Source organism: Bos indicus x Bos taurus, chromosome X (genome assembly GCF_003369695.1).
Source record: "Bos indicus x Bos taurus breed Angus x Brahman F1 hybrid chromosome X, Bos_hybrid_MaternalHap_v2.0, whole genome shotgun sequence".
Classification (NCBI taxonomy): Eukaryota; Metazoa; Chordata; class Mammalia; order Artiodactyla; family Bovidae; genus Bos; species Bos indicus x Bos taurus.
Window position 1 is genome coordinate 65,606,049 of NC_040105.1, and position 272,188 is coordinate 65,878,236.

General features: G+C 43.5%; 2 protein-coding genes across 3 annotated transcripts; one reads left to right on the top strand and one right to left on the bottom strand.

Moving 5' to 3' along the window:
- Nucleotides 1-83,875: 83,875 nt before the first annotated feature.
- NHSL2 (NHS like 2) lies at nt 83,876-234,338 on the top strand. Of its 2 annotated transcripts, XM_027533559.1 has the most exons (8): nt 83,876-84,052; nt 212,663-212,818; nt 215,698-215,825; nt 216,132-216,327; nt 218,119-218,250; nt 219,645-221,972; nt 224,005-224,137; nt 225,012-234,338. In XM_027533559.1, exons 3-8 carry the CDS (start codon nt 215,823-215,825, stop codon nt 225,334-225,336), a joined length of 3,117 nt encoding a protein of 1,038 aa, XP_027389360.1. In that variant the 5' UTR covers nt 83,876-84,052; nt 212,663-212,818; nt 215,698-215,822; the 3' UTR covers nt 225,337-234,338. The 2 variants fall into 2 exon arrangements, with proteins under 2 accessions (XP_027389360.1, XP_027389361.1); XM_027533560.1 differs by lacking the exons at nt 83,876-84,052; nt 212,663-212,818; nt 215,698-215,825; nt 216,132-216,327; nt 218,119-218,250 and adding an exon at nt 141,659-141,758.
- Nucleotides 207,841-212,539, bottom strand: RTL5 (retrotransposon Gag like 5). Its single transcript, XM_027533562.1, has 2 exons — nt 208,861-212,539; nt 207,841-208,416 (listed from the first exon to the last, which is right to left on the bottom strand). The coding sequence occupies exon 1, from the start codon at nt 212,172-212,174 to the stop codon at nt 210,450-210,452; it is 1,725 nt and encodes a 574-aa protein (XP_027389363.1). The 5' UTR covers nt 212,175-212,539; the 3' UTR covers nt 207,841-208,416; nt 208,861-210,449.
- Nucleotides 234,339-272,188: the final 37,850 nt, after the last annotated feature.

Sequence of the window (272,188 nt, forward strand, 5' to 3'; positions counted from 1 at the left end):
TGGTTCCTCTGTCCCACCAGGCAGATCAAAGAATGATCATGGCCCTAGTATTCTCAGTGGTGCATCTCAGTTAGAACCTCTATCTCATAAGTGGAGGAAGGGAATCCCCTCCTCTCAGACTCACTGACCTGGAAATCAGCCTCGCCAACAGTTATCTGGGTGCAGGATAAGAAATGTGGATGTCTTGCTCTTCCCAGGAAAATAGCCCTTCAACCAGGAGCTGAAGAAGAAGGAGCCCTGTGTTCCTGGCTGCAACAGTATGGAGTAGAGTTTCTATCGTTATGTGTGGGGAGGGAGGAGAGAGGGAGTGAATCTTGTTTCAAGTACCCCAAAGTCTCACTCTTCTTATAGAAATTTAGCAGATTTTCTTGATTAAATGTTTTTCATTTGCTGTATACCTTGAAGACCATGTCCAGGACTTTATTTTTAGAGCAGTTTTAAAGTCATGGAAAAATTGGGAGGAAGATACAGAGATTTCCAATACACCCTCTGCACGTGCATAGCCTTTCCCATTATCAACAGCCTCCACCAGAGCTATACATTTGTTACAGTTGATGAACCTATATTAACACATTATAATTACCCAGTCCATAGTTTACATTAGGATTCACTCTTGCTGTATATCCTATGGGTTTGGACAAATGTATAATGACATGAATCCATCATTGTAGCATCATATGGATTATTTTCACTGCCTGAAAAATCCTGTTTCTCTGCCTATTTATCCTTTCTCTAACCCACTACCCCAAACTCTTGTAAACCACTGATCATTTTACTGTCTCCATAGTTTTGCCTTCTCCAGAACATCATATAGTTGAATTATATGATATGTAGGCTTTTCAGATTGGCTTCTTTCATTTTTTAATATGCATTTAAGGTTCCTTCATGTCTTTTTAAGGTTTAGCAGTTCATTTCTTTGTAGTGTTGAATATTTCCTTTTCTGGTTGGTACCTCACTGTACTTGCCTATTCACCTACTAAAGAACATCTTAGTTGCTTCCAAGCTTTGGCAGTTATGAATAAAGCTGCTATAAATATCCATATGTAAGTTTTTGTGCGAACAAAGGTTTTCAGCCTCTTTGGGTAAATACCAAGAAGCATGATTACTGGGTTGTATGGTAAGACCATGTTTAGTTTTGTAAGAAACCAGCAAACTGTCTTTCAAAGGCGGCTCTATGATGTTGCATTTCCACTATCAGTGAATAAGAGTTCCCGATGCTCCATGTCCATGTCAATATTTGGTGTTGTCAGTGTTCTGAATTTTGGCCATTCTTGTGGGCATATTAAAAAGCAGAGACATTACTTTGTCAACAAAGGTCCGTCTAGTCAAGGCTATGGTTTTTCCAGTAGTCATGTGTGAATGTGAGAGTTGGACTATAAAGAAAGCTGAGCGCCGAAGAATCGATGCTTTTGAACTGTGGTGTTGGAGAAGACTCTTGAGAGTCCCTTGGACTGCAAGGAGATCCAACTAGTCCATCCTAAAGGAAATCAGTCCTGGGTGTTCATTGGAAGGACTGATGTTGAAGCTGAAACTCCAATACTTTGGCCACCTGATGCGGAGAGCTGACTCATTGGAAAAGACCCTGATGCTGGGAAAGACTGAGGGCACAAGGAAAAGGGGACAACAGAGGATGAGATGGTTTGATGGCCTCACTGAATCAATGGACATGGGTTTGGGTGGACTCTGGGAGTTGGTGATGGACAGGGAGGCCTGGAGTGTTGCGGTTCATGGGGTCACAAAGAGCTGGACACGACTGAGCAACTGAACTGTGGGCATATATTAACTCATTTTAACTTGCATTTTCTTTATGACATATGATGTGGAGCATCTGTTAATATGCTTGTTTGCCATCTGTATATCTTCTTTGCTGAGGTATTTCTTAAGGTCTATGACCCATTTTTTAATCGATTTGTTTACTCGTTGAGTTTTAAGACTTCTTTGTATATTTTGGATAGCGGTCCTTTTACAACTATTTTCTTCCAGTCAATGGCTTGTCTTCTCATTCTATTTACATTGTCATTTGCAGAGTAGAGGTTTTTAATTTTAATGGAATCCAACTTATTAATGATTTCTTTTATGAATTGTGCCTTTGGTGTTCTATCTACAAGTCATCAGCATACTCAAGGTCATCTAGATTTTCACCTATGTTACTTGCTAGCAGTTTGATACTTCTGTGTTTTACATTTAGATCTGTGTGACTCATTTTGAGTTAATTTTTGTGAAGGTGTAAGGTCTGTATCTAGATTCATTTTTATGCATGTGAATGTCCAGTTGTTCCAGCACCATTTGTTGAAAAGACTATCTTTGCTCCATTTTATTGCCTTTGTTCGTTTGCCAAAGATCAATTAGCCATATTTATTTGGATCTATTTCTGGGCTCTCTAATCTTGTCCATTGATCTGTTTTTCTGTTCTCTCACAAATACTACACTGTCTTGATTACCATAGCTTTGTAATAAGTCTTCAAATAGGGTAATGTCAGTGTTTCAACTTTGTTCTTTCCCTTCAGTATTGTATTGGCTATTCTGAGTCTTTTGCCTCTCTATATAAACTAAGACTGAGTTTGTTGATATTCACAAATTAACCTGCTGGAATTTTGATTGGGATTGCATGAATCTATACATCAAATTGGGAAGAACTAACATCTTGACAATATTGAGCCTTCCTATCTATGAACATGGACTATCTCTCCATTTATTTAGTTCTTCTATTTCATTCATCAGAGTTTTGTAGTTTTCCTCCTAAAAATATTATACATCTATTATTAGATTTATACCTAATTATTTAATTTTGAAGAGTATTAATATAAAAGGTATTATATTTTTAATTTCAAATTTCACTTGTTCATTATTCACTATATAGGACAGCAATTGACCTTTGTATGTTAACCTTGTATTCTGTAACCTTCCTATAATTGTTTATTAGTTCCAAGAGATTGTCAAGTCTTTTAGATTTACTACATAGACAATCATGTAATTTGTGTACAGACAATAAAATATTAATTTATTTATATTATTTATTTCCTGCCCAATCTGTATACCTTTTATTTCCTTTTCTCATCTTACTTTGTTGACTAAAACTTCTAGTATGGTGATGAAGAAGATTGATGAGAAAGTATTTCTTTACCTTGTTCCTGATCTTATTGGGAAAACTTAGAATTTCTCACCATTAAGTATGATATTAGCTTTTTGTAGATGTTCTTTATCAAGTTGAGGATATTCCCCTCTATACCTAGTTTGATGTGAGTTTATATCATGAATGGGTGTTGGATTTCGTCAAATGCTTTTCTGCATCTATTGACATGACCATATAGTTTTTCTTTGACCTATTCATGTGATGGATTATATTAATTGATTTTTAAATGTTGCACCAGCCTTACATAACTGAGATAATTCCTGTTGGTTGTAATATGTAATTCATTGTATACATTGTTATATTCAATTTGCTAATATTTTGTTGAGAATTTTTGCATCTGTGTTCATGAGAGATATTGATCTGTAGTTTTCTTTTCTTGTGTTTTTGTCTGGTTTTAGTATTAGGGTAGTGCTGGCCTCATAGAATGAGTTAAGTATTTTCTTTCCTATCTTCTGGAACAGATTGTAGAAAATTGATATAATGTCTTCCTTAAATGTTTGATAGAACTCACCAGTGAACCCATCTATTTGGGTCTGGTGCTTTCTGTTTTGGAAGGCTATTAATTACTGATTCAATTTCTTTAATCAATATAGGCCTATTCAGATTATCTATTTCTGCTTGTGTGAGTTTTGGCACATTGTATCTTTCAAGAAATTGGTCTGTTTCATCTAGGTTATCAAATTTGTGGAAATAAAGTTGTTAATAGCATTCATTTATTATCTTTTTGATGCCCATAGGATCTGTAGTGATGTCACCTCTCCTTTCTGATATTAGTAATTTGTGTCTTCATTCTATTTTTTTCTTAATTAACTTGGCTAGAGATTTGTTGATTTTACTGATCTTTTCAGAGAGTCACTTTTGGTTTTATTAATGACTTGTTATTTTCAGTTTTGTCCATTTCTGCTATAATTTTTTTTTTAATTTTTAATTTTATTTTATTTTTAAACTTTACATAATTGTATTAGTTTTGCCAAATATCAAAATGAATCCGCCACAGGTATACATGTGTTCCCCATTCTGAACCCTCCTCCCTCCTCCCTCCCCATACCATCCCTCTGGGTCGTCCCAGTGCACTAGCCCCAAGCATCCAGTATCGTGCATCGAACCTGGACTGGCAGCTCGTTTCTTATCATTTATTTTCTTCTGCTTTGTATTTAATTTGCTCTTCTTTTTCTAGTTTCCTAAGGTAGAAGCATAGATTATTTATTTTATTTTATTTATTAATTAAAAAAAAACACTTTTTATTTAGATGGACAGCTATATAGTTAAACCACTGTGTATATACATATGTGTATATGTATCATTTATTAGATGTAATTTGCAGAAACTTCTGTTACTGATTTCCAGTTTCATTGTGGTCTGACAGCAGACATTATATGATTTTTTACTCTTTTAAACTTAACATGTGTTTTATGGTCCAGAGTGAAGTCTATCTTGGCAAATGTTCCATGTGAGCTTCAGAAGATTGTGTAATCTGCTGCAATTGGATGAAGTAGTCTGTAGTCTATAGATTCCAACTTTATTCAGTTGATTGATTGTGCTGTTGAGTTCAACTATGTCCTTACTTTCTGCCTACTAGATCTGTCCATTTCTAATAGAGGGATGTTGAAGTCTCTAACCATAATGGTGGATTCATCTATTTTCCCCTGCTGTTTTATCAGTTTTTGCCTCACGTATGGTTGGGTCTTGTTTTTTGATCTGTTTTGACAATCTCTATCTTTTAATTGATGCATTTACACCATTGATGTTAAATGTGATTATTGACAGAGCTGGAGAAATAGATAGTATATTTGTTACTGTTTTCTACTTGCTGTCCTTGTTTCTTGTTTCTATTTTTGTCTTCTCTTTTCTAGCCTTTTGTGGTTTCAGTTGAACATTTTATATGATTCCATTTTCTGTATTAGCATATCATGGAATATCAAACGTTTTTTTACATTTTAGAGTTTGTAATAGACATTAATGACTGACCCAAGTCCACTTTCAAACAACACTATAGTACTTCATGGGTAATGCAAGTACCTTATAACAACAAATATTTCTAATTCCTCTCTTCTGTCCCTGTTTCATTTCTGTTATTCATTTCATTTATACATGAATATTTATGCATAATTGAATGGGCTTCTCAGGTGGCTCAGTGGTAAGGAATCCGCTTGCCAATGCAAGGAGATGCAGGAGACAGGATTTGATCCCTGGGTCAGGAAGATCCCCTGGAGGAGGAAATGACAACCAACTCCAGTATTTTTGCCTGGAGAATCCCATGGACAGAAGAGACTGGTGGGCTACAGTCCTTAGGGTTGCAAAAAGTAGGACTCAACTGAACAACTAAGCAGGACACCCACATGTATATGTAATTGAATACATTGTTGCCATTGTTATTTTGAACAAACTTCAGTTAATTAAGAATAAGAAAAATATAAATTTTATTTTGCCTTCACTTATTTATTCTATAATGCTAATCTTTCTTATGTAGATCTAACTTTCTGATCTATATCATTTTCCTTCTTCCCGAATAACTTATTTTAACATTTCTTGCAAGGCAGATCTACTGGCAACAAATTCTCTCAAGTTTTGTTTTTCTGAGAAAATCTTTCTCCATTTTGAATGATAATTTCATAGGTATAGAATTCTAGTTCAATTTTTTTTTCTCCCAACATTTTAAATATTTCACTCCACTCCTTTCTTCCTTGCATGGTCTTTGAGAAGTCAATATAATTGTTATCTTTGCTCCTCTACAGGTAAGGTGTTTTTTCCCTCTGGTTTTTTCAAGATTATTTTCTTTATCTTTGATTTCCTACAATTTAAATATCATATACCTAGGTGTAGGTTTGGGGGATAATTTATCTTGCTTGGCATTTGCTTAGCTTCCTGGATCTATGGTTTTGTGTCTGACATTTATTTGGAAGAAACTCTCAGACATTATTGCTTCAAATATTGCTTCTATTCCTTTCTATCTTTCTTCTCCTTCTGGTATTCCCATTACATGTATGTTACAACTTTTGTAGTTGTACCACAATTCTTGGATATTATATTTTGATTTTTTTCAGTCTTTTTTCTCTTTGCTTTTCAGTTTTAGGAGTTTCTGTTGATATATCCTCAAGTTCAAAGATTCTTTTCTCACTCTGTCCAGTCTAATAATGAACCTAACAAAAGTATTCTTCACTTTTGTTACAGAGTTTTTGGTCTCTAGCATTTCTGCTTAGTTCTTCCTTAGAATTTCCACCTCTCTACTTTTGTAACCTATCTGTTCTTGCATGTTGTCTACTTTTTTCCTTAGAACATTTTAATATACTAATTGTAGTCTTTTTAAATTCAGTGTGATAATTCCAACATCTCTGCCATATCTGAGTCTGGTTCTGATGCTTGCTTTTTTCTCTTCAGTCAGTGCTTTTTCTCTTCGGTCAGTGTTTTCCACCTTTTAGTATGTCCTGCAATTTTTTTGTTATAAGGTGGACATGGTGTACCAGGTTAAAAGAACTGTGGTAAATAGGTCTTCAGTAAAGTAGTGATAAGGGGTAGGAGGAGGGGGAGTGTTATATAGTCCTGTGATTAGGTATCAGCTTTTTAGTGAGCTTGTTCTCCTGGACTGGGAACTTCTTGGAGAATTGACCCCTTAATCATTATGGAGCTGAAGTTGGATATTTCCTTTCCTCTAGGTTCATTAGGCTCTAATAAAATCCCAGAAGATTAGACTCTGGTCTTCCCACGTCATTGTTCAGTTGCTCATCATGTCTGACTCTTTGCAACCCCATAGACTTCAGCATGCCAGGCTTTCCTGTCCTGCACCATCTCCCAGAGCCTGCTCAAACTCATGTCCATTGAGTCAGTGATGCCATCCAACCTTCTTGTCCTCTATTGTCCCCTTCTCCTCCTGCCTTCAATCTTTCCCAGCATCAGGGTCTTTTCCAATGAGTTGACTCTCCACATTAGGTGACCAAAATATTGGAACTTCAGCTTCATCATCTGTTCTTCCAATGAATATTCAGGACTGATTTCCTTTATGATTGGCTAGTTTGATCTCCTTGCAGTCCAAGGGACTCTCAAGAGTCTTCTCTAACACCACAGTTCAAAAGCATCAATTCTTCGGTGCTCAGCCTTCTTTGTGGAACAGCTCTCACATCCATACATGACTACTGGAAAAACCATAGCTATGACTATGTGGACCTTTGTTGGCAAAGTAATGTCTCTGCTTCTTAACAAACTGTTTAGGTCTGTCATAGCTTTGCTTCCAAGGAGCAAGGGTCTTTTAATTTTGTGGCTGCAGTCACCATCTGCAGTGATTTTGGAGCCCAAGAAAACAGTGATAGTCTGTCACTGTTTCCATTGTTTCCCCATCTATTTGTCGTGAAGTGATAGGACTGGATGCCATGATCTTAGTTTTTTGAATGTTGTTTTAAGCCAACTTTTTTACTCTCCTCTTTCACCTTCATCAAGAGGCTCTTTAGTTCCTCTTCACTTTCTGCCAAAAGGGTGTTGTCATCTGCATATCTGAGGTTATTGATATTTCTCCCGGCAATCTTGATTTCAGCTTGTGATTCATCCAGCCCAGCATTTCGCATGATGTACTCTGCTGCTGCTGCGTCACTTCAGTCGTGTCTGACTCTGTGCAACCCCATAGATGGCAGCCCACCAGGCTCCCCCGTCCCTGGGATTCTCCAGGCAAGAACACTGGAGTGGGTTGCCATTGCATTTAAGTTAAATAAGCAGGATGGCAATATACAGCCTTGACGTACTCTTTTCCCAATTTTGAACTAGTCCATTATTCCATGTGCGGTTCTGTTGCTTCTTGACCTGCATATAGGTTTCGCAGGGGGCAGGTAAGGTGGTCTTATATTCCCATCTCTTTAAGAATTTTCCACTGTTTGTTGTAATTTGCATAGTCAAAGGCTTTAGCGTAGTCAGTGAAGCAGGAGTGTTTCTGGAAGTCTCTGCTTTTTCTATGATCCAACGGATGTTGGCAATTTGATCTCTGGTTTCTCTGCCTTTTCTAAATCCAGCTTGAATACCTGGAAGTTCTCATTCACATACTGTTGAAGCCTAACTTGGAGCTAGTGGTAAAGAACCTGCCTGCCAATGCAAGAGACTTAAGAGAAGTGGGTTCAATCTCTGGGTCAGGAAGATCCCCTGGAGGAGGGCATGGCAACCCACTCCAGTATTCTTGCCTGGAGAATCCCGTGGACAGAGGAGCCTGCAGGCTACAGTCCATATGGTGGCAAAGAATCAGACACAACTGAAGCAACTTAGCATGCATGCACACAAAATAGTTTCTCCTGAGAAAAGACTTTATTAAGAAGAATAGAGTGGTTTAGCATATTTCAAAATGTTTCCATTTTTCCTTGCCCTGCTGAAAGCACAAGGGGATTTTTTTTTTTCTGATCTTCACTATAAGAATATGGTAGAGCTCCTAGAGGTAAAACTATTAAAAGTGAGAGGCCTTTTGTATGACTGGGTTCCCTTGGAGTTTTTAACTTGCAGACTTGTCCACACTGGGCCTCCAGCAGTTCATCAATTATAATTGTTCCCCCCATCTGTGGTTTTTCCTTCTGTGGTTTCATTTACCCACAGTAAACCGTGGCATAAAAATATTAAGTGGAAAATTCCAGAAATAAACAGTTCATAAGTTTTAAATTGTACACCACTCTGAGTAGCATGGCGAAATCTCACAACGGTATCCTCAGTCTCACCCAGGATGTGAATCATCCTTTAATCCAGTGTATCCTGCCTATTAGTCACTTAGCAGCCATCTTGGTTATCAGATCTACTGATACAGTATCACAGTGTTTGTGTTCAAGTAACCCTTATTTTACTTGTTAGTGGCCCCAAAGTGCAAGAGTAGTGATGCTGGCAATTTGGATATGCCAGAGAAGAGTCATAAAGTGCTTCCGTTAAGTCAAAATGTTCATGTTCTCTTCTCAACTTAATAAGGAAAAAAAAATCATTTGCAAGATTGCTAGGACCTACAGTAAGAACAAATCTCCTATCCATGAAATTGTGATGAAGGATAAAGAAATGTGTGCTAGTTTTGCTGTTGTACCTCAGACTGCAAAAGTTATAGCCACAGTGCATGATGAGTGCTTAGTTAAGATGGAAAAGGCATTACATTTGTACAATAAGATGTTTTGAGAGAGTGAGACAGACCACATTCACATGACTTTCATTACAGAATATTGTTATAATTGTTCTATTTTATTATTAGTCATTGTTATTAATCTCTTACTGCATCTAATTATAAATTAAGCTTTATCATAGGTATGGATGTGTAGGAAAACACGTAGCACATATAGGGCTTGGTGCTGTCTTCAGTTTAAGGAATCCACTGGGAATCCTGGGGGTACTACTGTACAGTTCGGATTTTCCTACCCCAGTTCTGGTTTCTGCTCCCATAAGTTGTGATTCTCTGTCTCTGCTTGTCTGTATATCTAATTTGAGGGGCAGAAATTTTCTCTGTGACCTCAGTTCTCTGGTGGATAAAAGAGTTGCTTTTCAGTTTGAATAAACTGATTTTCAGTTGGATTTTCTTTTTACTTGTTAGGAAAGAGTTAGATGCCAGACTGGAAACCAGAAATCAATGATTTTTTTAAAAAGAAATTCCACCATTTTTGCTGTGGAGTGTGTTTACAGAGGTTCTTATACTGTCATGCTTGAAGTTGTCATTCCACTTCATTTTGCATTATTGCCAAGTTTAATTTTTTATTGTATAGATATACTACATTTCATTAATGCATTTACCAGTTGATTGACAGTTGGATTGTTCCAACTTTTTGGATATTGCAAATAATGCTGCTATGAATATTTATGTACGTAGGTTGCTTTTACATTTTGTTGATGGTGTTCCTTAAAATCCAAAAGTTTTCAATTTTGATGAAGTTCAACTTGTCATTCTTCTCTTCTTTCACTTGTGGTTTTTAGTGTCTTATGTAAGAAAAAAAATAGCTTAACCCAATATCCTGAAGGTATACTTCTGTGTTTTAAGAGTTTTAAACTTCTAACTTTTACATTTAGTCTATAATCTTGAGTTAATTTTTTGTATATGATATCAGACAGGTGTTGAGCTTCATTTTTTTGCCTGTAGCTATCTAGTTGTCCTAGCACCAGTTGTTGAAAAAAAAACACTGTTTCCCCATTGAATTATCTGGGTATATTTGTCCAAAATCAGTTGGCCAGAAATTTTGATTTTATGTATAATCGATTAGTTCTGTTCAATTGATCTATATCTAGTCTTGTGCTAGTACCACAGTAGGTTAATTATTGTAGCTTTGTAGTAAGTTTTGATATTGGGAAGTATGACTCCTTCAACTTTGCTGCTCTTTTTCAAGAATGTTTTGGCTATTCTAGGTCCTTTTCATTCCTGTATGTACTGTAGGATCACCTTGTCAATTTACACAAAAAAGAAAAAAGACAGCTGTGATTTTCATAAGAATTGCAATGATTCTACAGATTAATTTGGGAAGTAGTACATCCCTGGGTTGGAAGATCCCCTCGAGAAGCAAATGGCAACGCACTCCAGTATCCTTGACTGGAAAATCTCATGGACAGAGGAGCCTGGTGGGCTACAGTCCATGCGGTCGCAAAGAGTCGGGCACGACTGAGCGACTAACACTTACTTACTTACATGTAACAATATTATGTCTTCCGGTAAGTGAACATAGACTGTCTTCTCATTTATTTATATCTTCTTTGATTTATTTTAACAGTGTTTTGTAGTTTTTGGAGTGTGAAAGTTTACTTCTTTTGTTAAGGTTATTCCCAAGTATTTTATTCTTTTTGATGTGCTTATATATGGAAGTGTTTTCTGAATTTCATTTTCAGACGGCTCATGCTAGTGTATACAGCATATTTTTGTTTATTCATCTTCTATCAACTGGGTCAGGGCTATCTCTACTGGTCAATTCCAGTTCTGCCTCTAACAGCAGCAATCTAAGTATGGGTTTAGTCAACCACTTCCTAAAGCTAGTGGTAGCCATTGCTGGCCAGGTACATTTTTCTTTTTGGAATTTTATTGGCATATAGTTGATTTACAATGTTGTGTTGGTTTCAGGCATACAGCAAAGTGAATCAGTTATACATATACATGTATCTACTCTGTTTTAGATTCTTTTTCCATATAAGCCATTACAGAGAATTGTATAGAGTTCCCTGTGCTATAGAGTAAGTCCTTATTATCTATATTATATATGGTGTTTTGTACATGTCAATCCTGATCTCCCAATTTATCCCTCCCCCTCTTAACAATGATTACCTACTGACTTTAAATGTTATACTGAAATTTCTATTGCCTAGTCCATGGACAGCCGCTCTCTTTTTACTTTTTGTGTTAAAGATGCTAACATTACTATTCAAACTTCCACCTCTCCCGCCCATTTTTTAAGCCTCAACTTCTGTATTTCTATAGTGTCAAGATTTATCGTATTTATATTTTGTTCTGCAAGGATTCAAAATCAAGAGATCTGGGTTAAAATCATATTTGCAATATATATAAGGTATATAATATAATTCTACTAGGCCTCAGTAGCAAGTTCGATTTATTTAGTTTTGGCCATACAGGGTCTTCATTGCTGCACATGGGCTTTTGCTAGTTGTAGCAAGTGGGGTCTACTCTGTAGTTGCAGTGTGCAGACTTTTCATTGTGGTGCTGTCTCTTGTTGCAGAACACGGGCTCTAGATGTGCAGGCTTCAGTAGTTGTGGCACATGAGTTCTAGTGAAGTCGCTCTGTCATGTCTGACTCTTTGCAACCCCACATAAGCTCTAGAGTGCAGGCTCAATAGTTGTGGTGCGTGGACTTAGTTGCCCTGCAGCATGTGGAATCTTCCCAGAGCAGGGATCAAATCCATGCCCCCAGTGTTGGCAGGTGGATGCTTAACCACTGGACCAACAGGGACGTCCTTGCCAGGTACATTTTTAAGCAGTCTGAATATTTCATCAGACCACAGTATGAGCCCACGTGCCCTGCTTCCTGGTCAGAGGCAGGCTTGTGCCTGTACCTCCATGATCCGAAGGTCAGTGTGGCAGTGTGGGACTCAGAGAAGTCACAACCTCTCTGGAAATGAGAACATTTGTCAGAGGAAAAGGTAGACTAGCTGGCTTCTTCAGCCCTCCTAGGTCCAAGAGCTTCATTGTGTGCTTCAGTGAAGACCTTTTATCCAGTAAGTGAATGTTAAAAATGTGAGCCAGGCTGGCTGGCAGAAAGTTCCAAGTGATTAACAGGTTGCCCTTTCTATTCCTGAATAGGTTGCCTTATGATTCACATGGTCAAATTTATGTCTGTTGTACAAGTCTGAGAGCAGATTTTTTCTCTGACATCAAGTATTAGTAGCAGTGCTAGATACTGAAATCTTGAAAAACAGTTTGGTTCTGGTACATGAATGAACCTTCAGAATAATGGAAAATAAGAGTCCCAAAACAAAAACAGAGTGGGATGAATTGAGAGAGTAGCATTGAAACATATACATTATCATATGTAAAATAGATAGCCAGTGGGAATTTGCTGTATGACTCAGGGAGCTCAAACCTGGTGCTCTGTGACAATCCAGAGGGGTAGCATGGGATGGGAGGTGGGAGAGAGGTTCAAGAGGGAGAGGGCATATATATACCTATTGCTGATTCATGTTGATGTATGGCAGAAACCAACAAAACACTGTAAAGCAATTATCCTTCAATTAAAAATAATTTTTTTTAAAAAAGAGTCCCAAAACAGACCCCAATGCATGAGGAGATTTAGTAGGTGAAGTAAGTGACATTTCAGAGCCCTATGAGATGGTTATTTAATAAATAGTGATGGATCAACTAGTTACCCATTTGAAAAAAATAAAGTGAAATCCCAATTTGCATCAAAATAAATTCCAGATGGCTCAAAGATGGAAATTTTAAAAAGTCAAAACATGAAAATAAGTACCCGTGGGAGAATTTACTTTTATAATCTTGTTGTGAAAGCAGGTTTTCTAGGAAATACATAAAGCCCATCAAACTTAAAGAAAAAAAATAGTAATCATTTGACAACATATAACTTAAAAATTTCTACAAAGCAAAATATACCACTGCTGCTGCTAAGTCACTTCAGTCATGTCCGACTCTCTGCGACCCCATAGACGGCAGCCCACCAGGCTCCCCCGTCCCTGGGATTCTCCAGGCAAGAACACTGGAGTGGGCTGCCATTTCCTTCTCCAATGCATGAAAGTGAAAAGTGAAAGGGAAGTCGCTCAGACGTGTCTGACTCGTAGAGACCCCATGGACTGCAGCCCACCAGGCTCCTTCATCCATGGGATTTTCCAGGCAAGAGTACTGGAGTGGGGTGCCATTGCCTTCTCCGACAAATAATGTCAAAAAAAATGATTAAAAAAATAAGCAGGGGAGGAGGGGCTTTTGGAACCTAATAAATGTGGACTAGCATATGTATAACAACAAAAAGCTAATTTACTTAATGAATTAAGAATTCCCATAAATCAGAGGCCAAAGACCTGAGAAAGGGAAAGAGGAGCAAAGTTCAAAGAAAAAGAGAAAAAATGAAAACATCTGTAAAGATGCTTAACGTTTCTCATGGGCAAATTTAAACAGTGAAATATCAAATTATATCAGATTAGCCAATATCAAGAGCTTTGATAGTTCTGTGTTGACAGGATTTCTGGGGGGAGGCGGGGTGCAGAATGGGAACCAGTGCTCCAGTGTGCTGTTAGTAGGCATGTCACTTGGTATAGCTCCTTTGTTTGGAGGACTATTTTGCAATAGCTATCAAAATTACAAATGTATAACTTTTGAGGTAACAATTTCATTTCTAAGAATACACAGATTAGAAATAAACATATGCTTAAAATATTCATTGCAATATTGTTTGTAATAGTAAACACTAGGAAATTACCTGAATGTCTTTCATTCAAGGTGCCATAAATAAAATATGGTACATGGAATAGGTCAGTTTTCATTCCAGTCCCAAAGGAAGGGCAATGACAAAGAATATCCAAACTACCGTACATTTGTGCTCAGTTCACATGCTAACAAGGTTATGTTCAAAATCCTTCGAGCTAGGCTTCAGCAGTACATGAACCAAGAACTTCCAGATGTTCAATCTGGGTTTAGAAGAAGCAGAAGAACCAGATATCAAATTGTCAACAGTCGTTGGATCTTGGAGAAAGCAAGGGAATTCCAGAAAGATCGACTTCTGCTTCATTGACTATGCTAAAGCCTTTGACTATGTGGATCACAACAAGAGATGGGAATACCGGACCACCTTACCTGTCTCCAGAGAAACCTGTACTCAGGTCAAGAAGCAACAGTTAGAACCAGATACAGAACAACTGACTGGTTCAAAATTGGGAAAGGAGTTATTTTTCCAAAATTGGAAAAGCTGTATATTGTCACCCTGCTTATTTAACTTCTCTGCAAAGAACATCATGTGAAATGCTGGGCTGGATGAATCACAAGCTGGAATCAAGATTGCCAGTAGAAATATCAACAACCTCAGATATGAAGATGATACCACTCTAATGGCCGAAAGCAAAGAGGAACTAGAGAGTCTCTTGATGAGGGTGAAAGAGGAGAGTGAAAAAAACTGACTCAAAACTCAACACTCAAAAAACTAAGATCATGGCATCTGATCCCATCACTTCATTGCAAATAGAAGGGGAAGAAGTGGAAGCCATGACAGATTTTATTCTGGGGGCTCCAAAATCACAGTGAACCATGACTGTAGCCTTGAAATTAGAAGACTCTTGCTCCCTGGAAGGAAAGCTATGAGAAATCTGGACAGTGTTTTAAAAAGTAGAGACATCACTTTGACGACAGGAGAGCATCTAGTCAACGCATGTTTTTTTCCAGTAGTCATGTATAGATGTGAGAGTTGGACCATAAAGAAGGCTGAGCACCAAAGAATTGATGCTTTTGAGTCGTGGTGCTAGAGAAGACTCTTGAGAATCCCTTGGACAGCAAGGAGATCAAACCAGTCAATCCCAAAGGAAATTGACCCTGAGTATCCATTGGAAGGACTGATGCTGAAGCTGAAGCTTTGGCTACTTGACGTGAAGAGCCACCTCATTGAAAAAGACTCTGATCCTGGGAGAGATTGAAGGCAAAAGGAGAGGGGGGCAGCAGAGGATGGGGGCAGCAGAGGATGAGACAGTTGACTCAATGGACATAAATTTGAGCAAATTCCAGGAGACAGCAGAGGACAGAGGAGCCTGGCATGCTGCAGTCCATGGGTTTGCAGAATTGGACAAGACTTAGCAACTGAACAACAACAGCTTGCTTACAGTATAATGCTCTCCAGGTAGGGTTAAAAGATAATGAGTTATTTCTATATGTGCTGATATGGAAATATCAATGCAATATGTCTCTCTCTATGCCTAGAAATTTAAGGTGGTGGTCCCTGGTGTGATACTGGTCATCTGAAGAAAGAAGATAAGTGTATTTTGATCTTGTATCCTACAACCTTCTTGAATGAAATAATTCTAATAGCTTTTTAGTGGTTTCTTTAGGATTTGCTACATATGAAATCACGTCATCTGCAAATAGAGATAGTTTCACTTTTTCCTTTCCAATCTGAATGCCTTTTGTTTCTTTCCTCCCTCCCTTTGTTTCTTTCATTTCTTTTATTCTTTCCTTCCCTCCTACTCTCTCTCCCTTCCTTCCCTCCTTCCTTCCTTCTTCCCTCTCTCCCTTCCTTCCTTCCTTTCTTTTTTTTCTTTCTCCTGACTAGAACCACCCCCCTTACAATGTTGAATAGACAGAAGTGTTAAGAGCAAACATCTTTCCTCATATTAGGGGAAAAGCTTTCACTTTTGATGAAACATTAGTTATGATGTTACTTGTGGTATTTTTTATAGAAACCCCTTATTTGGTTTAGGAAATTTCCTTCTATTCCTAGTGTATTGAGTGATTTTTTTTGCATTTTTAAATTACTTGTAAAGTTATATAGAAAGAACACATCTGAGTATCATTCTATTGGTGATGACAACTGAACAATACTCATAAAATATAACTGTTCTTGAATAACTAATAATCAAAGTTTATAATTATACAGTATGTAGAAGTATAGAACAAAATACAGTTATTAGAGGACAGTGACCCTGCAATATTGTGTTGGCCTCTGCCACACATCAACATGAATCAGCCACAGGTATACATTTGTCCCCTCCCTCCTAAAACCCCTCCTATCTCTCACCTGATCCCACCCCTCTAGGTTGTCACAGAACACTGGGTTGAGCTCCCTTTGTCACACAGCAGATGCTACTTGCTGTCTATTTTACGTATGGTACTGTATGTGTTTCCATGCTATTCTCTCAGTTTGCCCCGCTCTTTCCTCCCCCTACTGTGTCCACAAGTCTGTTCTCTATGTCTGTCTCTGCTGCTGCCCTGCAAATAGGTTCATCAGTACCATCTTTCTAGATTCCATATGTATGCGTTAATATACAATATTTGTCTTTCTCTTTCTGACTTACTTCACTTTGTATAATAGTCTCTAGGTTCATCCACAGAATTAAAAGACATTAATTCTTTTAATTAAAAGAATTAAAAGACTCAAATGCATTCTTTTTATAGCTGAGTAATATTCCATTGTATATGTGTACCAAAATTTCTGTATTCATTCATCTATCAATTGACATCTAGGTTGCTTCCATGTCCTAGCTTTTGTGAATAGTGCTGCAATGAACATTGGGGTACATGTGTCTCTTTCAGTTATGGTTTTCTCAGGGTATATAGTAGTAGGATTCTTGGGTCATGTGGTAGTTGTATTCCTGGTTTTTTAAGGAAGCTCCATACTGTTCTTCATAGTGGCTGTATCAGTTTACATTCCTACCGACAGTGCAAGGGGGTTCCCTATTCTCCACACCCTCTCCGGCATTTATTGTTTGTAGATTTTGTTAATGATGACCATTCTGCCAATGAGGTGATTACCTTATGGTAGTTTTGATTTGTATTTCTCTAATAATGAGTGACGTTGAGCATCTTTTCATGTGTTTGTTGACCATCTGTATGTCTTCTTTGGAGAAATGTCTGTTTAGATCCTCTGCCCGCTTTTTGATTGGGTTGTTTGTTTTCTGGTATTGAGTTGCATGAGCTGCTTGTATATTTTAGAAATTAATCTTTTGTCAGTTGTTTCATTTGCAATTATTTTCTCCCATTCAAAGGGTTCTCTTTTAATCTTGTTGATTATTTCCTTTGCTGTGCAAAAGTTTTTAAATTTAATTAAGTCCCATTTATTTACTTTTGTTTTTATTTCTATTACTCTAGGAAGTGCATCAAAGAGGATCTTGCTGTGATGTATGTCAAAGAGTATACCGCCTATGTTTTCCTCTCAGAACTTAATAATTTCTGGCCTTACATTTAAATCTTTAATCCATTTTGAGTTTATTTTTGTGTGTGGTGTTAGAAAGTGTTCTAGTTTCCTTCTTTTGCATGTAGCTATCCAGTTTTCCCGGCATCACTTATTGAAGAGGCTGTCTTTTCTCCAATGTATAATCTTGCTTCCTTTGTCAATGATAAGGTGCCCATAGGTGCATGGGTTTATCTCTTGGCTTTCTATCTTGTTCCATTGGTCTGTATTTCTGTTTTTGTGCCAATACTATACTGTTTTAATGACTATAGCTTTGTAGTGTAGTCTGACGTCAGAATGGTTGGTTCCTCCAGCTCATATTGAGTGATTTTTCAAAGTCACAATAGGTTGTTAGGTTTTGTCAAATGCTCCTTCTGAATCTATTGAAATAGTCATGTTGCTCTTCTCCTTTAATGATTTCAATTAATTTTCAGATGCTAAAGCAACTTTAAATTCTTGGGTAAATCCCACATGTTCATGGCATATCATTCTTTTTATATGTTAATGAATTGGGTCTGCTAATATTTTGTTGGCTTTTGAATCTATAATTCAAAGGGCTTTTGTAGTTTTCTTTTCTTATGATGCTTTTATCTGACTTTGGTATTGAGATAATGATGGCCTCACAAATGAGTTTCAAAGTGTTTTTTTCTCCTCTGTTTTTTGGAAGAATTTGTGAAGGTCTTGATTTTTCTTTAAATGTTTTGTAGAATTCATCAATGAAGCTATTTGGGCTTGGACTTTTTTGTAGGAAGTTTTTAAATTATTAATTCAATCTCTTGTTATAAGTCTTTTCAGATTTTCTATTTCTTCTTAGGTCAGCTTTAAAACTTTTTTTTTTTTTTGGCAGGGTGGGGGGGCGGGCAGGGATGGCTGTGCTGGGTCTTCACTGCTGCACAAGCTTTTCTCTACTTGCCCAGAATGGGTGTTGCTCTCTATTTGTGTGGGCTTCTTATTGTGGTGGTTTCTCTTGTTGTGGAGCACAGGCCATAGGGCATGCAGATTTCAGTAGTTATAGTGCATGGGCTTAGTTGCTCCATGGCATGTGGGATCTTCCTGGACCAGGGATCATACCCATGTCTCCTGAATTGGCAGGTGGACTACTGAGCCACCAGGGACGTCCTAAAACTTTTTTTCTAGAATTTCTTCATTTCATTTAGGTTATTTAATTTGTTATCATACAATTATTCATAGTATTCTCTTATTTTTCCTCTTTATTTCTATTAGAGCAGCAGTAGTTGTCTTTTCTAATTTTCTCTCCATCAATCTAACTAAAGATTTGTCAATTTTGTTTATTTTTTTCAAGTAACCAGCTTCTGAATGTGTTGATTTTTCTCTTATTGCATTTCTTCTCTCTACTTCATGTGTCTCCTCTCCAGTCTTTATTATTTCCTTCCTTCTGGTTGCTGTCAGTTTAGTTCTGTTTCTAAGAGGTTCCTTAAGTCATTTTTGCTTTTTGTTCCCCTGTTCCTCTTTTACAGCCTTCTTTTGCAGTAAATATTTCTTAGTGTAGCATTTTAATTTCTTTTATGATTTTTAAACTATATTTTCTTAGTACTAAGTTAATTTCAGTAGATACAGAAAATTCTTTTTATATGACTTCCCCTCCCATATTTGTGCTATTATTGTTGTGCATGTTATGTGTGTATATGTTATAAATCCCACCATATATGGTTACAATTATTGCTTTATATAATCTTATATCTTTTAAAGAAGCTCATAGAAGGAAATAAGTAAGTAAGTAAGTGTTAGTCACTCAGTCATGCCTAACTCTTTGTGATCCCATGAACTGCAGCCCACTAGGCTCCTCTGTCCATGAGATTTTCCAAGCAAGGATACTGGAGTGGGTTGCCATTTCTTTGGGGATCTTCCCAACCCAGGGATCAAACCTGGGTCTCCTGCACTGCAGGCAGATTCTTTACCAACTGAGCTACAAGGGAAGCCTAAGGAGAACACAAATATATGTATAGAGTTTTAAAAGTGCTAACTTTTAAAATTACCATTGTTGCTTTTCTTCATTTCTTCCTGTGGATTTGAGTTAATATCTGATGTCTTTTTTTTTTTTTTTTGCCTTCATTTTTGGAAAGATGGTTATGTTGGATTTAAATTTTTAAAGGTTTTTCAGCACTTTGAATATGGCATCCCACCTCCTTCTGTCTGACATTGTTTCTGATGAGAAGTTAGATGTTACCCTTACTGGAGTTTCCTTGTGTGTGATAAGTTTTTTTCTCTTTCTGTGTTCAAGATGTTCTCTTTGCCTTTCAACATATCAACAACTGTGATGTGTTTGGGTAAGGATCTATTTGTCTTTATCCCACTTGGAGTTCATTAAGCTTCTTGAATGTGTATATAAATATTTTTCATCAACTTTGGATTGTTTTCAGCCAATATGTCCTTGAATATTTCGTCTGTTCCTTTCTCTGTCACCTTTCCTCCTGGTACTCCTGTTATATCTATGTTGGTGCACTTAATGGTATCGTACATTTCTCTTAGGTTCTATTCATTTTTTTATTTTCCTCCTCCAACTTCCCCTCACCCTCTTCCTTATTCTTTTCATAGTCCTTAAAATGGCAAAATCTCTGTTGATCTATCTTTATAGTTGATTGTGTATATATGGCTTGGAGACTGCTTTGACAGTTCAAGGAGTTTACAATTATGCCCCGCATTCAGCTTCCTAGTAGCTTAGAATTACTTTCTCCATTACTCTCTGGAGGACTGAGAGGGCACAGTCTTTCAGACCACTGGGGATTGTTATGATTTAATTTTAAGTCTGACTTCTGGCTCAAGCAGTGTCTGGTCAGAGATTGTGCATGAGTGCATTGAGCCAGTGAGACTTGTGCCCTTTGCTGCTTTATATGTGTGTGGCTTGGGGGTGTTTTCAAGTTTGTTCAGTGTCCTTCTCTGATTGCTTCTGAAGCAGCTGCAACCTAGTGCATGTGTCAGTTCAGTTCAGTCGCTCAGTCGTGTCCGACTCTTTGCAACCCCATGAATCACAGCACGCCAGTCCTCCCTGTCCATCACCAACTCCCGGAGTTCACTCAGACTCATGTCCATCGAGTCAGTGATGCCATCCAGCCATCTCATCCTCTGTTGTCCCCTTCTCCTCCTGCCTCCAATCCCTCCCAGTATCAGAGTCTTTTCCAATGAGTCAACTCTTCACATGGGGTGGCCAAAGTACTGGAGTTTCAGCTTTAGCATCATTCCTTCCAAAGAAATCCCAGGGCTGATCTCCTTCAGAATGGACTGGTTGGATCTCCTTGCAGTCCAAGGGACTCTCAAGAGTCTTCTCCAACACCACAGTTCAAAAGCATCAGTTCTTCGGTGTTCAGCTTTCTTCACAGTCCAACTCTCACATCCATACATGACCACAGGAAAAACCATAGCCTTGACTAGACGGACCTTAGTTGGCAAAGTAATGTCTCTGCTTTTGAATATGCTATCTAGGTTGGTCATAACTTTCCTTCCAAGGAGTAAGCATCTTTTAATTTCATGGCTGCAGTCACCATCTGCAGTGATTTTGCAGCCCAAAAAAATAAAGTCTGACACTGTTTCCACTGTTTCCCCATCTATTTCCCATGAAATGCATGTGTACAGCCTTCCAAATCCACGAGGATGAGAATAATCCCATGAGAGAGGTCTTCTTGGCTGTCTTTTCTCCTGGTAACCTTTTGGCTGGCCTGCCATTTTTCTTGCTATTATTAATACTAGTTTCATCAAACTACCAGCCCCCTCTTAACTTTTTGCCACTGAAATCTCCATAAACTCCGTGCTCTGTTCTAAACAGTCCCATTAAGGTAGAACTGTGCTGTGGAGCTCTGTCTTTATGGTCTGTTGGCAACCCTGGGTAGAAACTCTGAACCACTTCACTGAGGCTGGGAGTGCAGAGTGTGCCCTCCTCCCCTGGAGAATTACTCCCTGCTTTATGAATGGTGCTGGGGAGAAGATGGTAGCCTCTGGTCTTAGCTTGCCTCTCCTAGGTTTCTCCATCTTCCTATGAGTGAACTGAGGTGGGATGCCTGAGGGCCCAATATTCTTGGCCTGCTGAGTCTGAGGTAGAGCTTCTTCTACCCTTTGAATTAAGGCTGAGTGGGAGAGGGCAGTCCAGTCCTCTTGACCACCCAGAAGAGAGCTTCTGCAATACTGGCTAGGGGAAACAAGAGATGCTCTTGAGGTGAAACTTTAGCCCCTAGATTGGAAGCTGAGAGGAATGGGAGCCCTGTTTTCTTGGCCACACTTGCTGAGAGCAGTGCTTCTGTGACATGGAGCTGGTGGGGGTTGGGCAAGGAATTAGAGCACATCATGATTCAAATGCCACAGACTCTCACTGTTCTTACCAAGATTTAGTAAATTTTTTTTGAATAAATGTTTCTCTACTTGCAGTATGCCCTGAGGGCAAATCTCCAGAGACCTTAAATGGTTGTTTTTAAAAATAATTTTCACCAGTGAAATGGTTGTTTCACTGGGGAGTCACACCAGCTTCCCATAGAGCCATTCTGGAAGTCCCACATCCCTATCTAACATTTTTCCAGTGGAAAAAAACTGGTGGGGGCTCCTTCTCCACATATTACCTCTACTAGAACTCAATCAACTCAAACCCAAGATTTTATTTAGAAGGAAAGAAAGCATATGAAAAGTGAAATGGGGTTATAATGTAAGGCATTTCAAAAATAAACCCAATAAATAATCTGAAGTTTATCATCTAAATGCTGATGTTTTGCAGAGCAGCTGTCCTACAGAATCAGGCATTAATTGGAAGGGAAAGCAGAAGTAGTTATTAATATATGTAAAGCATTCTGATCCCTGGAGCAGCAGAAATAATCTCATCCCTAGGAACTACTTATGGTTATGTGGGGCCTGCTTTGCTGCTGGTACAACTGTGGTTTGGAAATTTCATTGTAATTTTTTACTGGAAAATCTGTCTTGGCTAAATGTTGATAAGAGCCCCAAATAGCCCCTCATTTGGTCTCTGGAAACATACAGGCTGGGTCCAAAAATATACAAAAGAAGATTGTGACAGTGCTATGACATTTAACTGCCTTCATGACCCCTTCCATGCTGATCATTCGGGAGAGATCGTTTCCCTTCTCTCTCTGCCTTGCTTTTTCCTTTTGAGGCATAGAATTCTGAATACCAGGCAGGCTGGAAAACTCTTACCTCAATGGAAAGTGCAGTAAGGCTGTGCTACTAAGAAAGATATCTTCATCTAAATTAACACCCTCTCTCCAATTGTGTCTTTCCTTGGCCTACTCAAACTGACCACTTTATCAAGGGAATGGTGAGATTTAAACAAGTGCAGGACTCCAAAGAGAAGAGGTAGCCATAGCAGCTTTTACTTCTCTTCCCCCTTGTCCAGCCCATGTGTGTCTTGATTCTGGGCAGCCACTGCCCCTTTGTGCCTAAATCTGGCAACCTCAAACCCTGGCTGCAGTGCCACAGTGCTAGAGGGGCAGTTACCAACCTATCTGTTCCCTGGGGATACTCCTGCATTTGCCTTTTGCAAAGGAAGTTCAGGCACACTGCGAAACGACCCGTGGCAGTGCACTGGCTTCTCTGTTTCCTATCCTTCTGAACTCCTCTAATTTACCCTTTTCATCATTCATGGATACATTTTTATCAAGATATCTCACTCTTTAATTCTCTGTTCTGAGTACAGCCTCCCTCCTCCCACAGGTTCCCAGCACATCTGCAGGATGGCCTCTTAGTTTTTGCTAGAACCTTTGGATTTTAGACATAGCCATCCCCACTCCTGCCTTTTTCTCTCTTTCTTTCCCCACTTTCCCCCCTCTCCATCAATAAATGCCTTCAATTGCCTCTTTAAAAAACCTGGACCCCTTGATGACCCCTTGACCTTTGTCCATTCTTGTCATGCCAGTTGTCATCTCAAGGCCCACTCCCTGCCCCACCTTCCAGTAGCTGCTTTATCTCCTCTTGGCCATGAGTTTTCCTTAGTTACAGAGACAATGTTTCTCTCCTGTCCCAAACTAACTCCTCCTCCACAATCTTTATTCTTCCCAGTCTCTGGGTTTGCAGCCTAACAGAATTCAGAGCTTAGGGGCTTCAGGCTTTCTGTTGGCCACCCAGGTAAGAGGGAGAAGCAGGTCCCAGAGGGCCTTGGGGCATGCTTCTCTATCTCAAGAGAGAAGCTTCTGCTGGATCCCAGTCCACTGGTGTCCCGTGGGAGTGCCAGCCTAGTGCTGCCAAACCTCTGGTTCATTAAGAGAAGACCGAAATCCACATGTTAAACTGCCCTGTTTTAAACCATTGACAATTTTCCTTATTTTTAAGAACATGGGGGTACAAACCTTCTCCTGCCCCTGACATTTCTGTGCTAGACTAAAACCCCCTACCTCCCACATTAATTCATTTGCCTGGTTCTAGAACACTGTATCAGAGAAGGCAATGGCTTCTCCAGTACTCTTGCCCCACTCCAGTACTCTTGCCTGGAAAATCCCATGGATGGAGGAGCCTGGTAGGCTGCAGTCCATGGGGTCGCTAAGAGTCAGACACAACTGAGCAACTTCACTTTCACTTTTCACTTTCATGCATTGGAGAAGGAAATGGCAACCCACTCCAGTGTTCTTGCCTGGAGAATCCTGGGGATGGGGGGAGCCTGGTGGGCTGCTGTCTATGGGGTCACACAGAGTCGGACACAACTGAAGTGACTTAGCAGAACACTGTATTCTCAGGGTCTGTGCTACTGCCTCCATTTCGCTGGCCTCCTCTCTTGGATGACTGTTGTTGTTCAGTCACTCTGTCGTGTCTGACTCTTTGCAACCCCATGGACTACACACGCTGGGCTTCCCTGCCCTTCACCATCTCCCCTACCTGCTCAAACTCATGTCCATTGAGTTGGTGATGCCATCCAACCATCTCATCCTCTGTCGTCCCCTTCTCCTCGTGCCTTCAGTCTTTCCCAGAATCAGGGTCTTTTCTAATGAGTCAGCTTTTCGCATCAGGTGGCCAAAGTATTGGAGCTTCAGCTTCATCATCAGTCCTTCCAATGAATATCCAGGATTTATTTCCTTTAAGATTGACTGCATTGATCTCCTGCTGTCCAAGGAACTCTTAAGAGTCTGGATGACTGTAATGGCCTCCTAAGCAGTCCCTGTATTCTGCTCTTTTCTCCAGTCTACTGTGTACAACCCACTCAAGTATTCTTGCTTAGAGAATCTCCATGGACAGAGGAGGCTGGCAGTCTACAGTCCACGGGGTCACAAGAGTTGGGCACCACTTAGCGGCTTAACCACCACCACCACTGTGTACAACCCCGCTTGATTGAGTTACCTCAAAATAACAGAACCTCGTGTGACTCTGGGATCCAGCTGTATAGATTTAGTCCCAGGCCCGTCATTTATAAGTTATGTGAGATCTTGAGCAAGTGAGTCCATCTTTCTGAGTCTTTGTTTTCACATCTGCAAAACATGAAAAATAGTATACCTACTCACAAGCCTGTTGTGAGGATTTAGTAAAGAATCATGCCTAACCTGGAATAAGCACTCAGTAAATGTTCAATGTGTGTCATCCCTTGTATGAAGACCCTCAAAGGCTCCTGCTGCTACTGCTGCTGCTAAGTCACGTCAGTCGTGTCCGACTCTGTGCGACCCCATAGATGGCAGCCCACCAGGCTCCTCCATCCCTGGGATTCTCCAGGCAAGAACACTGGAGTGGGTTGCCATTTCCTTCTCCAATGCGTGAAAGTGGAAAGTGAAAGGGAAGTTGCTCAGTCGTGTCCAACTCCTAGTGACCCCATGGACTGCAGCCTACCAGGCTCCTCTGTCCATGGGATTTTCCAGGCAAGAGTACTGGAGTGGGGTGCCATTGCCTTCTCCGTCAAAGGCTCCATTACCTCTCAAATATAGTTTAACCCCTTTGTCTGAGGCATTCAAGACTCTTGCTCTGGTCTCAGTCCTCCTTACCTCTATACTTCAGCCACACTGGACTTCTTATCACACCCTAAATTTGTTTTCCTGTCTTATTCCTTCTCCTCTGTCCCCTGCCTCCAAGTGCCTGGAACAGTGTAGGAACTCAGTGTGTGTGACACTAGAGGAGGAGGAAGGTGGAGTTGGGAGCTGAAGTATCTGCTGTGATTATCCTTATTTCATAGAGGAGTGGACTGAGGCAAAGTGACCTCTCAGCCAGAAAGTATAGAAAACAGGATTTGAAACCAGATCTGTCTACCCTAAAGCCTGTTGTCTTTCTATTCTATTATAGAGGCAGGGTCAGGAAAATAATGTAGACACTTGAGATGCACTTTTTCTTCTGGAAAATTATAGGGCATTGCCTTTTCTGTGTGATAAACCAATAGAAAAGAGTAGTATAACTGTGTAACAGTGCTACTGGGATGGGTTGGGGCCAAGATATATTGATGCTTATGAAAATTGCTAACCTGCTGAAATGAACACAAGGAACTTCTAAAAGTAGGCTTGAAACAAGTTGGCAAACAAGAAAGGGATTGAGGACAACAGGATGATGTTATAGTCTGGCTCCTTTTGTAGCAGCCTCCCTTATAGGCTTTGGCAAGATCAGTTGAGCATAGCTGTTAGGTGTCCCAGATGGAGGGATGGACTTCCTAGGTTTAAATCTACTTTGCCACTTATAATTTGTGTAACCTTGAAAAAAGTTGTGTTTTATCTTCTTATCTGTAAAATAGAGGATAATAATAGTACCTACTTCAAAGGATTATTGTGGTGATGAAATTCAAAGGTTCATGGACGTTCTGAGAACATTGTCTTATACACAGTAAGCTCTTTTACAAACCTTAATTAGTGTCTGTCCTCTCGGAATACGTGTGCCCATACTAGGTGACCTTGGAGACTTTCGGACTAATTGATCTCTCTTTCTTGCCCTTTTCCAATGAGGTAAAACCACAGTCCTCATTGTGGTACCACTTTTTATTGGTAAACCTTTTAAAAATTTTCAGAGCACTCCAGACACCACTATGAGGATAGTAGGAAATTTCTGAAATCATAATGTAACTTTTTAGAAGGAGGCAACCATGCTTTTTTCTCCCACCTCCCTTGTTTACATTCCACTTGTATTTATATAGCCCTAGTAGCGTAAGTGCTGGCACCCCACTCCAGTACTCTTGCCTGGAAAATCCCATGGGCGGAGGAGCCTGGTGGGCTGCAATCCATGGGGTCGCTAAGAGTCGGACACGACTGAGCGACTTCACTTTCACTTTTCACTTTCATGCATTGGAGAAGGAAATGGCGACCCACTCCAGTGTTCTTGCCTGGAGAATCCCAGGGATGGGGGAGCCTGGTGGGCTGCTGTCTATGGGGTTGCACAGAGTCGGACACGACTGAAGCGATGCAGCAGCAGCATAAGTGCACAGACTCTGGAGCCAGGTGGCCTAAATTCAGATTCCACCTTTTCCACTTACTCTCTGTGTGACCATGGGCAAGATACCTAACCTCTCTTTTCCTCAATTTTCTCATATGTAAAATAGAGATAAAGACAGTATCTCTATTATGAGGTTTCCATGAGGATTAGATGAGTTAGCACATGTAAAGTACTTAGCACAGTACCTAGCACATAAGAAGCTGCTATTATTATTATTAGAAAATAGACAAGAAATCTTTAGACATTTCTTATACTTTGCTTTGAGCTTTTCTTTACTAACCAATTCTCAGGTGTCCATGCATTCTCAGGCCCTTTATTACAGTGTTTTCCTTTACAGTCTTGGTCAGATCTCTCCCTTGGCCCTGCCAGCCTCTGCCCTTGGGTGCTTTATATCTAATCCCAGCTCTGGGGCCCTCATGTGGTGCCAGGACTCTGCTCAAAACCGCTTATCAGGTAATCTTCATGGATTTCCAGGCCCAACAGACTACTGTAGATCTTTAACCTCACTCTGTGTGAGACTAGAAGAAAGAGATTCCAAGCTAAACATTTTACTCAGTCATGGAAAAGTGGAATGGCACCCCTGTATCAAGCCAGAAGCTTTTGGTGCATCAGTATTTAATGCTGAAGTTACTGCTCATTTTTCTGCTAAGTTGCTCCTAGTCCTGGTGTCTTTAGCCTACCCTGGGATCACTTTCTATGCAACATCAGCTTTTGTCAACAACTGGGCTTAACGAATCATTCAACCAGCATCTCTCAAGCACTATTACAATGCTTATTTCTGCAGCTTGGTGCAACACTTTGAGTCTAGGCTTTGGAGACAAACAGACCTTATACAAATCCTGACTCTGCCTGTTGCCAGTTGTGCAAAGTGGAACAAGTTCATCTCTCTCACTTTGATCAACTCTAAGATGAGAATAGTACAAAGGTCTACCTTGAAGAGTTGCTATAAAAATAAGAGGTAGCATATGTGAGCAGGCTTCCCTTGTGGATCAGCTGGTAAGGAATCTTCCTGCAATGTGGGAGACCTGAGTTAGATCCCTGGGTTGGGAAGATCCCCTGGAGGAGGGAAAGGCTACCCTGCAATGTGGGAGACCTGAGTTAGATCCCTGGGTTGGGAAGATCCCTTGAAGAAGGGAAAGGGTACCCATTCCAGTATTCTGGCCTGGAGAATTCCATAGACTGTATAGTCCATGAGGTCACAAAGAGTCGGACATGACTGAGCATATGTGAGTACCTAGTAGAGACCTAACCAATGACTTTTGTAATTATTATGAGTCATGATTTTTTTTGCCTAGACCCAGTTCTCAGTTAAGGTGCTTCCCTTGGAAATAAGAAGGAATGAGAATCCTCATGCAAAGACAAATGAAGTTGGACCCTTAACCTCACACCATATACATAAATTAACCCAAAATGGATCAAAGAGCTAAAACTGTAAAAATCTTAGAAGTAAGTATAGGTGTAAATCTTCATGACCTTGGATTAGGCAGTGGTTTCTTATATGTGACACCAAAGGGACAAGACACAAAAGAAAAAAAAATAAATTGAACTTTATTGAGAGTGAAAAACTTTCATTTCAAAGAATACCATCAGGAAACTAAAGAGACAACCCACGGAATGAGAGAATATGTTTGTAGATCATATATGTGATAAGGAACTTGTATACAGAATGCTGGGAAAGATTGAAGGCAGAAGGAGATGAGAGTGACAGAGGATGAGGTGGTTGGATGGCATCACCAATTCAATAGACGTGAACTTGGGCAAACTCCAGGAGATGGTGAAGGACAGGGAAGCATGGCATGCTGTAGTCCATGGGGTTGTGAAGAGTCAGATGCAACTTGGTGACTGAACAACAAGGGACTGTGAGGGGAGTGGGAATAGGGAATTAATGGGTATGGGCTTCTTTCAGAATAAAGAAAATGATCTAAAATGGACTGTAGTGATGGACACACAATTCTGAGAATATACTAAAAGCCACTGAATTGTCTACTTTAATAGTTTGAATTGTGAACTCTATCTCAATAAAACTGTTAAAGAAAAAAGTAGAAGGAGAAAAGAACTATCCAGAACTGCCATGGCAGAGTTTACAAAGGGAAGAGGGTTTATCAAAGATCATAGGAGGTATCTCTGTGTGGGTGTGTATTCCCTGGCTGTGTGTACGTGCATGTGCTCATATGTGTGTTTCAGGGTATTCTGGCCCTGTCCTGGCCCCAGGCAAAACTGTCACACAGGCAAAATTTTCCCCCAGCACTTTTCTAATTATCCCTCTGCCTGAACGTGAATAAAGGTTTAATTTACTTTCCCTTGAAGTGATCTTTGCATTCCTATTGGGCATCAATTGATTCTGGATGAATGACTTTTTAAGAAAAGAGTCTCAAGACAGCTTCCAGGCAGAAGTTTCAGGCAGTGGGATGAAGAGTGGTGGGCCCCTTCTGGGCTGGAGGTTGGCATAGATCTTACTCCTTGCAGGCAGGGCTATAGGAGGGTGGAGTTGCTCACATAGCTGTATGTGCCATATCCTGGCACTTTGGGACTTTACCTATGGTCAGCTAGTGTGAACTCAACATCGAATTGGGGACCCAGGGGTCCCAATTCCACAGGTAGGCCCATCCCAGTGGAGAATGTGTTCTGTAAAAGGCTTCTCAAATTGGCCTGTGCCTCATGCTGCTCTGACTGCCATCGCTGCTCCTTTTCAAGGGAGCTTCTTTGAGCAATAGGCCTAATCAAGTTTCTGCCCCCGCTTTTAAGGCTTTGAAGAAGTGAAGTGTTAGTTGTTCAGTCATGTCTGACTCTTTGTGACCCTATGGACAGTAGCCCTCTGTCCATGGGATTCTTCAGGTAAGACTACTGGAGTGGGTTGCCATGCCCTCCTCCAGGGGATCTTCCCAACCCAGGGATCAAACCCGTGTCTCCTATGTCTCCTACACTGGCAGATGGATTCTTTACCACTAACGCCACCTGGGAAGGCTTTCAGTTCAGTCCCTCAGTCGTGTCCGACTCTTTGCAACCCCATGGACTACAGCACGCCAGGCTTCCCTGCCCTTCACCAACTCCTGGAGCTTGCTCACTCATATTTTTGAGTCAGTGATGCCATCCAACCATCTCATCTTCTGTCGTCCCCTTCTTCTCCTGCCTACAGTCTTTCCCAGCATCAGGGTCTTTTCCAATGAGTCAGCCCTTCTCATCAGGTGGTCAAAGTATTGGAATTTCAGCTTCAACATCAGTCCTTCCAATGAATATTCAGGGTTGATTTCCTTTAGGGTTGACTGGTTGGATCTCCTTGCAGTCTAAGGGACTCTCAAGAATCTTCTCCAACACCACAGTTCAAAAGCATTAATTCTTTGGTTCTCAGCTTTCTTCCTAGTCCAACTCTCACATCTATATATGACTACCAGAAGAACCATAGCTTTGACTATATGGACCTTTGTCAGCAAAGTAATGTATCTGTGTTTTAATGTCTCTGGGAAGGCTTTGGTCTGCCTCACGTGAGGAATATGCACAACATGCAGGGAAGGGGGCTAAAGCTGGACTATATGGCAGCTGCAATGCTGTGTGGGCCATTCTTTAAGGTGGTGGGTATGGTTGTTGCTCCAGACTTTCCATCTTATTTCTGGTTGAGTTTTTTTAATCAAAGTAGAAAACGCCCATGTAAAGAAATAACAGAGCCCTGCCAGAATCCCACCAAAGTCCCCTTTCTGGAAGGGCAGCCAAATTTAGTTCTTTTCTTCCTGTATCTACCCTCATTTCTCTAAATAAACACTTCTTCTATTCCTTTATTTACCAATTTGGGGATATTATCTGTTGATTTCCTGCTAAGCTAGCTGAGAATTTATCACCATTATATGGTTATATTACCATTTTTCATCCCTTTATTGGTTAATCTAGTAATTTATGCAATATACTAACAGTTTTTATGTTTTTTGTCCCATTAATTATCATCTGCATCTTTTGAATATCCACTTGGTAAGATGAGATATTGGCTCCTTTTCCCCCTTCCTCAGCTCTCTTCCCCACTGACCCCTCTCACCAGGTAGTATTTTGGTACAATACCTGGTCCCAGGATGGGGAACACATGTGTACCTGTGGCAGATTCATTTTGATATATGGCAAAACCAATACAATATTGTAAAGTTAAAAAATAAAATTCAATTTAAAAAAAAAGAAAAAAAAATCTGGTCCCTATTTTTTTCTTTTAAATTAATTTCTTTATTTTAATTGGAGGCTAATTATTTTACAATATTGTGGTGGTTTTTGCCATACATTGACATGACCTTGTCTTCAAAAGCTGAAGATATGAAAGATGAAATTAATTTGTATTGAGCATTTACTATGTACCAGGAACTATGGGTGCATCATCACATTTAATCCTCATAGTAACTCTGAAAGGGGAAATATCATAATTATAGTTTTAGGCATGAAAAAAACTGACCACACCATGTATCTGGAAGGAGGCCAAGCTGAGATTTAAACCGAAGTTGGACTCCAAAACCCCTACTCTTTTTCCAGAGTTCCATGTATCCTTCAGCTTCAGTTTCATTTGCAGCTTTTCCAGTTTCCTTTGTGTGGCCAAAACTTGGACTGAAAGTCTTCATCTATTTTTGGAACCCCACAGTGGTTCTGGCTTGTTCACTGATGCTGCACCCTCTTCCAGAGGGAAAAGGAAAGGGCAACTTGAGAGGGAGCAGAAGGCAAATGAACATCCCTGTAGTGGGTTGGGGTAAGTGGGTCATATGGTTCAGTCACATGCCTGGCGGGCTGCACTCGACCTGGTATCCTGTGCCTTTGGAAGCTAGGGCAGTAGTCCCAGGTAGCCCCTGAGGTGACACAGGGAATTATTTTACAGCATCACCAGGGCTTTTCCAGCCAGCAGGCTGCCTTTGATACAAGAAGAAAATACAGAATTTTGAAAGTTGTAGCTGACTCAGATCACTGCTGTGGCGTTGCGGTCATAGACACATGTGGGAAACTCCCAAATTGACTTTCCCACAGAGCTGTTTTGGAGTGGGGGACAGAAAGAGGTGGGGGTGGAAAATGTATTTTAGTTATTTATTTGATTAGTATTTGTTTAATCGTTGGACCATTTCAACCAGAGGCACCGAGTGGGATTTCTCCAAGGGTCACTTCCGGGCATATGGAAGAGTCGAGAGGTCAAGAGGCCCTGGCTCAATTTTCCATACTGGGAAAGAGAGGCTATAATAACATAAAACAGACAACCCCAGATTGCTCCTATTGGTCTTGAGGCTGCTGTCATAAAGAAACATTTGGACATCCGTACCCACCCACTTTCCCCCAACCCAGGTCCCCCAGGATTTCTTCCTGTCTGTTGGCATTCCAGCCACTCACCCCATTTTGGAGTCATCTTGATTCTTCCCTCGTCCTGCCTTTTGCCAACCCATTTCCTTCACCCTAGGCCTACACACACACACACACACACACACACACACACACACACACACACACACGAAGCCCCATTCTGTTGATTTGCAGTGTCTTACACATTCATTGTTTCTCCTCTCTTCTTAGTTACCCTCTACCTTAGGCCTAGACTGTTGATTTCTTCAGCCATTTTCTGTGCTTCCAATTACACTTCCCACCCTACTGGCCAGGCCCAGTCCATCTTGTTACCACTGATGGGTGGATCTTCCTACAGGACAGTTTTCTGAGACCTGTTCAGACTTTCCCAAGGCTTCTCTGCTGCATCCAGCGTAAAATCCAAATGCCTCAGCTTGACATATAAGGCCCTGTGCTCTCTGCCGTCAGCCTTAATTTCCAAGCTTAGTTCTTGACACTTCCCTACTGGACTGAGACTGTCTTGAAGATAGAGAACATGTTTGGTTCAATTCTTGGACCCTGACAGCACAGCAGGATGCCTAGGACCTCATGGGGATCAGGACTTGTTTGCTGAAGGAATGAAGTAACAAATGAGGTGAAGACTCATTTTGTTAAATAGCTGTTCAGGGCTTCTGTCACTGACTAGCTGGGTGACCTTGAATAAGTCCTTTCCTCTCTCTGGGCTTCCTGTCCCCAACAGCACTCCCAAACTTATGGCTCTTTGGCCCAAAGGGCCTGCAGAACTGCTTTGCTAGTTGGCACATTAAAATGATCTTAATTGCCTTTTTGTAAGGCAAGTGGGCTCCACCCCTCCCCCATTTTCTTACACCCCCCCCCCTCCTCTTTCATTTTCATTAGCTGCTTGGAGTCTAAAGGCATTTACATTTGTGACCCTTGAATGAGGTGGTGTTTATGCACCTTTCAACTCTGGCAAGGCCAGGATTCTCTGTTCGACCTGCTTTGAAATGAAAATCGCAAGTGCTTTGCTTAAGTGGTTTCCAATGTCATCTCACAGGCAGCAGTCAGGCCTGACTGGCTCTGCCTTCCCAAAACAGGCCACCAAAGAACAATGGTGTGTGCCCTTAGTATTCTGATTTTGACAGTCAGTTGCAGGGGGAGATGTTATTCCATTGAAAGTGACTGTCTTCACATAACCCAGCACAAGTGGGACCCATTTACAATCTAGAAAGGACCAAGCACAGCATGCCCATTGGCAACCAGCTGGGCATACATACACAGGGAGCATTGGTTGCAGGCACAAAGTATGAATTTAGCTTAGGTTGGCTGGCAGGACCCCTTACAGGACAAAGTGCTGAATGCGGAGTGTGTGCTAGCAAGCCAGGCTCTCAATCTCCGCCTGGCTCTCAGTGGCCTGGTCTACACTGAGACTCCACAGAGAAGCACAGAGTGGGCAAAGAAGGTCAGGGACGGCATTCTCACCACTGGGCTTGTTTGCTTTAGCTGGTCCCAAGGGCCACATGAGCTGAAAACCTACCTGGCCAAAGGCTGACAAGGCTCGGCTTACCTGGAGATGCCAGACCAACACAGCGGCTGCTGGGAGGCACTCGCCCAACCTGGACAGCAGCTGAGCCCCATACATTTGGGCAGCATCTGGGTGAAAGGTACTGGGAGCTGGGCAAGGGGCTGGTGTGGGTATATATGTGTCCATTGCTGGGCACAGTCACTGAGTAAAAATGGAATTTCTGATGGCCCTTGGTGCCAAATGGCTGCAGTGACTTGGGGGTATGTATAGCCCCACTGCTCGCAAACTCAATGTGGACGGTCTAAAGGGGCTATTCAGTTAGGGGGCACACATGGTGGAACCACCCTGCATGTAGTAGTTATAGGCATCTGGGATGAGGACAGGGGTGATGAGGGAGGCAGAGGAGAGAAGACAAAGTGTTTCTGACTAAGCTGCTTCATGTGTCTGGGACAACCCTAGGGAGCTTCCTGGGATGAAGAGGATTGACTGTGGTTTTGCTTCCCTGTTTCTGCTCTTTCCTGCTTGGCAGCTTCTGAACTCAGGGAGGTGAATCCCTAGTACTGTTTTTCAAAGGCAAATAAAATAGAGTAAGTAAACTTTCCAAAGAAACTTCTTTTAAAATTTATTTTATTGACATATAGTTGATATACAATGTTGTGTTACTTTCTAATGTACAGCAATGTGATTCAGTTACACATATATATCTGTTCTTTTTCTTATTCTTTTCCATTATGATTTATCGCAGGATATTGAATATAATTCCCTGTGCTATATAGTAAGACCTTGTTTATCCATTCTATATATAATAGTTTGCATCTGCTACCAAAGAAACTTTATGGAACACATTTCAAAGTCCTAGAGAAACAGTTTTAAATTATTTTTTAGTGTTGGTTTCTTTTGCATGACTGCACCCAATTCACATCAGGAAGGCATTGGATGAGACAGATAAGACTGTCTCATGTGCAGAGGGGTGGGAAGGTGTGGGAACACCTTCTTGGGGAAGTGTAAGATTGCACAGCCATTGAAGGGCTGGAGAGGCTGCTGGCTGGGGATTGGCTGCAGCCAGGACCAAAGACCATGCACACAGGGGGATGTGATGTGGCAGGTGGTATGACTGTGGCTGTACGGTGTGTTACATACGTGTTTCTGACATGACTGGGAAACCTAGCTGTAGCTGTTGTGTGTGGATTTGTAGCTTGCAGGTTGAAACCAGCAAACATAGGGAAGGACGGAGAGCCCCAGTGTCAGCCAAATGTTCTCACCTGAATTTTCACACAGTCCCCGTGCCCTGTGTCTGACAGCACAGTTGTGGCATTGTTGGCACACCTAGCTACCCCAGGTGCCCTAGAAAGCCAGCTCTCTCTGGCTAGAAGGTAAAAAGGATAAGGCAGGGCTCCAGAACCATACCCGTGCCTCGTCTTCAGCCAGGGGCCTTGTCATCATCACACAGTGAGGCTTCTTGCTGAAATGCAATCTCCTTCTGAGATGGGAGCCACTGAAGGGACTCTGTGGTTGTTGTTCTCTATCTTTTGAGTACAAGGGGTCAGGGCAGCCAAGCCCTGGCCTGGGCTCTGCAGCGGCTTCCTGTACAATGCCCAAGCCCTGCATCCTCTCCTACCATTATGACAAGAGTTCTCACACACTTAGGAGGATTTGAGGTGGAGACAATGGTCCTGTAGTTGGTGAGCATTTGAGTCTTCACCCCCATGGCTGCTAACTGACCGGTCAAGCCTGGCATGGTCGTGTGGCTTCCATGTTGTGGGGGGTTAGTCTGAATGAGCCAAATTTGTCCTCTCCTTAGTGGTAGGAATTTTTGCCAGTGAGCACGCACTGGGGACCCCTGAGCAGGGAAGGCAGACTCGTCTGCATGCAGAGCCATACTCCCCACACCACCCTTGGCAGGTAACAGAGCTGAGAGTTGTGGTGTGACCAAGCATAATGCATGTCTCCTCACATGGTCAAATAAAAAGACCAGACTATAAGTATCTTCAAGCCATATTAGGCCTCCTGGCTGCCAGCTTGTGACCAATGTGAGAAGTAAAATTTACTTGTGCATCACTAATACTTTTGGCCTGGCAAAATCTTTCTTTATCTTCCAAACCTGGCTTAACTAGCATGTCTGTGACACTTTCTCTGACTTCCCTCCTTTGGCCAAATGAATTCTTCTCTCTCTGATCCCTTAGAATCTCTATTGTAGCATATCAAACCATTAATTCATTAACTCATTCATTCAATGGCTATCCTGGGGTTACAGAGATGAATAAATAAATAATCCCTGCCATTGAGGAGCAACTAGTCCAGTTAAGAGACAGACGGGAGAGCAAACAGCAACTGTCAAATGTGTAAAGGCTCAGAGCTGCGTGAATGAGGTTCCCTCTGTGTGTGTAAAATCTGAGAAAGGCAGGCTTCAGGTGAGAGGAGGTAGCTTGGCCAGTTCCTGGTGGGAAATCAAGTAAAGCAAGCTGAGGTGGGGGCAGGCCTTTCTTAGCCCAGGGTAGCCCCTGAGCAGACCCTTGGCATTATGGCTCTGGAAGGCCTGCTCAGGCCCTGGTAAGTAGCTCTGTGACAGGTATGTAAGGAGTAGGGGGACTGGGAGTGGCAGGAATAAGGTGGATCATTTAGGGCCTCCTGGGCTGTGCTGCAGATCTTGGCCTTTACTCCAGAGGTGGTGGGGAACCAGGTAAGGGCTTGGAGCAGGGGCGTGACCGATCTGACTTTGGCTTTGGAAGGCCCCCCACTGGAGCCTGATGGGGTGGGGATGGGGAAAGAGATTGAAGACAGGGAGGCCAGCCGGGGAGCTGCATCCCCAGTGCCTGGGCTTGCTCGCTTCATGCTTGCTGAACTAGAGAGTGCACGAGTGAGGGAAGCAGGGAGGATGCGCAGCTCCTGGGCTGGCTTTCACAGGCATCCACGTGGGTGTCTTACAGGCATCTGAAGCTTATCACGTTCAAAGCCAAACTCCAGACTGTTCCCCACAAACCTGCTGCTCCTACAATTTTGCCCATCTCAACTACAGCATCCCCAACTTTCCAATTGCTCAGGATGCAAACCCCAAAGTTGTTATTGACTTCTCTCTCTGTCTCTCCGTTCCCATCTCTGCTCTTTTAGCGTATCATGTTACTTCCATCTTCATAGTATCCAGAATTGAATCACTTGTTACCACTGTGTGCCACCATCATCTGTCACCTAGATATTAGCACAGCCTCCTACTAGGTCTCCCTGGTAGATAAAGTTATTGGATCCTCTACATCAACTCTTGACACAGCAGTCAGTGTGATCCTGATGAAACATGTCAGGTCATGTCTCGCCTCGGCTCAAAACTCTCTAATGGGTCTCTACTTCAGACTAAAAGCCAAAGTCCTTACAATGACCCACAAGGCCCTGCATGATCTGTCCCCCTACGAGCTGTCTGATCTCATGTCTTACCACCATCCCCTCCCCACCCCTACTCACTCTGCTCTAGCCACACCGGCCTCCTTACTATGCCCCCACAGCTTCAAGATCTTGGCATTTGCTGTTCTCTTTGCCTGGAATTCTTTTCCTCCAGATATCTGTGGGGTGTACTCCCTCACTTCATTCAAATCTCTGTTCACATGTCACCCTCTCAATAAATTATTTGATCATCCTCTTATAAAAAAGAATCCTCAACTCTGCTGGCCCCCTGAGTCCCTTTATTGTTTAATTTTCCCCCAAATCAGACATCACCTTCTAATTTAGGTGCCTGGCGCATAGCAGGCAGTCAAATGAGGACTTACTGAATAAACAAGTAAACTGAGGGGATCAGTGAGGTTGCCCTGGGCCATCTTTGGATCATGTGACCTGGGATTCACAGGAGCAGGTTGTGTAGGGGAAGCAGAGAACACACTGGTCCATAGAAATTCACAGGTCTTGCCAAGGACCTTGGGCAAGACCCTTCTGCTCCATGATCCTTAGTTTGCTCTTTGATAAAGTGAGGGATCTGGTATGATGATCTCTAAGGAAGTAAAGCGAGGGCCTGGCCAGCTGGGTTTGTGACTTAGGCCCCTTGGACATGAGGGCAGAGGTCCTCAACCTAGCCATTCTCTTTTTCTTTCTTGATCTCTTCCAATGTGCCCTTTTATTTTCAATCAACATCTATAAAGAAACCATGGTAAAGCTGGTCACATAATGATAGGGGAGAGGTGACTGCACATCAGCCACATTCAGTCAAGACAGCAGTACCCCATGAAGGGTACCTGGCTCTGACCTAAAGGCCTGGTGCAGGGGAGAAGTCTGGCAGAGACCAGTAGTGGGGAGGATGTCCTACTCCACTTTCCAGAGCAAAAGCTTCTATCACACCTACCACTCAGGTGGACCCATCACTGGAGCAATGGCATCTCCTCTCCTAGACTAAATAAATTCTTCCACCTAGTCTAGTTGGGGCCTAGTATTTTGCAAACATTTCTTAAAATTTTAATCCTTGCAATAACAATATGAAGCAGACATTCTTCGACCCATTTTTCAGAAGAGTACACTGAGTCTTGGAGGGATTAAGAATTTGCCCAAGCTCCCAAGGAACCTCTCATCCCTCTACAGGAATCACTTGGAAATCTGCTGACCAAGGTCTAGGAGGCTCATCTGTGTAGCTGGAGCTGTGGGAGAAGCAGGAGGGAGGGTGCTTCATTTTTCCTTCTGCTCCTTCTAGGACACAGGTGGAGCCCAAGGAGTGGAAAGCAGGCCAGCCCAGATGGAAGTCATCACTCTCCCACTGGCTTCCTGAAGGCTGGGGAGAAGAGAGTCACCATCCTTGCCTAGCCCTGCCAGGAATCTGGGTGTCCTGAGAGTATGAGACCAGTGAGCCGTGGGGACGATGTGTGTGGGGTACTCCATGTGATAAACTATTTTCCTTTCTCATTCCAAAGATCAGAGAGCACTTGGTGAGCAGTTCTTTGTTCCAATGGAAACAGAAAACCAGAAAAGCCCAGTGGGGGTTAGCCAAACTTTCCTTTGTCCTCTTGGGCTGGGAGGATGAATGGGAGGACCATGCAAGGAGGTGGGGCAAGGCTCCCATAAGGGCAACAAATCTGTAGAAGGGGATCCAGGATGGAACTCTAGCCAAAAAAAAAAAAGATCCATAAAGAGCTAAGTACACACTAGTGAGGAGGCCTTGCAGGCTCCTTCATGCAGTCTCACTCCATGTGCTTTGGCTAAGTCAGACAGCCCCCGGCAAGAGGCCGGGACTCCAGAGACACAGCTAGTGCTTTCCTGGCCTAAGGAGTACCGAAGGCACCTCCATAACCACTCTTCTGCATGAATCCTCTGACCTCCCTGGCCGGGTCTGCTTCCTACCCCTTCCCCACACCATGCTCCCACCAAGAATAATAAGGACTCAAATTTGTCAAGGTCATTCAAAGTTTGCCAAGCACTTCCCCATATAATAGCTCCTCAGGAGGCAGGGGAGCCTACTGGTTAAGAACACAGGCTCTGGGCTCAGACTGCCTGACTCTGCTGTGTGATCTAGCCTTGTACCTAGGTTTCCTCATCTGCAAAATGGAAATGATCACAAGGTCTACACCTTAAGGTTGTTTTCAGATTAAATGAGCTAATGTTTAAGCCCCCTAAAAGCAAAGATCGTTTTGTCTTTTATTCACTACTCTATCCCTAATGCCTAAACAGTGTGTGGTACCTGGTAGAGACATGGCAAATATTTATTGAATATATATGAAGTGCTTGGAATGGGAACTGGCACTTAGTAAGCACAGCAAATATTAGTTGTGGTTATCTTTCACACTCTCACAACAGTTACAAGAGGAGCACTCAATTTCATGCATGTCAGTTTCCTTCCTCCATAAAGTTCAAATTCAGAGTCAAGGCTCTGTTGACTGGGAAAAAAAGAAAGGCACAACCTAAAAGTTGAGGGTTATGTTTTGTTCGGCAGACATTCTGAGGACTTCAAGCCCAGACACAGCATCTCAGATGACACTGAGAAACTGTTCCTAAGAGGCAAGTGGGGGAGCCAGGATATATAGGAGTTTTTGCAACAAAAGACCGGGTAGTTGGAATATCAAAAGATTACTGTTAATAAAAGAAAACCAGATATCTCAAGTTAAGGAATTTGGTGCTTTTCTATGTATGGGAAGATGCAAGAGTCTGGACTCACTGAAATCGTACCTTTGATATGCTCCTCAACTATCTGGGGCCAGTATCCTGTGCTTTTTCATCTTGAGTCTCCCCAGGGTGCACTGCCAGGGGTGGCTGCTGCAGTTGACTGCTACCTGGCAGGCATTCTGTTTCTATCCTGAGTTCCCTTAGGGCTGTGTTATAGCTGTCAGGGCAGCTGTAATGTGGTGGCAAGATGGCTGCAACATCTTTTGTTTACTGATATGGCAGGCAACGTTTTAGTTCATAGCACCAAAGACAGGCAACAGATTTAAAATTGACAGAGTTTGGGCCACAGAGGATTAAGAATGCAGCCCTCAAATCTGAATAATAGCATCCAGCCACACATTCATTTGTTCACTTGTCCATTCCGTAGATATTTCTTGAATACCCCCATGGTCCATGCCCTGAGCTATGAGCTGGGGATATACTGATGACAAGATAGACAAGGATTCTATGTTTGAGGAGCTGAGATTCTGGTAGCAGGAGACAGGCAAAAGAAAGAAAAGACAAATAATTTCAGATAGTAATAAATGCTATGAAGAAAATTAAGCAGTATAATGATGTAGAGAGTGGCTGAGGTATATCTCTAAGGGGGTTGAGAAAGGGACATAGGAGCTTTCCTGGGAATTCTTGGCCTCAGGTCAAAGGCTCTTGCCTTGTGTTGGTCAGCACTACCTCATCCTGAGAGTATTTATATGCCATCTGCCCAAGGCAGGAGTCAGTTGCTAAGTGTAGCTCTCAGGGGTCTGTATATGTGGTTTTAGGTGTGAGGGGCTGGAAAGAGGGTGCTGTGAACATATGGTACCTGCATAAAAAGGTTCTAGCATTAGTAATCCTCTGGCAAAAGCTGTTGGCTGAATAGGGAAATGGTGGTAGAAGCCTGAGAGCGTCCTCTGAGGTCCTTCTTGCACTCCCAGGGAGGAGGTGTCTGGCCAGTGCCCTCACGTTCGTGCTCCTTCGTGGTGCCACCTTCATGTGTGCACACACCACCTCGACTTCAAGACAGCCCAGGCACTGTCTCCACCATTACAACCCTTGTCACACTTGAGAGCCCTTATTCATTACATGTTTAGGCATCTCCAGAACCTGGTACAGAATTGATGCCTAATAAATACTTATAGAATGAAAGAATAGATGTTGACTGCTTTCCTTCTGCTCCCTTAACTGACTGGCTCATTCTCACTGACGTATCAAGACTCAGCTCACACGATCATCTTATTTCCTTGCATATCACCCGCAGAGCTCTTGCTCATCCTTTAATTCTTCTGTGAAGCTTTCCTTGACCTCCACAGGCAGGGTTGGCCCCTCCCACCTCTGAGCACTCCAGCACATTCTATTTCACCTGCATCATTGCCCTGATTGCTCTAGGGGTACTATTTGCTACTGCTCAGTCATGTCCCCTAACCTGAACTTTTCTCAGTGGCAAGGAGTGCGTGTTTCCGTTATCTCCACATCCCCAGCAGTAGCCCCTAGAGGGCGCTCAGTAAATATTAGTGAAATTGATGGAAAAAACATGAATTGTCAGTTTTGCTTTGCGCTTCCTAGGTAGTGGTGTGCTGGAGCTGGCTTGGGCTTCTTGTGGCTCATGAAAGCTGATTGTTCAATATTTAGGAATTCCATGAAACAACTGTTAAACACAGCCATCGTTAAAAAGTAAATTATAAGAGAAAACAAAAAATAAGCCAAGATTGAGGGACATTCTACCAAATAAATGACCAACTAAATGCAATATGGGATCCTGGATTGGATCCTAGAACAGAGAAAGGACTTTTGTGGAAAAATTGGTTAAATCCAAATAAGCTTTATACTTTAGTCAATAATATTGTAGCAAGGTTAATTTTTCAGTTTTGATACACATTTTTATAATTATATAAGATGTCAACATAAGGGAAAATTGTGTGAAGGATACAGGGGAATTCTCTGCACTGCTTTTGCAACTCTTCTGTGAGTCTAAAATTATCTCAAAATTAAAAATTAACTGTTGAACAAAAATATTAAATTATATAAACCTTCAGTTAAATAAATTATGTTAAAAATAATAAATACTTAAAATTCACCAGCTCTTAGTTATTTTACTATGATCTGTGCTCTTGAGCACATCTACTGCATCTGAATGGTGTACTACCGAGCATCCTTTCCCACTCTGAGTTTGGTGATGTCACATAGGTTGCTTGAAATAGGCCATAATGGGAGTATTTATAACATGAAAATCTGAGAATGCTACAAATGAGGGTTTAGATTTTTGTTTTGTTCACTGTACTCTAGCCTTGAGAAAGTGATGGAGAAAATGTACATTAAACTTAAAAAAAAAGAAAGGGGAAAAAAAGAGTATTATGTTTATAGCCCTAATATCCTCATCTCATCCTCAGAAATGATGTCCATCTTCATGAATAACACCAAAAAAATGGAAAAAATATGCTTGCAGTACATGGAAACTATTACCTGATTCAGAAAGGAGTTGTTTGAATCACTGATTAATCTGTCAAGTTGTAACACTTCTTCATGGTTTAACTTTCTTCTTACTCATTAACATAAAGGAAAATATCAGCCATCATTCAAGTAGAAATTACACTCTTCTTTTGCAGCTGTAAGATGGCTATGGATATGAGAGTTCAGCAAAATTAATGAATGCATTATAAAAAATTTAACTGGTTATATGGAATTTGCAATAGAGTATTATTTCATTGTTATTCATAAATTGTGCATTTCACTTCTTACATAAGAAGTAAATTTACATATATATGTATATACATGTGCATTTTTTTTACAAGCCAATGCTTAAACATTTACCAGAACACCACTTGTCCTAAGTATCAAATGCATCATTGGAAAGAGAAGAACATTGCCAGGTACCTTCTCTGTGCCAAGCTGTACTATCTTTTTTATGTTCATGATCTTAGTTGCCCTTCACCTCAACTCTGTGAAGTGTAAGTATTATGGACATCATTTGTGAGGATGAGATGAGGATATTAGGGCTCAGAGAAGTTAACTGATTGGACCAAGGTCAAGTAATTGCTATATAGTGGAGTCAGGATTAAACCCTACATCTGAATTCAGAGCTAGTTGTAATAGTTTCCTATTGCTGCTATAACAAATTACCACAAATTTACTTAAAGCAACAGAAATGTATTATCTTAGTTCTGGAAGTTAGATGTCAAAAACAGGTCTCACTGGACTAAAATGAAGGTGTTAGCAAAGCTGCATTCCCTCTGGAGCTTCTAGGGGAGGATCTGTTTACTTGCCTTTTCTAGCTTCTAGACACTACCTGCATTCCTTGGTCTTTATCCCCTTCTTCCCTCTTTGAAACCAGTATCTCTCTGACCCCCACTTCTGCTGTCACATCTCCTTCTCTAACTCTGTCTCTCTTGCCCCTCTCTTTCACTTTATAAGGACCTTTGTGATACATTATGCCCAGCTACTACGTGTGAAAGAGTCTCTCCATCTTGAGGTCAGATGATTAGCAACCTTAACTCTGTCTGCAAACCTTATTTCTGAACTTTGCTCTTTAACCTAACATATTCATCGGTTCCAATGACTTAGGGCATGAACATATTTTTTTTTGGGGGGGGGCACAATTTTGCCTACCGCCCTTGTGCTTTTTCCATGATGCTTAACTACCTTGCCTCTTGTTTTAGTGGTTACATAATCTGATACGAGGCCAATAGTATTTTCCTTGACACCTGCATACCACACGTTCTTATGCCCTCCACTTTGGGGTAAAATGCCTTCATTCCTTCAGATAAGTTCCCAGCTGCCAGAGAGCCCTGTGGGAGAATGGTTTCTAATCCTTTAGCTTTTAATATTGGACATATATTTTACCTTGGCTCTTACTAAAGTGTTTTTTAAATAGTTTCCAGGATTTTGTGGATTGCTGGCTTTTTCAAAGCTCCATGCATTTTTTTTCCCTTTCCCCAGTGTTTGTATGGGACCAGAGCCCCCTTCCCCGTATGATAGGTCTCATTGGACTGTGGTTTATCCAGTCCCACCTTCTGGACCTGTTTCTGGTCACCAGACAGGATCCTGCATTACTTATTTGCACTTCTCATACATTTTTACACTGCTATATTCTAGAAAAGGCCCTGGACTTAACTAAAGTGGCTTTTCCCATGCCTGCTGATGAGGCATCTGTCTGTCTGTGTTTAATATTACTCTCTGACTGGCTTTTCAGAATCAGACTCTCTAAGTGGTAGTTCCCTTCTTCCTTTGTTTCCTCCACTCTGAGATTCCTGATTCTGGTGGTCATGAGAACCTCCTCCACTGAGACTAACCAGAGACCAAAGGTTGCCCTTCCCCCCAAGAGTCCTTCATAACAACCAGACACACCTCTTCACTGCCTCAGTCCTGACTACAACCTTCTTGGTTCACCTGTCTATCCTTTCCAAAAGCTTTGTGCTCTTCCCTTCTGCCTATCAGATTCACACTCACACTTTGGAGCCCGGTCTGAATCTGACCACTTTGAGGAAAACTTTCCAGGTCATACCAGCCCAAGGAGCTCACATCCTTGTCTGAGCACTTCCAGAACTTACTGTCAGTAAGTATGGACAGGTTGCAAACTGGTGGCTGATGGGCTGAATATGTTTGCTTTGGTCTCTATGTGGTTTGTTTCTTTTCTAAATTATTTGCTAACAAGTCACAATTACTAATCCTTCCATTCAATCTAGATTTCTGTCTTCCTTTAGAAACGGAGAAATCTAGTAATACTAGCCCTGCATTCCCACAGGGTGGTAGTTAACTGGATTGGGATGGCAACTTTCCTGTTAGATGGACCTCTTGCTCTCCACTTTGTCACAGTCCCCACCACTTATGATGATGATATTACTCCAGCCTCCTTTACTAATTTATAGTACTTGCCTGGCTCTTAAAGGTATATGGAAATTCTGAAATATTCCACACTTATCTAAACGTCCAACTATATTATAGTCTCTTGAAGGAAAGAAACTTTATTTTGAATTTTTTTGTGTCTCACATGCAGCTCTGTACATAGTAGATGCCCAATAAGTATTGGGAAAATAAAGAATTTCCTGAATCATCCTCTAGATGAGTCTATAATGTGTAAACATTTAATTTTACTACAAGGTAAAACTTTATAAATGTACTTCTGTTGAGCAAGTACCATATATCTGATACATAATTGATGCCTCTGAACAACAGAGAAGGTAACCGAGGCTCAGAAGGCCTCTATACAGTAGGGCTGGGGCTGGAGATCTGGTAGTTTCTGGGGTAATGGTAAATGCCTATTCTTGATGAGGAAGCTTTCCTAAATGTCAATGCTGGAAGCAGAGAGGAACTGCCCTCTGGGACTTTCTGGTAATGTCTGTCCACAAACTCTCAGAGTTGTGGACAAAGCTTTGGATAGAGTCAAGCATTTATTCATTTTCCCTTCTGTGCTGGGCATTTATGAAGTAACTCTGCACTTATTCTTTGGACTATCAGGAATTCTGAGCATCCTGGGTAGCCCAGGATGATGACTGAAAAGATGAGGGAAATACAGCTAGATTGAATCTAAATGTTGATGGGATTTGGAGCCCATTTGGTGAGTCACATTCAATTGAGAGATGTGTCTGGTGGTTTCCTTGCCCATATGTGCACAGAGATTATGCTATATTCCCTCATGCTGTTATTGGTGGTACTGACGTGTGGTGTGGGATGGGAAAACATGCAGAAATAATACATGTTTCATTGCGCAGCAGCAAGCAGAAAGGAATGTGAGAATACTGTAGACTCCCACTGGGGCAGAAATCTGGTGTCATGTGTTGCTGAACAGCTGCAGGAAAATTTGTCTGGACCCTTGGAGGCAGAGAGGTGGGTTCACCAGACGTTGGTTCTGAGTAACTTTTGAGAGCAAAGAGGTTATACAGGGAACAGACATGGCACATCTAGAAGCTTGACCTTGGAGCCTTCATCTGCTTTCTTTGCCACCCCATCCCCCTCCTGCTACCACCAGTTCCAGCTGTGGCAAGGAGAGAAGGGGAGCAGAAGGCCTCAGCCCCAGGGTACCAGGTTCCTGTGGGCCTGATGTGCTCACGGGTCCTGCTTAGGGCCACCAGAATGCTCAGGGCAGCTGCGTGGGCTGTAGCTCTGGGACAGAGGGAGCCCCCTGGGCCTATCCTAAAGGAAACAAGAGAGAATAGGGGTGTGGTGGGAGAGGCAAGGCAAAGGACCCATATAGGGGCTTTTATCTTTCATATTCTGTAGGAATTTATAAGACTATAAGAAACATAGAATCCATAACTTTGAACTCACCTAGAACCAGGTTCAAGCCCTCCTGTATTCCTACAAGGGTGGCCTTAAGCAAGTGATTAATCTCTCCAAACCCAGTTTACTTCTCTCTATATAGTGTGAAGAGTCATGAGGTGATGTTTGTATGGGGCCTGGCCCATATTTCAAGAGATGGGAGCCGTAAGTTTTCTAATGATGCAGCTGAGCAATAAGCTATCATATTGATTATTATTTATTGTGGGCTTACTGTGGGTCAGACACTATTCTAAACCATTTCAATCCATTCTTTCTTTAATCTTTCAAAGAAAGATAAAATCCATTCTTTCTTTAATCTTTCAAAGAAAGATAAAGAAATTGATTTACGGAGAGGAAGAGTGACTCATTGAAGCTCATCCAGCCAGTAAACGACAGAACCAGCACATACAGCATGCAGAGCAGTTCCAGAGCCCACACTTCCAACCAAACCACCTGCCATGCATTCATCCCACTTCACATGTGAGGAAACTTGAGGCTCAGGAGGCACTAACCTCTGAGGCAGAGTTTAGGGCTTTAGATGTCTGGCTCTGCTATTTCACGTGCTGTATATCCTTGGGCAAGTCACTTAACCTCTCTGAGCTTCAGTTTCCTGATTTGGAAAATGTCCAAGACCAAAGCTTCTGGCAGCCTGTACAGTGAGCAGTATCCTGTGGGAGAAGGTGGAGGGGATGAAGCTCAGAATCTTCCAAAGACAGAGAATAAGAAGAAATGGGTGTGACTGACCACGAAGTGGAGGCATGTCTGAAATGGAAACTTGCTAGAGTGAACGTGCCTGGCTCACACAACCCATTTAGCAGAGAGCCTACATGGGCCGGGTCAGCAGGAATATGACCAGCTCAACCAGCACCCACACAGTGAGCTGCAGTTGCTACCTAGGGGGCAGGCAGTGACCATGAACCCAGGCTGAGCACTACAGCACATTCCCAAACGAGCTCCTGCTCGTTTCCAGAGTGGCAAGGAGCAGCCAAGCCTTGTTCCAGGAGTGGGGAGGAGAGTGAAGAAAAGGAACCGAGTGCTGCCTCTGCTTTGGAAGTTATAAATAAATCCATCTGGAAGTGTTTGGGGGCTGTGGGAGCCTAAGGCTGGCCCCTGCAATTCAGGCCATGTGGCACATATTTCCATTCACACCAGACCTCCCCCAACCCCGCCCCAGTCCCAGGAGACTGTCTGATTGGCTTTGTCTGTTTTGGCCCAAGCTGGGTAGGAACCTCTCAGGCCTCAACTCTGCTTCCAGCCCCTGCCCCAATCCTTCTCTCCTCCCAGGCCAGCTCCAGCAAGATCATGTGTGGGAAAGTACTTTGAAAAGTTCACAAGCTATTCGAGTGCTCCTTGAATGAATGAATGAATGAATTTCAGTTCATCATTTAACTATCAGTACATTCCACTCACTAGGAAGGGACCCCATGGTAGTTATGGAAGGTGATGCATTATTGACTTTTAGCCTCTATCGCAGGATCATCTTTATCCTACCCAACTAAGAGACAGGGGCAAAGGCACTGCACAAGTCTTGTTCATTTTTCTTTCCCCAGCACCAAGGGCAATGCTCAGTAGAGAACAAAATAGAATCCTTGCCTTCAACCGAGCTCATGGTCACAGTGTTTCTCAATGAGAGTACTACTGGCCCTTGGGGTGCGACAATTCTTTGCAGTGTGGGACACTCGTATGCACTGCAGGATGTTCAACATCATGACTTCTGGATTACTCAGCACCCCAGAGTCATTGTGACAATTAGAAATGCCTCTATGCATTTTCAAATATTTCCAGGGGCTGGGAGGACCCACCCCTAGCTGAGGGCCACCCCTGAAAGACTTGAGAGGACATGAGGGGAAGGAAGGCCATCCCCAAGGTGTGAACGTGTTGAATCTTCCAAGTCCACATGGAATTGGTGGTTTATAATTAGGAAATAAAATTTGTCCCAGAAAGGTGTAAAATAATCCTTCAGTGGCTGAATTAGGCCCCAGAAGCCCATAAGGTGGCTGAGGTCCATGGTTCTCCCGGACTGGCCTAGGGCTGAGGTACAGACACCGCAATGACTGTTTTGAACATGCTGATGAGATGATATTTTGAGAATGTTCAAAAATAGCCACTATCTGATCCTAGATGTAGGTTTGAAGTCAACCTCAAGATATATTTGGGATAAATCCACTTTGAAGTGGAAGTTCTGGTTGAGATCAGCATTTACTAAGATCATCAAAGGAGAAGGTATTGGGGAAGAGGTGAAGAGTGAATTCAGAACCAGAGGCCAAAGCTAGAAAAATAGGCCCTGGGGACATCACTGCCCCTTCATTTCCATTCCTAAGGTCAGCACCCTAGTTCAGGGCTTCCACTCATGCCAGGACCATTGTAGCAGGCTCCTAACTGGCCTCTGTTTTTCTTCTTGTCTCTCTGTTTTCCAGAATTATCTTCTTAAAACATGGCTTTCTTCGTGTCCCTTCTCAGCATTCACCAGGTCCAACCACCTCGGCCTTGTACCCTAACCCCCTGCAGTCCCGCTGCCCAGAAAGCTGGCTCTAGATTCTCCTTTATGACTTGTTGGTACTCATCTCCTAGACCTTAACATCTGGCTACACAGAGCACTGACCAACCACACACTGACCTATCCTCAACGCCACCTCCTTCCCTGAAATACCCTTTGAACCTCTCTCCATTTTGAAAAGTAAATTCACGCTTCAAGGCCAAGTTCAAGTCTCCCCTCTTTTGTAAAGCTTTCCTTGACCCCTCAGAGGCAAAGAGACACTTTTGCATCTCTGTACTCCCCTCTCTGTCTCTTGATATACACCATGGGGCTTCTGTCTCTCCCACTAGACTGCGAGTTCCCTTAGGGCAGCAGCCATGTTTTGCTTTGTCATCCCATTACCCAGCCTAGTGTGAAGGGATGGGAAAGTGGGCTTTGGGATGAGCTGATAGGACAGTGCAAAGAGAAAATATGATGGTTGCCCCCAAGCCTGACCATGGGTCCAGTTGAGCCACTTTTTTTTTCATTTCAGAATAGAGAAAAAATTTTTTTGGTACTAAGGCTGCCTTACTCCACATAGGACTGTCTCTCTCTCTCTCTCTCTTAAATTTGTATAGAGGTAGTTAAGATAGTGGAGTAGAAGGATGTGCACTCATCTTCTCCTGTGAGAACTCCAAAATTGCAACTAGCTGCTGAACAACCATCAACAGGAGAATGTTGGATCCCACCATAAAAAGATACTCTGTGTCCAAGGGCAAAGGAGAAGCCTCAACAAGACATAAGGAGGGACAAAACTGTGTTTAGAATCCAACCTCATACCCTCCAGAGACGCTCAGAGGGTGCAAACAAAACCTTGTGTGCACCAGGACCCAGGGACCCCACAAGAGACTGAGACAGATCTGTCTTTGAGTGTTTGAGTGTCTCCTGCAGAGGCACGGGTCAGCAGTGTCCTGCCACAGGGACAGGGGCTCTGGCTGAAGCAGACCTGGGAGGTGTGGTGTGTGGCATAAGTCTTCTTGGAGGAGGTTGCCATTAGCCCCACCATAGACCTGCCAAGCAGATTCCCCACAAACTGCAGAACAATTATACCAAAGAAGTTCTCACACTGTTGCAAAACTACTAGGGCCCACAACAGATTTCCCAACCTGGGGATCTAGCAAAGGGACTGAGAACTCACAGGGAATTTGACTTTGAAGGCCAGTGGGGAATTTGATTATGGAACTTCCACAGGACTGGGGAAACAGACTCTTAGAGGGCACAAACAAAACCTTGTGTGCACTAGGAGCCAGGAGAAAGGAGCAGTGTCCCCACGAGACACTAAGCCAGACTTGCTTGTGAGTGTCCAGGAGTCTCCAGCGGAGGTGTGGGTTGACAGTGGCTAGCCGCAGGATCGGGGCACTGAATACAACAGTACTGGGAGCCACAGCATGCTGGCATAAGTCCTTTTGAAGGAGGTCACCATTACCGCCACTGCACCTGCCATAGTTTAGCCTCAGGCCAAAGTACTGGGAGGGAACACAGCCCCTCCCATCAGCAGAAAATTGGATTACTGAGCATGGCCCCACCCATCAGAGCAAGACCCAGATCCCCCTCAGTCAGTCTCTCCCATCAGGAAGCTTCCACAAGCCTCTTATCCTTATCCATCAGAGAGAAGACAGAATGAAAACCACAATCACAGAAAACTAACCAAACTGATCACATGGATCACAGACATGTCTAACTCAATGAAACTATGAGCTATGCTGTGTAGGGCCACCCAAGAACGATGGGTCATGGTGGAGAGTTCTGACAAAATGTGGTCCACTGGAGAAGGGAATGGCAAACCACTTCAGTATTTTTGCCTTGAGAACCCCATGAAGGCAAAAGATATGACACTGAAAGATGAAATCCCCAGATCAGTAGGTGCCCAGTATGCTACTGGAGAAGAGTGAAGAAATAGCTCCACAAGGAATGAAGAGGCTGAGCCAAAGCAGAAACAATGCCCAGTTGTGTATGTGTCTGGTGGTGAAAATAAAGTCTGATGCTGTAAAGAGCAATACTACATAGGAAGTTGGAATGTTAGGTCCACGAATCAAGTTAAATTGGAAGTGGTCAAACAGGAGATGGCAAGAATGAACATCAACATTTTAGGAATCAGTGAACTAAAATGGACAGGAATGGGTGAATTTAATTCAGATGAACATTATATCTACTACTGTGGGCAAGAATCCCTTAGAAGAAATAGAATAGCCATCATATTCAACAAAAGAGTACAAAATGCAGTACTTGGGTGCAGTCTCAAAAATGACAGACTGATGTTCGTTTCCAAGGCAAACCATTCACTATCACAGTAATCCAAGTCTATGCCCCAACCACTAATGCTGAAGAAGCTGAAGTTGAGCAGTTCTATGAAGCCCTACAAGACCTTCTAGAACTAACACCAAAAAAAGATGCCCTTTTCATCATAGGGGACTGGAATGCAAAAGTAGGAAGTAAAGAGATACCTGGAGTAACAGGCAAGTTTCCTCCTGGAGTACAAAATGAAGCAGGACAAAGACTAACAGAGTTTTGCCAAGAGAATGCACTGGTCATAGCAATCACCCTCTTCCAACAACATAAGAGATGACTCTACACATGGATATCACCAATACTGAAATCAGACTGATTATATTCTTTGCAGCCACAGATGGAGAGGCTCTATACAGTTAGCAAAAACAAGACCAGGACCTGACTGTGGCTCAGATCATGAACCTCTTATTGCCAAATTCAGACTTAAATTGCAGAAAGTAGGGAAAACTACTAGGCCATTCAGGTGTGACCTAAATCAAATCCCTTATGATTATACAGTGGAAGTGACATTCAAGGCATTAGATCCGATAGACAGACTGCCTGGAGAATTATGGGCCGAGGTTTGTAACATTGCACAGGAGGTGGTGTTCAAAACCATCCCCAAGAAAAAGAAATGAAAAAAAGGCAAAATGATTGTCTGAGGAGGCCTTACAAATAGCTGAGAAAAGAAGAGAAGTGAAAGGCAAAGAGAAAAGAAAAGGTATACCCATCTGAAAGCAGAGTGTCAAAGAATAGCAAGGAGAGATAAGAAAGCCTTCTTAAATGAACAATGAAAAGAAATAGAGGAAAACAATATAATGAGAAAGACTAAAGATCTCTTATGGAGAAGGCAATGGCAACCCACTCCAATACTCTTGCCTGGAGAATCCCATGGACAGAGGAGCCTGGTGGGCTACAGTCCATGGGGTCGAGAAGAGTCAGACACGACTAAGTGACTTCACTTTCACTTTTCACTTTCATGCATTGGAGAAGGAAAGGGCAACCACTCCAGTATTCTTGCCTGGACAATCCCAAGGACAGAGGAGCCTGGTGGGCTGCCGTCTATAGGGTCGCACAGAGTTGGACACGACTGATGTGACTTAGCAGCAGCAGCAGCAGAGATCTCTCAAAGAAAATTAGAGACATCAGTGGAACATTTCATGAAAAGATGAGCCCAATAAAAGACAGAAATGGTATGGACCTAACAGAAGCTGAAGATATTAAGAAGAGGTAACAAGAATACACAGAAGAGCTATACAAAAAAGATCTTAATGACCCAGATAACCACAATGATGTGATCACTCACCTAGAGCAAGAGATCCTGGAGTGTGAAGTCAAGTGGGCCTTAGGAAGCATCACTAGGAACAAAGCTAGTGGAGGTGATGGAATTCAAGTTGAGCTGTTTCAGATCCTAAAAGATGATGCTGTGAAAGGCCTGTACTCAAAATGCCAGCAAATATGGAAAACTCAGTAGTGGCCACAGGACTGGAAAAATGTCAGTTTTCATTCCAATCCCAAAGAAAGACAATGCCAAAGAATCTTCAAATCACTGCACAACTGCACTCATTTCACATGCTAGCAAAGTAATGCTCAAAATTCTCCAAGCTAGGCTTCAACAGTAAGTGAACCAAGAACTCCAAATGTTCAAGCAGGATTTAGAAGAGGCAGAGGAGCCAGAAATCAAATTGCCAATATCTGTTGGATCATTGAAAAAGCAAAAGAATTCCAGAAAAAAACATCTACTTCTGCTTCATTGACTATGCTAAAGCCTTTGACTGTGTGGATCATAATAAACTGTGGAAAATTCTTCAAGAGATGGGAAAACCAGACCACCTTACCTGCCTTCTGCGAAACCTGTATGCAGATCAAGAAGCAACAGTTAGAACGCACATGGAATAATGGACTGGTTCCAAATTAGGAAAGGAGTACATCAAGGTTTTATATTGCCATCCTGCTTATATGACTTCAATGCAGAGTACATGATGTGGAATTCTGGGCTAGATGAAGCACAAGCTGGAATCAAGATTGCCGGGAGAAATATCAATAACCTCAGATATGCAGATGACAACACCCTTTTGGCAGAAAGTGAAGAGGAACTAAAGAGCCTCTTGATGAAGGTGAAAGAGGAGAGTAAAAAAGCTGGCTTAAAACTCAACATACAAAAAACTAAGATCATGGCATCTGGTTCCATCACTTCATGGCAAATAGATGGGGAAACAATGGAAACAGTGATATACTTTATTTTCTTGGGCTCCAAAATCACTGTGGACTGTGACTGTAGCCACAAAATTAAAAGATGCTTGCTCCTTGGAAGAAAAGCTGTGACCAACTTAGACAGCATATTGAAAAGCAGAGACGTTCATTACTTTGCCGACAAAGGCCCATATAGTCAAAGCTATGGTTTTTCCAATAGTCTTGTATGATGTGAGAGTTGGATGATAAAGAAGGCTATGTGCTGAAGAATTGATGCTTTTGACCTGTGGTGTTGGAGACGACTCTTGAGAGTCTCTTGGACTGGAAGGAGATCAAACTAGTCAATCCTAAAGGAAATCAGTCCTGAATATTCATTGGAGGAGTGGTGCTGAAGCTGAAGCTCCAATTCTTTAGCCACCTGATGCAAAGAGCTGACTCATTAGAAAAGACCCTGATGCTGGGAAAGATTGAAGGCAGGAGGAGAAGGGGATGACAGAGGATGAGATGGTTGGATGGCATCACCAACTCAATGGACATGAGTTTGAGTAAGCTCCAGGAGATGATGATGGACAGGGAAGCCATGGGTCGCAAAGAGTCAGACACGACTGAGTGACTGAACAACAACAAATTTTTCATTGAAGAATAACTGCTTTATAATATTGTGTTGGTTTCTGCCATACATCAACATGCATCAGCCATAACACACTTGAGCCACTTTTAACTACTGTCTCCATGAGCACTGTCTTTGAATGAGGGTTAGTGAAAGAAGTAAGGGAGAGAAGGAAAAAGATGGAGAGCCAAGGTGTCGGGCAGGCAGAGGGAGTTGAATGGAGAAGAGAGGAGAAACTGAAGTCATGAAAGAGAAGAGAGCCAAGGTCTGCACCATCAGCTTCCACACATAGGAATTCAAATAACCTAAAATGAAATAAGAAAAGATTTGGGATTCTAGAAATGAAAGCAGCTGCCTAGGCAGGTCAGTTGAATGTATAGTTAATTAATAGGCATTAGTGCCCTTCAGTGCCAAGCTGAGTATAGAACCCGTCCTGCTGTGATCAAATGCCAGCTGCCCAGGATGCCCATTTAACAAAGAGCCAAAAAAAAAAAAAAAAACAGTATTGGCATGAAAGAGCCAGAGAATTCCTCAGATAGCTCTTCCTAAGGGCATCAGGGCCCACTGGTACTCCATAGTTACCCCCTACCACTGGCCCTGCTCTTGCCAAAGATAAGTGGACAAGAGAAAAAGAAAACATGTAGTGAACAGCTAGTATCCCAGAGGCCACATTGGATACATTTTATGCACACAAGCTCTTTTGATCCTTAATGTAACTCTGTGAGTTAGGTATCATCTATATTTTACAGATTAGAACGTTGAGGTCCTGGGAGGGTTAAGAATCTTACCTAAGGGTACACAACTTCAAAGTCCTGAATCTGAGATTCCAATGCAGGTCATCCCCTCCACGATTGGCAGCAGTTTTCTCCCTGGTCTTGCTGACTTTGGCTGTGGGGCTGATCTCTGGATTGATTTCTTTGAACATAAACAAAATACCATCAATTTTCCCTGGCTCTGGAATGAATCTTCAGAATCATGTGCTGTTTTCCAGCTTCCAGCTGGGTGTCTTTGCTGGGTGTTCATGAATATGAAGCAATAGGCCTTATCCTGAACATCAACAGCATGCATTCAAAAATACCAGGCTGCTTTTCTTCCCAGAAGACACTTCAAGCTGGGAGCTTTTAGCCTATGGAGCTGCGTTTTTTATTTTCTCTTCCTCCCAGTGATCTGCCAGTAATCTGGTTGGTAGCTGCTAGGCAAATTTTAAAATCCTTATCAAAATCATGGTACCTTTACTTGTTTAGTTTCCTCAGTCCCTACCCTGATATTAAGTCAATGTTACACATACTTTCCTAATAAAATGTTGATGATAAAGCAAGGTTTAAGTGTTTCAAGCTTTAAAACATCATGGTAACTTTGAGATATTGCCCTCACTGTTCTGACTATCCCTGGGACCCATCCCTATCAGCTCAATGGTTGATGGATGCCATCTGTCTGCTGCCAACCTGTGAGTGATGGTGGGCAGAGGACAGGAGGTAGGAACAGGACAGGTTTGACAATGTTACCCAAAATTCTGATGTGACATGGTTAGGCCAACTCACAGAGGAGCCAGTGGAGGTAAAGAGGCTGGACCCAAATCAGGGGCCAAAATGGCATGCAGTGCAAACCCTATGGAGTTGTGGCTTTAAGGTAGGGTAGGTTGGCTGGAAAGTCTGTGATGACAGTTTAACGGAATTGTTCTGGAGTCAGGTACACTCTGGGAATCTTTGGGGCTGTGCCTTTGGTATAAAGTTGTGTGTCCTGCACAAGTAGTAAGGGATTAGGATTATTGTGCTATATGCCGGGCCTTCTGAAATCTCATGGAATAACAGAATTTTCAGTAATATGCAATGACAAGCAGGTGACAAGTCTCTGATCTTGGGCTTGGGCTTTTGCTCTGGTCATTTTAATGAACAGGATTCTTCTGCATCACCTTCAAAATCTACTTGGAATCCAATCACTTTTTACCATCTTTGTTGCCTCCATCTAGTCCAAGCCATCATCCTCTCTTGACTGTCACTGATCTCCTTAATGATGCCATTAAAACATAGTCCGAGTCAATCTTTTGCTCAACAAACATCTTCTAATTGTTCCCCATCTCACTCATATTAAAAGCCAAAGACTTTAGAATAGCGTTCAAAGCCCTCAGAATCTGCTCTTCCCTTACCTCCCTGACATTATCTACTCCAAATCCCTCCATCACCTCCTTCATCCCAGCCACACTAGTCTCCTGATCATTCTTTATGCTTTCCAGGCACATTAATGTATTGTGCTTGCTTTTCCTTATACATGGAATGCTTTTCCCCAGCACATCAGTCAGGATGCTGGGAGAGAGCAGTTATGGGAACTGTGGAAAGTTGCTGTCTAAAGAGGGCCACCTGAGAGGAGCTGAGGTCTTTGGTGGAGGGATGCAGCCAACCCGTGATGAACCTGAACAGCGAGAGCTGATGACAAATCTCATTTTCTCTTTCCTTCTGATCTCCTTGCAGGTGCCTCCCATTGGTCAAACCTAACCCGAAGCCAGAGGGCGAGGGAGCCTGTCAATGCAGTCCATACAGGTCAGCCTACCAGGGCACAAAGCTGGGTGGAGAGGGGTGGACAAAATCTGAAGGGGAAAATTAAAAATGTCCACAACCTCTGGATATCTTTATAGCTGGCTCCCTCACTTCCTCCAGCTCTCCACTGAAATGTTACCTTCTCAGTGAAGACTTCTCTGGCCACCATTTCTTAAAATTTCAATCCCCAGCACTCAACACCTTACATCCTTCTTTCATGCTGTTGATACATTATTGTATAGCACTTAATACCACCTAACATATAATTTATTTATCTTGCCTATCATCTGCTCCCCCACTGGAATGGGAGCCTCATAAAGGCAGGGACTTTGTTTGATTCACTGCTATTATCACTGCCTAGAATAGTATATGGTAGGTGCTCAGTGAATATCTGGTCAATGAATGAATGCACTCTCAGAAGCCACCCGAGGGTGAGTCTGCTCTCAGCCAGGCACAGCTAGGGGTAGTTGTCCAATTGCTATTCATGCCTGCTGCTCTCAGTTTCCTTCAAAGAGTCTTGACTGCTGCCACATTTTCAAATCAGAGGGCCGGGGGGGTGGGGGGCGGGTCTTTGGTGCCCTCAGCATTGAAACTTGCATGACAGCTTTTCAACTAGAATCTTATGGAAACTGCTGTTTCACTGATTAGCATGGCTGAGCTTTGTGTGTTTCTAAGTCGTCAGCAGCAATGGGTAGGTTCACAGTCATGGGGACATTGGCCCTTCCAGGTGGTACTTCCATACATCAGTGGTAGCGCTAGTGGGCTTGATTACAAGTAAGGTGGACCTAGGAGGCACTTCCTTGAGGCTCAAGGGCAGGGGGATATGAGCTGGGCCCTCTGGCCATACTGGTGGTGAAATATGGGTAGGTCAGATCAGGACAAGCAAAACAGGTTTGAGTTCCTAGTACACTGTTGCTGTGTCCAGGATAATGTTTTTACTATACAAGTGGCATATGAAGATATTTTCATTGTAAAAAAAAAAAATGAAACAATCTAGCTACAGTTAAAACTCTTTTCCTTTCCCAGCTCTGCTCCCCAGAGGTAACAACCACTGTTATCAGGGAAGAGTACTCTCTTCCAAGTCTTTTTCTATGTATACATAGTTTGGTTGTGTGTGGGTATTTAAAAATAAGTAGTATTACACTGTATACACTGATCTTTAACTTGCTTTATTTCACTTAACAATGTATCTTAGAAACCTTACCATGTCAGGACGCATGAATCTAATTCATTTTTTTTAATTAATTAAACTTTTTATTTTGATGTAATTGTAGATTCACATGTCGCTTAGAAATAATAGAGAGATCTCATATACCCGTCACCCAGTTTTCCTCAATGGCAACCTCTTACAAAACTGTAGTACAGTATCACCTGCAGGATAGTAACAGTCAAGATACAGAAAATTTTCATCACCACAAGGATCCTTCAAGTTGCCCTTTCATAGCTACCCCCAATTTTTATCCCACCCTTCACCTCCTCCTTAACCCCTGACAACCACCAATCTACTCTCTATTTCTAAACTTAAGTCTTATCAATAATGGTATGTAAATAAAATCATCCAGAATGTAACCTTTAGGAATTGTTTAGTTTTTCAGTCAATATAATTATCTGGAGATTTATCCAGGTTATTGTATGTATCGATATCCTGTTTCTTTTAATTGCTGGGTAATTTTCCATGGCTTGGATGTAGAGAAATAGTTTATCCACTTGCCTGTTGAAGGACATGTGGATTATTTCCAGTTTGGGGCTATTACAAATGAAGCTGCTGTGAACAATCATGTAACAGGATTTTATGTGAAGAGAAGTTTTCATTTCTCTGGATAAATGTCCAAGAGTGCAATTGCTGGGTCATATGGTTCAAGAGTTGCAAGTTTAGCTTTTAAAGAAACTTGCCAAACTGTTTTATAGAACGGCCATACTATTTTACATTCCCATCAGCAATATATGAATGATCCAGTTTCTTGGCATCTTCTCAAACATTTGGTGTGGTCATTTTTTTTTAAAAGTTAGTCATTCTGATAGATATGTAGTGCTATCTTATGGTGGTTTTAATTTTCATATCCCTAATGGCAAGTGATAAAACATCTTTTCATGTGCTTATTTGCCATCCATATATCCTTTTCAATGAAATTATCTGTTCGCATCATGGTTTGATTGTCATATACAAAATCTAGCCTATATGCCTAGCTCTAGATTCCAACTGGAGAAGGCAATGGCACCCCACTCCAGCACTCTTGCCTGGAAAATCCCATGGGCGGAGGAGCCTGGTGGGCTGCAATCCATGGGGTCGCTAAGAGTCGGACACGACTGAGCGACTTCACTTTCACTTTTCACTTTCATGCATTGGAGAAGGAAATGGCAACCCACTCCAGTGTTCTTGCCTGGAGAATCCCAGGGACGGGAAGCCTGGTGGGCTGACGTCTCTGGGGTCGCACAGAGTCAGACACGACTGAAGTGACTTAGCAGCATCAGATTCCAAATGTTTTCTTTTCTCTAAACATTTTATAGTTTTACATTTTTCATTTAAGTTCATGATGCATTTTCCAGCTTTATTGAGATATAATTGGCATATAATATGGTGTAAGTTTAAGGTGTACAACATGATGATTTGATGCACATATAAATATATATATATATACATATACATATATATATATATATATATATATTTCAAAGTAATTACCAAAATAAGGTTAGTTTGGTTTGAAGGGGGGTTGTTTGTTTGTTTTTTATTTTGTTATTTTGGCTTCACTGGGTCTTTGTTGTGGCACAGGGGCTTCCAGTCGTACCACACAGACTTCTCTTGTGACACAAGGGCTTCTCATCGTGGTGCAGGACTTCTCTAGCTGTGGCACATAGGCTTCTCCTATTGTGGAGCATGGACTCTAGAACACATGGGCTCAGCAGCGGTGGTATGTGGGCTTCTGTAGTTGCAGTGCAAGGGCTCTTCACTTGTAGTACAAGGACTTAGTTGACCTGTGGCATTTGGGATCTTAGTTCCCCAACCAGGGATGGAGCCCACATCCCCTGCGTTGAAAGGCATATTCTTAACCACTCGACCAGCAGGTAATTCCCAAGGTTAGTTTGTAATGCACTTTAAGTTGATTTTTTTGAATTTTGATAGGAATTGCACCAAACCTGTATATAAATATGGGGAGACTTGACATCTTTACTGGTGAAGGAAATGGCAACCCACTTCAGTATTCTTGCCTAGAAAATTTCAATTGACAAAGGAGCCTGGTGGGCTATGGTCCATGGGGTCCCAAAGAGTCAAACATGACTGAGCGACTGAGCACACATGCATGACGTCCATTACTATGTTGAGTCTTCTCATTCATGAACACAGTATATTTCTCAATTTATTTAGGTCTTCTTTGAATTCTTTCATCATCATTTTGTAGTTTTGAGTGTACAATTACTATCAAGTTTTGTTATATCTTACACTTAAGCATTTTATTTTGAGAAATTGTACATGTTATTATACTTTTAAATTTTGGCATCCATTTGTTCATTGCTGGTATATAGAAATGTGATTTATTTCCATATGCTTATCTTGTATCCTGCAACCTTGCCAAACTTAACTTATTAGTTCTAGGAACTGTTTTGTGGTTTGTTGGAATTTTCTTCATACATTATCAGGTTATCTCCAAATAGGGACAGTTTTATTTCTTCCTTTTCAATCTGTATGCATGTTATTTCCTCTTCTTGCCTGATTATACTGGCTAGAACTTTCAGCAGTGTGTGAGGGCAGACATTCTTGCCTTGTTCACAATCTGAGGAGAAAAGCATTCAGTCTTTCACCATTGAGTGTTAGCTGTGTTTTGTGGCTGCTCTTTTTCAAGTTGAGAAAATTCCTTTCTTTTCTTATTTCTGAGGGTGTTGTTTTTTCTTTTTTATTATAATTGGTGTTGGATTTTTGTGAAGTGTCTTTTCTGCATTGATTTACATAATCATGTGATTGTTCTTCTTTAGTCTATTAATATTGTGTATTGCATTGATTTATTTTCAGATATTGAAACCATCTTGCATCTCTGGAATAGCCTTCGCTTGATAATGGTGTATAATTCTTATTACTGAATTCTATTTACTAATGTTGTGTTTAGGAGTTTTACTTTTATTTTCATGAGAGATGTTGGTCTGTAGTTTTCATTTTTGTTGTGTAATTGTCATCTGGTTTTGGTATCAAGATAATATAAGCTTCATAAAATTATTTGGGAAGTATTTTCTCCTCTTCTAAAATTGATCAGTCAATTTTACTGATCTTTGTTTCACTGATTTATCTAATTGTTTTCTGGAAGAGATTGTATAGAATTGGTGTTAATTCTTTAAAGATTTGGTAGAATTCTCCAGTGCAACCATAGGACCTGGGTATTTCTGTTCTGGGAGTTTTAAAATTATGAACTCAATTTTCTTAATAATAGTGATAGGGCTATTCCAATCATCTATTTCCTATTGAGTGCATTTGGGGCATTTGTGTTTTTTAAGGAATTGGTAAGTTTCATCAAAATTGTCAAAGTGTGTAGAGTTGTCCTTAGTATTTATTCCTTTTGATGTCAAAGTGATGGATACTCATTTTGTTCCCGATATTAACAACATGCATTTTCTCTTTTTCCCCCTCCCTTTGTCTTTCTGGAGTTTGTCAATTTTACTGATCTTTGTTTCACTGATTTATCTAATTGTTTTCCTGTTTTCAATTTTATTGATTTCTGCTCTTAATTTCCTTTCTTCTGGGTTTATCTTGCTCTTCTTTTTCTAGTTTCTTGAGGTAGGAACATAGATTATTGATTTGAGGTTTTTTCTCTTTTCTATAAATTTCCCTTTAAACACTGCTTTAATTGCATACCACAAATTTTCCTATGTTGTATTTTCATTCTGTGTAATGTATTTTTAAAATTCCTCTTGAGATTTCATCTTTGACCCATGGATTATTTAGAAGTGTGCTGTTTGGTTTCCAAGTGTTTAGATATTTTCCTGTTATCTTTCTGTTATTATTGATTTATAGTTTGATTCCATTGTGGTCACAGAATACATTTCATTTTACTTCAATTGTTTTTTAATTGGTTAAGGCTTGTTTTATGGTACAGGATATGGTGTAACATAGCTTCTTCCATGGGCACTTGAAAAAAATGTCTAGTCTTCTTTGTTGGATGGAGTGTTCTATAAATGTTAAATTAGAAACCATTTGTTGAGGGAATTGTTGAGTTTTTCTGTATCCTTGCTGATTTTCTGTCTAGTAGGTCCATCCCAGCTCCCCACTCAGCCTTCTTTGACATCACCCCAGTAGGGAGGTTACACCTGATTACAGTTTAAGAAGGGTGAAAGTCTGTGTTTTCAACCCTTTCTTTGCAGGTGGGTTTGAGAATGGGCCACATTTTTTTCCTGTGATGTTTGACTGGAACAGAGGAGTTATTGTCTAAAATCTTCTGTGTGGCTAGTGTACCTCCTTTTCTGGTCCTTGGGTTAGAGAGACAGCCTTGCTTTGGTTTTTTGTCTGTCCCCATTGGTGTTTCCATGTTGCAAGCTTTTTGAGCTCTAACTCTGGGATACATGAGACAAAACAAATCCAGGGAACTTACCACCATGTCATTCCTCAAGTCTTGAGGTCTCTCTGGTGTTCCTTCTCTCTCCACCTTTCAGAGTCTTTTTGTATCTGTTTTATTTATAATGTTCAGGAGTTTCAGTTGTACTTAGGTTATTTCTAATTTATTTATTTTTTATTGAAGGATAATTGCTTTACAGAATTTTGTTCTTTTCTGTCAAACCTCAACATGAATCAGCCATAGGTATACATATATCCCCTCCCTTTTGAACTTCGCTCCCATCTCCCTCCCCACCCCACCCTCTAGGTTGATACAGAGCCCTGTTTGAGTTTCCTGAGCCATACAACAAATTCCTGTTGGCTAACTACTTTACATATGGTAATGTAGGTTTCCATGTTACTCTCTCCACGCATCTCACCCTCTCCTCCCCTCTCCCCATGTCCACAAGTCTATTCTCTATGTCTGTTTCTCCACTGCTGTGCTGTAAGTAAATTCTTCAGTACCATTTTTCTAGATTCCGTATATATGCATTAGAATACAATATTTATCTTTCTCTTTTTGACTTACTTCACTCTGTGTAATAGGTTCTAGGTTCATCCACTTCATATTTTAAATGCATCCCTTTTATGGCAGAGTAATATTCCATTGTGCATATGTACCACAACTTTTTTATCCACTCATCTGTCAATAGATGTCTAGGTTGCTTCCATATTCTAGCTATTTTAAACAGTGCTGCAATGAACAATGCGATATATGTGTCTTTTCCAATTTTGGTTTCCTCAGGGTATATGCCTAGGAGTGAGATTGCTGGGTCATATGGTGGTTTTATTCCTAGTTTTTTAAGGAGTCTCCATACCATCTTCCATAGTGGCTGTATCAATTTACATTCCAACCAACAGTGCAAGAGGGTCCCTTTTCTCCACACCCTCTCCAGCATTTATTCTTTGTAGACTTTTTGATGAGGGCCATTCTGACTGGTGTGAGGTGATATCTCATTGTAGTTTTGACTTGCATTTCTCTAATAATGAGCAGTATTGAACATCTTTTCATTTGTTTGTTAGCCATGTGTATGTCTTCTTTGGAGAAATGTCTGTTTAGGCCTTTTCCCCACTTTTTGATTGGGTTCTTTGTTTATCTCCTACTGAGTTGTATGAGCAGCTTGTATATTTTGGAAATTAATCCTTTGTCAGTTGTTTCATTTGCTATTATTTTCTCCCATTCTGAGGGTTGTCTTTTCACCTTGCTTAGAGTCTCCTTTGCTGTGCAAAAGCTTTTAAGTTTAATCAGGTCCCACTTGTTTACTTTTGTTTTTACTTCCATTCCTCTAGGAGGTGGGTCACAGAGGATCTCGCTTTATGTCATCAAGTGTTCTGCCTATGTTTTCCTCTAAGAGTTTTATAGTTTCTGGTCTTACATTTAGGTCTTCAACCCATTTTGAGTTTATCTTTGTGTATGGTGTTAGGAAGTGTTCTAATTTCATTCTTTTGCATGAAGCTGTCCAGTTTTCCCAGCACCATTTACTAAAGAGGCTGTCATTGCCCCATTATATATATTCTTTCCTCCTTTGTCAAAAATAAGATATCCAAGGGTCCTTGGGTTTATTTCTGGGCTTTCTATCTTGTTCCATTGGTCTATATTTCTGTTTTTGTGCCAGTACCATACTGTCTTGATGACTGTAGCTTTGTAGTATAATCTGAAGTATAATTTGAAGTACAATCTGTAGTATAATGTGTAGTATAATCCAGCTCCATTCTTCTTTCTCAGGACTGCTTTGGCTATTTGGGATCTTTTGTGTTTCCATATGAATTGTGAAACTTTCTATTCTAGTTCTATGAAAAATGCCATTGGTAATTTCATAGGGATTACATTGAATCTATAGATTGTGTTTGATAGTATAGTCATTTTGACAATATTGAGTCTTCCTACCCAGGAAAATGGAATATCTCTCCATCTGTTTATGTCATTTTTGATTTCTTTCGTCAGTGTCTTATAATTTTCTGTGTACAGTTATTTTGTCTCCTTAGGTAGGTTTATTCCTAGATATTTAATTCATTCTGTTGCGATGGTGAATGGGATTAATTCCTTAATTTCTCTTTTGATTTTTCATTGTTAGTATATAGGAATGCAAATGATTTCTGTGTATTGATTTTGTATCCTGCAACTTTGCTAAATTCACTGATTAGCTCTAGTAATTTTCTGATACTATCTTTAGGGTTTTCTATGTACAGTAGCATGTCATCTGCAAACAGTGAGAGCTTTACTTCTTCTTTTCCAATCTGGATTCCTTTTATTTCTTTTTCTTCTCTGATTGCTGAAGCTAGGACATCCAGAACTATGTTGAATAATAGAGGTGAAAGTGGATACCCTCGTCTTTTTCCTGATTAGGGGCAATGCTTTCAGTTTTTCACCATTGAGAATAATGTTTGCTATAGGCTTATCTTTATGGCCTTTACTATGTTGAGATTGGTTCCTTCTATGCCCATTTTTTTGAAGAATTTTAATCATAAATGGGTGCTGAATTTTGTCAAAGGCTTTTTCTGCAACTATTGAGATTATCATATGGTTTTTATCTTTCAATTCCTTCATATGATGTATCACAAATTGAAGAATTCTTGCATTCCTGGAATAAACCCAACTTGATCATGGTGTATGGGCTTTTAGATGTGTTGCTGAATTCTGTTTGCTAAAATTTTGTTGAGGATTTTTGAATCTTTGTTCATCAGTGTTATTGGCCTGTAGTTTTCTTTTTTTTGTGTTGCCCTTTTCTGGTTTTGGTATCAGGGTGGTGGTGGCCTCATAGAATGTGTTTGGAAGTGTTCCTTCCTCTGCAAGTTTTTGAAAGAGTTTTAGAAGGATAGGCATTAGCTCCTCTCTAAGTGTTTGATAGAATTCTCCTGTGAAGCCATCTGGTCCTGGGCTTTTGTTTTTTGGGAGATTTTTGATCACAGCTTCAATTTCAGTGCTTGTAATTGGGTTGTTCATAATTTCTATTTCTTCCTGGTTCAGTCTTGTAAGACTGAACTTTTCTAAGAATCTGTCCTTTCTTCCAGGTTATCCATTTTATTGCCATATAGTTGTTCATCCTTTGTATTTCTGCATTGTCTGTTGTAACCTCTCCTTTTTCATTTCTAATTGTGTTGATATGACTCTTCTCTCTTTTGTTCTTGATGAGTCTGGCTAAAGGCTTGTCAATTTTGTTTATCTTCTCAAGAACCAGCTTTCTGTTTTATCAATCTTTACTGTTGTTTCTTTCATTTCTTTTTCATTTCTTTCTGCTTGGAGCTTTATGATTTCTTTCCTTCTACTAATTTTGGGTTTTCTGTTCTTCTTTTTCCAGTTGGTTAAGGTGTAAAGTTAGGTTGTCTATTCGATGTTTTTCTTGTTTCTTGTGGTAGGATGGTATTGCTATAAACTTGCGTCTTAGAACTGCTTTTGCTGCATCCCATAGGTTTTGAGTTGTGTTTTCATTGTCATTTGTTTCTAGAAATATTTTTATTTCCCTTTTGATTTCTTCAGTAACCTCTTGGTTATTTAGAAATGTGTTGTTTTAATCTCCATATGTTTGTGTTTCTTACAGTTTTTTTCTTGTAATTGATATCTAGTCTGATAGCGTTGTGGTCAGAGAAGATGCTTGATACGATTTCAATTTTCTTAAATTTACTGAGGTTTGATTTGTGACCCAGAATGTGGTCTATCTTGGAGAATGTTCCATGTGCACTTGAGAAGAAGGTGTATTCTTCTGCATTTGTATGAAATGTCCTGTAAGTATCAATGAGATCCATCTCATCTAACATATCATTTAAGACTTGTGTTTCCTTATTAATTTTCTCTTTTGATATTCTGTCCCTTGGTGTGAGTCGGGTGTTAAAGTTTCCTACTATTATTGTGTTACTGCCAATCTCTCCTTTTATGTTTGTTAGTGTTTGTCTTATGTACTGAGGTGCTCCTATGTTGGGTGCATCAGTTCAGTTCAGTTGCTCAGTTGTGTCTGACTCCTTGTGACCCCATGAATCGCAGCACTCCAGGCCTCCCTGTCCATGACCAACTCCTGGAGTTCACTCAAACTCATGTCCACCAAGTCGGTGATGCCATCCAGCCATCTCATCCTCTGTCGTCCCCTTCTCCTCCTGCCCCCAATCCCTCCCAGTATCAGGGTCTTTTCCAATGAGTCAACTCTTTGCATGAAGTGGCCAAAGTATTGGAGTTTCAGCTTTAGAATCAGTCCTTCCAATGAACACCCAGGACTGATCCCCTTTAGAATGGACTGGTTGGATCTCCTTGCAGTCCAAGGGACTCTCAAGAGTCTTCTCCAACACCACAGTTCAAAAGCATCAATTCTTCGGTGCTCAGCTTTCTTCACAGTCCAACTCTCACATCCATACATGACCACTGGAAAAACCATAGCCTTGACTAGACGGACCTTAGTTGGCAAAGTAATGTCTCTGCTTTTGAATATGCTATCTAGGTTGGTCATAACTTTCCTTCCAAGGAGTAAGCGTCTTTTAATTTCATGGCTGCAATCACCATCTGCAGTGATTTTGGAGCCCAGAAAAATAAAGTCTGACACTGTTTCCACTGTTTCCCCATCTATTTCCCATGAAGTGACGGGACCAGATGCCATGATCTTAGTTTTCTGAATGTTGAGCTTTAAGCCAACTTTTTCACTCTCCACTTTCACTTTCATCAAGAGGCTCTTTAGTTCCTCTTCACTTTCTGCGATAAGGGTGGTGTCATCTGTATCTCTGAGGTTATTGATAATTCTCCTGGCAATCTTGATTCCAGCTTGTGCTTCTTCCAGTCCAGCGTTTCTCATGATGTACTCTGCATAAAAGTTAAATAAGCAGGGTGACAATATACAGCCTTGACATACTCCTTTTCCTATTTGGAACCAGTAAGTTGTTCAATGTCCAGTTCTAACTGTTGCTTCCTGACCTGCATACAGGTTTCTCAAGAGGTAGGTCAGGTGGTCTGGTATTCCCATCTCTTTCAGAATTTCCCACAGTTTATTGTGATCCACACAGTCAAAGGCTTTGGCATAGATATTTACAACTGTTATGTCTTCCTCTTGGATTGATCCCTTCCTTGATCATTATGTACTGTCCTTCCTTATCTCTTGTAATCTTCTTTACAGTCTATTTTATCTGAGATGAGGATTGCTACTCCAGCTTTCTTTTGCTTCCCATTTGCGTGGAATATATCTTTCCATCCTCTAACTTTCAGTCTATATCTGTCTTTAGGTCTGAAGTGTGTTTCCTGTAGTCAGCATATATATGGGTCTTGTTTTTGTATCCATTCAGCCAGTCTGTGTCTTTTGGTTAGAGCGTTTAATCTGTTTACATGTAAAAGTAATTATTGATATATATGTTCCTATTGCCATTTTCTTAATTGTTTGCAGTTGATTTTATAGATCTTTTTACTTCTCTCTTATTTCTTGACTCTATAAGTCCCTTTAATATTTGTTGTAAAGCTGGTTTGGTGGTACTGAATTCTCTTAACTTTTGCTTGTCTGAAAAGCTTTTTATTTCTCTGTTAATTTTGAATGAGATCCATGCTGGGTACAGTAATCTTGGTTGTAGATTTTTCCTTTTCAGTACTTTAAATATATCCTGTCATTCCCTTCTTGCCTGCAGAGTTTCTGCTGAAAGATCAGCTGTTAAACATATGGGGTTTCCCTTGTATGTTACTTGTTGCTTTCCCCTTGCTGCTTTTAGTATTCTTTCTTTATGTTCAGTCTTTAAGTTAGTTTGATTAATATATGTCTTGGCGTGTTTCTCCCTGGGTTTATCCTGTATGGGACTCTTTGTGCCTCTTGGACTTGACTGACCATTTCCTTTTTCATGTTGGGGAAATTTTCAACTATTATCTCTTCAAAAATTTTCTCATACCCTTTCTTTTTCTCTTCTTCTTCTGGAACCCCTATAATTTGAATGTTGGTGCATTTGACATGGTCCCAGAAGTCTCTGAGACTGTCCTCAGCTCTTTTCATTGTTTTTACTTTATTCTGCTCTTCAGAAGTTATTTCCACCATTTTATCTTCCAGCTCACTTATTTGTTCTTCTGCTTCAGATATTCTGCTATTGATTCCTTCTAGAGTATTTTTAATTTCAGTAATTGTGTTCTTTGTCTCTGTATGTTTATTCTTTAATTCTTCTGTCTTTGGTAACTGATTCTTGCATTTTCTCCATTTTCTTTTCAAGGTTTTTGATCATCTTTATTATCATTATTCTGAATTCTTTTTCAGGGAATTTGCCTATTTCCTTTTCATTTATTTGGACTTCTGTGTTTCTAATTTGTTCCTTCTTTTATGTAGTATTTCTCTGCATTTTCATAATTTTTTTAAACTTATTGTGTTTGAGGTCTCCTTTTCTGAGGCTTCAAAGTTGAATTCTTTCTTCCTTTTGTTTTCTGCCCTCCTAAGATTGGTCCAGTGGTTTGTGTGAGCTTCATATAGAGTGAGATTTGTGCTGAGTTTTTGTTTGTTTGTTTGTTTTTCTTTTGATGGGCAAGGCTGAGTGAGGTGGTAATCCTGTCTGCTGATGATTGGGTTTGTATTTTTGTTTTGTTTGTTGTTTAGATGAGGTGTCTTGCACAGGGTGCTACTGGTGGTTGGGTGTCCCCATTTCTTATATTCAAGTGGTTTTTTTGTGTGTGAATTCTCATTATTTGATATGCCCTAGGGTTAGTTCTCTGATAGTCTAGGGTGTTGGAATCGGTGCTCCTACTCCAAAGGCTCAGGGCTTGATCTCGGATCAGAAGCGAAGATTCGTTCAGGCACTTAGAGGGCTCCCTTGCCTGGGGTCCTTCTCTGTTGTTCAGCATGTTAGGCATATAGAAGGACCCCCTGGCTGGGGTCCTACTCTGTAGATTGGCATGTCAGGCACTTAAAGGGGCACCTTGGGTGGGATCCTACTCTGTAGTTCACTGTGTCAGGCATTTGATGGGCCAGCCTCTATTGTTCAGCTGCCATGCTGGCATGTGGGGAGAGAGAGACTATGGTGATAGCTCCATCCCATACGCGTGACTCAGCAGTATCGCCTTGCTTCCGTGGCTGCCTGGCTTTCCTTCACAGGAATTTCACACCACAGTCTCCTCCCTCACATCCCCTCGATCCATCTCTCAGCAGTCAGCCACAGGCCTAGCCCTAGGATTGCTCCACAATCCCTAAATTCCAGCTTCTAGCCACTGCACCTTCCAGGGGACCAGCATTTCTGGCCGGGGTATGTATGGCTGCAGCAAGGACTGTTTGATTCTCATTCCCTTTAGGCTGCCACAGATCAGCTGTTTCACTCCTAGCCTTAAATGTTTCTCCTCTGACTCAGTCAATTGCCCCGGTGTGGGGATCGGATCCTTGCTTCAGTTCCCCCACCCACTGAGGGCAGGTCCAGTCCTACTAACACTCCTGTTTTCCCCGCTAGTTCCTTTCTCCTACCGAGTTTTGTGTGGTTCTATATATTCTTTTCCACTGGTCAGGTACTCCTGTCCATTCTTAGTTGGTGTTTTGCATGCACTTCTGTGTCCGAAGGTGTATTCCTGATGTATCCATGGAGAGAAATGTACTCCATGTCCACCTACTCCTCTGCCAGCTTGTTGCAGTCCTGTACTTAGTTTTTAGTTTTATTTAGTGGAAGGAACAGGGAAAAAAGTTTATCTACTCCATCTTCCCAGAAGCAGAGGTCCTAACTTATTCTTTTAAAATATAACATAATTTTGCAGAATATGACATTTATAAGAGTCTATTTAATTATTTACCCATTTGATGAACTCAGGTTGTTTCTAAATTTTGATGGCTGATATTTCAATAAGCATTCATTCAGTAAACATGTGTATATATGTGCAATAGCTTGTGGAGGATAGATGTGAAGAAGTAGAATTGCTAAGTGATAGAGGGTGTGCATTTTACATACTAATAGGTGTTATCAAATCCCTGCTTTTGATGCCTATACTCCACCCAGCAGTGTATAAGAGTATCAGTTTTGCTCACCTCTGTGCCAGCACTTGACAGAATCAAACTTTTAGTTACCATTGTAACAAGTGAAAGACGGTATCTGATAGCTCTTTCATTTGCCTTTCCTTGACTACTAGAGGTTGTGCATTTTCCCAAATGTCGAATAGCCATTTGTAACTCTCCTTTGGAATTAATTGACTGACCATATACTTTGCTGTATATCTTTTGAGCTGTCTGCCTTTTTATTGATTTATGGAAAGTATATATATTTTTATATAATATATGTAGCAATACTATTTTTCTGAGTTTATCATTTGTTTTTTAACTTTATTGATGATGTCTCTCATCTAAGAATTTTTTTTAATTTACTTATTTTTAATTGAAGGATAATTGCTTTACAGTATTGTGCTGGTTTCTACCAAACATCAACAAGAATCAGCCATAGGTTTACCTATATCCCCTCCCTCTTGAACATCCCTCCCACCTCCTTCCCCATCCCACCCCTCTAGGTTGTTACTGAGCCATGGTTTGAGTTCCCTAAGTCATACAGCAAATTCCCATTGGCTATCTTGATGTAGATTCAAATTAATTGAGTGTTCCTCCTAAGATCAGGAAGAAGACAAGGGTGTCCACTTTCACCACTGTTATTAAACATATTTCTGGAAGTCCTAGCTACAGCAATCAGAGAAGAAAGAGAAATAAAAGGAATACAGATTGGAAAAGAAGAAGTAAATCTCTCACTGTTTGCAGATGACATGATAGTATACATAGAAAACACTAAGGACAGTATCAGAAAATTACTAGAGCTAATCAGTGAATTTAGCAAAGTTTCAGGATGCAAAATCAATACGCAGAAATCACTTGCATTCCTATATACTAACAATGAAAAATCAGAAAGAGATATTAGAGAATAAATCTCATTCACCATTGCAACCAAAAGAATGAAATATCTAGCAATAAACTTACCTAAGGTGACAAAAGAACTGTATACAGAAAAGTATAAGACACTGATAAAAGAAATCAAAGATGATATAAACAGATGGAGAGATATTCCATTTTCCTGGATAGGAAGAATCCATATTGTGAAAATGATGATACTACCAAATGCAATCTACAGATTCAATGTAATCCCTATGAAATTACCAATGGCATTTTTCACAGAACTAGAACAAAAAACTTCACAATTCATATGGAAACACAAAAGATTCCAAACAGCCAAAGCAGTCTTCATGAAGAAGAATGGAGCTACAGGAATCAAGCTTTCTGACTTCAGATTATACTACAAAGCTACAGTCATCAAGACAGTATGGTACTGGCATAAAAACAGAAATATAGACCAATGGAACAAGATAAAAGGCCCAGAAATAAACCTATGCACCTATGGGTACCTTATTTTTGACAAAGAAGGCAGGAATATACAATGGGGCAAATACAGCCCCTTCAATAAGTGGTTCTGGGAAAACTGGACAGCTTCATGCAAAAGAATGAAATTAGAACACTTCCTAACACCATACACAAAGATAAACTCAAAATGGATTGAAGACCTAAATGTAAGACCAGAAACTATAAAACTCTTAGAGGAAAACATAGGCAGAACACTTGATGACATAAATCAAAGCAAGATCCTCTGTGACCCACCTCCTAGAGGAATGGAAGTAAAAACAAAAGTAAACAAGTGGGACCTGATTAAACTTAAAAGCTTTTGCACAGCAAAGGAGACTCTAAGCAAGGTGAAAAGACAACCCTCAGAATGGGAGAAAATAATAGCAAATGAAACAACTGACAAAGGATTAATTTCCAAAATATACAAGCTGCTCATACAACTCAATAGGAGATAAACAAAGAACCCAATCAAAAAGTGGGAAAAAGGCCTAAACAGACATTTCTCCAAAGAAGACATACACATGGCTAACAAACAAATGAAAAGATGTTCAATACTGCTCATTATTAGAGAAATGCAAATCAGAACTACAATGAGATATCACCTCACACCAGTCAGAATGGCCCTCATCAAAAAGTCTACAAAGAATAAATGCTGGAGAGGGTGTGGAGAAAAGGGACCCTCTTGCACTGTTGGTTGGAATGTAAATTGATACAGCCACTATGGAAGATGGTATGGAGACTCCTTAAAAAACTAGGAATAAAACCACCATATGACCCAGCAATCTCACTCCTAGGCATATACCCTGAGGAAACCAAAATTGGAAAAGACACATATATCGCATTGTTCATTGCAGCACTGTTTAAAATAGCTAGAATATGGAAGCAACCTAGACATCTATTGACAGATGAGTGGATAAAAAAGTTGTGGTACATATGCACAATGGAATATTACTCTGCCATAAAAGGGATGCATTTAAAATATGAAGTGGATGAACCTAGAACCTATTACACAGAGTGAAGTAAGTCAAAAAGAGAAAGATAAATATTGTATACTAATGCATATATACGGAATCTAGAAAAATGGTACTGAAGAATTTATTTGCAGGGCAGCAGTGGAGAAACAGACATAGAGAACAGACTTATGGACCTGGGGAGAGGGGTGGAGAGGGTGAGATGTATGGAGAGAGTAACATGGAAACTTATATTACCACATGTTAAATAGATAGCCAACAGGAATTTGCTGTATGTCTCAGGAAACTCAAACAGGGGCTCTGTGTCAACCTAGAGGGGTGGGGTGGGGAGGGAGATGGGAGGGAGGTTCAAGAGGGAAGGGATATATGTATACCTATGGCTGATTCATGTTGAGGTTTGACAGAAAACAACAAAATTCTGTAAAGCAATTATCCTTCAATTAAAAAATTAAAAAAAAAAAAAGAATTCCTTCATGGCTTTTGTGTTGTGTATATGGTTGTTTAAAATTCATAGATATAGATGCCTACATACTTTTCATTGTTCTTATAAGTATATTTTATTTATTCATTTTAGTTGTTTGAGCATACGTGTGTGCATCCATGTGCACAGATGTAGTATGAAGTAGGAATCCTATTTAGTTTTTATCCAGTGGAAGACCAGTTTTTCCAACACTATTTATTGAATAGTTCATCCTTGCACCATAGGCTTATAAATGACAAATATTATTTATTTAATATCTTTACATGAGTTGGCTCAGGAGCTCTCTATTCTCTTTTATTCACTTGTCTATTTCTGTGCCAATGTAATGAATCATCCTTCATTTTTCTTTTTCCTCAAAAATTGTTTTAGCTCTTCTTGTACATATTCTCTTTCACATGGATGTTCAAATCAATTTGTCAAGTTCTATGAAAAATCCTGTGGCGATTGGATTGGAATGGCAATTAGTTTATAGGTTAATTTAGGGAGGATTGACGTGTTTTCTACTTTTTCCCCACACAACTTTTCTTCCTTCATGAAGATTAGAGCCCACGTGAAAAATGTTTAAGGGCTAAAGAACCCACATAAACCCCTTCTACACACACACACACACACACACACACGTTTCTGTGTATTTGTGAAAGCCTGCACTCAGGCTCCAAGGGTAAATCTTCATTAGAAACATGGGCTCTGGGCACTAGGGCTGTTGTTCAGTGGTATTCCCAAAGTGGGGAGTACTCCTTTTCCTGATCAAAAAGAATCAACCTCATTCCCCAAATCTCTGACTTGATAACAAACTGTTGGAATTTAAGGAAGGAAGTGGGGAGTAGATGAAGGAGATAAGCAGCACATGGTAACATTAGGAGACAGTGGGGTCATGATTTTTTTATCCAGGAGAGCCCAGGATAACAAGTATGAGTGGTGGAGGATGGAAAGTTCCAGGAATTAGGAATGGCCCCCTCTTCCATGCTGGTGTTTATGGGGTGGGGTCCTGAGGAACTAGGGAACCATCTGTTCTAAGCAGGCTGCTCTCATTCACTGTGTCCATCTATATATGGCATATGTTGGAAGATGGATTGGGTCAGCAGCTGGGCCTACTGGGTCTGATGTTCTGACATTCATAGTGTGGCTTTTGAGGCAGATATGGCTACCTTTTGGTTCACTCCCATAAAACACGCCCCAGGCTCATGGGGTTTTGGTCTCGGTGAGGTTTCTGATGACTGAGTAGTTTACCCTTGTATAAAAATGGCCCATTCTATCACAAAGGAGCCATGCTGCCTGCCCAGTGGTATGCCCCTTCAGTGTTACTAGCTAGCAGTAAGTACTCAGAGACAGTTGCACAGATCTTGATGCCTGGCTTTGGGTGGGGCTGCCAGAGCAGCTCAACCTACCTACTCAGTTGTTCCAGCAAACTGTAAGCCCAAGAAGGATATTGTAGCATGAAGCAGTCTTGGAGTTTAGCTGAAGCCATCCAAACTTTTCCTATGGGGATATAGGGGCTGGTTTAGGGGTTCTTTGCCATGTCCAGATGCTGTCTAGGCAAGCAGCTCTGCCCTCACCTATGTTACATTCAGCTAACAGAATGGACACTGCCCCCAGACAACTTCACTCTCCCCCACAAGGTCATGGTCTCCAAGGCAGGGGTGGGGCCTCCGGTACCAGTATCCCTCTCTGGATCTTAGCATTGAACAAGGCTGACAAACATCAGTATAATAAAGAAGGCAAAATCAAGTGCAATAAATACCTTAAAGTGAAAGTGTTAGTGTCTGAACTAACAGTTCAGTTGTGTCTGACTCTTTGCGACCCCATGGATGGTAGCCTGCCAGGCTCCTCTGTCCATGGGATTCTCCAGGCAAGAATCCTGGAGTGGTTAGCCATTCCCTTCTCCAGGGGATCTTCCTGACCCAGGGGTCGAACCAGGGTCCTCTGCATTGCAGGCAGATTCTTTACTGTCTGAGCCAAAGGCAAAATCAAGTGCAGTAAATACCTTAGGAGAGGTACAAAGTGCTATGTGGAGTTTACTAATCCCACTTTTGAAAGTTCAACCTATCATTAAGCCTTTTCAAAAAGCCATTAAGCCTTTTACCTTTTCCGTCCATTTTCATGACTCTGATTTAGGCCCTACTGAGCGCTACTGGTGGAGAAGGAAATGGCACCCCACTCCAGTACTCTTGCCTGGAAAATCCCATGGATGGAGGAGCCTGGTAGGCTGCAGTCCATAGGGTCGCTAAGAGTCGGACACGACTGAGCAACTCCCCTTTCACTTTTCACTTTTATGCACTGGAAAAGGAAATGGCAACCCACTCCAGTGTTCTTGCCTGGAGAATCCCAGGGACGGGGCAGCCTGGTGGGCTGCCGTCTATGGGGCTGCACAGAGTCGGACACGACTGAAGCAACTTAGCAGCAGCAGCAGCAGCAGCAGAACACTACTGGACAACCTCAGGGGCCACTTCTCTGATCTATTTTCCTCTGGTGCATCTTCGGAACTCAAAGTTCTAATCACATCCTCTGCCCCATAATAAAACATCTTGACAGAATCAAGCCAAACGTCCACCTGACTTTCTTCTTAAATGTCATTTACAGCTTTTCCTTTATTTCCAAAATAGCAAATGTTTATTATAGTGCTCGACTTTCAAAGTCCTTCTGATGCTTTCCAACTGTCCTTTCCTGTATATGTCTCTAAGTGGGGTTGGAGGGCAGTTAGGAGGACAATACAGCTTGATGCTATGTAAAGCACACCTTGAACTTTGGGGTCAGAGATAACTGGTTCGTCTAGTCCCTCCTCTGTGTCTTAGTCGCGTGACTGGCCCTCTCTCTTCACATTTCTGTCGCCCTCAGTTTCCCATTCTGATAAGGCCATGTAACAAAACAACCCCTATTCAAGGTCAATGAGGAAGACTCAGTGAGAGCGGAGGTACTGGGGCTTCCAGGGCTGGAAGCTTCCCCAGGGTAGGGGTTCAGGCAGGGTGCCACCGTCGGGGATCCGCCCCGGGCTGCTTTTCATGTGCAGAGTACCTCGGTGTGTTACCAGGCACGTGTGGAGGCGGCGAGCCTGGGGTGTGAGCAGTGCGGAGCAGCCGGCGGGATGAGTCAGGTCCATCAGCACCTCCAGAACAGGAGGCTCCTCTGAAGCGACCCGGCGCCCCGCCCGCCTTCCTCCCCCGCCCAGCCGAGCGGCCGAGTAGACCCCGCGCCCGGCAGAGGGCGCTGCAGGGCAGCTGCTCCAGATGCCAAAACGGACGCGGCCTCTCTGGCTCAGAGCGAGAAAAGATCCTGGGGCCCCGGGATGTGGTGGAGGTGAGGGGGTGGGGGTGGAGGAAGTCTCTACAGTCCCAGAGGTGGCTTTGTTTTGAACGAAAACGGTTTTTTAAACACCGAAGTGGAATGTACCCTAGAATAATCAGTCCCTGTACAGTGCTGGTCTGACAGGGCCATACTAGAGAGAGCCACTTCTTGCTTGCCCCAAGCTTTTGAGCAGGGATGTGAGAAGCTGGCGATGTCCCCATTCTCTCCAGAGGGATCCCTAACAGAGTGGGTCTCCCTTTTCCAAAATGCATCTGCCTAAGTGACCCAGCCCTTAATCGTGTCTCCTCTTAACCTTTCCCACCCGAGGCGATGGAGTGGAGGTTCCAAAGATTTGGGCTGACTGCAATGGTGGGTGGGGGTGGGGGTGGTGGGAAGAGCTCTAGCTATCAGGGGACCAGGGTTTCAGTACCAGCTCCTTCTCAAGTGTGACCTTGCCCATTTCATTATTCATTCATTCATTCAGAAAACATCCATTATGTTCACAAGGCACTGACCATGGGGGGAAGGGAGGATACCGAAGCTGTGGACAGTTATCCCAACCTTAAAACAGCTATGTTTCACACAGGACCCCACGGCACAGGTGACCCATAAATATTTGTTGAATAAATGTTTTGATTTAATCAGTACACACAAGGCCAAGGAATTTTGAATCACTGATGTGTCCCACGTGCCTAGAACAGTGACTGACACACAGTAGGTTCTCAGTAGTTTGTCAAGTGAATGATAAAGGAATACATTAAGCATTCTGTAAGCATAGAGGAGAGCACCTAACCCATTAGAGTAAGTGATGTTTGAACCAAGTCTTGAGGAAGAGTGGGTGTTAGCTAGGCACCCAGAAGATACAGGCAGAGAAGAATGTGTGCCAAGATACAGAGCCTACAGTCCTCACAATCCCTCCTGTCCTCAGTTCCCTCCTGTAAGAAAAAAGATATAGTTGGCCTTGTAATCTCTCAGATTCTTCAAGTTCTCAGATTCTCTGACTCTAAAAATGAAGCCAGTTACCCAGGTTAAGACCTGGGCATCTTTGCAGTTCAAGAAATTCAGGTTTGGACTTTTGAGTGGGCCCATCTTTGACTAAAGACTTGGTGATCTTGTGCTAAGTGTGTTAAGTTGCTTCAGTCATGTCTGACTCTTTGCGACTCCATGGACTGTAGCCCACCAGTTTCCTCTGTCCCTGGGATTTTCCAGACAAGAATACTGGAGTGGGTTGCCATTTCCTTCTCTGGGGGATATTTCTGACCCAGGGATCGAACCTGCATCTCTTCCGCCTCCTGTATTGACAGGTGGGTTCTTTACCGGTAGCACCACCGGAGTATAATTTCATGATCTTAGGCACCCTTTCTCATCCCCTTGCTCTTTCACTTTGGAAGTTTCGCTCAAATCCTCATATAATGAGTCATCTACACCATAAAAGTCAGCACTTATTTGTGTATTGCCATGATTTTTCTTTGTGTTCAATTGCTTTTTTAAAATAAAACCTTTGTTAATTTCATATTTTTTAAATTATTAATAACAGTTAATTGTGGGCAAAACAAAAAAGTACACAAGAAAGTAAAAACCACCCATCCTTCACCTACCTGATGTAGTTACTTGAAGATATATTATGCCTTCATTAAAATATACACACATGAGATCATACAACACATTGTCACAGATGGTGTCATGTGAGTTTACATTCCCAGTGAAAGCATGGGGAGATCTGGGGACAGTTCTCTCATACCCTGTATGTCATTATTTGTGTCTCTGATGGAAAGAATGTTGGCTGGGACCCCAAAAACTCCAATTCTTTAGCCAGATGTAGACCATCATGCTAAGTCCTCAGAGATCATACTGTTCAAAGAACTTTTCCTTCTGAGGCAGAGATTTGGACCTGAACCAATGTGATGCCTTCTCACCCTGCCTGGAGTTTGGCTAGAGTTAGGCAAGATTACATGGGCGCCACCAGGCCTCCTTTGGTCCAGACCAGAGACAGCACTGGGGAGCTTGAGGAGGTGCTGCTTGGTGCTGCTTCCCTACCTGTGTGAAGGGGACCCCACAAATAAACCTGTAACCCTGACTTGCTCCTCACGAGTCCAACTCCTCATACACCACCCCACTCCACATCCTGCTGTGTCAAAGAGGAAGACGCTAAAGCCACACTAGGGAAATGGAGCCTGCTAAGGTCTGACAATGACCAAGAGGAAGGGATGGCACCCAAACCAGATCAATTTCCCTTGGTCCCTCCCATTAAAAGTTTCATCCCCGGCACACTGGCCCCTTAGTTGTGTCTAGTTCCTTGCTACTCTATGGGCCAGTGACATAGATAACAAGCTCTCTAGGAGATGGTTTGTATATTAAAGTTTAAGAAGGAAAGTGCAAACTCTGTTTCAGAAGATCTGGGGTAGAACCTGAAATTCTTCATTTTCAAACAAGTTCCCAAGTAATAGTGATGCAGCTGCTCCATGGGCCACACTTTGAGTAGCAAAGATCTTTATGCCTTTTTTTCAGTCTCTTGTCCTACCTGAAGGTGAAGGGTCAGGAGAGGCCTCCAGCATTCCCTAGAGTTAGAATATGTAGACACACACACAAACATATGGAGTCAAGAGCTATGTCCTGGGGTATTGAGTAAATGCTTAGTGAGTGAATGCATGAAGTTTAAGAGTGAGAAGACTTCAAGCTACACTCCCATTCTTCCCACTCCTCAATGACTTTCCCATTTCAGTGGCGATAGCATCAGCTTCATTCACAAGATGGAATTGGTTCCTTAGCCATTTTTGCCTGGTTTTGTCTTCCCTTTCTCACTGCTTCTTTTCTCATTCACACTTCTCATCTATCCCCAGGCTTCCTCCTGTCTCTGGTCCCATCGCTCTCCAGTTTACTGATAAGCCTCTGCAGGTACACACCAGGCCTTGAAGAAATATATCCAGAATCTTTCCTCTCCACTCTGAACATACTTTTACTAACATGGTGTCTCTAGTTCCTGGAAACCTAATCTGGTTTTCCCAACACCACCCCCCACACACACACCCCAGGCCTGTTACAGTCTGCTGCTTAGCTCGATGTGCACTTGGATACAAGATGCTGCCTCCATGACCTGCCCTGCCATGCTCTTGCACCCAACTGCTTTTACATTGCAGCCTTATTATTTTTTTTAATTTCATTTTATTTTTAAACTTTACAATATTGTATTGGTTTTGCCAAATATCGAAATGAATCCGCCACAGGTATACATGTGTTCCCCATCCTGAACCCTCCTCCCTCCTCCCTCCCCATACCATCCCTCTGGGTCGTCCCAGTGCACCAGCCCCAAGCATCCAGTATCGTGGATTGAACCTGGACTGGCGACTCGTTTCATATATGATATTATTACATTACACTGATATAAATAATTACACTTCATATAAATAATTATTACATTATTACACTGATATTATTACAGTGTCCCAGGCTCCTGCTTGGACTGCAGGGAAAGTCAGATATGGCAACCTGGTTCTGTATTCACATATATATTTTATATTCATAAGTAAATTCTAAACTCCCAGAGGGCAGGGTTGTCTTTGTCTTGTTCCTCTCTATCCCTCTTGCAATATTAGCATTTTCCTTCATTCATTCATTCATTTCTCAGAAATTGAATCTCCATTCTATGCTAGGCCTGGTACCAGGTGCTAGTGCAGCAGAGGGGAGGCAGACACAGTCTAATATATTCTAGGAGATTCAGGGCAATGGGGGAGTTCACAAACATGAGACTAGCAAACTGATTTTGAGCCCAAGCCTGTAGAAGTATTTGTGAAATGGTTGGTGAGCAGGCAGGGCCTACCCATGCTTGAGACAGATCAGGAGGCAATTTGGGCTGGTGGCTACTGGAGGCCTACCTTAGAGGATCTGGGGGAAAATGGGAGAAAGATATGGAGTATTGTCCACATCTTCCAAAATGAGCATGTAGAAGGGGAACTAGCAATCATGGTCCTGACCAAAACAAGCTTTCCAGTTGTTACCTGAAACAATAGGATTTGGGATGTAATTCTGAGACATGGGTGATGTCATGGGAATAGTAGTAGTAAAGTCAATTCTTTCTAGAATGCAGATTTGATGACCTTGTGACCTGAGTTTGGGTGCCAGCTCTCCCTCTTGCTTGCTGTCAGACCTTGGAGGGCTCCATTCACCTAGCACAACCTTGGAGGCTTCCTCTCTGACATGGCAGGATGTGGAGTGGGATGGTGTGTGAGGAGTTAGATTCAAGAACCATAAGCTTCCTTCGAGTTCTTGACATCTGTGGCATGCGATAGGAGCAGAGGCACAGAGTAAGAAGTTTCAAGCAGCAGAGTGGGCCATGGTTGGGGAGGCAGGTGAGGAGTGAAGGGCGAGAGGGTCTGACCAGGGCAGGGGCAGGGATATGGAGAGGGGCTAATGGATTGGCACCATATTTATGATGAAATGGAACTGATGAGAAGTGTGAACTGGCCAGATGATGGAGAGGAAGAAGAAGGGGGAGGTCTAAGAAGATGGAAATTTTGCTTCAACCAAGGAGAACAGAGTAAGAGGAATCTTGGGTCACAAGCCCAGAGTTGCTAGCAAACTGCCATATGGGCTTCAGCAAGTCTTTGTTTCTTTCTGGGTCTCAGTTGCCACATCTGTACACTGAAGGGATGATTTTGATCTTCACAGACCCCCTCCTTGACTCATAATGACAACAATAAGTTAGGGAGTGCTACCAGTTTCCAAATTACCCTTGAGCTTGTTAAAAGTTTAGAGGCAAATTCTAGACTCTTAAGTGGGAAGCTTGAAGCCATGGCAGAGCCAGTAACTGCAGCGCCTTGGGCATCAGAGGTTGAGGGAGGGGGAGTTGGAGGGCAAGTGGGGCTACGTGGAGAGGACTTGGAGGCTGTCCTGAGGCAAAGCCCCAGGGAGGGCAGTCCTTGAAAAGGAGCTTGTTTCTTGGCCTCAGAAGACCTGGCTTTGGCAGTGTTTTAAAGAAGATATTTAAAGATCCCAAGTCCCAGAGGAATACAAATGGCAAAGCATCACAAGTGGTGTTGGAGTCATCTTTGCATAGTAGGGGAGCTTAGCTGGAGGTAGGACTTTGCCCTGGGGGTTGGGTTAATGAACTCTGCACCACCCTGATCTATAGAAGCCCATTTGTAGATAACAAAAAGAGTTAACTTAACTTGTAGATAACTTAAAGAGCCTCTGCTGTGTCCTAGCCCTGGCTCTAAGCACTTTACATGTACTTATCCATTCATTGCATCCTCACAGCAACTCCAGTTTTACAGGTGAGGAGACAGGCACAGAGAAGCTAAGTAGGGTGGCCCAGATCACACAGCTATTGAGTAGAAAAGGGGGCAGACCTGTCTCCAGTGCAGTAAACCACAGTGCTATCAGCCACATTTGGGACTGTCAACAGTAGAGTTACAGCCTTTTTCCATATCACATCACAGTTATCCCAGGTATCTCAAAAAATCATTTTTTTTTTTACTATCTCAAAAGTTTGTTAGTATTAGACCTATTGCTAGATCTTGTTACATTGAATCTGTTCATCAAGAAGCACATATGACTAGACTGTAAATTGTATTTCTGTATACAATAATGTTTCCTTTGTAATCCTAAGTAGTTTTTCAATATGCTGCTGTTGCTGCTAAGTCACTTCAGTCGTGTCTGACTCTGTGTGACCCCATAGACGGCAGCCCACCAGGCTCCTCGGCCCCTGGGATTCTCCAGGCAAGAACAATGGAGTGGGTTGCCATTTCCTTCTCCAATGCATGCATGCATGCTAAGATGCTTCAGTCATGTCCGACTCTGTGTGATCCTACAGACAGCAGCCCACCAGGCTCCTCCATCCACAGGATTCTCTAGGCAAGAATACTGGAGTAGGTTATCATTTCCTTCTCCATTATTTAATATATTTAAAGGCATTTTTTTTCCTGCAAAAGGGTCTGTAGACTGCTAAAGGGCTTTGCCACATACCCTAGAAGGCTCCTCCAATAAAGGGCAGGCTGGAGAGTTGGGAAGCATGCATACTGAGCACCCCTCTATGCCAGACACTTTGCCCATGTACTTTTATTGCAGCTCCATGACCCCAGAAACTGTGTGATTATCCCACTTGATACACAAGGAGACCAGGGCTACTGAGGAGGAGAGTATAGTGTACAGTCACCATCAAGTATGTGGCCAAGCTGGACTGTGCATCCAGGTCTGTCTGACCAGAGTCTATTTTTTAAACACTGCAGCTGTGTGTCTTCCTGGAATGTGAGTGTCAGACCTCACATGCAGTTTCCTCAAATACAGATGACCTCCCCAGGATAAAGGACAGCTTTTTATGCATAGAAGGTAGCATACTTTTTCAGCCCCAGTGCATCTCCAGACCTGGGTTGTGGGATGAAGGCCCTTCCAGGGAGGAGGGGAGCGTCTTGAGAACAGTACCAGATCTGAAGCTTGACAGCAAGAGGGATGTGGCATAATGGCTGATGGCCACATGCCTGAGTTCAAATCCCACTCTTGAACCAATTGCTTCACCTCTCAATGCCACAGTTTCCTCAACTGCAAAATGAGAATAAGAATGATACCTCCTATGATGGTCATGTCTTTTTACACAGTTCATGAGGTTCTCATGGCAAGTGTGCTGGGATTGTTTTCCATTCCCTCCTCCCGTGGAGCACCAATGCAATGGACATGAACTTGGGCAAACTTTGGGAGATGGTGCGGGACAGGGAGGCCCAGCTTGCTGCAGTCCATGGGGTCGCAAAGAGTCTGACACAACTGAGCAACTGAAAAAAAACAATGGTGGTAATGAGGATTGGGTGAGGTAACAAAGCACTTAACATTGTCTGGCATGATGGTGTGAGCCACTGGCATTATTTTCTCCTGAGAGAGTGATGCATGCAGGGAAGAACTGCTTCTGGAATAACTTTGGGAGGTGCCAACATTTTCTCTTTTCCTATACCTGTTAGCTGGTCACCCTTCCTCTGATTCCCTGATATCTTAAGCAGCAGGAACCCTCAAAGCCATGGCTTGTACCTCTGATGGCACATTAGAATCACCTCCCGAGTTTTTACACCAGTGGTGCCCAGGATGCCCCAGACTGATGGAATCTGACTCCAGGGGTGAAGCTTGAGTATGAGCCTTTTTTCTAAAGCTCTTCAAGAAATTCTTATGTACAGACAGCTGAGAACCATGGCCTCAAAAGGAAATGAGGCTGTGTGCTGTTCTTCGGGGTGAAAAAGGAGGGGGGAGCTTGAAGACAGTGCCCCACTCTGCAGACAGACTGAAAAGGAACACAAGCCTAGGTGTGGAGAGCAGGCAGGCAGCTTTAGGGAAGAAGAGGAGCTGGAGTCTGCAGTAAGAAAGAGCCACCAGGCCCAGAGCCTGGCCCCCAGACCTTGCCAAGCTGATGGCCTAGGTGGTTTTCCTACAGAGGAAGTGAGAAATATGGAGGCAAGGGGAAGATCAGGATGTGCTCATAGCCACTTTCTGCACCCCTGAATTGCAGAGAACACGGAAGATAGGCTGTTCCTTCTCCTCCCCTGGCACACACACAAAATGGCTCCCTATCTATCCACTCACCAGCTCACACCCGGATTCCACCCCTACCCAACCCAGCAAAAAAGTCCCAACTCTGATCCTTGTAAGTATCTCTGAGCTGGAACAGCACAGGCTGCTGAGGGTCAGATGCCAGGACCCTAAGCACCTCAGGGTGCTGCCTTCCACTGTAAGAAGAGACAGCAGCAAGCTGGGAGCTTGGGAGGGCTGCCACTATTAGCTTTTTATGTGTCAAGAAGGGAAACCACGGCTGAGAGGAGGAGAGTGACTTGATCGTGGTGACACAGGAAGTAGTGAGAGATGGGACTCATGTTCCAGTGCTCTTTTTCCCACACTCACTTACAGACTTCAAGAGACCAGCCCAGTGACTCTAGCTAGCAGAGTCACCCAGCAGAGGTCTTAAGTCGGCTGCTCTGAGGGAATCTCCAGTTGTGGGTCTAGATCAAGAGTGGAGGTGTGGGGCATTTGGGGTTTTGCACTGTGTTGCCTTCCCCCTATCTTTTGTCCTGGGACATATTTGGGCCAGGTGAGATTTGCCCCCCACCCCCGCATAGTGGAGACTATGTCTTTAAGAAAGGCTGAGTCAGAGCCTCAAGGATCAGTTTCAGGCAGCCCTCAGAAGGCAAATCTGGATTGAGTTTAGGAAGAAAAAAGAAGGGGTTAGCTTTGGTCCTGCCTCCTTTCCTTTCTCTCCTTTGCTTGTCCCTCCTCCGGCCTTAGTCTAGAAATTCAGTTCACTTGGCCAGAAGGTTACAGAGCCGAGGGCTTTCCCCAGCAGCCTTGTCCTCTCATTTTATCCCTCCTCCAGCTCCCAAGCACACATTCTGGAGGACTGCTGGGCAAGTTGCTGGAATGACTAGGTATGTAGTCTGGATATTTTAACTTTTGCCCTGTCAGTGAGGTCTGGGAATGTCTGACATTGACCTGGTGGGAGGTGGGAGCAGGACCTGCCAGGACCTCCAAGAACCTTGGTAACTGAGGCAGATGGGCCATGAGCACAGCCCCCTGGTTGATTCCACAAGGGGCTCTGTATTTGGGAGTCTGTAAGCTCAGAGGCCTGGTCTGTGCAGCCTGGCCTACCAGCACCCTTGTGAACTGCCTACCCAAACCCCGAAGAGTGGGAGTTTGGGAATGTGGAGTGTTGGCTTTGCTGCTGGAGGAGGAATTGAGGCCAGAGGGGAGCTAGGAACCCCATGAGAAAGGCAGATGGAAATATTTCCGGCCCCAGCCATCAGTCTGTTTGTCCATGACACACTGGTGTATAACCTCCCAGATGAGCAAACAGGGTTCAGTCGGCTCAAGTTGCATATGCGGTGGCCAAGAACCATGCAAGTTCTTCTCGGGCTTGTTTTCCATTTTGTGGAAAACTAAAAGCAAGGCTATTAGTTTTTTAGGACCTCAGAGAAAAGGACTTAATTCTGCTTAGCTGAAAGGGAGAAGTGTAAAGAAAGAGGTATGGAAGGCAAACTGGGCTGGTGATAGCGATTCAAGGAGAGCTTGATATATCTGTGAGCTAAAGAATGCTTTTCTTTTACATTTTAGATCTAATCCATGCATTTCTTTATGGTTTTATTCAACAAATATCTGTTAAATGACCAGCGGTGGCCACTGCTGGTGAGGGGAGCCAGTAACTCAACATGGCAGCTGATCCTCCTATCTGACCTCCTTCTCTACCTCTCTGCTCCTCCCTTTCCTCACCCCACTCCCAGCCCCTTTGAGAGAGAAAGAGGCACCAGCTTCTCGTGCACTCAGGTAACCTGATGAGGGTATGATAAGTGCTGACACTGTTGGCAGTAGAGTGGGTATATCTCATCTGACAGCAGTCTCTTGTGAAGGAAACTTGCAGCTGGGCCCCAAACATGACCTCAACCACTGGAAAAGACTTTGAACGTCAGAAACCAGCAGGGACACAGTTCAACTGAACTGTTTCTGGACAGAAGGGGCAGTGTGGGACCTTTCTGGACATTAGAGGTAAAGCTAGGCCCCTGGTCAAGCCTTTAGCATCATATGTGGGCCAAGGATCAGTTGGATTTACCAAGAGCATCTGAGGACTTTGTTCTTTGTGATTTAAGCGAGTTGTCATAATTTGGGCAGGAGGCATGCTGGGATTGCAGCCACTATTGAGGCTATTAAGGAAGGGGTGGGGTTGGGAATACTGGTTCTTGGGTGGTCTTTGGGTGTGGAAGACTTAGGCATGGCAGAGGCAAACGTGTGTGTGTGTGTATGTGTGTGTGTGTGTGTGTTATAGGAAGTAGTCCCTAGGAGAAAGAGCCTGGCAAAAGCCAGGCAGGAAATGTAATTCTGTCCAAGTACGCTTGGGATTCAGGACTGGACTCATAACTGGAAAGTTGTACAAGGGCCCAATGAATGCAGTGAAAGAGCAGTGAGACCAGTGCCAGGGCTGCTTACCCTGTTGGAGGCAGAAATGAGAGGGGGCTGAGCCAACTGGTGAGTTCCATGACTTCAGCTCATGGGGGACTGAGTGGGACTTCCAGGAGCTACTAACATTCTACTTAAAAAAAATCCTCATAGCAGTATCTGTCTACAATGCACTTTGAGCACTTGAGCTTGAATTGGGTTTATCTGAGGAGCTATTTCTGAGCCTAGAAGAGAGGGGGACTAGTTATTTGATTTCTTGAGGCTATGACAGTGACACTGTGCAAATTTATCCTTGTCCACCCTTCAAATTCCACCATGGTTGCTCCTGCATCTCCATGAAGGGCTATCACTGAGCTAGACCTCCCATCCCACTTCCTAGACCCCAGGATTTGCCTGCAAGCTCCTGTCGTTCCTTCACAGAATAAAGCTGCTGCCCCAAGGAAGTTGTTCAGTTGAGTGGCTGAGGGGAGAGGAGTCCAGAAAGCAGGAGGAGGATGGGAATCGTTTCAGGAAGGTTAAACGCCAGCCAGCATCCTAAAGATAAAATAGGGAGCTGGGCATTCCCATCTATGGCAATTTTGTGGAAGAAGCTCAGTGAAGGTTGTTTCTTCTCTCTCATGAGGGTGCATTTTGGAAAAGTGCTTCATTTCCTTTCCATGTTCCCCACACATTGTCTGAAGGGGCAGGTTTCATGTACTATTTTTTTGAAGTGGAGAAAATCGCCCCTTCAATATAAAGCTGAGTAATTGCAGTAAAAAGACACAAGCAAATGAGGCTTCTGCCCAAGTATGGGAAAATATCTGTCCATCTCCCCACTTAATTAGAAAAATGATCTGCTGGATAGTGAGTCATGCTGCCCATCAGCAAACAGCACCATCCCGAGTCACAGCTACGAATAACGTAGGTGAGAGATGTCAGCAGCTGTGACGAAGAAAAGACGTGAAGGGACTTGGATTCCCGATGCCAGCAGCTGTCTGGACCACCTTTGCCCCATCCTGCACAATAGATAATGCACTGAACTGAGCTGCCTTATCATCCATAATGCACGTAGATCAGTATGCCTGGGAGCGTCAGTGCATCTTGATTAGTAGGGTCTCTGCAGGGAACAAGAGATCTAGATCAATCTACAGCTCTTTGCATAGTCTGGGAGTTCCTTTTTATTGAGCAAAACATGCATACAGTAAGTGCAAACAGTGTGCTAGTTGTAAATGTGTAGCTCAATGGATTTTTACCTATGTGTACGTCTTTGTGTAACCAGAAGCCAGATCAAGATAAAGAACATTTGCAGCACCCTAGAAGGCTTATTTTTGCCCCTTCCACCTGGGAGTTCTTTATTTACTTGCACCTAAGTACTGCAGCCAAATGTCTGGGATCAGCAGTGCGCTGGTAAATGTTTAACAACCAGTTCTGGTGTTTGTGGACAGTGCCTTGCTTTGTAGCATTTGCCAATTTTTATGGCCTAAATATTCCCACCATGGCTGATTTCAAGCTGTGAATGGTTTAAAAATTGGTTTACAAAATTCTGAAAATATAACAGTTGGCTATGGTGAGCCAGGGTAAATTGCTCCAACACACCAGTGGTTGTGATGTGGGATCAGAGAAAACTGGGGTCCACATGTCTACTCAGCCCACCTGGTGTGATGCAGGTGGAGATGGGTTCTCAGATACTCCCAGGTGCAGCCCTAGAGAGAGAATTGTTCATAACTTACAAAACAGAAACAGATTTACAACCTTAGGGAGCAAGCTTATGGTTGCCAGGGGGGGAGAATTGGGGGAAGGGATAGTTAGGGATGCACAATTACACACTGCTATATTTAAAATGGATAACCAATAAGGACCTACTGTAGGAGAAGGCAATGGCACCCCACTCCAGTACCCTTGCCTGGAAAATCCCATGGGCGGAGGAGCCTGGTGGGCTGCAGTCCATGGGGTCGCTAAGAGTCAGACACAACTGAGGACTTCACTTCCACTTTTCACTTTCATGCATTGGAGAAGGAAATGGCAACCCACTCCGGTGTTCTTGCCTGGAGAATCCCAGGGACAGGGGAGCCTGGTGGGCTGCCATCTATGGGGTCGCACAGAGTCGGACACGACTGAAGTGACTTAGCAGCAGCAGCAGCAGTATAGCACATGGAACTCTATTCAGTGTTATGTGGCAGCCTGGATGGGAGGGGGTTTGGGGGAGAACGGATACATGTATATGTATGTGTACATATATGTATATGTATCCCTTCGCTGTTTACTTGAAATTATCACAACATTGTTTGTTAATTGGCTATACCCCAATACAAAATAAAAAGTGTAAAAAAAGAGAGAGAGAATTATTCACAGAATTTAAAGAGATCTCTCACTTCTTTCATCCATGCACCAGATATTAGTTATGCCTCTATTCTAGAGTCATGAACATGAGTAAACCATGGTTCTATCTCTCAAGGAGTTTCCATAATTTAGCATTGGAGGGAGAGGCAGACATTGGAGGTATGTATGCAATAAACGGTTCTAGGGACTGGAGTAAGAGACTCATGGGATGTATTGAGGACACCGAGGAGGGTTCATTTCTGCCTTGGAATCTGAATTTCTTACCCCACTTGACTTTGGAAAGTGCCTTGAGGTTGAGGAAAAGCACATCATACATGTCTGTCTTGGATCCTGATTCTACCTCTTCCATGCTGTATGATTTGGGGCAGGTCATTTAACCTAGCTGAGCTTCAGGTCCCTCATCTGTTAAATGGGAGTAATAGTAGTACCTATAATACATTACATAGTTATTTTGAGTATTAAATGAAATAATTCATGAATAGCACTTAGCATACATATGCACTTAATAATTATTAGCTTCAGTTAGAAATTATTAGCCACTAACTTGGACAAGCCCTGAGTCTAAGATTCATTTTCTTCATCTGAAATGAGAAAAAATGCCAACTTCGCCAGGGATGTCTTGAGAATTAAATAAGATTATATAGGTGAACTGTCTGGCTCAGAGCATGTCCCCAGCAAATGCTAGTTTCCATCCTTTCCCTGCTTTCTGATGTACTGACTTATGAACTGCTTCCAAAAAAACCCAGCTTTGACATCTTAGTAAATAAATACATCAAGTAATACACCAACCCACTTTAAAATTTTTTATTTTGAAATAATTATAAATTCTCAGCAAATCGCAAAAAAAAAAAAAAAATGTACAGGGGGTTCTTTACCCAGTTTCCCCTGATGTTGATATCTTACATGACTATAGTACAGTGTCAAAATTGATATTGGTACAATTCATAGTCCTTATTCAGATTTCACCAGTTTTACATGTACTCTGTGAGGGTGTGTATGTATTGTGTGTGTATGTAATTTTATCATATGTGTAACCATCCCCACATGTTTCCTTGGTGGCTCAGCAGTAAAGAATCTGCCTGCCAATTCAGGAGACTCAGGTTTGATCCCTGTGTCAGGAAGGTCCCCTGGAGAAGGAAATGGCAACCCACTCCAGTATTCTTGCCTGGGAAATTACATGGACAGAGGGGCCTGGCAGGTGACAGTCCATGGGGTTGCAAAGAGTCGGACATGACTTAGTGACTAAAGAACAACAAAACCATCCCCACAATCAAGGTGCAGAACTAATCGAGGTGGTCACCACAAGGATCTGCCTGGTGCTACCTCTCGATATTCACACAGCCACTAGCCACTTCCCTCATTACTAGCCCCTGGCAACCAAGATGCTATTCTCCACCCATATGGTTTTGTTATTTCAAGAATATTATATAAATAAGTTTATATCATATGTAATCTTTCAAGACTGTTTTTTTTTTTCATTCAGCATCATTTTCTTGAGGTCCTTGCAAGTTGTTACATCTATCAACAATCTGCTCCTTTTTATTGCAGAGTAGTAGTCCATGGTATGAAGGTACCAGTTCATTTAACCATTCACCTGTTAAAAGACATCTGTGTTGTTTCCAGTCTGGGGCTGTATGAGTAAAACTTCTATGAGCATTCATGTAACAGGTTTATCTGTGAACATAAGTATTCATTTCTCTGGGATAAATGCCCAAGAGTGCAGTTGCCAAGTTGTATGTTAATTGCATGCTTAATTTTTTTCCTATGAGGATTTTTTACTGAGGTATAGTTGATGTACAATATTACATAAGTTTCAGGTGTACAACATGGTGATTCACAACTTTTAAAGGTCATATTCCATTTATGGTTATTATTGACTCTATTCCCTGTGTTGTACTATAGGTCCTTGTAGGTTATTTATTTTCTTCATACTAGTTTGTACCTCTTCATCCCCTACTCCTATCCTGTCCCTCTCTACTTCCCTCCTCCCACTAGTAACCACTACTTTTTTCTCTATATTTGTGAATTTCGTTTTTGCTACATTCTATAGTTCTTTTAAGATTCTACAAATAAGTGGTATCATACAATGTTTGTCTTTCTCTGTCTTATTTATTTCACTTCTTTTAGCATAATGCCCTCCAAGGCCATCCATGTTGTTGCAAATGGAAAAATTCACTCTTTTTATGGCTGAGTACTATTTCATTGTGTGTGTGTGTGTGTGTGTGCAGAACATCTTCTTTATCTGTTCATTTCTTGATAGACACTTAGGTTGCATCCATATCTTGGCTATTGTAAGTAATGCTACTGTGAACATTGGAGTACAAATACCTTTTTGAATTAGTGTTTTCCGTTTTTCTGATACATAGCCAGGAGTGGAATTTCTGGGTCATATTGGTAACTCTACTTTTGTGTTTTTGAGAAACTGCCACACTGTTTTCTATAATGGCTGCACCAATTTACATTCCCACCAACAGTGTGTGAGGGCTCCCTTTTCTCCACATCCTCACCAACATTCGTTATTTGTGTTCTTTTTGATGATAGCCATTCTGACATGTGTGAGGTGATACTTATTTTTGACTGTGCTGGGTCTTCATTGCTGCATGCAGGCTTTCTCTCGTTGCCGGGAGCAGGGGCTACTCTTGGTTGCAGTGCATGGGCTTCTCATCGTGGTGGCTTCTCTTGCTGTGGAGCACAGGCTCTTAGACACACGGGCTTCAGTAGTTGCAGCTCATGGGCTCTACAGCTCAGGCTCAGTAGTTGTGGTGCACAGACTCAGTTGCTCCGTGGCATGTAGAATCTTCCTTGACCGGGGACTGAACCTGTGTCCTCTGCATTGGCAGGCAGATTCTTTTACACTGTACCCCCAAGGAAATCCTCATTGTGGTTTTAATGTTCATTTCTCTGATGATTAACAATGTTGAGCATCTTTTTCAAGTGCCTGTTGGCCATCTGTGTGCCTGCTTTGGTAAATGTTTATTCAGGTCTTCTTCCCATTTTTAAATCAGTTTGCTTGGTTTTTTGATGTTGAGTTGTATGAGCTGTTTGTATATTTTGGGTATTAACTCTTTATTGGCCATATCATTTGCAAATATTTTCTCCCATTCAGTAGGTTGTCTTTTTGTTTTGTTGATGGTTTCCGTAGCCGTGCAAAAGCTTTTAGGTTTAATTAGGTCCCATTTGTTTGTTTTTGCTTTTATTTTCTTTACTTTAAGATAGAGATCCAAACAAATACTGCTACAATTTATGTCAAAGAGTGTTCTGCCTAGTGGCAGTACCAGGATTTGATGTGGTCACTTTTGTTTTTTAAGCCATTCTGATAAGTGTGATATCTCACTGTGATCTTACTTTACATTTCTCTAATTGCTAATGATGTTGAACGTCTTCTCATAGTTTATTTGCCATCTATATATACTCTTCAGTGAAATGTCTGTTCATGGCTTCTGTCTATTTTCTAATTGGATTGTTCTTTTTTTACTGTTAAATTTTGAGAGTGCTTTATGTATTCTAGCATGTAGATTTGTAGTTTCTTGGATATGTGGTTTACAAATACTTTCTCCCACTCTGAAGCTTTTCTTTTTGTCCTTTTCACATGGGCTTTGACAGAGCGTACATTTTAATTTTGAAGAGATTCAATTTATCAGATTTTCTTCTTACGGTTTGTCCTTGTGATGTCAAATCCAAGAACCCCTTACCTCGCCCTCAGTACTAAAGATTTTCTCTTTTTTCCCTAAAACTTTTATATTTACATTTAATTCATCATCCATTTAGAGATTCTTTCTTCCCCCCCGAGGAGGTCAATTCTTTCAGTGCCATTTTTTTGACAGGGTTTTTTTTTCCTCCATTGAACTGCTATTTCACTTTTGTCAAAAATCAGTTGGCTCAATGTTATGTGGCAGACTGGGTGGGAGGGGAGTTTGGGGGAGAATGGATACATAAATACGTATGGCTGAGAGTCCCTTCACTGTTCACCTGAAACCATCACAACATTGCTAACTGGCTATACCCCAATACAAAATAAAAAGTTTTTAAAAATCAGTTGGGCATATTTCTGAGTTCTCTATTCCATTTCATTGATCTGTGTATGTATTGCTCCACCAGTAACACTCACTCTTGATTAGTGTAGCTATATAATATAAGCAGAGTCCTCCCATTCTGCTCTTCTTTTCAAGATTATTTTTAGCTATTCTAGGGCCTACTGCCTTTCCACATAAATTTTAGAATAAAGTTGTCTATATCTACAAAAGAATCTTGTGGGATTTTTATAGGAATTTCATTAAACCTATACCTTCAATTTTGGAAGAATTGCTATCTTTACTATGTTGAGTCTTCCAATCCATGAATATAGTATTGTTTCTCCATTTATTTAGGTCTTTGATTTCTTTCCTAAGTAGTTTAGTAATTTTCAGCATAGAGATCCTGTGCAAGTTCAATACATAAATATTGCTTTTTTGGGAACATTTGTAAATGGTATTATGTGTTTTTTAATTTGGTTCCCACATGGTCAGTGCTTGTATATAGAAATGTAATTGTCTTTTCTGTGTTGAGTAAGAGTGGTAAAAACAGACACCCTTGCCCTGTTCCTGATCTCCAGGGGAAAACAGTCAGTCTTCCACCATTATGTTTAATGTTAGCTGCAGATTTTTTGGGAAGTGTTCTTTACTAAGTTGAGGAAGTTCTCTCTCTCTTCCTGGTTTTCTGAGCATTTCTATCATGAATGGGTATTGGATTTTGCCAAATTATTATGCTACAATTGATTTGTTCATGATTCTTCTTCCTTAGCCTGTTGATTACACTCATTTTTCAAATATTGAACAACCCTTGCATTCCTGGAGTCAACCTCCATTAGAATAAAACATCTACTTTGTCATGGCATCTCTCTTTCTGTATTGCTGAGTTCTGTTGCTAATACTTTCTTAAGCATTTTTGTGTCATGTGTCAATTCATGAAGGATATTGGTCTGTAGGTTTCATTTTGTCCTATCTTTGTCTAGTTTGGTATTGGGGTAATATTGAACTCATACATGATTTGGGGGAGTGTTCCCTCCTTTTCTGTTTTCTGTAACAGATTATGTATAATTTTTTTTAATTCAATATTTTAAATCATTATAGGACTATTCAGATGATCCATTTCTTGATTGAAATTTGGTAGTTTGTAGTTTTGAGATATTGATCCATTTCTTCTAAGTTGTTGAATTTATGAGTGTAAAGTTGTTTTATAATATTTATTATTCTTCTAATGGTTTCAAAATCTATGCCAATTATCCCTGTTTCATTCAAGAACCAGCTTTTTGTTTCCTTGATTTTGCTCAATTGCTTTCTCATTTTCCAATTTCATTGATTTCTGCTCTTATCTTTATTATTTCCTCAATTCTTCTTACTTTGGGCCTATTTTCTTTTTCTTCTCTTTTCTTGGAGTAGGAACTTAGATTATGAATCTGGGGCCTTTCCACTTTTATAAGGTAAGCATTTAAAGCCACAAATTTCCCTCTAAGCACTGCTGTAGTTGTATCCTACAAATTTTGACAGGTTATATTTTAATTTTTGTTCAGTTCAATGTATTTTTAAATTCTTTTGAAACTTCCTTTTTGACCCACAGATTGTTTAGAAGTGTGTTGTTTAACTTCCAAGTGTGTGGAGATTTTCTTGTTTGGGTTTTTTTTATCGACTTGTAGTTTAATTCCATTATAGTCAGAGAATACACTCAATATGATTTCAAGTATTTTAACTTACTGGGATCTATTTATATATATAGTCTAGGATATGGTTTACCTTAGTGAATGTTCATGAATTCTTGGAAAAATATGTATTCTGCTCCTGTTGGGTGGAGTGTTCAATGTATGTCAATTAAATCCTATGGATTGCTGGATTCTTCTGCTTTTGTCAAGTAGTTCTTTCAGTTATTGCAAATGGAGTGCTTAAGTCCCCAACTATAACTGTGGATTCATCTAGTTCTCCTTTCAGCTCTTTTAGTTTTTGCTTCTTGTATTTTGCAGCTCTGTTGCTTGATACATTCACAATTAGGATTGCTGTCTTCCTGATAAATTTATCTGTTCATCATTATGTAATGTCTTTCTTTTTCCCTAGTAATTTTCTTTGTTCTAAAGTCTACTTTATCTGATATCAATATAGTCTGTCTTGCATTTTTAAAATTAATGTTTGCATGACATATCTTTTTCCATCTTCTTACTTTCAACTTACCTATATTGTTATGTTTAAAGCAAGTTTCTTGTGGACAACATATAGTTGAATAATGGTTTTTAGCCCACTCTGTTAATCTCTATATTTTAGCTTTAATATGTAGGCCATTTACATTTAACATAATTATTAATATGTTAGGGTTTAAATCTGCCACTTTATCTTTTGTTTTCTATTTCCTTTTTGTGTCTTCATGTGGGTTACTTGAACATTTTTTAGAATTCCATTCTGATGTATCTAAATGTCTTTGAGTGTATCTCTTTGTATAACATTGCTGAAGGCATTTATAGATAGAGATAGAGATATCTATATAGATAGATATCTCATAAGATATAGATCTTTTCATAGTTGCTGATATTGTCATTTTACTAGTTCAAGTGAAGTATATAGTAATCTTCAGTTCAGTTCAGTCGCTCAGTCGTGTCCGACTCTTTGCGACCCCATGAACTGCAGCACGCCAGGCCTCCCTGTCCATCACCAACTCCCAGAGTTCACTCAGACTCACGTCCATCAAGTCAGTGATGCCATCCAGCCATCTCATCCTCTGTTGTCCCCTTCTCCTCCTGCCTCCAATCCCTCCCAGCATCAGGGTCTTTTCCAATGAGTCAACTCTTCTCATGAGGTGGCCAAAGTACTGGAATTTCAGCTTTAGCATCATTCCTTCCAAAGAAAGCCCAGGGCTGATCTCCTTCAGAATGGACTAGCTGGATATCCTTGCAGTCCAAGGGACTCTCAAGAGTCTTCTCCAACACCACAGTTCAAAAGCATATAGTAATCTTACCTCCCTTTATATCCTTTTTAGCCTCCATTTATAATTATCTTAACTATTTCCTCTAGATTCATTTAGAACTATATCAGACAGTATTATAATTTGTTTCAACCATAAACCATAATTTAGAAAATTTAAGATAAGAAAGTTCAACATTTACCCATATTTTCACTTACTCTACGTTTCCTTCCTGATGTTCCAAAATTCCTTCTTTAATCATTTCCTTTAAAGACTTTAAAGACTTTCGTTTAGCTGTTCTTTCAGGGTAGGCCTCCTGACAACAAATTCTCTTAGTTTTTCTTTCTCTGAGATGTTTTGATTTCCCCTCCATTGCTGAAAGATACTTTCATTGGACATAGGATTCTAGGTTGACAGCTCTTTTCTTTTAGCACTTGAAAAAATGTGCTACATTTTTTTTAACTCCATGGTTTCTGATGAAAACTCTACTGTCAGTTGGATTGTTTTTGCACCATGGGTAACTGTTTTTCTCTAACTGCTTTCAAGATCTTTTTCTTCTTCTTTAGTTTTCAGAAGTTTATTTGACTTGTCTTGGTGTGAATTTCTTTGAGTTTATCCCATCTGGGTTTGCTCACCTTGAATCTGTAGGCTTATGTCTTTGACTAAATTTGAGGAGTTTTCACCCTTTATTTCTGTTTGCCTTCTGGGGCTCTGATGATATAAATCTTAGATATTTTATCATTGTCCCATGTCTCTGATGTTCTGTTCATGCTTTTTAGTCTATTTTCTCTCTGCTGGTCAGATTGTATAATTTCTGCTGTTGTCTTCAAGTTCATAGATCCTTGCCTCTGTCATATTATTTCTTCTACTGAGCCTAACCAGTGCATTTTTATTATTGTATTTTTAAGTGCTATAATTTACTTTGGGTTCTTTTTGTATTTTTTGTTACTTTGGTTGAAATTTCATATTTAAAAAAATTAAATAGTATTTGTTGAAGCACTTTATGATGGCTACTTTAAAATCCTTGCTTTGTAATGCCAACATCTGATTCATCCTGGTGTTAGCATATGCTGATTGTCTTTTCTCACTCATGTTGTGATTTTCCCAGTTTTTGGTATGATAAGAATTTTTTAATGCATCCTGGACATTTTGAATATTATGTTAGGAGACTCTAGATCTTATTTCAATCTTGTATTTTAGCAGGAAGTCATTCTATTTAGGTTTAACAGGTAGGTCCTGGCCTACCTCTGTGTGCCATGGTTCCAATGACAATTTAGTTTTTAGAGCCCTTACACTACTATTCTGGTATTTTTGTTCACCTTATTGGTGCTCCACATGGAAGTAGAATGCAGTTCTCCAAGACTGATACTGCTGTGTGGGGGTAGGAGACACCAGGCCTGTGAAGGAAGAAAGCTCTTCCCTAGGCCAGATGCCTGTGGGCCTCCCACTCGATCCCTACTGGTATCCCCAGTGGTGGCAGAAGATGCTTCCCCAGGCCTCTCACCAAGTTCTCGGTAAGCAGTGAGAGATACCAAGATTGCAAAGCGGAGAGTACCTCATCCAGCCAACTCTCTGGACAGCCCAATGCCAAGAGGGTTTTCACTCAATCTCTACTAGTGTCATCAAGGAAAAAAGGCTTACCTAGGCCACCTTCTGTCACTAGGTGGATGGCTGGGAGGTGCTGGACATGAATTGCCTTCTGCCACAAGGTCGAGGGTTGAGAAATGCTAATCAATCCCATTTAAGAAGCCAGACCACCAGAAAGCTCAAAGAATCCCAGTTTGCTTTGGCAGCACAGGACTCATACTTTCAGGTGCAGGATATGGGAATGAGGTTTGGGAACCTAGGACCTAATCATACTTCTTTTCTTTGGGCAAACCATTTCACCTGTCTGAGCCTCAAGTGCCTCCTTTGTAAAATGAGGTAAAGGTTGTGTGAAGGCTTAAATGATCTTGGTATGTATCTGGCCCTCAACAAAAGAAGTGTGTGTAAAAGGATAAAAGCAGGGGCAGCCAGAAACACTTTATTGCTCCAGATTTTAAAAATTATACAGCAAAGTAGACTGGAAAATGTCAAGTCTTAACATTTTGCCACATTTGCTTCAGATCTTTTCTAAGAAACAGCTAATTACAGATCCAGCTGTGAGCCCCACCCCATGCTGGCCTAGAGGAAGTCAGTATCCCAAATTGGCTCTAATTCCCATGCATATATTTTTACTTCCACCACATACATATGATCCATAAATATATATATTGTTTTATGCATGTTTTTAAACTTTGTATAAATGGCATCATATTGTGCATGCATATTCTTCTGCAAATTTCTTTTTATAAATCATTATGCTTTTGAGATTTATCCATGCTGATACATGGGTTGCAATTTATTGATTTTTATTGCTGTATACTATCCCATATAGTTCAATTCAGTCACTTAGTCATGTCCAACTCTTTGCAACCCCATAGACTGCAGCACACCAGGCTTCCCTGTCCATCACCAACTCCCGGTGCTTGCTCAAACCCATGTCCATCGAGTCTGTGATGCCGTCCAACCATCTCATCCTTTGTCAGCCCCTTCTCCTCCTGCCTTCAATCTTTCCCAGCATCAGGGTCTTTTCCAGTGAGTCAGTTCTCCGCGTCAGGTGGCCAGAGTATTAGAGCTTCCACATAATTGCTGTACCACAATTTATCCATTCTCCACTTGTTAGACATTTAAATTTCTTCTCATTTTTCATTGATTATAAATACACCATGAAATGCCTTTTAAAGCTCTCAAAAAATCTCCAACTTCAAGTTTAGTAAAGTTCAGTGGCAGCTACATTTCCAATCAGTAGCCCCCATATGGTGTCTATAGGAAATGCCAGAAAGGTCTGTTAAGCACAATATGACCCATTTTGGTTGGGTGGGAGCTGGTTATATCAGTGGACTGAATCCTGTGTGGAGTTGTTGTGGATATTCAGGACCCACACATGCATTTTTTTTCAATCATTCTCAACCCCTTGACCCCATCTCATTGTTGTCCTATTAAAATTCCTCCTGTCCTTGTCACTTTCATGTCCACCCCTTTCAGTGTACAACATGACATGTCCTCAGTGTCCCTCTCTCTTTCATAATTTTTTTTGGTTAGTCTGCAGTCCTGTGGCCCCACAGAAGGGAAATGGCTTAAGGATTACTAAGCATCTGCTTTGTATACTAACCCCAAGTTAAGTGCTTCAGGTGTCCAGTCTCATTAACAATCCCACCCAGCCCTCCAAGCAGTTGTTATCATTTTCATTAAAGAGATGAGGAAACATCCAAATTGGCAGCCAAAATGGGTTGAGTGTAGCACTCATATGTATGGGTGTTGTGGGCACTAGGAAATGGGGATGTGGGTGGGGCAGAGCTCCGTTGTGCCTCTGAGCAGCCTTTGATGGAGGAACTGAACTTCTCTGTCTCTTTGGAGGTCTTGTTAACCATCCTGTAATAGAATTTTTCCTTTCAGAGGATGTGTCCTAATCTTCTCTTGAAGTAGCCCATGGAATCGGAGCTGGATAGGAACACACATCGCATCTGCACAGTCCTATGTGTTATATACCATACCCACTCATTCTTACACATGCACATGCTCCTTACTAACCTAGACCAACAAAGGGTCCAACATTTTAACTGTCTGCAACATGTCACTTGACCTAGAGATATCTTGTTTACACCTCATACCTACTCTGTGATGATGTGGTATTATGATTTTATTTTTTTTTCTGGTCTGGATGTTGAACCTCAGAAAGATTAAGTCATTTGTTCAGGGTCCCAGAGCTGGGATGTGCTGGAGGCAGGATTCTAAACCAGAGTGATGTGAGGTGGCCCCTGGAACACCAACTCCAAACTAAAGTTTAGGTGTCACTCTTCTTGGTCAGATGAGCTCCATTCTTTTCGTCCATGAGCACTTAGAATGTGGCAGGCTCAGTACCAAACAGTTGATGCCAAATGAGATTGACTTCAGGGAATCTAGAATTGCTCTGGTACCACCCAATTTGCCTCTGGTCCCCATCAAGGGGCAGTATCTATATTGAGTGTGCAGTGCTGTGCTTAGTCACTCAGTTGTGTCTGACTCTTTGTGACCTCATGAACTGTAACCTGCCAGCCTCTTCTGTCCATGTGGATTCTCCAGGCAAGAATACTGGAGTGGGATTGCCATGCCCTCCTCCAGGGGATCTTCCCAACCCAGGGATCGAACCCAGGTTTCTGCACTGCAGGCGGATTCTTTACTGTCTGAGCCACCAGGGAAGCCCATGAATACTGGAATGTTGAATAAGCACTTTATAACTCCCTTTTCATCCCTTCAGTCAGCCATTCCATAATTTATTCAACAAGCATTTGAGTGTCTCCTGTGTGCCAGGCCCCTTGCTCAGAGCTGGCGATTCAAGAATAAGGAAGACATAGTCTCTGGTCTCAAGGAACACACAGTTTAGTAGCAGAACCAGACATATAAATGCACAATTATCATCCAGTAGGTAAATGATAATGGTGTAGCATTGGCCTCAATGCAAGATTTCAAAGGAGGAAATCCCCAGCTCTGCTTGCATAAGTTAAGGAAGACTTCAGAGCAGAGATGAGGCTTCAGTTGGGTCATAAAGGATTGGTAGACATTTTCTAGGTAGGCTATGGGGTGGCATTCCATGCCGAGGGTAGAATAAAGGCAAACATGGAGGCGTGTTTTGGAAATAATAAGTAGTTCAATGTAAATCAGAGATCTCAGTTGAAGTGCTGAGAGGACCCAGGAAGTTAATATAAGTGAGTGAACAGGTCGTGTACAAACAAAGACTAGCACGAACATGGTAAGTGGCCCTCCATGCCTGGAGCACCAAAGGGAAGTATGGGGACGGTGGGAAACTGGACAGTAAGTCCCAAGGGGACTGCTGCTTCTGAGCTCTGCTACTCATTGTCATCTGGAATTATTGGCCCAGTGCTGCCACATTTTCCAGTTTTTCAAGATGTCAGAAATTAATATTTTTAATGTAAAATATTTTCACTTTTCAATGCTGACAGTGATTTCAAATGTGTAAGCTACACCATGAAAACATCTCCACTGGCCAGTCCTTCATGGCCTCTGATATGACTATAACATGGAGAGCAGAGGGAGCAGGGAAGAAACACCAGGCCCAGATCCCTATCCTTCCCCTCTACAAGTAGCCCTACTCCTGGGTGATGGAGAAATATGTCCACCTGACTTTCAAACTCAGCTTTCAAACAGCAGACAGCATAAAATGATATTCAAGAAGTTGGAGAAGAAAAAAAAATAGGAGGAGGATTTCATATCACCTCCCTCTTTCCCTTTCTGGGTGAAAACAGTGTCTGGCTTATTTACTCATCTCATCCTGGCCCTCAGCTAGTGATTCTCAGCAGGCTAGGGGTGGGATAGGATGGAAAACAAAAGGAGTTCAAGAATGGCATGGTGAGGACTTCTCTCAGAAGCTGCCCACGCAGGATGCTGCTTGCCTTCTCTTTTCCCCTCACCCCTCAGTTCTGGTCTCCTCTGTGAGGCTTGCCAGCCCTGACAGAAGCATACAGCTGCCACAGAGCACAAGTGCTTTCTTTCAGCTAAGAGGGGGTAGGCTGACCTGGAGTGGAGACTGGAGGCCTTGCTTGGGGACAAAGTCCTTGCAGGCATCATGGATGAAGCCACCCCATCAGGCCTTGCCCCTGGATGTTCTTCTCTCCCCTCCCAGTCTGTCTGATCCCTAGTCTGTGTTATTTCAGCTGGAAAACATCTAGGATGTGTTCAACGCACAGGGTCAGGAGAGTGAACTAGTTTTTGAAACAAAAGCCTGAAACTCCACTCAGTGGACTTCAAGCTTCTGTGGGGATGCAGTGGGATGGGTGGCCCAGTATGCGGCTCAGGTGAGAGACTAGTGGTCCCTGTTCACCCCCAGTAGGAGTCTAAGAGAGGCCAGCTGACTTCCTGGCCTCACTGTTTCTTTGCTCTACTCTGCCCCCCATCCATGTCTTCCCTGAGAGCGGGGCTCAGGTGCTCTGTTCTCTTTGTCTGTGAATTGTTCCTCAATCCTAATCCCTTTTTCAGGTCATTAAGAGCCTGAGGTGTCAGGGCCAGGCCAGGGTGGGATATCCTGGAGCTGGAGAGTGGGTAGGAACTATATACCACACCTATTTGTAAGCAGTGATGAGAGGAGCCCCAAGGAGGATTTAAGAAGCAGAATCTTGGGAAGAAGCTGAAAATCAAAGCTGAACAGGGTATCCAGTCAAGAAGACAGTTCCTGAACCCAAAGGAGTTGCAAGGACTCTGTAGAGTGAGCAGAGAGCACTGGGCCTGAGTTGAAGGTGTGGACCTACTGTGTGCCTTGGGCATGGAAGGTGCTTTATTGCATAAGTGAACAGATGGATGAATGAACCAAGTGAAAACATGTAATTCAGAGCTCTCACAGACCCAAGTTGAGTCACTTCTGTCCAGAATTCTCTGGTTGCCCTCTCCCATCATGCATCTGCTTTGTGCCAGGCCTGAGCTAGATATGCAAGGTGGTGGGGGAGAGAGAGGAAGGTTGGGCTTGGTGCTGCCACTGGCATGCCCATAGTTGGCTTGAGGGAGGCAAGCATGCACTCCACCCCATGAGACATAATAAATAGCCAGTTTGCTGTCACCTCATTCACTATCCTAAATTCAGTTTCCTAGAAAATATAACGTTCCTACACACATAATTCCACCCTGAAGATCCTGCTTGAAGTCTCTGCAAATTAACCAGGTTAAACTTTGTGTGTCAGAATCAATCATATACCAAACATTATTAATTATGTTACTAATATATGCCATTTTTGGAGAATGTTCCAGGTTATAAGGTAGTTTCCGCATATTATTTGTAACCTTTGTGCTAACTTGATGAAGCAGATGTTACTGTTCCCATTTTACACATGAGGAAATAGACAATGACATTTCCTTAGGAAATTGCCAAAGTCACCCAGTTCAGTTCAGTTCAGTCGGTCAGTCGTGTCCGACTCTTTGCAACACCATGAACTGCAGCACGCCAGGCCTCCCTGTCAATCATCAACTCCCGGAGTTCACTCAAACTCACGTCCATCGAGTTGGTGATGCCACCCAGCCATCGCATCCTCTGTTGTCCCCTTCTCCTGCCCCCAATCCCTCCCAGCATCAGAGTCTTTTCCAATGAGTCAACTCTTCACATGAGGTGGCCAAAGTATTGGAGTTTCAGCTTTAGCATTGTTCCTTCCAAAGAAATCCCAGGGCTGATCTCCTTCAGAATGGACTGGTTGGATCTCCTTGCAGTCCAAGGGACTCTCAAGAGTCTTCTCCAACACCACAGTTCAAAAGCATCAATTCTTCGGCACTCAGCCTTCTTCACAGTCCAACTCTCACATCCATACATGACCACAGGAAAAACCATAGCCTTGACTAGACTAACCTTTGTTGGCAAAGTAATGTCTCTCCTTTTGAATATCCTATCTAGGTTGGTCATAACTTTCCTTCCAAGGAATAAGCATCTTTTAATTTCATGGCTGCAGTCACCATCTGTAGTGATTTTGGAGCCCAAAAAATAAAGTCTGGCACTGTTTCCACTGTTTCCCCATCTATTTCCCATGAAGTGATGGGACCAGATGCCATGATCTTCATTTTGTGAATGCTGAGCTTTAAGCCAACTTTTTCACTCTCCTTTTTCACTTTCATCAAGAGGCTTTTGAGTTCCTCTTCACTTTCTGCCATAAGGGTGGTGTCATCGGCATATCTGAGGTTACTGATATTTCTCCCAGCAATCTTGATTCCAACTTGTGCTTCTTCCAGCCCAGCGTTTCTCATGATGTACTCTGCATAGAAATTAAATAATCAGGGTGACAATATACAGCCTTGATGTACTCCTTTTCCTATTTGGAACCAGTCTGTTGTTCCATGTCCAGTTCTAACTGTTGCTTCCTGACCTGCATATAGGTTTCTCAAGAGGCAGGTCAGGTGGTCTGGTATGCCCATCTCTTGAAGAATTTTCCATAGTTTTTTGTGATCCACACAGTCAAAGGCTTTGGCATAGTCAATAAAGCAGAAATAGACGTTTTTCTGGAACTCTCTTGCTTTTTCGATGATCCAGCAGATGTTGGCAATTTGATATCTGGTTCCCCTGCCTTTTCTAAAACCAGCTTGAACATCTGGAAGTTCACAGTTCATGTATTGCTGAAGCCTGGCTTGGAGAATTTTGAGCATTACTTTACTAGTGTGTGAGATGAGTGCAATTGTGTGCAGTAGTTTGAGCATTCTTTGGCATTGCCTTTCTTTGGGATTGGAATGAAAACTGACCTTTTCCAGTCCTGTGGCCACTGCTGAGTTTTCCAAATTTGCTGGCATATTGAGCGCAGCACTTTCACAGCATCATCTTTCAGGATTTGAAATAGCTCAACTGGCATTCCATCACCTCCATTAGCTTTGTGTGTAGTGATTCTTTCTAAGGCCCACTTGACTTCACATTCCAGGATGTCTGGCTCTAGGTGAGTGATCACACCATCGTGGTTTTCTGGGTCATGAAGATCTTTTTTGTACAGTTCTTCTGTGTATTTTTGCCACCTCTTCTTAATATCTTCTGCTTCTGTTAGGTCCATACCATTTCTGTCCTTTATCAAGCCCATCTTTGCATGAAATGTTCCCTTGGTATCTCTAATTTTCTTGAAGAGATCTCTAGTCTTTCCCATTCTGTTGTTTTCCTCTATTTCTTTGCACTGATTGCTGAGGAAGGCTTTCTTATCTCTTCTCACTCTTCTTTGGAACTCTGCATTCAGATGCCTATATCTTTCCTTTTCTCCTTTGCTTTTCACTTCTCTTCTTTTCACAGCTATTTGTAAGGCCTCCCCAGACAGCCATTTTGCTTTTTTGCATTTCTTTTCCATGGGGATGGTCTTGATCCCTGTCTCCTGTACAATGTCATGAACCTCTGTCCATAGTTCATCAGGCACTCTATCTATCAGATCTAGTCCCTTAAATCTATTTCTCACTTCCACTGTATAATCATAAGGAATTTGATTTAGGTCATACCTGAATGGTCTAGTGGTTTTCCCTACTTTCTTCAATTTCAGTCTGAATTTGGCAATAAGAGTTCATGATCTGAGCCACAGTCAGCTCCCGGTCTTGTTTTTGCTGACCGTATAGAGCTTCTCCATCTTTGGCTGCAAAGTATATAATCAATCTGATTTCGGTGTTGACCATCTGATGATGTCCATGTGTAGAGTTTTCTCTTGTGTTGTTGGGAGAGGGTGTTTGCTATGACCAATGGATTCTCTTGGCAAAACGCTATTAGCCTTTGCCCTGCTTCATTCTGTACTCCAAGGCCAAATTTGCCTGTTACTCCAGGTGTTTCTTGACTTCCTACTTTTGCATTCCAGTCCCCTATAATGAAAAGGACATCTTTTTTGGGTGTTATTTCTAAAAGGTCTTGTAGGTCTTCATAGAACCGTTCAACTTTAGCTTCTTCAGCGTTACTGGTTGGGGCATAGACTTGGATTACTGTGATATTGAATGGTTTGCCTTGGAAACGAACAGAGATCATTCTGTCGTTTTTGAGATTGCATCCAAATACTGCATTTTGGACTCTTTTGTTGACCATGATGGCTACTCCATTTCTTCTAAAGGATTCCTGCCCACAGTAGTAGATATAATGGTCATCTGAGTTAAATTCACCCATTCTAGTCCATTTGAGTTCGCTGATTCCTAGAATGTCAATTTTCACTCTTGCCATCTCTTGTTTGACCACTTGCAATTTGCCTTGATTCCTGGACCTAACATTCCAGGTTCCTATGCAATATTGCTCTTTACAGCATCGGAGCTTGCTTCTATCACCAGTCACATCCACAGCTGGGTATTGTTTTTGCTTTGGCTCCATCCCTTCATTCTTTCTGGAGTTCTTTCTCCACTGATCTCCAGTAGCATATTGGGCACCTACCAACCTGGGGAGTTCCTCTTTCAGTATCCTATCATTTTGCCTTTTCATACTGTTCATGGGGTTCTCAAGGCAAGAATACTGGTGTGGTTTGCCATTCCCTTCTCCAGTGGACCACATTCTCCACAAAGCTAAGATTTGAGCCTAGGTACTCTGGCCTCAGGCCTGTACACTCTTTGTTACACCTTGTTCCCTCACAAATGACTTCTTTAGACCCCCTGTGCACATTTCAGCACTCTTTACTCCAGGGCCCGTATCCTCAGAGGTTACTGTGCATTGAGACTCCCTGAGGCTTCCTTTTGAGCAACGAGGTCCCTGTCCCTCTTGGACCATACACAAGTTGATTATTTTGGCAAATGTTTACTCACTATCTTACCTAGGGCTTGTGTTCCTAAGCCTTTGTCCTTCTTGTGCTCTCGGCAGATGGAAATCCAAGTTTTAAGTAGGACCTTTCTTGAAAAGGAGTGGAGATTCTGCAGGGACAAAATAAACTGACCAAGCTGTGAGGAGCCTCGTTTAGTCCTACACTTGAAGCAGGTATTTTTTCTGTCAACGCTTACCAGCCCTCATTTGTGTCACACACTCTGTGGGTGGTGATGGGGTACAGAGATGAATGAGGCCCAGCCCCTGTCCTTAAGAGGCTCCCAGGCTAATTGGGAGGTTGGTGGGAAGCCAGTTCCAGGTGGGCACTGTCAATGCTATGGTCATAGAAGACAAGAGACTGGAGCTGAAGGGACACAGGTCAAGCTTAGGTCTGGCAGACTGAAACTCAAGGCAGACAAGCACAGTGGGGAAAGTGAGAACCAATCATGAATCCAAAGAAGAAGCAGAAGCAGATATCTGGTGCCAACATGGTAGCAGTGGAAGACATCATGGCTCTTTGGGTTCTCACATGCTTGTGTTGCAGGAAGGGGGACCCCTTCTAGGGCCCGACACTGGGCTCTTGTCTAACACTCAGAAATGAATTGTCCAAGGAGACACATGTGCTGACAAAACAAGAGATTTTATTGGGAAAGGGCACCCGAGTGGATGGAGAGCAGTCAGGTAAGGGAACCCAGGAGAACAGCTCTGCCACATGGCTTGCAGTCTCGGGTTTTATGATGATGGGCTTAGTTTCTGGGTTGTCTTTAGCCAATCATTCTGACTCAGAGTCCTTCCTGGTGGTGCACGCCTTGTTCAGCTAAGATGGATGCCAGAGAGAAGGATCCTGGAAGGTGGTCAGACATGTGGCGTCTCTTTTTGACCTTTCCCAAACTCTTCTGGTTGGTGGTAGCTTATTAGTTCTGCGTTCCTTAACAGGACCTCCTGTTGTAAAACAACTCATGCAAATGGTTACTATGGTGCCTGGCCAGGGTGGGCGGTTTCAGTCAGTGTGCTTCCCCTAACACTTGGGGTGAAAGGTTATTTGCTGAACCATGAAAGACACTGGGATTCTTGGCCTCTGGAGGAGAAGAATTCAATCTGGGGCCAGAGACAAGACTTGATCACTCAGAGCTTCTGTGTAATAAAGTTTTATTAAAGTATAAAAGAGATAGAGAAAGCTTCTGACATAGACATCAGAAGGGGGCAGAAAGAGTACCCCCCCTGCTAGTCTTTCAGTTCAGTTCAGTTGCTCAGTCATGTCCGACTCTGGGAGACCCCATGAACCGCAGCACACCAGGCCTCCCTGTCTACCACCAACTCCTGAAGTCCACCCAAACACATGTCCATTGAGTCAGTGATGCCATCCAATCATCTCATCCTCTGTTGTCCCATTCTCCTTCTGCTCTCAGTCTTTCCCAGCATCAGGGTCTTTTCCAATAAGTCAGCTCTTCACATCAGGTGGCCAAAGTATTGGAGCTCCAGCTTCAACATCAGTCCTTCCAATGAACATTCAGGACTAATCTCCTTTAGGATGGACTGGTTGGATCTCCTTGCAGTCCAAGGGACTCTCAAGAGTCTTCTCCAACACCACAGTTCAAAAGCATCAATTCTTCTGTGCTCAGCTTTCTTTATAGTCCAACTCTCACATCCATACATGGCCACTGGAAAAACCATAGCCTTGACTAGATGGACCTTTGTTGGCAAAGTAATGTCTCTGCTTTTTAATATGCTGTCCAGGTTGGTCATAACTTTCCTTCCAAGGAGTAAGCGTCTTTTAATTTTATGGCTGCAGTCACCATCTGCAGTGATTTTGGAGCCCAGAAAAATAGTCAGCCACTGTTTCCACTGTTTCCCCATGTATTTGCCATGAGGTGATGGGACCAGATGCTATGATCTTCGTTTTCTGAATGTTGAGCTTTAAGCCAACTTTTTCACTCTCCTCTTTCTTTAGCCAGATATTATATAGCTACTAGTAGTCTGCTGGAGAAGGCAATGGCAACCCACTCCAGTGTTCTTGCCTGGAGAATCCCAGGGATGGGGGAGCCTGGTGGGCTGCCATCTATGGGGTCTCCCAGAGTCGGACATGACTGAAGCGACTTAGCAGCAGCAGTAATCTGCTAATTAAAGAAAGGAAATGTCTCAGAACTCAGGGAATGGCACAGGGCCCCTCACCCACAACATGTATTTTGAGATAACATTGGCACCAGGTGAGTCATCCCAGCCATAAAAGATTGACATGAATCTTGAAGAAAGGCAGATTTCCATACAAATATATAGTTTCATTAACATAGATTAGGAGAACAAGGTATGAGTATAACATACTGGTTTGTCAAGTCAGTTCTGAGCCTTTAGGCGGAAGCAACTTGAAGACAGAGTCTAGGGTAAATACATAGCACATTAACATAGCTTAAGACAAACATTTCTATAAGAAAAATGCATTGGTTAGCTCAGCGTTTGAGAAAAGTTAAGTTCAGGTGAAACCAGGTGTCATTATGGCAACACAGAATTTTAAGAGAAACCCCTTTTTAAATGTGTATAGGGAAGGGGAAAAAATATAACACTAGTTTGTTTCCTCCTGCCGCTTAAGAAAGAGATAAAAAATGTCTGACGCTTGCAAACTATATCCTCCATTTGGAGACCGCTGGCCTTCCTGCCTGTTACCCTCTCAGGGACCCATCGAACACAGCAAGAGACCAGGATTTAGGACATCAGACTGAATCCCAGTCCCTCCCAGTTTTGGAACTCTTCCTCCCATTGAATGGAAGGGAAGGTACTGCCCGCTAAACAAGGACTCAGACCCCCTTTAGTGTGAGAATCAAGCAGTATCCTTGTCAGTGGGCCCCTCCCACCCCCATCCCAGTGTGGCTTGGGCCCCCACAGAACTCTCCAGATTGTATAAGGAGAATGGTTCATGGAACAACTCCTAAATGGGGTGGCTCTGACTATAGATCAGGCTAGAAACTCCTACGTTGTGGCCATCAGGGTCCAAGCTGGCTCTGGATGGGAGGGCGGGGGGCAGGGACAACTAGAACCCAGCAACCTTCCCAGCTTCTAGCACATGCATGCATGCGTGCTAAGTTGCTTCAGTCATGTCTGACTCTGCAACCTTAGGGACTGTAGCCCCCAAGGCTCCTCTGTCTGTGGGATTCTCTGGGCAAAATACTGGAGTGGGTTACCATGCCCTCCTCCTGGGGATCTTCCTGACCCAGGGATCAAACCCACGTCTCTTATGTCTCCTGCATTGGCTGGCAGGTTCTTTACTACTGAGCCATCTGGGAAGCCCCTTCTAGCACACAGTAGGTGCTGAAATTAAAAAACAACCCAGCCAGGGCGTGAAAATCAGTCTGAGGACAATGTCTAAAGGGTGTAGGGGAAACTCAAGGCAGATTTGATACAGAATGCAATATCTAGGAAGGGTGGGGAGCAGGCCTTGGCATTCAGTGGGAGTCTAGTCACCCATCCCACAAGCCCACACAGGGCATGGGGTCTAAGCACAGTTCCGACACTGAGGGAAGGAAGGGACTGGCAGGAGCCAAACCTGCCAACTGGCTCCCCAGCAGCCAGCTAAGACTCGGGACTAGATGGCAGGTCACCTGGGTAGGGGGTGAAGCTGATAGATAGATCAAGGACAGTGGCCCCAGGCACAATGGCTGGTCAGGAAAACCAGCCCCTTCTGGTGGGGATACAGGGGCAGTGGAAGCTGGGAGGCCCCCATGGTCTCTGGGGCTCAGCTCGTTCGCAGCCTTAGGTGCAGTGCCCAGGGCAGCACATGCTTTTTGCAGTGCCCCCTCATACTGCTTGCTGAGGAGGAACCTCCTAGTGCCCTGTCAGGCTGGGTTCACTTTGATTCCAGAGCTGGGCCAAGTTTGAGCTGATCATCCTTGCTGACTGAGATAGGCTTGGGGCAGGCAGGGACTGACATATGAATAGCTTTTCCTTCACTCAGAGTTTAAAGATGACCATGTGTGCCTTTTTATATCATGTACAGACCACATGCCTATGGCCTGCACAATTTGCATTTTTACAGACCTGGCAATGGCAAAGTCTGCTAAAACTGCTTTAGTGTGTGTGTTTGTTTGTTTGTTTTAATATGACTGAGAACTTATGGATGCCAAGGTCTGAGTGGGAGCTCCCATAGCTTTCTTAAGCCCCCTCCATGGACAGGTATAAGTACCTAAAGAGAGCTGCAGACCCCACCTCCCTGTTCCCAGTCCAGGGAGACAGTTTCTTGTTCATAGCCAATGATAATCAAGGCTGCCTCATGGAAACAGTGGGGCTCATCCACCATTGGTCTTTGGATGTTGCTAAGTGCTTTCATTGGTCCGTTCCCCTATCTCCCTGGGCCCTGCATTCCTAGCCTTTTAAGGTTTGGAGTTTCTTTTCTCCTAGGCCTGCCCACAGCCCCATGTGATAGGTAAAACACTGAGTCTCTTAGACAACACAAGGCAGCCTATCTTCCTGGAAAAGTATCGACCCTAAAAAGCCATCCCTAAAATTCTCACAGTACTAAGGCAACTCCACATACCCAGAAGAAGGCTTTGATCAGGCCAGGTGTTGGAAATGGCAGAAATCTTGTGCTTCCCAATTCCCACATCTTTAAACAAAAAGAAAAATACTCTGAGCTCCCTGAGGGCTGATGTGAGAATGAACTAATCAGAGTGATCACGAATGCACTTTGCCAATATAAAAGTGAGCTGGCAGTATTCATGATCGTTAAGGAATCTGGCCCACTTCCTCCTCTTCCTGTGGTTACGAATGCAGAAAGCTTATTAAAGTTGAGAGTCTGGTGGCACTGATAAATGGGCCATGCCTTCTGGATTCTGGCTCCCAAATCCTGGGCTGAGGATTATGTTCCCTTCTCTGGTGACATTTCAAGGACAGACACTACAAAGAGAGGGGTTTAGGGGTCACCTTCGCCCTGTATTTCTGCTTCTCAATGTCTTTACCTTGCTGGCAAAGCCCCTAGTGCTGGCTCAGAACAAAATTTAGATGTAACAAATAAATGAGTTCTCCTGTGCAGTCTAGTTTCTCTTATACAAATTTAAGCCCAAAAACAATGTTACCAATTTAGTATTGTTATTATTATCAGGGTTATACAAATGGGAAAACAGAGGTTCAGAGAGGTTAAATGACTTCCCCAAAGTCACACAGCTAATAAGTGGCAGAGCTGGTATTAAAATTCCAGGTTTTTTTTTTTCAAAATGCAATGTCACATGCATACACTCCAGCTGTTGTTCATCCTGAAAGTGGTAAAGCTGAAACATGGCTGCCCCCTTAGTTCCCTCCTTCTTATACACACTCACTTCATCATCCTTTTTGCCCACCATCCTGAAATACCCAGGAGCCCACTTTCCCTCATGCTTCCCCCAAGGGATCTCCTCCATTATACTGCCCTTAATTGTGTTTGAGTATTTCTCAGTAAATGTTGGCAGACCAAGCATGGGGAGAAGGGAGCTGGCATCCATTGTGTCTCAGTTTGCAGAGACTTTGCTCAGTAAACTGTTCTACTAAAGCCATCAACATTGGCTGTGTTCCCATTCTCAGGGCCTTTGCATTCTCACTGGGAACAATGGATGTGGCCATAGAATAAAGCTTTCTAATGGTAGACCTTTAGGCAACAGCCACTGAATAATAGAGGACACACTTCTGGGCCTTTCACTTGCTCTCCAAATCTTCTCTGCGTATATTGAGCCTGGCCCTGACTGTACGTTTTTTAGCTCATTAGTTGTCTCCCCATATTGGGTTCCAGGGAGTCCCAAGTGTCTCAGGATGAGAAGCATTGGTAGATTTCTCCCAACCATTGTGAGGTACAGCATGCTGGACTGGGCACAGAGAAGGTGTGCCTGGATGCAGCATGGCACCTGAGGCCAGCTCCTAGTGCTAGCTGCCCTTGGTTGCCCAGTCAGTTCAGATCAGGAGATTAAGCCAAAGGACGGTGAAGAGGAGGCAAGATGGGAAGCCAAGAGTGTCAGGAGGAAAGGGTTGCCAACTTTGGCATGCAGAAGAATGCACTCTGAGGGCCCCAGGATCCAGCCTGGCAGTGGCCAGGAGCCTTCAGTGTAGGGCTTCCATCCTGAAACAAACCCTGAGCTATCCAACCCAGACTTGGCTGTCCAGACCCTGGTTCAGTGCCATTGACACTTCATTGCCCTTCACTGTGCCCTTCACACTCAAGATGATGACGATGATGATAAGCAATATTTATTGAGTGCCGATTCTATGACAAGCACTAAGCTAGACACTTTATGTGGATTAATTCACTCAATCCTCACAACAACTCTATACAGTAGATATTATTTTCTTTCCATAATACAGATGAGGAAGTGGAGGCACAGGGATTCACTTTCCACCACTTGGGTTTAAGGAAAGGTAGTTAATAGGATGGGATGCCATCCAAAATAAAGGTGAACAGGGGCAACCTTGAGAAAGACGAAGGATCTGTCATCATTCGGGGAGAAAGGAACTCACAAAAAGCAAATACAGATAACTTTGTTGGTGGGAGGGGCAGAGTGACAGAGTTCCCATCTGATGGCTACCACTTTCTCAGAATTAAGAGTTCGTATTCTCTTGCTTGAGAAGGGACGACATGGTCCTACTGCAATTGGGGAGAGGGCTGATGCTCTATGCCCACTGTTTCCAGTGTAGATGTTCTGGCACCCTCAAAAGCTCACATGGGGATGGTGGTAGGCGAGCCTTTTATTTCTTCTTCAGAGTGGCAGAAATGTCATCAGCATTTCGTTTAGGCAACACCAGGGAGTGCAGCAGCTTTTTCTAGCCTCTGCCTCTTTGGACTTTACATGACCTCTGTTGGGAGGGTAGAGAAGCGTGTACCTCCCTAACAGAGGCAGTTGAGATGTTCCTGATAATAGAACACAGACTCCTTGCTTTTAGAATAATATTCAAAATTCACCCAAGAACTGATTTTCTTATGTTGGCTCCACCTACCTTCGTGCCAAGGAAGGGCCTGCTGTGTTCCAGGGCAAGATGGCCTGGCAGGGGCTGTGAAACAGGGATGGCAGCAAGGATGGTGACAGTTCCCTCGGCAGGTGGCAATGAGTTGCAGAATGATGGGAGACTAGGAATAAACTGGTTGTCTTGAGGGCTGGTATGGGGATCAGGACTGCTGCCTATGGCAAGTTGTGCCCTGCACCTGCACAAGGGTGCCCAAGCAAATAGGGACTGAAATCCAGCCTGCTTCTGGGGGCCATTTACCCAAACTCTCCTTGAAGCGTAGCAGCTCTCTAAATTGTGCATCAGCTAGAGAAGGCACCTTTCTCAAATCTGTGCAAGGGTGCCATTAGGAGCTAGCAGTGCCTTATGGGCATAAGACCATCCTCCCTCCCTTATTCTCTCTGGTATCCATTTTGCTTCTAAGAGCCCCCTCCCCATACATTTTTTAGGGACACTTCCTGCCTGAGCCTACTGGTTCTTTCCTCTTCCTGGAGCCTTACTCTCTGTAGCTCTATCACCGTTCCTTCTGCTGATGCCTGAAACCTGGTCTCCAGCTCCTATCTTAGGCAGCAGGAAACCTTCCCTGGAAACACTGCGAGCAGCTGCTTTGGCACATCTGAAATCCAGTGACTTAGGCAATCAAAATGACACAGGGTGGGGACACTCAAGACTTCTCCTTTCCAGCACTCCCTTTCGCTCACTTAGCACATAGTGAGCATTTCCTCTGTGCCAGGCACTTTTCTAGGCACTGGGGACAGATCAGTGAGCACATCTTGCTGGAGCTCACCTTCTAGTTCTAGCGAGATCACATTCCCTTTGATTTCACCGTCCTTCTCTCTTGATCTGATGACCCAAAAGCTCTCCTATTCTCCTTCTTCTCCGGAAGCCCTCCTCGTGGTCCCTGCAAAGGCTGGACCTGCCACCTTGGCTATGGCACTCAGACACCCTGCAGGGTGAAGCTGATTCTCATGTGGGGAATATATGTATAAACTTTGCTCTCCAAGTACCTTTGCATCCAGGCCTGGCAGTATGTTCCAAATCATAGTTCTCCACCTTGGGTCACTTTTGTTCACTTTTTATTTACTGTTTTCTTGACTGAAAGCTAGTGAAGCTGGGTGCAGGCACGTGTGGCACTGAACCCAGGCTCTGTAAAATGGCTTTTATTAGAAACTGTGGGATCATTTTTCCTCTTGTTTTTCCTAATTGTGGCTGTGATGTCCTTCAGTACAGGTCTGTGGGCTTTTAACTGGTTGAATGTGGTAGTGGGCAGCTCTGTCTCTCATCCCAAAATGAACAAATGTTAACATTTGTGTCATGTTTGCCTGAGATTTTTTTTCTAGCAAAATGACACATTACATATCCCACCCAAGTCCCTGTCCTGTCCTCTCAGTCCCATCCTTCCTTGCCTTGACCATAATGCATATCTCGGCCATGTTTATGTGTCGATATATGGTGTGTATATTATACACTTAAAATTTGTCATAAGTAATATTCTTTGTGAAGTAGCTCTCTAAAATTTACCTTTTTTACTCAGCACTGTATTTTTGGTCTCTATTCTTTTTACACATATAGATGTGGGTTGTTCATGGTAACTGCTACATGGTATACCATCAAATGCATAGTAAAATCTGCTTCTCTAATCCCCAGTGACAGAAACTTAGGTTGTTTCTATTTCTTACCATTGCGAACTATGCTGCAGTTAATGTTCTTGTGCATATTTCTCCACGTACATGTAGAAATTTCAACTGTATGTACCTAGAACTCAGATTGCGGGCTTGAGGGGTATGTCTACATATTGCAAAACTGCTCTTTAAGATGGCTGTGCCCATTTACATTTCCACCAGTAACATACGAGAGAACCTCTTCCCCTATGTCAACATCATTTCCCACAATGACAGCACGTCCCAGATAATGTCATGCCACAGGATCACCTCCTAGCTGACCCAGCTCTCTCTTGCTTCTCCTATGTCACTGCCAGGTCAGTCTTTAGTTAAGATTTCCTTCTCCACAATGCATTCCTGGTTTATTCCTCCAGCTGGAATTTAAGGCCCTCCACAGGATGCGTCCAGGCAGCCTTTCCAATATCATCCCCTACCATTTGCTTCCAGCAGAGTCTTCTAATTGCAGGTCTCCAACCATGCATCCTGATCTGTTACCTATACACCGTTGGTCATGCTACCATTCCCTACACCTAACCACAGTGTTCCTCTCCACCTTGGAAAACCTCATTTATTCCTCACAGTTTGCCTCAGTGACCTCTTCTCTGGAAGCCATCCCAGATACCTCTAGGCAAAGCCCCCTCTTGGTTCTTAATGCACTTGATACAGTATTTATCTCAGCAGCTTGAAAAAACTCCGACATAAAGAAAGCCTCTTGATTCTTGCTTGGAAAGGAAGTTTGGTGAGCGTGGATCTCATTTTGCATTGTTTTTTTTTTTAATAATTTCTTCAAGAAACTAAAAATATAAATCACATTCCCACTACGTCTGGGCCAGGCCCTGACTCGTGGCTGAGCCCAGCTGGGGCCCTGCTCTCCTGGTGCTTCCAGTGTGATGGGACGAGGAGCAACATGTGTGCCTATCACCCTCTGAGAAAGCCGGGCTCTTGGACCTCTGGAGGCATGCCTGACTGGATGCCCAGTTCCCAGTTTCTGTCCCCAGTGCCTGACACTGAGGAGGAATGAGAGTGAGCTCACTTGTGTGCAAGGTCAGGCACTGAAAGGGTTGGAAACTGAAAGGGAGAGAAGCAAGCCTCAGTTATCTCACAGAGGTGCCAGGAGGCCACCAAGCCAACCCTCCTGGGAGCTGCCTGGAGGCCACACAACTTTTGGAACAAAGCTAGGAGTCTCAACTGAAGGAAGTGGGCTTGGAAGTACAGGAGAGAGAGGGACAGGGACCTGGCTACTCTGTGACCCTCCCCACTCCTGCCCTGCCAGTCCATCTTCTCCCCATGTCCCTCTCCCATTCCTTCAGGGTCACTGTCACCTGCCTCTCCAACTCCAGGCTGATGCCCTGGTGGTTTTGAAGCTTGGCATTTTCCTGTGTGTGAGGAGGGAAGCCCCTGCTCCAGGTTGTAAATGGAAAAGGCAGCTGGTGTCCTCCTCCGAGCCACCCATCTCTCTGGGCTTTCCCTCCACACTGCTCAAGTAGCAGAACTGGGAACATGTCACTACCCTGCTCCCTGCAGCCCCTCTGCGGACACTCCATTTCCAGGTTGCTAACTGAAAAGGAGAATTTTCTCTCTATTAACACCTGTTGAAGGTGCTGCTGTGGTCTGGCCTCTTGGCCTCTTTTGGAGATGGCTTGATTTCTACTAGCCAAAGGCAGCAGGGATCTGATGTGAGCCTTTCCTGTGGGGAAACATTTCCTGCCATTGCCCAGTCTGATTGGCACCTTATTTAAACAGCTGTAACAGTGTGTCCCAAATTGGGGAAGGGAAATGAAAAACAATACTCTTCCATGTTGGAAAGAACATAATGGCCAGAATTGAATGTGAGCCCTGCCTCATTAGGAATTGAGTGCAGCAAACCAGGAATTAGGAACCTATTCTTTAGTCAGTCACTTCTCTCCACACACACCAGGCTTCTGGGCCATTTCTTCAGAGTTGAGGGCCGCTCCACCCCCGCCCCCTTCACTAGATTCTTACAAGAGCCTCCCGACCAAGTTGCCTGTCTTCATTCTCTCCCCATCCAGTGTTCTCAATTCTGGAGATAGAGCTCTCAGTGGCTCCTTATCACCTTTGGCACAATTTCCCAAAACTTGGAACCTCAACCACTTTCATGAGTTGAAATGCCTCCCAGAGGTATAGGGGAACTTTTCCTTATATTTTTCCGTGCACTAGAGAAAATAATAAGAAGCATATCAAAGCCATGATTTTACAGAGATATTATTGCTTAAGATGAAGCTGAAATTCAGAACCAGACTGGCAGAGCTGAAAAAGGCCTAGGAGATCATCTCACCCGCTCACATGTCTTTGCCTTCACTTCAATTCTCATGTCTACATCCCTGTCTACATCTGCCTCTTGAACTTCTACTCAACTTTCAAAGCCCATCTCAAAAGCAGCTTCTTTCACAAGTTGCATATAATCTTTCCCAAACTGGGAACTTTATAGGCTTTTTTGTAATAAGATTCTCATTTGGGGGTCCACTCCTCTACTCCCATCTCATGCTCAACAAATAATAAGTCTCAAGCAATGTTTGTGGGAGAAGTGAACAGTCTTACCATCTACAGAAACACAGAATATGTCTGCCCCCCACCTCTGTTGAGTCCCTTGAAGGCAGCTTGAGAGCAGAGACCCCCCCTAAGGACTTGGTCATCATTAAGAGCCTCACAGAATCTTCAGCAAGGCCTCACTTATTGTAGTTGTTGTTCAGTCGCTAAGTCGTGTCTGACTCTTTGCAATCCCATGAACTGCAGCACAACAGGCTTCCCTGTCCTTCACCATCTCCCAGAGCTTGCTCAAACTCATGTCCTTTGAGTCGTGATGCCATCCAACCATCTTATCCTCTGTTTTCCCCTCTCCTCTTGCCCTTAATCTTTCCCAGCATCATGGTCTTTTCCAATGAGTCAGCTCTTCACATCAGGTGGCCAAAGTATCAGAGCTTCAGTTTCAGCATCAGTCCGTCCAATGAATATTCAGGGTTGATTTCCTTTAGGATTGACTGGTTTGATCTCCTTGTTGTCCAAGGGACTCTCAAGAAAGGCCTTACTGAGCACATTCTTACTGAGCACCCAGGTCTGCTCTGGGTACTGGAGATACAGCATAGCCCTCTTTCCAAGGAGACTCCACAACCCATTCTCTGCTATAGTCCTCTCTTTTTGCTGTATAGGAAGCAGAGTAATCCTGCTTGCACACGTCAATGACAAGTTCTAGTACCATTTGGTAGGTTGTTCTAAACTGGCTGCTTTTAGGCGAGTTCAATAAGCTTTAGGAGACACTCCATTTCCACCTCCCCAGTACAATAAGCAGGACATTTTCAAACTGTCCCTTCGGTGAGCCACTTTTGTAGCTGTCTGAACTGATGATGCTTGTTCTGTGATTCTTAATCACTTCCCTTTCAAAGAATGACATGTTCTTCTGGTTATCCCCCTCCTTGTCTTAAGTAGAGATGATTTTCCTAATTATAAAAGTAAAATATGCCTCTTTTTACTTATTGGGAAAGAACTTATTACTTAAAGCTCTTCTTCCCTCTCCCAGATCAGATGAATACTCATCTATATTCTCCCTTAGTGGTGAGGGGAACGTTCACTGACCTTGACCCATTCTACTCCTCTTCTGGCCTCCAAGCAGCCCCTCCCCCTGTGACGAACACAACCTTCTTCAATGGAGGCCAAAGCAATCAATTAGGCTGAGGCTTTAAATATGCTAATGGGTCTATACCCCAGTTACTCTTTCAGCCCCTTTGACAAAGGACCGAGTGGTGAGGATCCCTCCCACTAACTTTCTATCTCCTGCTTTTTAACCTCCTCCTCAGTGGGGAGAGGGAAGAAAAGGAAAGTGAGAACTAACTTCAAGTATTGGAGGGCTATCTTGCTATTACCACAACTCCAGTGTATGCTTTTCTTCCCAGTAACTACATTTTCAATTAGGTTCAAATCCAGTGCTCCCTGTTAATGGAAAGTCCCTGAGCATCTGAACACTCAGGCCTGAATCGAAGTCACGTGGCCAGCAGCCAGAGCTCCCCCAGCAACCGCCAGGCCAGGCTCCTGCATCTTCTCCAACACAGTTGCCATGGGAACTGGAGCACTAAATTGCTTTCCGTGTTTGGAAGCTGAAGACCTCAGCTTTGACGCATGTAGCCCAGGAATCGATTGACCTTCCATTAGGTTTTTGTTGTTTTCTTTAGGCATCTTTTGGTTGTATCTTGCCCATCCCTCTTGAGGACTGACTGCATTGGAGGGAGACCCAAGCATTAGCTCAATTTTTGTAGAAAATGATTTATACCTTGACTTATTCCAAGAAGGATTTAAAGTGGCTTATGAAGGTACACCCAGTACTTGGAAAGAGCCTAAAAATTAGCTGTGTGAGAGAAAGATGAGGCAAGGGGAAAACAAGGGTAACCAGTAAAGAAGTCCCTTCTTAATAAATGTGAATCTTAAAATTTGGCTTTAAGCTTTCATGTCAGATAACAAAAAGGAGAGGCATGATCAGTTATAAAGTGAAGAAGTGAAGTGAAGTCGCTCAGTCGTGTCCGACTCTTTGCGACCCCACGGACTGTAGCCCACCAGGCTCCTTGGTCCATGGAATTTTCCAGGCATGAATACTGGAGCGGGTTGCCATTTCCTTCTCCAGAGGATCTTCCCAATCCAGGGATCGAACCCAGGTCTCCTGCATTGTAAGCAGACGCTTTACCATTTGAGTTACCAGGGAAGCCCCAATCAGTTATAAGATTCACAGATAAAAGCAAATCAACTGCTTAGTAAAAGCACAAGTGTTCCAAACCTCGAGACTAAAAATAAATCTGCTTTTTTTCTGGAGACTCTGACAAAAACTTATCTTTTTATTCCTGTCACCCAGCACTTGAACAAATGGAGACATATTCTAATCTTAGTAGATGGCCTTTTTTCTTCCTTTTCTACTTTTGTTATTATCATTGTTAAATAAGTAAAAAAAAAAAAATTGTAACAGGAAAAGAGTAGAAATGGTCTGAATAACCATAGAATACTATGCAGCCTTAAAAAATGAGGTGACTGTGCTCAGTGAAAAGTGTAAGGTGACAAAAATGTGTATAGATGCTACCATCTAATTTCTTGTATATGCACAGGACATCTCTGGCAGGATGTCTAAAAAACCGGGCAAGGGCTCAAGGAGACTCACTTTTCTCTGAATTCACTTTCATACTCCCTTAATATTTATGCAGTGTATATGCATTAACTATTCAAAAAAACATTTTTAAATGAGTAATACACATACACTTAGGAATGATTAGAAGGTAGAGACATGAGGAGAAATTTAAATGTAGAAAATAAATAATCTTTACAGAATTTTTACCACTTAGATCTGACTACTGTTAATCTTTTATTTTTTAATGCAGACTTTTCCCCTTGTAAATAGGTACAACCTTTCTGCAGGGCATTTTGGAAAGCCTTAAAACATGTATACCCTTTGGCCTGGCAATTCTACTTTTAGAAATGCATGCTAAGGAAATAATCAAACAAATGCCCAACGATTCATACAAAGATGTACATCAAAATGTTGGTTATGATGAGGAGAGAAAGGGAACAAATTCTAAATTCCCTACAGTAGGGGACTAGCTAAGTTAGTTACGGAGCAATCCTACAGTGAGGTACTGTGCAGCTGTTGAAAATGAGGATGGAGATCTCTGTTTACCAGCAGAGCTCCCAGACTATATTCTCATCAGTATATTCTCTCAACATCCTGTACCTTCTTCCTTTCCTTGCAATTATCATAGTTTAATTATATTGGTATTTATGTGCTCAATTAATACACACCTCCTCCCACCTCTCTCTCTCTCTCTGTCTCTCTCTCTCTCTCTCTCTCTCACACACACACACACACACACACTCCTAGGCTGGCAGATCCATGAGAATAGGGACTATGCCTATTTTACTCTTTATGGTATCCCAAGATTTGTAATCTTTTTGCACATAACAGACATTCAATAAATATTTGTTGACTAATTGACTAAATAAATGAATGAAAAACCAAGGCAATTTTCCTCCCATCCATCTCAAAGGTTCTTCAGTCTCCAGCTGGGCCTTCAGTGCTGCCTGGAATTGCTTCTTTCTCTCCAGTCTCTATAGCTGCTTCACATCTTCCCTGGCTCTTCAAACCCCAACTACATACCATCTTCTAGCAATGATCTCATCTCCTACTTTCCAGAGAAAATAGGAGCCAACAAGTGGAACCGCCTTCCATGCCCTCCCCTGCCTTTCTGGATAAGAGGACAGTGGTAACCCAAGCTTGGTAGATTGATAGAAGGCAAAACACAGATGTTCCATCCACTTCTTTCTCAGGACATCTCTCCAGCCATCCCCCTTGCTTTTCACCATGGAAGCTCTTGAAAGAGTAGACTATTTTCCACCTCGCATTCACTCTGTCCTATCCCCTCAAGGGCACAGTTAAATATATTTCTGCACACTATTATCTATCCATGCAAGGTTCTTTAAATTTTTGTTCACTCTTATTTTATCTTTCCCTTTCACCTTGAATCCCCATTACCGTCCACTCTCTAGTGGGTTGGTATATGTTCTTGGAAATACACGCATACATCGGAGATGTTGTGGGTCCAGGACCAGAACACTGCAATCAAGCAAATATCACAATAAAGTGAATCACACAAAGGGTTGGGTTTGTTTTTGTTTGTTTGTTTTTGTTTCCTAGTGCATGTAAAAGCTGTTTACACTATACTGTAGTATATTAAGTGTGCAATAGTGTTGTGTCTAAAAAAACAAGGGGTACATATCTTAATTTAAAAATACTTTATGACTTAAAAATGCTAACCATTGTCTGACAATGCTAAGTTGCCATATACCTTCAGAGACCTTTTTTGTTGTTGGTGTTAAACAAAAACAAAAAACTCACTGTTGGGGACTTCCCTGGTGGTTCAGTGGCTAAGACTCCACGCTCCCAATGCAGGGGGCCCAGGTCCAATCCCTGGTCAAGGAGCTAGATCCCACATACTGCAACTAAAGAACCTTCATGCTGCAATGAAGACCCTTCACAGCTAAATAAATAAAATTTTAAATAAATGCACCATCTTCAAAGCACAATAAAGTGAAGCACAATAAAATGAGGTTAAGCTGTATGTCTTTGAAAAATATGTAGTGTTTTATTTTTATATGTGTTTTTAATTTACATAAGTGGTATTGAGCCATACATCATTTCTGTTTCTTTTTTCCCCTCACCACTCAGTTTTTAAAGTTTCCCCATGCTGCTATATGCACATCTAGTTTATTACTTCTGACACAACATGCATCCATCACATTTTACTTCTCTGTTCCTCTAAGACTGGACATCTTGGTCCTACCAATCTGCTATGACCACAGATAATACTGCAATAAACCTTCCTTAAGTTACCCCATGGACCTGGGCAAGAATTTCTCTAAACCAGCAGTTCTTGAAGTGTGGTCCACAGACCCCCTTGGAGTTACTGGAGTTACATTCAAGGGATGTGCAAAGTCAGAGCTATTTTCAAGATAATACTGAGGCATCATTTGCCTTTTTCATGAGGCTGGTGTTTGCACCAAAGGCAAAACGGCTGGCTCGTTAGTGTGGATCAGAGCAGTGGCGCCAACTTGTACTAGCGGTCATTGAGTACTTCATCACCACACACTCTCAGTTATTCTTAAAGTCAGTTATACTGAAGAATGGCTTTGATAAAGCAGTAAAAGTTGTTAATTTGATTAAATCTTGACCCTTGAGTTCAGATCTTTATACTTTTCTGTGTGACAGAACGGGAAGAACACATAAAGCACTTATGTTGATGCCGAAGGCTGATGTTGGTCTTGAGCAAAATCTCTTGTGCAGTTGTTTGAGGTATGAGCTCCACAGGCCTCTCTTTTCACAGAACATCATTTTTACTTGAAAGGACAACTGACAGACAAACTATGGTTATTCAGACTTGGGTACTTGGCAGACATTTTCTCAAAAATGAACGGAGTGAGCCTGTCACTTCAAGGAAAACAGCTGATAGTGTCTGTTACTAAAGATAAAATGTGAACTTTCAAGTGATAATCAGAATTTTGGAAAACTTGTTTCTGCCACAGCTGGCCTGATAACTTCTCAATACTTGAAGGCCTTCTCTGCTTGCCCCTTAATTCCTTATGACCCGTTGGGATTATCAAGTCCCTCTTCCGGAAAATCCTCGTGTCAAGGGTGCCAGCTGCCTGCCTGATTACCAAGGGCCCTATGCATACTAGGCCTTTGTCCGCCCAGTTGCAGGAGGGCACTGGTCTGCATGGTAGGTGCCTCCCTGAAAGTTTGTCTAGTGCATCAGGAAGGCTGCCACTGGAGAGCCAGGGAGAGACACAGAAAGTCAGGACTCCAAATGTAAACATCAGTACTGCCTTCTCTTCCCATTTTTCCCACTCAAACTGGACTGGCTCATCTAATTTTTGCCTTCATATATCCTGAGGGGTAGTGACTGCTCCATACTGAGCTCCAGCCTTGACATCCTCTGAGTTCCAGACTGCACATCTTCACTGCCTCCCAGACAGCTGTGCCCAGAGGCACCATGCACACCCAGTGGCCAAGCTGAGCTCTCTCCCAACTCCCTACACCTGCCCCTTTTCCAGAGCCACCTAACTTGGAGAATGGGACCACCCATTCTACCCTCATGTCACTACTGCTGTCTGTTCTTCTCTCTATCACAATGCCAGGAGAGAACCAGGGGAAAGAATCAGATCCTGCCAACCTAGGGTGCTGTGTTTTAGGGAAGTTAGGCAAATCTGCCAGCCAAAGGTATTTCCCCCAAGACAAAGGCTTTGGACCCTGGGAACCTGGAAGTGAGCTCAGGGATCTTCATCAACGTACACAAAACCAGCTCACACCTCTCTGCCCCCTGCCTCTGGGAGATATCCCCACGGGCTTGGGCCTCTCTGTTGAGGCAGCCCTTGAGCTGATTCAGGTGCCTGGCTGCCTGTTGCCATGGCAACGTTCCAGCGTGCTTTGCATAGTGACAGGGATGCTAGGTTTTGCTAACAAAGTATTCTGTAAAGGACTTCATGTCTTTGGCAGGAACAGTTCCGCCTTCTTTTTCACATGTACAACTTTGGGGACTGAAAGGGATTTGGCAAGTCATTTCCCCTGCCTTGGCCTGCGTCCCTGGGCTTTCCTTGAAGGCACAAATTGGCAGCTTTTTATTTTTCTCTTTCCAAATATACCATCACCACCATCCTCCTGTCCACTCCCCCTCTAAAGGAAAGAATGGTTTTTCCCTTACTTTGAGCTCTGGTGAACTCAGCATGTTTAAGAAAATGGGACAAATGGACTGTTTTAATCATTTATATACCTTTGGCTGAGTGCTGGGTCAAATAGTCTTCAATCCCCTTTTCATTGTGGTTTTTAGGATTGAAACAGGAAGACCCTGTGTTGTCTTGGTGAACAAGTCCCTGGAGCAGGAAACAGAATTAGGATTCTGAGTAGGGTGGAAATGTGTAGCCAGGCAGACCTGGTTGAATCCTGCTTTTATGATTTACAAGCTTTGTGATCTTAGACAAGTTAACTTCTCTTGGCCTCATTTTCCTCATAAATGCAGTGGGAATGATAACACTGGCCTTTCAAGAGCATTACTGTAAGGCTGTCACAAGGTTTAAATATATCTTATGCTTGCCTGCTTCTTGCTGGTTTCATTGCCCTGACCCTAGTCCCTCATCTCTTGCCTAGACGAGAATGGTAGCCTCTTCACTGCCCCATTTCTACTCGAACCCGCATAGTGAGAGTCGCTCAGTCGTGTCTGACTCTTTGCAACCCCGTGGACTATACAGTCCATAGAATTCTCCAGGCCAGAATACTGGAGTAGGTAGCCTTTCCCTTCTCCAAGGGATCTTCCCAACCCAGGGATCAAACCCAGGTCTCCCATATTGCAGGTGGACTTTTTACCAACTGAGCTACAAGAGAAGCCCAAGAATACTGGAGTGAGTAGCCTATCCCTTCTCCAGTGAATCTTCCTGACCCAGGAATCAAACCGGGGTCTCCTGCATTGCCTCCTTGACAGGCAGATTCTTGACCAACTGAGGTATGAGGGAAGCCCTTATAAAGGCCCCTATGGTGGCCTTTATGGGGAGGGAAGTGGGAGGGGGGTTCAGGATTGGAAACACGTGTACACCCGTGGTGGATTCATGTTGATGTATGGCAAAACCAATACAATATTGTAAAGTAATTAGCCTCTAATTAAAATAAATAAATTAAAAAAAAATTTTTTTAATCAAATCTTGTCACTCTCTAGTTTAAAACTCTAACAGTTTCCCATTGTATTTAAAATCCCCCTCCCCCACCTCCTCCACCCTAAACACGCTGGCCTCCTTTCCATTTCTCAAAAACACTAAGATCCTTTTCACCTCATGGACTTGGCATTTTTTGTTCCCTCTGTTGGCTCCTGGCCATCCTCAGTTCTTAGCTAAGAGAGACCTTCCCTGACAGCCTATTCAAACCAGCTCCCCACACCCTCATCCATGGTTTGCCATCGTATTGCCATGTCATAGCATTTTTCACAAGCTAGCCCTACCTTCAGAGAAGGCAATGGCAAGTACTCTTGCCTGGAAAATCCCATGGACGGAGGAGCCTGTAGGCTGCAGTCCATGGGGTCGTGAAGAGTCGGACACGACTGAGCGACTCCCCTTTAACTTTTCACTTTCATGCATTGGAGAAGGAAATGGCAACCCACTCCAGTGTTCTTGCCTGGAGAATCCCAGGGACAGTGGAGCCTGGTGAGCTGCCGTCTATGGGGTCGCAGAGAGTCGGACACGATTGAAGCGACTTAGCAGCAGCAGCAGCAGCCCTACCTTGGTCATTTGTGTCTTTGATTATTGTTTGTCTCCTCTGACTGGACTGTAAACTCCTTGTGTGTGTCCTGTCTATCTCTCTATCTCCCAGTGCCTAGCACAGGGCCTGGACATAATAAGCTCAATGAAATCTATTGAATGAATGAATGACGAGGGCATGCAGAGCACTGAGAACAAAGCCTGAAACAACACATGCTTATTCCTCTCCTTTGGTCCTTCTTCCATCACCTGGCTGTAAGGCTGGGTGGTTCACTAGACCTGGGACTTCCAAAGTGGGCGCATAATCCATCAAGGCAGGAACAGAATATTAGCATTCCTATTAACATTCATTTTAATCATACCTGAATTTCCATATTTGTTAATGTTTTATCATTTATAAGATTGATTAGCACAGTATTACATGAATACCATTTATACATCAGTATACAGATGATGGAGTATGGGCTCAAGAGGACTGGCAGACACAGCTGGTGGGAGGCATACTGTCAAGCTGTTGGCAGCCTGTGGACCACAGATAGGTTGGGTTGAACCAGCGGAGGGGTTTCCCAGATTGGACATTGAATGCTTGGGAGCCAGGGTCAGACATGGGCAGCATGCACACTCCAGCTGTCCACTACCCTCTGTTGCTTCCCCCAGTCTACTTCACACATTTCTCTGCACATTTCCAGCCCTGGCTGGGGTTTCCCTTGCAAGTCTCTAGAGACTCTTCTACTCTGGAACTTGGTACTGGTCTATTCCCAGGGGCAAGTATATTGGAAAAACTGAGGTCTGGGAGCCCCCTGAGGGCAGCAGCTAGGACCTTTTGATCTTGCATCCTCTGTGACCAGAACACTGCCTAGAACAGCATGAGTGCTCAGATCATTCAAGAATGCATTTGTTGACAAATTTCAGTGCCTAGGACAAGCCCTTTCCAAATGTCAGAGCTGAGAGGACCTTCAGGAAGCAATTAGGTCCATATACTTCACGGATCAAGTGGAAACTAAATGGGGCTCAGAGAGGCCCAGGACCCACCCAAGATTATGAAGCATCCAGCCAGCACTCTGTCCCCCATGCCAGTCTCTTAGCTCAGCCTCTGGGATGTATGTACGTTTATGATCCAGGCTGCTTCCACCCCCTTAGCCTGCGACTCATCAGCACCAGCTCTCAGGAGGTGCTCTGGTTTTCTTCCCGGGACAGGAGCCAAAGAAGAGAACATGCTCCAAATTACACATCCACAGCCTTCTGCTTTCCCTAAACCCTCTTTCTATATAGCCACACCCTCCCTTACTTGGATGTTAATGGCATCACCAACCTTGTCACATGGGCCCAAAATACAAAGCTCCCATTGAGTGAGGGCCTGTTTTAAAAAATATGTCAGCTGCATTTTCAAAAATAAATGTTATGGGTGATTAGCATACACACCAAAAATGCATACATCAGAAGTACACATCAAAAAGTACTCACATTGATAACAAAGTGAACGCACCCGTGTACCCACTACACTGGTCAAGAAGTTGAGCCTGACCAGGACTAAAGTAGCCCTTCTCAAAGCAGTTTTTGGCCATTATGGCAGGTCTGGCCACAGCCCTGGGAAGAAGGTGTAAGTAACTCAATATACTTTAGAGATACTGAGTTATTTCTTTTTAATTAATTTATTTTTTTAATGAAGGATAATTACAGAGTTTTGTTGTTTTTTGTCAAACCTCAACATGAATCAGCCATAGGTATACATATATCCCCTCTCTTTTGAACCTCCCTCCCATCTCCCACCCCTCTACGTTGATACAGAGCCCCTTTTTGAGTTTCCTGAGCCATTCAGCAAATTCTTGTTGGCTATCTGTTTTACATATTGTAATGTAAGTTTCCATGTTACTCTCTCCATACATCTCACCCTCTCCACCCCTCTCCCCATGTCCCTAAGTCTATTCTCTATGTATGTTTCTGCATTGGTGCCCTGCTAATAAATTCATTGGTATCATCTTTCTAGATTCCATATATATGCATTAGTGCATACAATATTTATTTTCCTCTTTCTGAGTCACTTCACTCTGTATAATAGGTTCTAGGTTCATCCACCTCATTAGAACTGACTCAAATGCATTCCTTTTTATGGCTGAATAATATTCCATTGTGTGTATGTACCACAACTTCTTTATCCATTTATCTGTCAATGGACATCTAGGTTGCTTCCATGTTCTGCTGCTGCTGCTGCTAAGTCGCTTCAGTTGTGTCCAACTGTGCGGCCCCATAGACGGAGCCCACCAGGCTCCACTATCCCTGGGATTCTCCAGGCAAGAACACTGGAATGGGTTGCCATTTCCTTCTCCAATGCATGAAAGTGAAAAGTGAAAGTGAAGGTGCTCAGTCGTGTCCGACTCTGTGCGACCCCATGGACTGCAGCCCACCAGGCTCCTCCGTCCATGAGATTTTGTAGGCAAGAGTACTGGAATGGGTTGCCATTGCCTTCTCCCGCTTCCATGTTCTAGCTATTGTAAATAGTGCTGCAGTTAACAATGGGATACATGTGTCTTTTTCCATTTTGGTTTCCTCAGAGTATATGCCTAGGAGTGGAGATGCTGGGTCATATGGTGGTTTTATTCAGTTTTCTAAGGAATCTCCATACCCTCTTCTATAGTGGCTGTATCAATACCAGTAGTGCAAGAGCATTCCCTTTTCTCCACACCCTTTCCAGTATTTACTGTTTGTAGACTTTTTGATGAGGGCCATTTTGACCAGTGTGAAATGATATCTCATTGTAGTTTTGATTTGTATTTCCCTTATCATGAGTGATGTTGAGCATCTTTTCATGTGTTTGTTAGCCATCTGTTTGTCCTCTTTGGAGAAATGTCTGTTTAGGTCTCTTTCCCACTTTTTGATTGGGTTGTTTGTTTTTCTGGTATTGAGTTGTATGAGCTGCTTGTATATTTTGGAAATTAATCCTTTGTCAGTTGTTTCATTTGCTATTCTTTTCTCCCATTCTGAGGGTTGTCTTTTCACCTTGCTTAGAGTTTCCTTTGCTGTGAAAAAGCTTTTAAGTTTAATCAGGTCCCACTTGTTTACTTTTCTTTTTATTTCCATTAGTCTAGGAGGAGAGTCATAGAGGATCTTGTTTTGATTAGATTTGATTCGAGTGTTCTGCCTATGTTTTCCTCTAAGAGTTTTATATTTTCCAGTCTTACATTTAGGTCTTCAATCCATTTTGAGTTTATCTTTGTGTATGGTGTTAGGAAGTGTTCTAATTTCATTCTTTTGCATGTAGCTGTCCAGTTTTCCCAGCACCATTTACAGAAGAGACTCTCTTTGCCCCATGGTATATTCTTGCCTCCTTTGTCAAAAATAAGGTACCCAAAAGACCTCTATACATCTATGTCTCTTTTGTTGTCTCACATACAGGGGTATCGTTACCATCTTTCTAAATTCCATATATATGCGTTAGTATACTGTATTGGTGTTTTTCTTTCTGGCTTACTTCACTGTGTATAATAGGCTCCAGTTTTATCCACCTCATTAGAACTGATTCAAATATATTCTTTTTAATGGCTGAGTAATACTCCATTGTGTATATGTACCACAGCTTTCTTATCCATTCATCTGCTGATGGATATCTAGGTTGCTTCTATGTCCTAGCTATTATAAACAGTGCTGCAATGAACATTGGGGTACGAGAGGGAGAGGGTGGGATGATTTGGGAGAATGGCATTGAAACATGTATAATATCATATAAGAAATGAATCCCCAGTCCAGGTTCGATGCAGGATACAGGATGCTTGGAGCTGGTGCACTGGGATGACCCAGAGGGATGGTATGGGGAGGGAGGTGGGAGGGGGGTTCAGGATGGGGAACACGTGTACACCCGTGGCGGATTCATGTTGATGTATGGCAAAACCAATACAATATTGTAAAGTAATTAGCCTCCAATTAAAATAAATAAATTTAAAAAAATAAGGTACCCATAGGTGCATGGGTTTATTTCTGGGCTTTCTATCTTGTTCCATTGGTCTATATTTCTGTGTTTGTGCCAGTGCCATACTGTCTTGATGACTGTAGCTTTATAGTATAATCTGAAGTCAGGAAGCTTGATTCCTCCAGCTTCATTCTTCTTTCTCAAGACTGCTTTGGCTATGTGGGGTCTTTTGTGTTTCCATATGAATTGTGAAATTTTTTGTTCTAGTTCTGTGAAAAATGCCATTGGTAATTTGATCTTACATTGTGTTTGGTAGTATAGTCATTTTTACAATATTGATTCTTCCTACCCAGGAACATGTAATATCTCTCCATCTGTTTATGTCGTCTTTGATTTATTTCATTAGTGTCTTATAATTTTCTGTGTACAGTTCTTTTGTCTCCTTAGGTAGGTTTATTCCTAGATATTTAATTCTTTTTGTTGTACTGGTGAATGGGATTGATTCCCTAATTTCTCTTTCTGACTTTTCATTGTTAGTATATAGAAATGCAAGTGATTTCTGTGTATTGATTTTGTATCCTGCAACTTTGCTAAATTCACTGATTAGCTTTAGTAATTTTCTGATACTCTCTTTAGGGTTTTCTATGTACACTATCATGTCGTCTGCAAACAGTGAGAGCTTTACTTCTTCTTTTCCAGTCTGGATTCCTTTTATTTCTTTTCTTCTCTGATTGCTGAAGCTAGGACTTCCAGAGCTATGTTGAATAATAGAGGAGAAAGCAGATACCCTTGTCTTTTTCCTGATCTTAGGGGAAATGCTTTCACTCTTTTACCATTGAGAATGTTTGCTTTAGGCTTATCATATATAGCCTTTACTATGTTGAGGTAGGTTCCTTCTATGACCATTTTGTCAAAGGGTTTTTCTGCATCTATTGAGATTATCATATGGTTTTTATCCTTCCATTTGTTAATATGATGTATCACATTGATTGATTTGCATATATTGAAAATTCCTTGCATCCCTGGAATAAATCCAACTTTATCATGGTGTATGAGCTTTTTGATGTGTTGCTGAATTCTGCTTGCTAAAATTTTGTTGAGGATTTTTGCATCTATATTCATCAGTGGTATCGGCCTGTAGTTTTCTATTTTTGTGTTGTCTTTGCCTGGTTTTGGTATCAGGGTGATGGTAGCCTTGTAGAATGAGTTTGGAAGTGTTCCTTCCTCTGCAAGTTTTTGAAAGAGTTTTAGAAGGATAGGCATTAGCTCTTCTCTAAATGTTTGATAGAATTCTCCTGTGAAGCCATCTGGTCCTGGGCTTTTGTTTTTTGGGAGATTTTTTATCACAACTTCAATTTCAGTGTTTATAATTGGGTTGTTCATAATTTCTATTTCTTCCTGGTTCAGTCTTGGAAGATTGAGCTTTTCTAAGAATCTGTCCATTTCTTCCAGGTTGCCTATTTTATTGCCATATAGTTGTTGATAATAGTCTCCTATAATCCTTTGTATTTCTGCAGTGTCTGTTGTAACCTCTCCTTTTTCATTTCTAATTTAGTTGATTTGATTCTTCTCTCTTTTATTCTTGATGAGGCTGGCTAAAGGTTTGTCAATTTTGTTTATCTTCTCAAAGAACCAGCTTTTGTTTTATCAATCTTTACTATTGTTTCTTTCATTTCTTTTTCATTTATTTCTGCTCGGATCTTTATGATTTCTTTCCTTCTGCTAATTTTAGGGTTTTTTGTTCTTTTTTCCAGTTGATTTAGGTGTAAAGTTAGGTTGTCTATTCAATGTTTTTCTTGTTTCTTGAGGTAGGATTGTATTGCTATAAACTTCCCTCTTAGAACTGCTTTTGCTGCATCCCATAGATTTTGAGTTGCTGTGTTTTCATTGTCATTTGTTTCTAGAAATTTTTTTATTTCCCTTTTGATTTCTTCAGTAACCTGTTGGTTATTTAGAACATGTTGTTTAATCTCCATGTATTTGTGTTTCTTACAGTTTTTTTCTTGTAATTGATATCTAATCTTATAGCATTGTGGTCGGAGAAGATGCTTGATATGATTTCAATTTTCTTAAATTTACTGAGGTTTGATTTGTGACCCAAAATGTGGTCTATCCTGGAGCATGATCCATGTGCACTTGAGAAGAAGGTGTATTCTTCTGCATTTGGATGGACTGTCCTAAAGATATCAATGAGATCCATCTCACCTAATGTAGCATTTAAGACTTGTGTTTCCTTATTAATTTTCTGTTTTGATGATCTGTCCTATTGCAATTTTCCCAATTGTTTGGGGTTGATTTTGTAGATTTTTTTTCTTCTGCTGTATTTCTTGGCTATATAAGTCCCTTTAACATTTGTTGTAAAGCTGGTTTGGTGGTACTGAATTCTTGTAACTTTTGCTTGTCTGAAAAGCTTTTTATTTCTCCATCAGTTTTGAATGAGATCCTTACCTGGTGCAGTAATCATTGTTGTAGATTCTTCCCTTTCAATGCTTTAAATATATTCTGCCATTCCTTTCTGGCCTGCAGAGTTTCTGCTGAAAGATCAGCTGTTAAACATATGGGGTTTCCCTTGTATGTTACTTGTTGCTTCTCCTTTGCTGCTTTTAATATTCTTTGTGTTTAGTCTTTGTTAGTTTGATTAGTATGTGTCTTGGCATGTTTCTCCTTGGGTTTATTCTGTATGGGACTCTTTGTGCCTCTTGGACTTGATTATTTCCTTTTCCATGTTGGGGAAATTTTCAACTATAATCTCTTGAAAAAATTTCTCATACCCTTTCTCTTTCTATTCTTCTTCTGGAACCCCTATAGTTTGAATATTGGTACGTTTGACATGGTCCCAGAAGTCTCTGAGACTGTCCTCAGCTCTTTTCATGCTTTTTACTTTATTCTGCTCTTCAGAAGTTATTTCCACCATTTCATCTTCCAGTTCACTGATGCGTTCTTCTGCTTCAGATATTCTGCTATTGATTCCTTCTAGAATATTTTTAATTTCTGTAATTGTGTTGTTTGTCTCTGTATGTTTATTCTTTAATTCTTCTATGTCTTTGTTAGTTGATTCTTGCATTTTCTCCATTTTCTTTTCAAGGTTTTTGATCATTACTATCACTATTCTGAATTCTTTTTCAGGTGGTTTGCCTATTTCCTCTTCATTTATTTGGACTTGGGTGTTTCTAGTTTGTTCCTTCATTTTTGCAGTATTTCTCTGCCTTTTCATTATTTTTTTTTTTTTACTTATTGTGTTTGAGGTCTCCTTTACCAGGCTTCAAGAAAAGTTGAATTCTTTCCTTGAAGAAGATTGAATTCTTTCTTCCTCTTGGTTTCCGCCCTCCTAAGATTGTCCAGTGGTTTTTGTATGAGCTTCATATAGGGTGAGATTTGTGCTGAGTTTTTGTTTGTTTTTCCTCTTATGGACAAGGCTGAGTGAGGTGGTACTTTGTCCGCTGATGATTGGGTTTGTATTTTTGTTTTGTTTATTGTTTAGATGATGCATCCGTCACAGGGTGCTACTGGTGGTTGGGTGATGCCAGGTCTTGTATTCAAGTGGTTTCCTTTGGGTGAGTTCCCACTATGTGATACTCCCTAGGGCTAGTTCTCTGGTAGTCTAGGGTCTTGGAGTCAGTGCTCCTACTCCAAAGGCTCACGGCTTGATCTCTGTTCAGGAATGAAGATTCCACAGGTGTTTTGTTATGGCATTAAGTGAGATTAAAACTAATATCCCAAAATGAGAAACCAAAGATGAACCCCAGACAAATGGCAGTTACAAATTCAGGCAAATAATAATTAAAATAATACAATATACACATATACATATACATATGCACACACAAGCAAAGTCAAAACAGTCCAACAAAAATAAAGTACAGTAGATTGACCCGGTGAACAAAGGAAACCAAAAATTATATCTACCAGTTAAGAGCAAAACTAACTTAAGCACAAACTGGAAAACAAAACTAAAGCAAGGTGCCAAGTGGGGGATAAAGCAATGGAAATAAGACTAACAAATACGTTGAGAATAAAGGAGAGAAAGAAAAGACAGAGAGAATAGATATGCAAAGTTAAATAGAGATCAGGAAGCAACAGTTAGAACTGGACATGGAACAACAGACTGGTTCCAAATAGGAAAAGGAGTACATCAAGGCTGTATACTGTCACCCTGATTATTTAACTTATACGCAGAGTACATCATGAGAAACACTGTGCTGGAAGAAGCACAAGCTGGAATCAAGATTGCCAGGAGAAATATCAATAACCTCAGAGATGCAGATGACACCACCCTTATGGCAGAAAGTGAAGAGGAACTAAAGAGCCTCTTGATGAAAGTGAAAGAGGAGAATGAAAAAGTTGGCTTAAAGCTCCACATTCAGAAAACTAAGATCATGGCATCCGGTCCCATCACCTCATGGCAAATAGATGGGGAAACAGTGGAAACAGTGGCTGACTTTATTTTTGGGGGCTCCCAAATCACTGCAGATGGTGATTGCAGCCATGAAATTTAAAAAAGGCTTACTCCTTAGAAGGAAAGTTATGACCAACCTAGATAGCATATTCAAAAGCAGAGACATTGCTTTGCCAACAAAGGTCCGTCTAGTCAAGGCTATGGTTTTTCCAGTAGTCATGTATGGATGTGAGAGTTGGACTATAAAGAAAGCTGAGCACAGAAGAATTGATGCTTTTGAACTGTGGTATTGGAGAAGACTCTTGAGAGTCCCTTGGACTGCAAGGAGATCCAACCAGTCCATCCTAAAGGAGATCAGTCCTGGGTGTTTATTGGTAGGACTGATGTTGAAGCTGAAACTCCAGTACTTTGGCCACCTGATGTGAAGAGCTGACTCATTTGGAAATACCCTGATGCTGGGAAAGATTGAGGGCAGGAGGAGAAGGGATGACAAAGGATGAGATGGTTGGATGGCATCACCAACTCAATGGACATGGGTTTGGGTGGACTCCTGGAGTTGGTGATGGATAGGGAGGCCTGGTGTGCTGCAGTTCATGGGGTTGCAGAGTCGGACTCAACTGAGTGACTGAACTGAACTGAAGATTTATATACGTTAAAGATTAACTGCAAGGGTAAAAGAGCAGTAGGAAAGTCAAACAAAGGAATAAATGTAGAAAAAAATAATAATAGGTTTAAGAAAATTAAAATTTTTTAAAGAGAAAAGAAAAGAAGAAGGAAAACTCCACAGAACTGCAAAAGCCCAATGTAGAGGCAGAGGCTTATGACAACAATGAAAAATGTGACTGAGGGGGAAAAAAAGCTCAAAAGCTTAATTGGATTTCTTAGTGCCAATAAAATAGACAACTACAACAGAGGGGGGGAAAGGAAGAAAAGAAAATCCTAAAGAATCTACAGAACAAGTCAAAAAATAAGAATAATAAATGTTTTTCTTGAGTCACTGCTGTCAGAGTCCTTTCCCTCACTAGGGGTCACAGCCCACCTCACCTCCCTAGGATGCCCCCCAACACTGTGCTGATCTCTGGACCTGCTGTGGGGGCAGCTCAGATTCTAATCTGGTCCTACTCCTGTGTGTTCTTGTCTCCAGTGTCCACAGCTATCAGAGCGAGTGCATTTTCTTTTGTAGGAGCTCTCAATGGCCTTTTATATATTCCATCGACACAGAGTCTGCTTAGTTGGTCATGTGGATTTAATCTGCAGCTTGTACAGCTGGTGGGAAGGTTTCGGGTCTTCTTCCTTAGCCACACTGCCCCTGGGTTTCAATTGTGGTTTTATTCCCAGCTCTACATGTGGGTGGTCCACTGGGGTGTAACTCCTGAGGCTGCCCTGGAGGTCTTGGGTTTGCCCCTGTGAGGGCCAGGTGTGGAAGTGGTGGAGCTGCTTGGGTCGCAGGGGTTCTGGCTGCACCAGGTACTCAGGGGGTTTGCAGCTAAGACAGCAGGAAATATAGTGCTCTAGAAGGGTATGGCAACCAGTATTGACCAATATGCTCCAGTATTCTTGCCTGGAGAACCCCCTCTCTGACAGAGAAGCCTGGCAGGCCACAGTCTACAGGGTTGCAAAGAGTCAGACACAACCAAAGCGACCCTGCATGCAAGACACGAGACTTTTTTTTTGCCTGTGGCAGCTCTGCCCCAGTGAGAGTTGCGTGAAGGTGGCATAGCTGCTTGTCTTGCAGGGACCTTGGCAGCACCAAGTGTGCAGGGACACAGACTGCCTCCACCACAGGAGTTATGGCCCTATCAGAGTCTTTTTTTGAGCCTCTTGTAGCTGGCCATCAGAAGGCCCCTTTGGCCAGTCTTTCTCTGTGGCTTAGAACTTAGAGGGCTCCCTTGCCTGAGATCCTTCTCTGTTGTTCGGTGCGTCAGGCATATAGAGGGCCCCCCTGGCTGGGGTCCTACTCTGTAGTTCAGTGTGTCAAGAGTTATTTTTCTTTAAGCCAACTCATTTAATTGAGCCTTGGGTACTCAGGAAATTACACATTTTCTCCATTAGATTTTTTTCCTCTGAATATTATTAGAACTTAATATGCATTAGAATAAATACATGACTATTAAACCTTAAAAGGGATCCTTCACATATATTGAAAGTTCCCTCTCTCGTACCATTCCCTCACATGCCACTAGCAAAATGTATACCACACTTTAGGGAACACTGTATTGTAACATTATAAATGCAAGGAGGAAGCTGTTTACATTTGGGAAGATCAGGAGAGGCTTGAAGCAAGATGAGGAGGCATGTGCAGTGAACCTAACATTTATGAAGAGGATATTTTTTAACCACTTTATTGAGGTATGGTTGACAAGCAAAAAGCTGTACATAGTTAACGTATACAACTTGAATTTGGAAAGAAAAGTTTAATAAATAAATTAAGATGACCACATGGAGGGGAGCTTGCTTGTGGCTGCAAGGCTGAGGGTAAACTTCATGGAGGAGAAGGCTGGGTCTTGACAGAAGAGTATGACTTTTCACAAGCAGAGATGGAAGTGGAAGGAAAGGCATTCCTGGCAGAAGAAATAGAAAACAGACAGCTCTTGTTTGGGGCTGGAAGAGCAGTTGGTGCTTGAGGCTTGAGGGACTGTGACTGATGTGCAGTGGGAAAGTGTCCCCAGGGCAGGGCGCTGAGTGAACTGCCAGGAGCCAGCATTTGGTTGGCTATGGGCCCACCAGAGTCTGAGCCGGATATTAGAATCCACTTCTCCTTATGGAACTTGCACCTGAAGGTTTGCCCACAGCAGGAGCGTGCATGTAGGTCATGGCAGACAGGCCAGAGGAAGGAAGAACTAGGTTTGGAGTTGGTCTAACTTGGGTTTTAGTCCTGACCATGCCACTTAGCAGCTCCACTTCTCTCCACAGTCTCATTCTCGTCTGCAGAACTGGGCCTGATAATGCACAGGGCAAAGGGGGCTTGTGAAGAGTGTGAGAGCATGACCGAAGCCACCTCTAGTCCCAACTCCTGGACCCCTGAGCCCTGTCCACCCCTCTTCCACCTCCAAGTACAGCTGGATGTGGCTGGTGAGGAGACAGCAATGAGCTTTAAACACTTTCACTTTGGGGAAATGGACCCCAGACTTGCTTATTTCAGGCCTTGGACTTCTCTGTCACCTCTACTGGTGTCTCTAAGGCTCCAGCTCAGGTGAGGACCTGCATCTTCCACCATAGACACAGCTGCTCCTGGCCTGGCTCAGCTTATGTGCATGCTGGGAAGGCCTTTCCCCTCGAAAACTCCACGTGAAGACACCATAGTGAGTCTAACCCCTTCCTAAAGCCGTTGCACCCCACCTCCAGCACAGTGCTCAGCACAACGGGTAGCTGATCTTCCTGGCACCTTTCCATGGGCAGTGATCTCGCATCAGTGGACCCACCAGAAGAGCAGCCACAAGCACCACACAGCCAGGAGGCTCACCCTGCTAAGTAAGAAAGGATGAGAACGTATCCAAAAGACTCTTGGGTTAGTGGGAATACTAGGACCAAGCATGTGGAGCTTTTGGAGAGATTGTCAAGGAGCAAAGGAAACATGGAGGAAGAGGAGGAAAGAAGCTCTGCAGGGCAAAGTAGCAAGGTAGCTTGCTGATTCATGGGCTAACACTGAGACAGCCTCTGTGCCAGGCACTGCACCTGGCAGACTCAACACAAATTCCACCCAGTCCCTCAAGGTACTCACAAGCTGCTGGGACAGAGAAGGTTCATGAGAACATGGAAGATTTGTAACAATTCCAGGACATCTGTGTTCAGGGACAAGTGAGTGACTCGTACACTCAGGGCTGAAAGTACTCAGAGGAGGAAGTGAGACTGCAGACTGAGGATGGATGAGGAGTGGGCTTTCACTGCACAATGAAGATTGAGCTGAAGCTTGAGGGGCAGTAGGGTTTGGGAACAGTAAGGAGAGACAGTGAGAAGGGGACGAGAAGCACTTTTTAACTACCATGTGCCTGATGCCTTTTAAACTAACAGAAATCTGTCAACAGCCTGCAAGTTAGATGTTTTCATCCTCCATTATACAGATATGGAAAATTGAGGCTGGGGAGGTTGAATAACTTTGCAAGCTCAGATTTTCAAGACACCATGGACTTGGGGAGTGGGGGATGAGAATAGGGCAAGTTAAAATGTCACAAAGATATTCTTTTTATCAAGATTCAGCCATTTTTAATAAATAATAATCCTTGGATTGCTGTAAACTTTTGGTTAATTCCATAGTTCTGAAAACATTGATTCTGAATTAGGGAAATGTAGATTCAAATCCTCAATCTGCCATTTCTACCTGTGTGACCTTGCAAAGTTACTTCCATGGCTGCACCATGGAGTGATAAGTCACAAGGACAAGATAAATAATATAATGAGTACCCCATAGATTGAATGGGCAGAGGGGTTTGTTTCAGGGAGCAAAGAGAGAGAAGGTAAAGGGATTACCTGGGATAGGTTCTGAGTGTTGCTAGAGAGCGTGTCCTTGACACTTTAGACAACCAGATCATTGGAAAGTTCCAAGCAACGGACTGATATGATTTGCTTTATGTTTGTAAAAGCTTATTGTGGATGCTGAACAGATTATAAAATGCAGAGATAGAAGAAGGAAACCCAGTGAGGAAGATGTTCACTTTAGTGTTCTTGGGGAGAAGGTAATGGTGGCTGGGGTTAGGGTGAGAGAAGTGGAGGTGACAGTGAGAAATGCTTAGATATGAGACAGTTTTAAGCAACTGCTTGGCTTCCCAGGTGGTGCAGTGGTAAAGACTCTGCTGGCCAAAGGAGGACACAGGAGACGTGGGTTCGATCCCTAGGTCGGAAAGATCCCCGGAATAGGAAATGGCAACCCATTCCAGTATTCTTGCCTAGAAAATTCCATGGGCAGAGGAGCCTGGTAGGCCACAGTCCATGAGGTCTGAAAGAGTTGGACACAACTGAGCACGCATGCACACATGCACACAAGGAACAACTCACAAGATTCAGTGAATGAATCAGGGAGGGAGAGGAACGCAGTAAAGATGTCCATCCCCCTTGGATGATAAAGAGAGATATGGTGGAGAAGGTGCCGAATTTGGAGATAACCAGACAGGGATTCAAATACTGGCTGCCCCATGTACTGGTTAAGTTCATTTAGTCAAGAAGGAGCATGTGACTCCCAGTGGCAAATAAAGCAGGAAGTCCCAATGAGAAAAGATGCTGAAGCATCCTGGCTGTGGCCATGGGGACACTGGTGACTGGGTAAGGGATGAAGAAGGGCTGAAACTGCAGAGGGGAGGATGTGAGGACATGGAACACGTGCTGTAGACTCTCCTTACAAGAAGCTCAGACAAGAAGAGGGAGAGGAATGAAAACATCAAGGGACCCTGGGAGAAAAGAGGGGTTCTCTGCCTGCTGATCTGTTCTCTTCTGTTGGCTTTTCTTCTCTGGGGGCAACTAGCAAAGGCAGGTAGGCCCAGTGGGACAGGCCAGTGGAGGCCTCAGCCAAGCTGCCTCCTCTCACTTCGCTTCCATTTCGGTATCTATAAAGTGGATCAAGGGATTTCTCGGGTGGCTCAGTGGGTAAAGAATTCGCCTGCAGTGCATGAGATGTGGGTTTGATTCCTGGGTCAGGAATATCCCCTGGAGGAGGGCATGGCAACCCACTCTAGTATTCTTCCCTGGAGAATCCCATGGACAGAGGAGCCTGGCGGGCTACAGTCCATAGGGTCGCAAAAAGTCAGACACGACTGAAGCGACTGAGCACACATGCACGAAGTGGACTCAACTGATATATACTCAGGGCTATTGTGAGATCGCAATGATGATTTAAAAACTGCTTAGAGGGGGGCTTTCGTAGACCAGGTTAGGCTAAACTTGTTGACTTGGGTAGTGTGTACACAGGTGTGTTTAGTTTATCATTCACTCATTCCTCAGCAGCTTCCTCCCTCCCCTTACTCCCCAAACACTTCCAAAGCATGCCTGTTCCTATACAGACTTCCTCACCTGACCCCTGAGAATATCATCCGGAGTCCCACGTGCACAGCCCAGTTGAGTTCGATTCTGCTTTGACTATCAGGGCATCCCATGCATTTTAGGACTGTCTCAAGACATCATGGTTCTGTCTCTTCCAGTCTCTCTAAGCTTTTTTCAGTCCATATTTACAACTCTGAACCTACCAAGACTTGTATCTTGGACCCAGCATAAGTGAACAAGAGGGCAGGGACCAAACTGTCCCCAAACCTTACTTTCAAGTTTTGCTATGTTCATAAATCTTTAAGGTTTTTTGCATTAATCTGTTTTCCCAAGATGCTTCACTCTTTGTCTTTCACAGTTGCTCTGGGACCTCTATTTCCCAAGACCTCTTTTCTGACCTCCAGTAGGTCCTCTTGGAGGCCTCCTGACACTTTCTACAGTTAGCTGCAAAGCCCAAGCAAGGATCACACCATCCTGTGACTTCTCAGTATAATTATCTATTTCCCCAACAAGGCTTTGCTGCTGCTGCTGCTGCTGCTGCTGCTGCTAAGTCGCTTCAGTCGTGTCCGACTCCGTGCAACCCCATAGATGGCAGCCCACCAGGCTCCTCCATCCCTGGGATTCTTCAGGCAAGAACACTGGAGTGGGTTGCCATTTCCTTCTCTGCCAACAAGGCTTTAGGGAGCCTTAAAGTCAGTGTCTGCCTCCCTCTGTAGCCTTGTTCTGGCACAAAGGTGGAGCTTAAGGGATGTGTGTGGAATTATTAAAGAAAGCTGAAGAGATCCTTGATGTCTAGGGGCCTGGCATAAGATGTTCCTAGCACAGGTACTTGTGTTTAGTTGCTCAGTCATGTCTGACTCTGCGACCCTATGGACTGTAGCCTGCCAGGGTCCTCTGTCCATGGGATTTTCCAGGCAAGAATACTGGAGTGGGTTGCCATTTCCTTCTCCAGGGAATCTTCCTGACCCAGGGATCAAACCTGTGTCTCCTGCATTGCAGGCAGATTCTTTACCAGTTGAGCCACCAGGGAAGCCACACAGGTACTAACTATACCAAATATTTAACAGTCTAGTAGTGTTGGTTGCTCAGTTGTATCTGGCTTTTTGTGACTCCATGGACTGTAGCCCACCAGGCTCCTCTGTCCAAGGAATTCTCCAAGCAAGAATACTGGAGTGAGCTGCCATTTCCTTCTCCAATTTAGCAGTCTACCCTTTCCCTTTCTGGGTCTGACCAATTCTTCTTCATCCTTCTTGACCCACTCAAAGAGTCACTTCCTCTGGGAAAGTAACTCCATCTCTTCCAGACCAAAGAAGTTTCTCTCTGGTGTTCCCCCAACATGTGATCCTTTCCCTGGAATAGCAGTGATCACACTGTACTGTTGTCTGTGGATATGTTGGTCACCCCTCCTAGATGGTGACTTATACCTCTGTGTCCCCAACACCTAACATGAGGCCTGCCTGGCCAGAGCAGATCCCTGGGGACTGTTGAAAGAATGACTAAATGACTGAATGGGAGAGTGGGTGAGTAGATGGATGGATGGATGGATAGATGGATCCCACTTTAGACCTCTTGTCCCAAAGTCAGAAAGTTTTGCTTTCTGGGTAGCACAGAGCCCTAACTCTGCCAGGCTGAGGCTCTAGTTGGACCTGCACCCACAGTGCTCTGTGACCGTGACAGACAGGCCCCCTGTGTCTGTGAGCATGGGTCTGATGACATCAGCCTTGGGCAGTACTACAACTCCGCTAAGTAAGTGAAGTCACTCAAGGCTCTCTGGCTCTGGCAGAGTTGATTCCAGGAGTCATGGCCCTTCCTCATTGCCAGGCTATTGAGGCTGGAATGAGCTGCCAATCCAGCACAACCTGCCCCATGTCATTTATCCCATGGGGCTGCAGCACTTTCAGTGAGCAGCTGCATGTGTGTGTGTGTGTGTGTGTGTGAGAGAGAGAGAGAGAGAGAGAGAGAGAGAGAGAGAGGATTTACAATGTGACTCATGGACAGAGCCTTCTCATTGGCTGCCAAGGGTCCCGGCTCCAGACTGTGAATCTCTGGGCTGCCAGCACTACCCTCCCCTGGGAAGGCAAGGCAGGAGAAAGAGGGGAGAGTGGAGTGAGACTCCAGGTGTGTCTGACAAGGAGCCAGGTACGCCTAGTGGCCACACTGGGCATGCAAGAGACATCTGGCTGCGTTCGTTCCCAGTCTGCAGCCTGGCAGCCTCATGTTCTGCCCAGATTTCCCCAGGTCTCGGTCAGGACTGGAGCCCAGAGTCTATTGGCAGCTGTCACTTACAGAACTGGATCCGTCCCCCAGCGGAGCAGGGAGCTGTGTCACTTAGAACTCCCGAGTACCACATTCCTTCACTGGTCGCTGTCACACTCCCGGATTAGGCTCTGTTATTGGCCCCTCAGTCCTGCGAGCTTCTGCAGACGGAGCTGTGAGCTAGCGGCAGCAGAAATGACAGCACTGGGAACGGGCGGCCAGGGATGGTGAGGGCTGGCAAGGTGGGTCCCCAAGGGCACCCGTGCTGGCCCCGTCTGCAGAGGCAGATTTGGTGGGGGCTCACTAGGGTTCTCCTGGAACCTGGGCTGCTCGACCTGAGTGGAGCACCAAGCAAGGAGGAGGGGGAGGAAGGGGGAGAGAGAAGAAGGGAGGGAGAGAGAGAGGGAGAGGGAGGAAGAGAGAAGAGAGAGAGAGGTTGGGAGAAGCTCCTAGCAGGCTCTAGTCCAAGTGAGAGGGTCAGGTCTGGACAAATGTGTGCCAGGAGCACAAGTGGGATTTGGATGAGCCATGTGTGTGAGAAGCAAAGCTGAGGTGATGTAAGCACCTGGGGAGGAGCACAGGCAGAGGAGGAGGAGGAGGAGGTGGGGGGAGGAGGAGGAGGAAAAGGAGGAGGAGGAGGCGGCGGCGGCAGCCACAGGGCGGCTGCCAGTCCAGAACAGAATGATGGGCAACTCTCACCACAAGCAACCGAGGAGTAAGAGCCAAAGCGGGATGCATTCAGCAACAGGTACTCTCTTCCCTTCCCTCCTTTTTCCGGGGCCCCTCCAACCAGGGCCTCCCCAGCTACAGCCGCGCGGGGGCCCCTGACCCTTGGCGTGACTTTCAGGGGCTGGCTGGGGGCGGGGAGAGCTCGAGGGAGATGCCGGTGAACTCCCAGCTCCCCTGCTCCCGCGCCAGCCCGAATTGCATAAGTCAGAGCTCCCCAAGCTGGTAGGGGCCAGCCTCTTTGCCAGCAACCCCATGTAGCCTCTGGAGGGTAGCTGGAGCGTCAGGGAAGTGAGCAACGTGCCATGGACTGAAGTTTATTGCTAAGATTGTGCTTTCTGTCTGCATCCAGTAAGCAGAGACCTGGAACCATGCATGGCTTATCCTTTACGAGCCTCCTTTGTTATTCCAACCTTCATCTCCCCCAGCTGCCCCCACCCTGCACTGAACACCTACACCTCTCCTGCCTCTACCTCCTATGCTGCATGCACGGAATGATCCAGATGAATCTGTTTCTTGCTGTGTAATGCCCTGCCCCCACCTCCTGCCCCAGCCCTGGCAGAGAGCTCTCCTCTCTGCAAGGGCGAGAGGAGCATGTGCCAGCTTTGAGCTTGTTGCCCTCCTACCCTGGGTGTGCCCTGCTTCGCCCCTGGGCCCTCTCCAGACAAGGACTCACTCAAAGGTGCTGGTATAGCTCTCCCCAACAACCCCTTCCTGGATGCTAACAGCATGGAAATCAGGGAGACGGGATCTGCAGACAACTTTTCCTAGCCCACCATCCCAGACAGTGCAAGAGCAACATGGACGCAACTTCTCTTGTCCTGTTCACTCCCCACCAGCTCTTTTCCTTCCTGCTTTTCCCTTGGTCACTGGGAAGCACCCGATCAGGCAGCAGCAATTAAGCTGAGGGTACCTTCCCTGTCCTCCTTCCTCTGTCTGGATGGTGCCCCCCTCCCTTCTCAGCGTCTTTCCTCTCAGAGAAGCCTGTGGTTTTCCTCTGTACCTGTTGGGGAGGCCCTCAGCTACCATGCAGGCCAGTGGGAAGAAAGAAAAAATTGCTAGGTTTAATTCCAGTTTACCATCAGAAAGCAGCAAATAGGTGTCTTGCTGAAAGCCTGCTATGCTCAGGCCCAGAGGGCTGTCCAGCCTTTTCCTGGGGACTCAGCTGGCCATCAGGCTGAAGGAAGTTGTCCAGAGCCAAGCAGTCCTAGGGGCAGCCCTAGAATGGGAGTCTCATGGGGTGTAGTGGGAGGGAAGCTACAAAAAGTGACCTGGGATGTGCTGCCATGCAGGCTGATGGCCACGGGGGCCCACGTGTCAGAGCAGGTTCTGGTTTGGCCTCCTGGATGGGCTGAATTGGGGCCCCTATGGTGGACTGAGCCAGTAGCAAAGGTTCTGGGCATTGGAGTTTCTTTGGAATCTTCCGTGGACACACTCTTCTAAGGCCACCATTAGGTGAATGGCCCAACCGCCAGCCGCTAGCATCCTGCATCTGCCACAGAAGCTCGGGACCTGCTGGTGTTAAATAGAAATGCTCTGTACAGGCCACGATGGGAGCTTGAGGGTAACTTTCTATGTAACTGCTGGTACTACAGCTCAGGACAGTTACTGACTGCCATTTCATCTTTTAAAAACTGCTCTGCATCTTCAATGCCAGTTCCAGTCCAAGGTCATCCTGGAAGCAGTAACTACTGGACCAGCTTCTGGCTGCCTGAGAAGGGAGTCTCATGACCGATTCTTCTCTCTCTCGCTCCACCTCCTGCCCTGCTTCACTTCTCAGCCCTTGGCTTCCCCCAGCACTGCACTTGCACACTCACCATCCCCAGGCAGTCCCAGAAGCCTTGGTTGAACATTCATGCTCACCCGGCTAGCTAGAGAAAGGCTGGTTAGCCTCCCAGGCCCAAGCTGCCCACAGACTGGACAAAGAGAGGAGGGAAGCACAGGAGACAGTCAGCTAGTGGTCTAAGGGAGGGAGCAATGCCTTAATCATGGGAGGCAGTCTGTCCTGTGGTTACTAGGAAATGCTTCATGGAGAAAAAAACACCTCCTCCATTGCCCACCCTTACATGCAGATTTCTTTCCTCAGAGCACTGTCTCAGACCTGTGTCTCCTCCTACTCTACACCCTCTCCCCTTGTGGTCGAGACCACACCCAGAGACCACCTCCAGAAGCTTGGCCTCCAAATCTCTACCTCCAGCTCAAACTAACACAGTGGATTGCTCCATCTCCATCTGAATAGTACACAGGGGTTTCACACTCAGCCGAGCACATCTTCTTGTTCCACCCTCTGCCCCTGCAGAGAAGCTCCCCTTTCTCTTTTCTATTTTCACTTGCTGACACCATCATCTCTCCAGGAACCCAAACTAGACACCTGGGAGTCAGCTCCTCTTGCTCTCTCATCTCATACTTAAACTCATCCACCCACCCATCCATCCATCCATTCAACAAGTCTTTACTGTCGAGTCTTCTCTGAGACCTGGAAACCCCTCCTCTTATCACTGTCAGTGTCTGAGTCCAGGCCTTTATTATCTCTGGCCCATTCCAGAACTAGGCTCCCTGCCTCCACATTTGCCCTTCTCCCGGCCATGCCTAGCAAAGTCCCCAGAATGATCTGCCCTGCACTCCCTTGCTATGAACCCAAAGCTTGCTAATTTCAGGAGGGGAGGTCAGGATTGCTCCCAGCATGTACCCAGCGCATCCCAGGTGGCCCAGGAGATCATTTGCAGGTGGTATAGACAAAACTTTTTTTGCCTTTCAGAGTTCTGGGCATATTTTAATGTGCATTAGGAAAAATACAACTAGTAAATCCAACCCACAGTTACTCATATATTTTTAATTAGGGCAAGATTAAGCATTTTTAGAGTAAATCTCTTTTAATAAAATGGCCAAGTAAGTAGATAGTAGTATAGGTGGTGCATGAAAAAAGTTGAGAATGCAAAACAGTATTGCCTGAGGTTTGGAAAGCACCAGTTTCTAGGGTAAAATATATGTTCCTTAGCACAACTTAGAGACCTTCCGTGATTAGACCCTGCCTGCCTCTCTGGCCTTACCTCCTTTCACTTCCAGTTGAACTTGATATTCAGCCATCTTGAATCACTTGTGGTTTACCAAATACACCATGCCCATTCAACATGTCCCTGCTTTAACAAGTGCACTTTCCTCTGCCTGGATCCCTGCCTCTAACCACCTATCTTCTCTTGGCAATTTCCTAGCCATCCTTCAAAACCCTGATTAGGTGTTACCTCTTCTTTAAAACCTTACCTGACCAATCTCCTTCCTCCATACAGAATTAATTAACAGAGGTTATCCTTCATTCCTCTGTACTGATTTGGGAACTTGTACATAATTTTATCATCGCTGGCATTGTCTTTTTTCCAATGCGCTTTTCTTTTGTCTTTTTAAAAGTAAGGCCTTTTATTTTTAAGAACAGTTTTAGATTCACAGAAAATTAAAGAGAAGGTATAGAGATTTCCCACATACCTCCTACCACCACACATGCATAGTTTCCCCCACCAGAGTGGTACATTTGTTATAACTGATGAACCTACATCGACACATCATAATAACCCAAAGTCCATAGTTTACATTATGGTTCACTCTTGGTGTTGTACATTCTATGGGTTTGGGCAAAGATATAGTGACATATATCTATAGTTACAGTATCATACAGAATATTTTCACTGCCCTAAAAGTCCTCTCTGCTTCACCTCCATCTCCCCTCCACCACCACCACCAATCCCTCTAGCAACCACTGATCATTATAATATTAACATAGTTTTGCCTTTTACAGAATATCATATAGCTGGAATCATACAGTATGTAGCCTTTTCAGATGGTTTCCTTCCAGCATTGTCATTTTTATGGTTGCTGTTACATGCTTATATGCCCTAGTAAAATGTGAGCTTTTCTAAGATAAGGCCTAAAATTGAGCTTCCCTGGTAGCTCAGCTGGTAAAGAATCTGCCTGCAATGCGGGAGACCTGGGTTCGGTCCCTGGGTTGGGAAGATCCCCTGGAGGAGGGCATGGCAACCCTTTCCAGTATTCTTGCCTGGAGAATCCCCATGGACAGATAAGCCTGGTGGGCTACAGTCCATGCTGTCTCAAAGAGTTGGACATGACTGAACAACTAAGCTCGGCATAGCAAAAAACTTATTTACCAGAGGTTGGAGGAAAACTGTTAACCAGGTCTTGGAAGGCTTCGGTTCTGATTTCTCTTGGCTATGAATGAGCAGTGTGATCTTAGGCAAGTAATTCACCTCTGCTACTCCCATCCTTCAGCTGTAAAGCTGTAAATCCTTAAGGGGGATTCTTATCACACACACCTCTCCCCAAAACTGCCAAGGGGGCTTGGGAAGATATGATATGAGATGCTAGGAGAGCTTTTAAAAAGCTGAGATTGCTTTTCAAATGAAACAAGTAATTGTAGTTGTAGATAGAAGAATAGCGTGGGTCTTGCCCTGAGAATGGAACCAGAAGTGAGCTTTGTATGTTTGGGGGACCATGGGGAGCAGCCAGTGCAGTTGCAAAGCAAATGGAAGTGGAGGGTGGGGGCAGGGTAGTCATAGCATGTGGAAACCCACCATGACCTTAGAGCATAGGTTGCTTTGACTCTGAAAAGACTTGTCTACCAGGCTCCTGAGTTGGAATTGACATCTCATCAACTTTCACACCCCTTTCACTTCTTGAGTGAGTGTAGCCATGTTGCCCTATGAATATGTATGGACTTTAGGGGAGATACATGCTAGCGCCACCCTAACTACACAGCATTTACATAGCTGTGCACATATGAACCATCTATGTGAACAAGTATCCCACAGAGAAGAGACAGGGAACCAATATCACACACGTACTGTATGCCAGCACATTTTTTATTGACGTATAGCTGATTTACAGCATTGTATTCATTACTGCTGTACGGCAAAGTGATTCTGTCTTACATATATATGCATTCTTTTTTAATGTTGTTTTCCATTATGGTTTATCATAGGATATTGAATATACTTCTCTGTGCTATACAGTAGGATCTTGTTGCTTATCCATTCTGTATATAAATGCCAGCATGTCTCATTTACAACTTTGCTTAACCCTCAGAACAACCTCCAAGCAGGGACTGATTTTTTTTCGGGGGGGGGGGGTTGTTTTTTGGAAAACGATAGAGAAACATTTTTTTTATTTTGATAATTCTCACATATTGCATTCAATTTCCCATTAGTATAGCTCCTATTTGTTCTGTGAAACAGTTTTCAAAAATGGTTCGCCTGAAGGTGAGATGACAAGTCACAGTCTTGGACTTGATCAATCTCTCCTTGTAAATGACCCACACCAAGTTTTACTGCTCCCTCCCCACCCCCATCCCCACTTTCCTCCTCCAGGTACCCCTCACCTTTTCCCCCAGAATGCCTCTGACCTGTACCAGCTGGAGCTAGCCTCTGCTCATGGGTGGTCTTGTCTCTGCTGGGCAGGCAGGGACTATTGATGCCATTTTACAGAGGAAAACACTGAGACTCAGGGGTGAGCTGCCTCATGGTCCAATAAAAAAGAAGTTGTAGAGGCAGGACTGGAAGCCAAGCCTGTTGGACTGTCAAAGCTTGTGCCTACTGCGCCATGCCACGTGCTTTTCAGCATCTTTGCATCTGTGACAGGAATTAGTAGTAACCCTGGAGACCGGGTGCGGTGAAGGGTGGATTCTGCAGTTCTATGCTGATAAGGCTAGCAGATCTCTATAGCAACAAGGACTGCAATTCCCAGCCTTGTAGAAGTCCCACCATATATCTGTCTAATGACATGTTTTGGTTGTTGGAATAACTGAACTCATTTGAAGCTCCATGTTGGTTCCAGAAGCTAGAGCTGATTCCTGAGCTAGTGAGAAAGTAGGGGAATTCTTGAGTTTAAGCCCAAATTGGGCATTGAGAAGGGCTTCTAATGTGGAGATAACTGATATCATACTGATTTCCACCTCCCTTTCCACCTCACCTTGCTCATTGTCAAGCAGCAAGGTGACCTGTGCTTCAAGATGAAGATGAGTCCACCATTCTCTCCTCTGTACCTAAAAACAATGGAGAAACGATCTCATTGCATTTACCAGGCATTTTTGTAGTTGACCTAACCCTTTCATAGTCCACAAACTTATGGAATCCTCAAAATCTTTGATTTCAGTTTGATGGATGCTGAAGTGGCAGAGACTTATAAGGGAGTCAGGTAGCCTCTATTCACCTGGGAAACCTTCTTCCAAAGGCATAATTCCTAATCCAATTTAATGAGCCCATTGGAAGGTATGGAAGAAATTGAAACTCTAGGCCACCAAACAAAATATTTCCTGGTGCTCCTCACCTCCCACGAATGAGAGACATGTTGAAGGTATGGCATGGGCCCTGGGCTTAAGGCCAATGGTGATACTCCCACATTCCTTGGACCAGAACTAGAAGAAAACAAAAATTGGGTATAAAAAATTACAGTAACCCCCCCCCATTGTCAAATAATAGGATAATGGCTAAGTAAATCTGATGCAGCCAGCCTCACTGAAGTGCAGTGGAGTGCTAAAGAGCTAATTATGAAGACAGTTGAGCAACATGGACAGTGCTTATAGTAAAGCGCAATATAACATGCAAATGGCATGATACAAAATTTTATCGAGGCTGAGCTTTACAAACCCTGTAAAAAAAAAGCATGTCTGCACATGAGCGAGGATTGGAATGGTATTTGTGGAAAAAGCAAAACTTAATTTATTGTGGGTGGCAGGCTTATTGGTGAATTTTTCTTTCTAGACTTCCATTAACGTTGTTATAATGCTTGTGCAAAGAAAAATAAAAACCATTAACATATAGAACAAGCACCCTGGCAAATCATTCTGTCAAGCTGAGAGACCAAATCGTATCATGTCCCTGAGCCAACAAAGAGAGTTGAAAGACGTAAATGCAAAAGTCTGCGCCTCTTTTTACAGAAAGAAGCAGCCACAGGGAACGGGGAAATGTGTGGATTTAGTGTGGGAAACCTCAGGTTTGAATTCAAGCTCTGACCCTAACTTAGGGTCTTCAGCAGAAGTAATTTCACTGCGGTAGCCTCAATTTCTTCATCTGCCACAAGAGGATAATTGTAATCACCACCACCACTTTACAGGGCTGTGGTAAGGAACCAATGGTGCAGGATGTTCTGAAGGGCTTTTTGTGAGGTGTAAAAATGCTGCACAGTGTAAGCCTTATCATGGTAGAGATATAAAGACTTGGAAACAAAAGTAATAGGTATTGTTTGTCCCTGTTCCACCTCAGTTGACAACAAAGCCAGGCTGGGCCTGTGCCGCTGGATGGTTTCAGATGTCTTCTCTGATTATAGAATGCCAGTGAAATGTGGTCAAGCATGTGAGGCTTTCTGATTTTAGCCATTGTTGGGGAATATCTGGGGCAATGTTATAGGTTTTTCTCATCTAAAATGTTTAAAATTCATGGAGAGATGAGAATCATGGATGTAGAACTTGGTGAAGACTTCCACAGCTCCTTGGGTTCTCAGCCAGACTTAGCCACCTACTAGCTATAGGCCTTTGGGCAAGGGACCTAAGCTCTCAGAGTCTCTGTTGCCTCCTTTATCTGGCAGGATTCACAGTGTCTCCCTCATAGGGTGGTTGTGAGGATGAAATAAGATGCTGTGTGCAAAACCCCTGGCACATAATAAGCTAGGAGAACAGGTGTGCTGCCATCATCACTGTCTGAAATTGTCAGAGGAAGAGAGGTCTCTAGGGATCACCTGATTCCAAGCTTCTCAATGGGTGCTGAGAGGGGTCTGGAGGGAGTCTTGTGGGAGCACAGTGTGTACATATTATAATATTTGCATGTCAATGTTGAAAAGTCTTCTATGGGAAAAGTAGACTTTTTGTGTATCATGGTGAGACCTGGTTATAACCCAGTAGACTCCCACAAAGCTTGCATTTTATAGACCCACACAAGTGAGGTGATGTGCCCACAGCCACCTAACTACAGGGATGAGATTAATGTGGGCCACAGTCCAGCTGCTCTCTGCCCCTGCCCTCACCCGTACTGCTGTTACCACTGCCCAAGAGATGTCTTCATGGCCTCTGGGATTTCCTCATCACCCTGGTGGAGACACCCTGTGCCACGTAGCCACAGCCGTATGACCAAACTAAGAGAAGACAGACAAAGCTTTGACATGGAGAAGAGGCAAGAATGATGCTTGAGATGATGAAGAAAGATGCCCCTGCAATGTGGTCCTGCATGCTGACAGGTCAGCTCTGCATCATCCCCAGGTGGTACTTCCAAACAATCTAGGCTGACATGGCCTCCTAAGTGCCATCTGCATCCCTGTAGAGTAAATGGTCTTTGGAGAAAGATGAAACCTTCATCTTTCTCAACAGCAGATTTTCTATTTAAAAAGTCAATCTCCTATCAAATTCTCCAAGAGCACAGATGGAGGGCTGTGGGATCCCAGAAGTGAGATGAGGCTCCCAGTTGCTCCCTGCCATTCGAGTGGAGCATGTTATCCACGTCTGGTTTCTGGCATTGGGGAGGGTAGCACAGAACCACCTCTGTGAATTCCTTTTGTGGAATCTGTAGACTTGGAAGTTGGTGGGAAGTGGGTGCAGTTTACTGATTAGGCCCTTTAGGCTTGACTCAGAGATGTTCCCACCTCCAGTGCCACACAGGAGATAAAAGGCACATACTATGTCTTGCATAGTGCTCCTCTGAAATAGTCTCACCCACCTAGCAGCCTGGGACCTTACTCCTGCTTCTGAGAACCTAACTTCAGGGGCCTGACTCCTGGGATTTCTTTTTTTTTTTTTTTTTTTGAGGCTATAATTGACCTTTCTTTAAGTACAAAATGACAACAAAACAGCAACAACAAAGACAATAAAGCAGAAACACAGCAGAAAACATTTTACATATGCCTAGAACAATCAAGGAAGAATACATAAAAATACAATAATAATAGGATAATTTAAATAATTCTTTTCAGTCCTGGAAGCTCTAATGGGCAAAATGGTGAGGCTCCAAACCCAATTAACAATAAGGTTGGACACACACACAACGCACACACATCTACACATACACATATACAATTTATATATATATACATATATATGACTTTGTACCCTGAAAACAGAGAATCACTATTTTCTAAGAACTGATGGAATAAAAATGGGCCTCATTATCTCCAAGGCTACAAAATTAGAAATGAATTAAAAATTAGAGGAAACTCATAAAAATCTCCTAGCTACCTGTTAATTTTTTATCTTATTTAAACAATTTTTGTAGAAATCACAACTAAAACAGCAGAAGTTAAAGAAAATTGGGATTTCTGACTTACTTTCATTGCAGAACATTGATGCTCCCCCATCTCTTTTTCCAGACTCTTGATTACCCCTGTCCCTGTACCATGGATGTCTTCCTGGACATCTACTCCCACCTTTGGTTCTGTCACCAACTCCTTCCTCTTCTCTGGATACTTCAGGGCCTGACCTAGGGGACAGGAGCTGTATGATGAAGGTAAAGGGCAAAAGGGGGAAGGGTGAGATCTCTTTTGGTGGCCACCCAAGCCAGAGTCCTGATCCAGAGAGCCCAAGGTCACACCGCTTGTTCTGAGGATGAAGACAACCGCCATCCCCATCATCATCAGGCTTCCACCACCACCCCCCAAAATGAAGTGTATGTTGTAGAAACTGACACACACCAATCATTTCCCTGCCCAGGGGCAATTGTTTGCCTTGACTCCAGCCAGAAGAACACAAAAACCTGAGTTGGGAGACAAAAGGCAGATATCAGCTGAGACTCTAATTGTGGAGTCTTCCCATCCCAAACAATGTGGCTTCAGTTATGCGTGATGGTGGCCCCCTATCACAGCAACAGCAGCTATAGCTCCAGCCTAGAGGAACCCAGGTGAGAAGAAGCTGCCAAGGGGGATGACAGACGCCAGGATGAGCCAGGCAGGCCAGGGATGATAGCCGATGGGAGACCAAGTTGACCATCAATGCTTTTGAAGGGGGGCCCTCCTGAGCCTTAGGGAGAGACAGTGGAAGACATAGGCCAGCCCCAACATTGCTTCTATTGAACTAGGCAGCATTCTGAGCACTTTGCAGATATTAACGCGTTTGATCCACACAACAACCTGATGGTGTAGGTACTTTTATTATCTTCTAAAGGGATATATAGTTTAGAAACTGTCGATTATGTAACTAATCTATAGATTAGAAACTGAGGATCAGAGAGGGTAACTTGCACAAGGGCACATGGGGTTCGAGTGCAGATAGTAGGTATCTCAAGTCTGTCTTCTTAACCACTCTGCTAAGCTGCCAACGTAGGAGAGCTAAGCCAGTCAGGCCAATTTGCCTTCAACCCACTAGCTGGGCTAAGGCTGGACTTCAGTCTCTACTAAGAATTAGTGTAATGATTCCCAACCTGAGGAGATTTAGAACACCATCAATGCCTAGTCTCCACGCCTGAGAAATTCTGGTTTAATTGGTCTGAGATGAAGTCCAGCACACAGGGGATATGGAGGATAGGGTGAGCAGCAATTTTGGTGAGAGCTCCTCAACTTAAAAACACACAGCACCTCTCCCATCCTGACAAACATCTAACTCCCAGCCAGAGCTCTGTCACTCCCTCCACCTATGGCTTTCTTTCCTCTCTAACCACAGCCAGACTTCCTGAGAGTTGTCCCCCCTCCCCTCCCATTTCCCTCCTTAACCTGCTGCCGTCTGGCCTCTGCAAGCCGGCCTTGCCAAGGCTACTACCCCTCTTGATACTGCCGCAGCACACATTCACTGCTTGGTCCTCAGCCTACTTAAATTCTGGAATGCAATTCCTGATGTCAATTGGTCCTTTCTCCGAGAAGCTAACCTTCTCCCAACCTCCGGGTCACAAACCCATTGTCCTTGTCTGGAAATTTCACATCAGTCTTTTTAGATGGCTTTTTTTCTCAAGCCATACAAATATTTCCTGGGGCCAGGGCCTCCAGAGATCCACAACCCTGCCCTTGAGAAGCTGAAAGTCAGCACAGGAGGGATTCAGTATCCTCGTCCTTGAGGTGACAAGGTGGTTCCTCAAGGGGAGCCGCCCAACTCCTTCCCTCAAGCTGCTTCCCTGTCTCTTTGTACTTCTGGCAAAAATAGGAAAGAGAACAAAGCTCTGGCTAGGTCTTTTCACTCTGTGAGCGAGAACTCTCAATACTTCTCTTCCAATTAAAAGCCGGTTACTGGGACAGGGTGCAGGCCAATGCCTGTGCTCTTTTTGCCAGAAGAGTCATGGAGTCCCTCTGCAATGAGCTTCTGGCGTGCACGGATTGTTTCCTGGGCCCTTGTGTTTCTAAACACACAGAAACAAATTGAACAAAAATGCATTTTAAATGTTTTAAAACCAGCGATTCTCTCCTGTTTGTGTCCTCGGAAAATAGGCTTTGCTAGCATTTGCAGTACTGATTCTAGAATGCTGGAAGGGTGGAGATGGGAGAAGCAGTGAGGGAGGCCAGCAGGGTTCTCCACCTGATGCTATGGAGAGAAAAGGTGGACTCTGAGTCGCATATTCTCTGACTGTTGGGCCTTGGGAAAACCCCTTTCCCTCTCAGAGCTTCAGTTTCCTCCCCTGGTACTGGGACCCATCATCATTAGCTCCTCTGTCTGTGGCAAGGATGCTGGGAGATGACCCCTACCTGCTGGAGGCACGATACTCTGCTGGAGTAGGCACTCCCTAGGAGTTGTGGAAGCTGAATTGAATTGTGTTCGGCCATCATGCACAGACTTGTTCTAGGCCAAGAGAGAAAGTGTGTGTGTGCAAGAGAGATTTGCAAAAAACAAGGCCTATCTCTCTGCACGTCTCTCCTCTGGAAAGGAAGGGGCCCACACGGTGACAATAGACCAGGGGCGCTGACTCAGACAGCCAGTTCCTGCTCATTTCCCCTCGCCGCAGGACGGCCACCGAACGGGAGGTCAGCCCTCCGTGGGGCTCTGAATCAGGCCTTTGGCTGAGAACCTTTCCTAGAGAAAGACAAGACCAACTCACAAACAGGTCTCTCTGTGAGAGGACGGACTGGACCAGTGTGGCTGTGGGCAGGCAAGTGGGGGCAGTGGGGAGTGGAAAAAGAGAGAGAGGAAAACTCACTCTTTGAATCCTTCATTGCTTTCCCTGGGCTGGGCGGCCTAGAAACAACTTTACGGGCAACAGAGCATGTGACTGAAGGGGCCAAACTGACCCGGCCAGGGTGCTGGGAAACGGGGTTCAGGAGGAGTCGCTGGGTGCCCGAGGAGGAGCCCAGGAAAGGGATTCAGAACAGCGTGGAGCTCCTTGGCTCCCTGCCCCCAGTGTGGAGTTGCTGGATGTGGAGTCTTAGTCGTCCACACCGCTAGGATGGAGAGAGCCGAGGCTATCACCCTCTTCTGGAGCCGGGGAGGTGAGTCGCATGGAGGAGGAGCAGGTTCACGGGCTCAGCAGAGGTGGCATGGGGAGGAATCAGCGCTCGCTGAGGGAGAGGGTTGAGCACTCGGAGGTGTCCTGAAGCAGCCTGGACTGTTTGGGGGAACATAGGTCCCTTTTTAGTCCTAGAGGCATATGAGGAGGGACAGGCTAACCACTTGGCAGAGGGGCTATAAAAGGAATTAAAAATTGGGTGGCTCTGGAGGAGGGGAGGGTGGATGTGATCACATCCCAACCCTGATAATCTGGCATTCTAGAGGGATAAGAAAAGTGACTGAAGAATTGTTAAGTGTGTGTGTAAGAAACACTCTCTCATCTTCTATAGATCGACTTAGCATGCTCTCTGAAGCCTTGTCCCTTGCATGGTGGAAAATGCTGTTTCCGTCACCCTCAGGGCTTTACCCAGCTCCTGGACTGCTGCTAAAATGCTGATTTTTTTCACAATACCGACAGGGAGGACAGGGAGGGGCAGGAAAGCGGTGTCTGTCGCTAGTCATCTGCCAACACAGGTGACTACTAAGGGACCGAGTGCTTGCTAAGTGCAGGTCAAGCCAGAAGTAGTGGCAGTAGGGTGGAATCAATTTCAGGGTCCTGAGCCACACCAGGGGGCTCCTCTCTGTTTTGTGTGACAAGGATGTTACCTGCCCTTGACAATGTTCCTGAAGATCCAGTTACAGCTGCAGAGGTAGCTAACAGGAGCAGGAGTTGGCCCTCTGTGGCAGACTTCAAAGGAGTTTATGAGCTAAAGGAGTTTGAAAAGCAGGGTGATGGCACTGTGTGAGGACTACATGCTGTTTGGCATGGAGAAGAAGCAGAGGGAAAGTGGTCTTTCGTCTTCAGGTCTTTGAGGGTCTGTCACAGGGTGAAGGGAATTGAGGGGGGCTCAGGAGACAGAGCTGTGTGACCTATGGACAAAGACAACTTTCTAACAGACTCTTGCCTTGCAAAGAAGTAACGAGTCTGAGTGCCTTTGGGAAATCACAGGGTGAGCCCTTGAGAAGACAAGGGCAAGTGAGAGCTGGCCTTCTTCCAAGGAGGAGCGAGGGGGGCACCAGGATTACCTGGGCTCCCTGCTTTCACTCTTGCCCCTCTCCAGCTCATTCTCCACTCTGCGGCCAGAGTGCGACCTTATAAAACAGCCCCAGCTGCTCAAAAATCCTCCAATGACCGCCCACCACCCACTGGTGCAAGTCCAGATTTATTTCTCTTCTCTATTGCCTCCTTTCTACTCTCTAAAAACAGTGCAGAGATAAGATCGTTTCTCACTCTAACGCAGATCTGACATTTCATAAATCTATGTCCTAGACAGCTGGAAAGGGCTATATTTAACCTTCCGCCTTGTAGCTTATAATGGAGGGACTCGCTTCAGGCGCTGCCTTCTAATGCTGCTGCAGGAGACCAGTGCCTTTTCTTTGTTCTCTGTAAGACCAAGACCACAGCCAGCCTCTCCCTCCAGTGGGGGCAGGCCATTTGCCCCAGAGCACCCCCCCTCCCCTCTGTCTCTAGGTTAGGGACATCCCTGTCCCACCCCCTGGAGTGTGCCCCCTCAGCTTTCTTATCTGCAAATACCTGAAAGACTCTTTAGGAAACCTATAACCCAATATGTGGGACAGCAGATGAGCTCAAGAATAGGACAGAGGACAAGGCCAGGAGGCATGGGCTGGGCTAGGCAGGGGAACCAGTAGCGAAGAAAACATCTCATCAGAGGTCTTGCTGTGGACACAGAAAGGGGGAAGGGAGTAGTGCTGAGAATGTGCTGTGGACCCTGTATACGATATTTTGCACGCATTGCCTGGTGCGATCCTCCTAGCAATCCTAGGAGGTAGGAACTGATAGTACCCACCACTGTCTCCAGTGAGGAGATGGGCTCAGAGTAATTTAGTGACTTTACCCAAAGTCAGACATAGCTGGAAAGTGACAGAATCGGCATTGAACCTAGGCCTGTCAAACTCAAAATCCTCCCCTGCTGAGTAGGAACTGCCCTTTGGAGCAGCTCTCCCTCATTTCCTTGCGTGTCTGCAAATGCTGGAGCCTCTTGAAGGCTGTGTCCATGCTGCCCATCATGCAGGCCCCAGGCCCACCTCAGCCTCCACCCCTAGCTGCTGAACCCAGCCCAGGAGATCCGGTCTTTTGATGGTGCCCCCATGCTCTCAGGCCTGATGGGCTGACTTCCCCCATCTCTGCTTCCACATTCTGTTCTCTTCTGCCTTGCAGGTAGCAGCTATTAGGACCAGGAGTCTCAAACAATAAGCTTGTTTGAGAAAGAAATACGATTCTTTCTTCCATGTCTGCCCCCTAGACTGCTAACACTAACACCCTCTGTGGCCTTAGACAGATTGTGTCCCTGCTCTGGTCTCAGTTTCCCCAGATGTAAAGTGGGAAGATAGGATGTTCTGTAAAGGTACTCCCAGTTCTAAGAGCCCAGGTTGCCCAAGATCCTGCCCCTCTCCCAGCCCCACCCTGCTGCTTTCTCTCACACAGTGTGGGGAATGATGGTCACCACAGGCACTGGTTTGGAAACCTTCCCTAAGCCAAATGAAAGGACAGCTACATCAAAGTAACTGCCCCAGTGCCAATGGACAAAACAATCAAGTGGTACTAACAACCACATTTGTAGGGCACTTTATTGTTTATACCAACCGCTCTCACAGCCAGCAGAGTGCTAGGGAAGGGGACTCCAAGGTGATTGCGATGGTACATGGTACAGCTTTAAAAAACACTAAATTACATGGTGAGAAAATGATTCTTGCTTCCTTCTCTTTTCCAGCTTTCTGATTACATCAAGGGAAAAAGCTCAGTGTGATGCTATTCTTCACCCTCTGTAATGCTTGCTAATCTTCTTTTGGAACAGAATGAGAGCAGGCCTCAGGCTCAAAGACAGTGACAGGCAATGATATCTACATAGAATTTAATTACTCTATTCTATTTCTTTGTATTTATTTTTACAGTTACTTTCTATTTCTGGCAAGTGTTATTCTTTTTGGTTCTTGGGTGCCATATAAAAAATTAATATATATTTCTTTAAGCAAAAAAAAAAAAAAAATTCACATTGAGAAAAAGACAAATAGTAAATACAACCAGAGGTGCCTAGATATGGCAAAACTTGTGGAAGTGGTTCCTAAATGGTGGAAGCTTGGGCAACACTGAAAGGCGGCATTCATTCAACACCAAGATCCTCAGTGTGGCCCGTGGGGCCGTGCACAGTTTACGCCTGCTAGTATCCCAGACTTTGTTGTCCCTTATCCCTTTCCTCCCACACCTTATTCCCTTTCATGCCTGCCAGCCTTTGCACATGTTGTACCCTGTGCCTAGAGTGCCTCTCCCACATCCCCTGTCCACCCATCAAACTCTAACTCAGCCTTCAAGACTCAGATTAAATGGCACCTCCTCTAGGGAGCTTTCCTTCAGCTAAGCACTAAGTTCATTTATTTCTCTATTATAGTGTCTCTCTCTGGGCTATGTTTATTTTCTTCTAGGCTAATATCTTCTACCCTATTGGTTCCAAATGCATTTTATAAGAAAGAGAGAGAGAAAGAAAAATGTAACTGTGAGAGAGGAGTGTGCACAGCTCCTGGGATCACTTGGAATTGAGGCTTCCCAAATGCTGATCCAGAGCCTACAGAGGCCACAAAGCCGACTGGGGGCTGCCTCTGAGGGACAGTTGCAGGCCACATGTAGAATGTTCATTGGTGTGCAGGTGCCTTTGAGATCAACACCTGGGATCTAAGAGAAGACAGCAGGATTGGTTCAAGGAAGAAGTTGGGCTGGCATAGCTCATGACAGCCTCAGCTGACCATGAGGAGCTCTGGAACTGGGTTGGCCCTTCAGAGTTGTTCTGAGTTAGGGTGAGTGAATCAGACATTGACATCAGCCCATATGGACCACTTATTCGATGCAGGCTGGCCCCAGGGAGGGAGCACAGTCTTGAGCAAGGCAGCATGGGTCTGAGGAGGCTGCTGGGCAATCCTTGAAGAGGACTGTCAGCCAAAAACACTCAGTCCTAGGCAAGTATGTGAAGGAGGGGTATAACTGTATTCACGACAGGACCTTGTCTTCCCCATGGGACTTCAGTGCTGGGAGGGCAGGGAGAATACTACAGTGGTTTAAAGGGCAGAATGTAGCTGTCAAGAGTTGGAAACTGGAAGAGTCTATTAATGTTCATTTAAAAATGAATGTCCGAGTATGAGGTTCAAGGCAACGTGCTTAGAAGCAAACAAGTCACAGGTAACTTCTGGTAGAATTAGGGTGACAGATATGGGAAAAAAACCTATTCCAGAACAACATGTGTAGAGCAATGTGTACCAAAGACCATGTGGCCACAGCATCTCGTTCTTGCTTCTGTTGGAGGCTTTAGCTTACCACCCTTCTGACAACCCTCTAAGGCATGAATTCTTGTCCTCACTCAACACATGTGAAAATTGAGAGCCCCAGATTTGCTCTAAAACTCACTGCCACTCAGATCCCCCAAGCAAGCAGCGCTAAACCACCCAGCCCCTCTCCAAGCCACGTACAGTCCTTTACAAAATGCTTATTACATATCTTCTATCTTGTCACAGCACTGTGAGGGAGCAAAATAAGGGCGCCAGAAAAAAGTTGTTTTTTACCTTTATTTTCTTAACCTGCCTGGTATGCTTTCAGATATATTCTGATCATATTTATAACAGTGACATTCTTTTTTATTCTGTTTTTTTCCTACACATTGTTAACCATCTGTGAAATTCTTCCACTACACTCATCTGGTCTTCCATATTTTATCTCAAAAATGAGAAAATTATGATCAAAATCCAGTTCATCCCTTTTGTGCTGTGAGTGGGGGAATTATATTGGTTTTTTTTTTTTTTTTTTTTTTTAACTTTCAGCCTTACTCAGAAAGGCAAAACTTTCTTGGTTTGAAAAGTTAAAAATGTATGAAACCAAGAATATCTCTGATTCTACATGTGATTAATACTCTAGGAGAAATGTTCTGTGGGGGAGACTGTAGAGTTTGAGTAAAAGACCACTTAGGAGCAACTAAAAATCCCCCTTGAGGAGCTGGGTCTTGGGCAGGGTTGCTGCTCCTTGCTCCCTCTACCACCACTCCAGGCTGTGCCCTCTCCCCACCTTTGTGCCCACCATCCTCCTCAAGCTCCAGGCTGAGGTTTTTCTTCTCTTCATTCACAGCCTTAAAGATTTTCTGTCAAATGATGATGAAGGCAAATTTTGAAGCTGCCCCCCCCCCCCCAATTCTAGCATCTCTCCCAATAGATTCTATTGTAGTCTCTCTGGTCCCAGAGTTCATCTAAAGCAAAGCTTTTCTCTAGAGTTTTCCAAGCAGAAGCTGTCACATTGCAGAGAACCAACAGTTGCTCTGTGTTGCACAGGAGAAAAGTCTCCATATGTTCCCAATGAAAATAAAGATTTACACGATCTGTGTCCATGCCTAGCCCTGTGTGATACTGTTTGCCATCACTATTACGGAACCATAATTAAAATTTCCCCTCTCATTATAACTGCTAAAATACCATGCTGGCCTCATGGGCTAAAGAGAGCCGTCCTTTCTACTCATTTCCTTGACTTCCTTGTAGGGAGCTTGCAATAAACAATAGAAGCTGAAGTGAGGTACAGGAGTCAATTTTGTTTTAAAGATTAGCAAGGTAAATAGATCACCCTTATTGAAGTGTAACTCTCAAAAAATTAAAAACATGACTCTCATTGAAATATATAGTGATCACCTATCAAAATTTTATTAAACTCATTGATGAAATAAACAGCATTATGGTAAAGCTGGTTTTAATTGAAATGAGATTTTAGCAGTTCCTCAAAAAGTTAAATATAGAATAACCATGTGATGATGTGAATTCGCTCAGTTGTGTCCAACTTTTTGCAACCCCATGGACTGTAGCCTACCAGGTTCCTCCATCCATGGGATTTTCCAGGCAAGAGTACTGGAGTGGGTTACCATTACCATATGAGCTAGCAATTCCACTTCTAGGTATATATCCAAAAGAATCGAGAATAGGGACTTGAACAGATACTTGTACATTAATGTTCATAACAGCATTATTCACAATAGCCAAAAGGTCCATTGTTCACAACCCAAATGCCCACCAATAGATGAATGAATAGACAAGATATGGTATATCCATACAACGAAACATTATCCATCAGTAAAAGGGAGTGAAGTGCTAATCCATAGCACAGTAGGGATGAACTTGAACACATTATGCTCAATGAACGAAGCCAAACACAAAAGAAATATTGTATGATTCCATTTATGTGAAATGTCTAGAATAGGCCAATTCATAGGGACAGAAAGTTACCTGGAAGTTACCAGGGGCTGGGAAAAGAGGGAAAGGGAAATTACTGCTTAATGTTCTTGTTTGGGATGATGAAAAATTTTGGAAATGGATAGTGGCAATGGTTGTACAATATCATGAGTGTAATTAATGCCACTGAACTATATGCTTGAAATGATTTTAATGACAATTTTGTGCTATATATATATAAAACTTCATTAAAAATAGCAAAAAAAAGTGTGAGAGGCCAAAAGATATTGGAATTTTCAAAAGAATGCTGGGATAAGATAAAAAGCTGGATACAAAACTAGTTCTACAAGATAACAAAACTGTAATCTTTGGGGCTATTTTTTCTATTAGACAGAAATAATTTTCATTTCTACCAGGCAAAAATCACTTGTAACTTATTAATCTTCTACTAGCTAATGTTTAACTTTACAGAGTGGGCCTTAATTAATACTGAACAGTCAAACAACAAGGATTTAGTGTATAGCACAGGAAATTGTATTCAGTATCTTGTAATAAACTATAATGGAAAAGAATTGGAAAACAAGACTATAGATATATACAGATATATGTATAGCCAAACCACTTTGCTGTACACGTGAAACTAACACAATATTGTAAATCAACTATACTTCAATTTAAAAACTTTTAAGTAGTGAATAGTCAAACAATCACATAGATGATGCTCTCCTGTGTTCTTGAAAGGGCATTCAGTAATATATTTTGCCGTGTCAAGGTTCAGATAATTCTTAACACTTCAAATAATACATGATGAACCACAGCTCTCATATAAGTCTCCATGAAGAAAACTTAACTTTACTTTCAAGGCCTGACTCTCATGGCATTAACATCTTGGTGACATCTTCTGGGTGGCACCCAGCAAGTACAGTCTTTGGCTACTTGTCAGGCTCACTTCAGTCCATGCTAAATCCAGTATGAATCCACCAGGCTGGTCTTTCAAAACATCACTTTCACTGTGTCCCTCCTACACACAAAACTGAAATCACTCCTGATATAGTCCACACTTCCCAGACTGGTTCACAGAAGCCTCCGGAATCTAGCCTGGCTCGAAATTTGAAAGAAAGCTTTTAGGTTTCATTGCCCTCAGTCCCAGTCAGGTGGGTCTCTCCAAACTCCTTGCTGAGTTCCTGACCTTCCCTTAGGCAGACACTCCCATTTTATGTCTCTGGCCCATCTCTTATCCTAATGGGCTTATGGCAGTTTCCCAAATTTCAATCATCCATGTACTGCTGTCACAAATTTTGTTTGCTATCTGTACTGTTTTCTGATTAAAAAAAAAAAAAAATGACTCTCTTTTAAAAAGTTACTTGCCCAAAGCTGTAGGTTTGATAGGCTGTTTAAAAAAGAAAAATTCACTGGTGTACTGCTTCAAATCACATTTATTTCATACGTGGTTGTATTCTAATTGTTCAGCGTGTTTGGCCTCCCTTGAAGATGGTAACTCCTTGAGGACAAGTACTATGGTTCTGGTGTCCCTCATCACCAGCGCTGGCCTAAGCCCTTGGCATGTACTTACCACAAAACCTTTGGTTGACTGAGTAGCTGTCTTCCTTGATAAACTTCTTCTCAGAACACTGCTGACTCTCCCTCGGTCCCATTAGTGTGCAGAGAAATGTTGAAAATGTACTCCCGGTCCTCCAGGGACGTATATTCTGGCTGGAAAAACAAAATTAGGTGTTCTTGGTGAGTCCAGCAAATGTAGCTTCCCCCTTGTCCATTTTCTACTTATGTTACCTTGAAGAAGAAACCTCCCTGCCCCTGAGTTTCCTCATCAATGAAATGAAAATAGCAATGATCATACCTGCTTTGCCTCCCTCATAGAATGGATGGGAGGCTCCAATGAAGTGATAGTCATGTAAGTGCTTTGTAAATAAGAACATGATATCTATATTTTAGTTAAATATTTCCGTAAAGTTTCCATAACAATACAAGATGGCCAAATGAAAAATGTCATAAGGCAGTTTTCCAAGCTCCACATGAGTCCCTCTGGTACTCACTTACTAATGGGCAGAATGGTTCCAGAAGGCTTCTTGAGATGGGCCATGAAGCAAGAGCAGAAGGTCAGTAAGGAGTGGAGGTAAGGAAGGGGAGCAGAGATAGGTGTGGAGCATGAGAGAAGCAAATTGAATAGGGAAGAAAAACAGACACCTGCTTGGGGCTGATGAGGAGTGAGGAGGCCAGTTGGGATATGCAAAGCCATATCCCAACTGGAGCAGTGGGGGCAGTGGGAGAAACGGGGAGGTGAGCCACACCTGGAGGCCTCCAGTGCCAGGCTAAGGTGCTGGGCCTTCCCGCCATGAGGTCACTGGGCAGGTTTTGAACAGAGGAACAATCTAAATCAAGCTTTAGAATGCAGCTTTCTCTAAGATCGGATTTCTTGTTTTCCTCATGATTTATTTACCATATGTATGTTTTTATTATGAGATAAAATATAGTCATTATGCCAAAAAATCACAAGTAAATCAACAAGTATTTAGGGGGTAAAAAAAGTTCCCCTCTTATCTCTCCTCCCTCTCCCCCTAGCCACTCCCAGTCACTTTCAGAGACTACATCTGTTCTTTGCATGTTGTGACTCATTCTAGATCTTTTCCTATGAATACGCCCGTGGATGTGTATCTTTTTACGTAAGTGGGGTTCTCTTATACATCTTGTACAGAGCCTTGAGATTTATATGTCTATGGACAATTTCTGTGGCAGAATCTCTTCTGAATGGCTGTGTAGCATTCCTTAGTAAGACTATATTGCAACTTGTTTAACCAACCCCTTGTTGATGAAGACTTCTGCAATTAATTTTGCTTTTTCTTTTTACTTTCGTGTCTTTAAGTAACACATGCATGTGGCAAAAGAAACTCAACAGTAAAAAGCAGGAAAAGTAGTTATCCTGACTATCCCTAACCCCCACCCCCACTTTATTAGCTCCGCTTGCAAGAGGCAACCACAGAGACCAGTAGTTTGTGTGTCCTTCCAGAAGTGATCTATGTACCTGGAGATGATTTATGCATATACATAGATCACTTCTATGTATGAGAGAGAGAGAGAGAGAGAGTGTGTGTGTGTGTGTGTGTGTGTGTGTGTATGGAGAAGGAGGGACTTTCCAGGTGGCAGTAGTAGTAAAGAACCTGCCTGCCAATGCAGGAAATGTAATAGATGTGGGTTTGATCTTTGGGTCAGGAAGATCCCCTGGAGGAGGAAATGGCAACCCACTCCAGTATTCTTGCCTGGAGAATCCCATGGACAGAGGAGCCTGGTGGGCCACAGTCCATAGGGTTGCAAAGAGTGGGACATGACTGAAGTGACTTAGCACATGGAGAAGGAGAGAGGGAGGGGGGCAGAGAAGGAGAGAACATTCTATATCAGCACATATTTTAGCTGCATGATTCTTCTTAATGGCCGCAGAGTGTTTTGTCATGTGGCTAAACCACTGTTTATCTAGCGTATCTTCTATTGAAGGGGTTATTGCTAGTAGTTTGCTATCGTACATAGTTTTATTTGTTTGTTCAGTCGTTAAGTCATGTCCGACTCTTCACAACCACATGGACTGCAGCACACCAGGCTCCTCTGTCCTCCACTGTCTCCCAAAGTCTGCTCAAAGTCATGTCCATTGAGTCCATGATGCTATCTAACCATCTCATCCTCTGCTGCCCCTTTCTCCTTTTGCCTTCAATCTTTACCTGCATCAGGGTCTTTTCCAATGACTCAGCTCTTCACATCAGCTGGCCAAAGTATTGGAGCTTTAGCATCAGTCCTTCCAATGAATATTCAGGGTTGATTTCCTTTAGGATTGGATGGTTTGATCTCCTTGCTGTCCAAGGGATTCTCAAGACTCCTCCAGCACCACAATTTGAAAGCATCAATTCTTTGGTGCTCAGTCTTGTTTTTTGTCCAACTCTCACATCCATACATGACTACTGGGAAAACCATAGTTTTGACTATATGGACCTTTGTTGGCTAAGTAATGTCTCTCTGCTTTTTAATATGCTGTAGAGGTTTATCATAGGTTTCCCTCCAAGGAGCAAACGTCTTTTAATTTCATGGCTATAGTCACTGCCTGCAGTGATTTTGGAGCCCAAGAAAAAAAATCTGTACATAGTAGTATAATGTATGTCTTTGTTCACTTGCCTTCATGTGTACTTTGCCTCTAGTGTAAATTCCTAGAAGTGACATTGTTGGGTAAAGTTCAGTTCAGTTCAGTCACTCAGTCATGTCCGACTCTTTGCGACCCCATGGACTGCAGCACACCAGGCCTCCCTGTCCATCACCAACCCCCAGAGGTTGCTCAAACTCACGTGCATTGAGTTAGTGATGCCATCCAACCATCTCATCCTCTGTCGTCCCCCTCTCCTTCCGCCTTCAATATTTGGGTACAAGGAACACGTATTTACACTTTTGACAGATAATGCCAAACTGTCCTCCCAAGAAGTTGTTCCAGTTAACCCTTCCACTAGCTGTGTGAATCCTGTCCCCGTATACCCTCTCCCCATCACGGTGAGTAATAAAAATTTTTTCATCTGTGCCAGAGGAACAGGATGAAAGCCTAAGATGATGGGGTGGGAGTGTCATCAGGGAAGGCAGAGATGGCCCGGTTGTTCGCCATGTTCCCCATGGGTATGGCTGAGACTCATAACAGCCCAACGGTGCTTGTAACTCAAAAACATTGTGTCCCCAAGACCTTAGGTGTCTAGTGGCACCCAGAAATTACCCATGATCCACAAACCCATGTGATGCAGTCTTGGATTGCCCGAAGAGATCCTCTGTGGTTCTTGCCACCCTCTTACAGCTTCACACAGAACCTCTTCTGGACTTCTTCATGTACATCACCAGCCAGGACCAAGAAGCCTGGATGACATTCTGCTAGTGAGCAGAATTTTTCATCCACTGTTCCCAAATTCACATACACACACACACACACACACACACACACAAGGACTACCTATAGAACTCAACACCCAGGTTCAGAATGCAAGCCCAGGCCTTGGAAAGCACAGCTCACGTGCGGTCTGGGTTCCCAGACACTTGAGGTTAATCAGTTGCAAGAACAAGGGTGTGCCTCAGTTTCCTTGGGCAGCAGGCCATGAATGTGAGGATTCATGCATAAGTGAAGGAGAGGAAGTCAACTCCAGCAGCCACTATTCTTCACACCTAATGCCTCAGCAGTGCTTTACAAGACAAGCAGTGTCTGCCACTTCTCCCACTCAGTTGCTCTCTGCCATTCCCTCTCCTGCTGTTCCCTGTGGCTGTGCTTTACCTGCTGCCTGTGGCTTCTGCTTACTGCTCTCTCTCTGGGCTTCTGGGCCACCCCCACAGCTTGTGCTCGCCTGTCTGTGTGTTACATCACATTCCCCAGGGAAGGCATCTCCTAGGGTCAGTTGGTTCCTCTGCATTCTGGAGTACCTGTCTGTCTGGGTCCTCACTGCAGAACCCTCACAGCCCACCGTGTGCCCTCAGAGCCAGCTGGCAGATGACTTCCCTTGACTCAAGCACAGGCTTCCTAAATTATTCAGTCACAACCAAAAGAACAGTGCCTGGCACAGAGTAGCCACTCAATAAAATATTTCTTGAATGAATAAATAATAATCCGGAATCAAGAAATCACTTCTGTACACTTTGTTCAGAAGGGGCTATGGGTGAGGCAGGCGCACAAAACATTGTGGGACCCCTCTCTAAGGTCACATTTAGCAAATTAATTACCTGGATTTCTGATATACTTCTGTCTCGAATGTAGAGGTGCAATATTATAAGGAGAAGAATACAGACAAACCTGAACTCAAATCCTGACTATCACTAACTCTGCAGCTTTGGGCAGGTTCCTTGACCTCTTCATGTCCTTACCAAAAAATGAGCCTCATAATATATCTGGGGCTTCTCTGGTGGCTCAAATGGTAAAGAATCTCCTTTCAGTGCAAGAGACGTGGGTTTCATCCCTGAGTCAGAAGATCCCCTGGAGAAGGGATTGGCAACCCATTCAGTATTTTTGCCTGGAGAATCCCATGGACAGAGGAGCCTGATGGGCTACAGTCCATGGGTCACAAAGAGTCGGACACGACTGAGCGACTAACACTTTCACTTTCATAATACATTTATCTTACGGTGTTATTAGGAAAACTAGTCTAGACAAAGAATGCAGTGCCTAGTACTTAAAGGTGTTTAAGAGGCATTATCTATTGTGGTTATTAAAGTCGTTTTAAAAAGTTAAACCTTCTGGCTTTATCCACTAAGCTCCCAGTAAATGAGAGCATGCTTGCAATTTTAGAGATATGCTTGAATGTCTCAAGTCAAACTCTCCCAGGCACCACAAACATTTCCTCTTATTGATGTTTATTACCAAAAGAAAAAGCCTTTTCTTCCTTTTCTTTCTGTTTGGCATTTAGCTTTGAAACAAGGCAAGTCATCTCATCAATTTGCAAATGTTCCTTTCAAATACTTATGAATTCTGTCTCCTTCTGATAGTTCCACAACCTGAGTTCTAATTTATTCCTTGGACTACTTCCCTATTTTTTTAAAATTGATTTCCAAGAAAGGCACCTTCCCAGCAGACTGGAACTCTAGTCAGGTCTCCAAATGGCAGGAGTGAGGATATCTCCATCTAATACATCAGCAGTTATGTCACCTCCCTGGTACCTGGCCCTGTGCTGTGAGCAACATTATTTCTTCAGTCCAGGAGTCAAGGTAGTAGGTGAGAAAGGGACCGCTTAACATTGCTTTCTTGCAAACTCTATTCTCTAGGGTAGGGGTCCCACAAATTGTTCATCTGCCCCGCTCTACACTGATGGACATTGAGAATGTTTCTAGTTTCACCCAAGTGCCAACAACGGGGTGATGAGCATTCTCGTACATATATCTGTGTATATACTGGGGCTTCCCAGGTGGCACAGTGGTAAAGAACCTGCCTGCCAATGCAGGAGATGCAAGAGACTCAGGTTCGATCCCTGGGTCAGGAAGATCCCCTGGAGAAGGAAATGGCAACCCACTCCAGTATTCTTGCCTGGAAAATCCCATGGACAGAGGAGCCTGGCGGTATACAGTCCATGGGGTTGTAAACAATCAGAAATGACTGAGCAATTGAGCATGCACATGTATGAATACTTACTTAGTCTAGCTTTATGAAAGTGCAGTTACTGGGTCAAATACAGTATGAATAGTTACTTTGGATAAATATCAGAATATTGCCTCAAAAAACCTTTTAAAATTTACACTTCCATCATTTACCTCAACTATTGCATGCCTAGGTATATATCCTAGAAAAACTCTCATACAGGTAGACAATGACACATATGCCATGAATGTTCATGACAATGTTGTTTACAAGAGTAAAAGCTTGAGAAACAGCAGGAGGACAGATAAATAAAATCATTGATTATTGTGGATTAAAACAGTGGAATACTACACAGCATAAAAATGTCTGAACCAACATCAGTGTGACTATTTCTCACATATCTAATGTTGAACAAAGAAAGCACACTGTAGAAGGATATATACAGTTCAGTAATAATTTGTATAAAGTTTAAGGATGTGCAAAACAATACTGTGTATTGTGTATTGTTTACGAGCATATGCAGAGTATATTTTTAAACGTGCATGTGAATCATAGCCTCTCAAGTCAGGGGATGGCTGCCTTTGGGAGGAGGGACACAAGAGGCTTCAACTGACCCTGTAATATTTTATTTCTTTAAAGAAAATATTCCAGGACAAATACTGGGAAATGAGTTGTTCCTAATACTTTTCTGTATGTTTGAAATAGTTCAGCATCTTCAAAACAGAAGGAAAGAAAAGCAGGGCAAACATTCCCTCTACTCTTTTTGTGAAGATGAGAAAACTGAGGCTGAGACAGGTTCACAGCCCCTCTGGAGTTCACCCTTTCGTTCAGGGGCAACCAGTACACCAGAGAGACCAATAACCCCTATGAGAATGGAGCTCGCACCCTGACTCACTGAGAACTTCCTTCTGTTTCAGACTCCAGTATAAATCCTTGAAGTAGATTGCTTGGGTGATAACATTAGATGCTTGACTTCCTGACCTAAGAAGGTGACCACTGAATTTTTGCTGCTGCTGCTAAGTCACTTCAGTCGTGTCCGACTCTGTGTGATCCCATAGATGGCAGCCCATCAGGCTCCGCCGTCCCTGGGATTCTCCAGGCAAGAACACTGGAGTAGGTTGTCATTTCCTTCTCCAATGCATGAACGTGAAAAGCAAAAGTGAAGTCGCTCAGTTGTGTCCGACCCTCAGTGACCCCATGGACTGCAGCCCACCAGGCTCCTCCATCCATGGGATTTTCCAGGCAAGAGTCCTGGAGCGGGGTGCCATTGCCTTTAAATGCTGGAGTCTGCCTGCCCACCCATCTAGGGATTCTGAGTGTACTCAAATCAAGTGTTTGGGGCAAATGTTAGATCCAATCCTGATTTGGTAACACCCTTTACCCTACCATTGCACCACAGATGCAAGGAAACAGGAATATTGCCAAGCTCTTCCTAGAACTGAAGTTTTGCCACAATGCCTCCTGCAAGCAGCATTGCCCTGATTAGGTGACACAATGGAACCATTAGCCCTTATCAGCAGCACTTGGTCTAAAACAGAAACTAGGAGGAATAGGAAGGGCAGTCCTCAGTGCTTGGCCCTGTTGCCATGGCCCCTGTTGCCATGGTTCCCAAGCACTTTTTGCTTACTATTTCTTTCAACCATTCATGGCATCCATCAGCAAGCAGGACCTAGAAGCTCTCTGAGGCAGACCAGGGAGAAAGTGATTAACAGAAAAGGTAAGAGTGAGTAGGGAAGTAATTAAATGAAAAGAATTTGGTGTACAGAAACATGAGGCCGAGAAAACAGTTTCTTTTAAGGACTCTTCTTGACATGTGATGGATTGAGGTGGCTGGGTCAGAATTAGCTGAGAAGTGCCTATTATGCAGCTGCTTTGGGTTTCAAGTATAGCAACTCTGCGCCCTAGATTTTCCAGAAAAGTCCCAGTTTAAAGTATTGGGTTCTGTTTGTCAGACCTAGGATCCTGATTTGAGATTCAGAAAAATAAGGTCACTGTAGTTATAGTAGCTCTCTAAATTATCCAGGAAAAGCTGACTTAGAATTCACTCTGCCCCCACTGGGTGGCAGGGAATCCCCACAGTGCCTGCCCCTGGGCACTAAAGACCTGAGTAATGTAGCCTTTTATACTGCCAACAAGCATCAGAGTGCCTCCTTGCCCTCCACACCCCTGTAGCTCTCTACAGGGTGTGTAGCCAGAAAGGGATAGGTTTTGACCCCCATAAACCTAGGTTTCAATATTCTCTGCATTTATTCTGTCAGTTTGGGCAGTGCTCTGAGCCCCAATTTCCTCATCTGTAAAATAAGAACAACAATACCAGGTTTATTCCAAAGAAAAGTGAAGTCACTCAGTCGTGTCCGACTCTTGGCGACCCCATGGACTGTAGCCCACCAGGCTCCTCTGTCCATGGGATTCTCCAGGCAAGAATACTGGAGTGGGTTGCCATTTCCTTCTCCAAAATTACAGATTATTGAGTTTTGATACAAAGTAGCCATTACAGTTTATCAGGTAATTAAATATACTATTATGTGCTTAGTCGCTCAGTCGTGTCCGACTCTGCGACCCCATGGATTACAGCCCGCCAGGCTCCTCAATTCATGGGGACTCTCCAGGCAAGAATACTGGAGTGGGTTGCCATGCCCTTCTCCAGGGAATCTTCCCAACCCAGGTATTGAACCCAGGTCTCCCGCATTGCCGGTGGATTCTTTACCATCTGAGCTACCAGGGAAGCCCAAGCAAACATCAAATGAGATGTTTACCTTTAAAGCTCAAACAAAAGTTAGTTATTAAAATTAATCCCTTCATTCATCCAGTAAGTGTCTACTACATGTCAGGCTTATATGAGGCCAGTCCTGGGGGTACAGACATGAGCAAAACAGACAAGGTCCCTGCTAGCATGGAACTTTCAGCCCAGGGGAGATGGCAGACATTAGCCAAAGAATCACCCATTCAGAGTTCACACAGCGGAGAGATGAGGTAGAGCTGTTCTTTCTAAAAGCTGGCTCTGGCTGCTTTGTAGAGTGAGGCAGTGAGAGAAGGGGCTGGAGGCCACTTAGGAGGCTTCTGCCAGCCACAGTAGCGTGGGCTAGGGTGGTGGCAGTGGTGGCAGTGATGGTGAGAAGCGGTCAGATTCTGGATCTATTTTGAAGGTAGAAGCAACAGAACTGGATGATGGACTGACATTTCAGAGCAAGGAAGAAGCAAGGAGGTATCTTAGCTAGCTGTGTCCCCAGGACTGGGGCCACTGGAGCCACAGAGACAGTCCCAAGGCTGCCGAGGGAGCCCATGTGAAGCTTGGGTTTCCTCTCTTCTCTGTAGCTCAGACGGTAAAGAATCCACCTGTAATGCGGGAGACATGGGTTTGATCCCTGGGTTGGAAGATCCCCTGAAGGAGGGCATGGCAACCCACTCCAGTATTCTTGCCTGGAGAATCCCCATGGACAGAGGAACCTGGCGGGCTACAGTCCATGAGGTTACAAAGAGTCGGACACAATTGAGCAACTAAGCACAATCACCCTTCTGTAGAATGGTGCAGTTCCCATCAAATCTGTTTGCTAGACTTGATCTTAATCGTTTAGTATTTAAAATCTTGCTTTATAGTTGATAATAAAGGCAAATATATGGCATTCTGTCTTTACAATGAATGCAGATTTCCTCTTAATGGGAAATCCTTTGCTTCCAAATTTCAAATGGAAATTTTATTTCCAAATAAATTTGTAATTTATTTGTAATTGAAGGATAATTGCTTTACAACACTGTGTTGGTTTCTGCCATACATCAGCATGAATCAGTCATAGGTATACATATGTCCGCTCCCTCTTGAACATCCCTCCCACCTCCCACTCCATCCCACCCCTCTAGGTTGTCACAGAGCACTGGTTTGAGCTCCCTGAGTCATACAGCAAGTTCCCACTGGCTATCTCTATTACAAATGGTAATGTATATGTTTCCAGGCTACTCTCTCCATTCGTCCCACTCTCTCCCTACCCTCTGCATCTGCAAGTCTTTTCTCTATGTCTCCATCAAATGGAATGTTACTTTAAAAACAACATAGTTTCCATTCATTTAGGATGCTGAAAAACTTCTTCAATCTAGGTGATCTCAGGGCCAGCATATGTTCTTTAAATCGCATTCCTTTCAAAGCTCTGGCTTGGTATTTTTTTGTTCTGAGAGGCTGGGAGAGAAGAGGGCCTGAAAGGAGAGGGGGGAACAGAAAGGCCCAAAGACAAAGTTGAGTTTCATAGCAATGATGGACCATACTTTATGCTTTTCAAAGGAATTTCATGCCAATTATTTGTTGTCATGTTTTGCAAATTCAGGACCAGAGGTATGTCCTGACTCCCAGTCTGGTGATTTTGATACTTATAGCACTGCCAAGTCCTTAAGTTTGGGGGCTAGGTGGGGGAGGAGCAGAGCTCTCCATGAAAAACAAAAATGTTTCAGTAGACGTACAAGGCCCTTCTTTATCGAAGCAATTTATTTCATCTGCATTGAGAATGATTGTTAAAAGAAAATTTGGTATTTTCCCACACCACTTGTCTGCTACACACATCAGCAGGGCTTTCATTTCTCAGTCCTTGCAGGCCCACCCTTCAGAAGCTATTATCTGCTTGACAACTGGCTGAGACCTCTTGTCTCTTTTCCTCTCTCAATTAAACACTAAGGATTGAGGTTCCCATCTGCCCTGGAGCAGACAAATCTTTTGTTATACCTGTTTCCAAGAAGCTGAAGAGCTTTATTGCTTTCTCCAACCTCTGTAGTTCTCTTTTCAAAACACTTGACCCTCAACTGCAGATGGTACATGAAATTGGTTTCCCAAACTTTGAGCAAGGCTCTCCAAAGCCCGCTGTTTCAACCCTGCCTCCACCCATCCCTGAACCAGGAAAGAAAAAAACCACACACGTTTTCCTAAGTTGTTGTTTTTTTCTCTCTTTTGTAAGCAATCTCATCTTAACATGAATGTGGCAAACTCCTAGAGAGAAATGGTAGGATGTATCTCCACTGAGTAGGTTTTTCTCTCCGTAGTGGATGGGACTGACCTGGCCGTCTTTGATAATGCTGTGGGTAATTGCGCTTTATCCAGGATGGTGCCTTCCTCTTCTATGGGAAGACAGAGGGAGCCTCAGGTTCAAGCTGAGCAAGGAGCCAACAGATGTGGAGTGGCTCCCCATGCACAGGGTTTTGAGGGTGAGAGGAAAGGGAAGGTGAGGAAAGAAAAGGGCAGAAAAGGAGGAACAAGAAAGAGTAAGGTGAGAGGGGTATTTGCAAGTAGAAATAAAGCTATGAAAAGAATAATAGAACCTCTAATTTTTTTGGTTGAAAAATATTAATACTTTTATATAAACTATTATACTAAATTATTTTCCAACATATAAAATTTAAATGAATGTAATTGTTTCATTATTGTAAAAATATCACATTTGTCATTAAAACCTCAAATAGCACTGAAGAGTTTAAAGTGAAAAATTTGAGTCGGAGTCCTTCCCCTTCCCTCAAAGTCCTCCTCATGGCCCGCAGAGGCCCGTTAGTGGTAGCAGTTTTTGTGCGTCCTTGGCAGACAGACTAGCTCTGTTCATATGCAAACTTCAGTGTGCTTTCTAGATGCATAAATGAGATCATACTATTTATTATGGCCCATTCCTAGCCCTTTTTTCCTTAAAATTAATAATAACTATCTGGAATTTTCCCATTTCATTTTTAATTTAATTTTGGGGTAGTTTTAAAACAAAGGTTTTTTCTTAATTGAAGTATAGTTGATTTACAATATTGTGTTAGTTTCTGGTGTACAGTAAAGTGATTCCATTATACATATATATATTCTTTTTCATATTTTTTCATTATAGTTTATTACAAGATATTGAATACGGTTCCCTGTGTTATACAGTAGGACCTTGTTGTTTATTTTATATATCCCAAACTCCTAATATATCCCTCCCCTACCATTTCCTCTTTGGTAACCATAAGTTTCTTTTCTATGTCTGTGAGTGTGTTTCTGTTTCATAAATAAGTTCATTTATATCATTTTTTACATTCCACATATAAGTGATATGCGATATTTGTCTTTTTCTGACTTACTTCACTTTTTATGATAATCTCTAGATCCATCCATGCTGCTGCAAATGGCATTATTTCATTCTTTTATGGCTGAGTAGTATTCCATTGTACATATGTACCACATCTTCTCATTTATTTTCATTGAAGTATGGTTCATTTACAATATTTGACATAGTCCCATTTCTTCTCATAGAGATCTACTTCATTCTTATTAATGGTTGCATGACATCCCATTGTATATGTGCCCTGTGGTGTGTGGAACCCTGTTGATGGACATTTAAATGAAATAGGGAGCCCAGAGCAGCACCACCCAATAGAAATTAAAGGTGAACCACAAATGTGAGCTGCCTATAGAATTTTGAAATTTCTAGTAGTAGCCATATTTTCTTCTTGCTGATTTGAGATGCCACTTTTATACATGAAATTGTTTGGGACTATTTTATTTCATTCACCAATTTGCCTATTTCTACACCATTTCCAGTAGCCACATTTAAAAAGTAAAAATGAAAAAAGAACTTCTAGAAACAATTTTTAGCATAGTTGGTTTTTTCCATTATATATCTTGCTTCAGTTCATTTCCATACTCAAAAAAAGTAAAGAGATGAAACTTTTATGAAAATTTTTAAAATACTTTAGTATAAGATTGTTTCTCATTGAAGTATAGTTGATTTACAATGTTGTGTGTCAGGTGTACAGCAAAGTGAGTCAGTTACATATGTGTGTGTGTGCATGTATATATGTATATTTATATTCTTTTTCAGATTCTTTTCCATTATAGGCTATTACAAGAGACTGAATATAGTTCCTTGTGCTATACAGTAGGTCCTTGTTTATCTGTTTTATATACATTAATGTGTATCTGTTAATCCTAAGCTTCTAATTTATCCTCTCCCCACCCTTTCCTTTTCAGTAATCATAAGTTTATAAGAAAGAGATGAAAGTAATCTTAAGAATATATTTTATTGAATCCCATGTATCAAAAATATTATTTCAACATGAAATCAATATTAAATATTATTAGTAAGATATTTAACACTCTGTTTCATACTCAGTCTTTAAAATCAGGTGTGAATTTTACACTTCTGGCACATTTCAATTCACACTAGCCAATTTCAAGTGCTCAGGAGCCACACATGGCTGCTAGCTGTGGTCCTGGACAATGGAGGTCAACCAGACAGAGGCCCAAAATGTCACCCAAGTTGTGTGTCTCTGTGGCGGTAGGAATGGCTTAGAGTGGCAGAAGCTGAGGATGAAAACCTCAGTGTCACCACTTGGGACAACTCCTGGGCCCTCTTGGGTCGTTTGTGTGTGGATCCCCATAAATTTGCTGTATGCTGCCATGGTGCAAGGCAAAATAGCTGACCCACGCACAAAAAGCCCAGCTCCTTACCCCCTGAGGGGCTCTAGCTCTGCTGGCCACAGAGATAAAGAAACGACCTTGAGTGCTCAGGAAGTGATTATCTGGGGCCTGCCACAGGTTCCCCTTTCTTTGCTTCCAGAAGTGCATCTGTTCGCAGCTTCTCATTGTACTTAATGAGCACTGTACCCAATGCTCCATTTCCTTTTTTTAAAAGTAGAGTGATGTGCCAATGGGGCTCTGAGGAAAGCCCTTCACTGGTGTCAGAGAGGGTGTGGTGGGAGGAACCCACACTGTGGCTTACTCAACTGTAAGATCTTAACCCAGAAGCTCCCAGAGCTACTGTGTTCCCTGGTGGCAGTGGCAACAGCGATGGTGGCCCAGCCTAGAGCATGGAATGGTGAGCATGGGCATGATTTCATACTGCAAGGGGATTTGCAATGGGGTTGGAGGTTGGAGGTTGGCGCCTGGATGGGTGCTGGCAGTATGGGAGGAGGTAGGTGGCTGGAGGACACTGAGGATGGGGAGGCCATCTTTGGCCAGGTTTGGGAAGCATTTGGACTTCCCAGCAGGCTTGAGGGCTTGCCCCCAAGTTGGCAGGAAACTGAGAAATATGATTATCTCCTGCAGCACAGCATGCTGTCCCTGGGCAAAGGCAGTGGCCCCATGCCCACTGCCTGACTGATTTCCAAACCAGCCCTACCCCAGCCTAGCCTTTCCCTGCTGGCCATCCACAAGAATCCACGCATGCTGGTGAGCTGCTCCATGGGCTCAGAGTGGACTCTGAAACAGGAGAAAGGGAGCTCTTCTTCACTGGCCCCTCTCCCGGTTTCCAGGGACTGCCTTACATGGGGGTGCTCAGCCTTCTTTATGATCCAACTCTCACATCCGTACATGACCACTGGAAAAACCATAGCTTTGACTAAACGGATATTTGTCAGCAAAGTGATGTCTCTGTTTTTTAATATGCTGTTTCTAGGTTTGTCATAACTTTTCTTCCAAGGAGCAAACGTCTTTTAATTTCATGGCTGGAGTCACCATCCTCAGTGATTTTGGTGCCCAAGAAAATAAAATCTGTTACTGTTTCCACTTTTTCCCCATCTATTTGGCACAAAGTGGGACCAGATACCATGATCTTAGTTTTTTGAGTGTTGAGTTTTAAGTCAACTTTTTCATTCCCCTCTTTCACCCTCATCAAGAGGCTCTTTAGTTCCTCTTCACTTTCTGCCATTGGAGTGCTATCATCTGCATATCTGGGGTTATTGATATTTTTCCCGGCAATCTTGATTCCAGCTTGTGATTCATCTAGCCTGGCATTTTGCATGATGTACTCTGCATATAAGTTAAATAAGCAGGATGGCAATATACAGCCTTGACATACTCCTTTCCCAATTTTGAACCAGTCCATTATTCCATGTGCGGTTCTGTTGCTTCTTGACCTGCATATAGGTTTCGCAGGAGGCAGGTAAGGTGGACTGGTATTCCCATCTCTTGTATGCGAGGCAGCAAAAGAGACACAGATGTATAGAACAGTCTTTTGGACTCTGTGGGAGAGGGAGGTGGGGGGATGATTTGGGAGAATTGCATTAAAACATGTATATTATCATATTAAAAAAACAGAATTTTCAACAGTTTGTTGTGATCCACACAGTCAAAGGCTTTAGCATAGTCAATGAAGCAGCAGTAGATGTTTTCTTGGAATTCTCTTGCTTTTTCTATGATCCAGCGGATGTTGGGAATTTGATCGCTGGTTCCTCTGCCTTTTCTAAATCCAGCTTGTATATCTGAAAGTTCTCTGTTCACATACTGTTGAAGCCTAGCTTGAAGGATTTTGAGCATTACCTTGCTAGCATGTTAAATGAGCATAATTGTACAGTGATTTGAACATTCTTTAGCATTGTCTTTCTTTGGGATTGGAATGCAAACTGACCTTTTGCAGTCCTGTGGCCACTGCTGAGTTTTCCAAATTTGCTGACATATTGAGTGCAGCACTTTAGCAGCATCTTTTTAGAATTTGACGAAGTTCAGCTGAAATTGCATCACCTCCACTAGCTTTGTTTGTAGTGCTGCTTCCTAAGGCCCACTTGACTTCACACTCCAAGATGTCTGGCTCTAGGTGAGTGACCACGTCATCATGGTTATCCAGGTTCTTAAGACCTTTTGTGTGCAATTCCTGTGTGTATTCTTGCCACCTCTTCTTAATCTCTTCTGCTTCTGTTAGGTCCTTGCCATTTCTGTCCTTTATTGTGCCCATCTTTGCATGAAATGTTCCCTTGGTGTCTCTAATTTTCTTGAAGAGATCTCTCGTCTTTCCTGTTCTATTTTGTTCCTCTATTTCTTTGTATTGTTCACTTAAGAAGGCTTTCTTATTTCTCCTGGCTATTCTCTGGAACTCTGCTTTCAGTTGGGTATCTTTCCCTTTCTTCTTTGCCTTTTACTTCTCTTTTCTCAGCTATTTGTAAGATCTCCTCAGACAACCACTTTGGCTTTTTGCATTTCTTTTTCTTGGGGATGTTTTTGGTCAACATCTTCTGTGCAGTGTTATGAATCTCCGTACATAGTTCTTCAGGCACTCTATCAGATTTAATTTGAATCCATTTGTCCCTTCCACTGTATTATCATAAGTGATTTGATTTACATCATACCTGAATGGCCTAGTAGTTTTCCCTACTGTCTTCAATTTGTCTGAATTTTGCAATAAGGAGCTCATGATCAGAGCCACAGTCAGCTCCTGGTCTTGTTTTTACTGACTGTATAGAGCTTCTTCATCTTCAGTTGCAAAGAATATAATCAGTCTGATTTTGGTAGCTTTCTGCCTGATCCTCTAAGCTGAGGCCTCCCAACAAGTTGAGCCTGGGCCAGAGTAAAAGTACTAGGAAGACAGAGCAGCTTCACGGCAAATCAAAGTCCCATATGCATACAGTGGCCTCACCCCAGTTCCACTGTGCCAGTCCCCTTCTCCAGCTGACCAAAGGGTGGAACCCTGCTAATTAAGACTCATCCCTGAATGCCAGTGGCTTCGCATAGAGCTTGGCACATACATGGGAGCTACCCAGTAGAGTGTTCTTGGATCGATGGATGAATGATCATGTTCTAGATTTTGTCTTTGCTGTACCACTTGCTCCCAAAGCCCTCAAATTAAAGTCTCTCATATCACTTTTGCTCCTGATACTCCAGGCACCTCAGCTGCCACTAATCTCTACTAAGAAAAAGTCATGAGTACAGCCAACCCAAGGACTCCTGAGGGTAGGCTGGGAGAATGACCTCACTGCGCATTATTGCTTCTCTCTCTTCACGTTATTGCTTTTAGGGTCTTCTGGGCTGAATCATCCTACTCTGAGAATCAAAAGCATGGGATTGGATTCTAGTCTCAAGCCTGCTTTTTCCTATTTACATGACCTTAATCAAAAGTTACATAGCCTCTCCAAGACTTAGTACTCTGCTTTGTAAAATGGAGCTGAAAATACCTATCTGGGATTGTGGTAAGGAATAAATGAGAAAATGCATTAGGATGAACCCTAAGAAATTGCCCCCAAACAGTTGAACACCAGCAGTTTTGTACAATTCAACCTAATATATAAAGTGCTTCCTCCTTTACATCAGAATGCAGGTCAAACTAATAGTAGCAGCTATTCCTCCACCAATCACAGCTGCAGGCATTTCCTGGAGTACTTTGGCCTGGGAAATCGGGACCAGGTATTTTTAAGAGACTAGACTGGTTCATGGAAAGCAAAGGAGGTGAGAAACAGGGTGACTTCTGGCAGCTCCTACCCGGGAATGATTTACCCAGAAGAGCACAGTAGGAGTTGGCAGCTTCTCCTGACCTGGGCAGGAGTGCTCACTTCATAAGTCAAGTTCCAAGGCAGAGATGGCCTAGGACGGGCTTTCCTTCCCAGGAGCAGAGCCACAGGGGTCCCAGACCATCAGGCATTTGGGAGAAATTGAAAGCAGCTGCCTGCCAGCTTTTTTCTGCCTAGAGGCAGCTGTCAAGCCCAGCTTCTCTTAATTCAGCAAAGATTGAGGCCTGACAAAGCTCCAATTTGGAACCAACAGCCATGATGATCACAGTAGGGAAAGCCCTCTCACCATTCTACATATCTGCTACTCAATCCCAGCTCTATCTGTAAAATTCATGGGGTTTTAAGTGGGAGGGGCATGGGAGAAGTCCAAAGAAATGCCCATTGACTGGCTGTGCCTTGGATACCAGCACTCCAGGCCGATGGAGACCACAGGGGCACTAAGCAGATATTTACAGAGTGCCTACTCAGTGTTTCCCAGTGAGGGCACAATTGTCGTTTTGGTCAGTACAGTTCATTGTACTGGACTGTCCCATGCATTGCAGGCCAAGTAGCATCTGACAGCAAGATAAGGATAGGGTGCACCTTGTAAGCCTAAGAGCCAAGTGAGTCCCAGTCACTGAAGCTCAGGAGAATGGCCCCAGCAGAGTGGTGGCCTCTCCATCACTCTGAATGGCACCTTGAAGATGACTTTTTAAAGTAGATGCTCCACAACTATGTGTTGGCCTGATGGCCATGAGCTATCCCATGAACCCAGTGACTGGGTAATCTTGACTGGGCCAGTGGAGACATGTAAAATCAGTCAGATGGGGCCTGGGACCTCAGGGTAGAAAAGCCAGGAAAGATATTCCCCCAGGAGCTGCCCGAATGGGGGTTATACCCCTGGCAGGCAGTGAACCACTCTGCTCAGGGACCCAAGCCCTGGCCAGCCTGTGCCAAAGAGTCCACACAGAGGGTGGGGCCAACTCAACCCCAGGCCCAAGTGCCAGTTACCCAGCATCAGGCAGCATGGGAGTGGGATGTGTGAAATTTTTTCAGGAAAGTATGATGAATCTCCAAGCTGAGCTACAGCGTTGACCCCGCCAGAGCACAGAGGTGCTTGACCAGGAGTCCATGTACTTGGATGGGAAAAAAATTACAACTTTATCTTCACTAACCTCTAATTGAAATGTCAACTTCCCTTCCATTATGAATGCAGCAACACCCTGCAGTTGTATTAGCACTACCAGCGACTTTGTCTCCAATTAAAACTGCAGAGATTTTTATATCTCATTACTCTTGCTGTGGGCTTCCCAGGTGGCACAGTGGTAAAGAATCTGCCTGCTAGTACAGGAGACTCAAGTGACGTGGGTTCAATCCCTCAGGAAGGTCCCCTGGAGTCGGAAACGGCAATTCACTCCAGTATTCTTGCCTGGAAAATCCCATGAATAGAGGAGCCTGGCGGGCTACAGTCCATGGGGTTGCAGTGGGACATGACTGAGCATACACACACCACCACATCACTCTTGCTGCAGATATCTTGAAATATCATTACACTCATAGCCATGAGTGTGGTAGTTACTGGACCTGCCACTAGGTCATATTACTCAATATGCTAATAATGAAACATCTATTAATATATCACAAATTTTAAAGCATATGTGTTTATAATAATCTTTAAAAATAATTGGCTTCCCTTGGTATCCTATGTATCTTATTTTATACTCATAGAAACATTCCAAGAAAGGGTCCGTAGATATCAGCAGACTCCCCAAATGGTCCAAGCCATAAATGTGTTAAGAACTCCTGGGTTTGAGATTTGGCAGGAAATCAGGCCAATTGTGGTCAACAGGGGAGGCCTGGATGCCAGAAGAGGCAACACAGGCTTGTGCTCTGTAGGCACCAAGAGGATACTAAAGGTTTCTAAGCAGGAGACTGCCCAAGATGGTGCTGAGGTTTCCAGCCTGGGATTCCAGAGATGGTGGTAGCATTAACAGAAATAGAGAAGTCAGGAGGAAAGGTCAATTAAGGTAGTGGGAGAGACTTTTGCTTTAAACATATTAAATTTGGGGCTAAAAATTGGACATCTATGTGAAATTGTCCACCCAGCTCTGGAAAATGCAAGTGGGCAGACTGGGAGAGTGGCCATTGCAACAGAAAAGATTTGAGGGGGTCATCCTTCAAGATGGTCATAGAAGAGTTTAGAGTAATTGTAGCCTTCATTAGAAAAAAGAGAGTGGGAAAAAGAGGCCAAGGCAAGAGGTTGTCATAGGCTGGATTCTCTGGGAAACAGATTCTGAGACAGAGATTTGCATGCAGGTATGTAAGGAGATGGAGAAGGCAATGGCACCTCACTCCAGTACTCTTGCCTGGAAAATCCCATGGACAGAGGAGCCTGGTAGGCTGCAGTCCATGAGGTCGGTAAGAGTCGGACACGACTGAGCGACTTCACTTTCACTTTTCACTTTCATGCATTGGAGAAGGAAATGGCAACCCACTCCAGTGTTCTTGCCTGGAGAATCCCAGGGACAGCGGAGCCTGGTGGGCTGCCATCTATGGGGTCGCACAGAGTTGGACACGACTGACGCAACTTAGCAGCAGCAGCAGCAGCAGCATGCAAGGAGAATGGCTTCTAGAACAGCACCTATGAAGAAGTAATTGAAGCAGGATTGGTCAAAGACAAGAGTTGAACTGCAAAACATAGTCACACTGGAGACCTTAGCTGATCACATGAGGAGTTCTGAACTGGGACGTCCTTCATAGCATCCCAAATGTGGCCGGGTGGCTGGGTCTTTCTCTTCCTACCACCCTCGCCCCCATATTTTGACTAGTCTTTGGATATAGGCTGCCCTCCCCCAGGGCATTTCCTTGGATAGGGACTCAACTATGAGCCACCAGCCAACATCCCTAGCAACTAGGGGGATGAGTTCCTTGCTCCTGAATGAGGGAAGGGAAAAACTTCAAGTCTGCTGTCCCAGCCCTGCGGAAAGTGCAGATAAATACCCCCAACCCTGCACAGGCCTTTGAGGAAGTCCCATCCTGCAGTCTACAGCCAGTTGTAGGAATCTAGGGACAGGGAACCATGGCCTAAAAGGAATTTGAGTTTTTGGTGCCTGTAATACAGAGGTCTCAGTATTTACTCCAACTTCTCCCATTTGGGGCTAAGCTGGGAGGAAGTTGGAGAGAGCTGAGCCATTGCTATCCTCCGCTGTTTGTTTTTAAGAGGTTACCAAACTGAGCAAACCAACCACAGCAGAAACAAGTTCTGTGGCCTCTGGGTCCCTCCCTTCCCTTTGGGGTGACCCACATCTCAAAAAGGGGATGTCACCACAATTGAGGTGAGAGCCCTGCTCACAAAGCCTGCAGTCTGTCCAAGAAATGATACTGTTAGAGCTGCCAAGTAAAAGGAGGTTGGGCTTCATTTTGAAAGTGACACATGTACAAACTAGACTTTTGGTTTTGACATTTATGTCCTAAGACCAAAAAAGCAAACTAAATAGCAACCAAACTTATTAGGCACAAGCTCTTCCCAAAATGCAAAATCCAGAAAAATTGATTCATTTGCTCATTCATTCCATGAAAAAATAACAGGCTTTGAGTTTGCAAAATGATAGGCCAACTGTGGCCTGAAGGTCAGTTTTTTCTTGTTATTGTGCATAGTTTTAAAAATAATTTGTTAGTTGCCAACTCACTTTTTAAAAAATTCTAAGATCTGACCACAATGAACCTGTCAGTTAGAACTGAGAAATCCTGTCCCCTTGTGAATGGGCATACCTCCTATCCCCTAGTTTACCTCAGGCCCCATTCAGTCCCCTGCTCTCCTGAGTAGAGGCCCTGCATGCCAGCATTCATGTTCACGAACACTTGTTCAGTTGCTCAGTCCTGTCTGACTCTTTGCCGCCCGATGGACTGCAGCACGCCAGGCTTCCCTGTCCTTCACCATCTCCCAGAGTTTGCTCAAACTCGTGTCCATTGAGTCAATGACGCCTTCCAACCATCTTGTCCTCTGTTGTCCCCTTCTCCTCCTACTCTCAATCCGTCCCATCATCAGGGTTTTTTCCAATGAGTGGGCCCTTCATATCAGGTGGCCAAAATATTGGAGCTTCAGCTTCAGCATCAGTCCTTCCAATGAATATTCAGGGTTGATTTCCTTTAGGATTGACTGGTTTGATCATGAACACTAGAGCCAGCAAAGTTGGATGCTGAGGCTGCAATGCTGGATGAGTTTTATAGCTCTGCTCCCAGGACTGTCTCTGCCCTCTTCCACTCCTCACCTAGTGTGGGACTCAGACCCACCAACCTAGACATTGCAGATCTGTTATGCACCAATAGACAGGGCTTTGGAGAAGAAGATACTGATGTGGTAAAGAGAAGTTAGGAAAACTTCAGAGATTCTAGGAGGACCGATAGACTTCTAATGGGTGGCAAAAAAGGCGGGGGTGGGGAAAAGAGGCATGTCAGTACAAAGGAATGCCTGGAGAATGGCATTTCTAAATGAAGTGGCTCGTGTTTAATGGAAAGGAGTGGAAGAGGTCTTGCCAGCCAGGTTGAGGGTTGGCATTTTACTCCAGAGGTTTTAAGGCAGAGGCATGAGCTGATCTGACTTGTGTGACCAGAATATGACTGTGTTGGCCCCATGGAGAGCAACATCCCAGGCAGGGAGGGCAGGCAGGAGGTTCTTGCCAGTGCTTAAGCGAGAAGTCATAGAGATTTTATTTGAGGAGATGCCAGTGAATGAAGGAAGGAAGGGATTCATGAGGGATTTAGGTCAGACTGACAGGTCCCGGTGATTCCTCAAAGTGGATGGGAACTTGTGCGCCATAGTGCACTGCTGAGCTCTGCTGGTGGCCACTGTAGCAGGTGCCCTTTGTTCAGTACTTATCCATCTGTTAATGCACTCCAACTTCAAAGCCAAAAACAGCGAATGAACTATCATTCCACAAGGCAACCTGCTCCTTGAGGAGCTCCCCAGTGTCACTCCTGATACCCTGGCACCCATCCTGACCTTAGCTGTAAGGACAGTCTCCTCTGCTTCAAAGCAATGTCCTAGGCAGGGGCTATGCCCAATCCTGGTCATCACTGTATGCCCCAATGTCTATGTCCCCAGTACACAGAAAGGACCCAATAAGTGCTAAATGAATGAACTACTTTTTTGCACCTAATGTGTGTCAGGTGGGCTTCCCAGGTGGCGTTAATGGTAAAGAACTCTCCTGCCAATGCAGGAGATGTAAGAGACACAGATTCAATCCCTGGGTCGGGAAGATCCCCTGAAGGAGGGCATGCAACCCACTCTGGTATTCTTGCCTGGAGAATCCCCATGGACAGAGGAGCCTGGCGGGCTACAGTCCATAGGGTCACAGAGTTGAACACGACTGAAGCAACAGCACACATGCACGTATGTCAGGTACTTCACAAATATTGATTCATTTCTTCTTGAAATATCCCCATGAGAATAAGCCAGGTATGCCTGTGATTCCCATTTTTAAGATGAGGAGAATGAGGCATGCAGAGGTGGAGAGACTTGCCCAAGATCATGGGGATTAGGAAGAGACAGAGCTGGCATTTGACTCCTGATTGATGCTGCTTCCCCTACAATACATTGCTCCAAAGTATGCATCCAAACAGGATCTCAACTGAGAAGGTCCAGGTTGTTCCATTTTTTTCATTCTTGTTTATTTAAAAAACCTAATTTAGAGAAGTTAGATTTGCCCCTCAGAATGCAAAGCAGATTCCCAGTCAGTGAGAAAGTCATCCTACACCCGTGGGAGATGCAGCTGAAACCCAAAAGACTGAGCATCCCCTGGAGGATGCAGGAACAGAAGGGCGAAATGCCTCCCTCTGGCCCAGGTATCTTTTCTCAACCAACTTCTTGTTACTCAGAGTGTGATATGAGGACCAGCAGCAATAGCAGCACCTGGCTCTCAGGAACACAGCATCTCGGCCCATACCCCTCTCCACCTACTGATTCGAACCTTCATTTTAACAAGACCCTCAGGGGATTCTTATGCATGAAAAGTTGAGAAGCATTGACCTAGGGGGCAACCTTTGAGAATTGACCTGACTCCTCACCAGATGGGAGCTCCCTGAGGGCAAAACTGTGTCATCTTGTGCCCCCAGGGTCCTTGCACAGTGCCAGGCACCTAGCAGGTACTTAGTGATGTGTGTTGAATGAGTAAATTTCTGAAGGAATCTAGCCACATACAGCCAACTTAGGTACAGGTAGAATCATGTACCAGGCACATTTTGCAGCCCTGCCTGCACTTGTCACCTGCTCTTGTAAGCTGCCCAAGGCAGAGGGTCCAGCCCTGAGGCTCCCTCCCAGCCTGTGGTCCCATGAGGGAGGCCCACCAACCGGAGGTTTGTCTCTATAGGCCTTAGACTTTGGATAGGATGCCAAACAGGCTTGCTTCCTCCATCCTCCCATCCTGAAAACCCCAAGGAGGAACTTCTGAGGCACCTACAGTCTGTTTTTTGCTCTCTTCAGAGGACCTGGCTTCCTCAGCACAAGTGACCGCCGCCATCCCCATGTCGTTTCTCAAAGGCATTCCCCTCCTGGAAATCCAGATCCTTTCCAAGGTGCAGAAGGTGCTGCCAGGTGCTGGCTACCAAGCCCTCCATGAGTGTGCAACCAAAATAAACCTCTGTTGATATGGAAACGGGTCAAATTATTTTAAGAAAAAAAAATTGCTCCTTCATTAAGTCACGTTGTTATGGCAACTGGGATTAGGAAAGTTACTTGGCCAAGGAGGTTATGTTCAACGTTTTGGGACTGAGAGTTTTCAGAAGAGCAGAAAACAATTTGTGAGCTCATCTCTCCGTCCCCTGGCTCTGCGTAGAGTAGGAGGGGGAGGGGGAGGAAGAGAAGAACCAGTTGAGAATCAGGCCGTCCCACCTGGATGGGCTTGTGCAGGGGGACTGGGGGCCACTCTCAGGGGCCCTGCCTGTGGTGATGCAGGCTGAGGTCATAAAGGATATGTGGGAAAGGAAACTACTGGGGAAGAGGATGTCCTGACCAGAGGTCCAGAACTGCATGTGCAAGCAAGCCCACTACTCTGCTGCCAGAGGAGTGCTGCAACTTCCTGGAGTAAGGGAAAGGTGGGAGAGTTGAAGAAAAACCACAGTAGCTACTCTTGATTGGGTCTTTACTGTGTGCTGGGCACTGAGCTAAGTCCTTGACACTCTCACATTCAATCCTCGCAACAACCCTGCCAGGTAGTATTATTACCTCAGTTCTTCAAATAAGGAGATGGAGTATTAGGTCAATGGGGTGACTTGTCAAAGGTCACACAGGAAGTGCAGAGCTGGGATTGGAATCTTAAGTCACTGTTTGCAGCCTCTGCTGCAAAGTCAAAGGACTAATCACCTGAAACAAGAAACCAGGTATTATCTTAAGCCCTCATTCATTCATTCAGTTAAAAATCATTTATGGAGTACCTACTCTGTGCCAGGCCCTGAGAAGAGCATACACATATTGCATCTGCTTCTTAACCTTCAAGGAGTCAGAAACCTTGTGGGGAAACCTTGCAATAACGTGGGTACCAACAGGCTGCCCCAGGCAAGATGCTAAGCAGTCAGGGAGCCCAACAGCCCTGAACAGAAGAAATGGCAAATCCGCCCTTCCTCAGAGGGGCCCTGGTCTCCCTTCTTGCTTCCCTCTCCCTTTCAGATATTCCAAAGTGCTCCTTAGACTCAGGAAACACTGTCCTTTGGCATGGAAAGCAGAGAGGTTGAGGGGCTCAGGCCAACAGAAAAGAGGGGCAAGAGCACCTGAGACTCCAAGGGTCAGGAAGGGAGGTCAGTCAGAGGGCCCAGCCTTGGTCAAGTTTTCTGCTTCCTTCCCTACAAGTCTGGGGAATGCACCATAAACCTCACTGTGACGGAGGCTAGGAGGCTGCTGTGAGGTGTCCTGGTCCCACTAGAAAAAGCGGGTTCCATCCGGCTAAACCGAGTCATTGTGCACCAAAGCTTTTCTTAACACAGAGTGAAATTTGTTGCTGCTTTTTAAATTGCCAGTTAGTAGTATGTGAATAGTGCTGAGGCACTTTGCCCTCTTTTCTTTCTAGCCTCAAATAGGCTACTGTTGTGAGATTATCACCAGTGTGCTGTGTGCCAGTTTGCTGTCAGCATAGGCCGGGGCCTGGCTGAATAACAACTTAAGCAAGAGCCCCTAACCCAGCCCAAGACAAAGCCTTCAGAGCCTGCCTGGAGGATCACCAACCTGGCACCCAGTGGGTACACCCTTATCCCAACACAGCTTAGTCAGTGCTCAGCAGGGAATACAGAGGGGTTCCATCTGCACTCCAGAGACTCATTGAGGACCCTCACACACACACGCTCACACCAGGTCTTGTGCAGTTTTGAGTAGGGGAATAAAATTTGCTAGAAATTCAACATCTCCATTCACATTTACTCCTCACTGCAAGGTAGATGCTATTTTCCTCATTTTATAGAAGATAAAATGGAGACTCTCAGAGGGCTAAGGAAATGCCCATGGTCACACAGATGGGAAGTCACAGAGCTGGGACTAAGAACCACAGAGGTTCTCATTCCTTACTGCTTCCTGGGCTGAAGAACCCCCCAGAAAACTGCCATGTGACTCTGTTGACTGCCTCAGCAGCCCCAAGGACTATTTACATTCTGCTCAGCGTTAGCAAAGCCACTGTCCACTGGAATCACTGGGGATATATCTGATTAAGAAATCATATCTGTTTCTGCAAACTGGGTTGGGAAATTAACTGTCAGAGAGACCTGAGTTTAAGTGTAGGGCTATTGTTTACTAGCTGGGTGGTTTACAGAGCCTCTCAATCTCATTTTTAAATGAAAGTTTGTTGTAAGAATTAGAGATAATATATACACTGCTGCTGCTAAGTCACTTCAGTCGTGTCCAACTCTGTACGACCCCATAGACGGCAGCCCACCAGGCTCCCCCGTCCCTGGGATTCTCCAGGCAAGAACACTGGAGTGGGTTGCCATTTCCTTCTCCAATGCGTGAAAGTGAAAAGTGAAAGTGAAGTCGCTCAGTCGTGTCCGACTCTTAGCGACCCCATGGACTGCAGCCTACCAGGCTCCTAATGCCTGATATACAATAGGAACCCAATAAAGCGATAAATAAAAGAATCATCTGGAGAGTTTTTGAAAACAGCCCATGTTGGAGCCCTACTCCAGACCAAGTAAATCAAAATTCCTGAAGGGCCGGGGGTGGGGGGGCCAGGGATTAGTATTGTTAAGTTCTGCAGATGGCTCTAAGGTACAAGTGGGGTTCCAGGAGTGATGCCCATGGCCCCTCTTCACAAGGAGCTCCCAACAAATGGAAAAGACAGAGGCAAGCAACCACAGCCCATAGAAGCCAGGACTTCAACCTGGTTCTGGGACAAGGATTGGGTTGCAGCTGACTTCAGGCGATAAGCGCCATCTAAAGCTAAATTAAAGCATTACAGAGAATTCCCTGGTGGTCCAATGGTTAAGACTCTGTGATTGCACTGCCAAGGGTGTGGATTTGATCCCTGATTGGGGAACCAAGGCCCTACAGGCCATGCCAGGGGGCCAGAAACAAACAAAAAAAATCCAGCAACAAGTAGCAGCTCCACAGTAGCATGTTAGCAGTGAGGAGGGGCTGCACTGACCCTCTGCACACTCACACTCAGCCCCCCTCAGCATCAGGAGTGGATATTTGCAAGGACAGCTGGCTGGAGCGGGCTTCCCTGATAGCTCAGTCGGTAAAGAATCCACCTGCAATTCAGGAGACCCCGGTTCGATTCATGGGTTGGGAAGATCCACTGGAGAAGGGATAGGCTACCCACTCCAGTATTCTTGGGCTTCCCTTGTGGCTCAGCTGGCTGAAGTGAGATTCACTCGTTTATTCATTCAACATGCATTTACCGAGCACCTACTGTATGCCAGGCACTGTGGATACACCGGTGACCAAGACAAAGTCCGTTGCCTTGGGGAGTTTACCTCCAATGAAAGGCAAACAGATAGGAAACAATAAAATCAATAAACCAGAAAAGTTTCAAATGGCGGAAGGACTATGAAGGAAAGCAAGCAGAGATGTGGCCAGGATGACTAGGATCTGGGCACCATAGGATTGCAGGATGAAAGAAGGTCTAAGATTTAAATAAAATAAAATTTTTTCACCCATTTATATTCCACTGTCAAGAGTGCGGATTTGATCCCTGATGGGGGAACCAAGGTCCTTATCACCTAAGAAGGTGATATTTGAGTGAAGACCCAGCGGATTTGATCCCTGATGGGGGAACCAAGGTCCTTATCACCTAAGAAGGTGATATTTGAGTGAAGACCCAGCGGATTTGATCCCTGATGGGGGAACCAAGGTCCTTATCACCTAAGAAGGTGATATTTGAGTGAAGACCCAGCGGATTTGATCCCTGATGGGGGAACCAAGGTCCTTATCACCTAAGAAGGTGATATTTGAGTGAAGACCCAGCGGATTTGATCCCTGATGGGGGAACCAAGGTCCTTATCACCTAAGAAGGTGATATTTGAGTGAAGACCCAGCTGAAAGAAGAAAGCAAACCATGTGACTACCTGGTAGAAGAGTGTTCCCAGGCAGAGGGCAACCAGTACCAAGGCCTTGAAGTGGGAATGGGCCTGGCATATTTGAGAAGCAGCAGGAAGGCAGCAGTGACCAAAAAGAGCTTACAAGGAGAGTGGTAAGCAATGAGGCCAGAGAGGAAGCCAGAGGCCAGATGATGGTAGGGACTTTTCATCTTCATATAATGTGATGAGAAGCAATGGGAAGGTGTGCTGGGGAACAATAAAATATAATAAACTTTTTTCTTTAGTAACTTTTAGTTACTTTTTTCTTTTTTCTTTAGTTCTTTAGGTTTATTGAGATATTAATATAATTCATATGCTATACAATTCACCCATTTATTTATTTATATTGAATATAGTTGATTTATTAATACAATGTTGTGTTAGTTTCAGGTATACAGTACAGTGATTCAGTTATATCTATATATGTATGAAAATATATGCATATATCTCTTCTAGATTCTTTTCCATTATAATTACAAGACATTGAATATAGTTCCCTCTGCTATACAGTAGGTTCTTGTTGTTTATGTTTTACACATAGTAGTTTGTATCTGCTAATCCCAAACTCTTAATTTATCCCTCCCCTACCCTTTCCCCTTTGTAACCATAAATCTGTTTCCTATGTCTGTGAGTCTATTTCTGTTTTGTAAATAAGTTCATTTGTATCATTTTTTAGAGTCCACATATAAGTGACATCATATGATATTTGTCTTTCTCTGTCTGACTTCATTTAGTATGATGATCTCTATCTAGGTTCATCCATGTTGCTGAAATGGCATGATTTCATTCCTTTTTATGGCTGAGTAATATTCCATTGTGTGTGTGTGTGTATGTGTGTGTGTGTGTGTGTGTACCACATCTTTTTATCCATCCATCTGTCAACGGACATTTAGGTTACTTCCGTGTCTTGGCTATTGTGAACATTGGGGTGCATGTATCTGTTCACCCATTTAAAGCATATAATTCATTGATTCTTAGTATATTCCCATATATGTGCAACCATCAACAGTTTAATTCCAGAAAGTTTGCGACCCTTCACCCATTAGCAATCACGTCGTACTCTCACCATCACCTACCCTGGCCATTGGTAATCACTAATCTACTTTCTGTCTCTTGGATTTGTCTAGTCTGGACATGTCACATGAATAGACTCATACAATGCGTTACCTTTTGTGACTAGCATATTTCACTTAGCATAATGTCAACAAAGTTCATCCATGTTATAACATGTATAAGAACTTCATTCCTTTTTACTGGCAAATAATGTATCATTGTGCGGATATACCACATTTGGTTTATCCATTCATCCATTGATGGACATTGGGTTTGTTTCTACCTTTTGGCTATTATGCATAGTATTGCTACAAGCATTCATGTACATGATTTTTTATGGACATATGTTTTCAATTTTCTCGGGTGATAACTCTGAGTGGAACTGCTGGATCATGTCATAGCTCTGTGTTTAATCATTTGAGAAACTGCAGTCTGTTTTCCATTGTGGCTGCATAATTTTATATTTCCTCCAGCAATGTATCTGTGGCCAATTCCTCCACATCCTTGCCAACACTTGTGACTGTCTGATTCTAGCCATCTTAGTGAGTGTGAAGTGGGATCTCATTGTGGTTTCAGTGTGCATTTCCCTGATGACTAAAGATGGCAAGCATCTTTCCATGTGCTTACTGGCTGTGGATGGCCGTTTATGTATGTTCTTTGGTGAAATGTCTCCCCATTTGTACATTATGTTAGTATTTGTCTTTTTAGTATTGAGTTGTAAGAGTTCTTTATATATTCTATTGATAAATACAAGTTCCTTATCAGGTAGATGATTGGCAAATATTTTCTCCAGTTCTGTGAGTTGTTCTTTTCACTTTCTTGATGGTGTTGTTTGAAGCACAAAAGGGTTTTTTTTTTTTTTTTTTTTTTAAATGAAGTACAGTTTACCTTATTTTTTTCTTCTGTTGCTTGTGCTCTTGGTGTCATATCTAAGAACCCATCTCCTTGTCCCTTAACTTCGAGAATGACTCTTCTGGCCATCACGCTGAGAACAGATGGAAGGCAGGGACGCAGAGTACCGAGCAGAGGCAGAATGAAAGTGGCCATGAGGGGTCACTCTGAGCACTCAATGCAGAACCTCGACCTCCTGATTGAGGGCTGGGCTCCAAAGCCTACAAAACGGCCCAGACCCGGACACAAGCATTTACATGCTGCCCTCATTTTCTTGCCTTTCTTTTATGCAAATCCTGCATGCACCTGGTTGGACAACTCAAATGTCTGGAAAATAGGCTCAGATGTGGATGGCCTTGGGTGGCTAGGGAGGAGCCCCTCTCACACTAACTCAGTGTAGGACCTGAGAAGACACCTTTCCTCTTTCTGGGCCCCAGTTTCCACATCTCTATTATGTGAGGGGCTGGACTTGGGTCTCTGGCTGCGCACACGCTTCTGGGTCTTCGCTTTCCCAGTCTCACAGCGTAGCTAAGTGAGGCTGGCAGGAAAGATTTGTTGTGGGAGTGAGAGCAAACCACAAAGCAGTATTTACAGTATGATCCCATGCTTTGTTTGGCATCGGAAAACTTCCGGAGAGGTACACCCAAAGTATCATCAGTGCTTGTCTCTGGCATGTGGAAGATGATGTGTTTTTTTTTTTCCTCTTTCAGTTTGCTTGTATGTTCTGATTTTTCACTTTGATAAACATGTTTTGCTTTTGTAACAAGGAAAAAAAGAAAAGCATAAGAGGAAGAAAGTAAAATTGACATTTTAAAATTAAATTTTATTTATTTATTTTTGGCTGTGCTGGGTCTTCGTTGCTGTGCGGTCTTTTCTCTAGTTGTGGTAAGCGGGGCCACTCTCTCATTGCGGTGCGCTGGCTTCTCATTGCAACGGCTTCTTGTGGAGCACGGGCTGTAGGAGTCAGGCTTCAGTAGCTGCAGCGTGTGGGTTCTAGGGCATGGGCTTCAGTAGTTGTGGCACACAGACTTGGTTGCTCTGCAGCATATGGAATCTTCCCATGTCCTCAGCATTGGCAGGTGGATTCTTAATCACTGGACCACCAGGGAAATGCTAAAGTTGACATTTTTTAAAGAGAGAGATTGCCTAGAGGTCAATAACAGGGAAGGGGAGCAAAAAAGGTAGTCTCTACCAGAGCCAGTAGGAGCACGTGCCAACACACCTTTCAAAACATGAGGTGCGCTCTCCACCAAGGGAGGTTGCATGTCCCAGAAATTGGACTCTGAGATGGAGATGAGTGTGCAGGAAGTTTATTAGGGAGGATCTCAGGATCTGCAGCTTTGGAAAGAGGGTGAAGAAGCAGGATTGTGCAGGTGGGACAAAGCGCACTGCTGTCCTAAGGCCTTGCTCAGTCAACCTAAGCGGGAGTCTCTGGCTCTGAGCCGGCAATTCAGAGTTGGCCTGACTGGGGATGAAAGAGCCACCCTAGGAAGAAGGTATGACATTTGACAAGGAATCCCCACAGATTCCCCAAAGCAAAGGAATCCCCAAGGAAAGCAAAGGAATCCCCAGAGCAGTACAATGCTGCCTAAGGCAGCTCTGTAAACACTTAGGAGACTAAATTGTTTGTCCCTGAGGTGAGATCTGGGCAGGACATCAGTGTCTGCTATTAGGAGACTGCCTGGCAAAGGAGACCTCCATGAAGGGCAAGGCTGTAGGTTAGAGGGGTTTTCAAAGAGGAAAGCATCATTTTTGAATTCAGATGCCTGGCTGCCCTCCCATTCTGAGCTCTAATCTCTATTCTGATTTGTCTCCCCAGGCAGTGACCTTTGAGGGCCACTGATGGGCCAGCCTTTAGTTTAGGTGCTTTCCACGATCCACAACACTACTCCCAGCTTTATCTCCTAGGATACTTTCATTGCTCTGGAATACAGACAGAATGGAAATATTCTGAGCACATTTTATCAATGAGGAATCCTAGGTTGAGAGAGGAGACCCAGCTAAGTTGTGATGACGTAGGCTCAGAGCCAGCTCTGTCCAGCCCCAGGTCCCACCTTCCGTGTCCCTGGTGACACAGCTGCCCAGGCTTTCAAGTGATTTGTTTTGTGATCAAATGGACAAGTCTGTCTGTTCCTTCTCGTTATTGCCAAACCAGTTTGTTCCCCATGCCCACCAATCAGTTTCCAGATGAGCCCGCCTCAATCCTGCAAATCACAAAGTGCACTTTTACTTAGTTGATGCAATATAAAATCGCCCTTCCTCTCCTGGAAAGCTGCTCTCTTTGGAGGGGAGCAGAGCTCTCTTGCACCTGAGCCTCCCCAGTTTGGGGGGACATGGGAGGCTGAAGCCAGTCTGGCTGAGTTAAGCTTGAGTTAATCTTATTAACCTGTGAGATCGATTGGCTGAAGGCACCAGGCAAGTGACAGCACAGGCACTAATTCAGTAGTGACCAGAGCAGCCTGACGGCCAGGGACTAATGTATCAGTCCTTTTTTTAATGGATGGGATTGCACTTAGCTAATTGAGTCTGAGACTGGCGTGAATATGCCCTCTCTTCAGGCAACCCCCTTGTGACATGGTGCTCCTGGGTGGATGTTCTACAGAGGGAATAGTGAGGGAAGAAGAAGCAGGTAGTAAGTGATGCCCCCTTCCTGTAAGCACACTGTAAGGACTGGTTTGGGGACCCAGGTACCTAACTTGCATGCTGCTCTCAGGAGGCAGTGGTTCCCAAATGTGATCCTCACACCAGCAGGGTGAGCATCCCTTGGCGACTTGTGAGAAATGCAGAAGTTTGGACTCTACTCCAAACCTACTCGATTATAAACTCTGGGAGTGGGGTCCAGCGATTTGTGTTTTAAGAGGCCCTCCATGAAATTCTGATTCTCAGTAAAGTCTGAGACTCACTGAAGGAGTTATGAGCACAAACTCTGGCACCAGGCAGCCTGCGTTACTAGCTATGACTTTGGACAAAAGACCTAACTTTTCAGTATCTCAGTTTCTTCATCTGTAAAATGGGGGCCATAATAGTACCTGCCTTACAGGGTTCACAACAATCCTGCAAGATTAAACTTGCAAAGTGCCTAGACCAATGTCTGGGACATGGTAAGGAGCTATATTTATAAATGTTGTTTTTGTGTTGTTCAGTCACTAAGTCATGTCCAGCTCTTTGTGACCCCATGGACTGCAGCACTGGCACCCCACTCCAGTACTCTTACCTGGAAAATCCCATGGATGGAGGAGCCTGGTGGGCTGCAGTCCATGGGGTCGCGAAGAGTCAGACACAACTGAGCGACTTGACTTTCACTTTTCACTTTCATGCATTGGAGAAGGAAATGGCAACCCACTCCAGTGTTCTTGCCTGGAGAATCCCAGGGACGGGGGAGCCTGGTGGGCTGCCATCTCTGGGGTCGCACAGAGTCGGACACGACTGAAGTGACTTAGCAGGGCAGGACTGCAGCACACTAGGCCTCCCTGTCCCTCATCATCTCCCGGAGTTTGCCCAAGTTTGTGTCCATTGAATTGGTGATGCTGTCCACCCATCTCATCCTCTGCCACCCTCTTCTCCTTTTGCCTGGTGTAACATTTATATATGTTAACAACTGTTATTGTTGGAAAAAATGGAGCCTAGGGCTTCTGTCTGCTCCTTCAGCATGACAGTGATTCTAAGTAAAAAACAGGGTCGTAAAGTTTCTATGATTTGATAAGTAAAAAAAATAATGGTACAAAATTGTATCTTTACTGTTATTGTACTTATGTAAAACTGTGTATGCACATGAACAGGGTAAAATCATGGGCGATTTCTTTCTCTAATCACAAACTTTTACATGTGATTAAATATATCTTTGGAATCAAAATATTAAATAAATCAGATTAGACAAGAAAAATTTATTTCATCATAGACAACCAATGGGTGGAGTTGAAGAAAAGACTGCTCTAGAGCACTCAAGGTATAGTTGCCATATGTTGTCCCTATCTCCATTCAGGTACAGGAGGGCAAAACTAAAGTCCCTCAAGGTTAAAGTGGAAGAGATGTGAGCCAGAGTCTGGTCCAAATAAAGAACCTCAATAATGGCACCAAAGATGGCTGGGAGGTGGGCATGAGGGCTGGACAGTGAACGCATCCTCAGAAAGGGAGAAACATTCCAGCTGAGACTCAACATGGCCTTGGGAGCTCAGACCTTGCTGATTTCTTGGAAACATCTGAATATTTGGTGAGAGCTTCAACTAGATCTCCATCTCTAAAGGGAATAAGTCCAGCTAGCTGGCATGTCTATATCCCCATCTTTCCACCTGCATATATATTTAGGTACCAGAGGACTCCTGATTGGACTGTAAAATCCTAGCATAAGGTCAAAATAGCTGACTTTAGGATCAAGGTCGAGGTCAGATTGCTGGGGTAGGTATGTAGTAAGTTGGAAACTTCAGGCAAGTGTGCTACTCTCAGCTCTACTTTCCTCTTTTAAACTCTGCTACTTAGAACAACGACTCTCCAGTTAGAGTTTACTAAGATCTCTACAAGCAGTATTTCTTTGTACCTTGGTAACCAGTTTACTTTTAAATGGTAGCATATCTGTTGATACATGGTCACTATGGAATCTACTAAGACATACTAGAATTTCTGCAGTTTATCAATTAGCTACCATGATCTTGGGCTTCCCTCGTGGCTCAAAGGTAAAGAATCCGCAAGAGACACAGTTGATCCCTGGGTTGGGAAGATCCCCTGAAGAAGGAAATGGCAACCCACTCCAGTATTCTTGCCTGGAGAATCTCATGGACAGAGGGGCCTGGCACAAAAGGGCTGCAAAGAGTCAGACAAGACTTAGTCACTAAACAACAACAACGCTGATCTCATCTTGTGGCCTTTGTTTTGACACTTGAGTATGATATTGTGGTACACTTCTGACTTACCAAGGTTCTTTTTCATGTATATAACAGCTTTACTGAGACATAATGCATGCATTTACCATACAGTTCACACATTTTAAAATGTACAATTCAGCGGGTTTTAGTATATTTAAAGAGTTGTGCAACTGAACAAGAGTTCTGCAGCAATCGCCCCAATCTTGGAACGTTTTCAGTACCCTGAAAGAAACCTTAAACCCCCTTCCCAGCCCTAGATAACCACTAATCTACTTACTATCTCTATGGATTTGCCTATTCTGGGCATGCCGTGTAAATAGAATCATTCACTATGTGGCCTTTTGTGTCTGGCTTCTTTGGTGTGGCATAATGTTTTCAAGGTTTATTGATGTTGTAGTATGTCTCATTACTTCATTCCCTTTTATGACTGGATCAGTTCAGTTCAATTCAGTTACTCAGTTCTGTCCAACTCTTTGTGATCCCATGGACTGCAACATGCCAGGTTTCCCTGTCCTTCACCATCTCTCAGAGTTTGCTCAAACTCATATCCTTTGATTCAGTGATGCCATCCAACCATCTCGTCCTCAGTCGTCCCCTTCTCTTCCCGCCTTCAATCTTTCCCAGCATCAGGATCTTTCCCAATGAGTCAGCTCTTCTCATCAGGTGGCCTAAGTATTAGAGTTTCAGCTTCAGCATCAGTCCTTCCAATGAATATTCAAGGTTGATTCCCTTTAGGATTAACTAGTTTAATCCAAGGGACTCTCAAGAGTCTTCTCCAACACCACAGTTCAAAAGCATCAATTCTTCAGTGCTCAGCCTTCTTTTTGGTCCAACTCTCCCATCTGTACATGACTACTGGAAAAACCATAGCCCTGGCTATATGGACCTTTGTCAGCAAAGTAATGTCTCTGCTTTTTAATGCGCTATTTAGGTTTGTCACAGCTTTTCTTCCAAGGAGCAAGCATCTTTTAATTTCATGGCTGCAGTCACTATCTGCGGTGATTTTGGAGCCCAGAAAAATAAAGTCTTTCACTGTTTCCTTCATTTCCCCATCTATTTGCCATGAAGTAATGATGCCATGATCTTAGTTTTTTGAATGTTGAGTTTTAATCCAGCTTTTTCACTCTCCTCTTTCACCTTCATCAAGAAGCTTTTTAGCTCCTCTTTGCTTTCTGCCATAAGGGTGGTGTCATCTGCATATCTGAGGTTATTGATATTTCTCCTGGCAAACTTGATTCCAGCTTGTGCTTCATCCAGCCTGGCATTTCACATGGTGTACACTACATATAAGCTAAATAAGCAGAGTGACAATATACAGCCTTGACAACAACAACCAGTCTGTTGTTCCATGTCCAGTTCTAACTGTTGATTCTTGACCTATATACAGGTTTCTCAGGAGGCAGGTAAGGTAGCCTGGTATTCCCCTCTCTTTAAGAATTTTCTACAGTTTGTGATCCACACAGTCAAAGGCTTTAGCATATGACTGGATAGTATTCCATTGTATGACTACACCGTATTTTGTGTATTTTTTATCTATTCATCAGCTGATGCACACAGGTTGCTTCCTCTTTTGGCTATTGTAAATAATGTGGCTATAAATATTCATTTACAAGTTTTTGTGTGGATGTGTATTTTCATTTCACTTGGGGGTATGCCTAGTAATGGAAGTACTGGATTGTATGATGACCCCGTATTTAACATTTTGAGGGACTGACCATTTTCCAAAGCAGCTGCACTATGTTGCATTCCCACCAGCAGTGTGTAAGAGTACCAGTTTTTTCAATCCTCATCAACATTTGTCTGACTTTTTAATTCTAGCCATCCTAGTGGGTGTGGAGTGGGATCTAACTGTGTTTTTTATCTGTATTCTCCTAATGACTAATGATGCTGAACATCTTTTATGTGCTCATTGGCCATTTGTATATCTTGGAGAAATGTCTAATCAGATCTTTTACCCATTTTTGAATTCAGTTATTTGTCTTTTTATTACTGATTTGTAAGAGATGTTTATATATTCTGGATACAAGTCTTTTATTAGATACATGGTTTGCAAATATTTTCTGGCATTCTGGAGGCCATTTACTTTTATGTATTTATTTATTTATTGTTGTCCACCTTAAGTCTTTGTTGCAGTGCATGGGCTTTCTCCAGCTATGGCAAGTGGGGGCTGCTCTTTAATTGTGGTGTGTGGGCTTCTCGTGGTGGTGGGTTCTCTTTGTTGTGGAGCATAGGCTCTAGAGTGTGCAGGCTTTAGCAACTGTGCGTGGGCTCAGTAGTTGTGGGGCACACACTTAGCTGCCTCGTGATATGTGGGATCTTCCTGGACCAGGGATGGAACCTGTGTCCCCTGAATTGGCAGGTGGATTCTTAACCACTGGATGGCCAGAGAAGTCCAGGCTTTTGTACTTGCTCAATGGCATTATTTATAACACATTTTTTAAAATTTTTAATAAATTCCAGTTTATTTTTTCTTTTGTTATTTGTGCAATGTGTCACAACTAAGCAACTGTTGTATAATCCAAAGTCTCAAAAATTTCTATATTTCCTTCTCAGTTTTATAGTTTTAGTTGTTATGTGTAAGCCTTTGATCTAATTTGAGTTTAATTTTGTGTAAGTGTAAGAAAGAATTCCCAAGTTCATGCTTCTACATGTGGAGATCCAGTTGTCCTAATACCACTTGTTGAAAAGACTGTTCTTTCCCCATTGAATGAATTTGGCACCCTTGTCAAAAATCAGTTGGCCATGAGTATTATTTCTGGATTCTCAATTCTGTTCCATTGATCTATATTGCTATCCTTATGCTGCTGCTGCTGCTACGTCACTTCAGTCGTGTCCGACCCTCAGCGACCCTATGGACGGCAGCCCACCAGGCTCCTCCGTCCATGGGATTTTCCAGGCAAGAGTACTGGAGTGGGGTGCCACTGCCTTCTCCGATCCTTATACTAGTAGCACATTGTTTTAATTACTGTGCATGTGTGCTCAGTTGTATCCGACTCTTTGCAACCCCATGGGCTGTAGCCCACCAGGGTCCTCTGTCCGTGAAATTCTGCAGGCAAGAATACTGGGGTGGGTTGCCATTTCCTACTCCCAGGAGCTTTGCATAGAGTTTTGAAATTGGTGGGAAGTGTGAGTCCTCCAACTTTGTTCTTTTTTTAAGTTTGTTTGGGTCCCTGGAATTTCCATATGAATTTTAACATCAGCCTGTCAGTTTCTACAAGGAATTCAACTGGATTTCTGATCCAAATTGCATTCAATCTGTAGATCATTTTGGAGAGTATTGCCGTCTTAACAATGTTAAGTATTTGGTCTTTCCATCTGTTTCAGTCTTCTTTCTTTTGTAAGTTTTCAGTGTACAAGTCTGGCACCACTTTTGTTTAATTTTTTCTAAGTGTTTTATTCTTTTGATGATATTATAAATGGAGTTATTTTCTTAATTTTACTCCAGATTGTTCATTACACGTATATAACAATACAATTTTTATATTGAGTTCATATTCTACAACTTTGTTGAATTCATCCACTACTTTGAATAGTTTTTAGTGGATTCCTTAGAATGTCTATATACAGGATCATGTCATCTGTCCTTCTTCCTTTCCAGTCTTTCCAGTGCCTTTTATTTCTCTTTCCTATCAAATTGCTCTGGCTAGAACCTCCAGTACAATGTCAAGCAGAAGTGGCAAGAGAGGATACCCTTGTCCATTCCTGGTCTTGAGGGAAAACTTCTAGCATTTCACTATTTTGATGTTCTTGTGGGTTTTTCACAGATGCCCTTTGTCAACTTGGAAAACTTTCTTTCTATTTCTATTGGTTGACAGTATTTTTTTATCATGAAAGGGTGTTGGATTTTGTCAAGTCCTTTCTCTGTGCCTTGAAATAATTATGTTTTTGCTTTTTATCCTGTTGATATGCTGTATTTCATAAAATGATTTTCAAACATTACAACAACTGTGCATTCCTGGGATAAATCCTACTTGGCCATGGTGTGTGATCCTTCTTTTTTTAATTTATTTATTTTTAATTGAAGGATAATTGCTTTACAGTATTCTGTTGGTTTCTGCCATATGTCAACATAAATCAGCCATAGATATACATATGTCCCCTCCCTCTTCAACCTCCCTCCCACTTCCCACCCCATCCCACCCCTCTAGGTTGTCACAGAGCCCCAGGTTGAGTTTCCTGAGTCACACAGCAAATTCCCACTGGCTCTCTATTTTACATATGGTAATGTGTATGTTGCTGGATTTGGTTTGCTCATATCTTGTTGAGGATTTTTGTGTCCATAATAAGAAGAGATATCAGTCTGTAGTTTTCTTGTTATGTTTTGTGTCTATTTTTGTTATCAGGATAATACTGGCCTCATAGAATGAGTTGAGAAGTATTACCTCTTCTTCTACATTTTGAAAGAGTTTTTTAAGAATTGACATTAATTCTTCTTTAATTATTTGGTAGAATTCATCAGAGAAGCCATCTGTGTCTGGGCTTTTCTTCATGGGTAGTTTTTATTATTAATTTAATCTCTTTACTTACAACAAATTTATTTGGAGCTTTTGTTTCTTCTTTGTGTCTTTTCAATAGTTTGTGTCTTTCTAAGAATTTATGCATTTCATCTAACTTGTATAATTTATTGTCATACAATTGTTCATAGTATTCTTTTATAATCTTTTTTATTTCTGTAAGGTGGATTGTAATGTCCCCTTTTTAATTTCTGATTCAAGTAATTGGGATCTTCTCACTTTTATTCTTGGTCAATCTAGCTAATCAAAGTTCTTTTGAATTCTCATTTGATCCTCAGTTTCTTTCTGCCTATGTTTGGGAGACTTGGCCTAAGAGTTCTTGGAGACCTAAGAACATACATATATTTCTTTTATAATCAAAAGAATAAGTCTTCTTCACATTCCAGCACATGAAGCTCTCAATCTAAACCCCCAAAGCGTACTATTCTGTTCCCTTGGCTAACTGAGGCAGATTCATTGTGAACCAGCCTCTTTATTAGCCCCTGGCTATAGTTCATAAGACTATCACAATCTCAACTGCTCGTTTTAGAAATTAAGCTGCAGCCCTTTTAGTACACTGGCCATCAGCCAAGTATTGCTTATTTCTGAATAAATATGGGGACCTGGGGAAGAGCAGAAGGCAGCAGACCCTGGCTAGCTAGAAGCCCCAAACAAAGCATTGTGAGTAGACCTGAGGCCTGGTCTTGATAAACAGTGCTCTTTGAGTCTTGAATGGGAACAGAGGCAAGTTAGAAAGGCCAGAGGCCTACTGCTGTTCTGACCATTTGTCTCCTTAGCCATGGCACCCAGACTGTGCTGCCCTGGTTGGCAGGGATTCAGCTGACAGGTGGCAAAGTCAGGAAGTCAGGAAAAGGCATTTGGTGTTTTGGGAAAGTGCCAATTTTGACTGGTGGTCTCGGGTGCATAGCGCAGTTGGTGATCTTTCCCCTCTCTGCAAGCCTTAAGTCTGACTGGGGTGTTGGGGTTAGAAGCATCTATTATCTCAGAAAATGTCTTTGAGCCAATAAAATGTTCGCTTAAAGATTATTTCCAGACTAATAGGAAATCTGTATGTGCAAGCAAGTCCAAATTTTAAAAGGGAGCAAAACCCACTGAGATTTCACTGGAAAGGAAGTGGCAACAAATCAACTCTTAGGGATGAGTGTGTGGTGAGCTTGAAATTCAAACCAAGTGTGACAGCCTCAGCCCCACCCTGGGCTGCTGACTCAGGACCAAGAGGAAGAAGGAGCTGCCAGACTTCATGATTTCTGTAAACAGTTCTTGAAAGAGAAACCACACACTTGTCTTTCTGCCAGCCCCCAGCTTCTCCTTAGAGCTTAAAATACAGCTATTGTCTTTTCTGTGACACTATAGGGCACAGCTTCTCAACTTTAGCTCTGTGGACCTCCAAGCAGTTTGTGGAAAGAATTTAGGGGGTCTATGAACTTGGATGGGAAAACTATTTGATCCTTTTCCACTAATCTCTAACAGAAATTGAGCATTTCCTCAAATTGGGAATGTAGGCAGCAAGCCATAATAGTATTAACAGTATCTGTGACTTTATCTGCAATAGAAATCACAAATATTTTCATATCAGATTACAGTTATTGTATCTCTGAAAAGTTATTTATGCTCATCATCACTTCAAAACTTCTAATCTATAGACTTGCCACTCAGTCTTGTAACTTAATGCATTATTAAAGTGATATAACTAGATCACAATTTCTTAAAAGTATTCTTATAACCATTTCAATATGATTCATTTCCTTTGTAATTGTACGCATTATATTTTATGATCTGAAAACCATATTCTGAGGTCCAGAGGTTTGCCCAAACTGCTAGAGGGACCGATGACCAAAAAGAGGCTGAGACCCTCGCCCTATATCTCAGTGCTCTCCTACTCCACTGGCTTCATTTCTGATCTACAGAACTTTCCTTATCTTACTGGAGGGCTCAAAAGCACTTGTGTGCTAGTGCTGTGACATTAAGCAAATTCAAATTTCCCTGCTGCTTCTCAATCTGCAAAGTGGGGAATAATAACACTACTGACTTACCTACTTATATAGGGTTGTTGCAATGACTCAATGAGTTAATACATGTAAAGCACTTAGTCCCCAACAAATAGTAACTGCTCATAAGTATTAGTTATTTTTATTATTGTTGTTCATATCAATTATCTCACTAATATATATATATATATATATATGTCAGTCATTTCACCTCTCTAAGCTCCAGTTTCCTTTTTCTAAAAACAGATAGAAAAAGGAAACTGGAGCTTAGAGAGGTGAAATGACTGACCCAAGGATACACACAAAGAAATGGTAGAGTCAGAGTTCAAAGCCAGGTCTGTGTGATTCTAAGGCCAGCAGAGGTCTCTCTTCACCACATGGCTGATTAGAAGCAACTGCCCATCTCCCCCAAACAGATGGAGACCATCAAGGAGGGAGTCGTTTGGGGATGAACAACAAGCTCTGCACACTCCTGATTTCTCTTCCCCAACTTATTCCTACTGTCCACACCTCCAGCTTGATGGGGGGAGGGGGTGCTCCCAGCTCCACTTATATACCATCAGCCCTCAGGGAGATCTCAGATCTCCCCTCCTCCCAAAGTCTACTGCCAGTGCAGCCCCTACATGTGAAGGGGACAAATGAATACCAAGCTCATTTGGGGTCATGAACCAGCCTCTACTCAAGCCTTACAGAGCATTGGAGTTGGGGGTAGGGGAGCAACTGGGGACTCAGAAATGGATGAGCTTGTCTGGGCAGTGAAAGTGGCATCGAGAAGGAAGTAGTCTGGGAGCAGAGGAGATCACCAGTTGGAGTGGGGCCAGGAGTGCTTTTGAATTTTTAAGGCAGAGGGAATAGGCCATGCAAAGGGCCAGAGGCATAAAAGAGTCTGATATGTAAGGAAAGAAGAAAGTAATTCAGGATGTCTGGGGTTTGGATTGAATGGAAGAGGGAAGAAGGTTGGCATGGGCAGATGAGATGGCAGTTTATTTATAACCAGATAGTAAGGAAGACTGCAGCCATGAAATTAAAAGATGCTTGCTCCTTGGAAGAAAAGTTATGACAACCTAGACAGCATATTCAAAAGCAGAGACATTACTTTGTCAACAAAGGTCCATCTAGTCAAGGCTATAGTTTTTCCAGTAGTCATGTGTGGATGTGAGAGTTGGACTGTAAAGAAAGCTGAGTGCAGAAGAATTGATGCTTTTGAACTGTGGTGTTGGAGAAGACTCTTGAGAGTCCCTTGGACTGCAAGGAGATCAAACCAGTCAATCCTAAAGGAAATCAGTCCTGAATATTCATTGGAAGGACTGATGCTGAAGCTGAAACTCCAATACTTTGGCCACCTGATGTGAAAAGCTGAGTCATTAGAAAAGATCCTGATGCTGGGAAAGATTGAAGGCGGGAGGAGAGGATGACAGAAGATGAGATGGTTGGATGACGTCACCGACTCAATGGACATGAGTTTGAGTAAACTCCGGGAGTTGGTGATGGACAAAGAGGCCTGGTGTGCTGCAGTCCATGGGGTCCCAAAGAGTCGGACACAACTGAGTGACTGAACTCAACTGAGTGAGGAAGGTCAGAACCTGGTCCACAAATGTTCCAATAGAGGAAGGAGAGCCGTTGAAAGGTTTTTATATAGCAGCAACAGGACCAGATTTGCCTGTTCAAAGAACCATGCCCACCCACCCCACAAGCAAGCTTGCAGAAGGTGGATTGATTAGAAGGGGTAGAGACTAGAGGCTGGTTAGACCAACAGGTAGCGCTACTATAAAGAACCTGCCTGCCAATGCAGGAGACAAAAGAGACTAGGGTTGGGAATATCCTCTGGAGAAGGAAATGGCAACCCACTCCAGTATTCTTGCCTGGAGAATCCCACGGACAGAGGAGCCTGGTGAGCTATTGTCCATGGAGTTGCAAAAAAGTCGGACACGACTGAGCAACTAAGCAACAACAAACAAGACCAATCCGGAGGCTACTTCAGTAGTCGGCGGAGAGATGAGGCGGGGCTAAACTGGGAAAGGAGGAGCCTGGAGCTTCTGACATTCCCTCGGGTTCAGCCTCTGCGCTAAGTGGTGAGGAGGAGGTGGGATCAGGACCACAATGGCTGGCGGTTCTTGCCCTCCTCAAGTTTCGTTGTGTTTGGAAAGTCTTCTTCACACCAGAAGACAATCTCTATGAATTCACAGGCTAACACCTCCAAGAGCAGAATAAATAAATAGCCAGGGCCCTACTTTCTGGCCCTGCCCTCCTAGGAGAGTAGCTGAGATGAGGGGCCCCAGCTCTACCCCTCTGCGTGGCAGGCAGGAAGGAGAGAGGGGCCTCGAAGAGCAGGTCAGAGCCTGCCCTCAGTCAAAGGAAATATCCACCCTCCTAAGCCTTTCAGAGACTGTTTTCTTCCAAGTAGGTCCCGCTGTTACCAGGGCAACGAAGAACCCTGGGCTTTGTGTTTCTGTCTGTGGAGTCCCTGGGGAGAAGTGATCTGCGGAGCTTTCCCTAGTCTAGGCAGGAAGCAGGAAGTGCTAGCTGGAGGTGGAGCCCCTACTCCCATTTAGAGATAATCTCTTGCCTTGTTAATGCTTTTCTTCATCCCCTGGGAGGGGCCAAGGCCCCAGGGAAGTCAGTTCTGGCAGCCTAGGCTCCGGTGGACCTGGTTTCTCAAGGCCAGGCCCATCTTATGGCACACCTCTCTCAGGAAGTGCAATCTGAGCAAGTGTCCTGGAGGGGGAAGCTCATACCAGGCCATGCTACATGGTGGGGGATCACTGCACAAATATTTCCTGATCCCATACTACACGCTAGTGCAGGATCTCCAGGCTGGCTCCTGCTCCAGGGAGCTCTATGGGAAGGCTCAGAACCAAACTGGCCACTAAATGTCACCTGAGCTGGTTGGTCTCCAAGGCTCTTTTCTGCACTGGGCTGCGCTAGTCATTAGAATTGCCTAGGGAGCTTTTTAGAAATACAAATTCCTGGAGATTCTGATTCCAACAGTGTGGGTGTGAGTGGAGGGTGGAGGCTAAGAGTTCTGGACGTCTAATTGCTAGACCTCACAGTTGAACTCTGCAGATGGAGCAAGTGACCTTAAGCTGCCTCTTCTGGGCTTTTGTTCTATTTCCTTGTTTGGGGCATGCAGATGGGCTTCTGTGAGATACAACCTGCTCACTTCCACTGGGCAGCCCGGATCCCAGGTACGGCCTGCTATCTCCTGAGTCCTGCATGCACGCTGTTGCAGCAGCCCTGGACGGTATTAGCATTTCTGGCACCCATGGCACTCTGCTGATTCATCCTGAGCCCCCATCACCTCAGGCCCCCATCAACTTTCAGTTTTTTTTCACAACTTTCTTCTCATCCACATCTTCCCCACTCAGGCTTCTGCAGATGGTTTTGTGAACTTAACTGCAAGATCTCACTGGTGCACCTAGTAAAGGTCATTTCAGCACATCCTTCCAAGCTAGACTGGGAGCGGGTGGCTCCTGATTCCATTTTGGAGGGGGTCCTCTAGTCCTCCAACTTAATGCCATCTGCTAATGCCCTTGGCAGCCTACCTCTAGGTCTCCATCCAGCAGCCCATGTATTCACTCACTTCTTTGTTTATGTACTAAACTGGGGTTGTGATCCTACTGTGTGGATCATGAAATGCTAATACCTGTGCTGAATAGCTGTGTGCTGGGTCCAGGGGACTATATGGATGAGGAAGCTATGTCCTAAGCAGGATTGGGAGTCACACAGGGTCCCAAATCCAGTCAGTGGTGTGACCAGACTGGAATACAGGGCTCTTTTTCCTATTCTCACAGGGCTCCCCACTGCAAGGGTTGGCAAGGCTGAGCCTGCTCTTACTTGCCCCCGCCTCCTTTGACAGGCCATCACGTATGCAATCTGGGATCACCTAGCTCTCCCTGAAATGGCATGAGAAACTCCATTGGGTGCTGGCGACTTTATCTGATCCCCTAAAGCAAAAAGGGGAGCTCCAGTACTCACTGATGCTGCTCATGGCCCCACAGCCTTGTCCTTCCCCAAAAGGGGCAGTTGTCAGCTACACACTCATGCATACTCATCTACATAAACTCAGCCCTGCCACTGGCCTGCCGTGCTCTTCAGGCCCTTCCCTGAAGGACAGAACTGGCTGGTTCTGGAACTTCCAGAGATCGGGCACCTGGTTGCTTTGGCAAAGACCCAGAATCCAGTCAGGTTGAGGCTTGAGCGTGTCGGGGGGCTTTCTTGGGAAAAGGCTTGGAGTATCAGAATTGAGAGAGTATAAATCTGGGAGACACAATGACGAGTCCACCATGCCACCTAATATCTCTGAAATTCAGGTCCCTCAGTTCTAAAAGAAGACACCATTACTTTCTTCACTGAGTGTGGGAATGAAATGTGAAAGTGCCTGGCACATGGTCAGAAACACGCTAGTTTCCTCCCTCTTTTCTCCCTCCTTCCCTTTGTTCCTTCCCCATAAAGAGGCAAAGCAAGCACACATCTGATGCTGGGCTTTGTTTCTCACAGCATGTCTGTACGGTGGTGGGCAGGGCAGGACAGACCCTGTTGGAGGGCCAGTAGAGGGAGGCGGAGAGGGGTGAAGCATCCCTAGAGCTGAGGAATGGGCAGCTGTGGTGCTATGATAGCGCCACTTAGCAGCTGTAAACCTTGGGCCAGGCTTTCTCGTTTCTAAGCCTCAGTTTCCTCATCTGTAAGAGGAGAGTGAGATGAGTGAGATAACGGGTGTGAGGTGCCTGGCAGAGCCACTGGTAGGGACTCCATAAGCGTTCTCACCCACTGTCCCAGGTGGGGAAAATTCAGCTCATGGCTGGGAAACTTGAGCAAATCCCAGAATGGGATTCAGTTTCTTCTGACCCCACAGTCTGTGAGGAGCAGTGAATTCTTGCTGGACAGTGTCTGTGTGGACTTGCTCTGAGAGTGTATTTAAAAATCTTCACCAGCTTTCTCATTGATGTCCCATAGCACCATCTAGTGCCAAGAAGTGGAAGGGCCTTCCCTCCTTCCCCTCTCCCTCCCTCCAAAGTCGTGTGTGCGCGTGTGTGTTGTTTGGAGGCCAGGGGGACTGCACTGTTACAGGATGGTAAGGCTAGGTCACTCATATCTTTATATTAGTGGAGAACTAATGCTGTTTTTAAAGATGCCTAGTCCCTCCACTTCCCTCCTGACAGCTTCTGCCATTCACAGATTCAGTAGGCTGGAGCCCTTAGTTTGAAGGACTCCAAGGCTTCAGGCTAGGGTTGATCCAGGTGAAGTGCCTGGGAAGTACCTAATGCCTCCTAGGTGGTCTTCTGTGCTTGCTCAATAACCCAGAGAGACACAGTCTTTACACACCCTTTATCTTTTTATTGAGGAGAAAGCTTTAGCATACAGAACAATTTCTCATCTTCACAACACAGTAAAACAACAATAACACAATAACACATTGGTTTCAAACGATTTCTCCCCGGGTCTCTGGGAATCCCTGGGCTGCCCTCATACCCCTGCATGCATACGCCCACCCCCACCCACCCCTCTTTAAACCCAAGAAATAGCCCAAATCCCGTAGTTCCTCTTACAGCTCTTGTGGCTGTTAGATCACAATATTGAAGATCTGAGAAAGGAGGGGAGGAGGGTCAAAGGGGAGCCCAAGCTCCCTTGCCACCAGAGGGCCACAAACCAGCTCACTGCTCATCTGTTCTTGCCCCGGCCGAGGCTACATGGGCTCAGGATGAAAAGCACCATGGGAACAGGCAGGGCCTGTGATGAGGGGTCCCTGGAAGTGTGGGTGCAAGGCACCTGTCCTTTGGACTTCTCTGACGGACATGGGCAGCAAGGCCAGCATGTTGACCATCAGCAAACAGAGTCCACAGCCTTGAAGAATGGCAGGCTTCCTTCTGGAACTCTCTCCTGAGAAAATAGCTGAAAAACAGACAAAATTTTCTTTACAAGGTTATTTACTTTTGAACTGGTGGGGATGGGGAAAACCAGGCAATTGACGTGTCCAACACATTAGGAGAAAGCTCAAATGTTATTCTGTCTGTGTGATTACATAGGTGGCAGCCATTTTAAATCCTGCTGATCAAGAGCTCGCAGATCTCAACTTTGAAAAGACATGGCAAGAACACACTAGAAAGAAAGGCAGCAAAGTGTTAAGAGTGTGGCTCATCTGTGTGGTGGGATTCTGAATGTGGCTTTTGGATCCCCATCATTTTCTCTATTTGCCAAATTTTCTATAATGATTATGTATTACTTTTCTATTTGGAGAAGGGAGTAGCCTTTTTAAAAGATAGCAACAGGTTATAGGAACCTGGCTCCACCAATCCCCAGGCTGAGAAATGTGTGAGCAACAGAAGTGCTTCTTACCTCCCACTGATGAATAGAGACCTCACCGGAAACCAGTCGGAGGACTGGGTTTCTCTGTGACTCCTCTTCCTCCTGCTCCTTTTTCTTGCCTCTGAGCTCAAAATCCTAAGGCTGGGCTGAGGTTATCTGTCAGACTCCAGTGAGGAACAGAGGTTTAATTTACTATGTTTTCTTCCGTCTGGCCACAGACACTTTGGCTGCACTTGCCCAGCTACCAGGCCCTGTGCAGGAAGCCCAGTGTGGAGGGCAGTTCAGGCTATCAGTGGATCTGGCTGCCATTCTGTGGCCAGAGTAACATAGTATGTACTTTTCACTGCTGGACCCAAGGCCAGCAGCAGGTCTCTGTGAAGGCCCCTAGGTTAGGACCCAGAAGCCCCAGGAGTTACTAGGTGGCAGTCAACCTCTTAAACCTCACCATCTGCTCAATGCCCAGCATCAGGCTATGGCTCGCCCCTCATGTGAGAGACATGAGGTCATCCCGGTTGCAAAGCTGCAGGAGGCACAGTCTCTGTAGAGAGAACCTTCCTCTCTCCTCTCAGAACTAAGGAGTCCTTCACGCTGGAGTTGAAGAGCAGGCTTTGGACCTCTCTCTCTCTGGCATTCTGGGAAGGAAAGGAACCCCAAGGATGGCAAATCTTCTGCCAAGACCTATGGCTGGAGACTGCAGTCCAAGGCCTGGCCAGGGGAGGAGACCACCATCCCTAAGGAAAGAGTCACTCCTTACAAGGTCAAATTGAAAATTGAGTTGTTGCTGCTGCTTTCTCCTCCTCCTCCCCGACCTAACTGCCTACCCTTTAGGCAATGCCAAGGAAAGGAGTAGGGCATGGAATATTGGGCTGTGTCCGCTAGGGATGCCCAGGAGAGCAGTGAAGTAAGAGGAAAGGGTCCCAGATCTGGTGAGCTCTGAGGCCCTAAGCCCATGGTCTGTGGGAAGGTGGAACCAGCTTGCTCAGTCAGTTGAAGACAGGTCTCAGCTGGGTGATCCATTGGACATGTGGCTTTGCATTCTCTCACTGGGCTAATTGGAGGGCCATTTTCAGGGCCCTCCTGCTGGAGGGGTGACCTGAAGCAAGTGTAGGCTTCCAGGTACGTTTCTTGATAGCATCCTGCTGTCCACCAATTATACCTAGTAAGTGGCTTCAGTGGCTTTAGAAGTTCAGTGGAGCCTGTCTGGGGCAGAGCAGTGAGCCACTGGGTGAAGTCCAGGTTATCCAGCCAGAGGATTAAACCATAGAACACAGTGTGAATTAACACAGGAGAGGTGAGGGCTTGGAACTAGAGGGGAAATACAAGAGGGTGACCAGTTCATTTATGAGAACAGGCCTAGAAACCTGCTCTCTAGATCCTGGCAGGTATGAGCAGAGTGCACACTAAGAGGACAGCTATCACTGCGCCCTCCTTTGCCGAGTGTCACTCCCCAGTCAAGGTCACAGGATGGTCTGGAGTCCTCCAGGTCTTCTTCTGGTTCTGTAGGTCTGGAACTCCCTTAAGTACTGGTCAGTGAATGAGGCAGGTGTGGCAGCGAAAGCAGGGGCAGGGAACACAGTGGAAGGGTGTGTTGTAGGGGAGGGGGCAGCTTACTCCAGCTCTCACACGCGAATACGGCCCCGTGCAGCCCGGTGGCCCCCCTGCCTCGGAGTGAGGCGAAATAGCACTGGGGGACGGCGTCGAATTTGGCGTTGCCCCAGGCGACCTGCGCGGCGAATTAGCGGCGGCGAACTGTAGAATGGTGAATTGATACCTGGAAGGCCCTCCAGAAGTGGGAGTCGATTCTGGTTCCTCCGTCTGCTGGGCTGTATGATGGGAGGCGTCACATCTAGGAAGTTTTCATGATAGTAGCCGGAAGTCTGGGATGAAGCGTTGGCGTAGGTGGGCTCCATCTCCATCAGTTCATCCAGGTCATCATCTTGGGTCTCATCCTCTGTCTCCTGCTCCTGCTCGGGCTCTTGCTCGGGCTCCTGCTCTGGTTCCTGGAGGCCACCCTCATGTTCCTCTTCTTTCTTATCCTTACTCTGATCTTCCTCCTCCTTCTTCCTCTTCTTCCTCATCCCCTCCTCTTCCTCCTCTTCTTTCTCCTCCTTTTCTTCCGCCTCCTCTTCTTCCTCCTCCTCCTCCCCGTCCTCCTCCCCTTTCTGTTTCAGCTCCTTCCTCATCTCTTCCTCCCTCTTCCTCCTCTTCTCCTCCTCCTCCCCGCTGGTCTCTTGTTGGATTGCTCTCACGCGCCTCCGCTGGTCCTTGTTGAGAATCCTGCGCCTGCGTGCCTCTTCATCTTGATCCCCACTGTGGCACTCTTCTCCCTCTTCACCTTCGAGATTACGGTCTGCTGCAAAAGGGAAGAAGATATTGCGAACCCCAGGGAGTGGCATTGGCTTGGGGACACGCACTTTTCTTTCTATCTCCACACACTCGAGAATCAGCTCGTCCAGGTCGGCCATTTCAGTTGACCATAAGAGCTCCTTGCGGAAGAACTCTGATAAGCCTTTGAGGAACTGGTTTTGAAGGCGGCAGTCATCCCAAGACAAGAACTGAGCCAGGAACTGAAAAGCATCTGCATAGCTGCCCAGGGTACAGTCTCCCTGCTTGAGCTTGCGGATGGCTTTTTTTGCCACGCTTGGGGGAATGGGGCCACAGAATTGCTTACGGATTTCATCTAGGAAGCGCGGAAAGTTAGCATGCAGGGGGCTTCCTTCCTGGGTGACTGAGACTGCCCAGTCCTTGGCTTCACCAGCGAAAAAGGAGATCAGAAAGGCCACCCGCTCAGCGCCCCCGGGGAAATGATCCTCATGGTCGGCTATGAAAGTCTCTAGCTGCATCAAGAATTCAGCCAGGTAGACTGGGTCGCCCGAGAAGGGCTCTATCTCAGGCCGCTCCAGCGGCGGCAGAAGAGGCTGCGGGGGCAGCTCCTTGGCCGGAGGCGGGGGCAGCGCCGGCGGGGGTGGACTGGGCATTGGGGGTGGGTCGGTGGGTGCGCCGGAAGTACTGCAATCCTGGATCACGCTAATCAACAGCTCGTCCGGGGCATACTCGGGCTCGGTGCGCGGGGGAGGCCAGCACAGGAAGGGCAGTTCTCCCTCGGGAGCGGCGTCGATCTCACTGAGCGGGAACTCAAAGTTCTCCTCAGAAAGGGCGGGCACCCCGGAGACCGGCCAGCGCATGTAGCTCGAGACATTGCCCCGCAAGGAATTGACCTCGGCCAGGGCTCTGCCGAGCTGAAGGCCCAGATTGGCATTCTCCCCGCGAAGGGCATTTAATTCTTCTCGCAGGGCCACGTTCGCCATGCGGAGGCTATTGAGATTCCCGGCCGCCTCGGACATCAGGACTAGCCGGGGCTCTGGGGCTGTGAGCAGGGGTGGGATGGGGAGATAGGGCCGTGAGAGGAGCCGGGGGCCGCGGCGGGGCGCGCGGGGGGCCGAGCCACACCCACTGGAGCGAGCTCGGAGGGCCTGGAGGCTCCGCCCGGGGCGCGTTACCTCGTCCCGGGGATCGCAAAGGGCGGGCGGCGGCGGGAGCCGGGAGGCGCCAGGCGGAGGAGGCGGGCGGCGAGGCAGCGAGGCGGCAATCGGGCGGGCGGAGGCTGGCGGCGAGGTAGGGAACTGACTGCGGCACGATCTGTCGAGGAAAAATCTTGCGGCTGGCGCGTCCCCGCCTTTTAAGCGCGGCCCGCGCCACCACCCCCCACCCCCGGCAGGGGCGGGTCTTAGGGAACCGCGGGAGCCCACTGGCCGCTGCGTGCCGCCCCCCTCAAACCACCCCCCGCCCCCCCCGCTTGGCAGCGCCTCTCACTGCCTCTCTCCTTCCCTAGCTGCAGCTAACTCGGGTCGGGAAAATGCGACAGCGACTGCCCACTCGAGGTCGTCATGGCGACAGCCAGTGAACGTGTTCCTCTCCTCGGGCAGGCCCCCGAGTGTAGAGGAGCTGCTTCGCGAGGCGCAGCTCAATCTCCAGAGCCTGTTGCAAGGTACTGAGAGGGAGGGGGGCTGCGGCCAGAGGCCACGGGCCCAGCAGCGGCTAGAGGGAGGCGACGAAGAAAGGACAGGGACCCGCGAGAGAAAAAGAGAGAATAGTAGAAAACCTATTGAAAAACAAAAGACACACTAGCCATCTTTCACCTTCCAAACTACTGACTCCAAAAGACCCTAATTTTAAGGCTGTTTACACCCCTTGCTCCCCCCTTACTTTTTTTCAGTTCACTTGTCTCTGGGGGAAAAGGTACAGAGGCCGAGACAGAGCCATGAGTCAAGTCATTTACAAAGAACACCAGATGAGAGACTCCGAAGAATGTGGGTCCACATACCCTCAGGTCTTCTCTTGCCACATCACCAAGCCTTTGGAATTCTGGCACCCGAAGACAAATGAGGCATCAACAGGGTCTCCCTCTCTGGGCTTCACTCTCTCTGCTTTTGAAATAACCTTGTTTATGTGTCTCCTGGGTCACTCCTGCCTCACCAAGTAAGCCCAATACACAGCACTCAGACTTCATCTCATTCCCAATTCCCAACTCAGTGTCTTTGAGGTATACTGATGAGCACCTTGTACACAAAGCTGGGTCCACACAACCAGAGAAACATCCCAGTCATAACACCTGAGCAGTCAGACTGCTCGCACCAGGTGGAGTGAGAAAACCCATACTTTGAAATCAGACAGAGCCAGAATCTGATTTGAATCCCACACCTAACTAGCTGTGTGGCGTTATGCATATTACCCAACCTCTCTGAGCTTCAGATTAGTCCGTCATCTTTAAAATGGGGATTCCAGTTCCCCACATGGCAGAATCTTGTGAGAATTAAAAATAGGGTGTTCCTAAACCAGTTAGCAACAGTATCTGGCAGCTGGGTAAAATGATACTGATAAAATGCAACATCAACTCCTGATTGGTGTCCTTTGGAACACAGACTGATCTAGACACAATGTTAAAATTAACGTAAAGAAAAAAACAATGTGGTCCCTAATAGATCTTAAAATATGAAAAACATACACATTGACCAGTGGGATTTATCCAATGTAAGTAGCAAGAGGATTAAAACTCAGTGCTATGAGAGAAACTCTTGGGGTGCTGCAAATATCTGGATGGAGATTACAAGGAGCATGCATATATCAGAATTCACTGAACTGCACACTGAAGATTTGTGTACCTTACTGTAGGTAAGTTAGATCTGAAGAAAAAAATACAAATAAAACCCCAGTGCTAGTCACAAGCTCCTTATACCCTCCAGGCACTTATTGCCCCACTCCAGGCTCTTTTCCAAGCAGAGAAGCCCTTCCTCCCTCTTCCTCACTCCAATCCTTACACTTTCTTCCAAGTTCTATGCTTGCTGACTCCAAGAAGACCTTTAACGCTAGTTCTGCACTTTGCATCATTCCCTCTCTAAGCACTCATACAAGGCCCTTTGTACCATCCAGCTCAAAAGGACTTGTATAGTTACGAACTGATTTTCCTTTCATTTACTCATTTGTTCATTTACTCATTCTTCTGCTAATCCCAGGTATATATTTTGTCCACCTAACCAGACTGGGCTTCTCAATGTAAAAGATCACATCTCTCAGAACTCTCAGGTTTCCGGGAGCACCTGGCGTAGGGCTGCATCCGCAGGAGGGCATTTTTTGAATGAACATTAAAAGTGAAAAGAGGTCTTACCAGCTGTCATTTATGCATTACCAACAAAGGCTAACTTTTATGGAGAATAGAAAACTTCAGAGTGGCCACCCAACTGGACAACAGCCATGAACCCCACCTCCCTGCCAGGGCAGTGGCAAGCTTAGAGAAGCAAGATTCCAAGGGACACCGTGAGCCTTGTGTTCTGCTGAGAGGAGCTGCCATGCAGAAAGAGTCAGTGTGCTCTGTGTTACCGCCATGGGCAGAATGAGGACAGGTGGGTGGAAACCTAGGGGGAGGTAGATTTCACCTCAAGATAAGGAAGAACTTTCCATATGCCTGACAGCCCCAACTGTCCTTGGATGGAATGAGCCACCTTGGGAGGAAGGCTGCTTCCCTTCTCTGCAGGCAGGTATGTGTGGAGGCTGAAGAAACACCTGGAAGGGCTGCTGAGGAGGAAATGGGAGCCCAGAATGAAACATTGGACCAGAGAACCCTCGAGGCCCCACCTGACTCCAAGTTTCTATGATTCTTCAAGTCTCTGTTCAAATGTGCAAGCTCTGACTGTTGGTTCTTTAGCCTCACTTCCTTCATTCATTGAATCCGTCACTTAAATAAAACCCATTCAAATCTTCTGCATTCTTCTTATTCCCTGACAGTGCCCCTAAACTTCTCTTTCTCCTCTGCCACTACCTCCGCCTTCCCTCTCTTTCACCTTAGCCCCGCTGGAACTGACATCGCCCCCCACCACAGTGGGGCTAAGGTGCAGGGAACCAAACCCTTAGAGGCTGAGGTAAGAGTTCTCGGCATCCAAGGGAATGTTCAACATTGGACTTCCCAAGGCATATTTCTTTGTGCTTCACACAGGTCATGTCCCTGGTAGAGTTGCGTAAAAACCTAGAGAGCTGAAGGGCTTCAAAGAGAGGGCCTTGGAGCAAAGAGTGGCCAAAGGCATCTGCATCCTGAGCCTCTTCCCTGAGTTGAACACTTACCATGGGGGCCATGGAGACAAAGGCTTAGTCCCCGAAACAGCACAACTCAAATCCATTGACTCTTTTCTCCTCGTAGGAAGTAGGCATTTTTCCATTCCTGAATCCAGAGGCTCAGATGCTGGGAACTAACTTAAAGAAACAATGTGAGTCAGACCTGGCAGCTAGAGCAGGAGCCCCCAGCTTGTGGTCCTTCCCCAGCCTGGCACTTGGCCGTGGCTCCCTAGAGTGTGTATCCACTGTGCTGTTTTTCAGAAGAATATGAGGAACAGTACTCGGAGGCCAGACTTCTGGGGCAGACCTTCCGCTCTGCTGATGAGGCCCCTGAGCCCACCCCCAGCCCAAGGCTCCAGTCTGCCAGGCGTCTGGAGTTTGTACTGATGGTGAGTTGCCTCTTCCCCCACCTGGGAGAGCCAGCATGCAGAGCTTGCTCCACGCCCTTTGACGGGGGACCTGAAACAACTTTCATTACCCACTGGAAGCTGCTACTTACCTCTGCTCACCAGCAGAGCCATCCTGAGGCCCCACTGAGGTGGGCCCTGCACAGCAGGCATCTGGCCTGGCAGCCTATCCACGCTTTCCTGCCTCCCAGATGAAGCCTCTGACCACCCTGCCTAGACAGCCATCCTGTGGGCACAGCTCATCTCCAGTTGGAAGCACACCCTTCCCATCACCTTCTTTCCCAACAGCCCACAAAATGGCAGCTGAGCGAGGATGAGACTACCATGCAGGGTGTGAGGGCCCCTGAGGCCTCCCTGAGCCTGCCTACCACAGCCGACAAGCAAGCTGCCTGGAATAGCCCCTTTCCTCTGCCCATCCTAGAGGAGAAGCGGTGGCTTCAGTCTTGTCCCACACACTCTGACATCGTGCCCATCAACGTCTCCGGTAGAGTTGCTTAGCATCACCTCTGTTCGCTTCCCTCCATGCCAACTATAGATCATCCTGTCCAAACGCACTGGGTGCTGGGGGAGGGAGCAAGACTTTCTTTGCTACTGGCTCACCCCGCACTGTCAAGATCGTGGATCTCACCAGGGAATGGAGGCATGCTCTTTCTTCACTTTCTACTGGCCCTGCCACGCTAACTGAGACCATTTGATGGCAAAGGAAACTCTCTTACCAGAAAATTCTAAAACTTTATGAATTTGTGTGCTCTTTGGAGCATTGTGGAAACTTAGAGTGTATGAGTTATGTTTGGTTTGGGGAAAGAAAACTTGTGCCAGAAGCTGGGTTTGGAGCACACCGATAGGAGTTTCAGGGGACATGTGGGGTTCAGGGTGCTGGTGGTAAATAGTAAGATCAGACACAGAGCACAGACCAAGGGCCTTACAGCACTTTGAGTCGTCACTCCGTCTCCTAGTGGGGGTGGGCCTCCTCCTATTGTGTAAGATCAAAGAGGAACCCGGTACTACCTTGAGATGGGAAAAATACTGTACACAGCTCAGCTGGCTTTTTCTCTGGGGACATGTGGAACCCTCTACCGTGCCCATTATTAATTCATTCACCACACTTCACCAGCTATAAGTGGAAGAGGAGGAATGTCAACCATTTCAGGAGATAGGGCCAACAACTTGATGAGATCAAGACCTCCTAACCCAAGGGGACCAGAGGCACCCTGTGCACCAGCACTGGCCTCTGGTGTGCTGGAAAAAGTCGATGAAGATGATAAGGACAGCTCTGGCCACAGGTGGTGATACTCCCTGGATATGAGGTCATCCAATGCCACTGGTGTCATCTCAGGAAATCAGAGGCAGGAAACAGAGCCCAGAGCCTCAGGAGATATACCCAGAAGTGTGAGGGCTGAGAGGAAAAGCTCACAGTGGTGGTGGGCACTTTGTTTTTGAACTTCTACCTTGCCCTCAATGAGGCTGGCCCTGTGATTTGTCCACAGAGCCACTTGCTGGGGAGGCGGGTACCTATGTGTTCATGGGACTGAGAGGGGAGGGTTTGGTTAGCCAGCTGCTGTAAGAGAGACAGTGGTGGGAAGCAGCAAACTTCACTCCACTGCCCTCACCCTGTCCTTGCCCTAGCAATTCCATAGAAGCAAAGGCTGAGCCGGTGCTTTGAGAAAAGTAGATCTCAGTCACCATGCAGGGCGAACTTTGATCAAATGTGATCAGGGGGCTGGAGGGCAGGTTATCTGACTGCTTCCTGGATGCCGGGATGGGGCAATTTCTTGGAGACACTCATTGGCCCAAGTTACAGCATTCTCTGAGAAAAGATTGCAATCAAACAACATCTAGTCTCAACCTGTCTCTCCACTTCAAGGGTTCTCACCCCAGGTTGTACATCTGAACAATCACCTGGGGAGTCTGAGAAAATGCTTCTACCTGGGCCCTATTCCCAGAGTGTTAAGTGTTCTGAGATGGGGTCCAGTTGTTAGAGTTTGAAAAGCCACCCAGTTTATTTCGATACAAAACCAGGGTTGAAAACCACAGCTCTCAGCCACCTAAGACTCACAGGTGACCCCAGGGTGGACCTCTGAAATTCAGCATGCATGCTTTGGAGCTGCGGGTGCCCAGGGCCAAGATGGGAGGGACGGGGAAGAAGGGTCACCTGCCTGAATGCTATTCATTCTCATCGCTACTGCCATCATCCCTTCTCTCTACCTCAGGCCAGTTTCTACCATACTGTGAACAGAAACCAGGATGCACCCAAGTGTCTTTATTTTGGCTACAGGGCAGCAGTTTGATAAACATGCAAGTTTGCGACACTCGTTGTTTAACACAGAGACAGCCGTGAACCCCAAGTCCACCCTGAGGCGGAGGAGGACCATTATTGGATTCTCTAACTATTCCCAGCGAGACCAAGGTGACCCCACCATAGCTGATCCCCCAAACCTTTTCCCTTGCTCACTCTTACCATTTCTGCAACCCAAGTGTTATTGTTGTGACAGAGAACAGGAGTGATTGGGGGAGAGGGGGACTTTGGACATCTTGAAAAAGGCAATATATTAATAGTAATTAAGGATAACCAAAAGCCTTTTGTCACAATGCTTACAGGGCAGCAACTGAAAATGGACAGGAGATCTCCAGGCTAATAAATTTGTTATGTTATTGTTTCCCATTATAAGTAGAATATAGCTATATATGTCAACTTTAGGCGGATAAAGAAGGAAATCATCACTAAAAGTAGCATCTTCACAAAACCATTACTGCCATTAAATGAATGCCATCCAAAGAGCACAGACCAGAGAAATGTGAATACAAATTCTGGCCTCTCCACTTACTAACTGTGAGGCCTTAGCCAAGTTCCCTAACCTCTTTGAGCCTCAGCTTCTTCATCTGTGAATGGGGATGATGATTCCAACCCATGGAGTGGTCGTGAGGATTAGAGTTATTGTATGTAATTTTCCTACCATGTGCCCAGTACATAGTATGTGTTCAGCAAACAGTGGTCGTTATTATAAATTATCATAAGAGTAGTCATCCTCATCGTCATCCTCATAACAGTAATAATTGTTATGTATATGAGAAAACCTTTGGGCGTTTTCAACATCTGAATGGTTTCCTCACATTGTAAGTTATCCTCACTTTCTCCTGTTGCCAATCTAAAAAGCCAAGAATGCAACCAAACAACTTTTCAGCTGTGGCATACTCCCAATGTGCTGCTGGAACTGAAGGTCACACTGCTGTCCTTTATCAGTTTGAAAGCCTCTGCTCTCATCTCTGGAGAGGTGAATGCTGAGGGCTGTCTGTGGTGGCTTCCTGAGCCTGGGGTGAAAACCTGGGGGAAAAAAGACCATGGCTGTCCCACATGCTACTTCAGCTCCAAAAGGCATATTCAAAGCTGGAAAGTCAGAGATGTACATATGTCCCCTCCGTCTTGAACCTCCCTCCTATGGCTGATTCATGTTGATGTATGGCAAAAATCAAACCAATGTTGTAAAGCAATCATCCTTCAATTAAAAAAAAAAAATATATATATATATATATATATATTTTTTTTTTTTTTTTTAAAAAGCTGGAAAGTCTTTGGCAGCCATCTGGACAATTCAAGGGCACCCTGTGCCTCACTGTGTGGTGATGGGTAAGGACTCAACTTCCCCAGCATCCTCAACTATGGAAAGGAAGAACCAAGGAATTCTGACCAAGCTATTGGCAAATGCTTCTTGACAAAAAATTGGTGATCCCATCTCTTTGGTGACAGCTGCTGCTGGGGGATCCCTAACCACACCACTAACATTCTATGTTTACCTCCTCCAGGTCACAGCAACAGCCCAGCAGGCAGTGTGGCCCGCTCTACCACCTCAGACATCAGGCCCAGCCATTCAGTTCCAGAAAGTGTTCATGGAAGAGTTGCACTTGGTCAGGAAGCTCGGTTCCCAAATCTCACCTCACCAGTACTAAGAAATCCTTCTAGTCATCCGGAAGAACCTCCCCAGGCATGGGGTGCCACAAAACCCCCTGGAATGGAGAGCATGGGGATGGTGTACAGCATTCCTGGTTCTTGCAATGGACCAACAGAATCGACATTCTCTGCTTCCAGGAAGGGAGATGCTTTTACCTATGTGACTCCAAGTGCCACCGCTCAGAGCAGTCAAGTCAATGAAAATGGAAAAAGTCCTTCCTCTGGGAATTCTTGGGTCTCTCTGCACACACTGCCACCTCTTGTTCCTAAGGAGGCTGCTACCCTCTTTGTCACTCGTGATATCCCAGCAGGGTGCAGTGGGCCTGCTGGCTACTCTCAGCATCCTGCTCAACGAAGCCAAGTATCTGAACGACCCTCCAAGATTGGCCTTCTGACCGGTGGTACCTCAAGGCTGGAGACAGGCCCAGGTGGGGCCAGCAAGTTCCGGGAGCGGTCACTGTCTGTACCCACAGATACAGGTACCATGGATGTGGACTATGAGGAGGAGCAGAAGGCCAGTGAAGCCTGTGCCCTACCTTATGCCAGTACGAGTTCTGAGGGCAGTAACAGTGCTGACAACATTGCCTCCCTCAGTGCCCAACAGGAGGCCCATCACAGAAGGCAGAGGTCCAAGAGCATCTCACTCAAGAAGGCCAAGAAGAAGCCTTCCCCTCCGACTCGCAGTGTCTCACTGGTCAAAGATGAACCAGTCCTCTTGCCGGAAGGTGGGTCAGTACTACCCAAGGACCAGAGGCCCAGGAGCCTTTGTCTCTCCTTGGAACACCAAGGACATCACTCATCCCACCCAGATACTCAGGGTCACCCAGCTGTGCCAACCTTCAAAGACCCAGAAGGTACACAATTCGCCCATCACTGGTATCTTACTGACTGGAAGTCTGGTGACACCTACCAGTCCTTGTCCAGCTCCAGCACTGCCACTGGCACCACAGTCATTGAGTGCACCCAAGTTCAGGGCAGCTCAGAGTCTCTTGCCTCCCCTTCCACTTCCAGAGCCACGACGCCTTCCCAGCTTTCCATCGAGGTGGAGGCCAGGGAGGTATCCTCTCCAGGAAGGCCTACTGGGCTGATGTCACCCTCCAGTGGATACTCCAGCCAGTCAGAGACGCCAACACCCACTGTCTCCATGTCCTTGACCCTGGGCCACTTGCCCCCTCCAAGCAGCAGTGTCCGGGTGCGTCCAGTGGTACCTGAGAGGAAGTCATCACTACCCCCAACATCACCAATGGAGAAAATGTCCAAGTCACGGCTATCGTTTGACCTACCATTGACCTCTTCAACCAACCTGGATCTGTCTGGGATGAGTATCTCAATCCGAAGCAAAAACAAGGTGAGCCAGCATCACTCAGATACAAATTTGGGGGCCAAGCTAGCCCAGAAAACTAGCCCCAACCAGCCAATCATGCCCATGGTTACTCAGTCTGACTTACGTTCTGTTCGCCTGAGGTCAGTCAGCAAGTCTGAGCTGGAAGATGACACTGAGAGCCCTGACTACGCTGAGGAATCAGGAGCTGAAGTCTTCACCTTGCCAGAGAGGAAGATGAAACCTCCCATAGCCGAGAAGCCCCCTCTGGCCCGAAGGCCTCCAAGCTTAGTCCACAAGCCACCATCTGTCCCCGAGGAGTACCCACTAACTTCGCCTACATTGGCTATGACTCCCAAGAGCTCAATTCAGCACATAAGGCCACTCCCTCAAGATATCTACACAGTGGTGCGGAAATCAAAGTCCTCCAGCTTCCCTGAGAGCAGAAGCCCAGGGGAGTCCACAGCACCCTCATCTCTTGTTTTCACGCCTTTTGCCAGTTCCTCTGGTGCTTTCTTCTCAGGAACACAGCAACCTCCCCAGGGAAGTATGGAGGATGAGGGCCCTAAGGGGAGAGCCCTGCCTGAAAGAATTAGCCTCCAGAGCCAAGAAGAAGCTGAGAAAAAGAAAGGCAAGATTCCACCTCCTGTACCAAAAAAGCCCAGCGTGCTGTACCTGCCTCTCACTTCACCCATGGCTCAAGCGGAGGCCTATGTGACTGAACCAAGACTGCCCCTCAGCCCCATCATCACCCTGGAGGAAGATGCCAAGTGTCTCCCAACTGATGACCACCTGCCATCTGCTGGTACAAGGATGACCTCAAGGCCACAGTCCAACAGCGAAAGGGAAGCAAGTCCTCCAGGTTAGTAAAATGTCTGTGGGCTTTTCCTTTCAATCCCAGAAGAGACAAGAGTGAGGATGGGGTGCCAGAGGCAGAAGCAAATGCCCCCAGATAATGAGCCTGATCCCAGGGCGACCAAATCAAGAGTGGACACCTCTTGAGGTTTGAGTTACTCTAAATTGGTCTCACTGCCCTTGGGATCAGGACTGATCCGGGGGTCGGAGGGATCTCCACAGCAATCAGTGGAGTATGGGACAGTATGGAACAGTCTACCCTGGAACCCCCAGTGGTGAGCTAATGAAATCAACTAGGTCTCAGCACCCTAAGACCTTAGGAACCCATCTTCCTCCTCAGGCAGGCATCTCCTGCCCTAGGAACCGTCTCTCCATCTCATTAGACAGCACTTTTCACCAGCTTCCACTAAATTTAGTTTCATGCATGGGACTAAGTACCCTCCCAGTCTGAGTTCAAGTGCCATGGCAGACTGGCGGGCTTCAAGCAGTGTAATATTTTACCACCAGCAGCTTCTCTTAGTGTTTTCTAGAGGAAAGGGGGCTCACTTTCTTGGATGGTTTGAGCCTATCTCTGCCTGGAACCATAAGACCAAGCTGGATGATATTTCATATCCTTTTTTTTCTTTCTTGTCTCTTTTTGCTTAAACTGTGGTAAAATACATATAATGTAAAATTTACCATCTTAACCATTTGGAGGGCTTCCCAGGTGGCACTAGTGGTAAAGAATCTGCCTGCCAATGCAGGAGACATAAGAGATATGCATTCAATGACTGGGTCAGTAAGATCCCCTGGAGGTAGAAATGGCAAGCCACTCCCAGTATTCTTGCCTGGAGAATTCCATGGACAGAGGAGCCTGGTGTACTCTAGTCCATAGGGTTGCAAACAGTCGGACATGACTGAAGCAACTTAGCATGCATGCAACCATTTTTAAGTGCACAGGTCAGTAGGTGTTAAGCGCATTTATAATGTTGTGCAACCATCACCCGGAGAAGGCAATGGCACCCCACTCCAGTACTCTTGCCTGGAAAATCCCATGGACGGAGGAGCCTGGTGGGCTGCAGTCCATGGGGTCGCTAAGAGTCGAACGCGACTGAGCGACTTCACTTTCACTTTTCACTTTTCACTTTCATGCATTGGAGAAGGAAATGGCAACCCACTCCAGTGTTCTTGCCTGGAGAATCCCAGGGATGGGGGAGCCTGGTGGGCTGCCGTCTATGGGGTCGCACAGAGTCGGACACGACTGAAGCAACTTAGCAGCAGCAGCAGCAACAGCAACCATCACCACCATCCATCTCCAGAACTCTCTACATCTTGCAAAATTGAAGTCAGTACCCAGTCAACAATAACTCCCCATCATCCTCTCCCCGCAGCCCCTGGCAACCACTCTTCTACTTTCTGTCTCTATGAATTTGACTCCTATAGGGACCACATGTAAGTGGAATTACATAGTATTTGTCTTTTGATGACTGGCTATTTCATTTAACATAATGTCCTCCAGGTTCATCTGTGTTTCTCATTCTTTTTGAAACCCTTAACACAAACATCAAAATCTAATGGCCTTTCTTAAGCTGATTTGGATTTTCGACATAAGTTAAATCATTGTAACTAAAACAAGCAAACAAGTCAAAGCCACAGGTAATTTTAGAATCTGCTTCCTCAAACTCCACAGGCTCCCTCTGAGATTCAGATAGGTCCCACTTCCACCCACTGGTTGAGTCATTGCTTTAGATTGTTCTCAGCTCCTTGAGTTTTAAAAATGATACATTTAAAACAAGAGAATGCTCAGGCAACCTAAGCATTGTTGTAACGGAAAAGGCATGAGAAAACAGGGAGCCAGGCTGGTCTTCATCACTCCCTCCACATTGTGCAGGCCAAATCACTAACCTTGGGAACGTCTTGTTCTCTGCAGAATGGAGACAACAAGTTTCTTCCCTGCTGCCCTCCCAGAGTTGCTCTGAACATCAGATGAAATACATCTGAGAATGTGCTTTGTCCTAATGATTGTGGTCAAAACAATTCTTTCTGGTTTTCATGCCTAGGGAGTTTGATGGAACCAAGCACCGAAGAAAAAAGTGTAATCAGTGATAAAACAGCCGAATGGATTGCAGAAGATGATGATGATGTGTTTGTGGCTTCACGTACAACTGAAGATTTATTTACTGTGATCCACAGGTCTGGACCAATTTCTTTAATTCTCATTATAATTGCCTTCCCTCCTTATACCAGAAGAAAAACTGCTACCTCTAAGCATTAGATTGGAGACTGGAGACTAAGTTCAGATGTCCACGTATGTGAACACAGTCCAGGGCCTCACATCTCTGATTCACTGACATCTTCGGGTGAAGTGGAGGAGGGGCAGGCAGGGAAGGGAGGACCAGGTGCGGAGTGAGAGGCCCCTCGTCTCTTAGCAACCACATGGCCTATTGTGGCTCCATCTGCTCTCTCACAGCTCTGCCTACAGTCAGAGACTTAACCCTTCACAGAATTCCTGTACCCAAAAAAAAAAAAAAAAACCTCATCAAAAAGTAAAGTGGGACACCAGGCTGAGCATCAGAGCAGGAACTTAGCCAAAGGATGACCACACGGGGACCCAGTTATAGGCAAAGAATGACCACATGGGGACCCAGTTATTGAACCGGGGCACAAAGCAGGGATTCAATAGTGAGGAAACTGGAAAGAGCCTAGTTACTGGAGTTGGAGCACAAGTTCATAACAGGATCAGCTCCCAGGCTGTCTTGATTCAGAGTCACTGAGGTACTAGCCTTGACTCCTTAAATTCTTTGTTGGTCCCAGAACCTGGGCAGGACTGAGCCTGCAAGCACAGGCCCAGTGACTCCAGATGTGGACATTGCAAGGAGTATAGGGACGGGACCAGATGAGGAACTCTGAGGACTTAGCAGAGAGAGAGAAAGCTGGTAGGTACAACTGCTCACAAAGCTGTTGCATGGACATTCCCAGATCATGTCACCGACACTCGTGACACTATATGAAGCATTAGGAAATGTTTGCACATGAATTCACTGAAAACACACGTTCTCTTGTTTAGGTCCAAAAGAAAGCTGCTTGGCTGGAAGGAACCTGGTGAGACCTTTGCTGGCAGCAGCAGACCAAGCTCCCACTCACCAGTAAGGAACCCACCTGAGTCTCCGGTCAGTGAGTTGGCTGCCTCTTCAGGGTCAAGCGGCAGTGCCAACCTAGATGCTGGCAGAAATGATGATTTCAAGGCCTTGCTACAGAAGAAGGGAAGCAAGGCAACTCCAAGGTCCCGCCCCTCAGCAGCCGAACTGCTGAAGACCACTAACCCACTGGCTCGGCGAATTATTGCACAATTTTCAAAAGACTACAAAACCCCTGATAACCCCAGTACCTAAGCCCTGGGTTCAGCAAGCAAGGTTTAGTTACTAAACTTGAGTAGAGAAGGGGGAAGAGGAAAAGAAGGTTTTGAAAAAGAACATAACAAAAAAGCCTGCATTTCTTTGACGTTAACTTACACTCTGGACAGCAGGAGAGAGGCCACATCTAGAACTAAATTTATCAGGCACTTTAATCATCTTCAGACATTTTACATTTTCATACTTAAAATCTTGCCATTACTGAGTACCGATTTTCTCCTTATTTCCCCCAGTGGTATGCACTTAGAAGAAATTCTCAGATGCAAGGGCACATGTGCCATCTCTTTAATCAATCACCAAGCTGCTCCATCCCTGGCTCCTGTCACTGAGGGGCACAGTGAGAGAGCAGTTTGAGGGCTGCCAATCCCAGGGGATACAGGGTGCCAATGCTCATTATTCACTTTCCCATCAAGGCCCTGATGACCTTGTATGGAGAAACAGAAGGACTCTAATGCCTCTTCAACCACAGAATAACTCTCTCTCATGAGAGGTTTGCAGGTGTGCGTTTATTTCGGCATGGGGTTGATTGGATGGCTTTTGTAGTACAAAATATGAATGTGACTCTGTCCTGAACTTCATGCCTTTTTCAGTTTGATTGTCTACACGGAGATCAGGGTGATGAGTTTCAGTAAACATATAGACCTCCCCCTCCTCACTCCTCTGCTAGAAAAGGTCAGAACTGGGTTGCTTTGGATGAACCAATCTCAGTCAACAAACAAGGCAGCCATTTGTTCACTCACATCTACCCAAGGTAACTCACACATGCACTTTGAGATCCTTCAAGTGTCTGCCACCAACGATAGCTAGTGTCTGTGCCCAGCTCATGCTGCATTCGAAGAACTCTGGTTTCATTTGCATATAGCATTCATTACAGGAAGTCATTAGCTGAAGGAAGAGCATCCTCAGAGGCTCAAGGAGAGAAAGTAAGTGTAACTTGCCCACCACCATTCAGTTCAGATTGTGGTTTGTGGTTGGTTTTATTTTGTTTAAAGGAGATCTTCCTCTGTTCCCAAGCCAAGAACATACACACTAAAAGGATAGAGCGAAAATCTGAAAGGCAGCCTTGCAAGTTACTGTGGTCCATAACCCCCCAAAAAGGGCTACTTTTTGCCATTTAGGTTCTGCTGTTTGACCAGTTTTCAATTAACCATGCTAGGGGAGAAAGTAAGAACTTTGTTAAATGGGATGCTGACAGAGCACCAGAACAATCATTGTGACCCCTTCCCCCCACCCCCTGCCAAAGCTTATAGACACTAACTATTCTTGTCAGTTCAATTTTCTAAGAAAAGCAAGAGCCATGATTCATTTGATTTTCATATGTCTGGTTTCTGAGAGGTTGAGGGGGAAAACAGATAGCTATGAACAAAGAAAACTAGCTGACCAAGAATGGAAAATTAATTGTCCACCATTCCCAAGAGGGAAAAAAGAAAGTCAAATGAAATTCACAAAGAGGGTATCCTGACCTCTTCCTCCTTCACCCCCTCACCCAACAGATTCATTGGTCAACCTCTTGGAGGATGTGGAAACGTCCCCCCAGAGACAAGCAGATCTTGATTTTGATAGGTCTCAATAAGAAGCAAACCTTTAGCCCAGCTGCCCACACAGCAGACAGAGCAGCTGGAAAACCAGACTAAGTGCTGATGGGACTTGGGCCTCTCACATAGAAGGCCTAGGCCTGGGCCCTTAGTTGGTACAGTTTTGAATTCTAGACTTCTAAGTGCAGACCAGGCCCATCCACTCCCTTGCCGTCAGCACCTCCCCCAATTTAGACAGAAGCTACTTCAAATAATAGACAGTTACCAAAAGCTCAGTTGCCTTTGAAAGCATTCCAACTAGTTGGTTCAAAGGCCCTGACCAGATTTCAGAGGTTTTGCCTAAAGTAAAACAAGATTCATTCCTAGCCTTAATTTATATACAAATACCACACTTGTCTGCCCTCGACTCAGAATTTCAAAGGACAGAAACATTTTCCTCTGTGGGGAAATGGAGTGTTCGTTCTTTTGCCTAACAAAAGTGAAAGACTGCCGGGGCCCTGTACTCTTGATTATGAGCTATAAAACAGAGTATGAGACTCACATCGTTTAAGACTTGTTACTTCTGCTGACTTTTTGGAAGCTTCTTGTTTGCTACTTTTGTCTCTCCCCTCATTTTGCCGCCTCTGGTGGTTTTCCCCAAAGATTCTAAAGCTGAATACCCAGACATCTTGACGTTTTTCAATTACCCTAAGTCTTGCTTTCCTCTGCAATATTCTGCATGCCTGCAATTTTTAGAAAGTCTTATACATCTTCACTATGGCCCTCCAATACCCAGTGTTGTTCCTATTAGCAGAAAAGGATTCGGGGCAGAGATGGCGTGGTCAGAGGTAACACTGAGGGCTGGTAATAATCATTTAATATTGTAACAGGTGGACGTAGTCCTAAACAAACAACCAAACTATAGCATTTCTATCCATCTTTGATGAACATCATACCAGACAGCTCTCCTATCCTAGCACTCAACGTTTTGCTTCCCCTTGTTTATCATAACACCAACTCTGTCTCCCATCCAGGCACAAGCCGCAGTGTTTGCTGCCTTCTGCACCTACTCTGCCAAGACGAGAAGAGAGGCAGAAAGCCCCTTCCAGTAAGACTTTCAGAAAACCCACTGTTGCCACTATTACTAGTGTGAATAAAAATAATAATTTTTGAAGGTGGAATACAGAAGGGATTCAGATGAAATGAAGTTAGCCCCAGGAAATCAACTTCCAATTCAAGTTGTTTCTGTCCCTTTGTTTCCTCTGATTCCAACTAATAGCAGCAGGGTTCTCTGCTGGACTGACTTCTGTCTAGTCAGGAGTAGAGGGAGTCATCCCCAGGGGAGGAAGTTAATCGGTAGCTAAGAGCACTTTGCCCTTGGTGGGTATTCATTATGTGTTTGTGGTTCAAAGGTTGAGGGTGGAAAGCAAGTCATTCTCAGCACAACAGGAATCTTTGCTGCTGTCTCTTGTCCTTTGCCTGCCTCAGTCTCTCACCTGGGCCTCCCACCTGGTCCCAACATGTCCCTCAGTATGCATTCCTGTGAACTACATCCCTGGCCAACAGCTCACCCTTTAAAGAGGTAAGATCATAGGAAGCAAAAAAGCTCATGTTAGCTTACTGACCACAAATCAACCAGTTGATCTGGAAACATTACCTTGAATGTACAAAGACAGAGGAGAGTCTGCAAGGCTCTTATAACAGGAGTGTCACCAGACACCCATTTTAATTCTCCAGTGACACAGGTCAGATTGTGATCCCACAAGACCCATCAGTCTGAGCAGATCTGTCCATGCACCTGCTCTCTTCCTCATCAACAAACTATTCCCTAAAAGGACAAGTTCATAGTCAGTGCTCTGTTCTCCAGTGCAGCCTTCGATTATCACCAAGTATGTAACACAATGGCCAGCCTTCACTTTAATATGATTTGCCAGGGCCAGGGCTAGAGTGGGGTGAGTGAGGCACCTGGGGTGCAAAATTTAAGGAGGCACCCACTCTCAGGGCCATGTAAGTGCCTTACCCTAATCCCGGCCTTGCAATTTGCACTCTGTAAAGTAATATCAATTTAACTTCTTCCTATGGACATGTACGGTTCTTCTGATTTGAGGGGGGAGGGTAACTCCCTATCTGTTGTTGCACCAAATGTTTCATTGCCATCAATTTTTCCATGGTTCTAAACCTTTGTATGCCTATACATCAAAGACTTTTCAATATTATCAGAAAACATGGCTGATTTCTAAGTAACCTGCTCCAAGTGGCAAGTTAGCACTCATTTCAGTAGGAATACTGACAGAGACAGCCCTTCAGCAAAATAGTGAATGAGTTGGAGGTCTGTCATTGGCCTCCTCTGTCTCCTCTTTCTGCTCCATTCCCCGCAGACCTTGCTTCTTGGTACCAACTCTCCTGAATGCCTCCTCGTTTGTCCTCCTCTTTGCTAAGGAAAGCATGCTCTCAGGAAAGGAATAAATTCCTTTACTTTGAGATTATAAGGCTTATTGAAACCTCTTTGGAGGGTCACTTGCATTTTAACAGGGAAAAAGCCTTAAGCCAAAGGAATGATGTTCTACTTGTAGAATTTTAGGCATCTGTCAGTTACAGAAGTATATTTTTCACCATGGAAAGGTCAAATTCACTGATAACTATTTCCTAAATATAGAAAATACCTTAATCTCCTGGAACTATCTGAGTAAATTGCTGATGGTCAATTAAATTCTCCTGATTCTCAGTGCTGTTCAGTATGGTTTCTACAAAGGGAGTCTCAGAAATGGCTACCCAAGACACTTAGAAGGCCTAGATAATTCTTGTTGTACCTTAACATTTTTACACAAATGCAATTAGTACTACTTATCATTTGAGTAAAAAACACAAGGATTTAAAGAGTTTGTGAAAATCTGTCTTGTTTGTGAAAGGTGAAACTGTCCAATAAGTGCCAGATCAATGTCAGCCATCTGGTATCAGTGGTGATTATTAAACTTCTTCAAGGTGCAACTTTACTGCACGCAGCCTCGGCCCCAACCCTTATCTGTGTTTTGTGCTACCACTTCCTCTTGGTGTGAGAATGAGACCAGATCTATTCCAGAGTATGGTCCCTCCAAAGCCTTTGTGTGTATTTCAGCTATAAGTGACTAAACTATTATGGATTTAAAATGATGAGAGAATGAGAAAGAGATGCAAAGAGCTAACTTTGTGAAAGGGCGGCAAAAATGATAAGGATTTTAACAAGGATACGAAATAAATTTTTTAATCATCTGAAACATTTTGTAGAGGAATACAGTAGGAAATGGTCATAGGCACACATTTGAGGCACTTTTAATAAGTTTAGCAAAAAAAAAATTTGCATAAGTAATGAGTTATGTGAAATAGGTATGTACTTCTGTTCAGTAAAGCCCAAAATCTAGCCCAGTGGTTCTCAAAGCATGGTCCCAGGACCAGCAGCAGCAGTATCCGAATAGTGTGTGTCTGTGTGTGTGTGTGTTCTAGTGCTGTTACTTCTTCAAGCTCCTGAGTCACTATAGCCACGACTCCAAATGATTCTAGCCTTTCCTATCTTTTCTGCTGTCATTACATTACGTGATCAATCTCCAGCCATGTGACTTATGTTATCATGTTCGTCAGATAATATGTTTATTTGGTGTTAAGTAATTATCATATTGAATCAACTACTCGCTCAACCTGCAGAAACTTTTGATTTGACTTAGCCAGCACATCTGGCCTCTGTTTTTGGTTTAAAAACAATTTTTTAATCCACAAATAGGAAAAAGAAAAGGTGTTACATTTGTTTGATACTGCCGACCCTTAAATGTCTATCTTCCCTGTGGTGGCTATTCTCTAGGGAGGTTCTTATAGAAGTAGATTTGATTTTTAAGATTTTGCATATTTGTGGAATTTGATATCAACAAATCTGCAAAAAAATCTGAACTGCAGCAACTAGTTAACTACTCTTTCTTTATTCCTTATGTGGTGTTGAGCTCTTTTTAATGTCCAATTTTACAAAATGTTCTGCATGCAAACGCAGCATTGTGCTCATTGTGCAAGTCACCAGACACTCATCTCCTCCATATGTATGATGGTGAAGAAATAGCAACATGTATGTTCTTACCTCTCCTAATCAATTGTAAATTACAAATCTTTTCATTAATTTTTAAATGAGATATATTTACTCTGGCTAGTAGTTAAAATTTAATTCTTTTTATTATATTTCATTGCTACTTTTTTCTACTGACTCCAGAGCTTACTTTGGGGATTATTTCTTATTTTTAGATTGTTGTATTGATCTTATTTCTATATTTATCTGTAGTCATGGAATGTTAGTGCTGAAAGGGACCAACCTCTCCTCTTACAGATGAGGAAACTGAGGCCCAGAAAGTTAAATAACTTACGCAAAGTCATGCAGTGGCAGGCCCAGCCTCAATCCCAGTTCTCCTGCCTCTGGGCCCAGTGTTTTTTCATCCAAATCACTGCATTTATGGAAGACCCACAGCTGGCTTCTACTATTATGACACATGAATTTCCCAGGTATGTCAGTGAATAATACATATGCTTTAAGGAAAATGTTCGTGAATCCAAAGACAAATCTGATTTTTAGTATAGAAACATTCATTTCCCTCCAAATTAAATATATATGCCCTACTCTTTACAGTGGATGTTTTCTCTAAGAGTTATTTGAAAAACTGAATTTTTGTAGATCAAATTCCATGTTTTAAGAGATAAGCTTCTTACAGAAGGGCATCTTCTGGTGACTTCTTTTGAAAAATGAAAAATGCTCTTGTCCATATCCCTAATGCCTCTTATTTTCTTTTTCAGTGTGAACTTTTGTAACTGATATTTATTTAAAGTAGGGCAAACCAATATAGACTTTCCTAGAATCTACTTTATTCTTCCCTTATTAAACTTTACAAGATAGTTTCAGACTGTTAGATGCTCATGAGATACTTACTTGTGTTCTAGAAACTTCTTGATATTTTACCAATCCCTGGGCTCAAACTCTATCTCAGTTTTATCAAACAATACCGAATTTTCTCATCCGTACTGAGCTCTGCATGCTGTTTGTTTTCCAGAACATGCTTTGCCTAATGTTCCTTATTATGACTCTCTCTCTAGCTATTCTCAGGCTTCCTTCCAAAGCTCATGTGTACCTCACTAGCGTGGTTTAGTGGAGTTGCAGGCAGTACTCATCAGATGGAGTGGTGTTTTCAGTTATCCCATTGTTCCAGTCCTTCTCCTGAACCTGCTCTGGTTTCCCTTTTCAGGAATACTCAGAGATTGATGGGATTTTCCTCTTCATCTAGACCAAAGTTCGACAAACTGTTACCATAAAGGTCCAGATAGTAACTCTTTCAGGCTTTGTGGGCAGGGAACAGATGGTCTCTGTAGCATAGTCTTCTTCTTTGTTAGTGTTTGTTTGCTTGCTTTACAACACTTTAAAAATGTTAATACTATTCTTAGCTCTTGGGCCATACAAAGCTGCAGACTGAAATTGGCCTGCCTGTCATAGTTTCCTGACCCCTGGGTCGGACATTTCTGTGACCCACGTGATGACTGGGTTGTGTGCTGCGTGATGTGCACACTGCCCTTCCATTTACCACAATGTCAGACTCACCCGCACAGAGGTGGGTGGCAAGGCGTTGCACATGCCAACCAGTACTCTCTGACAGACGCCCTTCATAGACTCTCTCAGTCTGTCTCTGTCCCTGTCCCTCTCTCTCTCTCTGACTACCTCAGTGTAGAACCCTCATTCTTTTCTCCAGATCTCCTGTACTGGTTATCTAATGTGCCTCTGCTTCCTCGAGTGTGGGTTAAGCTGGCAGGAAAGAATGGTTTTCTGAGTTTTCTTATTTCGTTCATTCCAAACTATGAGCGGGGACCCCTGGCCCCGGTGCCCAATACTTCCATCACATGTTCAGGGCCATCTCTGGAAAGTCTGGTGGCCCGGGTCATGAGATTCCAGTTCAGTCTACAGTTTCCTAGGGAAATCACCAGCTCTCTTGGTTCTAATGGCTGGTTTTAAAATCTGAAATGTGCATGTGCCCATTTTAATGTGATTTGGACTTGTTCTAGACTCAGCCCCAGCAATGAAACCAGTGAGGTATGGAAGGTTCTATGTCCACAGTTTTCCCCTGCCTAAACCGCCTGCATCCCTGACCCCCAGCCCCAGGAATAGGCTCCTTGGGATGCCCCATGCAACACCACAGCCAGCAGGCATTCAGCACACTGCCACCTCCTGTTTTCTGAACCTCTAAAAGGATTCCTTAAAGCTCCTCCACATCTCTCTTCATCTCACTCCTGCCTCTACCTCTCATGCTGCTTGGGAGTGTAAAGCTCAGTTTCACATTTTCACATTTGCTCATATAAATATTGGAGGATACCAGTGAATAACAAGTTATGTGCCTGTGTGTGAGAACAGCATGGTTTCTCCACCTGGACTGTGAAGGTCCCATTTGCTAGTGTATCTTACACACACACACACACACACACACACACATACATGCACACACACACTGTCCAGTTCTCTCATCAGTTCTCTGGTCCAGTTCCAGGTCTGATGGGGCTGGCCAAGGAGTAGGGGATAGTGGGGGCTCCTGAGATATTTCCCTTTTCTTGTCTTTTGAAACCTTCTTTCCACTGGCTTATGCTCACTTCTCCCAGGAAGCCATTTGAAGATACTCCTCTGGGGCAGTTTTGGACAGCCAACATACAGAGAGCTAGGACTTTAATCCCTTATGAATTCTGTCACTTAGACGTATTTCTCAGGCTGCAGGATTTTTTAAATCTAAGAACTTTGTTTCTGGGGACCTTTAGTTTGCTTTCTGTCATTTGAGCCCAGGGATTTACCCACTTACTGAAATCTACATTTTTAAAAGACCAGAGACACTAGTAATTTTAGGATTTCCCTATTTAAAAGCATTCATGAAACAGTTCCTTTCTGTATTTTGATTAGGATTTCCAGCCTTGAGGGAACCAGGCTTGTACCCTGGACTCTAAAGCAGCAAAAGTAGCACACTTGCCAAAAACAAAATGATGAAGGAGGATTGGCTAGTCATACTCTGCAGTCAGGAGGACTTTTGTTAATTTAGTGCTTACCATTCAGTGCTTACTGAGTGGGTGTGATGTGCTCTAGAAAAATAAGGGAGATAGGAACTTGCAGACCAATATCCTAAACTGAAAGACAGTGATGAGGCAATTCCCCCAGTGATGAGAATGTATCCCTGGATTGAAATTTCAAGAAGCAACATACACTAGGAGAAGAGTGTCATCCCAGTCTTTTTGGAATTACAACACAGAATGGAAGGGAGCCCTCTGTGGGGTGATATTACAAAGGGTCTTGTTTGTCTTTCTTTCTTTTTCTTTTTTCCTTTAAAAAAAAAAAAAAGCATTCCTTACTGGCTTGCTACCAGCAATTGAACTGTATTCTTTATATAGCTAGAGCTGTTTGTGACTTCTTAAAATAAATTTTTTCTGTTAAAATAATTTTCTGTTTCATCCTCTGGTTCTCATTGTAGCAATGATTCGTTTATCCAGATACTAAGCCTAGTTTGTGAGTACCTTTTACCAACAACACAAGTATGGGGCCCACAAACATGAGCTTTGATTCTCACAAACCCCCGAGAGCCCAAAACAGATATGCAGGACAGTGTCTTACAGAAACATAACCCATCCATCGGTGAATCTACGTTATATGGGCAGGGAATCCATGCTTGAGGACTTTGTCTCAGGGATTCTCATTCAACTACTGCTGGAAGCAACAAGGGGTCTCAGACAAACACAGCTCTGCTGAAGTGGGCAGCAGTCACCAGGCTCCTGAGGGGAGGAGGTTGCCATAGCAACTGTGCTCAGGGCACGCACTCCCTCTTTGTTCTTTGGCTCAATGAAGCCACCCGGCAGGGGCAGATTAGAGTGAGTCAGGACTGGGAGCGAAAAATGCAGACCAGATATGGCTCAGATCACCTCCTCCCTCAAGAAGGGAATGGTCCCACTATACTAGTGGTGACAGCTATATTCATGGGTCAAGTCCCATCCAAAACTTTGTTCTCTGGTCCCAATCGGCCCAGGCCTCTAAGGGTGAGGCCCTTGCAACCAGCCTTCTTGTCTTCCCAGTCCCCGTGCTAGCTCACCTCCCCTGATACCACTGGACTGATCTTCCAAAAAGACACCGCAGAGCTGGAAACAACCTAGAAAGTTTACAGGGGGAGGAAGAAGGGCCAGGGCTACTCTCAGACAATAGCAGGTATCAAGACTTAAGACCAAGGTCGGAGAAGGAGGCTGACTCGATGTGGGCCTCATGGGACGCAGTACCTCAATGAGACCCTGTGGTTCCAGCTAGTGTTGATCCCAGCAGGGTCTGGGTCCCCTTTCACCCCCCACCGTGAGCTGGGGAAGCTTTGAGGGATTGATCCACATTGACCAAAGTCACAAAGTACATGTTAAAGGCAAAGAGATACTTGCCTTTAAATACTTTAAATATACCAGTATAATCAAAGAGAGAGCATACCTTTAAAGCACAGGTCATAGAGGCCAACAGGAAGCCCACAGACTGAATTGAGTTCTTATACATTGCCCAGTACTCCTGCCTGGAAAATCCCATAGACAGAGGAGCCTGGAAGGCTGCAGTCCATAGGGTCGCTGAGGGTCGGACACGACTGAGCGACTTCACTTTCACTTTTCACTTTCATGCATTGGAGAAGGAAATGGCAACCCACTCCAGTGTTCTTGCCTGGAGAATCCCAGGGACTGGGGAGCCTGGTGGGCTTCCGTCTATGGGGTCACGCAGAGTCGGACACGACTGAAGTGACTTAGCAGCAGCAGCAGTAGCAGAGTACTTAATGTTGGTTTTTAATTTTTCAAAATGTAGATGGGACACAAAGTCTTCACTTTACCCAGTTCCCCACCACTCCCTGCTATATGAAGTCCAACTAGCTTCATTCATTTATATCACCTGCCAGGCTCCTGAAGGCATTTGAGCCTGCGACACCTTGTTGTGGTCGGGCTCCCTGGGAAGCAGACTCAGAGATGGAGTTTGGTGTGTGGGATGTTTGTTAGGAAATGTCCAAGGGATTGACATCTGTGGGAGAGAAGGGAAGGAAACAGGCTTAGGCCAAAGGAGAAAAGAGCAGCAATGCAGGTGCCGGATAGCCTTGGCTGACTCTACAGAGAGCTCCGGCACTAATATGACCCGTCAGAGTTGTCCTACACAAGCCAAAGGCAGGCTTTCACACCCCTGCTTCAGTCAGTCTCTGGCTATGGGGCCATCCCACCAAGGGCCTGACCTTGGGTGAGATGACTTTCTCCAGCAGAGGCAGTCCCCAAAGGTGGGGGACAGCTAAAGAAAGTTCTTGGCTGACAGCACTCCCAGCAGCTGGAGCAACATCTGCCCTTGAAGGGGGATCTGACCAACACAGTTCTGTATCCATCACAGGTGTCTTTCTCCCAAGCACAGTGCAGGTTAAACACAAATTCTGGGACTTCCCTAGTGGTCCAGTGGTTAAGAATCCACCTGCCAATGCAGGGGACACAGGTTCAATCCCTGGTCCAGGAAGATCCCACATGCCATGGAGCAACTAACGCCCTGTACCACAACTACTGAGCCTGAGCTCTAGAGCCCATGCAGTACAACCAGAGAAGTCACCGCAATGAGAAGCCTGAGCACTAGAGAGTGGACTCTGCTCACCACAAATAGAGAAAGTCTGCACACAACAGTGAAGACCCCGCACAGCCAAATAAATCTTTTTAAAAAACATACAAATTCTTATTTTCTGTTACCTCAGACAGATTACAGTTCATTTGATGAGGTATATAGCTTTCTTAAATTGTTGTCACCATTTCAGGATACATGCCAGTAGCCTTAATTGGCCTTTGGTGTTTCACAAACCTCATTCATGCCCATTAGCAAACTTTCTCTGAGGGCATGTCATAGATGCAAATGGATAAGTCAATCCATCATAGATACCAGGAATAAAATGGTGTCAGCATCTATCAAGCACCTGAGACAGCTCAAACATTGTGTGCTCCCCCAGCCACTTCTGTTATTCATCCAGTCAGCAAAAATGTAACAGGCTCCTTCTACCTACCTGGCTGAGCGCCAAAGAATTGATGCTTTTAAACTGTGGTGCTGGAGAAGACTCTTGAGAGTCCCTTGGACTGCAAAGAGATCAAACCAGTCAATCCTAAAGGAAATCAACTCTGAATATTCACTGGAAGGACTGATGCTGAAGCTCCAATACTTTGGCCACCAGAGATTGAAGGCAGGAGGATAAGGGGACAACAGAGGATGAGATGGTTAGATGACATCACCAATTCAATGGACATGAGTCTGAGCAAACTCTGGGAGATAGTGAAGGACAGGGAGGCCTGGCATGTTGCAGTCCACGGGGTCGCAAAGATGTGGACATGACTGAGCAACTGAACAACAACAGCAATCTGCCTGGCAGGGTGTTAAGTGCTGAGGGTAGAGTAGTGACCAACACAGATAGTGTGCCCATTCCTCGTGGAGTTTACAGTCCACTGGGGCCACTGCTGAGACTAGTTCACTCTACAGCCCTGTTGATGAAGCAGAGCCATTGAAAAGGTGAGGGTGATACTAAGTCAGTCATACAGAGAAAGACAACTATCACCTGATATCATTTATATGTGGAATCTAAAAAAATGATGCCAAACAGAAATAGACTCATAGACATAGAAAACAAACTTATAGTTACCAAAAGGGAAAGGGGGTGTATAAATTAAGAGTCTGGCATTAACAGATACATAGTACTATATATAAAATAGATACTCAACAAGGACCTAACCGTATAGCACAGAGAACTATATTCAATGTCTTGCAATGACCTCTAATGGAAAAGAATGTATATGTATATACATAGTATATGTAATACATACACATATGTATAATTAAATCACTTTTCTGTACACCTGAAACTAATACTACATTGTAAATCAACCACATGTCAATAAAATTTTTTAAAAAAGAAAGAAAAGGTGAGAGTGAATAATACCCTGAACACAGGAAGAAGGGTTGGCTGGCTTTTTATAAGGAGTGAAGAGAGTTCTTCCATAGTAACAGGACAGAAAGCAGAGTATTTGGGCATAAACACAGGTTTTATGGACTGGTGTGAATATAGGAGCCTGAGGAAGTTCATTTCTGGCTACTTCAAATTGCTCAGTGAAATAGGAAGCAAAGCCATCAGCTGAGATGGTGTGGCCTTTTGGGTGGAGTGGTCACTCTCTCCGGAAATAACAAGGCAATGTGGTGGTCATACAGTAACCTGGGATTCCTTTCTCCTGACTCCTGGATGGAACAGAGACGGCCATATTTCTCCATCCGAAACATAACTCTTCCTGAACCTCACATCACTTCTCAGCTACCATCCCATGTCTCATCTCCTGTCATTTAAATTAACACCATGATCAAAATGAACTTATTTACAAAAGAGAAACAGACTCAAAGACAACAAACTTACTTATGGTTACCAAAGGGAAAGCAGGGAAGGGGATAAATTAGGAGTTTGGGATTAGCAGAAACACACTGCTATACATAAAATAGATAAACAACTAGGTCCTACTGCATAGTACAGGGAACTACACTCATTATCTTATAATAACCTATAATGGAAAAAAATGTGAAAAAGAATGTATATATGTGTTATGTGTATATATATATATGTTTATATACACACACACATATCTGAATCACTGTGCTGTACACCGGAAACTAGAACAATATTGTAAATCAACTATACTTCAACTTAAAAAAAATCAGGATAGGATAATCTTTAATATTAACTACATTAATGACTAATTTATTTCTTTCAAGAATTGGTAATGAAAACAAATCTTAATTTTTGATCCTTCATGAGTCAAAAGTCTCAACTCTGCACTGCTGTGTGAAACAATATTTTGTGAACATTTGCAATTTATGAGAAGTCATTTTACTTATATATTTTAAAATTATAACACCTCAAATTCCCCTAAGGATAGTTATCTATTCTTTGGTTTTGCTTAATATCAAACCAACAAATATGAAACCAATAGATATTGAACAAGAAAAAAAATTAACATCATGAAAGAATTGTCACCACTGCCCAGCTCTGTTCTTCATGTGTCACCCTCTCACAACTCTCTCTGATCTGAGTTCTACCCTCCTCCCTCCACCACGTCCACATGCTGTCCTGAGGACACTGAAGAACTCCATGTCAAAAATGTCCAGCGACGCTTTCAGTTCTGTCTTATACCTTTGAAGCACTTGGTACCATTGAGCACCGCCTTCTTCTCAATAAACTTCTTCTTAAAAAAGAAGCTTCTTCGTTTGGCCTCCCTGACATTGCACTCTCCTGGTTTCCCCATTCACTTACCTGAGCACTCCTTTGCAATTTCCCTTGCTTCTCTCTCCACTTTATTTTTTTTTTAATTTTTATTTTGTGTTGGAGCATAGCGGATTAATAATGTTGCAAAAGTTTCAGGTGAACAACAAAGGGACTCAGCCATGCATATACATGTATCCATTCTCCCCCAAACTCCCCTCCCATCCAGGTTGCCACATAACATTGAGCAGAGTTCCATGTGCTATATAGTAGGTCTTTGTTGGCTACCCATTTTAAATACAGCAGTGTGTACATGTCTATCCCAAACTCCCTAACTATCCCTTCCCCCATCCTTTCCCTGGTAACCATAAGTTCATTCTCTAAGTCTGTGAGTCTCTTTCTGATTTGTAAATAAGTTCATTTGTATCATTTATTTTTAGATTCCACATATAAGGGATGTCATACAATATTTCTCCTTCTCTGTCTGACTTAGTTCACTCAGCATGAAAATTGTTAGGTCCATCCATGGTGCTACAAATGGCATTATTTCATTCTTTTTAATGGCTGAGTAATATTCCATTGTATATACATACCACGTCTTCTTTATCCATCCCTTTGTCGATGGATATTTAGGTTGCTTCCATGTCTTGGCAATTGTAAACAGCACTATAATGAACATTGGAGTGTGTGTTTCCTTTCAGACCAAGTTTTCCTCTGGATTTATGTCCAGGAGTGGGATTTCAAGATCAAATGGTAGTTATATTTTTAGTTTTTTAAGGAACCTCCATGCTGTTCTCAGTAGCCTCCATTCTTAAGTTGGAGTCCTCAGGCCTGTATTTCAGACTTTCTCCTCCTTCTTCTTTACAGATTTTCCCTGGGCTGTCTCAGTAACACCTATTGCCCTTCTTCTTGTGGTTCATTCCTCAGTGAATCATGTCATCATCCACTCATTTGCATGAGTCAGGGGCCTGGACACCTTCATAGATGTCTGTTCTTACATTCAATAAGCTACATTCAATAAACTTTGCAGATTCCACCACATAAATATCTCTTGTATTTCTTAATTCTTTATTTTTGTTTGTTGCTGTAAGGGCTCAATAAATACTTGGAAGCCTATCATTCTGTTACTTATTTCACACGATAAAAAGTGAGCCTCACACCATAGTAGGAAATTGGTTCCAAGTGGACAAAAACCTAAATATGAACAGCCAGAATGTAAAGCTTTTGGAAGATAATTAAGGAAAATATATTCATGCCTCAAAGTCGAGAAAGATTTCTTAAATAAGATACAAAACCACTAACCATGAAGGAAAATTGATAAAATTCAACTATTTTAAAACTAGGAAACCATTTAAAGAGTGAAAACGAAAGCCACAGTAAAAGAAAAGATATTTGCAACACTTAAAAAGATTGGTACTCAGAATACACAAAGAACTCCTACAAATTAGTAATAAAAAGAAAACTCAATAGGAAAAATGGGTAAAGGACTTGTATAGACTCATGATAAAAGAACTCCAAATATCCAATAATCGTTAAACCGTGCTTAACCTCATCTAAGAGAGAAATGAAGATTGAGGGGCGATAGATTACTAAGGAGCAGTGGAACTTTAGGAGGTGATGGGTATGTTCATTATATTGATTGTTTTTCTGGTTTCACAGATGTTTACTCATCAAACTGTCACTTTAAATACATATAGTTTGGTGTACATCAGTTATACCTCAATAAAGCTGTGAAACACACATATACACAATAACATACCATTTCACACCCACCAGACTGCAAAATATATTTTATTTTATTGAAGTGTAGTTGATTTACAATGTTGTGTTAGTTTCTGCTGTACAGCAAACGAAGTTTAGTTATTTTTAAGTTTATTTTTCACTCTCCTTCTTCACCCTCATCAAGAGGTTCTTTAGTTCCTCTTCACTTTCTGGCATTACAATTGTATCATCTGCCTATCTGAGGTTGTTGATATTTCTCCCAGCAGTCTTAATTCCAGCTTGTAACTCATCCAGCCCAGCATTTTTCATGATGTGCTCTGCATATAAGTTAAATAAACAGGGTGACAATAAACAACCTTGTTGGACTCCTTTCTCAATCCTGAACCAGTCAGTTGTTCTGTACAAGGTTCTAACTGTTGCTTCTTGACCAGCATACAGGTTTCTCAGGAGACAGGTAAGATGGTCTGATATTCCCATCTCTGCGTTTTCCACAGCTTGTTATGATCCACACAGTCAAAGTCTTTAGCGTAGTCAATGAAACAAAGATAGATGTTTTTCTGGAATTCCCTTGCTTTCTCTATGATCCAGCGAATGTTGGCAATTTTACTTCTGGTTCCTCTGCCTTTTCTAAACCCAGTTTGGACATCTGGAAGTTCTCGGTTCATGTAATACTGAAGCCTAGCATGCAGGATTTTGAGCATAACCTTACTAGTATGGGGGATGAGTGCAATTGTTTGGTGGTTTGAACATTCTTTAGTACTGCCCTTCTTGGGAACTGGGATGAGGATTGACCTTTTCCAGTACTGTGGCCACTGCTAGATTTTCCAAATTTGCTGATATATTGAGTGCAGCACTTTGACAGCATCATCTTTTAGGATTTTAAATAGCTCTGCTGAAATTCCATCACCTTCACTAGCTTTATTGACAGCAGTGCTTCCTAAGGTCCACATGACTTCACATTCCAGAATGTCTGGCTCTGGGTGAGTGACCACATCATCATGGTTATCCAGGTCATTAAGATCTTTTTTGTACAGTTCTTCTGTGTATTCTTTCCATCTCTTCTTGATCTCCATCTCAAGTTCCAGAGGATAGCAAGGAGAGATAAAAAGGCCTTCTTCAATGAACAATACAAAGAAATAGAGGAAAACAACAGAAGGGGAAAAACTAGAGAGCTCTTCAAGAAAATTGGAAATCTCAAAGGAACATTTCATCCAAAGACAGGCACAACAGTGGACAGAAATGGTAATGACCTAACAGAAGCAGAAAAGATCAAGAAAAGATTATATGTATAATAGTTTTCTAAATCTTATGGCAAAATATTTTCAAGTCTGACAATAAATAGGATTGAGGAAGAGGTATAGAAATAGAAACTATTATACACCCCTAGTGGGGATTGGCAGAGAAGGCAATGGCACCCCACTCCAGTACTCTTGCCTGGAAAATCCCATGGATGGAGGAGCCTGGTAGGCTGCAGTCCATGGGGTCGCAAAGAGTCAGACACGACTAAGCAACTTCACTTTCACTTTCCACTTTCATGCATTGGAGAAGGAAATGGCAACCCACTCCCGTGTTCTTGCCTGGAGAATCCCAGGGACGGGGGAGCTTGGTGGGCTGCCGTTTATGGGGTCACACAGAGTCGGACACGACTGAAGCGACTTAGCAGCAGCAGCAGCAGTGGGGATTGGAATTGCTTCAACCACTTTGGAAAATAGTTTGTAATTATCTATTTAACTTGAAGGTACACATCCCCCAGGACCCAGAAATTCCACTCCTAGCTATATATCTTAGAGAAATGTGTGCCTATCTTTCCCAAAATATATACAGAAAATACATAGCAGCATTGCATATAACAGCCCAAACTGGAGCCACCAAACAGTCCATCAAAAGGAGAATGAATAAACTGTGGAATATTATACAGCAATGACAATTAAACTATAGGCATATGCAAGAACATGTATGGAACATACAGACAAAAAGTTGATCAAAAGAAGCAAGGCACAGGGGAGTTTCCTGGTGGTCCAGTGATTAGGAATTTGTGCTTCCAGTACAGGAGTTCAGTTCAGTCCAGTACAGGGGGCACAGATTCAATACCTGGTCAGGGAATTAAGATCCCACATGCCATGCACCTTAAAAACAAACAAACACAAAAAAGTAAGGCACAAAGGAACACATACAGTATGATTTCATTTAGATAAAGTACAAAAACAAACAAAACTAAACTCTTGTTTAGGGATACATAGATAGATGATTAAAAAAAAGACTTGTAAAAGAAGCAAGGAAACTGTTATAAAGTTAAGAGAATGGCTCCTTATAAGAGGAAGGGTAAATTGTAATTAACTGTGGAAAATTCTGAAAGAGATGGGAATACCAGACCACCTAACCTGCCTCTTGAGAAACTTGTATGCAGGTCAGGAAGCAACAGTTAGAACTGGACATGGAACAACAGACTGCTTCCAAATAGGAATAGGAGTACGTCAAGGCTGTATATTGTCACCCTGCTTATTTAACTTATATGCAGAGTACATCATGAGAAATGCTGGGCTGGAGGAAGCACAAGCTGGAATCAAGATTGCCGGGAGAAATATCAATAACCTCAGACATGCAGATGACACCACCCTTATGGCAGAAAGTGAAGAAGAACTAAGGAGCCTCTTGATGAAAGTGAAAGAAGAGAGTGAAAAAGTTGCCTTAAAGTTCAACATTCAGAAAACTAAGATCATGGCATCTGGTCCCATCACCTCATGGCAAATAGATCGGGAAACAGTGGAAACAGTGGCTGACTTTATTTTGGGGGGCTCCAAAATCACTGCATATGGTGATTGCAGCCATGAAATTAAAAGACTCTTACTCCTTGGAAGGAAAGTTATGACCAATCTAGACAGCATATTCAAAAGCAGAGACATTACTTTGTCAACAAAGGTCCATCTAGTCAAGGCTATGGTTTTTCCAGTGGTCATGTATGGATGTGAGAGTTGGACTATGAAGAAAGCTGAGTGCCGAAGAATTGATGCTTTTAAACTGTTGTGTTGGAGAAGACTCTTGAGAGTCCCTTGGACTGCAAGGAGATCCAACCAGTCCATCTTAAAGGAGATCAGTCCTGGGTGTTCGTTGGAAGGACTGATGTTGAAGCTGAAACTCCAATACTTTGGCCACCTGATGCAAAGAGCTGACTCGTTGGAAAAAAAAAACCCTGATGCTGGGAAAGATTGAGGGCAGGAGGAGAAGGAGACGACAGAGGATGAGCTGGCTGGATGGCATCACCGACTCAATGGACATGGGTTTGGGTGGACTCCAGGAGTTGGTGATGGACAAGGAGGCCTGGCATGCTACGGTTCATGGGGTTGCAAAGAGTGGGACACGACTGAACAACTGAACTGAACTGAAATGAAACTGTAATTGGTGAGAACACAGGAGAGGCTTCTAGGGTTCTGGCACAGTTCTAGTTTTGGATACTGATTAGTGGTCACACTGGTGTTTGCTTATAGTTATTATTATAAGCATACTAATAAACTATACATTTGTTTTAAACTTTTTTCTTGCATGTCTGTGTGTTATATTTTACAATAAGAACATTTTTATTTTTTTTCTATTTTTTTTTTTTTTTCTTTTTGGCTGCACCCAGCAGTATGTGGGAACTTCATTCCCTGGGCAGGGATTGAACCTGGGCCCTCTGCAGTGGGAACATAGAGGTTTAACCACTGGGCCGCGGGGGAAGTCCCAATAAGAACATTTTTAAAGACTCAGGATACAATTCTGAGTTGCACGAAATTTAAGACAAAAGCTGCAGGAAAAGTATAGGAAAGAGATAGGGCAGGCAGCAAACCAGAAAAGAAGCTGCCAAATTTACAAAGGGAGTGGACTACAGCACCAACTCCTATTCACCCCTGCTCCACAGGAGGCATTGCAAGCACGTCTGAGAGCCACCATTCTGGGTCTTTGCACCCATGACAAGAATGTGCTTACATGAGAGGAAAATAAGTGAAGGCACAAACAGATGGAAATACTATTAGAAGGAAAAGTAAAAGTGAAAGTTGCTCTGTGTGTCCGACTCTTTGCGAGCCCAGGGAACTATACAGTCCATGGAATTCTTCAGGCCAGAATACTGGAGTGGGCAGCCTTTCCCTTTTCCAGGGGATCTTCCCAACCCAGGGATCAAACCCAGGTCCCCCGCATTGCAGGCAGATTCTTTACCAGCTGAGCCACAAGGGAAGCCCAAGAGTACTAGAGTGGGTAGCCTATCCCTTCTCCAGGGGATCTTCCCAAGCCAGGAATCGTACCAGGGTCTCCTGCATTGTAGGCAGATTCTTTACCAACTGAGCTATGAGGGAAGCCCATTAGAAGGCAAACATATGGGGAAATGCATACTCTTTTTTAATGAGGTAAGACATACAAAATTTTAAAAACTGAATGGCCATTTTTTGCCTATCATAGTAGCAAAAATTGAGGGGAAGCAGAAGAAATCACAATATGTCAGGCTGGAAAGAGTACCAAATTGAAGCCTGGAGTTACTGGCTGCTGATGCTATGAATAAACACGATCCCATTAAAATAAAATCTGGCAATATGCATCAGGAAATTGTAAAATGCTCATACCATCTTAGTAATCTTACTTCTGGGAATCTGTGCTAGGAAAATCATGCAAAGGAAGGAAAGGTTATATGAACAAATCTGGAAGTGACTCAAGTATCCCTTAACAGGGAAACCACTGAATAAACTTTGTTAAGCACCACTAAGTAAAAATCATAATTATGATAATAGGAAGGAAGGAAACTAACATTTAGTGATATGTCTTAACATGTATTATACTAAGTGCATTACTTTATCTAGTTTAATGCAGCTACCTCCAAAGTCTTTTAATGTTACTGTCATTAAAATATGAAGAAACTGAATCTCAGAGAAGCAAATTAACTTGCCAAAGATTACACAGCTAGTGAGGCACAGAACCAAGATTTGAGTACATATCTATCTGAATTGAAAATTCTGTTATTTTCACCCCATTATACTGCAACATGAAAAAAAAATACTTCTAGCATTTCTTGAAGTATTTTTTCCCAAAAGACATAAGACATTACTAATAGGCCTTTTTTGGTATGCTATTTATTTTTTTAACATTTTTATTTATTTATTTTTAATTGAAGGATAACTGCTTTACAATATTCTGTTGGTTTCTGCCATACATCTACATGAATAACCCATAGGTATACATATGTCCCTTCCGTCTTGAACCTCCCTCTCACCTCTCAGCCTGTCCTACCCCTCTATGTAGTCACAGAGCCCTGATCTGAGATCCCTGAGTCATAGAGCAAATTCCCACTAGCCATCTATTTTACATATAGTTGTTGTTCAGTCGCTCAGTTGTGTCCGACTCTGATCTGATGGACTGCAGCTTACCAGGCTTCACTGTCCTTCACCATCTCCCGAAGTTTGCTCAAATTCATGTCCATTGAGTCATTGATGCCATCCAACCATCTCGTCCTCTGTCATCCCCTTCTCCTCCTGCCTTCAATCTTTCCCAGCATCAGGGTCTTCTCCAATGAGTTGGCTCTTCGCATCAGGTGGCCAAGGTATTGGAACTTCAGCTTTAGCATCAGCCCTTCTAACAAATATTCAGGATTGATTTCCTTTAGGATTGACTGGTTTGATCTCCTTGCAGTCCAAGGGACTCTCAAGAGTCTTCTCCAACACCATAGCTCAAAGGCATCAATTCTCTGGTGCTCAGCCTTTTTTATGATCCAACTCTCACATCCATACATGACTACTGGAAAAACCATAGGTTTGACTATATGGACTTTTGTCAGCAGAATGATGTCTCTGCTTTTTAATACACTGTCTAGGTTTGTCATAGTTTTTCTTCCAAGGGGCAAGCGTCTTTTAATTTCACAGCTGCAGTCACCACCTGCAGTGATTTTGGAGCTCAAGAAAATAAAGTCTCTCACTGTTTCCATTGTTTCCCCATCTATTTGCCGTGAAGGGATGGGACCGAATGCCATGATCTTAGTCTTTTTAATGTTGAGTTTTAAGCCAGCTTTTTCACTCTCCTCTTTCACCCTCATCAAGAGGCTCTTTAGTTCCTCTTCACTTTCTGCCATAAGGGTGGTGTCATCTGCATATCTGAGGTTATTGATATTTCTCCTGGCAATCTTTATTCTGGCTTGTGCTTCATCCAGCCTGGCATTTGGCATGATGTACTCTGCATATGCACTTCCCTTGTGGCTCAGCTGGTAAAAAATCTGCCTGCAAAGCGGGAGACCTGGGTTCGATCCCTGGGTTGGGAAGATCTCCTGGAGAAGGGAAAGGCTATTCACTCCAGTATTCTGGCCTGGAGAATTCCATGGACTGTATAGTCCATGGGGTCGCAAAGAGTCAGACACGACTGAGCGACTTTCACTTTCACTCTGCATATAAGCTAAATAAGGGGGGTGACAATATACAGCCTTGATGTATTCCTTTCCCAATTTAGAACCAATCCATTGTTCCATGTCCAGTTCTACCTGTCATTTCTTGACCTGCATACAGATTTCTCAGGAGGCAGGTCAGGTGGTCTACTATTCCCATCTCTTTAAGAATTTTACATATGGTAGTGTATATGTTTCCACGATACTCTCTCCTTTCATCCCACCCTCCCGTTCCCCTCCCCGCATATCCATAAGTCTGTTCTCTGTGTCTGTGTCTCCCCTGCTTCCCTGGAAATAGGTTCATCATTACCATCTTTCTAGATCCCAAGTATATGTGTTAGTATATGATATTTGTTTTTCTCTTTCTGACTTACTTCACTCTGTATAATAGGCTCTAGGTTTATCCACCTTATTAGAACTGACTAAAATGCATTCCTTTTTATAGCTGAGTAATATTCCATTGGGCATATATACCACAACTTCCTTATCCATTCACCTGCCAATGGACATCTAGGTTGCTTCCATGTCCTAGCTATTGTAAATTGTGCTACAATGAACATTGGGGTACATGTGTCTTTTACACTTCTGGTTTCCTCAGGGTGTATGCCCAGTAGTGGGATTGTTGAGTGATATGGTAATTTTATTCCTAGTTTTTTAAGGAATATCCACACTTTCCTCCATAGTAGCTGTGTCAATTTACATTCCCACCAACAGTGTAAGAAGGTTCCGTTTGCTCCACACCCTCTTAAGCATTTATTGTTTGTAATTTTTTGATGATGGCCATTCTGACTGGGGTATGATATTCTGACTGGTGCGATGATATTTCATTGTGATTTTGATTGGCATTTCTCAAATAATAAGCAATGTTGAGCATTTTTTCACGTGTTTCTTAGCCATCTGTATGTCTTCTTTGGAGAAATGTCTGTCTAGGCCTTCTGCCCACTTTTTGATTGGGTTTTTTGTTTTTCTGGTATTGAGTTGCATGAACTACTTGCATATTTTGGAAATTAATCCTTTGTCAGTTGTTTCATTTGCTATTATCTTCTCCCATTCTGAGGGTTGTCTTTTCACCTTGATTTATAGTTTCCTTTGCTGTGCAAAAGCATTTATGTTTACTTAGGTCCCACTTGTTTATTTTTGTTTTTATTTCCATTACTCTAGGAGGTAGGTCATAGAGGATCTTGCTGTGATTTATGTCATAGACTGTTCTGCCTATGTTTTCCTCTAAGAGTTTTATAGTTTCTGGTCTTACATTTAAATCTTTAATCCATTTTTTAGTTTATTTTTGTGTATGGTGTTAGGAAGTGTTCTAATTTCATTCTTTTACACATAGCTGTCCAGTTTTCCCAGCACCACTTACTGAAGAGACTGCCTTTTTTCCTTGTATATTCTTGCCTCCTTTGTCAAAGATAAGGTGTGCATAGGAGTCTGGGTTTATCTCTGGGCTTGCTATCTTGTTCCATTGGTCTATATTTCTGTTTTTGTGCCAGTGCCATACTGTCTTAATGACTGTAGCTTTGTAGTATAGTCTGGAATCAAGAAGGTTGATTCCTCCAGCTCCATTCTTCTTTCTTTGGCTATTAAGAGTCTTTTGTGTTTCCATATGAATTGTGAAATTATTTTTTCTTGTTCTGTGAAAAATGCCATTGGCAATTTGATAGGGATTGCATTGTATCTGTGAATTGCATTTGGTAGTATAGTCATTTTCACAATATTAATTATTCCAACCCAGGAACATGGAATATCCCTCCAACTGTTTATGTCATCATTGATTTCTTTCGTCAGTGTCATAGTTTTCTATATATAGCTCTTTTATCTCCTTAGGTAGGTTTACTCCTAGGTATTTTATTCTTTTTGTTGCAATAGTAAATGGGGTTGATTCTTTAATTTCTCTAATTTTTCATTATTAGTGTATAGGAATGCAAGTGATTTCTATGTGTTGATTTTGTATCCTGTAATTTACTAAACTCACTGATTAGCTCTAGTAATTTTTTGATAGTATCTTTAGGGTTTTCTATGTATAATATCATGTCATCTGCAAACACTAAGAGTTTTACTTCTTCTTTTTCAATCTGGACTCCTTTTATTTCTTTTTCTTCTCTGATTGCCATAGCTAGGACTTCTAAAATTATGCTGAGTAATACTGGAGAGAGTGGGCATAATAGGCCTTTTTCAATACCAGATTTTAAAGGTTTCTTTAGTAGCAATCTCAGACTTCTCAGGGCTTTTATTACACATTTATTCATTCCGCAAGTATTTTTTGGATATGTCAGACACCCAGCTGTTGGGAATATAGCAGTGAACAGAGACACAAGATCCCTGACCTCATGAAGCTTATATTCCAATCAGAAGAGGCAAAATATAAGTAAATACGCCAAATTACTTCAGATTTCAGCAGGTGCTGTGCAGGGAATTAACAGGGTGACATGGGAGATGGGAATAGAGAGAGAAGAGCTACTCTAGATGGGTTGGTAACAGAAGGTGCCTTTGGAGTGACCTCAAGGAGCCTGAAAGGAGAATCTTCCAGGCAGGAGAACAGCAAATGCAAAATCCTGGATGAAGGAGAGAATTTGTTATTTTCAAAGAATAGAAAGAAGCCTGGCATGATTGGGAGAGAGTGAGTGAAGCAGAGTGACCAAGCTAAGGAGTTGGGATACTAAGAATAAAGGAAAGCCCTTGGAGGGTTTTAGGAGAGTCACTGACATTATTTGATTTGTTTTCAAAACTGTTCTCACTGCTCTGTGGAGAATAGAGTGGAGTGAACCAAGAATGAACACAGAGGACCAGTGAGGAGATTACTGCCACAAGCTGGGCAGAGAGGACAGCAGCTTGGGGCAGGGTAGCAACCAAGGACATGGGGAGAAATGGAAGTATTTGGGCTATATTTTGAATATTGGGCCAACTAGACTTTCTTCTGGTGACTTGGAAGTGGATGACAAGTGAAAAGGAGAAATCAAGAATGATTTCTAGTTTGGCATTAACATGTACACACTATGATGTATTGGAGAAGGGAATGGTAGTATTCTTGCCTGAAAAATCCCATGGATAGAGGAAGCTGATAGGGTTGGATGGGATTGCAAGGAGTCGGACACAACTAAGCACACACACACACACACACTACTATATATAAAACAGATAAACCACAAAGTCCTACTGTAGCACAGGGAGCAATATTCAATGTCTTGTAATAACTTATAATGGAAAAGAGTCTGAAAAACTATATTTATATATATATATATAGTTTATATATATATGTGTATATATATATATATAAACTGAATCACTTTGCAGTATACTTGAAGCTAACACAACATTGTAAATGACCTATACTTCAATTTTTATATATTTATATATAAAATATATAATATATAAATATATATATATAGTTTATATATATATGTATATATATATATATATATAAACTGAATCACTTTGCAGTATACTTGAAGCTAACACAACATTGTAAATGACCTATACTTCAATTTTTAAAAAATCATTATTAAAAAAAACTCCTAGGTTTGAGGCTTCAGCAGCTGCATGGATGGTGGTACCATTTATTAGGATGGTGAAGATTTGACAAAGAGTGGAGTTGGGAGGGACCAAGATTATGATTTATATATATTTAATCTGAATTGCCTATTAGACATTCAAGGGATGATACAGTGGACAGCTGGATATACAGATAAGCAGTTCAGGGCAGTGGTCAGGGCTTGAAGAAATTTGGGAGTTCTCTTAGGACACTGATGGTTTAATACCTTAAGGTTGGATGAGTTCACCTATGGAGCAAAAGAAAATAGAGAAGAGAACCCAGGATGAGCCCTGGGGCTGTCCTGTGTTTAGATACCCAGCAAAGAAGGAACAACCAAGAAAGGAAGCTGAGTTGTGAACTGTCAAGAGAAGGACTCTAGATTGCAGTGTTCCCAAGACCTATTTTTTTTATTTTAAATTTTTTTTTTTTTATCCCACCCCCGCTACGGCTGGGTCCTTCTACCGCACCCCCCCAACTTCTAGTTGCCAGAATGGAAAATTAACAGAGTCCAGCCTAGTCCAGGTCAACAAACTTTTATTGCCATTTCTGGCTCCCCCAGCCCCAGCAAGATCCCTGCTTACACTGGGCTCTGCTGCAGAGGAATGGCGGTGGTGGGCGGGTGTTCTAAATTTATTTATTTTTAATTGAAGGATTGCTGTACAGAATTGTGTTGGTGCTGTCAAACATCAACATGAATCAGCCATAGGTATACATATGTCCCGTCTCTCTTGACTCTCCCTCCCACTTCCCTCCCCATCCCACCCCAGGTTATTGATCATGGAAACTTTTTCTCATGGGGTGGCTTGTGCTCAGCAAAACACAGGAGAGAAATCCTGGCTTATGCTACAGTAAATGGAGAAGCAGGCTAACAAAATTATGATTGAAACAATGTGCATCCATGTATAGAACATGCCTGGCACATGTGTTCGTAAACATTTGTTGAATGAATTAAGAATGAAAAGTAATATACATATGGCATCACAACCACTACAAGGGAATAAACAAAAATGACTGTAGTTGTTACTAGTGAGATATGATTAGAAATAGTTTCTCAGAATTTTCTGCAATGTTTTGTTGCCTATTTTTCTCTAACAGTGTTTTGCCAATTCCATGTATCCATCTGTTTCTGATGCGTTCAGGGCCACTGTTCCCAAACACTGTAGGAATCCATTCTGCCTGTTCTCGCCTGCTTGCTTCAGAATCCTTAACACCATTCTTGGCCCATTTAATTTTAATTCCGTTTAGTGCCATCAGTAAATATTTACTGAATCATCTTCAGCCTAGAGAGATAACTAACACATGGGGCCCCTGCCCTCGCATCGCTCATAGCCTAAAGGGAGATAGGCACGCAAACCTTGTGCAGAATCCACTTGCCCTGTAGTCCCTCTTTCTCAGCCTGTCTGTGAGCTTTGACCCCTGTTTATTTACACTTTCCTGTTTTCAGTCAATTCCTTCCAGCTTCCAGCTGTGGCCCTAGCCCTACCCCCTCCAAATAGCCCATTCACATATCTAATGAGAGTAAATAACCTCCAAGGACAAATATCTGGAATAAAAGGTTAGAGGGGAGTTTATACCACAGTGGTGATTTCTGAGTTCCTGCATGAACTGCCTTTTATAGACAATTGTTCATTGCTGTTTAATGTATCTCTATATGTGTGACTTCCTTCTCTTTGCTTTTGGAATAGCTTCTTAGGGTATTTATAGGTTTTGCTAGGATAAGGCACCTTATACTGTAAAACACCCTACCACCTACCAGGATATCATCTCACAGAGCTTTGATTATGTTAATTAACACACTTTGCCCAAAAAAAGAAAAAATACTGGCTCATGCAAACATAAAAATTGTTTATGTTTGTTGAGAGTGTACTTGTGTGTTAAGCATAGTTCTAAATGCTTTATTCAAATTAATTCTTGTAATCCTCCTAATGTCCTATGCTGCTACTGCTGCTAAGTCGCTTCAGTCATGTACGACTCTGTGGACCCCATAGACGGGAGCCCATCAGGCTCCCCCATCCCTGGGATTCTCCAGGCAAGAACACTGGAGTGGGTTGCCATTTCCTTCTCCAATGCATGAAAGTGAAAAGTGAAAGTGAAGTCGCTCAGTCGTGTCCGATTCCTAGCGACCCCATGGACTGCAGCCCACCAGGCCCCTCCGTCCATGGGATTTTCCAGGCAAGAGTACTGGAGTGGGGTGCCATCGCCTTCTCCGAATGTCCTATGAGGAAAATACTAATATTACTCTGCTTTGTAGACAAGGCCAGAAAAAGTAACTTACCTGTGATGTTACAGCTGGTAGGTGACAAAACTAGGATTCATACCCAGATAGTCACTATACTCACTATAAACCTATTCCCATATACAGATATATCATACATCAATTTTTGTATTGTTTTAATTCATTCCACATTGAATACTACCTTACTCATACTAAGCTCTTACAGCAGACCTAGCATACTTTCACATCATTAAGTTAGAAGGGGCAAAACCTTGAGACACCAGAATGACCCATTAGGCCATGTGAACGTCATATCCTTTTGAGAGAAAAGCATTCTGTTGAGGTTACAAAAGAGTAACATGCCTAACTTTGCTTAAAAAAAAATTACTATCTTGAAATGTTTTAGATGTAATCTTAGTCCCAAAGGAGCTAAGCCCCCAAAGGCCTGTAATGAATTTACTTTGCTTATGAAATGTTTCAGCAGAGCAAAGACTACCACATTGGAACCTTGCCATGGCACTGTTCCACATAAAACCACTTTAGTATTAGGCCAGAGGCCTTGGATGGGATGCAAAGGGGGGTAATTTCTGAAGTAATTGGAGATGCTTCCTAGATGGTAACTTTCCTTCCGAAGGCAGTACTATGGCCTGAATACAGAGAAAGTTTTCTAGAATGATCTTGTTAAATTATTAGCTAATTAAGTAATTAAGGCAGCTCTTTTAAGAATAAAAGGTTAGTAGAGAAATAGTTGCCCTTACACATGCTCAGTGGGAATGTTGGCTGGTCTACTCTCTTTGGAGAGAAATTTGAAAATTACAATTGCAGTGCATGCACAGGACCCTTTAAAGGAGGTCACCATTGTCTTCATTACCTCCACCATAGTTTGGTCTCAGGTCAAACAACAGGGAGGGAACACAGCCCCACCCGTCAACAGAAAACTGGATTAAAAATTTACTGAGCATCAGTTCAGTTCAGTCCTGTCTGACTCTTTGCAAGCCCATGGACTGCAGCACACCGGGCCTCCCTGTCCATCACCAACTCCCAGAGTTTGTTCAAACTCATGTCCACTGAGCCTGTGCTGCCATCCAACCATCTCATCCTCTGTTCCCCTTCTCCTCCCACCTTCCATTTTTCCCAGCATCAGGATCTTTTCAAATGAGTCAGTTCTTCACATCAGGTGGCTAAAGTATTGGAGTTTCAGCTTCAACATCAGTCCTTCCAATGAATATTCAGGACTGATTTCCTTTAGGATGGACTGGTTGGATCTCCTTGTAGTCCAAGGGACTCTCAAGAGTCTTCTCCAACACCACAGTTCAAAAGCATCAATTCTTCAGCGCTCAACTTTCTTTATAGTCCAGCTCTCACATCCATACATGACTACTGGAAAAACCATAGCTTTGACTAGACGGACCTTTGTTGGCAAAGTAACATCTCTGCTTTTTAATATGCTGTCTAGGTTGGTCATAGCTTTTCCTCCAAGGAGCAAAGGTCTTTTAATTTCATGGCTGCAGTCACCATCTACAGTGATTTTGCAGCCACAAAAAAAAAGTCTGTCACTGTTTCCATTGTTTCCCCATCTCTATGGCATGAAATGATGGGACCAGATGCCATGATCTTAGTTTTCTGAATGTTGAGTTTTAAGCCACCTTTTTCACTCTCCACTTTCACTTTCATCAAGAGGCTCTTTAGTTCTTCTTCATTTTCTGCCATATGAGTGGTGTCATCTGCATATCTGAGGTTGTTAATATTTCTCCCAGCAATCTTAATTCCAGCTTGTGCTTCATCCAGCCCAGTGTTTCTCATGATGTACTCTGCATAAAAGTTAAATAAGCAGGGTGACAATATACAGCCTTGACGTACTCCTTTCCCAATTTGGAACCAGTCTGTTGTTTCATATCCAGTTCTAACTGTTGCTTACCGAGCACGGCCCTGCCCATCAGAACAAGACCCAGTTTTCCCCACAGTCAGTCTCTCCCATCAGGAAGCTTCCATAAGTCTCTTATCCTGATTCATCAGAGGGCAGACAGAATGAAAACCACAATCACATAAAACTAATCAAACTGATCACGTGGACAACAGCCTTGTCTAACTCAATGAAACCATGAGCCATGCCATGTAGGGCCACCCAAGACGGACAGGTCATGGTGGAGAGTTCTGACAAAACATGGTCCACTGGAGAAGGGAATGGCAAACCACTTCAGTATTCTTGCCTTGAGAACCCAATGAACAGCATGAAAAGGCACAAAGATGGGACACTGAAAGATGAACTCTCCAGGTTGGTAGGTGCCCAATATGCTACTGGAGAATAGTGGAGAAATAATTCTAGGAAGAATGAACAGACAGAGCCAAAACAAAAGCAACACCCAGTTGTGGATGTGTCTGGTGATGGAAGTAAAGTTCAATGTTGTAAGAACAATATTGCATAGGAATCTGGAATGTTGAGTCTATGAATCAAGGTAAATTGGAAGTGGTCAAACAAGAGATGGCAAGAGAGAACATTGACATTTTAGGAATCGATGAACCTAAATGAACTGGAATGGGTGAATTTAACTCAGATGACCATTATATCTACAACTGTGGGCAAGAATATCTTCGAAGAAATGGAGTAGCCATCATATTCAACAAAAAAAGTCCAATATACAGTACTTGGGTGCAATCTCAAAAATGACAGAATGATCTCTGTTCATTTCCAAGGCAAACCATTCAATATCACAGTAATCCAAGTCTATGCCCCAACAAGTAATGCTCAAGAAGCTGAAGTTGAACGGCTCTATGAAGACCTACAAGACCTTCTAGAACTAACACCAAAAAAAGATATCTTTTTCATTATAGGGAACTGGAATGCAAAAGTAGGAAGTCAAGAGATACCCAGAATAACAGGCAAATGTAGCCTTTGAGTACAGAATGAAGCAGGGCAAGGGATAACAGAGTTTTGCCAAGAGAACATACTGGTCATAGCAAACACCCTCTTCCAACAACACAGAAGAAGACTCTACACACAGACATGAACAGATGGTCAATACTGAAATCAGACTGATTATATTCTTTGCAGCCAAAGATGGAGAAACTCTATACAGTCAGCAAAAACAAGACTGGGAGCTGACTGTGGCTCAGATCATGAACTTCTTATTGCCAAATTCAGACTTAAATTAAAGAAAGTAGAGAAAACCACTACTGTTCAGGTATGACCTAAATCAAATCCCTTATGATTATACAGTACAAGTGACAAATAGATTCAAGAGATTAGATCTGATAGACAGAGTGCCTGAAGAACTATGGATGGAGGTTCATGACATTGTACAGGAGGCAGTGATCAAGACCACCCCTAAGAAAAAGAAAGGCAAAATGGTTGTCTGAGGAGGCCTTACAAATAGCTGAGAAAAGAAGAGAAGCTAAAGGCAAAGGAGAAAACGAAAGATATACCAATTTGAATGCAGAGTTTCAAAGAATAGCAAGGAGAGATAAGAAAGCCTTCCTTAGCAATCAATGCAAAGAAATAGAGGAAAACAATAGAATGGGAAAGACTAGAGATTTCCTCAAGAAAATTAAAGATACCAAGGGAACATTTCATGCAAATATGGGCACAATAAAGAACAGAAATGGTATGGACCTAACAGAAGCAGAAGATAGTAAGAGGAGGTGGCAAGAATACATAGAACTGTACAAAAAAAGATCTTAATGACCCAGATAACCACAATGGTGTGATCACTCACCTAGAGCCAGACATCCTGGAATGCAAAGTCAAGTGGGCCTTAGGAAGTATCACTATGAACAAAGCTAGTGGAGGTGATGGAATGCCAGTTGAGCTATTTCAAATCCTAAAAGATGATACTCTGAAACTACTGCACTTAATATGCCAGCAAATTTGGAAAACTCAGCAGTGGCCACAGGACTGGAAAAGGTCAGTTTTCATCCCAATCCCAAAGAAAGGCAATGCCAAAGAATGTTCAAACTACCACACAATTGCACTCATCTCACATGCTAGCAAAGTAATGCTCAAAATTCTCCAAGCCAGGCTTCCACAGTACATGAACTGTGAGCTTCCAGATGTTCAAGCTGGATTTAGAAAAGGCAGAGGAACCAGAGATCAAATTGCCAACATCTGTTGGATTATCAAAAAAGCAAGAAAGTTCTAGAAAAACATCTACTTCTGCTTTATTGACTACACCAAAGCCTTTGACTGTGTGGAACACTTAAAGAGATGGGAATACCAGACCATCTGACCTGCCTCCTGAGAAATCTGTATGCAGGTAAACATGCAAGTTAGAACTGGACATGGAACCACAGACTGGCTCCACATCGGGAAAAGAGTTCATGAAGGCTGTATATTGTCACCCTGTTTATTTAATTTATATGCAGAGTACATTATGCAAAATGCCGGCTGGATGAATTGCAAGCTGGAATCAAGATTGCCGGGAGAAATATCAATAACCTCAGATATGCAGATGACACCACCCTTATGACAGAAAGTGAAGAACTAAAGAGTCTCTTGATGAAAGTGAAAGAGGAGAGTGAAAAAGCTAGCTTAAAACTCAACATTCAGAAAACTAAGCTCATGGCATCTAGTCTCGTCACTTCATGGCAAATCGATGGGGAAACAATGGAAAGAGTGACAGACTTTATTTTTGGGGGCCCCAAAATCACTGCAGATGGTGACTGCAACCATGAAATTAAAAGACGCTTGCTTCTTGGAAGGAAAGTTGTGACCAACCTAGACAGCATATTAAAAAGCAGAGACTAGACTTTGCCAACAAAAGTCCTTTCTGTCAAGGCTATGGTTTTTCCAGCAGTCATGTATGGATGTGAGAGTTGGACTATAAAGAAAGCTGAGTGCCGAAGGATTGATGCTTTTGAACTGTGGTGTTGGAGAAGACTCTCGAGAGTCCCTTGGACTGCAAGGAGATCCAACCTGTCCATCCTAAAGGAAATCAGTCCTGAATGTTCATTGGAAGGACTGATGTTGAAGCTGAAACTCCAAAACTTTGGCCACCTGATGAGAAGAGCTGACTTATTTTAAAAGACCCTGATGCTGGGAAAGACTAAAGGCAGAAGAAGAGGGCAACAGAGGATGAGATGGTTGGATGGCATCACTGACTCAATGGACATGAGTTTGGGTAAACTCCGGGAGTTGGTGATGGACAGGGAGGCCTGGCATGCTGCAGTCCATGGGGTCGCAAAGAGTTGACACGACTGAGCGACTGAACTGAACTGAACTGAGGGCTTCCTTGGTGGCTCAGTGGTAGAGAATCCGCCTGCCAGTGCAGGAGATATGTATTTGATCCCTGATCTGGGAAGAGTTCACGTGCTGTGGAGCAACTAAATCCATGCACCACAACTACTGAGCCTGTGCCCTAGAGCCCAGGAGCCACAACTACTGAAACCTGTGTGCCCTAGAGCCTGTATTCGACAACAGGAGAAGCCAGCCAATGAGAAGCACATGCACTGCAACTAGAGAGTAGCCCCTGCTCACCGTAACTAGAGAAAAGCCCAAGCAGCAATGAAGACCTAGCACAGCCAAAATAAATGAATTTTAAAAAACCTTTAAAAATAAAATAAACGTTGACACCTGAGTGAAACAGACTGATTCCTATGAAGAAAATTGAATATGTAACTAAAAGTTTGTCCAAAAGAAATATTCAGTTTTGGTGGTTTCATTGGACAGTTCTACCAAATATCTAAAGAAGTATTAATACCAATTCTATATAATCTTTTTCAGAAAATAGGAGGGAACATTTCCCAGCTCATTTTATGAGGTTAGGCCCTATACAATAACCAAAGACAATACAAAATAAACTGCAGATCAATATCCTCCATGAATATAGATGTAAAAATCCACAACAAAATATTAGCAAATACAATTCAGCAATATATACTATACGACCCAGCAATCCCACTACTGGGTATATACCTAGAGAAAACGATAATTCAAAAAGATACATACACATCAGTGTTCATTGCAGCACTGTTTACAGTAACTAGGACATGGAAGCAACCTAAATGTCCATCAGTAGAGGAATGGATAAAAAAGATGTGGTACATATATACAATGGAGTATTAGTCAGCCATAAAAAGGAACAAAATTGTGTCATTTGCAGAGACATGGATGGACCTAGAGACTGTCATACAGAGTAAAGTAATTCAGAAAGAGAAAAACAAACATCATATATTAATGAATATATGTGGAATCTAGAAAAATGGTACAGATAGTCTTATTTCAAAACAGAAATAGACACAGATGTAGAGACCAAATGTATGGAGGCCAAGACGGGGAAAGGTAGTGTAGGATGAATTGGGAGATAGGGATTAACATATATATACTACTATGCATAAAATGGATAACAAGTGAAAACTTACCTTATAGCACAGGGAACTCTACTCGGTGCTCTGCGGTGATCTAAACAGAAAGGAAATCTAAGAAAGAGACGATATACAGGGACTTCCCTGGAGGTCCACTGGCTATACTCCAGGTCATAGTCAGGGGGTCCACATTAGATCCCTGGTCAGGGAACTAGATCCCACATGCTGCAAGCAAGACTTTGCGTGCAGCAACTAAGACTCAGTGCAGCCAAATTAATTAATTTTTAAAAAAGAGAGGGTATATACGTATATGAATGGCTGATTCACATTGCTATACAGCAGAAACTGACACAGCAGTGTAAAGCAACTATACTCCAATTTAAAAAACTTAGAAAGAATTTAGCAATATATAAAAAGAATTATACTCCATAACCAAGTAGGGTTTATTCCAAGGGTTTGCATCAATCAATCCTTGCAGCTGGTTCAACATTTGAAAATCAATCTGTATAATCCACCATATTAACATACTAAAAAAGAATCACATGACTGTATCAATTTATGCAAAAAAAAGCATTTGACAAAAGTAACCACACATTCATTTTTTAAAAACTTTTAATTTTGTATTGGGGTATAATTGATTAACAATCTCATGATAGTTTCAGGTGAACAGCACAAGGACTCAGCCACACATGTACATGTATCCATTCTCCCCCAAACTCCCCTCCCACCCAGGCTGCCACATAACATTGAGCACAGAACCGCACATTCATTTAGAAAACTAGGAAAAGAGGGGGAACTTCCTAAAGTTGGTAAAGAACATCTATAAAACCCCTACAACTAACATCATCCATACTAAATGCTTTTCTCCCCTAAGACCTGGAGCAAGGCAAGGATGTCTCCTTTCACCACTCTTAATTCAACACAGTACTGAAAGCCCTAGCCAGATAAGAAAATGAAATAATAGGCATACAGATTGGAAAGGAAGCGGGGGTGGGGGGGCGGAATCCCTATTTGGAGATGACATGTTGGTCTTTATCAGTTCAGTTCAGTTCAGTCACTCAGTCGTGTCCCAATCTTTGTGACCCCATGGAGTACAGCACGCCAGGCCTCCCTGTCCATCACCAACTCCCGGAGTTTACCCAAACTTATGTCCATTGAGTTGGTAATGCCATCCAGCCATCTCATCCTCTGTCGTCCCCCTCTCCTCCCACCTTCAATCTTTCCCAGCATCAGGGTCTTTTAAAATGAGTCAGCTGTTTGCATCAGGTGGCCAAAGTATTGGAGTTTCAGCTTCAACATCAGTCCTTCTAATGAATATTCAGGAATGATTTCCTTTAGGATGGACTGGTTGGATCTCTTTGCAGTCCAAGGGACTCTCAAGAGTCACCTCCAACACCACAGTTCAAAAACATCAATTCCTCAGCGCTCAGCTTTCTTTATAGTCCAACTCTCACATCCATACATGACTACTGGAAAAACCATAGCTTTGAGTAGATGAACCTTTGTTGGCAAAGTAATGTCTCTGCTTTTAATATGCTGTCTAGGTTGGTCATAACTTTTCTTCCAAGGAGTAAGCATCTTTTAATTTCATGGTTGCAGTCACCATCTGCAGTGATTTTGGAGCCCAAAAAAATAAAATCAGCCACTGTTTCTGCTGTTTCCCGATTTGCCATGAAGTGATGGGACTGGATGCCATGAGCTTAGTTTTCTGAATGTTGAGTTTTAAGTCACCTTTTTCTCTCTCCTCTTTCACTTTCATCAAGAGGCTCTTTAGTTCTTCACTTTCTGTCATAAGGGTGGTGTCATCTGCATATCTGAGGTTATTGATATTTCTCCCGGCAATCTTGATTGATTCCAGCTTGTGCTTCATCCAGCCCAGCATTTCTCATGATGTACTCTGCATATAAGTTAAATAAGCAGGGTGACAATATACAGTCTTGATGTACTCCTTTTCCTGTTTGGAACCAGTCTGTTGTTCCATGTCCATTTCTAACTGTTGCTTCCTGACCTGCATACAGATTTCTCAAGAGGCAGGTCTGTATAGAAAATCACAAAATATCTGTAAAAACAAACATAAAACCCAACCTTCTAGAACAAATAAATGAGTTCAACAAGGTCACAGCTCACAGGATACAAGATCAACATATAAAACTCAATTGTACTTCTAAATATCAGCAATGAACATGTGAAAACCAAAGCTTAAATTACAATATTATGTGACTTCATTGGTGGTCCAGTGGTTAAGAATCCACCTTGCAGTGTAGGGGGCATGGGTTCAATCCCTGATCGGGGAACTAAGATCCACATGCCATGGAATATTTAAGCCTATTCACCGCAACTAGAGAATCTGTGTATCACAAGATCCTGAATAACACAATGAAGATTCCACATGCTGCAACTAAAACCTGATGCAGCCAAATAAAAAAATTTTCAATATCATGCACAAATCACTCAAAGAAAATGAAAAGATATAAATCTAAGAAAACATGTACAGGACTTGTGTGCTGAAACTGCAAAACACTGATGAAAGAACTCAAAGGAGAACTAACTACATGGAGAGACATACTGTGTTCATGAATTGGAGAACTCCACAGAGTAAGGATGCTAATTATTCCCAAAATATTTTACAGTTTTAACAATATTCCTATTAAAATCATATCAACATTTTTTGTAGATATAGACAAGATTATTCTAAAATGTACATGGTAAGGTAAAAAAAGAAATAGAATAGCTAAAACAATTTTGCAAAAAAGAATAAAGTGGGAGAAATCACTCTACCCAATTTTAAGACTTAGTGTGCAGCTACAGTAATGAAGGCTGCATGACACAGTGTAATACTGATGAGGGGATAGACACATAGACCAATGGAACAGAACAGAGCATCCAGAACAGATTCACACAAGTACAGTCAACTGATTTTTTAAAAAATATTTATTTATTTGGCTGCATTGGGTCTTAGCTGTGGCATGTGGGATCTAGTTCCCCCACGAGGGATTGAACTCAGGCCCCCAGCATTGGGAGCATGGAGTCTTAGCCACTGGACCACCAGAAAAGTCCCCAGCCAACTGATTTTTAACAAAAGTACAAAAGGAATTTAATGAAGATCAACATTTCCAACAAATGTTGCTGGAGTAATTGGACATCTATATGCCAGAAGAAAAAAAAAATAGACTTCAATATAAACCTCACATCTTCCACAAAATTTGCTCAAATGGATCATACATTTAAATGTAAAACATAGAGCTCTAAAACTTTTAGAGAAAAATATAGGAGAAGCCATTTGAGACCTACAGCTTGATAAATAACTCTTAGACATGACACCATAAAAGTATAATCCATAATAAAAAAAAAAAAAAAAGAAGAAGAACTTTTGCTCTGCCAAAAAAAAAAACCCTCAAGAAGATGAAAAGACAAGCTAAGAGACTGGGAGAAAATATTTGCAAACCACATAGCTAACAAAGTACTCATATATAGAATCTATAAAGAGCTCTTGAAACTCAACAACAAAAAAAATCCATTCAGAAACTTCACAAAAGACATGACATTTATTTCACCGAAGAGGATATACAGATAGCAAATTCACATGTGAAAAGATGTTCAGTATCATCAGCCATTAGAGAAATGCAAATTAAAATCACAATGTGATATTAGTACACATCTATCCAAATGACTAAAATGAAAAATTTTAATGACACAAAATGCTGGCAAGCAGGTGGAGAAAGTGGATTACCCATTCATGACTGGTAGGAATGTGAAATGGTACAGACACTTTGGCAGTTTCTTACAAAACTAAAATGCAATTACCATACACCTCACAATTATACTCTTGGAAATCATCCTAGAGAAATGAAAATGTATTCATGCAGAAACTTGTACACAAATATTAATATTTATAGCCACTTGATTTGTAATAGCCTCAAACTGGAAACAACTCAGATGTTTTTCAATGAGTGAATACTTAAATAAACTATGGGTGATCATGTTATGGCCTGCTACTCCAAATAATACAAATGGCAGATATAAGCATAGGGTGCTTTGGGAGCACAGAGGAGTGCCTAGCCCAACCTGGGAGAAGGTGGAGAAGAGAGCAGGGAAGGCTTTCAGGAGGAAGTAACACCTGGTCTTGGGCTTGAAATGTAAATAAGAGTTGTTGTTCAGTCGCTCAGTCATGTTCGACTCTGCAATCCTATGGACTGCAACACAACAGGCTTATCTGTCCTTCACCATCTCCTGGAGCTTGCTCAAACTCATATCCACTGAGTCAGTGATGCCATCCAACCATCTCATCCTCTGTCATACCCTTCTCCTCCTACCTTCAATCTTTCCCAGCATCAGAGTCTTTTCCAATGAGTCAGCTCTTCGCATCAGGTGGCCAGAGTATTGGAGCTTCAGCTTCAGCATCAATCCTTCCAATGAATATTCAGGATTGATTTCCTTTAGGATAGACTGGTTTGATCTCCTTGAGGTCCAAGGGACTTGAAAGGATTTTCCCCAACACCACAGCTCAAAAGCATCAAGTCTTCAGTGTACAGCCTTCTTTGTGGTCCAACACTCACATCCATACATAACTACTGGAAAAACCATAGCTTTGACTAGATGGACCTTTGACAGCAAAGTGATGCCCCTCCTTTTAATATGCTGTCTAGGTTTGTCATAGCTTTTCTTCCAAGGAACAAGTGTCTTTTAATTTCATGGCTACAGTCACCAACTGCAATGATTTTGGAATCCATTTCCATTGTCTCCCCATCTATTTGCCATGAAGTGATGGGACTGGATACCATGATCTTCGTTTTCCAATGTTGAGTTTTAAACCAGCTTTTTCACTCTACTCTTTCACCTTCATTAAGAGGCTCTTTAGTTCCTCTTCACTTCCTGCTGTAAGGGTGGTGTCATCTGCATATCTGAGGTTATTGATATTTCTCCCAGCAATCTTGATTCTGGCTTGTGCTTCATCCCACCTGGCATTCTGCATGATATACTCTGCAAAAATATTAGTTAAATAAGCAGGGTGACAATATACAGCCTTGATGTACACCTTTCTCAATTTTGAACCAGTCTGTTGTTCCATGTCTGGTTCTGTTACTTTTTGAACTTCATACAGCTTTCTCAAAGGCAGGTAAGGTGGTCTGCTATTTCATCTCTTTAAGAATGTTCCACAGTTTGTTGTGATCCACAGAGTCAAAGGCTTTAGTGTAGTCAATGAAGCAGATGTTTTTTCTGGAATTCTCTTGCTTTTTCTATGATCCAGAGGATGTTGGCAATTTGATCTCTGGTTCCTCTGCCTTTTCCAAATTCAGCTTGAACATCTGGAAGTTCTTGGTTCATGTACTGTGGAAGCCTGGCTTGGAGAATTTTGAGCATTACTTTGCTAGCATGTGAGATGAGTGCAATTGTACAGTAGTTTGAACATTCTCTGGCATTGCCCATCTTTGGGATTGGAATGAAAACTGACCTTTTCCAGTCCTGTGGCCACTGCGGAGTTTTCCAAATTTGCTGGTGTATTGAGTGCAGCACTTTAACAGCATCATCTTTTATGATTTGAAATAGCTCAACTGGAATTCCATCACCTCCACTAGCTTTGTTGGTAGTCATGCTTCCTAAGGCCCACTTGACTTTGCACTCCAAGATGTCTGGCTCTAGCTGAGTGATCACACCATCGTGGTTATCTGGGTCATTAAGATCTTTTTTGTATAGTTCTTCTGTGTATTCTTGCTACCTCTTCTTAATATCTCCTGCTTCTGTTAGGTTCATACTGTTTCTGTCCATTATTGTGCCCATCTTTACATGAAATGTTCCCTTGGTATCTCTAATTTTCTTGAAGAGATCTCTCGTCTTTCCCATTCTATTGTTTTCCTCTATTTCTTTACATTGATCACTTAGGAAGGCTGTCTTATCTCTCTTGTTATTCTTCAGAAGTCTGCATTCAGATCAATATATGTTTCCTTTTCTCCTTTCCCTTTCACTTCTCTTTTCTCAGCTATTTGTAAGGCCTCCTCAGACAACCATTTTGCCTTTTTGCGTTTCTTTTGCTTGGGGATGGTTTTGATCACCACCTCCTATACAATGTTACAAACCTCCATCCATAGTTCTTCAGGCACTCTGTCTATCAGATATAATCCCTTGAATCTATTTGTCACTTGCACTGTATAATCATAAGAGATATGATTTAGGTCATACCTGAATGGTCTAGTGGTTTTCCCTACTTTCTTCAATTTAAGTCTGAATTTTGCAATATGGATTTGATGATCTGAGCCATAGTCAGCTCCCAGTCTTGCTTTTGCAACTGTATAGAGCTTCTCCATCTTTGACTGCAAAGACTATAATCAATCTGATTTCGGTATTGACCATCTGGTAATGTCCACGTGTAGAGTCTTCTCTTGTGTTGTTGGAAAAGCATGTTTGCTATGACCAGTGCTTTCTCTTTGCAAAACTATGTTAGCCTTTGCCCTGCTTCATTTTGTATTCCAAGGCCAAACTTGCCGGTTACTCCAAGTATCTTTTGACTTCCTACTTTTGCATTCCAGTCCCCTATGATAAGAAGGATGTCTTTTTTTTTTTTTTTTTGGTGTTAGTTCTAGAAGGTCTTGTAGGTCTTCATAGAACAATTCAACTTCAGCTTCTTCAGTATTAGTAGTTGGGGCATAGACTTGGAATACTGTGATTTGAATGGTTTGCCTTGGAAATGAACAGAGACAATGCTGTCATTTTTGAGATTGCACACAAGTTTTGCATTTCAGACTCTTTTGTTGACTATGAGGGCTACTCCATTTCTTCTAAGGTATTATTGCCCACAGTAGTAGATATAATGGTCATCTGAATTCAATTCACCCATTCCGGTCCAGATAATCACGATGGTGTGATCCCTCACCTAGAGCCAGACATCCTGGAATGTGAAGTCAAGTGGGACTTAGGAAGCATCACTATGAACAAAGCTAGTGGAGGTGATGGAATTTCAGTTGAGCTGTTTCAAATCCTGAAAGATGATGCTGTGAAAGTGCTGCACTCAATATGCCAGCAAATTTGGAAAACTCAGCAGTGGCCACAGGACTGGAAAAGGTCAGTTTTCATTCCAACCCCAAAGAAAGGCAATGCCAAAGAATGCTCAAACTACCACACAACTGCACTCATCTCACACACTAGTAAAGCAATGCTTAAAATTCTCCAAGCCAGGCTTCAGCAATACATGAACCGAGAACTTCCAGATGTTCAAGCTGGTTTTAGAAAAGGCAGAGGAACCAGAGATCAAATTACCAACATCCACTGGATCATCGAAAAAGCAAGAGAGTTCCAGAAAAACATCTATTTCTGCTTTATTGACTATGCCAAAGCCTTTGACTGTGTAGATCACAATAAACTGTGGAAATTCTGAAAGAGATGGGAATACCAGACCACCTGACCTGCCTCTTGAGAAATTTGTATGCAGGTCAGGAAGCAACAGTTAGAACTGGACATAGAACAAACAACAGACTGGTTCCAAATAGGAAAAGGAGTGCATCAAGGCTGTATATTGTCACCCTGCTTATTTAACTTTTATGCAGAGTACAGAGAAACGCTGGGCTGGAGGAAGCACAAGCTGGAATCAAGATTGCCGGGAGAAATATCAATAGCCTCAGATATGCAGATGACACCACCCTTATGGCAGAAAGTAAAGAGGAACTAAAAAGCCTCTTGATGAAAGTGAAAGAGGAGAGTGAAAAAGTTGGCTTAAAGCTCAACATTCAGAAAACTAAGCTCATGGCATCCAGTCCCTTCACCTCATGGCAAATAGATGGGGAAACAGTGAAAACAGTGGCTGACTTTATTTTTCTGGTCTCCAAAATCACTGCAGATGGTGACTGCAACCATGAAATTAAAAGACGCTTGCTCCTTGGAAGGAAAGTTGTGACCAACCTAGACAGCATATTAAAAAGCAGAGACTAGACTAGTCTGTCTAGTCAAGGCTGTGGTTTTTCCAGTGGTCATGTATAGATGTGAGAGTTGGACTATAAAGAAAGCTGAGCGCTGAAGAATTGATGCTTTTGAACTGTGGTGTTGGAGAAGACTCTTGAGAGTCCCTTGGACTGCAAGGAGATCCAAGCAGTCCACCCTAAAGGAGATCAGTCCTGGGTGTTCATTGGAAGGACTGATGTTGAAGCTGAAACTCCAATACTTTGGCCACCTGATGCGAAGAGCTGACTCATTTTAAACGACCCTGATGCTGGGAAAGATTGAGGGCAGGAGGAGAAGGGGACGACGGAGGATGAGATTTTTGGATGGCATCACCGACTCGATGGACATGGGTTTGGGTGGACTCTGGATAGGGAGGCCTGGCGTGCTGCAGTTCATGGGGTCACAAAGATTCGGACACGACTGAGCGACTGAACTGAACTGAGTCCATCTTAGTTCACTGATTCCTAAAATGTTGATGTTTACTCTTGCCATCTGCTGTTTGACCACTTCCAATTTACCTTGATTCATGGACCTAATATTCCAGGTTCCTACGCAATATTGTTCTTTACAGTATCAGACTTTACTTTTATTACCAGACACATCCACAACTGGGTTTTGTTCCCTCTTTGGCTTAGCTTTTACATTCCTCTAGAACTATTTCTCCTCTCTTCTCTAGTAGCATATTGGGCACCTACCAACCTGGGAAGTTCATCTTTCAGTGTCATATCTTTTTGCCTTTTCATACTGTTCATGCGCTTCTCAAGGCAAGAATACTGAAGTGGTTTGCCATTCCCTTCTCCAGTGGACCACATTTTGTCAGAACTCTCCACCATGACCTGTCTGTCTTGGGTGGCCGTACATGGCATGGCTCATAGGTTCATTGAGTTAGACGATAGTTAGCTAGATCAAAAATAGGGGAAGGGTATTCCAGATAGAGAGGGTATTATGTGAAAAGGCATGGAGTCTTAAGAGAGCCCTGTGTACTTGAGGGCCTGTAGATGGTAACTTGACATGGTTAGAGCCCAGTGTGGACCAGCATGAAATGAGACTACAGATGCCAGGAGAAAGGCCCTTGGGTCTCTAGGCTAAGTAGCCTCTCAGATAGTCAGAGACGTTGAAGAGTTTTCACTGAAAGAGGGTCAGATCTGTTTCTGAGAGCTCTCTATCAGTCGCTAGAGAGGGTAGATTGGAGGAGTGATGAGACTGGCAGCTGAGAGACCAGTGTGGAGACTGTTCCAGAGATGATTGCTGAATTCTAGTGTTCATTGTTCACTCTAAAATGATGAAGGGTGTAGATAAAGAGGTGTTTAAGTGGCAGAATCCACTGCACATGGAGACCAGTTCCTGAGCACACAGAAGACCTCTTCCCAACTGTCCTCTCCTCTGCCTTGGCCACGGCACTCTGCCCATTGGCTCCCACCCCACCGTGTTCCTTCTCCTCGCCTCTGTGTTTCTGAGCTTGGGAGTTCCAGCAGTGTAGGTAGAGGTGATCACCTTCTAGATTACTCCAAACCAACACAATGATGCATAAACCAGAGGGAAGTCTATTTCTTTCTTGTGGTGGGGCCATAACTTGGCCTTGGTGCCTCTCAGGCAGAAACACCCCTGGGGAAGCTGATTTGGAGAACAGGCACCCAGAACAAAGGTATTCTTGAATTTCATTTAGAGAATGGCAAAGCCTATGGCAGTGTCATCATGCAGAGAGTACCAGCTTGCAAGTTACACAGGCCTAAGTTCTGAGCCCAACCATGCCACAATCCTTAGCTGTGAAACTTTGAACAGATTTCTTAACTTCTCTGAGCCTGTGTCTTCAGCTCTGAAATGGCAATGGTGATTGACCAATAAGACTGTTCTGAAAAATAAAAGAAATAATGAAAAGAAAGTGCCCAGTTCATGCCACATATGCCATTTGTGTCCATTGTTTTTCACTGTCTCAAATGAACACTGCCTCAGAAGACACTCTTCTCCCTGTAGATACTGGAACATTAATGTCCTCCAGAAACTGCAGTTATTTTGCTTAGGCAAGGCTGGACAAACCTAGATGGAATCTTCTTCTCTGACATTCTTTTTAAAAAACCAGTTCTTGAATGCTTCACTATCTCACATCAGACATGTTACAACAGCATGAAGAAAACAGAAACTTTTCTGGCCACTGACTGCTCAGGAGACACATTCATCCCATCGGCAATGTCCCAGCATCCATTTGCCTTGATGGGCGGTTACTTCTGCAGGTGTACATCCACTGTATACTGATTTTTCCTGGTTTCAGTGTCCAAAGGTGACCTTTTCCCACCCTTATCCCTAGAGTCTTGGGCCGAGAGCTCCGCATACACTGACCACCTCTGAATGGGATCAACTAGAGCTCTGTGTTTTATAGCTTCAAGGCCCCCTTTCAGACTAAGTTCTGCTGGCACCACAAATGGGAAAGAAGCTGCAGCCCTTTGGTTGTGGAGCAGCTGGGATGGGTCAGTGAGTTTGGGTCAAGATTTGTGAAACTGTGTCCTGAGAAGTGGGCTGCCAGCTTCCCTTCCTGATTTTCCTTGTTTAAGAAATGCATGGAAGAATCAGTCTGAGGAGATAGTTACTAGAAAATACAACTGGCAGCCATCCCTGGCTCTGACTCACTGTGCACACTCTCGCAATTGTTACCATGGTTTCAAGGCTGAAGTTTTCTCCGCTCTGCCCCCTTGCCCCTTCTGCTGTTCATTCGTCACTCTGCTCCCACAGATTCCTCCACAGTCGGCCTCCACAGACTGGTGCAAACTTAACCCTGTATAGAGGCTAGCTTTTCTGTTGTTTGTTTTACAAATAACATTCATTGTTTTTTTCCTTGAATTAAAAAAAGAATACATGCCAATTCAAATAAACAGAATATAATTTAAACAGAAAAAAAAAGAAAGTTAGCCATAAACTTACATCCCAAAACTAACTGTGGCGGATTCATGTTGATGTATGGCAAAACCAATACAATATTGTAAAGTAGCCTCCAATTAAAATAAATAAATTTAAATTAAACAAACAAACCTAACATTTAAGATGCTTGTGATGCATACTGCATAGTTGAGACTGTACATGATATTATCAGTCCTAAAGTGCTTTTGACCTATGCCCATCATTTTCTCCTTTGAACTACTGGCCTCTAGGCACTGCTTTGGGCAAATTCAGGCACTTGACAGGCTTATTATTGTTGTTGCTGTTATCTGCTGGAACACACAGAACTCTCACAATGTTCCAGGCACCAAACATTTGCAGATACGTCAGCCATTTAATGCTGGCTCTTCATTGGGGTCTGAACTTTGCTTCATTCCCACTCTTAAGACTGCCATAGCCAGTGGTCACAGGAAAGGCTGTCCCCTCTGAAAAAACAGAAGTAAAGGTGTCCTCTTGGCCTCCTGGCTATAGATGAACTGTTGAACATGAGGCCATACTATTACTGTCAACCTGCCTCATCTCCAGCAGGACTTTGAAAGTAAATACCTAAGTGGGATCCACCTCAGAAGTGAGGGACCAATTATCTCCTCAGCTCTGGATGTGTTTCCCACAGTTGATCACTTCCAATCCAAACCAAGGAGTGCCTAAACTGTGCCTGTTCAGAAATGACAGCAGTAAAACAGGGGGCTGCCTGTAATGCATGAGTTCGGGGTGGCAGTCTCAGAAATACCTGATCGCTGGCAAGTAGCATCTGAAGTCCCACAAGACTCTATTCAAAAACTAAGCTCTGAGCTGGAGGACCTACATATTCTGGCTGGCATGGGCAAGCTGAGAGAGCTATCTCATGGAGTGGAGGAAAAGCCGTGATCTTACAAAAATTGGGAGAAGGGTTGTGGATAAAGGTAAAAAGTTTGAGGATGTAAATTCAAAACTCATTCACCTTAAGCTAACATTCCACAAGCAAGTCATTGTTTTATGTGCTTTACAAATACAAACTTGTTTAATTCTCTTCACACTCTATAAGAAGGTATTATTATTAATTCTATTTTCCAGAAGATGAAACTGAGCCAGAGAGGTGAGGTAACTTCCCCCAGGTCACAGAGTTAGTACCTGGGTGGTGGAGCAGGGATTTGAAGCCAGAAGTCCAGAATCCATGCTTTTAACCATATTGTTATTGTTATAGTTGCTAAGTCCTGTCTGACTCTTTTGCGACCCCATGGACTAGCCCGCCAGGCTCCTCTACCCATGGGATTTCCCAGGCAAGAATACTGGAGTGGGTTGCCATTTCCTTCTCCAGGAGATCTAACTGACCCAGGGATCGAACCTGTGTCTCCTACATTGCAGGCAGATTCTTAACAATTTTGAGCCACCAGGGAAGCCCCACAGGTACTAACTATGCTGCTGCTGCTGCTGCTGCGTCACTTCAGTCGTGTCCGACTCTGTGCAACCCCAGAGACGGCAGCCCACCAGGCTCCCCCGTCCCTGGGATTCTCCAGGCAAGAACACTGGAGTGGGTTGCCATTTCCTACTCCAATGCATGAAGGTGAAAAGTGAAAGTGAAGTCGCTCGGTCTTTCCCGACTCTTAGCGACCCCATGGACTGCAGCCTACCAGGCTCCTCTGTCCATGGATTTTCCAGGCAAGAGTACTGGAGTGGGGTGCCATTGCCTTCTCCGGGTACTAACTATAGCAAATATTTAACAGTAGTAGTGTTAGTCGCTCAGTTGTGTCCGCCTCTGCCCATCATTTTCTCCTTTGAACTACTTGAGGCACTGCTTTGGGCAAATTCAGCCACTTATACAGGCTCGCTACAAGCTGTAAAATAACTAAAAGCGAAAACCTGAAACGAAGGGCGGGCGGGTGTGTATGAGTGCGCGAAAGGGGTAGGCGGCCGCCGAAGTTTTTCCGGCTATGCCTTTGTCTAATGGCCCCGCGCGATTGGCTGGAACGCCACGCCGAGGGACTGCTGAGGCGCTCCCCCACCCCCACCCCTCCGGCTTCCACTACG

What these genes read in the sequence shown, in the direction of transcription:
- RTL5 (XM_027533562.1), bottom strand. Translation starts at nt 212,174, where the DNA reads ATGTCCGAGGCGGCCGGGAATCTCAATAGCCTCCGCATGGCGAACGTG.
- NHSL2 (XM_027533559.1), top strand. An exon ending in CGTGCCCATCAACGTCTCCG is followed by an intron (nt 216,328 to 218,118) that starts GTAGAGTTGCTT and finishes TTTTGGCTACAG; the next exon opens with GGCAGCAGTTTGATAAACAT. An exon ending in CTATTCCCAGCGAGACCAAG is followed by an intron (nt 218,251 to 219,644) that starts GTGACCCCACCA and finishes TACCTCCTCCAG; the next exon opens with GTCACAGCAACAGCCCAGCA.